This window comes from Bos indicus, chromosome 23 (genome assembly GCF_029378745.1).
Source record: "Bos indicus isolate NIAB-ARS_2022 breed Sahiwal x Tharparkar chromosome 23, NIAB-ARS_B.indTharparkar_mat_pri_1.0, whole genome shotgun sequence".
NCBI lineage: Eukaryota > Metazoa > Chordata > Mammalia > Artiodactyla > Bovidae > Bos > Bos indicus.
The window spans coordinates 32926457-33173275 of NC_091782.1; the positions used below are offsets into that span (position 1 = coordinate 32926457).

General features: G+C 41.0%; 19 protein-coding genes, 1 long non-coding RNA gene and 35 other non-coding genes across 56 annotated transcripts; 30 read left to right on the top strand and 25 right to left on the bottom strand.

Annotated features, from left to right (window-relative positions):
* Nucleotides 1-36114: 36114 nt before the first annotated feature.
* Nucleotides 36115-37260, bottom strand: LOC109576729 (putative olfactory receptor 2W6). Its single transcript, XM_019985367.2, is given in 1 exon segment — nucleotides 36115-37260. A coding segment is annotated over 1 exon segment (1146 nt).
* An 8823-nt stretch (nucleotides 37261-46083) lies between these two features.
* Nucleotides 46084-47070, top strand: LOC109576620 (olfactory receptor 2B2-like). Its single transcript, XM_019985280.2, has one exon. The coding sequence runs from the start codon at nucleotides 46126-46128 to the stop codon at nucleotides 47068-47070; it is 945 nt and encodes a 314-aa protein (XP_019840839.2). The 5' UTR covers nucleotides 46084-46125.
* A 12008-nt stretch (nucleotides 47071-59078) lies between these two features.
* TRNAG-GCC (transfer RNA glycine (anticodon GCC)) lies at nucleotides 59079-59149 on the top strand. Its single transcript has one exon. It is a non-coding gene; the product is annotated as a tRNA-Gly (tRNA).
* A 356-nt stretch (nucleotides 59150-59505) lies between these two features.
* TRNAM-CAU (transfer RNA methionine (anticodon CAU)) lies at nucleotides 59506-59577 on the top strand. The gene has a single exon. It is a non-coding gene; the product is annotated as a tRNA-Met (tRNA).
* Nucleotides 59578-63554: 3977 nt separating this feature from the next.
* On the bottom strand, nucleotides 63555-64033 carry LOC109576645 (histone H2B type 1-C/E/F/G/I). Its single transcript, XM_019985305.2, has one exon. The coding sequence runs from the start codon at nucleotides 63986-63988 to the stop codon at nucleotides 63608-63610; it is 381 nt and encodes a 126-aa protein (XP_019840864.1). The 5' UTR covers nucleotides 63989-64033; the 3' UTR covers nucleotides 63555-63607.
* A 212-nt stretch (nucleotides 64034-64245) lies between these two features.
* H2AC17 (H2A clustered histone 17) lies at nucleotides 64246-64740 on the top strand. The gene has a single exon (XM_019985293.2). It carries the CDS (start codon nucleotides 64290-64292, stop codon nucleotides 64680-64682), a length of 393 nt encoding a protein of 130 aa, XP_019840852.1. The 5' UTR covers nucleotides 64246-64289; the 3' UTR covers nucleotides 64683-64740.
* Nucleotides 64741-66088: 1348 nt separating this feature from the next.
* Nucleotides 66089-66587, top strand: H3C12 (H3 clustered histone 12). Its single transcript, XM_019985291.2, has one exon. The coding sequence runs from the start codon at nucleotides 66106-66108 to the stop codon at nucleotides 66514-66516; it is 411 nt and encodes a 136-aa protein (XP_019840850.1). The 5' UTR covers nucleotides 66089-66105; the 3' UTR covers nucleotides 66517-66587.
* An 8451-nt stretch (nucleotides 66588-75038) lies between these two features.
* On the top strand, nucleotides 75039-75629 carry H4C13 (H4 clustered histone 13). Its single transcript, XM_070777549.1, has one exon. It carries the CDS (start codon nucleotides 75053-75055, stop codon nucleotides 75362-75364), a length of 312 nt encoding a protein of 103 aa, XP_070633650.1. The 5' UTR covers nucleotides 75039-75052; the 3' UTR covers nucleotides 75365-75629.
* A 980-nt stretch (nucleotides 75630-76609) lies between these two features.
* LOC139178817 (histone H3.1) lies at nucleotides 76610-77198 on the top strand. Its single transcript, XM_070777542.1, has one exon. It carries the CDS (start codon nucleotides 76650-76652, stop codon nucleotides 77058-77060), a length of 411 nt encoding a protein of 136 aa, XP_070633643.1. The 5' UTR covers nucleotides 76610-76649; the 3' UTR covers nucleotides 77061-77198.
* Nucleotides 77199-79384: 2186 nt separating this feature from the next.
* Nucleotides 79385-80108, top strand: H1-5 (H1.5 linker histone, cluster member). The gene has a single exon (XM_019985290.2). The coding sequence runs from the start codon at nucleotides 79385-79387 to the stop codon at nucleotides 80063-80065; it is 681 nt and encodes a 226-aa protein (XP_019840849.2). The 3' UTR covers nucleotides 80066-80108.
* Nucleotides 80109-80253: 145 nt separating this feature from the next.
* Nucleotides 80254-80931, bottom strand: H2AC16 (H2A clustered histone 16). The gene has a single exon (XM_070777543.1). It carries the CDS (start codon nucleotides 80889-80891, stop codon nucleotides 80499-80501), a length of 393 nt encoding a protein of 130 aa, XP_070633644.1. The 5' UTR covers nucleotides 80892-80931; the 3' UTR covers nucleotides 80254-80498.
* A 27-nt stretch (nucleotides 80932-80958) lies between these two features.
* LOC109576640 (histone H2B type 1-C/E/F/G/I) lies at nucleotides 80959-86583 on the top strand. The gene has a single exon (XM_070777545.1). It carries the CDS (start codon nucleotides 81197-81199, stop codon nucleotides 81575-81577), a length of 381 nt encoding a protein of 126 aa, XP_070633646.1. The 5' UTR covers nucleotides 80959-81196; the 3' UTR covers nucleotides 81578-86583.
* On the bottom strand, nucleotides 85637-91987 carry LOC109576639 (histone H2B type 1-N). Its single transcript, XM_019985300.2, has 2 exons — nucleotides 91484-91987; nucleotides 85637-88636 (listed from the first exon to the last, which is right to left on the bottom strand). The coding sequence occupies exon 1, from the start codon at nucleotides 91885-91887 to the stop codon at nucleotides 91507-91509; it is 381 nt and encodes a 126-aa protein (XP_019840859.2). The 5' UTR covers nucleotides 91888-91987; the 3' UTR covers nucleotides 85637-88636; nucleotides 91484-91506.
* A 180-nt stretch (nucleotides 91988-92167) lies between these two features.
* Nucleotides 92168-92667, top strand: LOC109576634 (histone H2A type 1-D). The gene has a single exon (XM_019985294.2). The coding sequence runs from the start codon at nucleotides 92207-92209 to the stop codon at nucleotides 92597-92599; it is 393 nt and encodes a 130-aa protein (XP_019840853.1). The 5' UTR covers nucleotides 92168-92206; the 3' UTR covers nucleotides 92600-92667.
* Nucleotides 92668-98008: 5341 nt separating this feature from the next.
* Nucleotides 98009-98410, top strand: LOC139178819 (histone H4). Its single transcript, XM_070777547.1, has one exon. It carries the CDS (start codon nucleotides 98053-98055, stop codon nucleotides 98362-98364), a length of 312 nt encoding a protein of 103 aa, XP_070633648.1. The 5' UTR covers nucleotides 98009-98052; the 3' UTR covers nucleotides 98365-98410.
* A 9053-nt stretch (nucleotides 98411-107463) lies between these two features.
* LOC109576647 (histone H4) lies at nucleotides 107464-107870 on the bottom strand. The gene has a single exon (XM_019985308.2). The coding sequence runs from the start codon at nucleotides 107829-107831 to the stop codon at nucleotides 107520-107522; it is 312 nt and encodes a 103-aa protein (XP_019840867.1). The 5' UTR covers nucleotides 107832-107870; the 3' UTR covers nucleotides 107464-107519.
* A 1423-nt stretch (nucleotides 107871-109293) lies between these two features.
* On the bottom strand, nucleotides 109294-111097 carry LOC109576641 (histone H2B type 1-C/E/F/G/I). Its single transcript, XM_070777546.1, has one exon. It carries the CDS (start codon nucleotides 111052-111054, stop codon nucleotides 110674-110676), a length of 381 nt encoding a protein of 126 aa, XP_070633647.1. The 5' UTR covers nucleotides 111055-111097; the 3' UTR covers nucleotides 109294-110673.
* Nucleotides 111098-111319: 222 nt separating this feature from the next.
* H2AC13 (H2A clustered histone 13) lies at nucleotides 111320-111829 on the top strand. Its single transcript, XM_019985295.2, has one exon. It carries the CDS (start codon nucleotides 111361-111363, stop codon nucleotides 111751-111753), a length of 393 nt encoding a protein of 130 aa, XP_019840854.2. The 5' UTR covers nucleotides 111320-111360; the 3' UTR covers nucleotides 111754-111829.
* A 2702-nt stretch (nucleotides 111830-114531) lies between these two features.
* Nucleotides 114532-115133, top strand: LOC109576632 (histone H3.1). The gene has a single exon (XM_019985292.2). It carries the CDS (start codon nucleotides 114555-114557, stop codon nucleotides 114963-114965), a length of 411 nt encoding a protein of 136 aa, XP_019840851.2. The 5' UTR covers nucleotides 114532-114554; the 3' UTR covers nucleotides 114966-115133.
* A 2017-nt stretch (nucleotides 115134-117150) lies between these two features.
* On the bottom strand, nucleotides 117151-117635 carry LOC109576638 (histone H2A type 1-J). The gene has a single exon (XM_019985299.2). It carries the CDS (start codon nucleotides 117586-117588, stop codon nucleotides 117202-117204), a length of 387 nt encoding a protein of 128 aa, XP_019840858.2. The 5' UTR covers nucleotides 117589-117635; the 3' UTR covers nucleotides 117151-117201.
* Nucleotides 117636-117851: 216 nt separating this feature from the next.
* Nucleotides 117852-118333, top strand: LOC109576643 (histone H2B type 1-C/E/F/G/I). The gene has a single exon (XM_019985303.2). It carries the CDS (start codon nucleotides 117895-117897, stop codon nucleotides 118273-118275), a length of 381 nt encoding a protein of 126 aa, XP_019840862.1. The 5' UTR covers nucleotides 117852-117894; the 3' UTR covers nucleotides 118276-118333.
* A 3205-nt stretch (nucleotides 118334-121538) lies between these two features.
* TRNAM-CAU (transfer RNA methionine (anticodon CAU)) lies at nucleotides 121539-121611 on the bottom strand. Its single transcript has one exon. It is a non-coding gene; the product is annotated as a tRNA-Met (tRNA).
* A 2885-nt stretch (nucleotides 121612-124496) lies between these two features.
* TRNAQ-UUG (transfer RNA glutamine (anticodon UUG)) lies at nucleotides 124497-124568 on the top strand. Its single transcript has one exon. It is a non-coding gene; the product is annotated as a tRNA-Gln (tRNA).
* Nucleotides 124569-128406: 3838 nt separating this feature from the next.
* On the top strand, nucleotides 128407-128478 carry TRNAQ-CUG (transfer RNA glutamine (anticodon CUG)). The gene has a single exon. It is a non-coding gene; the product is annotated as a tRNA-Gln (tRNA).
* A 6448-nt stretch (nucleotides 128479-134926) lies between these two features.
* On the bottom strand, nucleotides 134927-134998 carry TRNAM-CAU (transfer RNA methionine (anticodon CAU)). Its single transcript has one exon. It is a non-coding gene; the product is annotated as a tRNA-Met (tRNA).
* Nucleotides 134999-135914: 916 nt separating this feature from the next.
* Nucleotides 135915-135987, bottom strand: TRNAV-AAC (transfer RNA valine (anticodon AAC)). The gene has a single exon. It is a non-coding gene; the product is annotated as a tRNA-Val (tRNA).
* Nucleotides 135988-138485: 2498 nt separating this feature from the next.
* Nucleotides 138486-138559, bottom strand: TRNAT-AGU (transfer RNA threonine (anticodon AGU)). The gene has a single exon. It is a non-coding gene; the product is annotated as a tRNA-Thr (tRNA).
* Nucleotides 138560-141311: 2752 nt separating this feature from the next.
* Nucleotides 141312-141383, top strand: TRNAA-AGC (transfer RNA alanine (anticodon AGC)). Its single transcript has one exon. It is a non-coding gene; the product is annotated as a tRNA-Ala (tRNA).
* A 562-nt stretch (nucleotides 141384-141945) lies between these two features.
* TRNAL-UAA (transfer RNA leucine (anticodon UAA)) lies at nucleotides 141946-142028 on the top strand. The gene has a single exon. It is a non-coding gene; the product is annotated as a tRNA-Leu (tRNA).
* Nucleotides 142029-147408: 5380 nt separating this feature from the next.
* Nucleotides 147409-150761, bottom strand: LOC109576651 (uncharacterized). 2 transcript variants are annotated; one of them, XR_011563284.1, is made up of 3 exons: nucleotides 150463-150761; nucleotides 148784-148889; nucleotides 147409-148404 (listed from the first exon to the last, which is right to left on the bottom strand). It is a non-coding gene; the product is annotated as an uncharacterized lncRNA (long non-coding RNA). The 2 variants fall into 2 exon arrangements; XR_002183422.2 differs by having other exon boundaries at nucleotides 150459-150760.
* Nucleotides 150762-155247: 4486 nt separating this feature from the next.
* TRNAI-AAU (transfer RNA isoleucine (anticodon AAU)) lies at nucleotides 155248-155321 on the bottom strand. The gene has a single exon. It is a non-coding gene; the product is annotated as a tRNA-Ile (tRNA).
* Nucleotides 155322-156988: 1667 nt separating this feature from the next.
* Nucleotides 156989-157062, bottom strand: TRNAI-AAU (transfer RNA isoleucine (anticodon AAU)). Its single transcript has one exon. It is a non-coding gene; the product is annotated as a tRNA-Ile (tRNA).
* Nucleotides 157063-161852: 4790 nt separating this feature from the next.
* Nucleotides 161853-161926, top strand: TRNAT-AGU (transfer RNA threonine (anticodon AGU)). Its single transcript has one exon. It is a non-coding gene; the product is annotated as a tRNA-Thr (tRNA).
* A 4382-nt stretch (nucleotides 161927-166308) lies between these two features.
* On the top strand, nucleotides 166309-166381 carry TRNAV-AAC (transfer RNA valine (anticodon AAC)). The gene has a single exon. It is a non-coding gene; the product is annotated as a tRNA-Val (tRNA).
* A 1671-nt stretch (nucleotides 166382-168052) lies between these two features.
* Nucleotides 168053-168134, top strand: TRNAS-CGA (transfer RNA serine (anticodon CGA)). The gene has a single exon. It is a non-coding gene; the product is annotated as a tRNA-Ser (tRNA).
* A 1159-nt stretch (nucleotides 168135-169293) lies between these two features.
* TRNAR-ACG (transfer RNA arginine (anticodon ACG)) lies at nucleotides 169294-169366 on the top strand. Its single transcript has one exon. It is a non-coding gene; the product is annotated as a tRNA-Arg (tRNA).
* Nucleotides 169367-170118: 752 nt separating this feature from the next.
* Nucleotides 170119-170191, top strand: TRNAK-UUU (transfer RNA lysine (anticodon UUU)). The gene has a single exon. It is a non-coding gene; the product is annotated as a tRNA-Lys (tRNA).
* Nucleotides 170192-170883: 692 nt separating this feature from the next.
* TRNAI-AAU (transfer RNA isoleucine (anticodon AAU)) lies at nucleotides 170884-170957 on the bottom strand. The gene has a single exon. It is a non-coding gene; the product is annotated as a tRNA-Ile (tRNA).
* Nucleotides 170958-172586: 1629 nt separating this feature from the next.
* TRNAF-GAA (transfer RNA phenylalanine (anticodon GAA)) lies at nucleotides 172587-172659 on the bottom strand. Its single transcript has one exon. It is a non-coding gene; the product is annotated as a tRNA-Phe (tRNA).
* Nucleotides 172660-184139: 11480 nt separating this feature from the next.
* On the bottom strand, nucleotides 184140-184233 carry TRNAI-UAU (transfer RNA isoleucine (anticodon UAU)). The gene is made up of 2 exons: nucleotides 184196-184233; nucleotides 184140-184175 (listed from the first exon to the last, which is right to left on the bottom strand). It is a non-coding gene; the product is annotated as a tRNA-Ile (tRNA).
* A 6839-nt stretch (nucleotides 184234-191072) lies between these two features.
* On the bottom strand, nucleotides 191073-191145 carry TRNAT-CGU (transfer RNA threonine (anticodon CGU)). The gene has a single exon. It is a non-coding gene; the product is annotated as a tRNA-Thr (tRNA).
* A 6387-nt stretch (nucleotides 191146-197532) lies between these two features.
* On the top strand, nucleotides 197533-197639 carry TRNAL-CAA (transfer RNA leucine (anticodon CAA)). The gene is made up of 2 exons: nucleotides 197533-197570; nucleotides 197594-197639. It is a non-coding gene; the product is annotated as a tRNA-Leu (tRNA).
* Nucleotides 197640-200087: 2448 nt separating this feature from the next.
* Nucleotides 200088-200195, bottom strand: TRNAL-CAA (transfer RNA leucine (anticodon CAA)). The gene is made up of 2 exons: nucleotides 200158-200195; nucleotides 200088-200133 (listed from the first exon to the last, which is right to left on the bottom strand). It is a non-coding gene; the product is annotated as a tRNA-Leu (tRNA).
* Nucleotides 200196-205254: 5059 nt separating this feature from the next.
* Nucleotides 205255-205327, top strand: TRNAK-UUU (transfer RNA lysine (anticodon UUU)). The gene has a single exon. It is a non-coding gene; the product is annotated as a tRNA-Lys (tRNA).
* Nucleotides 205328-206776: 1449 nt separating this feature from the next.
* TRNAD-GUC (transfer RNA aspartic acid (anticodon GUC)) lies at nucleotides 206777-206848 on the top strand. The gene has a single exon. It is a non-coding gene; the product is annotated as a tRNA-Asp (tRNA).
* A 1681-nt stretch (nucleotides 206849-208529) lies between these two features.
* On the bottom strand, nucleotides 208530-208602 carry TRNAK-UUU (transfer RNA lysine (anticodon UUU)). The gene has a single exon. It is a non-coding gene; the product is annotated as a tRNA-Lys (tRNA).
* A 6531-nt stretch (nucleotides 208603-215133) lies between these two features.
* On the top strand, nucleotides 215134-215240 carry TRNAL-CAA (transfer RNA leucine (anticodon CAA)). The gene is made up of 2 exons: nucleotides 215134-215171; nucleotides 215195-215240. It is a non-coding gene; the product is annotated as a tRNA-Leu (tRNA).
* A 7067-nt stretch (nucleotides 215241-222307) lies between these two features.
* TRNAR-UCU (transfer RNA arginine (anticodon UCU)) lies at nucleotides 222308-222395 on the bottom strand. The gene is given in 2 exon segments: nucleotides 222308-222343; nucleotides 222359-222395. It is a non-coding gene; the product is annotated as a tRNA-Arg (tRNA).
* Nucleotides 222396-226018: 3623 nt separating this feature from the next.
* On the top strand, nucleotides 226019-226100 carry TRNAS-AGA (transfer RNA serine (anticodon AGA)). The gene has a single exon. It is a non-coding gene; the product is annotated as a tRNA-Ser (tRNA).
* Nucleotides 226101-229421: 3321 nt separating this feature from the next.
* On the top strand, nucleotides 229422-229493 carry TRNAQ-CUG (transfer RNA glutamine (anticodon CUG)). Its single transcript has one exon. It is a non-coding gene; the product is annotated as a tRNA-Gln (tRNA).
* A 2116-nt stretch (nucleotides 229494-231609) lies between these two features.
* TRNAS-UGA (transfer RNA serine (anticodon UGA)) lies at nucleotides 231610-231691 on the bottom strand. Its single transcript has one exon. It is a non-coding gene; the product is annotated as a tRNA-Ser (tRNA).
* Nucleotides 231692-234735: 3044 nt separating this feature from the next.
* TRNAS-AGA (transfer RNA serine (anticodon AGA)) lies at nucleotides 234736-234817 on the top strand. Its single transcript has one exon. It is a non-coding gene; the product is annotated as a tRNA-Ser (tRNA).
* A 2110-nt stretch (nucleotides 234818-236927) lies between these two features.
* On the bottom strand, nucleotides 236928-236999 carry TRNAM-CAU (transfer RNA methionine (anticodon CAU)). The gene has a single exon. It is a non-coding gene; the product is annotated as a tRNA-Met (tRNA).
* A 3232-nt stretch (nucleotides 237000-240231) lies between these two features.
* TRNAS-AGA (transfer RNA serine (anticodon AGA)) lies at nucleotides 240232-240313 on the bottom strand. Its single transcript has one exon. It is a non-coding gene; the product is annotated as a tRNA-Ser (tRNA).
* A 4418-nt stretch (nucleotides 240314-244731) lies between these two features.
* On the bottom strand, nucleotides 244732-244813 carry TRNAS-AGA (transfer RNA serine (anticodon AGA)). The gene has a single exon. It is a non-coding gene; the product is annotated as a tRNA-Ser (tRNA).
* Between the last annotated feature and the right edge of the window lie 2006 nt (nucleotides 244814-246819).

A 246819-nucleotide genomic window follows, 5' to 3' on the forward strand; every position in this document is an offset into this window, starting at 1 on the left:
ACAGCTGAAGGAAAGGAGAGTATCTAATTTGTAAATTTGAAGGTGCTATAAGGCAAAGTTCCTTCTTAGTCCCCCAGATTGATGCCTGCTATAACTTTTAGTGGTGAAAACAAATTGAACTTTTGTTTTGGGGACAGTTTTCTAACAAACATTGCAATGTCAGTATCAATTAAACCAGGGTAATTAATAGGGCTGTTCAGAATATCTGTGGCTTTACTAATATTTTTCATCTAGCTCTATAAATTGCTGAGAAAGCAACTTATATACATGTTAAAATCTATTCAGCCATGGCTGTGGACTTGTCCATATCTCTCTTTAACTTTGTTAAATTTTGCTAAAAAGAAAAAATGAGACTAGTGATATGTTTATTCTCATGCATGTGAATAAAATCATTATGATGTATTTTGGCAAAATAACTTGTAAATTTATTAATTCACTTGCCGATGAATGTTGGTTGTAACTGCCAATCCTATATGTTTGAAATGTATTATGTATTGGTAGGATCCTGAATCTTATGTAAAAAATTACCTCTAACCCTACTTCTTTTCAGATTGACCAAACTTGTTGCATCAAAGGAGTGATTAGCTGTCTATTTGGACACACATATGAAAATTCCTGGTCATGGTGGGCAGAACCCCCTTACGACTATGAATAAACAATATAAAGATTTCATGTTTAGAACATTTTCTGACTTAGAAGTCACATTATACCCAAAACTTACTTTCAAATCACTGCAAATGATCAGTCCAGATAGTATTAACATTACATTTAATTCAAACATATTAAGATTAAACTATCTAATCCTTAAACATCTCGCTTCAATTCTTCATTTGTATGCTGTGACATCCTTTTCATAGGGTGGATGCAGGTTTTCATAAAATTGTAAGATACATCAGATATTATGAAAACTTTTCTGTTTATGGATAGATTTTTCTCATTCATTTCTTATGATGTATATAATAACTGTTAGCATCCAGATTTAGTCCAGATTATACCCCAGGAGTGGGAAGGGATGGAAGATCAAAGAAGGCACTTCAAGGACTCCTGGTTTTCCTTGTTAAACACAAAAATACCACTGCACTAATTGGTGTAAGAATCTGAAATGATAAAGATAGGTAATTATAAGTAATATTTCAAATCTTACATGAACACATTGCCATATTATTGAATGTCAAGATGATTTAAATATTTTCCAAATTTCAATCAATTATCTTGTATTCAATCTATGACTATTACTGTTTATCCTTTAATTGCTCCTGGTCACGTAGCTCAAGAACTGCTGGGTTTTAAAGAAGGGTTACTTACTGTGTTTCTATGTAGCATCTGTTTTTTTTAACATCCAGTCATCTGTTTCATCTAGGCAGTATACTGGAACTAGAGCAGTGAAGTCTACTGTGTTATTCAATTGGAGTTAGTGAGTTAGGGATCTTATAATGTTAGAAGTAGAGAAATGAAGAACGTGTCTATTTCAAAGTCCCATTTGCCTGATCATACCTGCACTCCTGTAGCCTTATTTTTTTCTTTCTCTATTACTATTTGCCCCACTGCAAAAAAAGTACTACTGCTTGTCTTCCTAATTTTTAAATTTATTTTGTATCAATAATCTTCTCTTTATTTATAATTCATTTACAATTTCCAGTCTCTATTCAAAAACCTTTGGCAGTTTTGTCAACTGTAAGTGTCCTATTTGTACAGAATGAAAACTTGAGGTATATTTAAGAAAAGATAAAATATAAATGTCTACCATATAACTGACACTATGCAAAGTTCTCAGGATTATATGACAAACAATATGTAGATGATCCTTGCCCTCACAGAGCTTATAGTTTAGAGTGGAATGCAGAGAATAATATGGCAACTATAATAGTGATATATGGATTTAGATGAGGTACTTACCTAAAACCCAAGGGATGAGGGATGTTTCTTGGAAGAAGTCGAGCTTCCCTGGTGGCACTAGTGGTAAAGAGCCTACCTGCCAATGCAGAAGACCTGTGTTTGATCTCTGGGTGGGGAAGATCCCCTGGAGGAGTAAATGACAACCCACTCCAGTATTCTTGCCTGGAGAATCCCATGGACAGAGAAACCTGGTAGGCTACAGTCCATGGGGTTGCAAAGAGTCAGACATGACTGACATAGCACAAACGTAGATGAGGTATTTACCTAAAACCCAAGAGACAAGGGATATTTCTTGGAAGAAGTAGTATCCCACACAAGAGCTTTAACATGAGAGGACTAGAGTCAAGTAAAAGAGTGGCACATGGGAGAAGCTGAAATGGCTTGGTATTGTGGAATGTGATGAGGGAATGAAATTCATTCAAACTGGAGAAGTAATAAAGGCTAGTGTATGCATGGTCTTGTAGTTCATGTTAACAAATTCTGTCTTTATGTTAAAAAAGAGAGGAGTGTTAGGTAATTTAAAGTAGTTACATGACTGAATTTGGATTTTAGAACTTATTCTGGCTGCAATGAATTAGAAAAGAGCAATATTGGAAAGTAGGAGACAATCTTGGGATGGCTACAATTATCTAGGTGAAAAATGCTGGTGATCTGTTATTCTGTGAAAGCTGCAAGAAAAAGAAGTGTACACACCACTATCTACAAAATAGATAACTAATAAGGACCTAAGTATAGCACAGGGAACTTTACTCAATACTCTGTAATGACCTATATGGGAAAAGAATCTAGAAACAAGAGGATATATGTATATGTATAACTGATTCACTTTGCTGTACACCTGAAACTGATACAACATTGTAAATCAACTATACTGCCCCCAACTCTGAGAAAAGAAGTATACAGCTGGACAAGTGATGGAGAGAAAGTCTGCAGCACTGGGGGATTTATCAGATGAGAGATGACACAGTGGTGAAGCAAGGTCTTCAAGTTTGTCTTGTGGGCTGCACAGATGCTTAATAAAGTAGGAACACAGAATAAAAGGAGTACTTTGAATTAGTGGAAATAACCAATTTAATTTGGGGGCCAAGTAAGTGTAAAGTTTCTACAGAACCTTGTAGTGAAAAGGCCCAAAGGCAGATGGACATCTGCATCCTTTCCAACTTATGAAGTCACTGTTCATTATATATTTTATGTATATATATATATGTATTTGTTTATCTGGAAAACAAAAATAATTTTTAGAGACTTAAATCTTTTTTAAAAATTAAAGAGACATCCATTCAGGCACAAATTAAGGCAATATGATCCACAGAATGTTTTAAAGATTTGGGAAAGTATTTTACTACATGGTTTATTTTTATTTTGCATTTGCTTATGGTTAGAGTCACTGATCACAAAGGTACATGAATTATCAATCTGCTTAAAAAGTTTAAGATTGTTGATTTGTTCTCAAAACTGAATCTGATGTGAAAAAACAAGTCACCAGTCCATGCTTAGCGATAAGAATGGTAATATACAATCAAATTAATAGACTACCAGTATCAAAATAAGAACCTCATTCCACTTTCACTTGAATTAGTAAAATCTTAAACTGATAGAAAGTTTATCCAGTGGGATGAATCAGTTATCACTGATAGTTTTTGAAAAGTCTGAAAGATTTTGTCTGTTTATATCAAGTTTCCTTAAAGTATTCTAAACTAAAAACACTTTGAAATATATTTTACCTATATGCTATATCAGTACACATGGATCTTTGGCAAATAAAATACTAACATTATCTAAACAATAAAAAAACTGATGATTTTTAGATTAACTATACACTTCTGATATCATAATTAACAATAGTTCATAATTGTTATTTGTGAATGTATAGAATTCTTAAAGTTGGGTAAAAGTTCTGTGTTGGAATCCAGGAATCTGAAATTTATTTGGAATTTCATAAGCCTGGATTTTTTTCAATACTTCATTTGTTTACATGAATTCTACTTCTATGATTATATATTATCAGTTACATTAAAAGTTATGTTCCAGTCTAGTAGTTGCTTCCTAATGCAATTCTCCCTATTGCCCTCTTTTTTCCTAGATATGTCAAAGAAAAATATAGTCATTATATACCATTAATACCATTAAATATGACTGCAAATTACATTTTTATGGCTAGGAAACAAGTAGACTAGCTTAAGAAAAAAAGTTTTTGTCAAAAAATAATTAAATTATTAAAATAGAACTTGCCTTCTCATAAAGTATCCATGAGGAAATATTGTCAGGATTTACTTCTGTTGTAATTCTTCTTCTCTCACTATTTTTTCCTTTCTTCTGAAAATCGGTGTTAATCCTTGGAAGCTGATTTGTGGTCTCTATTCTTGAGGATATTTGCCCTTCTGTCACTTTACCTTGAAACTTGCTTCTGAACTTGCACAGATAATTCCTACAAGGAGGCCAGTGTGAGAGAACAAACACTCACCAAACAAGTGAATGGTTTACACCTACAACCTGGGCCTCAGTCCCTTTGACCCTCAACTTGTGCTGGGTACCAGGATCATTTTCCATTTGTGAAGCCCATGGTAGGCTTCAGCATATTGCACACCAGGAATCTGAGATCAGACCTTCAGACTCCTAAAGGACTAGTCTAAAGTAATAAAGACCATTTATACTTTAAAATGTTCCTGAACTTCTCAGATTGGAGATCTAAAAATATTTTACTGTCTTCACTGAAGCCTTTGGGAATACATATTCCAGTGAATCAGTTAGACAATTTTGCTCTTCTGTCCAGAAAGGAAAACCAGTGGGACCTATGGAAGGTAACTAAAATCTGCACTTCCTTTAGACTTTGAGTATCGTAGTGGAAGGAAAGGGGGCACTTGTTTTTATATTGGATGAGAAGTCTATCTCCTTGAAATAATCTTTAAGGCTGAGAAGACTTAGTCAGGCCTGAGACCATTCTAAAAAGAGTTAATGTTCTTTTAGGTGCCAGACTTTTTTGTTTTTTAAGTATTTTTAAAAGTATTTTTTAGCTGTTTGCAATTGCCCCAAGGCATGTGGGATTGTAGTTCCCCGATCAGGGGTCAAACCCTTGTGCCCTACACAGCAAGGTGGATCCTTAACCACTGGACCACCAGGGAAATCCCCAGAAGTTTTTTTAAAAAAATTTGGTTTTGTCATGATTTCAAACTTACAGAAGAGTTGTAATAGTATCTGTTGTTGTTTAGTCTCGAATTCATGTCCAACTCCTTTGCAACCCCATGGACTATAGCCCACCAGTTTCCTCTGTTCATGGGATTCTCCAGGCAAGAATACTGGAGTGGGTTCCCATGCCCTCCTCCCAGGGATCTTCCCGACCCAGAGATCAAACCCAGGCCTCCTGCATTGGCAGTTGGATTCTTTACCACTAAGCCATCTGGGAAGCCCATACCTACAGAAGAGTCATAGTGAAGAGAGTTACTGTGAACCCTTTACCCAGCTTCCCATCATATGAGCATTTTATACAACCACATTTCTCTGTCCTTTTGATATGTCCCTGCCGTTCTTTGAACACTTCCTTACTTTTTACCACAAACTATCCAGGTTAATTTTATTAAACTTTTCAATTGCATTTCTGGATTCAGCCATTTTTCCAAGGGGCCCTAACACACAGGGATAAGTAGCAATTTGCCTCCACTTTTTAAAGTCAGAATTCTTTGTCCAGTTTCCAGATACGTGCTGGTACTGAGAATCAGAAGAGATCACAGAGCTAAAAAGAGACAGTGTCCACTGAAGAAGGACAGCCAATGTCATGACACTCATAAACTGAGGCTTTGTATTGATCTTCAGTAACAATTTCCCCAGTTCTTTTCTAAATGGCACTCTAGTTATTTACCAGAATAACTGTGTACTGGGAAATGGAAATTCTCAGAGTTTTCAAGGATTATTGGGTAGAAGGGGCCAAGATAACACTGATACCAGCAGACACAAAATACCATCATGGACCCTCTGTTGGAATGGAGCCACACATGAGCCAACTGATGAATGGAGTCCTGGCCTAAGTTCATCTTAAAATTTAGTCCCTATGTAGCTCATATTTTTTACACTATTGCAAATTGTATTTTTATTTCAATTTGAGGATTTAATGTTATTATGTAGAGATATAATTTTTCTATTGATTGTTTAACTTCCAACCTTACTAAATCCACCAATTAGTTTTAATAACTTTTTGGGGGGTAGATTCAATAGATGATCATGGATCATCTTATCCATGGGTAAGGACAGTTTTACTTCTTCCTTTCCATAGAAGTGCTTTTTATTTTTTTCCCTTATTGCACTGGCCAGAACCCCCAGGACAGTATTGAATTGTAGTGGCCAGAGTGAGCATTTTTGCATTTTTCCTGATAGAGAAAAGTAGAGCTGGAATTTAATGTTTTGGAAGCCGTTTTTCAGTTTGTGATAGTGCCTTTTATTCTTAGTTTACTGAAAGTTTTAATCATAAATGAATGTTGAATTTTTCTGCTTCTTTTGAGATGACCATATAGTTTAATGTTTTTTTAGGCAGTTAGTGTGTGAAAGTGCTGCACTCAATATGCCAGCAAATTTGGAAAACTCAGCAGTGGCCACAGGACTGGAAAAGGTCAGTTTTCATTCAAATCCCAAAGAAAGGCAATGCCAAAGAATGCTCAAACTACCACACAATTTCACTCATCTCACACGCTAGTAAAGTAATGCTCAAAATTCTCCAAGCCAGGCTTCAGCAATACGTGAACCCGGAACTTCCAGATGTTCAAGCTGGTTTTAGAAAAGGCAGAGGAACCAGAGATCAAATTGCCAACATCTGCTGGATAGTGGAAAAAGCAAGAGAGTTCCAGAAAAACATCTATTTCTGCTTTATTGACTATGCCAAAGCCTTTGACTGTGTGGATCACAATAAACTGTGGAAAATTTTGAAAGAGATGGGAGTACCAGAGCATCTGACCTGCCTCTTGAGAAACCTATATGCAGGTCAGGAAGCAACAGTTAGAACTGGACATGGAACAACAGACTGGTTCCAAATAGGAAAAGGAGTACATCAAGGCTGTATATTGTCACCCTGCTTATTTAACTTATATGCAGAGTACATCATGAGAAACGCTGGACTGGAAGAAGCACAAGCTGGAATCAAGATTGCCAGGAGAAATATCAATAACCTCAGATATGCAGATGGCACCACCCTTATGGAAGAAAGTGAAGAGGAACTAAAAAGCCTCTTGATGAAAGTGAAAGAGGAGAGTGAAAAAGTTGGCCTAACGCTCAACATTCAGAAAACTAAGATCATGGCATCTGGTCCCATCACTTCATAGGAAATAGATGGGGGAACAGTGGAAACAGTGGCTGACTTTATTTTTCTGGGCTCCAAAATCACTGCAGATGGTGACTGCAGCCTTGAAACTAAAAGACGCTTACTCATTGAAAGATAAGTTATGACCAACCTAGATAGCATATTGAAAAGCAGAGACATTACTTTGCCAACAAAGGTCCATCTAGTCAAGGCTAAGATTTTTCCAGTGGTCATGTATGGATGTGAGAGTTGGACTGTGAAGAAAGCTGAGCACCAAAGAATTGATGCTTTTGAACTGTGGTGTTGGAGAAGACTCTTGAGAGTCCCTTGGATTGCAAGGAGATCCACCCAGTCCATTCTAAAGGAGATCAGCTCTGGGATTTCTTTGGAAGGAATGATGCTAAAGCTGAAACTCCAGTACTTTGGCCCTCTCATGCGAAGAGTTGACTCATTGGAAAAGACTCTGATGCTGGGAGGGATTGGGGGCAGGAGACGAAGGGGAGGACAGAGGATGAGATGGCTGGATGGCATCACTGACTCGATGGATGTGAGTCTGAGTGAACTCCGGGAGTTGGTGATGGACAGGGAGGCCTGGTGTGCTGCGATTCATGGGGTCGCAAAGAGTCGGACACGACTGAGTGACTGAACTGAACTGATGGACTCCTTTCCAGGAGTGAAGCACTAACGTAATAACGTGACAATGGTACACCTTGTTGTGTGGACAGGGCTGGTGGTTTGTTGGATCTTACTGGAGATGTTTCTGACTTAGCCATCACCTTTAGCAGCCCATAAATTTCAGTATCAGTAGGATTTTTGTTTTGGGTTAGACAATTTAAACAAGGATGAATATTCAGTAATCTCTGGTAGATTGATACACAAGCCTGACAGTGATCCGAGAATCAGTAGGAGAACATGGATAGGATAGTCCTACAATTCAGTATGTAGACTTTCATCTCTTCCTCTTATTTTCAGTACATTAACTAACTATACTAACTTTGGTATTTGAGTATGGTTTTCTATTTGATAAGCTTCGCAGTGGAGTAAACCACTCTTTTGTTGTTTTGCCAAAGTTGGGTTCAGGATGATCATGTGGCTGGTGGAGTGAAAGGAGAAATGAAAGTCTATTTGGGTCTTGTACATTCTTTCAGAAAACTTCCCCCAGAGACTTATTTGGACGCTCACATTCAGAAATAACTAGTGTTTCACAATCCAAACTGTATGAATGCTTTGTAAAATAGATCAGCTTGCTTGTGTTCCTCTGTCCTCACTCCCCAACTAGATTAATTTTCAGCTTTATTGGGTCTGATAAGTTAGTTAAGCAATAACCCAATTTCCATCTCTTCTACTGTTTATTTATAGCTTTTTGTATATCCTTTACAATAAACTCGTAAGCATAGTTAGTTTTTCCCTGAGTCTTGCAAGCCATTCTAACAAATAGTTGAACTCAAGGAGTGGGTGGTGGGAACCCAGATTTATAGCTAGTTGGTCAGAAGTATAGTAATTTGGTCGGAAGTACAGGTGACAATCTGGGACTTGTGGTCAACATCTGAAGTGCGCAATCTCATGTAGCTGAGCTCATGAAATCTGATGCAAACTCCAGGTAGATAATTTCAGAAATAAATTAAAATGCAGGAGACCCAGCTGGTATTGGAGAATTCCTTGATGTGTGGAAACCTCCCCCCTACAATCTGTTGTCAGAAGTATTGTGAATATAAATAAAGGAGAAAAACAGGACTGTTTTTTCCCAAGATAGCATGTATAGCTGAAGATTATTCATGTTCTGAATGAATACCACTGCATGGTATTCCTCTTAATACACCAGAATTTATTTATCCATATTAAAAAATAAATCAGGAAAGTTATTCATGTGTCTTTGTGTCACACAAAAAGTTATCCTTCAGCCCAATTCTGTGCACTTAAGGATAAAAAGAAAGAGGATTTTGAGAAAGAAGTCATAGATTGAATACAAGATAATTGAAACTTGGAAAATTTTTAAATCATCTTGACATTAAATAATGTGGCAATGTGTTCATGTAAGATTTGAAATATAATCTATAATTATCTACCTTTATCAATTCAGATTCTTACACCAATTAGTGCAGTGGTATCATTTTTGCATTTAAGAAGGAAAACCAGAAGTCCTTGAAGTTTATTCTTTCACTCTTCCATCCCTTCCCACTCCTGGGGTATTATCTGGGCTAAATCTGGATGCTAACAGTTATTATATACACCATAAGAAATTAATGACAAGAACCTATCCATAAATAGAAAAGCTTTCATAATACCTGAGGTATCTTATAATTTTATGAAAACCTGCACCCAGCCTATGAAAAGGATATCACAGCATACAAATGAAGAATTGAATTGAGATGTTTAAGGATTAGACAGTTTAATCTTAATATGTTTGAATCAAATGTAATGTTAATACTATCTGGACTGATCGTTTGCAGTGATTTGAAAGTAAGTTTTGGGCAAAATGTGACTTCTAAGTCAGAAAATGTTATAAACATGAAATCTTTATATTGTTTATTCACAGTGTTAAGGGGGTTCTGCCCCACCATGACCAGATGTCCATATGTATGTCCAAATAGATAGCTAATCCTTTGATGCAATAAATTTGGTCAATCTGAAAAGAATTAGGGTTAGAGGTAATTTTTTACATAAGATTCAGGATCTTACCAATGCACAATACATTTCAAACATATATGATTTGCAGTTAATCTTATTGAGCATATATCATATCTTAATATCTCTTAATATGACCATCATCAAAATATTTTAAACAAGTTATCACACCTAAATTTTCTTTAGGCCAAAGCATTCAGCTTCCTTCAGCAATTCTTATAACAAGGTTATCAGGTATATTATCACCCTAGTAGATGTCTTCCAAATACCCTAAATGTTGACAATGATCTTCTGGAAATCTGACAACTGGGACTAATCTCGCTACCCAAGACATAATTTGAAAAACACAAAAAACTGCCTACCATCATCTGGACTATTATAATCTTACTAATGTTGTTTATGTATTTGCTTCATAGTATCATCATTTTCACTTAGATTATTATTGTATCTACTAAACACCCCAGTTCTTCCCATGAAATGCTGTCAACTCAGATCTCTATCATTAATTTCTTTGAAAGAAATAGAATTCTGTAATCTAGATTTCTAGGATCAGAGAGAACATATTATCCAGTAATAAAATGACAACTTTGGGTATAATCTGTCTTCTCTTAGGCCTTTAGAAACACCAGAACATGATTATCTTGCAGAGAAATGCATGGCAATCAGGATGAATGGAGAAAAAAGGAAAGATAGTGTGGTACATAAAGAGTAACTTTAAAAAGTAAATTAAAAAAAAAAAAAGATTGACCCTAATATAGAAAGTTACGAGCAACCTAGATAGCATATTCAAAAGCAGAGACATTACTTTGCCAACAAAGGTCCGTCTAGTCAAGGCTCTGGTTTTTCCAGTAGTCATGTATGGAAGTGAGAGTTGGACTGTAAAGAAAGCTGAGTGCCGAAGAATTGATGCTTTTGAACTGTGGTGTTGGAGAATACTCTTGAGAGTCCCTTGGACTGCAAGGAGATCCAACCAGTCCATCCTAAAGAAGATCAGTCCTGGGTGTTTATTGGAAGGACTGATGCTGAAGCTGCAACTCCAATACTTTGGCCACTTCATGGGAAGAGTTGACTCATTGGAAAAGATCCTGATGCTGGGAGGGATTGGGGGCAGGAGGAGAAGGGGACGACAGAGGATGAGATGGCTGGATGGCATCACCGTCTTGATGCACATGAGTTTGGGTGAACTCCAGGAGTTGGTGATGGACAGGGAGACCTGGTGTGCTGCGATTCATGGGGTTGCAAACAGTCAGGCATGACTGAGTGACTGAACTGAACTGAACTGAATATGGCTAAGAAGAATAAAGAGAGCCCTGGATTCATAAAAGACAGATTTTCATTTGGAATAAAGAGCATTAGGATATAAATGAAACTAAATATCACAATTATTTTTTAAACCACCACAATTGAAAGAAAATTTAAATAAAGTATATATTTACTTTAAGTATGAAAGTAACTTCTTTCTTCTGATTTCTTGTTAAAAATGCCTACATTTTCTTCTTGATGATTATGAAGAAAAATAAAATTTTGTTTTGTTTAAAAAAAACAAACTGTTAAAAGCAAAATTTTAAGAGTTCCTAAAATTCCAGAAGTGATCAGCTAACTGAAAACTCAAAATCTACGTCTACCATAGTTTTCTGTCTACCACAATTTATAATTCCATTAACTAGTGTTATTGTCATAAAAACTATATACCCTGTCTTAGGGAAGTATGGTAACCTTTTTAAAAAAGAGTTCCTCCTGTAAAGACTGTATCCATAGAAGAATAAAATGAGGAATTTAACTATTCCATGACATTAAACACGTGCTGACCTAAGAAAATAGAAATGTTGATTCTTTTTAAAAAAAATCTTTAGTTGGGTGATTTCTTAGGGATTTCCATGAAAAGGAGACAAGTGTGAAAAAAAACAGAACAGTGGGCACAGAAGAAAACACACCTCGAACTCTTAGTACTGTTGATTCTTTGATAACTTAGGCATAAATAACAAGAGTAAAATTATTAAATGAATATTATAAAATATCTATATTGCTGTGTGATTTAGGGGGTCAAGAATTGTTTCAATTAATAATAATATATTCAACTAGTAAGTTTGGAGAAAATAAAGCAGAGTAGCACATATCATAGCCACAAATATTTTGATTTTCTAATAAAAAGCTTATTTTTAGTGAAAACTTCTCAGCTTCAAAGTTTTTGTAGCAAATTTATTTTCCACAGCCAAATACAGTATACCAAAGTGAAAGAAAGAAAATTTTCTTAATTTTTCCTAGTTATTTAGGCTTACGTGTTTTCAGCTTTCCCAAGTGATCTAGGGAAACCATGTATTAATATTTTTTTCCCCTGGTTGGGATTTGTTGTCTGGGATTTTATGGAGATTATGCAGTTAATATAGGTAGAAAGTAACAACAGGGTGATATGAGACTAATGCACCAGAAATTATATAGAAGTGGTTACAAAGATCTTAACTTTGTCAAGAAAGGGGATGCCAAACTGTCTCCCATGCATTAGAGTCTAGTTTCTTCCTGAAGGTAAGAGCTGTAAAGGCTGTGTGAATTCCTTTTCTTACAATTTGAGTAAAGTGATGGAGTAACGGTATATCACTACCTCATAGAAAAGGCAAAGTGGAATAAGTGCCGTATGGTAGTTAAATTATGGAGAAAAGAGGCAATTGAAACAGAAAATAGCATTAGTATTCCTTCTGTCTGCCTGCCATGTGGGCCAAATACCCAGCCTGCAGGAGGCCTTCAGGAGCTGTCAGCTAAAGCCCTCAGAAGATAAGCAGTGCAGCTGAGGACACTCTTGTAGATCCAGATTAGAAAAAACCAAAAACAAACCAACCGGAGAACTAATCTCTTAGCATCAAAAATGGTGCCTGAAAGCAGGCATAACATACTTTCTTACTGAGATCATGGGGAATGAACACTCTTTTGGGTAATTAGCTGGGCCACCAAAGGGAATAGAGTATATTCTTAGGGGAAATCTTGCAGTAACATCAAATGATTGAGAATCAAAACTCTTAGGTTCTTTTCTTGCTTTCTGACTGGGGCCACAATTGTCCATATCCTCACAATTTAAACTTTTATTTCTGTGGGAAAGTATTCCTGGTATTTGGTGGGGCAAAAAAATCAAGCTTGGCAACATAGTGCAAATATGAACAGGTTCTGAAAATCTTTTATTCTTAAATTGAAATGAAATTTTCCTTAGTCTTTTGTCTAAGGAAAAAATTTGAGAGTCTAATTTCTTTCTATTTTAATCAGTTTTTCAAAAGAATAATACAAAAAAGCATGTTATGTTTCTTTTTCTCACTTTATTTATAATTTTTATTTTTACTTAAATTGGTAAAGTTACTGGAATATAGTAAATATAGAATAAATATATGGGATTTGGTTGATTGGTGTTCTTTAAATTGCATTCAAATGAAACATGGAAACCACATTGATTATCTTTTGGAGAAGATAAAATTGCAGCTTTCCCCACACCAAACCTTCAAAATGATAACATCATTTCCACAACCAGTGAAATCAAAGTCTAAACAGTTCCTCTAAGGGTGGTACAAAACCTGAGAATAAGCACTAATCATAGTCACTGATGTGACCCATTAGAGCTTACATATTTTCCCAACCTGAAGCTATTTAAAACTCATTGGTGGTAGCGGCGGTGGTTTCATCACTAAGTCGTGTCCAACTCTTGTGACCCCCATGGACTGGGGCCTGCCAGGCCCCTCTATCTGTGGGATTTTCCTGGCAAGAATACTGGAGCAGGTTGCCATTTCCTATTCCAGGGTATCTTCCGAACACAGGGATCCAACCTGCATCTCTTGCACCTCCTGCATTGGCAGGCAGATTCTTTATCACGTGGAAAAGCACCACCTGGAAAGCTCAGATGAACAAGTTGCAATGGCTCTTTTAGTTCTCAGATAAGACCTGCTAATAGTTTATGTAAAACAGAGAAAAATATTTACAACATATAAATGGAAAAAAGAGCCAAAAGTTTTAGCTATCAGAGGATTTTTCCAAAAGATAAACTTTTTGAAATAAATAAAATTTATACTTGTCTGGACAAGACAAATAGGCAAAAAATAATGAGGTAAAAATTTACTAAAATAGAAATATAAATAATCCCCAAATAAATAAAATTGTTTTAGTCTCTGTAATTGTTGTTTTTGTTCAGTCACCCAGTTGTGTCCAACTCTTTGCAACCCCACGGACTGCAGAATGCCAGGCCTCCCTGTCCCTCAGGGAGGGACCATCTCCCACCATCTCCCAAAGTTTGCCCAAGTTCATGTCCATTACATTAGTGATGCCATCCAGCCATCTCATCCTCTAATGCCCTCTTCTCTTTCTGCCCTCAGTCTTTCCCAGCATCAGGGACTTTTCCAATGAGTCTGCTGTTGGTATCAAATGACCAAAATACTGGATCTTCAACTTCAGCATCAGTCCTTCCAACAAGTATTCAGGGTTAATTTCCCTTAAGATTGACTGGTTTTATCTCCTTGCTGTCCAAAGGACTTTCAGGAGTCTTCTCCAGCACCACAGATAAAAGGCATCTATTCTTTGGTGTTCTGCCTTCTTTATGGTCCAGCTCTCACAACCATACATGACTATTGGGAAGACCATAGCCTTGATTACACAGACCTTTGTTGGCAGAGTGATGGCTCTGCTTTTCAACGCACTGCCTAGGGTCTGCATAGCTTTCCTGCCAAGAAGCAATTGTCTATTGATTTCATGGCTGCAGTCTCCATCCACAGTGATTTTAGAGCCCAGGAAGAGGAAATATGTCACTACTTCCACATTTCCCCCTTCTATTTGCCATAAAGTAACAGGGTCAGAGTAAAAAGCAAAGACATTGTCCACAAAGGTCCATCTAGTCAAGGCTATGGTTTTTCCAATAGTCACATATGGATGTGAGAGTTGGACTGTGAAGAAACCTGAGCACTGAAGAATTGATGCTTTTGAACTGTGGTGTTGGAGAAGACTCTTGAGAGTCCCTTGGACTGCAAGGAGATGCAACCAGTCCATCCTAAAGGAGATCAGTCCTGGGTGTTCATTGGAAGGATTGATGCTGAAGCTGAAACTCCAATACTTTGGCCACCTGATGCAAAGAGCTGACTCATTTGAAAAGACCCTGATGCTGGGAAAGTTTGAAGGCAGGAGGAGAAGGGGATGACAGAGTATGAGATGGACAGACTCAATGGACATGAGTTTGGGTAGACTCCGGCAGTTGGTGATGGACAAGGAGGCCTGGCATGCTGCAGTTCATGGGGTCACGAAGAGTCAGACATGACTGAGTGACTGAACTGAACTGAATGGGGTCAGATGCCATGATCTTAGTTTTTTTAATATTCAGTTTTAAGCTGGCTCTTTCACTCTCCTCCTTCACCCTCATCAAGAAGCTCTTTAGTTCCTCTTTGTTTTCTGCCATTAGAGTGGTATCATCCACATATCTGAGGTTGTTGATGTTTCTCCTGCCTGTCTTGATTCTAGTTTGTAACTCATCCAGCCTGTCATTTCTCTTGATGTGCTCAGCATATAGGTTAAGCAAACAGGGTGACAGCAGACAGCGCTGTTGTACTCCTTTCTCAATCTTGAACCAATCAATTGTTCCATACAGAGTTCTAACTGTTGCTTCTTGACCCACATACAGGTTTCTCAGGAGACAGATAAGATGGCCTGGTATTCCTATCTTTTTAAGAGCTTTCCACAGTTTATTATGCTCAGCACAGTCAAACACTTTAGTGTAGTCAGTGAAACAGAGGTAGATGTTTTTTTGGAATTCCCTAGCTTTCTCTATGATCCAGCAAATGTTGGCGATTTGATCTGGTTCCTCTTCCTTTTCTAAACCTAGCTTGGACTTCTGGGAGGTCTTGGTTCACATATGCTGAAGCCTAGCATGCAAGATTTTAGGCATAACCTTACTATCATGGGAGATGAGTGCAGTTGTCCTGCAGTTAGCACCTACTTTAGTACTAACCTTCTTGGGAATTGGGATGAGGATTGACCTTTTCCAGTCCTGTGGCCACTGATGGGTCTTCCAGATTTGCTGATGTATTTAATGAAACATCTTGATGGTATTATCCTTTAGGATTTTGAATCGTTCTACTGGAATTCCATCATATCCACTAGCTTTATTAGTGCTTCCTAAGGCCCACTTCACTTCACTGTCCAGAATGTCTGGCTCTGGATGAGTGACCATACCATCATTATAATCTGGTTCATTAAAGTATTTTTTTCTACAGTTCTTCCGTGTATTCTTTCCATCTCTTCTTGATCTTTTCAGCATCTACTAGGTCTTTATTGTTTCCGTCTTTCATTGTGCCCATCTGCGGGTGAAACGTTCCCTTGATATCTTCAATGAGGCGATCTCTAGTCTTTCTCTTTGTTTTGTTTTCTTCTAGTTTTATGCACTGTTCATTGAAGAAGTCCTTCTTGTCTTTCCGTGCTGTTCTTTGGAACTCTGCATTTAGTTGGATATACCTTTCCCTTTCTCCTTTGCTTTTTGCTTCTCTTCCTTCTTTAGCTATTTGTAAGGCCTCCTCAGATAACCACTTTGCATTCTTGATTTTCTCTTTCTTTGAGATGGTTTTGTTCACAGCCTCCTGCACAATATTCTGGCCCTCCAACCATAGTTCTTCAGGCACACTGTTTACTATATCTAATCCCTTGAAACTATTTGTTACCTCCACTGCATTTTCACAGGGGATTTGATTTAAGTCATACCTGGCTGACCTAGTGGTTTTCTCTTCTTTCTTTAGTTTAAGCCTGAATTTAGCTATGAGAAGCTGATGATCTGAGCCGCAGTCAGTCCAGATCTCATTTTTGCTGACTGTATACAGCTTCTCCGGAGAAGGCAATGGCACCCCACTCCAGTACTCTTGCCTGGAAAATCCCATGGATGGAGGAGCCTGGTGGGCTGCAGTCCATGGGGTCACTAGGAGTCGGACACGACTGAGCGACTTCACTTTCACTTTTCACTTTCATGCATTGGTTAAGGAAATGGCAACCCACTCCAGTGTTCTTGCCTGGAGAATCCCAGGGATGGGGAAGCCTGGTGGGCTGCCATCTCTGGGGTTGCACAGAGTCAGACACGACTGAAGGGTCTTAGCAGCAGCAGCAGCATACAGCTTCTCCATTTTAAGCTACAAAGAATGTAATCAGTTTGATTTCGATATTGACCATTTGATGATGTCCATGTGTAAAGTCGTCTCCTGTGTTGTTGAAAAAGAGTATCTGCTATGACCAGTGAATTCTCTTGGCAGAATTCAGTTAGCCTTTGCCCTGCTTCATTTTGTTCTCCAAGGTCAAACTTGCCTATTACTCCAGATATCTCTTGACTTCCAACTTTTGCAATCCAGTCACCTGTGATGAATAGAACATCTTTTTTTGGTGTTAGTTCTAGCAGGTCTTCTAGATCTTCATAGGATCAATCAACTTCAGCTTCTTCAGCATCAGTGGTTGGGGCAAAGTCTTGAATTTCTGCGATGTTGAATGGCTTGCCTTGGAAATGAACAGAGATCATTCTGTCATTTTTGAGGTTGCACCCAAGTACTGCATTTAGGACTCTTCTGTTGATTATGAGGGCTACTCCATTTCTTCTACCGAATTCTTGCCCACAGTAGTAGATATAACGGTCATCTGAATAAAATTCACCCATTCCCATCCATTTTAATTCGCTGATTCCTGAGGTGTCGATGTTTTTTCTTGCCATCTCCTGCTTGACCATGTCCAATTTACCTTGATTCATTTCATGCAATACTTTTTGCAGCATTGGATTTTCTTTATCACCAGACACATCCACAACTGAACGTCATTTCTGCTTTGGCCCAGCCACTTCATTTTTTCTGGGGCTATTAGTAGCTCCCCTCTGCTCTTCCCCAGGGTATTGGAACCCTTCAGACCTGGGGGACTCTTCTTTCAGTGTCATAACTTTCTGTCCTTTTATACGGTTCATGAGGCTTTCATGGCAAGTATACTGGGATGGTTTGCCATTCCCTCCTTCATTAGATCTTGTTTTGTCAGACCTCTGTGCTATGACCAGCCCATTTTGGGTGGCCCTAAACAGCATGGCTCAAAGCTTTATTGAGTTCTGCAAGCCCCTTTGCCACAAGGCAGTGATCCATGAAGGGGAATCTCTACACTTAAATAACTACAATCAAAACAATGAGATTATTTTTTTCCGATTATATTGCAAATACCTTTCAGCTTGGTAACATTCAAAGTTTGTAAAGATATTAGAAAATGGCACTCATACCTTGTATGTGGTTTAAAGTTTTGGAGGATGATTGTGCCAAATAACAGGTCTTTGACTCATTAATTTCATTCATGGGATTAACTATTAGGATTACTTTTATAAGTATACATAAAGTTCTATGTAGCACAGTTACATTGTAGCTAAAAAAGGAAACAGACTAAAGGTCCATTGGCTGCATAGTGGTTAAATAAATGTTTGCAGAGTTGTAAAGTAACAGAAAAAAATCACAAAAAAAACCCTGTTGTGGTTTATTGACATGGAAGACAAAATAAAATATTTAAGTATATTTTAAGTATATTCTATATTAAATATTTTAAGCATATGTATTAACTATATTCAACATACTAAAATTTATATTAATTTTAAATTATATTTAAAACAATATATTTACATTAATAAATGTATTAAAATATAATTATGTTAAGTATATAAAATAAACATTTCAAAATTTCAGATATAGTGCATTCCCATTTCTATGGTTTACATAAATATGCAAAGATAATTAGAGAGTTTGAAGGAAGAGGATTTTCAAGTTTTGGTTTTCTAAATTAAAAAAAATGTTAACATAGCCATATAAAAATGTAACATATAACCATGAGTATATGTTACCTTAACATTTGAAAGAGTTAAATAAAATTTTGGAAGTGAATAAAAGTAGTTTGGCTAAAGTTTAATATTTAGGTTAGTCTCTAGAACAATTGTAACCTCCCAAAGAATACAAATGTTTGCATCACATCCATAAAGCATAAAAATTATTACAAGTAGTTACACACATGTGGTATAGAGCCCATGATTTTGCCTTTTAAAACAAGATCACATTGATCCAGAGCTCTACAGCTACCCAGATGTCTGACCCACATTAATGTAACCACATAATTAAATTCATCACCTCATTATTTCCTCAAAATACCCAGGAATTTGGTAGGAAATAAATAATTTTGGCTCTTTCACAGTTTGATATTTAAATAGAGAAAACATATGATATTCAAAATCAAAGCAGAAAAATGATTTGTAGAACTGAGACCAAAAATAAATTACACTAAAAACTTTCATTTCCCTGTAAATTAAACTTCACTTTGATTCTGTATGCTCAAATGGAACTTGTAAACAAAAAATATTTTTACACAGATGGCTAGGTTTTTTAAAAAAGAAAACACATTAGCTTGATTTCCTTCTTGGTATTTTTCAAGGTAAGAATGTGAACAAGTTTGGGAAAAGGTTAGATGTAATAGTACATTGTTTTCTATGTTTAAATATTTTGCAGTTGTTTATATGAACATAAAATTGATAAATCCAAACCAAGAAGAAATGCAGGCTTTTGTTTGAGTCATTTACTTTCTTCTTGTCTTCTAAGTGAAAAGAAAATATAACCTGCCAATTATTTCACTGAACAAGTGTCTTATTTGTCTTCACAGTTATGTTCTAAAGGAGATCAGAAAGAAGAGATGAAATTATAGATTGAAAAAACTGAAGAATGTGAAATGTTTGGATCTATTGAGAAAAGCAGTTTCTCTTAGACCATTTCTATTTTCTTGTAATAGTCAAACATGGCTGCATTCACTCATGTATTTCCCTCTGGATTACAGAGAATCTGAAGGGATTCTAAGGTCATGATGAGGTCAATGAGTACTGTTTAAAACTAGAGCAAGAGGAAGAGTGATTTTCAACTTCTGCTGCTCTTTACACAAGTTGGAAGGAAAACAAGACCCTAGAGATCTCATTATAATGACAGAATTGAACTACTGATAAGCCTGATCTTGTTTTCTCTATGTCCACAGGGATTCAGCTCTTTGAACAGGAGAGCTGATTAACATGGCCTCCCCATGCTGCATGCAGTTATTAAAAAGTTTCAACTGAGTTTCATTATCACTCACAAAATGGAGCAATCTCTAGGGTTACGTCTTAGTGGAGAATCAGTCAGTTAAGGACCAATTGCAGTGGAAAGCTAACATGACTCAGCTCCCATCACTGTTGTGTTCCCTTTGCTTTACAGTTGCCTCTAAGAGCTACTCAGCAGCCCTGAGGATTTACCCAACAACATCATGCACACCATCAAATCTCAACTTTCCCAACATAACTGGAATAATGATCCCTTTGTTTTTAAATGGCATTTTGTTGAGCAAGGATTTAGTTGGAGTTTCTAGGAGACCTATTCTCTGATCAGTGATTTTTTGTTGTTTTTTTGTGCTTAATCTTCAGCAGCAATCTCTATAAAAACTCCTAATATAGAATTGCCCTGGGGATTCATAAACTTTTATTTATCAAATATATTTACAGGCATTGTGAAACGTTGTATTATCTGTCTTTGAGGATTTCATAAGGAAAGTAAGGAGGATGATAAAGAAAAGTTACAACATTGTGCCAAAAGTACCACCCTATGTAAGACAGAGAAAGAGATGAACATTGTGTTATTGACTCTATTGTATTTTTTAATTGCACATTATTTCAAACCTCCACTCCTAGTCCTAGGTTTTCTCACCAGTGAAATAGGAGTGTTACCTGGGTTAGTGTAGGAATGAGGCTTGACCTTGTAATCTTCTGTTATGGGCTTTATGACTTGAAGGACCTTTTAACTTATAGGGTATTGACTAATTCTAGGAAGAGGTATGAAGGTATGAATCTTGATGGGAGGTGTGCTATGAATTCTGCCAACATCAGTTGGAGATTTTTCCCATAAAGAAGGTAGTAGCTGATTTTATTTGGGACAAATAAACAGTGCTTCCAAAATCAGTTCCAATCCTGTCAGAGACCAACAAATAAAAGATGTCTAACAAGCATTTAATTCACCTGATTGATTACTTTGATGACAAGTATCCATTTCTAGAACTGTTTTCCCCTTTTGAGAAAAAGAAATGTGGGCATGATACTTCTCTTAGAAATCTCAGCCTAATAAATGGATAGGGTGGAGGTAAGAGTCTATATCTCTTTATAGGCCTAAGCTAAAGGAAATAAGTTCAGAGATAGGAATCTCTTGGGGTTCATTGGAGATCTCTACTGTGTGAAATTTTTCAGTTCTCTCAGTCAGGGGCTGTTTTATTGTAGTGAGGCTGAGCACCCAGAGTGTGGCTCCAGATCAATTAGGACTAGAAGAGATTCATCCTCAATCAGGAATAATGTTTCTCTAAGATAATGTTTAAGGGGACTTCCCTGGTGGCTCAGCCGGTCAAGATTCTGCCTGCAATACAGGAGACTAAGTTTGATACCTGAATTAAGACGGTCCCATGGAGAAGGAAATGGCAGCCCACTCCAGTATTCTTGCTTTGGAAATCCCATGGACAGATGAGCCTGGTGGGCTACATCCATGGGGTCACAAGAGTTGGACATGACTTCGTGACTAAAGGATTGGGAAGAGCATTTAAAGTTCCTCAGAACACTGTCTTTGAGAACTGGGAGGACTTTGGAAAGGTGGGTAGAGGTCTAAAGTTTGCAAAAGTATTGAATAGCAGAAAGTAGGAGGGTTTAGTTTCACTTAGGAGGCATCGTTTACTGTAATTAAGAATTTTGCTCATCTTCCTTATAGTTGACTCATCTAAAGTGTGAAAAAGCTGCTTTGCCAGATTAACTAAATCTGGATTGGATGCAGTTTCTTACTCTATCCTGGTCCCCTTTTGACAAGACGGGAGAGTCTCAGTTCAGCCTATTAATAAACATAGAGTTAAGAGCTACCTGAGCAGAATGAACATCTAAAGGAATATCAGAATTTTCAATAAAAATGATTTGAAGACCATTATAATATTCATGACCACGTTCATCAGATTTTTGTGTGCAAACCTGCTCCCATCAACAATATTGAAAAAGCCAATCATTTGATGAAGCTGCCTAGCATTTGCCCAAGCCTGAGTATATAAATTAGTGGACTGGTCTCCCAGTTGTAATTCTAGAAACCTTTTGGAATTTTCCCAATTAGTGAGTTTTCATTCAGTGCTAGGCCTGGCCTTCACTGCATAAAAACTAACTGATACTAAGTCAGAGAACTCAGATTGATAGATTTGAATGACTTTATTAAATTCCTCAGCAAATCTGTGAGAATATTTGGTTTCTTTGGGAAAATCCTTGACTTCAGCTCAAATTTGAGGTCTAGTCCTTGGAATATAGGAAACTGTTTAGCTTCTGGACCCTCAGAAGGCTGATGTTTAAAGGGACAGGTTCTGATAATTCAGAGGAAAGGGGAGTGGGGAGAGTTTCCAAGAGAAGGGGAAGTTTTGGTGAGAGAATTATTGTGGGGAACTTGAGGATATAGTAAAGGAACAGGTATCATAAAAGGTAAAGAAGAAAATGATGTCAAAAGTGGAGCTTGAGACAAAGAAGCCAAGCAAGAAGAGCCTGAGCCTTCAGGAGCCATTTTATCTTTCCTTAATCATTTCTTTGCCTTGGTTAATTTTAAAATCTTATTTTGCAAAGGGGTAATTTTAGACTGCAGATTTGAGGGAACCATCAAAATATCAATTAAAGTAACTATTTCATTCAGTTCTGGAAATTTACTGTGCTATCATAGCCCAATTCAGTTTTGAGGAAACTAAGTTTAGGGATTTCAAAAGTCCCCCATAATGACCACTGACATTCCAAATTGCCTTTGTTCATGTCTGTCCATTTAGCTACAAATGAGAAGAAGGAAAGGCCATAGTTGGGCTAGAGTCCCTGCTCAGTTGAGTTCAGTCACTCAGTCGTGTCTGACTCTGTGATCCCCATGGACTATACCACACCAGGCTTTCCTGTCCATCACCAACTCCCAGAGCTTGCTCAAACTCATGTACATTTTCTGTGATGCCATCCAATGATCTCATCCTCTGTTTCTCTCTTCTCCTCCCATCTTCAATCTTTCCCAGTATCAGGGTCTTTTCAAATGAGTCTGTTCTTCACATCAGGTGACCAAAGTACTGGAGTTTCAGCTTTGGCATCAGTCCTTCCAATGAATATTCAAGACTGATTTTCTTTAGGATGGATTGGTTGATCTCCTTGCAGTCCAAGGGACTCTCAAGAGTCTTCTCCAACACTATAGTTCAAAAGCATCAATTCTTTGCCACTCAGCCTTCCTTATAGTCCAGCTCTCACATCAATATTGACTACTGGAAAAACTGTAGCTTTGACTAGATGAACATTTGTCAGCAGGGTAATGTCTCTGCTTTTTAATATGCTGCCTAGGTTTGTCATAGCTTTTCTTCTAAGGAGCAGGCATCTTTTAATTTCATGGATACAGTCATCATCTGCAGTGATTTTGGAGCCCAAGAAAATAGTCTCTACTGTTTCCATTGTTTCCCCATCTACTTGCCATGAAGTGATAGGAGTGGATGCCATGATCTTAGTTTTTTGCATGTACAGTTTTAAGCCAGCTTTGCATTTTCCTCTTTCACTTTCACCAAGGGGCTCGTTAGTTCTTCTTTGCTTACTGCCATAAGGGTGGTGTCATCTGCCTATTGGAGATTACTGATATTTCTCAAGGCAATCTTGATTCCAGCTTGTGCTTCATCCAGCTCAGCATTTCGCATAATATACTCTGCATAGAAGTTAAATACGCAGGGTGACAATATGCTGCCTTGATATACTCCTTTCCCAATTTGGAACCAGTCCATTGTTCCATGTCCAGTTCTAACTGTTGCTTCTTGACCTGCATACAGATTTCTCAGGAGGCAGGTCAGGTGGTCTGGTATTCCCATCTTTTTCAGAATTTTCCACAGTTTGTTGTCATCCACACAGTCAAAGGCTTTGGCATGGTCAATAAAGCAGAAGTAGATGGTTTTCTGGAACTCTCTTACTTTTTCCATGATCCAGTGGATGTTGGCAATTTGATCTCTGGTTCCTCGGCCTTTTCTAAATCCAGCTTGAACATCTGGAAGTTCACAGTTCACATACTGTTGAAGCCTGGCTTGGTGAATTTTGAGGATTATTTTACTACTGTGTGAGATAAGTGCAATTGTGCAGTAGTTTGAGCATTCTTTGGCATTGCCATTCTTTGGGATTGGAATGAAAACTGACCTTTTCCAGTCCTGTGACCACTGCTGAGTTTTCCAAATTTGCTGGCATATTGAGTGCAGCACTTTCACAGCATCATCTTTTAGGATTTGAAATAACTCAACTGGAATTCCATCACCTCCACTAACTTTGTTCATAGCGATGCTTCCTAAGGCCCGCTTGACTTTGCATTCCAGGATATCTGGCTCCAGGTGAGTGAGTGATCATATCGTCATGATTATCTGGGTTGTGAAGGTCTTTTTTGTATAGTTCTTCTGTGTATTCTTGCCACCTCTTCTTAATATCTTCTGCTTCTGTTAGGTCCATACCATTTCTGTCTTTTATTGTGCCCATCTTTGCATGAAATGTTCCCTTAGTGTCACTAATTTTCTTGAAGAGATCTCTAGTCTTTTCCATTCTATTGTTTTCCTCTATTTCTTTGCACTGATCGCTGAGGAAGGCTTTCTTATCTGTCCTTGCTCTTCTTTGGAACTCTGCATTCAAATGGGTATATCTTTCCTTTTCTCCTTTTCCTTTCACTTTTCTTTTCTCAGCTGTTTGTAAGGTTTCCTCAGACAGCCATTTTGCTTTTTTGCATTTCTTTTTCTCGGGGATGCTCTTGATCCCTGTTTCCTGTACAATGTCATGAACCTCCATCCATAGTTCTTCAGGCACTCTATCAGATCTAATCCATTGAATCTATCTGTCACTTCCACTGTATAATCATGCTGCTGCTGCTGCTAAGTCGCTTCAGTCGTGTCCGACTCTGTGCGACCCCACAGACGGCAGCCCGCCAGGCTCCCCTGTCCCTGGGATTCTCCAGGCAAGAACCTGGAGTGGGTTGCCATTTCCTTCTCCAATGCATGAAAGTGAAAAGTGAAAGTGAAGTCACTCAGTCGTGTACGACTCTTAGCGACCCCATGGACTGCAGCCTACCAGGCTCCTAAGTCCATAGGGTTTTCCAGGCAAGAGTACTGGAGTGGGGTGCCATTGCCTTCTCTGTATAATCATGAGGGATTTGATTTAGGTCATACATGAATGGTCTAGTGGTTTTCCCTACTTTCTTCAATTTAAGTCTGAATTTGGCAATAAGGAGTTCATGGTCTGAGACACAGTCAGTTCCTGGTCTTGTTTTTCTGACTGTATAGAGCTTCTCCATCTTTGGCTGCAAAGAATATAATCAATCTGATTTCAGTATTGACCATCTGGTGACGTGCATGTGTAGAGTCTTCTCTTGTGTTGTTGGAAGAGGGTGTTTGCTATGACCAGTGAATTCTCTTGGCAAAACTCTATTAGCCTTTGCCCTGTTTCATTCTGTAGTCCAAGGCCAAACTTGCCTGTTACTCCAGGTGTTTCTTGACTTCCTACTTTTGCATTCCAGTCCCCTATAATGAAAAGGACATCTTTTTGGGGTATTAGTTTGGATGTTAGTAAATCATCTCTAGGCTACTTCTATCTTCCCATGTGGTGCTAGTAAACAACATGCCTGCCAATGCAGGAGACATAAGAGATGCACTTTCAATCCTTGGATCAGGAAAATCCCCTGGAAAAGGACATGGCAACCCACTCCAATATTCTTGCCTGGAGAATCCCATGGACCCAGGGAAGTCTGGTGTGCTGCAGCCCACAGGGTCCCAGAGTCAGACAGGACTGAACTGACTTAGCTCACATGCATTAGGTTACTTATAAGACCTAATATAATGCACATACTATATAAATAGTTGGGCAGCAAATTTAAGTTTGCTTCTTGGAATTTTACATAATTTTTTTTCCAAATATTTTCCATCCTCAGATGCAGAACCAACAGATAAGAAGGAGCAATTATATAAGCCAAAGTCACCAGTACAAATTTTATTCATCCCAAAGTTGTCTACCTTGTTAACACTACCTTAAAATATTTTACTACTATTTTGTTGATATAATGATGTGAATTTAATGATAGGAATGTAAGTTTTGAATTATTATTCAATATGTATTTTAACTTTGCTCCCTTATTCTACAGCTCTCAGGACGTGTTAATGAAAGCTTTTGCTATGCCTGTTGCTATACAAATGTCAATAAAACGAGGTCCGAGATACAGATATAAGTATCAATGTGAAAAAAACGCTCAAATCTTCAAGAGAAAAGACAAGTTTCTTAACATCTATTTAGCATGCTTCCATGTGTTTACATAATCCAATATAATAGTCTATTGTCAGTATTCATGTGTACAAAAATTACCTAGAAGAATACAGAGGCATTAAAGTTGTAACTCTGAAGAATAGGAAAGGGGAGAGTGTAAATCAGACTTTAATATTTAACTTTACTTCTGCTCATTGTATTTTTAATAAAGTATTATAATACCTATCTTAATAAAAATTATTATGTATTATATAGTAACTTTAAATGTCTTACTTGTACTCTGCTTTTTTACTCTGCTTTTTACTATAAGGATCAGTATTTCTTTAGACTTTAATACCATAAGAAAACAAACCTGATATAAATATAGTCTTTACCTCTTAGTAGATCCTTGGTTAACGATCTGGATTACGGTTCTACCCGGAGATTTTCTAAAGGCTGGAGTATGGGAGTGTTGGGCACCTGTTGGTAAAGTTTTAAAAAGTTGCCTGATTATAAGAATTTTGAAAATCAAGACCAATGTGTACCTAAGGATATTTCAATTTATGCTGCTGCTGCTGCTGAGTCGCATCAGTCGTGTCCGACTCTGTGCGACCCCATAGATGGCAGCCCACCAGGCTCCTCTGTCCCTGAGATTCTCCAGGCAAGAATACTGGAGCGGGTTGCCATTTCCTTCTCCAGTGCATGAAAGTGAAAAGTGAAAGTGAAGTAGCTCAGTTGTGTCTGACTCTTAGCGACCCCATGGACTGTAGCCTACCAGGCTCTTCCGTCCATGGGATTTCTCAGGCAAGAGTACTAGAGTGGGGTGCCATTGCCTTCTCCATTTCAATTTATACTGCCTAGTTAAATATAAACCATTATCACCTGCTTTCCTATACACCAGTGACATTGCAACTACTTCATGACTGAGATTCAAGAATTCATAATGGGGAGGTTCAACAAAGTCTTAAAAATTTTTAAAGCTTTTGCTATGGAAAGAGTTTCCAGATAAGAAAGACAAAGGTTGTAATCCCCATCTTGCCACTAAGTCACAACTGGGCAAGATAACAGCTTTGGAAAGCAATTTAATCTTCTGAAACATTGGAATTTACATTCCAAAACTGCTTTCCATTTATATTTCATTTCATTTACATTTATGTTTCTCAAGAAATTACCACGCCTCTGTGAATGTATAAAGTTCTAAATACTTCTTGCTGGAGCATAAGAATACATAATAATTTATTATTAAATTATTATATAATTTTTTTCATACAACATTGTAAGTTAGTTTAGACCAGAGATAGAAGTTTTGTTTGCATTTCACGAGAGATTAATTTGGGCAGAAATTTGAGTTAGAAAGCTCAGAGAGGTCATTTTCTCAAGTTAGTACATACATAAAATCACTGCCGATGGTGATTGCAGCCATGAAATTAAAAGACGCTTACTCCTTGGAAGGAAAGTTGTGACCAACCTAGACAGCATATAAAAAAGCAGAGACATTACTTTACCGACAAAGTTCAGTCCAGTCAAGACTATGGTTTTTCCAGTGGTCATGTATGGATGTGACAGTTGGACTGTGAAGAAAGCTGAGCACAGAAGAATTGATGCTTTTGAACTGTGGTGTTGGAGAAGACTCTTGAGAGTCCCTTGGACTGCAAGGGGATCCAATCAGTCCATCCTAAAGGAGATCAGTCCTGGGTGTTCTTTTTTTTTTTTTTTTTTTTACTTTTAAATTTTATTTTATTTTTAAACTTTACATAATTGTATTAGTTTTGCCAAATATCAAAATGAATCCATCACCGGTATACATGTGCTCCCCATCCTGAACCCTCCTCCCTCCCCATACCATCCTTCTGGGTCGTCCCAGTGCACTAGCCCCAAGCATCCAGTATCGTGCATTGAACCTGGACTGGCATCTCGTTTCATACATGATATCTTACATGTTTCAATGCCATTCTCCAAAATCTTCCCACCCTCTCCCTCTCCCACAGAGTCCATAAGACTGTTCCATACATCAGTGTCTCTTTTGCTGTCTCGTACACAGGGTTATTGTTATCATCTTTCTAAATTCCATATATATGCGTTAGTATACTGTATTGGTGTTTTTCCTTCTGGCTTACTTCACTCTGTATAATAGGCTCCAGTTTCATCCACCTCATTAGAACTGATTCAAATGAATTCTTTTTAATGGCTGAGTAATACTCCACTGTGTATATGTGCCGGGGACCAGCCCCGGCTGAACCAGGGTATTCGAAGGAGAGACGGCGTAGGCGAAGATCAGGAAATAATTGCTTAATTAAATGTTAATTAAGGATATAAAGAGTAATAGAATGAGGATAGCTCAGTAGGAAAATTCAGTGAAGAAAAGAGGCTGAAATAAGGATAGCTCAGTGAGGAAATTCAGTGGAGAAAAGAGGCTGAATAATTCAGCCAGAAGGTAAGAGAAAGAACGACATGGTGAGACCAAGTTTCGGTGAACAAGGCCCACACTTTATTTTCCAAAGTAGTTTTTATACCTTAAGTTATGCATAGAGGATAATGGGGGAAGGGGTAGAGTCATGCAGTAAGCCAGGCTTTCTTCCTGCAAACTTATCATATGCAAAAGTTTAGGTGATTTGCATCATCTTCTGGCCCGGAGGCCTTTTTCTCTAAAGGTGATTATTCTAAAGTCAGGCGCCAGCCTCCAAAAAGCATTAGATAAAGTTGCATTCCTACAGAGCAAAGGTGTGGTGGGCTATAACAAGAAAAAGAATTAATTCAAGGGTCCCAGGTTACAAACATTAAAGCTACTATTTAAACCAATTATATTAATCAATACACTGCCAGGGACACAGCAGGTAAGGGATATGGAGACTTAGCAGCAAACATTGGCCCAACAAGTGAAAATCCCTTCACCAATACAATTTCTAATCAATCTTTTTACTGCTCAAAGGAATCTGTATTTAGACAGTTTAGAACATCTCATGCCTCTCACAGTTTGGAGGCTCTGAGCAATCACATGTGGCCGGAAAAACCTATTCAGGCAGGCTAGAGGACTTCCAAGGGAGTTTGTAGGTTGAAACACTGTCACACCCAGGAATTATTAACTGGAGCTATAAGCTAACTCTTTTTTCAGAGCGGTAGTGGGGGACAGCCCCCCGTAAAGTCAGAGGTGTAGGTGAAAGCACAAAGCAGAAAGTAGGCAGACTCTGGTTTTGGGGGTAGATTGCTCGAGAATTTCCAGGGAGACTCCTGAGGCTTGATCCCGCCTTTGCGTATGCCAAGCCTCCTTCCTCATGACCTTTGCCAGAGGCGGAGCTCGCTCCCCGAATATATGTACCACAGGACTGATGCTAAAGCTGAAACTCCAATACTTTGGCCACCTGATGCAAAGAGTTGACTCATTGGAAAAGACCCTGATGCTGGGAGGGATTGGGGGCAGGAAGAGAAGGGGATGACAGAGGATGAGATGGCTGGATGGTGTCACTGACTCGATGGACTTGAGTTTGGGTAAACTCTGGGAGTGGGTGATGGACAGGGAGGCCTGGTGTGCTGCAGTTCATGCGGTCGCTAAGAGTCGGACACGACTGAGAGACTGAATTGAACTGAACTGAACAGACTGAAGATTAGAATACAAGACTGTTCTACTCTAAAATTTTAATTTTCAGTAGAGATAACAAATATATGCAAAGTAGTGTTATAAACAAATAATGAAATTAAGAGGTTGAGTCAAATTTTTCTAAAATATAATGCTAAAACACTTCATAAGCTGAGCGCTCAGAATACCCAAATTTCAATGTGTTTTACAGAATCATTTTTAGAAAAGTGTTCTACATACCTTCATTTTAAGCACTGGCAATAGGATGATTTGTGTGTCTGTATGTGTCCAAGAACCTTTGAATTCTAATAGCACTAATTAGAAGCATGGGGAGTTAACAGCCTCTTCATAAGCTATTCAGTTATAAAATGGATATGATTAAGTTTGTTCAATCCTTTGTTGCAGTCTTTAAGTGGCAAATTATGAGCTCTCCATTCTGGATTAACTCAGAAAATAGAAGAATAGGAATAAAATCTTTCAGTCAATCAGAATAGATTTTTCCAGCATCTCATTACAAAGTATTATGGTAGTAACTGCTATTTTCAGAATTTTCCTCACCAGATTTGCAAAATAAATGAGGATAGGAAACTTTTTCTGTTAATGTTGGTGTGTGCTCTGGCTTAAGGGAAAGCAGCAATTCTCCTATGTTTAATGGTAATTGATCATGATATCCAATGGGAGGAGACAGGGAGGAGCTAGCTCTCCATGAAGTGGCATTTCGTTTTTAGCTTAGATTTACTCCACAATACCCTTTCTCTAGAGACTGTCTCAACTTTTTCCAAGACAAAAAAGAATGACGATAGAGATTAAAATGCTTTATCAAATGTTTGGATTTTGTGCTATCAAATTGGGAGTTCGTTTTTTTTTTTTTTTTTTTGTAAGCTAAGTTAGTGAAGTCACATAGAAAAGAAAACTGAAATTCTGTCTGAGGTCAATTTCTATATAGTAAACCATAGAAATATTTTTATTACCTATATTTACATAAAGAAGTTTTATTTATTATATCCAAATGTTTGTATCATTTTTTTTCATAGATTCTTATTTAGTATCTGGCATTTCTAGGCTTAGTTAAGAAGCTCTCTTTGGTTTAATCTAGTTTCCTAGATTTGGGGTCAGGGCAACATTTTAAAAATGATTCATATTTTTCTAGTCTCTTCTTTCCAGGATTTATTCTTATATGTTGTGCTATGAGGTTCCAAAAGAATTTTTCGTATGAGTAAACACATGAAAAACATCTGTAATTATGAGAAAAGCTAGTATCTACAATACAAAAAGTTTTTACAATGTCTAAGAAAAAATACAAATAACACAGTTGAAAAATGTCAAATAATATGAACATACAACTCAGAACAGCAAATCTGTATGAGATTTTATATTTCCAAATAATCAGAGAAATATATTAAAGTAATTATGATGATCACTTACTAGACTGAAAAAAAAAATGTAACCAGCAGTAACTCCCAGTCTTAACTTTGCTGAAGGAAAATGGCTACTCTCAGAAATTGCTGAAGGAAAATGGCTACTCTCAGAAATTCTGACTCTCAGAAAGTGTCACTAGATTTTTAGAAATAAATAGGACAGTTAATATCCATCAACCTATCTATCGCATTCACGAAAATTTATCCTATGGATTAAATCAACAGTATATAAAGACAGAGGATGAGATGGCTGGATGGCATCACTGACTCGATGGACGTGAGTTTGAGTGAACTCCGGGAGTTGGTGATGGACAGGGAGGCCTGGCATGCTGCGATTCATGGGGTCGAGCGACTGAACTGAACTGAACTGAAAGACACAGGAACAGGGAGTTTTATTGTAACAATGTTTGAAACAGCCAAAGACAGAGAAAAACTTACTCCCTCGAAGAATTGACTGAATAATAATCTACACCAGTGATTTACCAGCAATATTACTGAGTAAGAAAATAAACATGCAAGAAAGATTAGATGACATAATCTTTCAAAAAGAAAAGTTATTTTGGCTGTGCTGGTCTTTGTTGCTGCCACAAGCTTTTCTCTAGTTGGGGAGAACAGGGGCTACTCTTTTGCGGTGCACGGGCTTCTCCCTACGGTGACTTCTCTTGTTGTAGAGCACGGGTTCTAGAGCACAGACTTCACTAGTTGTGGTAGGGTGGACTCAGGAGTTGCAGCTCCGGGGCTTTAGAGTAGAGGCTCAATAGTTGTGGTGCATGGGCTTAGTGGCTCTGCAGCATGTGGGATCCTCCCGGATCAGGGATCCAACCCATGTCTCCTGAATTGGCAGGAGATTTCTTTACCACTGAGCCTCCAGGCAAGTCCTCAGCATAATCTTAAGTATATAAAAAATGACTGAAATGCTCTAAATATGATTTTAGATATTATATGCCTATATAGGATTATATGCGGAGAAGGCAATGGCACCCCACTCCAGTACTCTTGCCTGGAAAATCCTATGGACTTAGGAGCCTGGTAGGCTGCAGTCCATGGAGTCATGAAGAGTCAGACACGACTGAGTGACTTCACTTTCACTTTTCACTTTCATGCCTTGGAGAAGGAAATGGCAACCCGCTCCAGTGTTCTTGCCTGGAGAATCCCAGGGATGGGGGAGCCTGGTGGGCTGCCATCTATGAGGTCACACAGAGTTGGACACGACTGAAGCTACTTAGCAGCAGCAGCATAGGATTATATGAGAATGAAGAAAATAAAGAGAGACACTTATTAGACGCTTAACATGGACAATCCATAGGGAATAGAGGCTGATATCTGTGGAAGAAGGAAAGCTCATCAAGTAAAACAAGAAAAGGAAAACAAATTAAGATTTAATCCCCCTCAAAATGTATAATAACTCAGGACTTCACAAACCAGTAACAGAGCTCACATCCGAGTGGGCATGAAGGTGAGATTAGTCAGAGGAAAAATGCTCATTTTAGTGTAGAAATTCCTTTTTTGTTTTCACAAATTCTTATAATGAGTAATTTAAAGGAAATAGTAGTTTAAAAAGAAAATAGAAGACCAAACAAATTAGAAAATATGAATATAGACAAGTCTTTATTTTGCTGAACAGACGAAGATAAATAAACCAAAAAATGTCAGTAGTCTTTAAAATAAAAAAATTAAAAATAATGCCCAGCTAACAAGGACCTGGAAATGGGAAAGAATCTGCAGAGTTTAATAATAATAGCAATAATATCTCATTGGTGCTCACTAACCTCAACAACACCCTTTAAAATAGCCACACTTTTATCTTCATTTTGTTGATGTGGAAACTGAGACATAGAGAAGTTAAAACTTTTTAAAATTCACAGAGTATTTTAGAAAACTGGAGATACACTATGAAATGGGTATTTAATTTTATCAAATGATTTGACTGAATGTATAGGTTTTCTTTCGAATTTAAAAAAATTGACATATATCACTGATTTTCAAATGTTATATCACTCTATTCCTGTGATAAACCCTACATGTTGACAATATTTTATACTTTCTATGTAACACTAGATTAAATTTGCTAATGACTGTTTAGGATTTTTGTATGTGTTTTCATGAGCCATCTATCTGTAATTTTCCTTTCTTGTAATGTCTTTGTCAGATTTGTTACCCAAATTATGGTGACCTTATAAAATGAGTCATAAAATTGTATCAGTTATCTATTTTCAGAATAACTGTGTAAGAAATAACCACAAAATCCCAGGGCATACAAAAATAACAAGATGAAAAGTGATCTGATAATCTGATTAATAAGCATTTATTGTCTTCTCATGGCTTTTAATTTAAAATCACAGTGAGTATAAACATGTATATATATATACACACACATACACAAGCATATGTATAATATTTATTTCTCTTGGAGGAAGTTTAAGCACCGTAGCTAAGAGAAAAACAATTGTGCACAATGAATGAATCTTGATGTTCATTTCTACTTGCTCTATGTGAGAGATCAGTCTATAAAGCACAGTTTAGTGAAAGGAAGAATCTATAGAGGATGAAAATGAAACATTTCTATTTTTATTACAGAGAAATTCTGTTATTCCTAGGAGATAGCAGAACAATTAGAATACAGTTGATTATTCCTACTTCATATGTAAATAAGTAAACTAAGTAAACTTTTAAAACTACATTATAAATTAAGTACAAGGTGACTCTGGACCATCATAATGTAATTAAGGACACAGGGAAGTTTTCCCTTTGAGATATGACACTCAATATTCCTTATAATCTATAATAGTGATTCTAAATTTTCCTGAGAAGAGTGCTGTGAAAATTGTTACTTATAGGGGAAAAAAGGGAAAATTTGAAAAGTATTAGGTGAGAATTCCATAGGGAGCTTCCAAAATCGATATATTCATAGAGATTTGTACTCTGTATCTTGATTTCTTGCCTCCACTTCAAGATATTATTGACTCTAGAGTAATGCATATCTAAATAGTATACAGATGAGATAAAAAATTAATTTTTATCATTGTTCAATAGGGGTTGATTCTAAAAGGATATTTTATATATACCCTTAGTCATGAAGATCTCCTGGAGAAGGGCATGGCAACCCACTCCTGTATTCTTGCCTGGAGAATCCCATGGACAGAGGAGCCTGGCAGGTTGCAGTACATTGGGTTGCACAGAGATGGACATGACTGAAGTGACATAGCATGCATGCAACATATAGTATATTTTCATGGCAATAGGACACATACTATAAGTTGTTTTCAGTGAAAGACATGAGAAATGCTAAACCAGGAATATTTATATTCAGTACATGGGCAGCATTAATAATGTCCTTAGTAAATATCATCATGGCTTAGTATCACCTTTCACTTAGTTTATAAATTAGGAAGAATCAATTATATTCTGATTTTTCTACTTCTTATAGGAATAATAAAAATGAAACCTGCAACTCATTTTTATAAGCCATAATTAATCTAAAATAAAAACTAATCTATTTGGACAAAGTATAAGAGTTAGTGCTCAAAATAGGAAAATATTCACTTTATGTCTAAAAATGATATGCTTTGAGAAAAATTTATTAGCTATTTGGCATTTTTCTAGGGCCTCTAGGTGAATCTAAGCTTTCTTAAATATTTTTGGGTGGGCTTAAATGAGAACTTGCTAAACCCATGCTCTATCCAGTTCCTAATGATAACACTGGCCATGCTCCCAAATTTTGGAACCTTAAGCACTTTTCATGAAATTCTAACATCATGTATGTTTTCCTAGGTTATGAGATGGGATTTATCTGATTGACAACATTTCAAGTCTGAAGAAACATGCTTGCCTTTAAGGGTGAAATATATTTTCCTTACAACTGGTGAAAGTGAAAGTGAAGTTGCTCAGTTGTGTCTGACTCTCTGCGACCTCATGGACTGTAGCCTACCAGGCTCCTCTGTCCATGGGGTTTTCTAGGCAAGAGTTCTGGGGTGGTTTGCCATTTCCTTCTCCAGGGGATCTTCCCATCCTAGGGATCGATCCCAGGTCTCCCACATTGTAGGCAGATGCTTTACCGTCTGAGCCACCAGGGAAGAGGTACTGCAATTATTAATGTAACTGTGAAACATTCAGCATCCAGAAAATACCCAATCATAAATATCCCAACAGTTCCCCAGCGTTCATCTTATTGTGGCATTTCGCACTATAAAAGCACACTTGAAATTTCTAGGAATTTTTCTTCACTAATTCTAAGTTCATTCTTTTCACATATATTGAGGACCTGAAAGTGAAAATTAAGTCACTCTGTTCAACTCTTTGCTACTCTATGGGCTGTAGTCTGCCAGACTCCTCCACCCTTGGAAGCAAGAATACTGGAGTGGGTTGCTATTTTCTTCTCCAGAGGATCTTCCCAACCCAGGAATTGAACTAAGGTCTCCTGCATTGCAGGCAGATTCTTTACCATCTGAGCCACCAGGGAATCCCATGTAGTGAAGTTGCTCAGTCGTGTCTGATTCTTTGTGACCCCATGGACTGTAGCCTAACAGGCTTCTCCATCCATGGGATTTTCCAGGCAAGAATACTGGAGTGGGCTGCCATTTCCTTCTCCAGATCTTCCCGACCCAGGGATTGAACCCGGGTCTCCCGCATTATAGGCAGACGCTTTACCGTCTGAGCCACCAGGGAAGTCCCAGGGAATCCCATAATGAAGACTTATTCAGTACAAATCATTGTGTTGGAAGCTGAAATAGGTACAAAAATGCCTGGTGTCTACATTCATGGCTAGTATTTTGCAAATGTAGGTCACTGTCTGATCCTGTATTGGAGACCTCCTAGTGATGAATCCTTGACTTAGAAGGACTTGAGAGAAATACAAGTGATGGTCAGCTAAGGAATTTGCACTTTCTCAACCTAGCCAAACCATTGAATTCCCGCATCTCATTAAGTCCCTTCTCAGTCTGTAATGTCAGAACACTCCTTTATTTGCTAGGTCTGACAGTGTATATAGAAGGTGGATCAAAAGACAGTCCCCAGATTTGATGACTTTTTACTCTACTTCTGCCTCTCCCTTCCCTAGTACCTTCTTCATGGCCTCTTTAACATCTTTGTTTCTCAGTGTATAGATTAGGGGGTTAACACTGGGAGTGACTATTGTGCAGAAAAGAGTAAGGAACTTGCCCTGGTCCTGGGAATAAGTGTTTGCTGGCTGGAGGTACATGTATATAATAGTACCATAGAAGAGAGAGACAACAATGAGGTGGGAGCTACAGGTGTTGAAGGCTTTCTTTCGCCCGGCAGCTGACTTGATCCTTAGCACAGCTCGTGCAATATAACCATAAGAGACGAGGATGAGGATGAGTGGTGCCAGGATGATAAAGATTGCCAAGGCAAATGCCAGTGCCTCAAGGGTCATGGTATCTACACAGGCCATGCCAATTAGTGCTGGCATCTCACAGAGAAAGTGGTCCACCCGCCGGTGCCCACAGCGAGGTAGCATCAACATCTAGGGTGCCATTATGAGAGAATTGCCAAAGCCACTCAACCATGCCACTGAAGCCAGCTGCCCACAGAGACGCGGGTGCATGATAACAGTGTAGTGCAGGGGTTTGCAGACTGCAGCGTAGCGGTCGTATGCCATGACAGCCAGGAGAACACACTCCACCCCTCCCAGAGCCAGGACGAAGTACAGCTGGATGGCACAGCCCAGATAGCTGATGGTCTTATCTGCACCCTGAAGGTTGTAGAGCATCTGAGGGATGGAACCTGTGGTGAAGCACACATCTAGGAATGAGAGGTTGGCCAGAAAGAAATACACCGGTGTGTGCAGCCGGGAATCCACAACTGAAAGCAAGATGATGGTCATGTTGCCAAGAAGAGTCAGCAGATAAAAAGTGAGGACAACCACAAAGAGGATCAGCTCTAGGTGGGGACAATCAGAGGAGCCCACCAGGATGAAGCCTTCAAAAGTACTTGTGTTGTATTGTCCGAAATGGAAGTGAGAGTCAATTCCTAGGTAGGTTGATAAGAGAAGTCCAGGGTCCCAGAGGAGGAGAGAGGGATCTGAAATTCTCAAGGAGGAAAGGACAGAGCTGGTGATTGCGCAACAAAACAATTCGTCTTTCTCAAAGATATGCTTTTCCTTAAACTGAGTACCAATGATTATATAACAACAATGTATCCTGCTTGAGGACATGTTTCTCCTTCTTGAGAACCTTCTAACTAATCTTATCATTTAAATGTTGTGGGAGTGGGTCTGGTGAGACCTTTCTACTGTTAGTTCTAATCTTGTTAATTTTAAGATTTATGTTGTGGGAATGGGTCTGATAAAAATATATAAGTCCTTGATAAGATTAGCAAGTGGGGCACCCTCCGTCCACTGTCTGATGTCTATGTCAGAAGCTTTCTCTGTAAGTTTTTCAGTTTAATAAAACTCTGCTGCACAAAAGTTCTTGAGTGATCAAGCCTGGTTCCTGGTCCTGAAGCTAAATCTTCTTCAGAGATCACAAATCTCACATTGTTCACTGTAAGCTACCTGAAGTATAGCCAAATATAACAATGAGGAATAAGAGAATTTTCCAAGAAGAATATTTTAACTAAGCCTTTATTATTTTAGCATTATTTTTGTTGTTGTTCAGTCAGTAAGTCATGTCTGACTCTTTGCAACTCCATGAACTACAGCATGCCAGGCTTCTCTGTCCTTCACTATCTCAAGGAATTTACTCAAAATCATGTCCATTGAGTCAGTGATGCCATCCAACCATCCAGCCATCTCATCCTCTCATCCAACCATCTTCTCCTCTTGCCCTCAAACTTTCCCAGCATCAGGGTCTTTTCCAATAAGTCAGCTCTTTGCATCAGGTGGCCAAAGTATTGGAGCTTCAGCTTCAGCACCAGTGCTTCCAATGAGTATTCAGGGTTGATTTCCTTTAAGATTGACTGGTTAGATCTTCTTGCTGTCCAAGGAACTCTCAAGAGTCTTCTCCAGCACCACAGTTCAAAATCATTAATTCTTCGGTGCTCAGCCTTCTTTATAGTCCAACTGTCACATCCATACATGACTACTGAAGAAACCGTAGCTTTGACTATATGGACCTTTGTTAGTGAAGTGATGTCTCTACTTTTTAATACAGTATCTAGGTTTGTCATAGTTACTCTTCCAAGGAGCAAACATCTTTTAATTTCATGGCTGCGGTCACTGTCTGCAGTGATTTTGGAGCCCAATAAAATGAAATCTGACACTGTTTCCACATTTTCCCCTTCTATTTGTCATGAAGTGATAGAACCAGATGCCAAGAATTTAGTTTTTTGAATGTTGAGTTTTAAGCCAGCTTTTTCATTCTCCTCTTTCACCTTCATCAAGAGGCTCTTTAATTTCTGCCATTCTGTCTTTCCTTTCTGCCATTAAAGTGATACCATCTGCATATCTGAGGTTGTTGATGTTTCTCCCAGCAATCTTGATTCCATCTTGTGATTCATGCAATCTGTTAAAAAAAAAACACACACAAAAAACTATAAGTACAATTCATACCCTAGTTCAATTTGTCCCCTAACTATCCTCAACCTTACTCCTACTCTTGTGTAGAGAAGTAACCAGTGTCATTAATTTTAAAAACTTTTAAATATACACAAAGTCTCAATTTGTTTCTTTTCTAGCTTTACTTCATGCCCCATCTTCCTCTAGATATTACCTTCTGCCCCTTTCCAGATTATTCAAGCTACTGTTAATTACATAATAATATTAATTAAGAATTAGTCATTCTTATTATTCTTAAAAAAAAAAAACTAGATATTTTCTCATGTAATCTCATGCAGACACACAAAACATAATAAAATCATATTTCAGTGTCTTAAGTTATTGTTTTATAAAAGTAGAACCATGTAATGTATTTGTTTCAGCATTTTTGATTTCCTCATTCAGCAAAACCTCAAGAAAACATCTCCAAGACGTGTTAGTGCTATAATTCCTTGTTTCAGATGAATGAACACTTTCCATTCTGTGAATATATTATCTAGTAAATTTCTTATCAAAAGACCCTATATTTTTCTTTGTCATTGGTTATTAAAACATTTCTGCATTAAATATTATTGTTCATTTGTCCTTTTTAGGGGAATGATTCCTGCAAATAACAGCACTAGATTGAGAGTTTATGTAGTTTTTAGAAACCATTGCCATATTTTCCCCAGGAAAACTTGTGACACTTTGAATTTCCACCAGTAATCTGTGAGTAGCACTTTTCCTTCATTCTCATTGGCAATAAAATTAAATTCTTCTTTTGCTTCCAGTCTGGTGAATATGAAGAGCTTTATCATCATCATTTTAATATCTCTTTCTCTATTTGAGAATTTGGCCACACTTTCTTATATGTCTTGTTTATTTGGATTTGCTATTCTAAATCGCAAAGAGTTGGACACAACTTGGTGACTGAACAACAACAACAAATTGTCTATTCATATAATTGCTTTCCTATTGGGATATTTGTGGGTTTTCCCCATGTTTGTTAAAATCATAATCTTTTTTTCTGAATTATAAATATATGTCTTCTAAATCTACTCACCTGGAAAAGAAATTGAAAAGAACTTGAATAATTAAAATAAAAATATAATATTTTGGCCAGAATAAATACTATAATATAAAACATTTAAATCTTACAAGACAATCTATATAATCGTGAGCTGAAGAAGAACTTGGTTACTCAACCTGGAAATTTTAAAACTCTATAAAAAATATAGAATATATTGGTTCTACATAAATTCTTTAAAACTGCTTTACGTAAAATGTGTTATAAACCAAGTTAAGCAATTTTCTTAAGATAAAATAAATTAAGGTCTATTTTCTGATACCCAAATCAAAGGTTTGGTAGCATAAACTCAGATGGGTTCTCAGCAAATTTACATATAGAATAAAAATTTCTTCCTGAGAGAAATAAGTAAGTCACTTTAGACTGGAAAATGAATTCCAATTCAATAGCAGAAAGTCCAAACTGTCTTTGAAAGATATTTTAGTCCCCTCTGTCATTTTGTTAGACAAAGTTTAGGATTAAGTCCCTGGAGAAAAGGTTTGCTGAGCAAATCAAAGATGAAAGAGGAATGTCTCTTCGTAAAGCTCTCCTCCTTCTCTCTTCCCACTGGGTATGTGGTTAATTGCTATAAACTATGAGGGAAGACTTTTTGCAATTCAGTGTTTGAGATTTCTGCCAGAGACCAAAGCAAATACCAGTATTGATCATCCATTTTGAAAAACTAGTTGGAAAAAAAAATCAAAATAGCAATTCGTGTACTAATTACAAGTGATGCCAGAACACCATTCAGATCAGCTGTAATACTTCATTCTTATCTTCCAGTTAACTCTGAATGGAGACATCATGACTTGCTACATTTTTAGTGTAACTAAAAGAAGCTGAATGAATTTCATCAAATCAGTTATACAACTACATAGCATATGAAGATGACATTTTATCTGTGCACTTTAAATTAGCCCTATTTCGAACTCAAGTCTTTGTGGACATAAAATTGATCTATCGCCAATGTTTAAGATGGAGGTAAGTAGAATATATTTCAAAAAATTACTAAATAAAATGACACTAAAATTTGAGTATTCTAAGCATGCATTTCATGGACTGTTTATATTTCAGATCTCAGCAAAGACCAACAACTTATCTGTTAGGAAAAATCTGATTTTATCCAGCTTCAGCTTCTAAAAACTTTTTTATATATTATGTGTAAGTATATATTTTATATGTGATATAGTTTATATTTTATATCATTATATATTTTAAGTATAAATTACATATGTACATACAAATTATATTATATATTATGTACAAATATGTTCAAATATTTTTTATACAAATATATTTTGAACATATCCGTAAAATCTATGGGAAATAAGAACTTTAGAGCAGGTCGGCTTTAGGTTCTAATCTTTAGTCTGTTATTTACTAGCTCCAGGACCTGAGGAAAGTAATTTCTCTAAAAATATAAATTCAGTTTCTGCCTGAAAGTTTAATCTTTAATAAAATGGAAAAAATTTTTGGCAAATTTCCTCATATTGATGAGCCAACTTACAATGTATTAGCCGTGTGAAAAATTACTCCTATCATTCATCCTTTTGGGCTTCTCTGGTGGCTCAGACAGTAAAGAATCCACCTATAGTGTGGGAGACCTGGGTTTGAGTCCTGGGTTGGGAAGATCCCCTGGAGGAGGGCATGGCAACCCACTCCAGTATACTTGCCTGGAGAATCCCCATGGACAAAGGAGCCTGGTGGGCTACAGTCCATTGGTGGCAAAGAGTCGGACAGGACTGAAGTAACTGGGCAAAGTGCTTTGAGTTCCCACATCACTATCATACTTTGACTAACATTAGCATGTTCATCTTTTTACTCCTGCAAAAATATGGTATCTATGTGGTATTTGGAAGCCTACCTCATAGGGATATGAAATAATTTGAGAAAATGTAACAGTAAACAGTTTTTGTGCTAAAAGAAAAATATCATGCCCATAGTCTTACTGAAGGTAAAACTGATATCCAAAGCTATTTAATAACTTGCTCAGTTATACAATGATTTACTGGCTATTTGGGGACTAAAATTCTTGTTACTTCTATCATCTCAAGGCTCCTTCCATAGTGTAGCTTAAAATGATGCTTCCAAGACTGTTGAACTTTACCTTTTTGAATGTTCAAAGTCAGATATGGGATAAGAGAATTCAGTAGAGAGATGATAGATATAAGATTAATACATCACAGATAAAATTTATTAATATCTCATCAGCAGCTTTCTAAACTTCTCTCCTTCTATCAACTTCCAATAACATCTGTATTAACCCAGTTATATTCCCTTTCTAATCTCCTTGATATCTCTCATAATTCAAATGTTTTCTTCTGCTGCCCTCTTGAATGCTACTCAAAATGAGATAAACAGTATCTTGAGATTCTGGCAATGTATGTTTACTCAAAAGCAGAGGAATCTTCTCAGTGGCCTTTCAGGAATTAGCCACAATTGCAAGCAATTAGTACTCTTGCCTGGAAAATACCATGGATGGAGGAGCCTGGAAGGCTGCAGTCCAGGGGGATGCGAAAAGTCGGACACAACTGAGTGACTTCACTTTCACTTTTCACTTTCATGCATTGGAGAAGGAAATGGCAACCCACTCCAGTGTTCTTGCCTGGAGAATCCCAGGGACAGGGGAGCCTGGTGGGCTGCTGTCTATGGGGTCGCACAGAGTCGGACACGACTGAAGCGACTTAGCAGCAGCAGCAGCAGAGAGATGTCCACAGGTAATACTCAGGAGCCTGTCTGATATAATTTCAGAGAAGCAGATAAGGACTTCCTAGGTTTTTGTTCTTTTGTTTTGTTAATAAACACTTCAGTCCTAACACTGGGGATATGAATCAGAATCAAATTACTTAAAACTTCTAAAATGCAAAAATGATAGCCCAACTACTTAGTCTAAAGATATACTTTCAAGAATGGATAAATATTTGAGGTTACTGTGTGCTTGAAAGACAGGTGAATGTACAAAAAAAAAAAAAAGAGTAAAGCAGAATACAAGAATTCAATGCTCTGAAACCTCCTGTTTTCTCTCCTCATTACTTTCTGGCTCCAACATCTTTATATCTTATTCTGCTCCAGTGCTTTCTGCTGGAGTGATAAATGTTATCCCCTTACTGTGCCCTCATTACAGAACATGAGAGGATATTACATATGACAAGATATGTGAACTAATATATCATATTGATGCAGAAACAGTTTATCATGTTTGTATGTAGCGAATCTCAGAGGGAGAGGGTCAGTTGATTAAATAAATTAACTGATTCCCTCTTCTGTAATCTTCCATAGAGAGGACTTTCTTGACTGAGTTCCAGGAAGTAACATCCTATCTAGGATCAGTCAGGAAAAGACATTGTCCCTGTGAGAGGAGAAAATACATGCAATGTCCTCCATGATGAGATACCTCCTGAGCAATAATATAAGAACTGTGTCACTCTTCAGTATTTCATTTAGAGAGATACTATACCTTATCCAAACAGGAATACTGAGAATGAAAGTGGTTCTATTACCAAACTGTAAGCACAGTAGGAGACAACTCAACAGTCCTGGGTAGACTGGGGAGTGTCATTCACCCCAGTTACATGGACTAGAGGGAATCTGTTCAACACTTGTGCAACTCAAGGAAAGTATGGATTGTGTGAAATCTCTCTACTGATGCCATTTATCCTGTTTTACCTGATTCCTCCATTCCTTGGCAACATTTTTTTTTTTTGCCAAGAAAATACAAAATGCCCCCACACAATCCATCCCTTAGAAAAAAATCCTTGCAGATTCGGACATAATTTTTTAAAAACATGAAGAGTTTAAAAAATTAATTTTCTTGCAAAGATCTGCACCCTAATGGGGATCAAAGTATTAAACCAAAGCAATGCTGGTCTGAGAGTTAAATACAGCAAGTAAATTAGTGTGTGTGTGTGTGTGTGTGTGCACTCAGTCCCTCAGTTGTTTCCAACTTTTTGTGGCCCCATGGACTGTAGCCCACCAGATTCTTCTGCCTGTGGAATTTTAAGTGAGGATTTTTTTTTAATGTTAAAAGAATAATATCTGCTTTTTAAAAATTAGAACAAAAAACAGGTAAATTTATAAATAATTCTGCTTACTCTCCACCATCCCCATTTCTTAGGAGTGACACTTTCTTCTGTATTCTTCAAGGTAATTTTTAATTTATGTATTGGTATCTTTATGTATGTATGTATAAAATACGACTTTTAAAATTGATAGAATCATCATTTTAAAAATGTTCAGTAACTACTTTTTTTCATTTAGAGATATATTTGAATGTCATTTTATGTCTATATCTATGACTATGTTTCTCAAAGTTTTTGTCAAATGAGAGCAAGGCAATTTTTAGGGGACTAGTAGTCCGAGAATAAGAACAAAATTAAAACACACGTTGCTAACATTCAAATGAACCTGAATAATCATGAAAAATTTATATTCTGATATTGATAAAATAATAAAATAATTTAGAGTATCCTGTTAAGATTTCTTCAGGATGAATACATGTTTAGCAGGTGGAACTGACATATCAGCAGTTTTAGGAAATTCAGAGATGCTTTAAGCATCTCAGGAGGGCTTCCTGTGTGGCTCAGAGGTAAAGAATCCGCCTGCAATGCAGGAGACACAGGAGATGCAGATTTGTTCCCTGGGTTGGGAAGATCCCCTGGAGGAGGGCATGGCAACCCACTCTGGTATTGTTGCCTGGAGAATTCTATGGACAGAGGAGCCTGGCAGGCTTACAGCCCATGGCATCGCAAAGAGTCGGACATGACTGAAGTGACTGGGCAAAGTGTCTCAGAGTTCCCACATCACTATCATACTTTGACTAACATAACGGTGTTTCTATGTGCCAGGCACTATGCCAGCCAATATTCACTGAAAAATCACATTTATACTTCACAGCAGGTGGTTACTAGGATCCTTACTTTGAGGGTTGATAGTTTAGGGGCTAAGGAGGAAAAAGGAAGGTGAGTTTTCAACTGGCAGAGTCATCTTTCATTGGTAACCTTAGAAAATTTATAGTTTTATAAACCATAAGTAACTTCTCTCTGAGCAACCTCAGAGACTTTGAAACCCTCTAACTTCTTTCATCCATACTGCTCTGTTTCTAAGGGCCAGGGTCTAGACTAAACAATGTGTGTATATGTTTCATATCAAGACAAGGTAAAAAAGCAGGATTACCTTCACAAGTGAGAACTTGAAGATCAGAGGATAAGAAACATTCCCAGTGTAATGTAACTAATTAGGCAAGGTAGCCTATGAGCCTCGGAGAAGGCAATGGCAAGCTACTCCAGTACTCTTGCCTAGAAAATCCCATGGATGGAGGAGCCTGGTAGGCTGCAGTCCATGGGGTCGCGAAGAGTCGGACACAACTGAGCGATTTCCCTTTCACGTTTCACTTTCATGCATTGGAGAAGGAAATGGCAACCCACTCCAGTGTTCTTGCCTGGAGAATCCCAGGGATGGGGGAGCCTGGTGGGCTGCGGTCTATGGGGTCGCACAGAGTCGGACATGACTGAAACAACTTAGCAGCAGCAGCCTATGAGCCTAAGTCCAGTTCCGTATCATTAAATAATCTTATATGAATTCTGAGCTTCTAAAATAAAAAAAAAAAAATGTCCTCAGTTGTATCCATTATTAGATACTTTCTACATGTTCTTTTTTTTTTTTTTTGGAGGGGGTGAGATTTACACAATTTTAATTAGTTGTAATTTACACAGTTTTTACACAGGGAATCTCATTGGCATTAGGAGAAAATAGATGGCACTAGGGGTAAAGAGTTCACCTGCCTACCCAGAGGGATGGTATGGGGAGGGAGGAGGGAGGAGGGTTCAGGATGGGGAACACATGTATACCTGTGGCGGATTCATTTTGATATTTGGCAAAACTAATACAATTATGTAAAGTTTAAAAATAAAATAAAATAAAATAAAGAGTTCACCTGCCAAAGGAGATGCAGGAGATGTGGGTTTGAGCCCTAGATTGGGAAGATCCCCTGGAGGAGGGCATGGGAACCCACTCCAGTATTCTTGCCTGGACAATCCCAAGGACAGAGGAGCCTGGCGGGCTACAATCCATAAGGTCGCAAAGAGTTGGACATGACTGAAGTGACTTAGCACACTCTCACAGAAAGATTTCAAATGGCAGGAACTGTGTCTATATATATCTAATAGACGGTACCCAGGGTAGAAAGAAGTGAGAACAATGAATTTACAGAATAACAAAAGATCAAATTTTGATATTTTATATAAAATAAATTCTATGAATATAGAAACATGTTACTTTAAATTTTTTGAAATTTATTTTACTAATATATTTAAATAAGAATAGAAACTCTTGAAATACTTAGAAAGATAAATATGTATATTTTTCTCAATATATTTTCACATTATATCATCAGTCTGTAAGTTTATACAAATTGTTAGCAAAATGCTTAAAACTGACAGTAAATAAATGTGCTTGTTAACTTACTTTTTATATTCCAGAGAACCAAGAGCTGACCATTTAACATGAATAGGATCAATGAGAGTGTCCCCCCCCAAGAGTTCATCCTCTTAGGTTTCTCAGATCGACCACGGCTGGAGCTTCCACTCTTTGTGGTGTTCCTGATTTCCTATATCTTGACCATCCTGGGCAATCTAGCAATAATTATTGTGTCCCGTCTGGATTCCAAGCTCCATACCCCCATGTATTTTTTTCTTACCAATCTCTCACTCTTGGACCTTTGCTACACCACAAGTACAGTTCCACAAATGCTGGTAAACATACGCAGCATCAGGAAGGTGATTAGTTATGGCGGCTGTGTGGCACAACTTTTCATTTTCCTGGCTTTGGGTTCCACTGAATGTCTCCTCCTGGCTGTCATGTCCTTTGATAGGTTTGCAGCTATTTGTCGGCCTCTCCACTACTCCGTCATCATGCACCAAAGGCTCTGCCTCCAGCTGGCAGCTATGTCCTGGGTTAGTGGCTTTAGCAACTCAGTATTGCAGTCCACCTTGACCCTGCAGATGCCACTCTGTGGCCACAATGAAGTGGATCACTTCTTCTGTGAAGTTCCTGCTCTGCTCAGGTTGTCATGTGTAGACACAACAGCAAATGAAGCTGAACTATTCTTTATCAGTGTGCTATTCCTTCTAATACCTGTGACACTCATTCTGATATCATATGCTTTTATTGTCCAAGCAGTGTTGAAAATACAATCAGTGGAAGGTCGGCGAAAGGCATTTGGAACATGTGGCTCCCATTTGATAGTGGTGTCACTTTTTTATGGCACTGCTATCTATATGTACCTGCAACCACCATCCCCTGCCTCCAAGGATCGGGGAAAGATGGTATCCCTTTTCTATGGAATCATCACACCCATGTTGAACCCCCTTATATACACACTTAGGAACAAAGATGTAAAGGGCGCATTTAAGAGTCTGATTGCAAAGATTTTCTTAATCAAGAAATAGGAATACCCAAATAATAGGCCTTGTTAAAACTTGAAGTTTATTTATTTTAATAATTTAATAAATTATTTAACTTAATAATAACTAATTTAATTTAATTTAATCCATCCAAGTTGCTTTAGTCTACTCTTAGAACTGATATGATGACCTTCTTCAAATAAAATGTCACTGACAAAAAACTGCATTTATTTCCTCCTGTCTACCTATAGTCATTGCACAAGTCCTGAGAACTGGTACATTATGATCCTCTAAAATATTATAAGCTTGAAATATTTAAAGTCTCAGGCTTTATAACACTGGTTTGTATACTTGGTAAAGAGTCTTAAACTTCTGTGAGTCTAAAATAAAAGCTTAGGAAACATAACATTTTTATACACATTCAAATGTGCTTACACATCACAAATATTTTATTAATTACAGGGGATACAACAGAAGTCCATAAAGCCATACAAAGCCCCCCCTCCCTTATAGATATAAAGTTAATGATAATAGTTTAAATTTTAACACTATTCCCACATTAAAACAACATTTGGCTTGCACAATGATTTTTCTTCCACAATTTTACCTGGATCTCTTCTCATGTCTATACTTTCCATTTATCCTAAATTGAAGTACCTTATCCTATTTCATCTACCAAATAAATTTGTATTTATTTATTTGTATTTATTTATCTGAATCACACACTCTTTATTGGAATTTTTTTTCATGATTCAATTACCATCTATGTTATCTGTCTCCTTTTAAGCCCTGAAGCAATTAGAATCTAATTCATAAAACTAGCAGAGTATATAACAATATTCATTGCTTGTTTAATGCACTTCCTTTGTTCAAGAAGGAAAACTTATTATGTTAGCTCCCTTAGGTAACATGGATTATAATTTATTCTTCTTCCACATGGCCTTCAGAGCTCATCAAAGTGCTGAGAAAAATATTTGCACACTGAGTCAGTTTTTGGCTGATTTAATGAATAGCTGGCGTGCTGGGTCCATGGGGTCACAGTCAGACATAACTGAGTGACTGAACTGAACTGATGAATAGTTGCACTGTAGTAATTTTAACTGCTTCTTTTTCTAATTACTTCTTCTACTAAATACAAAAACAGAAAGTTCAATAACTAAAAAATACAATTAGCATGTTTCCTTTGAATACCGGTATTCAAAATGTACCAACAAGGTACATTTCTGCCTCAGTGTAATTTTCTGACACAACATGGTGGATCTTAAAACTTCAACCTGCATCAAGACCACCTTGATGGTGGTCTTTTAAAAGATGGAGGGCTTTTAAAATCCAAGATCCCTGGGAGTCAACCCACCTACACTCCCAGAGTTTCTCAAGTAGGAAGTCTGGAGGGAGGGGCCAGGAATTGCATTTCTAATTAATTCTCAGGTTGTGCAGATCAGGGACCGCACTTTAAGGACTGCTGTGCTAATGGTTAAAATGAATAAAGAGGTCTTGCTAGTACTGGGGCTCAGGGTGGGCCACCTCCTAAAATATCACAATGGCATTATTTTGAGTTGAAGTTGCCTGAGAAGCAGCAGATGCAAGAAGGAAACTCTGACCGTCCTCTATGCCCTGGAAAACAGAGAACAAATCTCTCATGTGAAAGGTACCCTCCCCACATTTGGAGGTAAGGAGGACATCTTGATCAGCACAGATAGGGAATTCGAGCTAAGAAGCCAGTATAAACCAACTGTTTTTAATTAAACATACAAATCACTGACCAGTTCTAGGATTCACATTTCAGTTCAGTTCAGTTCAGTCGCTCAGTTGTGTCCGATTCTTTGGGACCCCATGAACCGCAGCATGCGAGGCCTCCCTGTCCATCACCAACTCCTGGAGTTTACCCAGACTCATGCCAATTGAGTCGATGCCATCCAACCATCTCATCCTCTGTTTTCCCCTTCTCCTCTTGCCCTCAACCTTTCCCTGACTCAGGGTCTTTTCCAGTGAGTTGCCTGCTTGCGTCAGGTGGCTAAAGTATTGGAGCTTCAGCTTCAGCATCAGTGCTTCCAGTAAAATTCAGGGTTGATTTCCTTTAGGATAGACTGATTTGATCTCCTTGCAGTCCAAGGGACTCTCAAGAGTCTTCTCTAGCACCACAGTTCTTAGTAGTCTGGCTTGTTGAAAGAGGAAAAGTAAACTCAACCTCACTGTTTGAGGTCTTTTCTGGGACCTTTTCTGCAGTCTTGATCCAGGTGAATGGAAATTCAGGGTTCTTTTTTTGTCGAAAGGGCTCAACAGGCAGCTGAGAAGTACTCTGCCGAATGTGTTGCGAGGAATTCTACCGAGGTGCGCTGCTACTGCTGGCTGTGGGCAGGCTCCTGCAGGATCATGGCTCTGCCCTGCTTCTGAGCAAGTCATCTTCTCTCCTCCTTTCTGAGTAATTCATCCAGGAGCCAGGGTCCAAAGCCTCAAAGTCTGACAATGAACTGTCAGTTGAAGATTATATTTGTAATCTAAATTTAAATTTTAAGGAGAAAAAAAAATTGTCTTTTGAAAAGTTAAAAGACATTGTCAAATGTCAAAAGCGAACACAAAAAAAGACAAGCTCAAACCAAATCGATATCCAGGAAGTAGTTATAGCACAGTATCAATTCCAAACACGGAGCAGGTAACTTGATCACCTGGGAGGTGAATTTCCAGTCATTTGGAGGGGAGTACTTTTATCTTTTTAAAAGACATTTTTCTGCATCCAATATGTTACACAAAAAAATTAACACATCTCCCCCCCCCCCACAAAAAAAAAGAAAGGAAAGGTACAAAAGAGCAAAGAAAGTATATGATCCATGTTCTCAAACTATGTTTTCTAAGAAACAAGTACATTTAACTGCATGAGAAAGAAAATGCAAGCAATAAAAAATTCTTCTTCTAAAAGTTTTAAATTTACCAATATATGAAATGTAAAACCCTGTGCAGAAGAAGCTGCACTGATATAATCATCAAAGAGGATGCTGTTGGGGGCTCTCTGATTCAAAACAGAATACACACTCAGATTCTGTTGACTTCAAAGACAAACAAAATCCTTACAAACACACTTTCATATAGGAAAGTTCTTCAGTGTCCCTCAGATTGATCTCACCTCCTCTGTGAAGAGTCTACCCTTGCTCACATGAGGGTATCCCACAGTCCTTTGAACTATCATAAATTACTGCATTGCATTCTTAAGCAGAACTTCCCAGGTGTCTCTTTTTCCTAACACTTAAAGTTACTTGAAATTTGGGACTTTTTTTCCTTCATCATTAATTTTCTCACTCCTCGGTACCTGGTATCAGGCTTCAGACACCCTGGATTTCCATAAACTTGAGTGGTAATTATATATTTTATATTTATAAGGTATAGATATTCCTATATTCAATTCCTGATTTCATTCATTATCATCTGAGTGATGAGGGGCTAACCCTAATCTCTCCACTCCCTCAACTAAAACATTGGGACAAGAATCCTGGCCTTGGAGGTTCTTTTACAGGTACTCAGGGAAGTAAGTAGTGGCATGTAACGGAAATGATCTCAACAGATGGTCTGATTTTGTGAATTTTCATGATGCTTTCAAAACCCTTCAATATACATTACCTGCTAAAAAGAAATACCCATTGCCACTGGATCAATTCCCTTCTCCAGGTCTCAATATCTCCTCCTGTAAATGAAGGACGTTAGGCTAGATTTAATCCATCCCTTAGTGAGCTTTCTTTCTGAGAAATTTGTTCTCAGGTGCCACTGAGGAATAGTCCAAAGTGGCATTACTCTTTTCTCTGACCGGCTTGTAGCTAGAGGACTAGCATAGTCCCTAGCATAGGGACCCAAAACTGCAGGTGAGATCCAAAGGCCACCCTCATGCTCACCCCACAGAATTCCCATACTCTAAAGCAAAATGGCTGTCTGGAGGCCTTACAAATAGCTGTGAAAAGAAGAGAAATGAAAAGCAAAGGAGAAAAGGAAAGACATAAGCATCTGAATGCAGAGTTCCAAAGAATAGCAATAAGAGATAAGCCTTCCTCAGTAATCAATGCAAAGATAGAGGAAAAACAACAGAATGGGAAAGACTAGAGATCTCTTCAAGAAAATTAGAGATACCAAGGGAACATTTCCTGCAAAGATGGGCTCAATAATGGACAGAAATGGTATGGACCTAACAGAAGCAGAAGATATTAAGAAGAGATGGCAAGAATACACAGAAGAACTGTATAAAAAATATCTTCATGACCAAGATAATCACAATGGTGTGATCACTCACCTAGAGCCAGACATCCTGGAATGTGAAGTCAAGTGGGCCTTAGAAAGCATCACTACGATCAAAGCTAGTGGAGGTGATAGAATTATTCCAGTTGAGCTATTTCAAATCCTGAAAGATGATGCTTTGAAAGTGCTGCGCTCAATATGCCAGCAAATTTGGAAAACTCGGCAGTGGCCACAGGACTGGAAAAGGTCCGTTTTCATTCCAATCCCAAAGAAAGGCAATGCCAAAGAACGCTCAAACTACTGCACAATTGCACTCATCTCACACGCTAGTAAAGTAATGCTCAAAATTCTCCAAGCCAGGCTTCAGCAATATGTGAACCGTGAACTTCCTGATGTTCAAGCTGGTTTTAGAAAAGGCAGAGAAACCAGAGATCAAATTGCCAACATCCACTGGATCATCGAAAAAGAGAGTTCCAAAAAACATCTATTTCCGCTTTATTGACTATGCCAAAGCCTTTGACTGTGTGGATCACAATAAATTGTGGAAAATTCTTCAAGAGATGGAATACCAGACCACCTGACCTGCCTTAGAACTGGACATGGAACAACAGACTGGTTCCAAATAGGAAAAGGAGTATGTCAAGGCTGTATATTGTCACCCTGCTTATTTAACTTCTATGCAGAATACATCATGAGAAACGCTGGGCTGGAAGAAGCACAAACTGGAATCAAGATTGCCTGGAGAAATACCAATAACCTCAGATATGCAGATGACACCACCCTTATGGCAGAAAGTGAAGAGGAACTAAAAAGCCTCTTGACGAAAATGAGAGAGGAGAGTGAAAAAGTTGGCTTAAAGCTCAACATTCAGAAAACGAAGATCATGGCACCTGGTCCCATCACTTCATGGGAAACAGATGGGGAAACAGTGGAAACAGTGTCAGACTTTATTTTTTGGGGCTCCAAAATCACTGCAGATGATGACTGCAGCCATGAAATTAAAAGACGCTTACTCCTTGGAAGGAAAGTTATGACCAACCTAGATAGCATATTCAAAAGCAGAGACCTTACTTTGCCAACAAAGTTCCATCTAGTCAAGGCTAAGATTTTTCCAGTGGTCATGTATGGATGTGAGAGTTGGACTGTGAAGAAAGCTGAGCTCCGAAGAATTGATGCTTTTGAACTGTAGTGTTGGAGAAGACTCTTGAGAGTCCCTTGGACTACGAGATCCAACCAGTCCATCCTAAAGGAGATCAGTTCTGGGTGTTCTTTGGAAGGAATGATGCTAAAGCTGAAACTCCAGTACTTTGGCCCTCTCATGTGAAGAGTTGACTCATTGGAAAAGACTCTGATGCTGGGAGGGATTGGGGGCAGGAGGAGAAGGGGACGACAGAGGATGAGATGGCTGGAAGGCATCACCGACTCGATGGACTTGAGTTTGAGTGAATTCTGGGAGTTGGTGATGGACAGGGAGGCCTGGCGTGCTGCAATTCATGGGGTCGAAAAGAGTCGGACACGACTGAGCGACTGAACTGAACTGAACTTTCCTGATGTGGCTCTGTCCCTCTCCTGCCTCTTCAAATCCACCTTCAGAAGAACGTTGCTTTGACGAGCCAACAGTCATTCTAAAGAACTTAAAAGCCCAGAGAGTCGTTGCTGCAACGGTCAGAGCACGAGGTTTTGCTTTGAGTGACAGGTCAGGGCGTGCTGGGAGCAGGTTGGGGGCGAAAGGGTTCCTTCCATCCTCGCTGTGCGACAAGCCTTTGTCCACCACGCTGGCTCTGGTTCAGCCTCAGTTTTGTTCCTATTTGTTCTCCGACCCATGTGACACTGCTAAGTCTCTCCTGGTGCTTCTGATTGGCTGCCCGCCTGACTCAGTTCCCCGACCCTCTCACATCCATCCTTGGACCAATCATCCTTCCTAGTCTCGCTACCCACGCTCTACTTGGTAACATCCTGCTGGTGGAGCCTGGTACTGACATCCCACTTCTTTCACTTCCGTTCAGACATCAACTTCTTATTAATAGATACGTGTTAACTTGTCCGTGCTCTTTATGTTTAATTCCTCTATTGGTTTAATTACTACAGATTTATAAGAAACCTTACTATCAATCAAGACCAACTTTTTCTTTCTTATCAAAATTATATGGTTCTTTTCTTGGCTCTTGATATTTCCCTAGGAAGAGGTTCAGAGAATGCTTTCCCCAAAATACACCATGCTGGCATAAGGATTATTTTGAGCTGAAGGCAATGGAGAAGAAGCAGACAGAAAAATTCTCTTCTCTCCCATGCAAACAGGAAGGGCAGGAGGATTCCTACTCGCCAAAGACAAACCTAGACTTCTCAGCCCAGAGAAGGCTTAGAGTTCGATTCCACCACCATATAAAGGTTTTGTCACCCTAAAAATTTCCCCATGTCATCCCTTGCAATAACCCTTGAGTCATGGCCTCTTACAAGATTTAAAAAGAGTGTTATCTTTTAAAGAGTCCTGTGGTGACCCAAGGATGAAAGAGCAAATAAAACCAAAGAGGGTCTTGAAATGCAGGAACAGAAAAACCAGACCTTTATCATCCTTCCCTTCCCCATGTTGTAACTATTAACAGATTTCAGGTCCTCCTAAGCAGTATAACTTGTCTCCCCTCCTACCCTATGGGGAGGTTTTTACCTTATTCCACCTCCACCCAGTATACGTGCCTCATCCAATCAGCAAATGACCCACAAGATCCGTATCCTACTCCTTGTACCCTGGGTATAAAAGTGGACAAAGATCCCTCCCTGTTCAACGTCAGTTCTCCCTTGAGCTTCCCCAGTGTTCTGACAGTGTCTCCCACTCTAATAAACTTTATTCTCCTCTCATTCTGCCTCATATCTGGAAATTCTTTTCTGACCCACACACAGACCAGGACTGAGTTGTCTTGGTGCTGGGAGAATGTTGCTTTTTATGGTTGAGCAGGCTTGGTGATGTGTAACACAGGTACACAATGCACAATGGAGGGAAGACGGGAGGCCAAAGGGTGGAGAAAATTTTTTACGATTAAATTTTTCTTCTCTTGTCATAAAATATGAATTTTGTTGCACATTACTAAGTTTAGATTTTTTGTTTTTTGATAGCCTAACACCTGAGACATTTGCAGAGCTAATGGTCAGAGTGCTATCCCTACTTTTGTCCTCGTACTATTGTCCCTACAGGCTCAAAATAGTGTCACTCATGCTAAAATCCATGATACTAAACCTAGACTGTAATTTCTGAATTAACTGCTGCTTCAACTTTCCCCAGGAATCTTATTAAACCAGCTTGGAATTTTCTGGTCAGCACTAATGAGATGATCTTGTCTCTTGGGTCCTCTCTGTCCCTCCCCTTTTCTAGAGAAAATCTGCATGATAAAGACCCCTAGCTGTTCTCTTCCCCTCCCCCACCCCCCAATAGGGTGTGTCCTGGTCCAAGATAACACTTTCTTTTCTTTTGCTAACGACTGTGCCTCTCCTCAATTCTAAAGGAAATCAGTCCTGAATATTCTTTGGAAGGACTAATGCTGAAGCTGAAACTTCAATACTTTGCCCACCTGATGTGAAGAACTGACTCATAGGAAAAGACCCTGATGCTGGGAAAGACTGAAGGCAGAAGGAGAAGGGCACAACAGAGGATGAGATGATTGGATGGCATCACCAACTCAATGGACCTGAGTTTGAGCAAACTCCAGGAGATGGTGATGGACAGAGAGGCCTGGTGTGTAGCAGTCCATGGGGTTTCGAAGAGTCAGACATGGCTGAGCAACTGAACTGAACTGTGTGTGCTGGAAAACCTCCCATAACTAGCCTCCCTCCCACAACACCTTTCTTTCATCTTCAGCTGGTGAAGGTATTTGAAGTGGTAGCTTTGAGTCATTTCAGAGTTACTCAGTTTTCCTGAGTATTTCCCATGTACACAGGAGGTATACATGTTGTCAAACTAGTCTTTGTTTTTCTCCTGTTAATCTGTTCTTTTTATTACAGGGGTGTCTAAGCCAAGAATTTAGAAAGGTAGAGGAAATATTACATATCTGAAGTAGGGTCCTGGAGCAACATCCCATGGTGTGTGGCAGACAGAGGGCAGGACATGAAAGTATCCTTCATTCTCAGGGGACAAGGGAGATTACCAGTTTACCCAGATACAGGAGGAAATGACGTCAGGTTGGCTTATCTGTTGCCAGGGAAAACAGCTGAGGAGCACCGCCCTCACCATCCTTTTGATAAACAACAGAGTAGACAGAGCTAGGGCAAGTACATAGGCACTTACTGATTAGTATCTATGATTAAGAGGGAAAGTCAGTTCTGTGAGTAGGGTGTAGGTGAAGCAGGCACTGGTGGAGCAGGGGAAGTAGGTACAAAGAGGAAAGGAACAGCCATCTTGGGCGGCCTAATCATACAATATGTGGATATGGGTGTAAGGCAGGCATGTGTGGCCTTTGGCATGATTTTAAGGAATATAGGCTGATCTACACCTAGTTATACATTAGCTCCCAGCCACCCCCACCCCTAATCTAAGCTGAACCCCCAGAGTGAGGCCTTTTTAAAGGAGAGGCTGCAGCTTCTGAAGAAGGTAGGGGCAGGAATGAAAAAATGAGAAGTATGGAGAGGATGGCACTTAAGACCACCTTCCAGGTTAAAAGACACTTGGAAACTATGAGAGGATACACTGACTGAAACTGACCACCCTGCAGGCACCATAGCAACCGTTTGCAGGAATTATTTTACAACAGGAGGTCAGGACTGCCTTATACAGAATTAACAAGCCACCACCAACCAGAGGTATTCAGAAAGGTCAAAGGAGATGCCATGTGTCCCACCACCTCCCAGAATCTTTCTTGCTGGCATCCATCTTGGCTGAGCAATGCGTGAGCCACAAGGAAGTACCCTGAGTCAGAATGACTGTGTTGGGGCCAGTGTGAGGAAAGCAGGAGAGACTCCATCTTGAAGCCTGTCACCCATCTTAAAGACAGGATGTGAACTGGGCTTGAACCCTGCCCAAGAGTGAGGAAACTGTTGCTAGTGAAAACCAGGTCTCCTGGAGACTTCCTTCCCTACAGATGACAAACGGAGATTGTAGTTGAGGTCAGGATGCCCCTGATAGATTAACCATGGAGATATCCCCCCTTGATGTATAATCATTGTCCCCCCTCCCTTTAACCTTAATTCTTTGTTCTCCTAGCACCAAAATCATATACAACAAAGAGGTTGCTAACATGTAACCAGTCACAAACGTAATGGGGGGCATAAAACTGGGCCTCTCAGAAACAGGGTCCTTGCTGGGAACTGATTCCCCCTGGACCTGCTGGCATAATAAACTGTACTCCACTGTCTTGCGTGTCCTTCGAGGTGTGTCTCCAGATTCCACAACAATTGGACAGAGACAACCCAGAAACTAATCCCATCACCATAAACCAGAGATTGGCAGAGCAGCTCTCCTGGATTCCCTTACCCTCCTGCTCTCCACCGCAAGACCCCTTCCCAATAGTCTCTTGCTTTGTCAGCACCTGTGCCTCCTCCGATAATTCATTTCAGAGCATCATACAAGAGTTCCCTTTCAGGCCTTGGAAGGGGTTCTTCCAGGAACAGACGGACAAATCAGGGACTGTCATCCTAAGCCCCAGACTGAATTCCAGTGTGTGTATGTGCACAGGATTTTAAGGAGTTTATACAGATCTTTCATCAGTTCTTACAGGAATGTGTGTACCACATGGTAAGAATCTCCCACCCTAGACTTTTAGGGGAGATAGGAGAAGGCAATGGCACCCCACTCCAGTACTCTTGCCTGGAAAATCCCATGGATGGAGGAGCCTGGTAGGCTGCAGTCCATGAGGTTGCTAAGAGTCAGACACGACTGAGAGAGTTAACTTTCACTTTTCACTTTGATGCATTGGAGAAGGAAATGGCAACCCACTCCAGTGTTCTTGCCTGGAGAATCCCAGGGACGGGGGAGCTTGGTGGGCTGCCGTCTCTGGCGTTGCACAGACTCAGACACGACTGAAGCGACTTAGCAGCAGCAGCAGTCAGAAACAGCAGACCAGCACCCATGGCTTTGAGCAATGGAGAGCTTCTTAAAGAGTTTAACTTGTGAGTTTAGTCCTTTTGTTTGTGCTGAGTTCACAGAATTTTCCTAAAACAGGAAGGAACTGTCAGGGAAATGTATGCCTCAAAGGAAAATTATAGCACACCCTTTAGTGTCATCTGATTCTGATTCAATGAGAGGTATTTTACAATTCTGTAAATTTTTGATAACTGGCAGCAATAAAAAATAATTCCTGTCTTGTTCAGTGGCTAAGTAGTGTCTGTATGCAACCCCATGGACTGCTGCACGCCACGCTCTTCTGTCTTCCACTGTTTCCTGGAGTTAGCTCAATTTCATGTCCATTGATCCCGTCATGCTATCTATCTCTTCTTCTGCCGCCCCCTTCTCCTTTTGCCTTTACTCTTTCCCAGCATCAGGGTCTTCTTCAATGAGTTGGCCCTTTGCATCAGGTGGCCCAAGTACTGGAGCATCAGTTTTAGCATCGGTCCTTCTACTGAGTAGTCAGGGTTGATTTCCTTTAGGATTGACTGTTTTTATATACTTCCAGTCCAACGGACTCTCAAGAGTCTTCTCCAGCATCACAATTTGAAAGCAGCAATTCTTCCTGGCTCAGCCTTTTTTTATGGTCCAGTTGCTGTCCATAGACATGCAAATTAATTCTATCTTCTGAGGGGACATTTTTTCCCTCCCCAGTCCACCTTCCTCACCAATCCTCAGCAGTATAAAAGCCAGTTTGGACTTTATTTAGACTTGACTTTCAATATTCCTGATCTATAAATGGCGTCCACTCTTTGAATTCTCCTTTTAATTGGTAGTAACACCTCACCAGTTATCTCATTAAAGAGGTAAAATCTTTCCAAAGGGGTTCACTTTTACACTTGTATGAGAGTCAAGATTGTATATTTTGGGGGAAAATTAAACTTTAAGTAGGCTTCCCAGGTGGGTGGTAAAGAACCGGTCTGCCAATGCCGGAGACGCAAGAGATGCATGTTCGATCCCTGAGTTGGGAAGATCCCCTGGAGAAGGAAATGGCAACCCACTCCAGTATTCTTGCCTGGAAAATCAAAGGAGCCTGGTGGGCTATACAGTTCATGGGGTTGCAAAGAGTCAGATGACTGAGCTGCACACACTATCACTCTTTAATTTGACTTTTATTCTCTATTTGACTGGAAGGAGTTTCTAGTGCCATTTTCATTACCATAGCAACCGGAGCCTAAGGTAAATCCACAGAATTCCTAAAACCCCCACTGCCTCTCCTTTGGGGTGACCAGAAGGGAACAGCACTAGGCTCCTTTCTCTCCCCTTTCCCTCTCATTCCTCTCCATCTTCCTCCTTTTGCTCTGACATGCTTCCCTTCCTCTTCTCAGATTCTCTTCCTCCTGGATCTCCCCTTCGTCCCCATTTTCTCCTTCCTTCCTGCCCTCGTCCCCCTTTTCTCCTCTTTCCCTATCTTCCAGAACCCGCCCGGACATGGAGCTCCTCCATACACACACACAGTTTCCCCCACCTTTCAAGGTGGGACGGGGGCCACCCTCCGCTGGGGCACGCCCAGGACTAGGTCACTCACACCCAGACCAGCCTCCGGTGTCGCAGAAGGACGCTCTTAACTTGCAGTGGAAAGGAGGGTTTCCTAAAAAGAAGGGAAGAGGGAACATTACAAGGTTCTATTCAGTAAAACCAAAAAACTAAACCTAACATATAATTTCGATGTAGCGAGTTAAAAAAAAAAAAACAAAAAACAACAAAAAAAAGCCATTTAGAAAATGAGCAAAACCGAGTGATACAAGCATTGGTGGTTCAGTGGTAGAATTCTCGCCTGCCACGCGGGAGGCCCGGGTTCGATTCCCGGCCAATGCAAAGTGTTTCTGTTTTTTCTTACCATTCTAATTTTGAAAATGCTCTGGTTTTGAGTTCGGAAATGTTCTATTTTTCGAATTTTGACCTACTCATATATTTTGTAACTGCAAGATCCGCAATCACTTCTGCTAGGTGAAAGGGGCAGACTGGTTGGCGACCGGTTGTTTTCCTAACAGAAACATCCAATTTTCTGCCTTCAGAATATATAAAATCAATGTTTTGGATTCATTCTTTTGTTTGTAGCATGAGTAACATCAATGAATGGGTTTTGAAAGAAGAGTTTCCCCAGTTTCTAAAAACAGCCCTTTACGTAAGGTGTAATAAAGGAATTACTTTGAACGCTTAGTGTCACGTTGAGCAGAGTGGCGCAGCGGAAGCGTGCTGGGCCCATAACCCAGAGGTCGATGGATCGAAACCATCCTCTGCTAGCTGTTTTGTATTTTTCCTGAGGGGGCGCGAGGGGGGTGCGTTGGTTCGAGGAAATGAAGGACTGTCAATCCCATGAGCGGAGGAGCCTGGTAAGCTGCAGTCCATGGGGCGCTAGAGCCGGACACGACTGAGAGAGTTAACTTTCACTTTTCACTTTCATGCTCTGGAGAAGGAAATGGCAACCCACTCCAGGGTTCTTGCCTGGAGAATCCCAGGGACGGGGGAGCCTGGTGGGCTGCCGTCTGGGGTCGCACAGAGTCGGACACGACTGAAGCGACTTAGCAGCAGTAGCAGCAGTCTTAGCAACCCTGTTGCCCGTCTTTCTATACCTGATGAAAACGGGTAATCCGGGAGTATATTTTTATTCCAAGAAAATTTTGAGACGAAAATAAGTCACAAATCAGAAAGGCTTTAATGTCAGGTGCCGTATCTCAGAGAGCAGAGAATTAGTGTTAACCCATCTTTACCTACTATCGTATTGTAAACAAGAACTTAGAATTAAATAAAACCATATATAGCTAATTTTAGTTTCAGAAATTTGGTTAAAGGGAGTTGGAATTTATTTAAAATTACAAATCTCAAAAATCTCTCCCCGCTGCTCTGTTTTCCTTAACACATCACTATGTAGTATAAAATTATATTTTATTTTATTCATTAAGTATTTTGTCCCCCTGTAATTGCTGTAGTATCTAGACCATGGCCTGTCACATCTTAGGCACCGCTTGTTTGTTAAGTACATGAAAAGCTACAATTTCAAATACACCAAACAACACTATTCATTGTTATTTTTCACCTTTAAAAAAATTACAAGGGTACAAAAATGACCACACAAAATCCATCTACTGTTTAACATTATGATATATATTCACTACAAATTTCTTTTATATTTATGGAAAACAACAACACATAAAATTGAAGTACCCTTCAGCTGCACCCCCAGCCCTAACATCCCTTTTCTTAGGGTAACTCTATCGTGAATTTGATATGCATATCTCCCGTTCCCCTAACCTCCCTTTTTTTCTTTGGATGAATAATTTTTATTTACCCAGAGCCTGAGAACAAGTCATATTATGAAGTTTTTATTTAAATAACACAATGCTTATTCAAAAGGGTTGACAAAGTATCTACATGAAAGGCTTTTCTTTATAATACCATTGATTAAGTCTATTTCTATGCAACAATCTATAACCAAACATGAGAATACCTAATATCTATCTACATAAATGTCTGGAATGGAAGGCCAAAGGGTCATATCTGATTTTCACTTGGTTCTAAAGTGAATTCCTTGGTGGTCCAGTGGCTAAGTCAACATGCTCCCAAAACAGAGCGCCAGGCTTCCATCCCTGATTAAGGGGCTAGATCCCACATGCTGCAACAAAGATCGAAGATACTGGGGGCCTCAGCTAAGACCTGGTACAGCCAAATTAATTAATTAACTAATAATAAAATATAAAGGCAACTTCTTTGTCAACATGGCAACGGAGTCTTTAGAAATCCTGTCATTAAAGCCCTTTTATCAACTGTATTTTTTTCCACATTAAAGTCCTATAACTGTATAGAATCACTATATGCACTTCAGGTGCCAGGTGAAATCTCATTTCATTTTCAATCTGCTTACACTGATGCCCATGGCAAATACAATTTCCATCGAGGTGGTTCTTAAAGTACTATCCTCAGTAGCAAGTTTTCTAATCTCACAGATCACCAGAGGCACATGTGATTAATCCAAAGGAAAACATTTGTCAAGAAAGATGAAACAATTCACTATTTTCTTCTGGGTTCTATTTAAGAATAAATTTTAAGACTGTTCTTGGATACTGTAACCATAGATTGAGCATCTTCTCAAAGTGTAAAATTCATGCTCCCTCCCAGCAAAAATCAGGATTTTGTCAGGTGTTTAGATTATAGAAAATATTCAAATATTTATCGTTTGAGGATCAGAACTAGTGTGTCCATGACCCTTTTGTTTTATTTATTTTAGGGTGCAGAATGTTTGATTTTTGACTTCTTTTTATTTGGACAGCTCTGACCAGACCACAAAACAATATCTCTCTCCCTCTCTCTCATGCCCACAAGTGATTTCTGGGGATGCTAACTTATATCCAGTGATTAAACAGAGACAGAAATTATCACTTTACTTATTCCAATTTACTGTCAGTAAAAAGTTGAAGCATTTCAATTGGATCTGGAAAACCCAAGGCCTTTGACCTGTCCTTCTGTTTCCTTGCCACAAGGTGGCAGAAGAGGGCAATACTTATATCACCCACTGACGGTAATTATCCCTCAGATCTCTTAACAGTGGAAGGAAAAAAATCTCAGAAAGAGCAAATAATAGAGGTGATGAATAGGAAGTCGATGTGTTCAGGATGAAATTAGGGGACTGCTCTTGCCAGCTTCCAAGACCTAATGACAGGGGCGCAGGTACTGGAAAAAGAGGAGTGAATGACAAACCCTGTATATTCTGCAGGACTCATTGACATGTTGGCATAACTTCCAGGAAGCTTGTTGCCTGTGACAGGGACAAAACTGTGCATCTGAAATAGGTCCATATCCCCAACTTTAAGGGAAGTAACAAAGGGAAAGACACTAAATGTTGCAGTCTTAAGTGGGGATATGAGTGTAGGGGCTTATTTTGCTGTTAATGGGGAGAAAAAAAAAAAGAATTACAAAAGCAATCATTTGTTGGTGAAAGGGGATGCCAGGGTAGCGGAAGATGTTAATGATTCCAACTGAAAATTTAGGCAGTACTGAAAGATGCAGAGGAATGGGGAATTGAAGGACTTTCGATCATGCCTTGAGAAATTCCATTCCCTAATAATACTAACTAGCCCATGCGTTAAATAAATATGCTCTTCTCTTTAACACTGAGTTCTCTGATTTCTTTCGCGGGATTTTTAATTGTGAACTCAAGACACTACCAGAAAACTGTTTCCCCGGCCAAATGAGTCCTGGATGTCTCCCTTCCGTTGCATCCTGATTAAACACTGGAAGAACGCGGCTTTCCCAAGCAGCTGGGTTTCTTGTTCAACATTTTCTCTTTAAATACCGTCCCGGACCTTTAATATTCCCATAGCACTATGGCATAAATCATTCCAACTCACCCTAAGGTCTTCGTAGACAGGGCTAATGTTGCAGTACCTATTCTGTAGAGGATGGGAAATAGAAACAGGCAATTTCGCCCAGGATCCGACTGCAGAACACAGAACCGTTAATTTTCAGTATTTATGGCTCTAGGCTTCCGAGCCTTGTGCATTCCCCAAGATAAAGGTAGTAATTTACTTTCGAGAAAATCTCTACAAAACGCGCAAAACTGTTGGCAGAGTATCAGGCCAATTGCAACCCACGGCGGGCTTTTCAAATAGTACTGCTGCCCAATCAGAGGCGGGGGGCGTTACTCGCTTTGAAAAAAAAGAAATTTCGGTTGCTGTGCTGCTGCTGCTAAGTCACTTCAGTCGTGTCCGACTCTGTGCGACCCCACAGACGGCAGCCCACCAGGCTCCCCCGTCCCTGGGATTCTCCAGGCAAGAACACTGGAGTGCGTTGCCATTTCCTTCTCCAATGCATGAAAGTGAAAAGTGAAAGTGAAGTCGCTCAGTCGTGTCCGACCCTCAGCGACCCCATGAACTGCAGCCTTCCAGGCTCCTCCGTCCATGAGATTTTCTAGGCAAGAGTACTGGAGTGGGGTGCCATAGCTAAGGGCAAAACTGAAAATCCATTTCAGTGGGCGCCAAATAACCCATACTAAATTTGTATGGCAAGTTTTGCTCTCAGTTGCAGAGCCATGATCGACTGAGGCCCCGTAGCCTGCCAGGCTCCTCTGTCCATGGAATTTTCCAGGCAAAAATACACTGCCTAGCTTATCCAAGACTGCTTGCGGAGAGCTTTAAAAAAATTTACCCCGTTTTCCACCGTCAAACCAGCCGCGTAATCTGAGTGAAATTAGACTACAAGCAAGTGCACCAGCTATTTCTCTGAAAATGTAGGTGGCTCTGAAAAGAGCCTTTGGGTTTTGTAGGGCTGCGAGCCGGCTCACTTGGAGCTGGTGTACTTGGTGACAGCCTTGGTGCCCTCGGACACGGCGTGCTTGGCCAGCTCCCCGGGCAACAGCAGGCGAACGGCGGTCTGGATCTCCCTGGATGTGATGGTCGAACGCTTGTTGTAATGCGCCAGGCGCGACGCCTCGCCCGCGATGCGCTCGAAGATGTCGTTGACGAAGGAGTTCATGATGCCCATGGCCTTGGACGAGATGCCGGTGTCCGGGTGGACTTGCTTCAGCACCTTGTACACGTACACGGAGTAGCTCTCCTTGCGGCTGCGCTTGCGCTTCTTGCCGTCCTTCTTCTGCGCCTTGGTCACTGCCTTCTTGGAGCCCTTCTTCGGGGCAGGAGCGGACTTAGCTGGCTCAGGCATGCTGACAGAAACTACAAACTCTCCGAGAAATAAAGGGAGGACAGAGTCCTTTTTATAGTCACAACTCCATATGCAAATGAGTCTTAGTAAACTTCTCTATCTGATTGGTGAATACTAGTGATGGCGTTTATGCCAACATTGTCCAATAAGAGCACGCATTGTAAGGAATTGTGTTTGTCTGGTTTAAAATAGTAAGGCAACTTTGGCCAATGGAACCGCTGCTTTTTCGCGCGCACTGTGGCTATAAATTGTGAGCTCCTTTGCTTTAGTTATTTCTGGTGTAGCTTCTGAGTACTGCACTATGTCTGGACGTGGCAAACAAGGCGGCAAAGCTCGCGCCAAGGCCAAGACCCGCTCCTCGCGGGCCGGGCTCCAGTTCCCCGTAGGCCGAGTGCACCGCCTGCTCCGCAAGGGTAACTACGCTGAGCGGGTCGGGGCCGGGGCCCCGGTGTACCTGGCGGCGGTGCTGGAATACCTGACAGCCGAGATCTTAGAGCTGGCGGGCAACGCGGCCCGGGACAACAAGAAGACCCGCATCATCCCGCGTCACCTGCAGCTGGCCATCCGCAACGACGAGGAGCTCAACAAGCTGCTGGGCAAAGTCACCATCGCTCAGGGTGGTGTCCTGCCCAACATCCAGGCGGTGCTGCTGCCCAAGAAGACTGAGAGCCATCACAAAGCTAAAGGCAAATAAGGTCTGAATTCATACTCCAACTTCTAAGAACAAAGGCTCTTTTCAGAGCCACCCATAACTTCTGTGGAAGAACTGAGCACTCTTGAAACCTGTCATGCCTGGCTAAGGTTACAGTACTGTGTAGCCCCCTATTGACTGAACATGCATTCAGTTCAGTTCAGTCACTCAGTCGTGTCCGATTCTTTGCGACCCCATGAATCGCAGCACGCCAGGCCTCCCTGTCCATCACCATCTCCCGGAGTTCACTCAAACTCACGTCCATCGAGTCGGTGATGCCATCCAGCCATCTCATCCTCTGTCGTCCCCTTCTCCTGCCCCCAATCCCACCCAGCATCAGAGTCTTTTCCAATGAGTCAACTCTTCACATGAGGTGTCCAAAGTACTGGAGTTTCAGCTTCAGCATCATTCCTTCCACAGAACACCCAGGGCTGATCTCTAGAATGGACTGGTTGGATCTTGCAGTCCAAGGGACTCCCAAGAGTCCCTCCAACACCACAGTTCAAAAGCATCAATTCATCTAACTCTGGTAAAGAAAGACCAATTCTCAGTTTACTCCATTGTAAAACCATGACACTGCGAACCAAGAAACACATTTCTGACGATTGTTTTGTTCCAGCATTAAACCAATTTTGATTCTGGGTCTTTATCATTAGAACCCAGTGGTCCAATAGTTAAAACTTCTCAAATGTTTTTTTCAGGGCTACCTCTGTTTACAAAACAACACCTAATCACTTGATCAGTGTAAACCTAGCATCACTCCAGGCCTTCTAGTCAGTACGCAGTTCACATTTTTAAGTCCAACCATTTGAATCAAAATTAAGTTAGATGACCATTCAAGCACACAGCAACCCCCCGCCCCACCTTCCCTACACCACGCTGGGCAAATCTAAAGTTCTGTCTTCATAGGACCAGTGTGCCAGTCTATTTTGAAACTTTATTTTAGATCTTGATACAAACATTAAATGCAGATCTTGATTCAGTTATGAAGTGGAACTAATTTTTTAGAGATACTAATTTTTTAGAGATAAAATACATTACTTCGCTGTAATTTCCCCCCATATTATCTGAAAAGGGAAAAAGACCCCAGTGAAAATGAATTTCTTTTAGAACTTAGTCCCTGACTTACAAAAATTCTGGACCAAATTCCTTTTTTACTGGTGAAATCAATATTTCAGTCGAAAACCAAAAACTCAGACAAGATACAATGCAGCCATAATTCTTCCTGCAAAAATACAAAACACAAGTTTAAGAAGGACAGAAAACAAAGCCTTTTCAGGGTTGGTAAGATCCAAATGAAAATAGGTTTTTAACCAATCAGGTTACTCCAGCAAAGTCTGGCCAATCAGGATCGGATCATCTGTATAAAGTCTCGTCCTGGACCCAGTTGTTCAGTTGCTTCTTCCGCGACACAACTCTTCAGGCTATGGCTCGTACAAAGCAGACGGCTCGCAAGTCCACTGGCGGCAAGGCGCCGCGCAAACAGCTCGCCACCAAGGCGGCTCGCAAGAGCGCTCCGGCCACTGGCGGCGTGAAGAAGCCGCACCGCTACCGGCCCGGCACGGTAGCTCTGCGCGAGATTCGCCGTTACCAGAAGTCCACGGAGCTGCTGATCCGCAAGCTGCCTTTCCAGCGGCTGGTACGCGAGATCGCGCAGGACTTCAAGACCGACCTGCGTTTCCAGAGCTCGGCAGTGATGGCGCTGCAGGAGGCGTGCGAGGCCTATCTGGTGGGGCTCTTCGAAGACACCAACCTGTGTGCCATCCACGCCAAGCGCGTCACTATCATGCCCAAGGACATCCAGCTTGCTCGCCGCATCCGCGGGGAGAGGGCATAAACTGTCCTTGACTGGCTTGGGGGCATTAGCTTCCTCCCAAAGGCTCTTTTAAGAGCCACTTCCGTTTTCACTGAGAACAGCTGTTACACAAGGATAGGTCTTCCTAAAGCAGAGGAATTTTGTCCAGGAACTACATAATCTTAGTCACAATACAGATATGAAGCGTACTTGTCAAGGCTGAACACGCCGTGATAATTTTGTAAGCTGTTAAAAGCTTACTGATAACTGCTAATAGGGGCAAGAGTGTCTCCGCACTACCTGGGCCCTGTCTGAGTTCTCCTATGTAAAATCTGTAAGGAGGACTCAGTTAACACAGAACTCTGCCTACCTAAGTTAAAGAGCAGAGTAAGTTCCTAGCCCAGTTAGAGTAGCCTCAGGATGCAGAACTCTGGTTGACTGTCCCGCTGTGTATGTGCAGTGCTTGGAAGGGCAAGTATCTTGTAAGTTCTAGTCAGTTACTGATTGAATTGTCCAGGGTCCAAGGAGGGGCAGAGTATATCTAGGTTAAGTCAAGCAATGTGGCCCAGGATCTAGCAATAGTGGGCAGACCTCTAACGTAACTGACAATCAGTTTGTTTTATACAACTCCAAAAAATAATCCGGTTGAAGCTGGCTACAGGGTGTTGAACTAAGCCCTTTTGAGAACTGCATTTCTCACTGTTTAGCGGTAGCGCTGGTAACCCTGCAGGATCAAGTTCTGAGCTGTTTATTCTTCACCCCCATTCTAAGATTTGATATTGGGAGATTAACAAATCAGTCCTCTGGCTTTTATTTGCCAGCTTTCAGGAACCTCCGAACACAGACAAGCACAAGGAGCAATCCACAGGCGTCAGTGTTCAGTCACTCAGTCTTGTCCGACTATACGACCCCATGAACTGCAGCACACCAGGCTTCCCTGTCCTTCATCTCCCGAGCTTGCTCAAACTTACGTCCATTGATTCGGTGATGCCATCCAACCATTTCGTCCTCTGGTCCCCTTCCCCTCCTGCCTTCAATCTTTCCCAGCATCGGGGTCTTTTCTAATGAGTTGGCAAGAGCATCAGGTGGCCAAAGTTTTGGAGCTTCAGCTTCAACATCAGTCCTTGCAATGAATACTCATGACAGGCGTCATGCATGCCATCAACATCTGGTGACTTTCTAGACGTAGAAGCCACAGTGAGCCTGTTTGAGGCAGTAATGTCCTCCACACCACTTGTGGGCTTATCCCATACCTGACATCACACTCACACCTATGAAATTCTAGGACCAGGAGAGTATTCTCCTAAGTCTGTGTGAACCTGTTTTATTTTTGTAACTTTTTATTTTGTATTGAAGTATAGCTGATTATATAGCCAAATGTTGTGATAGTTTCAGGTAGATAGCAAAGGGACTCAACCATTCATATACATATATCCATTCTCCCCCAAATTCCCCTATCATCCAAGCTGCCACAAAATATTGAGCAGAATTTCCTGAACTATAAAGTAGGTAGGTCCTAGTTGGTTATCTATTAATATCTTAATAGATATTAGCATTAATATCTTAATTAGATAATAGCAGTGTGTACATGTCCATTCCAAACTCCCTTTCTATCCTTTCCCCCTGGTTCGTTCTCTAAGCTTGTGAGTCTGTTTCTCTTTCTTAAATAAGTTCACTTTTATCATTTCTTTTTTAGATTCTGCATATAAGGGATGTCATACAATATTTCTCCTACTCTGTGTGAAACTTTTAAATGTAAAACTTTGCCCCTTTTCTCTCACCATATACATATCATAAGGCCAAAAAAAAAAAAAATCATGCTATTCACTGATGGTTCTCCAGAATAGAAAAAGCCTGACACAGGCAGGTGCTCATCAAATTCTATTTGAATGAATGTAGTCCTGATTTGTAACACTAAAGTGAAGAGGAGCTCAAAAGCCTCTTGATGAAAGTGAAAGAGGAGAGTGACAAAGTTGGCTTAAAGCTCAACATTCAGAAAACTAAGATCATGGCATCTGGGCCCATCACTTCATGACAAATAGATGGGGAAACAGTGGAAACAGTGTCAGACTTTATTTTTCTGGGCTCCAAAATCACTGCAGATGGTGACTGCAGCCATGAAATTAAAAGACGCTTACTCCTTGGAAGGAAACTTATGACCAACCTGGATAGCATATTGAAAAGCAGAGTCATTACTTTGCCAGCAAAGGTCCGTCTGGTCAAGGCTATGGTTTTTCCTGTGGGCATGTATGGATGTGAGAGTTGGACTGTGAAGAAAGCTGAGCACCAAAGAATTGATGCTTTTGAACTGTGGTGTTGGAGAAGACTCTTGAGAGTCCCTTGGACTGCAAGGAGATCCAACCAGTCCATCCTAAGGATCAGTCCTGGGTGTTCTTTGGAAGGAATGATGCTAAAGCTGAAACTCCAGTACTTTGGCCACCTCATGGGAAGAGTTCACTCATTGGAAAAGACCCTGATGCTGGGAGGGATTGGGGGCAGGAGGAAAAGGGGACGACAGAGGATGACATGGCTGGATGGCATCACTGACTCTATGGATGTGAGTCTGAGTGAACTCCGGGAGTTGGTGATGGACAGGGAGGCCTGGCGTGCTGCAATTCATGGGGTCTCAAAGAGTCGGACACGACTGAGCAACTGAACTGAACTGAACTGAACTGAGACACAAGATAGCCTCAGGTAATTACTGAGTGCTTCCCACCTCCTGCTTTTCACACTTCATCCAAGATACTTCTTGAATTCTATGGGGAGTAGGTATAATACTGATGACAAGAATTATATAAAACTTTATAGTTTCCAAAGTATTTTCACACGTGTTTTCATTTGTGAGCTTGGTGATAATTCCCCAGATTTAGAGAATATACATATTAATCCTTTACTAGCTCTAGAAAAGTCTGTCTTTTCTGAAGGTAGCCAAGTGCTGGGAAGACAAAGCCAATAGATCTCAGTTTGGGATTCTTTGAACAAACCCTCAAAGGAAATGAGGAGCTCTGTATAAGCCTCCCAAGGCTGTAGGAAAATAAAGTAAGAGTACCTGTTTAAGAAAAAGAAAAAATAGAACCGGCTAGAAAAGCCTGTTTTCCTTTAAGTGGAAAGGCAGAAGTTAGAGTGTTTTAACATTTTGCAATTTCTCAGTAAGGACATCTGGGATTTGGATGCTGATTGAGATCTGAAGTTAAGAAGTGTACTGTGGCTCAGTGAGGACATGCTCTATTAGAAGCCTAAGGTTGGTTGTAGAAAAGGTGGTTTTAGGAAATAACCAAAAATTCTTAAAAAGAAAGAAAGAAAGAAATTAGAATAACCACTAAAATCAAAGGCACCAACTCTGAGTACTTTTTAAAAACATGACTTGCAGAAAACGAGTGTCTTGGCCTGCTCAGGCTGCTGTATCAGAATACTACAGACTAGGTGGCTTATAAATAATAGAAATGTATTTCTCACAGCTCTGGAGGCTGGGAAGTCCAAGATCAAGGCGTTGTCAGATTTAGTATCTGGTAAGAGCCCTCTTCCTAACTCATAGATGGCTATTTTCTCCATGCGTGGAAGAGTCAATGGGGTCTCTTTTATAGAGGCATGAATACTACTGATGAGGGCCCTGTACTTAAAACCTAAGCCCTTCCCCAAAACCCTACCTTCCAAATACCCTCAAGTTAGAGATTAGATTTCAACATATGAGTTTTGGGGAAATAGAAACAGTCTATAGAAACCAGTCTGCTTTTAAAGATTAGAAGCTTAGGAACTGTGTTCATAGCCTCTGACCCTATTGTAAACCCAAGGGAGCAAGACAGCAGGGGGCTCCTGCTCCACGGACCCCAATCTTTATCTTGATTTTTATTTTCTCAATATCCATCCAACCCTGGAGGTGCTAGTAAGGTGAAGTGAATGAAAGGGAATCAGAGTTTCTGGCAGCTATTATCTGATATATTTAGGCATGAAAACTGACTAAATTAGGAGATAGAAGGGACTATGAAGACATTGGTCACATTGTATTACAGAATTTTGGAAACAAGGTTAGGCAAAACAAGGAGAGAGTGTTAGGCATGAACAGTTGTGTATATTAGAGAATACATTTAGGTCTTGAGAAAGCCTCAGGAGAAGGTAAGGGGTTTCTTAAAGGGTTTTGCAATTCTGGCTTCAAGTCATGAGCAGACAAGAGTAGGGCAGAGTGGGGATTTCACTGATAGCCCTGTGGTTAGGATTCCGTGCTTTCACTGCTGTGGCTCAGGTGTGATCCCTGCTCAGGCAAATATGATCCCAAAAGATGCAGGGCAAAAAATAAATAATAGAAGGTGTAATAAGATGAAGGGGCCAGTAAATGCTACATCCTCAAATTTCTTTAAGTGAAATAGTACATGGAGGCATAGATGGTTGAGGAACCTTTGAGAATGAAAGCAAGGATGGTGATTGCTCTGGGGTAGGACTAACGAAGAAGGAAAATTTTGTGCTTGCCTGTCTCATATTTAAGATTCTGACTTGGTAAAAGGCCAATCTGTGTTGAGAAGTAAGACTCTATGGAATGGAAGAAAAGATTTGAGAAGTTAAGCTCATGGAGTAGAAAACACTCCAAAGGGCTAGTTTTGGATTAGTGTATGTCTGCATGTGTCTTTGTGTGTTTATGTGTAAATATATATGTGTTTGGAGGACAGGAGAAATGAGAATTAGGAAAGGCACTAATTACTAGTAAATAAACTAACTTTGAATGAAGAACAATGCAAGAACAATAATGATAGCTTATGGTGAACAATCTTGGATTTGTGATCTCTGAAGAATTAGCTTCAGGACCAGGGACCAGGCTTGATCACTCAGAGCTTTTGTGTAGCAGAAGCTTTATTACAGTGAAAAAGGACAGAGAAAGATTCTGACATAGACATCAGAGAGTGACCCACTTGCTAGTCTTATCAAGGCCTTATATACTTTTACCAGACCCACTCCCACAACATACATCTTAAATCAACAAGATTAATCAGAAGATTCTTGTTAAGAAGGAGAAACATGTCCTTGAGCAACATACATTGTTGTTATATAATCATATGGCAGAAGTCCTCTAGGAGGAGGTCACCATTAACCCCGCCATAGAGCCAGAAGTTACACAAGACTGGGGAAACAGACTCTTGGAGGGCACAAACAAAATGCTGTGTGCACCAGGACTCAGGAGAAAGGAGCAGTGACCCCAAAAGAGATTGACCCAAACTTACCTGTGAGTGTCCAAGAGTCTGGCAGAGGCATGGGTTGGTGGTGGCCTGCTGCAGGGTTGGGGGCACTGAGTGCAGCAGTGCGTGCATGGGACCTTTTGAAGGAGGTCTCCATTATCTTCATTACCTCTACCATAGTTTGGCCTCAGGTCAAACAACAGGGAGTGAACACAGCCCTGCCATCAACAGAAAATTGGATTAAAGATTTACTGAGCATGGCCCCACCCATCAGAACAAAATCCAGTTTCCTCCTCAGTCAGTCTCTCCCATCAGGAAGCTTCCATAAGCCTCTTATCCTTATCTATCAGAGGGATAGTTCAGTTCAGTTCAGTTTAGTCGCTCAGTTGTCACTCAGTTGCGACCCCATGAATTGCAGCACGCCTGGCCTCCCTGTCCATCACCAACTCCCGGAGTTCACCCAGACTCACGTCCATCGAGTCAGTGATGCCATCCAGCCATGTCATCCTCTGTCGTCCCCTTCTCCTCCTGCCCCCAATCCCTCCCAGCATCAGAGTCTTTTCCAATGAGTCAACTCTTTGCATGAGAGGGCCAAAGTACTGGAGTTTCAGCTTTAGCATCATTCCTTCCAAAGAAATCCCAGGGCTGATCTCCTTCAGAATGGACTGGGTGGATCTCCTTGCAGTCTAAGGGACTCTCAAGAGTCTTCTCCAACACCACAGTTCAAAAGCAGCAATTCTTGGGCGCTCAGCTTTCTTCACAGTCCAACTCTCACATCCATACATGACCACTGGAAAAACCATAGCCTTGACTAGATGGACCTTTGTTGCCAAAGTAATGTCTCTGCTTTTGAATATGCTATCTAGGTTGGTCATAACTTTTCTTCCAAGAAGTAAGCGTCTTTTAATTTCATGGCTGCAGTCACCATCTGCAGTGATTTTGGAGCCCAGAAAAATAAAGTCTGACACTGTTTCCACTGTTTCCCCATCTATTTGCCATGAAGTGATGGGACCAGATGCCATGATCTTAGTTTTCTAAATGTTGAGCTTTAAGCCAATTTTTTCACTCTCCTCTTTCACTTCCATCAGGAGGCTTTTTAGTTCCTCTTCACTTTCTGCCATAAGGGTGGTGTCATCTGCATATCAGAAGGATGACAGAATGAAAAACCCACAATCACAGAAAACTAACGAATCTGATCACAAGGACCACAGCCTTGTCTAACTGCATGAAACTATGAGCCATGCCATGTAGGGCCACCCAAGATGGACAAGTCATGTTGGAGAGTTCTGACAAAATGTGGTCCACTGGAGAAGGGAAAGGCAAGCTACTTCAGTATTCTTGCCTTGAGAACCTCATGAACAGTATGAAAAGGCAAAAAAAATAGGACACTGAAAGATGAACTCCTCAGGTCAGTAGGTGCCCAATATGCTACTGGAGATCAGTGGAGAAATACTCCAGGAAGAATGAAGAGACAGAGCCAATGCAAAAACAACACCTGGTTGTGGATGTGACTGGTGATGGAAGTAACGTCCGATGTTGTAAAGAGCAATATTGCATAGGAATCTGGAATGTTAAGTCCATGAATCAAGGCAAATTGGAAGTGGTCAAACAGGAGATGGCAAGAGTGAATGTAGACATTTTAGGAATCAGTGATCTAAAATGGACTGGAATGGGTGAATTTAACTCAGATGACCATTATGTCTACTATTGTGGGCAAGAATCCCTTAGAAGAAATCGAGTAGCCATCAGAGTCAACGAAAGAGTCCAAAATGCAGTACTTGGATGCAATCTGAAAAATGACAGAATGATATCTGTCCATTTCCAAGGAAAACCATTCAATATCACAATAATTCAAGTCTATGCCCCTACCAGTAATGCTGAAGAAGCTGAAGTTGAACGGTTCTATGAAGACCTACAAGACCTTCTAGAACTAACACCCCCAAAAAATGTCCTTTTCATTATAGGGGACTGGAATGTGAAAGTAGGAAGTCAAGAGATACCTGGAGTAACAGGCAAATTTGGCCGTGGAGTATAAAACAAAGCAGGTCAGAGGCTAACAGAATTTTGCCAAGATAATGCACTGGTAGCAAACACCCTTTTCAACAACTGCTAGGTAACAAGGCAGAAAGCTGCCTGGTTTTTCTATAGTTGCAAGGGAAGAGGATTGTTGAGATTACCCATCCAATAACATCTTCAAGGTTAAGCACTCAGATTCCATTACTAAACAGGAGAAGGAAGAAGAAGAAAGCCAGACAAGTAACTCAATAAGAAATGGATTAACTAATAGAAGATGGGCATGCGGTCATTTGCACATATAGTATTTACAGACATTATAAAGTAAACTTGGAGAATACTATTAGGTATTTGTTCAAGTAGTAAATAACCACACACATTTGAAAGAGAAAGGGTAAACATTTCTGAAGCTCGGAAAAAGAGAAAAAGTAAATGTGTTATTCGTTAGAGAAGGCATTTTCTCGGAGAAATAAAATCTGCTACCTAGCAGACAAGCCAGGGCCCGAAAGGTCATTTCAAATAGCCAGAAGTCAAGGAAACATTTGAAAGTTTTTTTATTTTTTAAATTCCTGGAATAAAATTGTTCCTGGTCTTTACATTCAGCATTTTATTAAAGACACTATTAAAGGCACAGATCTTTGGGGTGCACTTGATTTCTCAATTCAAGAAAGGAGAGAAAAGGAAGGTGGTGATGGCGGGGGCGAGGAGGGGATAGGGGTAGAAGGGCAGGAAAGGAGTCGAGAGCATTTTCACTTGCTAATGGACTCGCCAGAGGAAACGGCGGGTAAAAGCTGAGCTTCCTCAATTTCCTTAAGTGTTTCTAAGTGAAACGAAGAACATTTGAAAAAACCAGTTGTACCAGAAAAATGTGGCAGCCAGTGAGGGAAGAGAAAGGAAGATGATAGGATGAGTACAAGATAAGGAAAAGGGGAGACCACTGCTGAGAACGATGAGGAAGCCCACCCTGAAGCCCACCCTATAAGCAGGCTCTCAGCCACGAGGTTTCACAAAAACCCCCAAAAGACTAAAATCACGGCTCTCGAGATGGGCCATTCATTCCGGAAGCCACAACTCGCTAGTACGATCAATGCCTAAGAGAGAGCAAAAAAAGAGAAAAGGACAGCAAGGTCTAACCCAAACAAAGGAATGGTTTTCCAGTTGTGGGCAAGGGCAACACAGTGTATTGTAGAAGCTGAACGGAGGGATTTTATTAGGCCCTTTTTTTGAGTCTGTATTTTAAGCACCTCTCCATTTTGCTGAAAATGTGGGCGGGGCTTCGGGTCTGGAAACTCCCAGAGGCGTCACGGCTGGTCTGAGCGGTTCCCAATCAGGTCCGAAACATCACTATATAAAACACGGCCTTGGCGAGCTACGGCGTCGTAACGACTGTGGGTGCAGATATGTCTGGTCGTGGCAAGGGCGGTAAGGGCCTCGGGAAAGGGGGTGCTAAGCGCCACCGCAAGGTTCTTCGTGACAACATCCAGGGCATCACCAAGCCCGCCATTCGTCGTCTGGCTCGTCGTGGTGGCGTGAAGCGGATCTCCGGTCTCATCTATGAGGAGACCCGTGGGGTGCTGAAGGTGTTCCTGGAAAATGTGATTCGGGACGCGGTCACATACACCGAGCACGCCAAGCGCAAAACTGTTACCGCCATGGATGTGGTGTACGCGCTCAAGCGCCAGGGACGTACCCTTTACGGCTTCGGCGGTTAAAGGTGCATTTAATCACCCTACCTTAAAGGCCCTTCTTAGGGCCACCCACTGACTCTGGTAAAGAGCTGTAGGCGCTAAAGTCGTTAGGTTGTGTGGGGAAGATTGATGTCTGAAAAATAATTTGAGTATGGTCAAGGCTCCAGTTCTCCGTCAGTATTCCGGTCAACAACAGTGGCAGGTTTTCGTTTGATGTCGTTTCTTATAAGCTAGGCAAAATAACCTTGTGTTGACTGCTCGCACTTAAAGGGTAAATACTCACGAAGCAGTATGGCTAGCAATAACACAAGAAGTTTAAGGAAAAAGGTAACTAAGCTCCGTTTTACTAAGCTATAAGAGTTCTGGAACAGAACGTAGTGGCTGGGTTGACTTTAACTTAATGGCCTCCACTTAAACACTCCTTTCAACTTACTCAAGCTTGTCAAATCATGACATCTTATATCTAAAATGCAAGACACTTGTCTAGGCCAGCTGTCCGCAACCTTTTCGGCGGCAGCGACCGATTTTGAAGACAGTTTTCCCACGCGCCTGGGTGGGAGGATGGTTTCGGGATGATTTAAGCATATTAGAAGCTCCAAGTTTGGCCACGTCATGCGAAGAGCCCACTCATCGGAAAAGATCCTGATGCTGAGAAAGATTGAGGGCAGGAGGTGAAGGGGGGCGACAGAAGATGAGATGGTTGGATGGTATCACTGATTCGGACATGAATTTGAGCAAACTCCAAGGGATAGTGAAGAACAGTGAAGCCTGTCATGCCGTAGTCAATGGGGTCGCAAAGAGCAGGGACACGGCTGCGCAACTGAAGAGCGACTATTTATTGTGCACTTTATTTCTCTGGAGTAGGAAACGGCAAACCACTTGAGTATTCTTGCCTGGAAAATCCCATGGACAGAGGAGGCTAGTAGCCTACAGTCCATGGCATCACAGATTCGGACACTCCTGAGAGACTAGCACACTTTATTCTTACTTTTATTTCATCAGTTCCACCTCAGATCACTAGACATTTAGATCCCGGAGGTTGGGGACCCCAGCTCTAGACGACAAATTTAAGAATTTGGATACATCCTGCAGGGTTTTTTTGAAAGCCAACGATATTTCCTCACCACGTAATCCTAGTGTCCGAAGTAGAGGCGGGACAATGCTTCCTAAACCCAGAAAGAATGGGCGTGGAAGGGCGGGGTAAGCGAGAGAGCAGCAGTCTATTGTCCAATCAAGACGCGAGGTTCGCTATATATTTTGGGACGGCCGAGCGCTCACATCAGTGTTAGGCGGTTGGCACTACTTACCAATGGCTCGCACTAAGCAGACGGCTCGGAAGTCCACCGGCGGCAAGGCGCCGCGCAAACAGCTCGCCACCAAGGCGGCCCGCAAGAGCGCGCCGGCCACCGGCGGCGTGAAGAAGCCGCATCGGTACCGGCCTGGCACGGTAGCTCTGCGTGAGATTCGCCGTTACCAGAAGTCCACGGAGCTGCTGATCCGCAAGCTGCCGTTCCAGCGGCTGGTACGCGAGATCGCGCAGGACTTCAAGACTGACCTGCGCTTCCAGAGCTCGGCCGTGATGGCGCTGCAGGAGGCGTGCGAGGCCTATCTGGTGGGGCTCTTCGAAGACACCAACCTGTGTGCCATCCACGCCAAGCGCGTCACTATCATGCCCAAGGACATCCAGCTTGCTCGCCGCATCCGCGGGGAGAGAGCATAAATTTTGTGGCTCCTCTAGCTAACACATACCTATCCCCAAAGGCTCTTTTAAGAGCCCCTCAATTGTCACCAGAAAGGAGCTGTTCCTTGTCGAGTATACATATTACCAGCAAATGAAAAACGGCATGAATTTTAAGTGAAACGTTTCGTGGACCCAAATATTATTGTACCACGTCAATACTATGTAGAAGTGGCTGTATCCTGGGCTCCTAGTCACTCAAACTTTCTAGGAGAAGCATTTTTTTTAAAGTGATAATGTTTAATCCTTGGCTAAAGGAAGTGACTGAAGAAGTGGCCCATTCCTTGTTAACCAGTGCTTTCTGCGGACAGTTCTGTAATGACAAATGAAGCGCTTTCCCCCCACCTTTTGCCAAGTAGTACCATACAACTTCAGATAATGTGTCTCCTGTCTCCCTGTTGCAGGAAGAAATAGTGGTCGAGGTTCGAGATTCACAGCAGTCAATTGCCCAGTTACTCAGCTTCTCTCTGGGACTCACCTACAACAGTTGTAAAATGTGGCAAGTGAATTAGTTTGTAGGCCATACTAAGACTATAAATGCTCAATGAATGTTAGCTGTATTATGCCCCCCTCCTTTTGTAAAGCAGACACCCCCCCACTGCCAGCGTTCCCAAGTTTTCTGAAAGTTTCGTGATTGAAACAGTGGGAAATGCTTGATTGAGTCATTTTCTTAAGATCTTTTCTTTAGATCTGGGTTTACATAATTCTGAAAAGGGCAGACCTGTAAGAATAACATGAACTATCTGAGGAGGAATTCAAGGCCGTGAAAGCCATAAAGTAAATATTTTAGGTTTAGCAGGTAACATATGGTCTCTGTTACATCTTTAAAATATTCTTAAAATATAGAGAAACTCTTAGCTTGGCCATACAAAAATAAGCCACTGTCTAGATTTGGCCATAGTAGGCTGTAGTTTCAACTCCAGGAACCCCTGAAGACATGAAGCATGTCAGCCTACAGGTTTTCACAAGAACTGACTGTTGAATGCATGAGAGACCCTAATCATCATTGCATCCAGGGACAAAATCCTCTCCAAGCTTCCCCCTCCCAATAAATAATAAACATCACCCTCCATTTCACTTCACAGTCACTGCCTCAGGTCCCTTGGATGTTAATGTTTTCCTGAATTCTCTTAAACTTCTATAACCTCCACTCACTCCCTTACTATCCAATCCACACTTGTAGTCAGAGGCCAATTATTTCACTGAAAGATACAGGTCTATCTTCATTAAATATGCAAAATATCCACACTGAGGTCCTACAAAAGAAGGGGTTCCTGACCATTCAATTTGTTAAATGTTGGTGGAGATGGAGTTTGAGGGAGAGCAGTGGAAAGTGCTGAAGTTCCAAAGGAGGAAAACAGCTTCTGAAAGACGGAGAGAGACCCATGTCATCTAAACAGCCTTTCCGGTGTTGCTGGAAGCCCTTGAATAATTTTTAGCACATTTCAGAGTTTTTTCCTAAAATACATCTCTGGGTTAAGACATTTTCTTTCTTCTTATTTTAATGGATTTGCTTACAAATTAAAGGGAGAAAGCTTCGCAATCAAAAACATACTAAATTTGTTTGAATTTGAAGACCTGTCATTGGATTCTGAAGCCAAAGCAATTTCTATTCCTCAGGGAAGAAGTCATTTTGACCACAGAACTAGACCGAGCCGCGAAATCCCATTCTCTAAAGATATTGGCACCTGGAAACTCCTTGGAAGGCAAAACCGGTTTTTAAAGTAAAATCTATGTGCTTAATTTGTGGCTGTAGGCAACTGGCCGTCCTGCACCTGTGTTACTTGCTGCCGTTCGAAGCAAAGTTTAAGCAAAATCAAGGAACCTAGTGTCTTTCCTCTTGCAAAAATCGAAGGCCGAACTTGGCAACAAAGCCTTTTAAAAAACATTCACTAGATACTTACTAAAACTTTATTGCAATATGCAACTACGTAGCTCGATGCCTTAAGTCCGGTAAATCTATAGGAAAAGCTGAAGGGATTTTTAAAAATATTTTTCATTAACTGCGCGTGAGTCATAAAAACACAAACAAGTATGTGAAATTGGAGGCTGTTTTCCTCCTTTGAACCTTCAAAGAGTCAAATTATGTACCACTGTTTTTAACATTTAATCAAATTTTGGGGACTAACAAACACAGTTTGGGAGTCCAACCACGACAAACGGCTGCCTGAGGGCGGTGGATCGGACGCTCCACCAATCACAGGGCAGCACCGACTTATATAAGCCCGGGCCGGAGCAAGACGGCATTGCAAAACTTGCTCTTTGGAATTTGAGTCTCTCTCCTTCTAGCAGGTTCTCCTTTCGCCATGTCGGAGACCGCTCCTGCAGAAACGGCCGCCCCGGCGCCGGTGGAGAAGTCTCCTGCCAAGAAGAAAGCAACCAAGAAGACCGCGAGCGGTGGAGCGGCGAAGCGCAAGGCTACCGGGCCCCCAGTTTCCGAGCTGATCACTAAGGCTGTCGCCGCCTCCAAAGAGCGCAATGGCCTTTCTTTGGCTGCGCTCAAGAAGGCGCTAGCAGCCGGTGGCTACGACGTGGAGAAGAACAATAGCCGCATCAAGCTGGGTCTCAAGAGCCTGGTGAGCAAGGGCACCCTGGTGCAGACCAAGGGCACCGGGGCTTCCGGCTCTTTCAAGCTCAACAAGAAGGCGGCTGCCGGGGAAGCCAAGCCCAAAGCCAAGAAAGCAGGGGCTGCTAAAGCGAAGAAACCCGCAGGGGCCACCCCTAAGAAACCCAAGAAGGCTGCAGGAGCAAAGAAAGCCGTTAAGAAGACGCCTAAGAAGGCGAAAAAGCCCGCGGCCTCTGGTGTCAAAAAAGTGGCCAAGAGCCCCAAGAAGGCCAAAACTGCGGCAAAGCCAAAGAAGGCTGCTAAGAGCCCCGCGAAGCCCAAGGCAGTGAAGCCAAAAGCGGCGAAACCCAAAACCTCCAAGCCTAAGGCAGCAAAACCCAAAGCTGCAAAGGCGAAGAAGGCGGCTCCTAAGAAGAAGTAGAAAGTTGACGCTTGAGAAGCAAACCCCAAAGGCTCTTTTCAGAGCCACCCAGAGATCTCTGGAAACAGCTGTGCACTATCTCCGCTCTCCAAGAGAATATTCCATCCGTAGATCTATTCCCGCTCTCCTTGCGTAAATAATTCCCATTTTCTTGCTACCAAGAGATAGACCCTGGTATATGAGGTAAAACTAGCACTGACAGCGGACGGAGGACGGAAGACCCTGATGACTGACTGCAGTACATGGCAGGCAACCGAGAGAATCCCAGGGACAGGACAGCCTGGTAAGGATGCCGTTTATGGGGACGCAAGAGTCAGACACTACTGAAGCAACGTAGCAGACTAAGGTTAATACTACTGTCCCAGCTCCTCAGCAGAAAACGTAGGTGGCTCTGAAAAGAGCCTTTGGTTTGGCAGGCGTGGCTCTTGACGCCTTACTTGCCCTTGGCCTTGTGGTGGCTCTCGGTCTTCTTGGGCAGCAGCACCGCCTGGATGTTGGGCAGGACACCACCCTGAGCGATGGTGACTTTGCCCAGCAGCTTGTTGAGCTCCTCGTCGTTGCGGATGGCCAGCTGCAGGTGACGCGGGATGATGCGCGTCTTCTTGTTGTCCCGGGCCGCGTTGCCCGCCAGCTCTAAGATCTCGGCTGTCAGGTATTCCAGCACCGCCGCCAGGTACACCGGGGCCCCGGCCCCGACCCGCTCAGCGTAGTTACCCTTGCGGAGCAGGCGGTGCACTCGGCCTACGGGGAACTGGAGCCCGGCCCGCGAAGAGCGGGTCTTGGCCTTGGCGCGAGCTTTGCCGCCCTGCTTACCACGTCCAGACATACTACAACTCTTCAAGACTACAGCCGAAGGCACTAAAGTGAAAGAAAAGTGCACATTTTATAGCTGCAGTTGGGCGCGAAAAAGAAGCTATTCCATTGGGTAAAGTTGCAGTTAATGTTGCAGAGTAAAGGGTAGGTCCTTAAAATGAGCGTTTTCATTGGACAAAATTGAATGTGATGTCACAACGAGTATTCGCCAATCAGACATAGAGCGTTACAAAATCTAATTTGCATATTGCATTATAAAATGGACGTGCTGGGAGATCCTTTTGTCTTTTTCCTGCGATCTTGTAATTATTGTCAGTCATGCCGGAGCCAGCCAAGTCTGCTCCGGCCCCGAAGAAGGGCTCCAAGAAGGCAGTGACCAAGGCGCAGAAGAAGGACGGCAAGAAGCGCAAGCGCAGCCGCAAGGAGAGCTACTCCGTGTACGTGTACAAGGTGCTGAAGCAGGTCCACCCGGACACCGGCATCTCGTCCAAGGCCATGGGCATCATGAACTCCTTCGTCAACGACATCTTCGAGCGCATCGCTGGCGAGGCGTCGCGCCTGGCTCACTACAACAAGCGCTCGACCATCACATCCAGGGAGATCCAGACGGCCGTGCGCCTGCTGCTTCCCGGAGAACTGGCCAAGCACGCCGTGTCTGAGGGCACCAAGGCCGTCACCAAGTATACCAGCTCCAAGTGAGCCACTGGCTGCTTGATCAGACTCCAGCACTTCCAAAGGCTCTTTTCAGAGCCATCCACGGTTTCCAAAGAGAACTGGCACTTAATTGATGTAACTTTAGAAGTAGGTAAAAGCAGTATTGGGCTTCCCCGGTGGCTTAGAGGCGAAGAATCTACCTGTAATGCGGGAGCCGCAGGGAGATGGCCTTGATTGGAAGGATCCGCTGGAGAAGGGCATGGCACCCCACTCCAGTATTGTTTCCTGCAGAATCCTATGGATAGAGGAGTCTGGCGGCCTACAGTCCATGGGGGTCGCAAAGAGTTGGACACGACTTAATGACTGAGCACGCATAGAAGCAGGTTGTCCTACCTTTAGATTTTTCATGTAGTTAGGTGCTGCTGCATGTTCTTAAGTTTAAAGGTTTCACCCCTTTTGGTAATGGCACTACTGTTCACTTTTTTACATGGTCAGATTCTATAAGGGAAAAATCTAGAACATGTCAGTTTCTTTTCTGAGTCAGCTCCACAGTTCATTTCACTCATTTCTTTACCTTTTCTCCCCTTTGTAATAAGGGAGAAATTCTAAATGAAAAGGCAGTCTTTGAGACCTGAAGGAGAGTAGCAGGATGGCATTTTTTCTCCCAGTTCAGTTCAGTCGCTCAGTCTTGTCCGACTCTTTGCGATCCCATGAACCAGAGCACGCCAGGCCTCCCTGTCCATCACCAACTGCCGGAGTCTACCCAAATCCATGTCCATTGAGTTGGTGATGCCATCCAACCATCTCATCCTCTGTCCTCCCCTTCTCCTCCTGCCCTCAATCTTTCCCACCATTAGGGTCTTTTCAAATGAGTCAGCTCTTTGCATCAGGTGGCCAAAGTATTGGAATTTCAGCTTCAACATCTGTCCTTCGAATGACCATCCAGGACTGATCTCCTTGCAGTCCAAGGAACTCTCAAGAGTCTTCTCTAACACCACACTTCAAAAGCATCAATTCTTTGGCACTCAGCTTTCTTTATAGGCCAGGTCTCACATCCATACATGACTACTGGAAAAACCATAGCCTTGACTAGACCGGACCCTTGTGGACAAAGTAATGACTGCTTTTTAATATGCTGTCTAAGTTGGTCATAACTTTCCTTCCAAGGAGTAAGTGTTTTTTAATTTCATGACTGCAATCACCATCTGCAGTGATTTTGGAGCCCCCCAAAATAAAGTCAGCTACTGTTTCCACTGTTTCTCCCAGAGGGCGGTTCAATCTCCCAGTGGTTGCCTGTTAGTCACTAAGTTGTTTCCCACTCTTTTGTGACCAAACAGACTGTAGGCCGCCAGGATTCTCTGTCCATAGGATTTTCCAGGCAAGAACACAAGTGGGTTGCCATTTCCTTCTTAGGGAAATCTTCCTGACCCAGGGATCGGACCAGCATTTCCTGCAATGCAGGCCAATTCCACTTAGCCACCAGGGAAGCCCACATATGTTATTCAACTTAAGTTATATGCTATTTACTGCCTACTAGTTGGCTTCCCAGGTAGTGCAGTGGTAAGAATTCAGATTCAAGGTTGGATCCCTGGGTCAGGAATATCTCCTGGAGGAGGAAATGGCAACTCACTCCATTATTCTTGCCTGGAAAATTGCATGGACAGAGGAGCCTCGTGGCCTACAATTTATAGCGTTGCAAAGAGTCAGCTGTGATTGAACAAGAGCATGCACTTTGAGCCTGAAAATTGTTCTTTGTTATGACATTGAAAAATCAGGGAAGGGAGCAAGGATTAATATGTGTTAGGCCTTGAAGACCTACCAGCACCAAATTAACACGTCCCCAGTTACTTAATCAGAAAGATTTAAAGAGAGTAGAAAACAGAATGATATTTTCATTCTCTGTTTCAACATTTTAAATACCAAAGTCTACATACTACTTACAATAAATTTCCATGCTCCCAATGGTACTTAGTACAGCTGTGAAAAAAAATACTAGTTAACTAATGTACTATTCAATTAAGACACTATATGTCTAACAACAGAATGGGAAAGACTAGGGATCTCTTCAAGAAAATCAGAGATACCAAAGGAACATTTCATGCAAAGATGAGCTCGATAAAGGACAGAAATGGTATGGACCTAACAGAAGCAGAAGATATTAAGAGGAGATGGCAAGAATACATAGAAGAACTGTACAAAAAAGATCTTCACGACCCAGATAATCACGATGGTATGATCACTGACCTAGAGCCAGACATCCTGGAATGTGAAGTCAAGTGGGCCTTAGAAAGCATCACTATGAACAAAGATAGTGGAGGTGATGGAATTCCAGTTGAGCTATTCCAAATCCTGAAAGATGATGCTGTGAAAGTGCTGCACTCAATATGCCAGCAAATTTGGAAAACTCAGCAGTGGCCACAGGACTGGAAAAAGTCAGTTTTCATTCCAATCCAAAGAAAGGCAATGCCAGAGAATGCTCAAACTACTGCACAACTGCACTCATCTCACACGCTAGTAAAGTAATGCTCAAAATTCTCCAAGCCAGGCTTCAGCAATATGTGAACCGTGAACTTCCTGATGTTCAAGCTGGTTTTAGAAAAGGCAGAGGAACCAGAGATCAAATTGCCAACATCCACTGGATCATGGAAAAAGCAAGAGAGTTCCAGAAAAACATCTGTTTTTGCTTTACTGACTAAGCCAAAGCCTTTGACTGTGTGGATCACAATAAACTGGAAAATTCTGAAAGAGATGGGAATACCAGACCACCTGATCTGCCTCTTGAGAAATTTGTATGCAGGTCAGGAAGCAACAGTTAGAACTGGACATGGAACAACAGACTGGTTCCAAATAGGAAAAGGAGTTTGTCAAGGCTATATATTGTCACCCTGTTTATTTAAGTTCTATGCAGAGTACATCATGAGAAATGCTGGACTGGAAGAAACACAAGCTGGAATCAAGATTGCCGGGAGAAATATCAATAACCTCAGATATGCAGATGACACCACCCTTATGGCAGAAAGTGAAGAGGCACTCAAAAGCCTCTTGATGAAAGTGAAAGAGGAGAGTGACAAAGTTTGCTTAAAGCTCAACATTCAGAAAACTAAGATCATGGCATCCGGTCCCATTACTTCATGGGAAATAGATGGGGAAACAGTGGAAAGTGTCAGACTTTATTTTTCTGGGCTCCAAAATCACTGCAGATGGTGACTGCAGCCATGAAATTAAAAGACGCTTACTCCTTGGAAGGAAAGTTATGTCCAACCCAGATAGCATATTCAAAAGCAGAGACGTTACTTTGCCAACAAAGGTTCGTCTAGTCAAGGCTATGGTTTTTCCTGTGGTCATGTATGGATGTGAGAGTTGGACTGTGAAGAAGGCTGAGCGCCGAAGAATTGATGCTTTTGAATTGTGGTGTTGGAGAAGACTCTTGGGAGTCCCTTGGACTGCAAGGAGATCCACCCAGTCCATTCTGAAGGAGATCAGCCCTTGGATTTCTTTGGAAGGAATGATGCTAAAGCTGAAACTCCAGTACTTTGGCCCTCTGATGTGAAGAGTTGACTCATTGGAAAAGACTCTGATACTGGGAGGGATTGGGAGCAGGAGGAGAAGGGGACGACAGAGGATGACATGGCTGGATGGCGTCACTGACTTGATGGACGTGAATCTGAGTGAACTCCGGGAGTTGGTGATGGACAGGGAGGCCTGGCGTGCTGCGATTCATGGGGTTGCAAAGAGTTGGACACGACTGAACGACTGATCTGATGTCTAACTCAGAAAATATAAAACTGTATGACCTAGAGAAGATCACTCTGTGGTGAAACATTTATTATACTTTTAATTCTTAAATTAAATAATTACTTATTTTGTTGAAAGGAAAAAAAATCTATGTAATGTCTCTTTCATAGTAACATTTGTGGACCTCATCCAGCTTCCAAGAACACACTTGGAAGCAGTGTATATCATCTCATAAAGTCCTAAGAAAACTGGGGCTGCATTATTATCTCCATTTTACAGGAGAATCATGGTGTTAGGCTATACTCTGTAGCCCTGCAAGTCCTATAATCCCCCAACCTTGAGACCAAAGAAAATATCTGGAGACAGCAACAGAGACATCAACAGTTTATTGGCTAGGGTATTTACAGGTCTGAAACAGGACAAGGCAGCAGTCTTCATGGGGGTAGAGTGGCGAGGTGTAACAATTACAGTGGGAATGGATGTCATGTGAGCTCATCAACTACCAGGGAAACCAACAGATGATCTCCTTCAACAGTTCCTTTGGTTAACAACCATCAAGTGTTCTCTTTATTAACCCAGCATGCTAAAGCTATTCTGTTCTAAGAATACAACAATTACTTGTTGGAACAGGGGGCAAGCACTTAAGAAGTTTAATTTCTATGATTAAGACAAAAGGTCAGTCCTATGAGTGGGATGATGGAAAGCAGGGGCTGTTCAAGCAAGGAATGTACAGAGAGCAAGAGAACAGCCATCTTGTGTGGCCTGATCATACACACGGGTTCACTAAAGTAAAATCCAATATATCCAGCTAGCAAGTATTGGCATAACTTCAGTCTCAAATGGTTTTCTGGGGCCTATGCTACTTCTACCTGTTTAGGTTGCTTTCAGGTATACTCTTATTAGTTCAGAATATCAAAATGACCTGCTTTGGTAAACTATTCAGTTTTTCCATCTTTAGCATTTTATTGTCATATATTTCATTTACTTTATCTCCTTATACATCTGGATGTTTTTTATTTAACTTGCTCTAATATTTTGTCATTTACAGGATGACTGAATGTCAGCGTTTATGTTATGGCTCTTTACTCAAAGATCTGCCTTCAAGGAGTAAATTATATGGCATTTACATCTTGCTTTTGGCATACAGGGGGAAAAAGTCACGTTAATTATTGGCTGCCATGTGTTAAGTGTATATTATCTTCAGATACTGTGCATTATTTAATTTTTCTTCTTTTTTTTTATTTTTTCAATCTAAGGAGATACGTGCTAATAGTATCTTTGGTCTACAGGTAAAGAGACAGAGGACTGGGATTGTAGCATTATATTTATGTTACTGGCTGCTATGTTACTGTTACTGGTAGATTTCCTGGTGGCTGAGACGTTGAAGCGTCTGCCTACATTGAGGAAGACACGGGTTCAGTCCCTGGGTAGGGAAGATCTCCTGGAGAAGGAAATTGCAACCCACTCCCATATGCTTGCCTGGAAAATCCCTTGGACGGAGGAGCCTGGTAGGCTACAGTCCAAGGGGTCCAAAGAATTGGACACGACTGAGCAACTTCACTTTTGCCTTCACCACTGCCATTAACAAGGTATTCCTGTCTGGGTGTCTGGGTGGTTGAAAAAATGGAAAATTGTTTTCTCATTCTTCTGTAATCTAGAAGTCTGAGATCAAAGTGCCAGAAGGGTTACTTCCTTCTGAGGGCCATGAGGGAAGGATGGGTTCTAGGCCCTCTCCTTAGCATAGATGGCCATGTTTCCCCCTCTGTCTTCACATATGTTCCCTCTATGCCTGTCTGTGTCCAAATTTCCTTTTTTAAGAGAACACTGGTCATACTGGATCAGGACCCAATCACTCTCCAATGACCTCATTTTAATTTAATTACCTATTTAAAGACTCTATCCCTAAATATGGTTACATTTTGATAGGCGGGAGGATTTTTCCCCATTAAAGCTGCCTTCCTTTAAGTAGAACAGGCCATAGAAATCAGGACCTCATGATTCCCTTCCCTGGACTAGGCCTAGTTTTGGTCCTTTGGAATGAGGAGGACAAAAGAAACTAAGAAAAAGAATAGGTTAATGTTTAGCATCCATTGCAAATAAACAGCATTCAGGTTTCATCCAGAGTGAAAGTTTAAGCCTTTCACTTGGGGAAATCTGAATTGCTGACCCTCTAGGAAAATGAATATAAAGGGTCTTCCCAGCTGGGCTGCTGCTTCAGGGAGGGACCTCTGGTCAATTTCATTACCACTTTCAAGGCAGAAATGATGGTCAGATAAGAGATATAATTCCATGTCTCACACAGCAGTTTCAGTGGGCAGGTTTCTCTCTGCTCCTTGGTAGCATGATTTAACAGCAAATTGGCACACATTTCCAACAGATGAAATACAGTCTGTGTACAAGCACTATGTGAATTTAAGTTGTAATTTTCGAACACTGTCTTTTGGAAAAGTTAGAAACAGGTTTCAGTTTTGATTTTTTAATTTCAGTATTATAATCAACAGGCAGACTTTGCTATACATGCTTGTTTCCCACAGGAAAGGCAAAAGTTATTAATTGAATGATGATAGGAGTAGGGCTACAGGACCCTCTAAAGAGAGCTGGACCAGTGTTCACCAAGAAAAAAATAATAAACTGCCCTTTTTTTTCTTTTCTGTTCTTGGGGACAAGAAGGACAAACTTTTTTTTTCCCCCAAGTAAAGAATGGCAACTTTTTCACTATTAAAACAAATACAAATGGCCCATCTCCATTTATTTATTTGTTTTGAAAGAAGACCACAAAATAACAACATTTTTATAGTGATGGCCACTACCATGAGGCTTAAAAACTGACTCTGTCATTGATCCTCTAGCTATTTAGACAAAATACTCCCCGTCTCTTTGCATCTAGAAAATAGATATGGAATGAGAGTGGCCTTAAAGGACTATTGCAAGCTTTCACCTTCCTACATAGGATGGACTGAAGTCTGGAACATTAGAGCAGCAGCACATGATACAGATAAATGGCATATGTTCTTCAATTATATTTCTTAACTCCATCAAATTACAACTGAAAAACTATTCAAAGTCATGGTTTGTAGCTTTTAGAAGTCTATGTCCCACAGTATGGTCACTGCCAAAATTTAACACTAGGTTTGAAGGAAGCAACAGCTACAGTCTCATGTAGCCTAAAGAGATAAGCATTCCACCTTAAGAAGTCAGGATAGTGTTCAGGGATTTTCCTCCACCAAGATGTTGGATCCAATGAAAATGTATCGGAGGACTGTCAGGATGACAGACGTGAAGAATCCATAGTGGACGTTGTTCTGAGTACTCTGATGAGTTTAATTGCACTGATGGCTTCAGCAGGATCGCGAAGTGATGGATGTAGTTCTGGAAAACAAGGCATAAGTCAAAGTTTCAGGGAAAAATATGTGATTACAGAGGTGATAGCTTTGATAAAAATGTCCTTGATAGTGAGGTGAAGGTGTTTGAATGTTAAGTGTTAAGCTCTTTGGTGTGAACTCTGCAAAAATATAGAGCCAGATGAAATGCTAACGTTCAAAAGATTTGACTCAAATACAGCACGAACTTCTTTGAGATATATCCAATTTCCATGACTGAAGTGACTGAGCACACATGCACAGTGTTGGGGATGGCTATGGTAGAAGCTGATACACAGGATAATTTAAGACTGCCTTGGGAATTAGAGTTTGGATGGATTTCTAAGAATGGAAGTCATTAAAATGCAATTTGCTCTCCTGAAATGAAATTTTAGTGAACAAAGCATCAGTGAGATTCTCAGGAAGATCTTTTTTGAGACTTCATCCTATAGCATCACAGGAGGTTAAGTTTCCCCTCATATAAGTACAATAAAACCTTAAGAATGCAAGGCCAGGCACCTTCAGGTGAAGAAGATAACTCATCTCCATGACATAGGGCACAAAGAGTTGGGAAAATATGAATAGTGTGACACACCATGTAAACTTCTTATTCAGCTCATTATATAGTATTTGCTCCAATTGCTTATTATCATGGATTCATGGCTTTTTATATACCAAACTATTCCAGTGGATGACTATAAAACTGTTCTTAAATCTCAAGTTGGCACTACTTTCAGGTTTTCTTGCCTCTCTTGTCTTAACTCTATTGTTACTCCAGACATGGGAGACCATCCTTGTGTTGAGTCAACATACATGTTGTACACCCATCAGGATTTCCTTTGTCTCAAACTTGTAATTAGTTCCTCTTCAAGGACTTTAGATTCCTGAGTAGAGGTGGAAATCTCCAGACCAAGATTTATGTTAGACTGCTTTGTGTGATGCCCGGCTGCCTTAGAGAACTTAGAACACTGCCATAACAAACTTAAAAAAATGTATTTTCAAAAGCTAAGGGCCTGTTACTCTTTTCACTGAAAGTTCTTCATCTTTTCCCAAAATAAAATTTTTTCAAATCAGACTCTTTTCTTCTTGAGCTGATAACTTCACTCTTCTCTGCCATGTAACATGTCACCTCACATTCTCAAAACACTGTTCCACAAGAACTAATTAGTAAAAGACACTGATATATTTGACCTATATTTGCAACTCCAGATTCACATCACATATACATATTCCTAGTATTAAGGTATAACTTTATAGTGAACATTGTCATTTTATGCATGAACAGGCCATGCCTATACTCTTAATTTTATATTCTGCATTATTTTCACAATTAAAGCAGACAGGATATAAAGTCATTTTTAAAGAATTAAAACATATTGAAAAAATATCTTTAATTAATGGATATTTTTCTTCATTCTAAGCACAAGAGGAAACCCTCTGGGAAATATTTTGTCTGTGTTTTAATAAAACCTACATTAAAATTATTATTAAATTATTAAATTAAAATTAAAATTATTCTTTTTAATATGCCTAATATAAAAAGTCAGAAAGTTGAAATTATAAGTCACCTAGTGGGAAAAAAAATAATAGTTTCCAAAGATGTAGGTTATACCTATTAATTCTGAATGTGAGGTCTTAAGCAAAGATTTCGAGTAGTTTTCCACATAGTAAGACTTTAGTCTTAAGAAACTTTTCGTGGCTACTCATTTATGTCTTGGCATATTGCAAATTAAATGTTAGGTCACCTATACATTTTCATATGCAGTATGAACAAATGGTCCTTTTTTTATCAAGTGGTCACTTGATAGAATAACATGCTGTTAGGGGGAAGCATTGCCACCTTGATTCTGGGTAAAGACCAAAATAGTTTTAAATATGCCATTCCTAAGGGCCTAAAATGAAGAGATGGAATTTTACCTTCCTTTGAGGATGGGAGAACAGTCCTCTATTTTTAAAAAATTTATTCCAACTAATACAGCAAAAGTAAATCCCAGAGACATGCTGGAAAGAGAAAGAAACCAGGGTTTGGAGAAAATGGCAGAGTTTTTCCCATAAAGCCGCTTGGCCCGGAACTCTCCCGTTAGGATGGAGTCACAAGCGACAGTTAGTAAATTTCAAAGTGCGCGCGCAGCGTCTGGATTGGCTATCGACGAAATGTGGCACCCGCCTGATCTGTAATTAGATTCTCACTTCCGTTTGTTTTGCTTTTGCCTTTTTAACTTAATACTTGGCAAATTTAACTCAGGGAAAAGGGAAGAAAGACAGCAGCGCTCCACAAAGAAAACGTAAGTGGATAATGCGATTTGTAACTTTCCTACTGTGTTCCAAGGAACTCTACTCAGGCACACACACGTTAAAATTAAGGATGCAGGGGACAAGCCATGGTCAACGAAATCTTTTGTCAACTTCAGACGTAAAGGAGAGCTGATTTTGCTTTGGGACAAACGCTATTTTGTTTTCTTTACATTTGTCTGATAATGAACTTGACCTTTCTCGACATAAACACATAAAAACACCTCCAGCATTGCTGCAGCACCATCTACATTACAGAGAAAGCAATTTCTAACAAGATCAAAGGAAATGTGAACAGAAAGAATACCTAGTGAAGACAGAAAAGATGGCCACCTGGAAGCCAAAGAGAAGCCTATGAAGAAACCACCCCTATTAACAGCAGTCTTGGACTTCTGCCTTCTACAACTGTGACAAGTAAATTTCTCTTGTTTAAGGGAAAACAAAAAACCGGAACTTATTACTTAATAGCATATAAGAAACACCTACTGAATAAAGTTAGTGCCAGTTCTCTTTAGAAGATTGAGTGGCTCTGAAAAGAGCCTTTGGGGTGTAGGCCAAGCCTTACCGATCACTCCATGGCGGGCCGGCTCACTTAGAACTGGTGTACTTGGTGACGGCCTTGGTGCCCTCAGACACGGCGTGCTTGGCCAGTTCTCCGGGAAGCAGCAGGCGCACGGCCGTCTGGATCTCCCTGGATGTGATGGTCGAGCGCTTGTTGTAGTGAGCCAGGCGCGACGCCTCGCCCGCGATGCGCTCGAAAATATCGTTCACGAACGAATTCATGATGCCCATGGCCTTGGACGAGATGCCGGTGTCCGGGTGGACCTGCTTCAGCACCTTGTACACGTACACGGAGTAGCTCTCCTTGCGGCTGCGCTTGCGCTTCTTGCCGTCCTTCTTCTGCGCCTTGGTCACTGCCTTCTTGGAGCCCTTCTTCGGGGCCGGAGCGGACTTCGAGGGTTCAGGCATGGCCGGGAGTTTACTGCCAAACAACCCAAAAGCAACAGGAAGAAAAGAGAAGCGGTAAGAATGCGCTTCCTTCCCAGCTTCTTAAAGGAGGCAGGGAGTAATGCCAGGCGTCTGATTGGTGGTGAATGCTGGAAACGTCACATAATAGTTTTGTCCAATTAAAAGAAGCGTATTTCAAACTCACGGTTTCATTGGGTTAGGTGAAACTGCAGCTTTAGCCAATGGTCCACCGTTATTTTCGCGCCCAGTAAAGACTATAAATAAGATAGGTCTGGTTGTATACACGTATATTTTATGTTGGTGAGTTTATACTCTCATCATGTCTGGTCGTGGCAAGCAAGGAGGCAAGGCTCGTGCAAAGGCCAAGACCCGTTCCTCGCGGGCCGGGCTCCAGTTCCCCGTGGGCCGAGTGCACCGGCTGCTCCGCAAGGGTAACTACTCCGAGCGGGTTGGGGCCGGGGCCCCGGTGTACCTGGCGGCGGTGCTGGAGTACCTGACAGCCGAGATCTTAGAGCTGGCGGGCAACGCAGCCCGGGACAACAAGAAGACCCGCATCATCCCGCGTCATCTGCAGCTGGCCATCCGCAACGACGAGGAGCTCAACAAGCTGCTGGGCAAAGTCACCATCGCTCAGGGTGGTGTCCTGCCCAACATCCAGGCGGTGCTGCTGCCCAAGAAGACCGAGAGCCACCACAAGGCCAAGGGCAAGTAGAAGCCTGGCATTGCTTGGAACTCAAACCTGTTCAAACCAAAAGGCTCTTTTCAGAGCCACCCACTTTATCAGCAAAACGAGCTGTACTTTCAGATTCACATTGTTTCGGATAGCAAGGTATGAGGGCAGAATTAACGTCCTTTTGTGATTCCTTTACAAGGTAAAATGGCTATCTGAAACAAAACCTTAGGACCATATGACGGGCCTAGCTCCCCTCCTATTTCAGTTGAATCTTAGGGCGCACCACTCACCCTCCTAAATGAGAATAAACCCAGCAAGGTAAAATACTTGTTTCAAGTAGCTTCAGGCAAAGAATACACCTTATAGTGGGCTGTTTACATCAATGCTAGTGAAGTAAAAGACATCAATTATTCATCCATTAGGAAGATGTGCCTTAACAAATAGACAAGGTCGGCATTGTAAATCACATTTATAAGATAAATCTGCAAACCAGGTTCTTACAGTCCTAATGCTGTCATTGATTCTTGTTCCCCTTTTCCCCCACTATCATCACTCACCCTGCTCTCAGATCAAGTCATACTAACTATACTATAGTAACTATACTAACTAAAGAGGGCCTTCAATTCTCCACACCAGGTAATCTAGTTTTCATTATGAATACATTTTAATGAAAGGAATTACTATCTCATTCCTAGTCCTCTGGAATAAATTTTCTGAGTCTCTTGAAATATTTTTATTTCCTATATTTAAATCTCAACTGCAATCACATGTAAATAATATTCTTTGAAATAACAGTGACCACAACAAACAATCGGGAGGTTTCCTTTTTCTTTTTAATTTAAATTTATTTGATGTTGGAAGAATCGAATTCTGATTTCAGTGAATCTAATTATTCAGTTTTTTCCTCTTAAAAACTCATGTGCATTATTTGAGTCTGTAAGTTTTAAACAGCTATATCTCAGAACTAGAACTCTCGAGAATAAATGCTACGGCTCCAAGGAAGGCCTATGAGATCTTCATGTTTTAATAATAAAATATGCTATGGTTATAGTTATTGATGTTGATCATGCAAGAAGTAACCCTTCTTGCATCATTTCTATTCCCCACAACAAGGACCATCACACTGTTAAAATATTGCCTTTATTATTAATGTTAATCAATGAACGTGTAATCAAATAGTTGATATATGAATATAAATTGTGTTTTAAATAAAATTTTCAAGTGTGATATGTCATTACTTATAATTCCACATATTAACTGAGCTTTTAAAATTGGGCTTCCCTTGTGGCTCAGCCGGTAAAGAATCCACCTGCTATATGGGAGAACCTGGCTTCCATCCCTGTGTTAGGAAGAGTCTGATCCGTGGGTTGGGAAGATCCTCTGGAGAAGGGAACAGCTACCCACTCCAGTATTCTGGTCTGGAGAATTCTATGGACTGTAATGGACTATTAATCCAATTTCATTGGATGAAGCACTTACTGTTCTTTACTATCTACACAATCAGAAAGAAAATAAAACTTGTATTTGAAAATGGAGATAACACAACTTTCCAAAAATCCTGCCAAAATAATTTAGATATTTCTTTCAATTAGATCCTAAAGAATTCCATAATTTATGCTGCAAAACCTTCATAAGAGGTACACTTCAGTTTGAGTGGCAGAAGATTTATGAAAGTATTAGTTAAACTTTGTTCTTGAAATTGGTCTTCACGTTAATTTCCCTCTCTGCAGACTGGACTACTATGCAAGCATTGGGCAGTATCTTCCCATATTAGATTTTTTTGTGTATTATTGGGGAGAAAGAATTTTCCTCTACCCTTCCGAGGTTCTTTTACAGGTCTAATAATCAAATTGACATGATGAGATAGATTAACAGAAGTAAGATCAAATTGAATTTCATACATATGGAAACCCCACACACGCGGGAAGTTCAAAAAAAGAATGTAAAATGAAGTTTATATGCCATTCTGAGCTAAGGAATTAGATAACAGCTTCCAAGTACAACAGGGTAATTCACAGAACAATAAGAGAAAAAGCAAATACTGGATAATTAGTTTGCCCTACCATGTAATTGAGGGACTCAAAATTTTTCTCTGGTAATAATTCTGGGAAAGTAAAAGTTTCAATTGCTCAGTCATGTCTGATTCTTTGTGACCCCATGGACTGCATCCCACAAGGTTCCTCTGTCTATGGGATTTTCCATCCCATAGAGTTCTTTGAGCAAGAATACTGGAATGGGTAGCCATTTCCTTTTCCAGGAGACATTTCTGACCCAGGGATGGAACCCAGGTCTCCTGCATTGAAGGCAGATTCTTTACCATCTGAACCACCAGGGAAGCCTAGAAACTCCCATTTTGAATTCTTCTAGATAGTTAAGAGAGGAGAAGAGTTTGTCTTGAGATTACAGGGTCTCAATTTACATTTAAAGTCGCTGAGTCGTGTCCAAATCTTTGCGACCCCATTGACTATACATGGACATGAAATTAAAAGACACTTGCTCCTCGAAAGAAAAGCTATGGCCAGCCTAGACAGCATATTAAGAAGCAGCTATTACTTTGCCGACAAAGGTCCATCTAGTCACAGCTATGGTTTTACCAGTAGTCATGTATGGATACGAGAGTTGGACTATAAAGAAAGCTGAGTGCCGAAGAATTGATGCTTTTGAACTATAGTGTTGGAGAAGACTCTTGAGAGTCCCTTGAAATGCAAGGAGATCCAAACAGTCCATCCTAAATGAAATCAGTCCTGAATATTCATTGGAAGGACTGATGCTGAAGCTGAAACTCCAATACTTTGGCCACCTGATGTGAAGAACTGACTCATTGGAAAAGACCCTGATGCTGGGAAAGATTGAAGGTGGGAGTAGAAGGGGACAACAGAGGACGAGATGATTGTATGCCATCACTGACTCAATGGACATGAGGTTATGGGATCACAAAGAGCCCGACACAACTGAGTAACTGAACTGATTGACTTATTGAGTCCATGGAATTCGCCAGGCCTAATACTGGAGTGGGTAGCCTTTCCCTTCTCCAGGATCTTACAAACCCAGGTCTCCTGCATTGCGGGCAAATTCTTTACCAGCTGAGTCATAAGGGAAGCCCAAGAATACTGGGACAGGTAGCCTATCCCTTCTTTATGAGATCTTCCTGACCCAGGAATCGAATCAGGGTCTCCGGCATTGCAAGGGGATTCTTCACAAACCGACCTATCAGGGAAACCAAAAATCTGACACTTGTAGTTTGTTTCCTCCTGTCTCTCAGTCAGTCATTTCAGTTGAAATGACTCCTCCCACCTTCAATCTTTCCCAGCATCAGAGTCTTTTTCAGTAAGTCACTTCTTCACATCATGTGGCCAAAGTGTTGGAGCTTCAACTTCAGCAGCACTCCTTCCAATGAATATTCAGGATTGATGAATATTAATGACATGGTGGAATAATAAAGAGATTGAGAGATTTGGGGGACCAGTAATTTGGTCTTCCCTGGTGGCTCAGTGTTAAAGAATCAGCTTGCCAATGTAGGAAACATCAGCTTGCCAATGTAGGAAACATAGGTTCGATCCCTGGGTCAGAAAGATCTCCTACAGAAGGAAATGGCAACGAACTCCAGTATTCTTGTCTGGGAAATCTCAGAGACAGAGAAGCCTGGCTGGCTATAGTCCATGGAGTCACAATAATGTTCGGCACAAATGAGTGACTAAATAGCAACAATTTGGAAGAAGGCAGGGACTCTGGACAGGGGCCAGCATTAAGGACAGAGAATTATGGAGCCCTCAATGATACAAATGGAGAAGGCAATGGCACCCCACTCCAGTACTCTTGCCTGGGAAATCCCATGGATGGAGGAGCCTGGTAGGCTATAGTCCATGGGGCCACTAAGAGTCGGACACAACATGGCGACTTCACTTTCACTTTTCACTTTCATGCATTGGAGAAGGAAATGGCAACCCACTCCAGTATTCTTGCCTGGAGAATCCCAGGGACAGAGGAGCCTGGTGGGCTTCCATCTATGGGGCCGCACAGAGTCGGACACGACTGAAGCGACTTAGCAGCAGCAGTAGCAATGATACAAATTTCTTAAGTTCTCAGAAAATGTCTTTCCCCAAAGTTGTTTTTGTGGTTTTTAAAAACTTCTCTACTCCCAGACCTTTATCTATGCTATTTCAATTGTTTATATGAATATATTAGTTTCACTCATTCTGTGACTGAGAGCTTCCTGTAATAAGAAACAGATTTACAAGAGAAAAACAAGTTTAATACCATGTATGTCTGATGTATACATAGAATACACAGAGGGGAACTGAGTAAAACTCCCAGAAGTGGCTTGAACCACTACTTTAAATATCATCTTCATCTAAATACAAAATATGTTGGAGATAGTGGCATTTATAGGGATTGAGCAGGAAACACAGAGTAAACCAGGTGTGGCAGATTTAAGTCCTGCACCTTCCTCAGGTAAATTTATTGTGAGTTATTAATATCTTTCTCTTCCTGGCTCAAAGAAGGAGATACTCTTACAAATGGAGATTTCTCATATAAATGTAAATTTCCCTTATGGTATGTGTTAGCTGCTCAGTTGTGTCCGACTCTTAGTGATCCCATGGACTGTAGCCTGCCAGGCTCCTCTATCCATGGAATTCTCTAGTCAAGAATACTGGAGTGGGTAGCCATTCCCTTTTTCAGGGGATCTTCTTGACCCATGGATCCAACCCAGGTCTCCTGTATTGCAGAAAGATTCTGTACCATCTGAGCGACCAGGGAAGGCCTCGGTATTAAATTCTGTTTTTATAGCTTCTCCTGTGTTTTCTTTTTCTCAAAACCATCAGCTCATTATAATTCTTATGCTTAAGAAGGATATTTAGGAGTGACATATTCTGGTACACTTTGTTAGAAATGGCAGTATAGTATACCCAAGTACAGTGAAGAAGTAAATTTTTACTAAATGGAAAAAAACATATTTTTCAAAAACACTGATTACTAGGGAGTTTGTTAAAACTATAAAAGAGAATTCATAAAGTTAACAAGCAGGCGTTAAAAATACATTTTCTCTTTAAATAAGGGAAATTGACGAAAATGTAAACCATGCAAGGAGATTCCAAAATGCCATTTACGGCATTGCATACATTTTCTTTGAAAGAGTATGTGCTTTTATCTGTTCACCAAAATACCAAATAGCTACTAGCAGTGATCTGTGAATTATTATTTTATTACCTGCCTTTTCTGTATATTTTACACAACATTCGTGTTTTGTGCTCGCATTCAAAAGCAATTGCTAAAGTTTTAAAACAAGGTAACAAAAGAGTCACCACAGCACAAAGGAACAGAGAAGGCCTCTTTTTTTTTTTTTTTTTTTGGTCCATTTCTCCTCCCCCGCTTAAGGCGTGATTTCCCGCCTCCTCCTTTCTTCAGGTTCTCAGTTCGGTCCGCTAACAGATGTATAAAGCTGCATCGCGAGGCTTGGAAGTTATGCTTTATCGGGTCTTCAGGTCTTCGTCATGTCTGGTCGCGGCAAAGGCGGAAAGGGTCTGGGCAAAGGAGGCGCTAAGCGCCACCGCAAAGTCCTTCGTGATAACATCCAGGGCATTACCAAGCCTGCTATTCGGCGCCTGGCTCGTCGTGGTGGTGTGAAGCGCATCTCCGGGCTCATCTACGAGGAGACCCGCGGGGTGCTGAAGGTGTTCCTGGAGAACGTGATCCGCGACGCGGTCACCTACACCGAGCACGCCAAGCGCAAGACTGTCACCGCCATGGACGTGGTCTACGCGCTCAAGCGACAGGGCCGCACGCTCTACGGCTTCGGCGGCTGAGTGTCCACGTTCTCCGGTATTCAACAAAAGGTCCTTTTAAGGGCCCCCACTATTTCACTCGAGGAGCCGTGATGCTTCTTTGCTTTTGGGTTTTCTTCCTCCTGTTCTGTACACTCCTTTAAACTGCTTAGGAGCACTGTTTCCACCCTTTGTGAGTGTTGAGTTACATTTTACGCTTCCAGGCAATGTTTTGAACATAGTTTTGTATTTTACTTTGTAACCTACTCAGTGGAATGTTTGGTCTAATAGCCTGCTGCTAAGTCGCTTCAGTGGTGTCCGACTCTGCGACCCACAGACAGCAGCCCACCAGGCTCCCGCATCCCTGGGATTCTCCAGGCAAGAACACTAGAGTGGGTTGCCATTTCCTTCTCCAATGCATGAAAGTGAAAAGCGGAAGTGAAGTCGCTCAGTCATGTCCGACCCTCAGCGACCCCATGGACTGCAGCCTTCCAGGCTTCTCCGTCCATGGGATTTTCCAGGCAAGAGTACTGGAATGGGGTGCCATTGCCTTCTCCAGGTCTAATAGCCTAGATATAAATGAAAGCAAATATGTCACCCAAATACATGTGGCTTAAGATTTAACCAGAGTGGTATTTCTCTTCGAACACAAGGGAGAGAGAAAGGCACTTTCGTAGCGAGTTTAGACATGAAGTCTTACGGTTCGATCACAGTGATAGCTCCATGAGTCCTCATGAAGTAAACCTATGACTGTTCAATAGGCGTTAACACTAGTGTGGAAGGATGATAAAGTACAGGCTCACTGTAATATCCAGCAGAACAGTTGGTGAGGGTGGAATGCAATTAAAAAGGATTTCAACGAAAACAAAGTCATATTACAGAAATATTCTCTACAATGAAAAAATACATGGCAGCTTTATAAACCAGAACAATGAATTTAAAATTTAAAAGATCCTTGGTACAAAATTGGAAAGGAATAAGATTGGGATTGGAATTGGAATAAATTGGAAAGGAATAAGATTAGGAAATCCAGACCTAAACTCTGAAAGAGGTCTTAGCATTTTCCTAGAATCTTAGAAGCTATAGAAAGAAACCCAAGGTCAAGGGGGAAACCTTGACTAATGTAGACACACATTCCAAAGAGCGATTGCCACAGTTCAGTTCAGTCGCTCAGTTGTGTCTGACTACTTGTGACCCTATTGACTGCAGTACACCAGGCCTCCCTGTCCATCACCAACTCCCAGAGCCTACTCAAACTCACGTCCATTGTTTGATGATGCCATCCAACCAGCTCATCCTCTGTCGTCCTCTTCTCCTGCCCTCAATCTTTCCCAGCATCAGGGTCTTTTCCAGTGAGTCAGTTCTTTGCATCAGGTGGCCAAAGTTATTGGAGTTTCAGCTTCAGCATCAGTCCTTCCAGTGAATATTCAGGACTGATTTCCTTTAGGATGGACTGGTTGGATCTCCTTGCAGTCCAAGGGACTCTCAAGTCTTCTCCAACAACACAGTTCAAAAGCATCAATTCTTCGGTGCTCAGCTTTCTTTATAGTCCAACTCTTACATCCATACATGACTACTGGAAAAAGCATAGCCTTGACTAGATGGATCTTTGTTGGTAAAGTAATATCTCTGCGTTTTAATATGCTGTGTAGGTTGGCCATAGCTTTTCTTCCAAGGAGTAAGCGTCTTTTAATTTCATGGCTGTAGTCATCAACAGCAGTGATTTTGGAGCCCTCAGAAATAAAGTCTGTCAGTGTTTCCATTGTTTCCCCATCTATTTGCCATGAAGTGATGGGACCAGATGCCATGATCTTAGTTTTCTGAATGTTGAGTCTTAAGCCAACTTTTTCACTCTTCTCTTCCACTTTCATCAGGAGGCTCTTTAGTTCTTTGCGTTCTGCCATAGGGTGGTGTCATCTGCATATCTGAGGTTGTTGATATTTCTCCCGGCAGTCTTGATTCCAGCTTGTGCTTCATCCAGTCCAGCATTTCTCATGATGTACACTGCATATAAGTTAAATAAGCAGGGTGACCTTATACAGCATTGATGTACTTCTTTCCTGATTTGGAACCAGTCTGTTGTTATATATCCAGTTCTGACTATTGCTTCTTGTCCTGTATACAGATTTCTCAGAGGGCAGGTCAGGTAGTCTGGTATTCCCATCTCTTTAAGAATTTTCCACAGTTTGTTATGATCCACACAGTCAGAGGCTTTGGCATAGTCAATAAAGCAGAAGTAGATATTTTTCTGGAACTCTTGCTTTTTCAATGCTCCAGTGGATATTGGCAATTTGATCTCTGGTTCCTCTGCCTTTTCTAAACCAGCTTGAACATCTGGAAGTTCATGGTTCATATACTGTTGAAGCCTGGCTCAGAGAATTTTTAGCATTACATTGCTAGCCTGAGAGATGAGTGCATTGTGCAGTAGTTTGAGCATTCTTTGGCATTGACTTTCTTTGGGATTGGAATGAAAACTGACCTTTTCCAGTCCTGTGACCACTGATGAGTTTTCCACATTTGCTGACATATTGACTGCAGCACTTTCTTAGCATCCTCTTTTAGGATTTGAAATAGCTCAACTGGAATTCCATCACCTCCACTAATGTTGTTCATAGTGATGCTTCCTCAGGCTCACTTGACTTTGCATTCCAAGATGTCTGGCTCTAGGTGAGTGATCACACCATCGTGTTTATCTGGGTCGTGAAGATCTTTTTTGTATAGTTCTTTGTATTCTTGCCATCTCTTCTTAATATCTTCTGCTTCTGTTAGGTCCATACCATTTCTGTCCTTTATTGTGCTCATCTTTGCATGAAATGTTCTCTTGGTATCCCTAATTTTACTGAAGAGATCTCTAGTCTTTCCATTCTATTGTTTTCCTCTATTTCTTTGCATTGATCACTAAGGAAGGGTAGCAATTGCCTACATGTAAAAAAAAAAAAAATGACAAAATGACTAGGTTTACGTATTTTTATATCTGAAGCTAAAAATTCCCTTGTCTTATCAATATTAATTTTTGTAAAATCAAATGCTAAATATTCATCTAGCCAGTCTCCCAACTCAGGAATATTTTTTCAACAACCCTAGCCCCATCTCTGAAGCACTATCAAAGACTTTAACAGGATCTCTGTTTCCCAGAAAGAGAGGGGCCTAACTTCCATTATTACAAGATTACAAATTGCCATGTCTACTAATTTTTGAGCGAATTGTATCCATCTAGCTGTATAAAAGAGAGCGATTTCTCTCCTTGCTTTGCAATCCCTTTAGCAAAAGTGCCTGTGATGTGCTTCACATTCTGGTTTAATGCTTATCCAGTAATAAAGCTTTTCTGTATTTACTCCCTTTGTGCAGAGGTTTTTCTGAATTGGGAGGTATTACTTTTAGCTATATTCCCACATTTTCTGAGGATCTATTAGTATTCTGTGGCTTTCCATTGACGTCTTGAATAATTCCGATAGAAGTCTCTCGGTTCTTAAAAACAAACAAAAAAACCCACAGGAAAAAAAATCCTTAAATATTCAGTACATAATTTAATGCTATCTTATATGTAGTTTTTGAGTATTTGTCTTTAGAAATCTATTGTTATATTTATAGCCTGATTTCTTTTTGATATTACCTTCTCTAAACCTAGACCACCAAATTTTGAATAATGAAGCCATTAAGGTATTATCTATTTAACACTTAAGGTTTGTTCTCTCGTTTACATTTGTAATTAGGCTTATATAATTGTGACAATTGTTCTGTTGTATATATTGTGCAATATTTGAAAAAAGAGGACAAATCAAAAACAGAAACTATACATCCCTAAATTAACCAGGTAAAAGGTTATCGATGTAAATGTTTAACAGTTATACTTTTTAAGTTGGGTGGACCATACTTGCATGCATATAAAGGACATATTGCCAACAGATTTTGTTCCTAAGTATAAATACCTTCTCATTGGGAGGCAACAGTAGCAAATACTTACAGTATATATCAAAGGGGAAATGTCAATATCCTCACTATTTATAATACCATAACTATATTGGGGATTCTATCCCACTCCATACTGATAATATTAATTACTATTATACATTGACCTGACTGATGATTGCTGTTTTTCTTTATAGTTGTCTCTAAGGCCCCTGCTACAAAATATTGGGCTTCCCTTGTGACTCAGCAGGGAAAGAATCTGCCTGCAATGTGGGAGACCTGGGTTCAATCACTGGGTTGGGAAGATACCCTGGGGAAGGGAAAGGCTACCCACTTCAGTATCCTGGCCTGGAGAATTCCATGGACTATAGTCTGTGGAGTCACAAAGAGTTGGACACAACCGAGTGACTTTCACAAAATATAGATCTGAAATTGAGGTTTTCAGAAGAAGCATCAAAAGAACTTTAACAAATAACTGTACCTGATACTGTCAAGCTCTACTACAGGATTTCTTTAAGATTTTCCAAGCCATATCAGAAGCAGGGGGCTTAATCCAAAATCAACAAAGCAAGAATTAATCACACTGGACTGAATGAACTGATTTGATTATGGCTAAAAGTCCTTTACTAAAACCTTCTTAAAAAAAAAAAAAAAAAACACCAAACATTTTTATTCTTTTGCTACCTTTTTCTAACTGATTCCTCAAGTTTTAGAAAAATATTTAAGTAACTGAACTTTTGATAAACTGTCAGGAATACTAACAATGCTTTTGAAAATATAAAATACACATTGCTAGGCCGTGTTTACAAAACAATACAGAAGAGTGATTGGATTTTGTTAAAACTCCTTTTTCATAGGAATGTGATTATTAACACAGGCTTAAAACTAAGCGTGAAAGTGTTAATCGCTCAGTCTGTCTGACTCTTTGTGACCCCATAGACAGTACCCTGCCAGGCTCCTTGGTCCATGGGATTTTCCAGGCAAGAATACTGGAGTGAGTAGCCATTCCCTTCTCCAGGGGATCTTCCTGACCCAGGAATTCAACCCGAATCTCTGCGTCTCCTCCGTAAACAAGAAGGCCTTCATCCCTTTTCACAAACTGTGTCATATGAACAGACCAACTTGTTGGTTCAGTGGTTAAGAATCCACCTGTGCTCTAGAAATCCAAGAGCAACAACTACTGAGCCCATGTGCAGCAACTACTGAAGACCACGAGCCCTAGAACCCGTGCTCCACAACAAGAGTAGGCCCAGCTCTCTACAAGTGGAGAAAGTAGCCTGCATGCAGTAACAAAGACTCAGCACAGCCAGTAATAAATAAAAATAAATATTTTTTTAAAAAGCAGACCAAGTTGAACAAAAGATACAAATTTAAATGTTCTATTATATACTTATCTAAGAGTCTGGTCATGTTTGATCAAATTCTTGATCTTGGCTTCCCAAACATTTTGAAATATGTACTTCTTATACTATTTGCAGAGTTGTAATTCTGCTGCAGAGAAGCAAGTGAAACTCAAAAGATGCATTAAGTATTTTACATGATTCAGCTGTCGTACATCTCCTTGAACCCTTATTTTAAGCCTTAACTTACCCCATGTCTTTCTCCTTGTCTCAAACGGTATGTTTAAATTTATCTGTAAAAAATCAGGCATCTCTAGCATTTTAATTTGATTTGAGTCTTTTTATGCCCTGGGAGAACTTGCCTCACAGTTTTGTTGGAGGCTCCCAGGGCATCAAGTTAATTTCCCATAGGTTGGTGGGGGATCAAATATGGAAACAGGGAAAACACTAAGGATATTAAAACAAGTAACCTAGGAGAGAGAAGATAGTCCTCCCACCAAGGTGGGAGCATCGTGGTACTGAGAACTGATGTTTCCATATGTATTTTGAAGGCAAAACCAGGAAGATTTCTAGAAGAATTGAATGGGGAAGAATGAAGTCATTATCAATTAAATTAGGGAGTGATTTAATTAAAGATTAGGAGGAGGGAATACCAAAGATTCTAGTTTGGGCATGTTAATTTTAGGATGTCAAACATCCATGTGAAGAAAGCAATTAGGGGATAGGGGGAATTTCCTGGCAGTCCGGTAGTTACAATTCAGCACTTTCACTGCTGAGGCCCTGGTCAGGGAACAAAGATAGCACAAGTCACTTGGCCAAAACAAAAAAAAGAGAGAGAGAGAAAAGAAAGAAAGTAATTGAGGTTACGTCTGTCTGGAGTTTAGGAGAGAAGCCTGAGTTGGCAATATAAAGTTGGGAGTCATTGATATACAGATGGTATTTAAAGTCTGAGCTTGGTCAGATCTTCAAGGGGGTCAGTATAGAGCAAGAAGCAGTACAAACTTAGGCCTGTATCCCTCAACATTAAGGGTCTGTGGAGAAGAGATGAACTAACAAAAGATACAGAGCCTCTGATAAAATAGAACCAAATGAAAAAAGCATATCAAAGAGAAATTATAGGATCAATTATGTCAGTGTTTCCAATAGATTAAGTAAAATGAAGACTATTGGCCATTGGATGTATCAATAGGAAAATGATTTTGATGATTTTATACTAGTTTACTTTCTGTCTTTTCCCTAGTAGAAAAAAAGTGGGGACTTTTCCCCCTGGTGATATCACCAGTGCCAAGTACAATGTCTGAAATCTAGCAGTTATTCAATAATTAATAAATAAATGAATTAGTTAACTAACATTCCTGCTGCTATCGACGGAGAGCTCTTCTTACTGACTGCCCTACAGTGTACTCACTAGGGTAGAGTCCTGAGCAAGCAATGGAACTGTGTTAAGCAATACATGCTAATTCTCAAAGCATTTAGTCACAATATATTTTTCCTATTTAAAGTTTTAAAGACTATGGTTTCTTTTTAAGGGTAGTTTTCCTAGTATAGCTAAGAAAGGAAAGCCAGGCTGTTTACCTAGGTTTCTGATGCCTCGATTCTATAACCACTGAACCTAGCAGATGTTTATAGCAAGATCTTTCTATGCAACAAACTTTAATTCATTGACCACAAATAAAATAAACCCTTGCATTTGAACTCAATCCTCTCTTGGGGGAAAGGTAAGAACTTGAATTCCTGGACAAGACCTCTCATTGCAACAAAGAAAGATTGATGCTTTGTCTCTTAATTTGGGTCTGAACCTTGGGGCTGAGAGTTCCACAGCCTTTGATTGTATTCTCTTAAAGTTGAAATTGATGAAAAAATGCTATTAAAAACCAAAATTTGCTCTTAGATTTGAAAAGGCCTGTGGAACCAGGAGAAATGAGAGGTGATAATGAGTTGTATTTGAGAAGACACAATCCCACAGATTCTGATAACTGGTCTAGGGAAACATCAGTTATTAATATTTAAACAAACAACTTTCTCATAGTAATTCTTATGTGCCTCCACATAAGAGAGAGATCTCATGCCCACATGATGCCTGGGTTCCTTTTTGGCAGTTAAATTCTATGCCATTCAAAAAAATGAAATGAGGTTGATAGAAAGGGAGAACATGGAGTAAGAGAAAGACAAAAATTACAGCAAACCTATCAGTTATGCTGTGATCATCCTCAGAAAGCTCAGGAAGGCTCCTCCTCCTCCCCTTTATTTACCACCCAGATTGTGAATACAAATGAACAGAATGATATTGGAGAAATAAAGTGATCCTTATCACTCAATTGTATAAATGGAGAAGCCAAAGCCCAGAAAAATATATAACTTAACTCATTATCACAAGGGAATGGTGGTATAGGTTTAATCCCAAGTCATCTGCTCCTAATGATTATGCTTACTTTTCACCATCTTGCACCCCTTTAGTTGGTATCAATAGTAAAATCACAGTAAGTCGGAAAGAGAAAAACAAATATCGAGTATTAACTCACATATATGGAATCTAGAAAGATGGTACTGATGGACCTATTTGCAGGACAGCAAAACAGACGCAGACCTAGAGAACAGATTTGTGGACACAGTGAGGGAAGGAGAGGGTGGGATGAATTGATTAGTGTTGAAACATATACATTACCATATATAAAATAGAAAACCAGTGGGAATTTGCTGTATGATGCAGGGAGCTCAACTGTGACAACCTAGAAAGGGGTGGGGCGGGGGTGGGGGGTGGTGGTGGTGGTGGGCTGAGTTCAAGAGAGAGGGCAACATATGTATACCTATGGCTGATTCATGTTGATGTATGGCAGAAACCAATGCCATATTGTAAAGCAATTATTCTCCAATTAAAACCAAATAAAAAAGAGTAAAGTCATAAAAGAAGACATTTGCATCTCTCAAAATATCTATCTTTTACATCCTGAATAGATTGTTTTTTATATCCAAAATATATGTGGGTCTGCTTAGTGATGCCAAATCAGACTTTTCACAAGATGAAAATAAGTACATTTTTCATGAACATGTTTACATTAGTGACCCCAAAAATTAAGAAAAAATGTCTAAATAAAACATTTGCACTGCATGTGGGCCAGAAATTTTATGCTTTTGCTTTATCTGCATCCATTACTGTAACTGTCCCTTCTCAATTCTTACCACCAGTGGTATTCATTTCACCAAATACAGAACACCTAATGAGGACCAATTATGAACCTCGCCTTTAAAAAACCACCAAAGTAATTTAAAAATATTCTTTTTAAACTCTTAACTCACTTGATTTTATGAGTATACTAATTTTAAGCCTTCTCCCAGACTTCCCTTGTAGTCCAGTGGTTAAGAATCCGCCTGTCAATGCAGGGAGCATAGGTTTGATCCCTGGTCCTTAAAGATTTCGCATGGCACGGGGCAACCAAGCCCATGTGCCACAACTACTAAGCCTGTGCTCTAGAGCCCGCGAGCCACAACTATTGAGCCAAGACGCTGCAACTACGTACAAGAGCCGGTGCCAGACTCGACTGTACCTTACTTACTAGTGTACGTTATATTAATCGAAACCTTCAAAGTACCCTACTCTTAATAGGACGGCTTAACTACAAGAATTTCGTTTTTTTTAAAAAGTTACTTGCCATCAAAAACTTTTATCTTGACTAGCTACATCCGTTAACTAGTCATGCAACTTTAGGCCCTAACCAACCTAGCACAAATATATGCTAATATAAAAGCTTGACGGGGCACAGGACCCCGCTGTACAAGTGTGGGACTAGGCGCGCACGCGCCTTGGAGCAGAAACAAGACGGCCTTTTAGACCAAAGTATTAAGTGTATCTTTGGCACTTAATGAAACGAGAATTACAGCTCCTTACAAGGAAAATTGGGAAGCCCTGAAAAGGGCCTTTTGTTAGGTGAATGGAAGCGAAATGAACACTCAGCCGCCGAAGCCGTAGAGGGTGCGGCCCTGTCGCTTCAGCGCGTAGACCACGTCCATGGCGGTGACAGTCTTGCGCTTGGCGTGCTCGGTGTAGGTGACCGCGTCGCGGATCACGTTCTCCAGGAACACCTTCAGCACCCCGCGGGTCTCCTCGTAGATGAGCCCGGAGATGCGCTTCACACCACCACGACGAGCCAGGCGCCGAATAGCAGGCTTGGTAATGCCCTGGATGTTATCACGAAGGACTTTGCGGTGGCGCTTAGCGCCTCCTTTGCCCAGACCCTTTCCGCCTTTGCCGCGACCAGACATGACGAAGACCTGAAGACCCGATAAAGCATAACTTCCAAGCCTCGCGATGCAGCTTTATACATCTGTTAGCGGACCGAACTGAGAACCTGAAGAAAGGAGGAGGCGGGAAATCACGCCGTTAGTGGGGGAGGGGAATTGGGCCAAAAGGGAAAAAAAAAAGAGGCCTTCTCTGTTCCTTTGGACTGTGGTAACTCTTTTGTTACCTTAAGATTTAGAATTGCTTTTGAATGCTAGGGAAAACACGAATGTTGTGGAAAATACAGAAAAGGGGAAGTAATAACTTGTTATCGCACCACACACAGATCTCCCCTAGTAGCCAATTTGGTATTTTGGTGAACAGATAAAAGCGCAGACTCCAGGAAAATGTATGCTATTCTGTATAGGGCCTTCTAAAACCTCTTTATACTGGTATATTTAAATCAACTCCCCTTGAGTTTTTAATAACAAGTTATTAATGTCTGCTTATTACTGCTTATGAATTTTCCATAGCACAGTTTAAAACAGTTCTCTACCAATTCCTTAATCAGCAATATTTTTTAATATAATTTTTTTGCTGCTCTTGAAATGCCACCTTTAACATACTTAGAACTATTACTAAAATTCTGTTCTATGTATTACAGTTCCCAAATAATCTATTTGTTACATTCAGAATTAATTTGGGGATAGATTATATTTTCTTTGATTAACTGTCCACCTAGCAAGATTTATGGATTTATTTCCCACTAAGAGTATCATCTTTAATGTAATTTCTGTAACATACTGAGAAAATTTGTCCTTCCTAGTGTGTTTCCATTAGAATGTTTTCAACATTGCAAAATGTTACAAGAAAAAAGAAAAGAAAACGCCTTTGGGCTTTTCAGAGGCACCAGGCTTTCCTGCCAACAGAGAGAAGGTGCATTGTTTCAAAGAGAACTGAAGAGGTGAAGGAAATATAAAGTTTTCCAATTCTGCACTCTTAAACTGGCACAAGAGAAAGGACTCAGGATTATTTTTCAAACTGCTCTTTAGCCATCTACTACCTTTAACAATGCTTATCATTTTACAGTATTTTTATGGAAGGTGGTGGAGCAGAGTGGGGTAAATTGCAAAGAGAGGGATCTAGAAGAGAACCTAGAAAACTGTTAAAAACTATGCTGTCGCATGACAAGTCAAGTCCTGTTAATACTCTATCTTAAAATTACTGTACATCCCAACTATAAAAGGTTGAGATTTTAATAACGCATGAGATTCTGGGCCAGCTGCAGCTTGGAGAACAAGCACTCAGACACACTGGTGGTGAAGTAGGCCTCCTTGTCATCTAATATCTAAAACTACTAGATCCACCTCTTCAATTTCAAACGCAGTAAGTAGCTAAGTAGTGAAAAGTTGCAACCAAGAGAGCCGTGAGCTACACCGGGATTCATGACCTCCAGAGGAGAGGATTTCGATCAGGGGTCAGAGACGAGGCTTGATCACTTGAAGCTTACGTGAAATAAAACTTTATTAACGTATACAGGGACAAAAGAAGCTTCTGACATCAGAAGGGGGCATTAGAAAGGGACAGAATGACCCCCTTGCTAGCTCTTAGCAAGCAGTTATATATCTATTAAAGAATCATCTCAAAACAGAGTTGCATCAGGCCCCTCTTCCAATAGGCATTTTGAGATAGCACTGACATAAAGTGAATCATCCCCTGCCATAAAACAATTGACATGAAATTTAAAGAAAGGCAGCTTTCCAGCAAATACATTGTTTCAATACCATAGCTTAAGAGAAAATTTCCTTGAGTAAGACAATGGTTTGTTGAGCAATGGTCTATTCAAGGTTTGAGTCTTAGGCTGAACCGACTTGAAGACAGGCAGATTCCAAGGCAAATACATCTTTCATTAACACAGCTTAAGAAAAAGATTTCCATTAAAAAAAACCCATTGGTTAGCTCAAGGTTTGAGAAAAGTTTAAGTTCAGGTAGAACCAGGTGTCATCATGACAACACAAAATTTACAAGAAACCTTTTAATTTTGTATAGCGGGGGGACAAAAAAAAGTCTGCCACTTGGCGTCTATTTCCTCTGCTTAGGGACCCCTAGCCTTGTTACCCTCTGTGTAGCTTATTGGTTATACTGCAAGGAACCAATTCTATGTTAGAACTGTCTCTTTGATTTGCTTCTCCTTTTTATAATCGTATAATGAGCTTCGTCAGAGGATCCTGGCCCTCAGCCTGTTAAATTGCCTTTGTTCACGTCACAGAGAGATAATTTAAACCGCCCAACTGTGAATGGCTACAAGAAATACATGCCTGCCCTGAAGCTGACCATTCCCGGAGTTGGCCCTTTTTACTTCCTTATTGCCTCTCCCTCTTCTGCTTTTTGACTTTAGTTCTAAAGAACTTGAAGTCCAGATACCGACAAGATGGTCATTAAGACAGTCTGCCACCATGTCGGTTTGGCGGCTTTCTGTATAGTATCCCTTAACCTAAATATTTTTCGAGACTCATTAGCCTAGAGTACGACGAGCAGGGAGTTTGGAGCCAGCAATGAACAAGACAGATGCCAGATAGCTTAATTGGAAGACCTTAACTCTAAGATCACAGAAAAGCCCAGAAATGATTGTAATGCCCTGGCTACTTACACTGCAACAAGTTATCTTCAAATACTTCTGCGAACAAAATTAGAAAGCGAAACTTAAGCCTTTTATTAAGAAAAAAACCACTATACTGCAAAAAACAAAATAACCTCTCAAACAGAAAACTCTCTAACATCACAAACTTAACACTTCAAAACAGTTATCAGTGGACAGGCTCTTTTATAGAAAAGGTAGGTGGCTCTGAAAAGAGCCTTTGGGTTCCACGAGGCCTGTAAAGACGTTTACTTGGAGCTGGTGTATTTGGTGACGGCCTTGGTGCCCTCGGACACGGCGTGCTTGGCCAGCTCCCCGGGCAGCAGCAGGCGCACGGCCGTCTGGATCTCCCTGGATGTGATGGTCGAACGCTTGTTGTAATGCGCCAGGCGCGACGCCTCGCCAGCGATGCGCTCGAAGATATCGTTGACGAAGGAGTTCATGATTCCCATGGCCTTGGACGAGATGCCGGTGTCCGGGTGGACCTGCTTCAGCACCTTGTACACGTACACGGAGTAGCTCTCCTTGCGGCTGCGCTTGCGCTTCTTGCCGTCCTTCTTCTGCGCCTTGGTCACCGCCTTCTTAGAACCCTTCTTCGGGGCAGGAGCGGACTTCGCTGGCTCAGGCATGGTGAAGTACTGCGGTCACAGAACCACTGAAGAAGAGGAAGCCGAAAGGCACCTTTTTAAGGACAAGGGTTTATGCAAATGAAGTGCAGTAGAGATTTCTGGTGATTGGTGCGTCTTCTGTGTGACATCACAGCTCAGCTTCGCCCAATCAAGGTAGGCATCCTGCATAGTCGCATTTCCATTGGTCTAAACAAAAGTAAAACGGTAGCCAATCGTACCGCTTTCTTTTCGCGCCCAGCGAGGGTTATAAACTTTCCGTTTCTGGGTTCGCCTCTCATTCTCCACGGTGACCGTTGATCTTGAATCATGTCTGGACGTGGCAAACAAGGCGGCAAGGCTCGCGCCAAGGCCAAGACTCGCTCTTCGCGGGCAGGACTCCAGTTCCCCGTGGGTCGAGTGCACCGCCTTCTCCGCAAGGGTAACTACGCCGAGCGGGTCGGGGCCGGGGCCCCGGTGTACCTGGCGGCGGTGCTGGAGTACCTGACGGCCGAGATCCTGGAGCTGGCGGGCAACGCGGCCCGGGACAACAAGAAGACGCGCATCATCCCTCGTCACCTGCAGCTGGCCATCCGCAACGACGAGGAGCTCAACAAGCTGCTGGGTAAAGTCACCATCGCCCAGGGTGGTGTCCTGCCCAACATCCAGGCGGTGCTGCTGCCCAAGAAGACTGAGAGCCACCATAAGGCGAAAGGCAAATAGAAGTCTGGATTACTTCGCACCAGTTTAGGTCTCAATCAAACCAAAGGCTCTTTTCAGAGCCACTTAAAAGCCCTTGGAAGAACTGAGCACTAAGTACTAAAGTTTACATACTAGATGATAGTTTAAAGTAAGCGTGTATTATGCCAACCTTGAAGCTTAGAAGACAGTCCCTTTTAAAGTGTGTCATGTAGTCTATAAACTTACCCATGAACAGATACGAGGATTTATTTACTCACTAAATATTGCCACCCTGTGCCAATTATGAGTTGGGAAGCACAAACGTTATGAAAGGTCTATTCCTTTCTGTGGCAGTTTTAAGGCCCTTTGGTTTTCCGGGTTTTAGTAATTAAAGATTACGTGTGTCCAGGGATCAAATCAAACCTGTGCCTTAGGCCAAAGGCAATTATTGGAGGCGTTAGTTTTCTGAAAAAGACCTACTGAAACAGTGGGGCCTTGTGGGACTCCCAAACATGGGGGCCCTTTCTCCCCGTTTCTTGTAGGCAAGACTAGCCTTGACCTTCCCTGAGTTCCAAATAGCAGATTTGAACAGTTGCTACTCTCAGGAGCAGACTAGAAACCACATGAGGCAAGATTGAAGAGATCAGAGAAAGTCATCAAGATTAGGAGACCTGACCAACTGATAATCCTGCATACACCCTAACCTTGTCAGCAACCACGCCCTTGAGAAGTATAAAACTCTTTTTCAAATCTTCCCAGGTTGGGACGGTTTTTTGAGACAAGTTTACCTGGTGGCTCAGACGGTAAAGCGTCTGCCTACAATGCGGGAGACCCAGGTTCAACCCCTGGATCCGGAAGATCTGGAGAAGGAAATGGCAACCCATTCCAGTATTCTTGCCTGGAAAATCCCATGGATGGAGGAGCCTGGTAGGCTACAGTCCATGGGGTCGCAAAGAGTCGGACACGATCGAGAGACTTCACTTCACTTTGAGACAAGAGGCCGTTTTGTCTCCTTTTGCCTGGCAAAGGAACAAAACTTTTCTACTTCACCCAAAACTGTCTCCGAGATTCAGTTCTAAACTGATGTACAGAGAAGCTGAGCTTTCGGCATCGCTAATTTCACGTCAGTGTACGTTGTTTTACATCGTTGAATACGGACATTTTAAATCTTCAGGTCTTTTATCGGAAAAATTAGCTGAGGTACCTGTTAAGTATAACCATTTGTTTATTATTGTGTTCTCAAGTATTTTCCTAGCTCCCTTGGACCCATCCACACAAATTGAGGTGTCGATATGAGGTAATGGCCATACGTTTCAGGATGAAAATGCTAAATTCTACTGTTAAAATACCACCTTCTTGGTCTTTCAATTGTGTTAAAGATCTTGATGTACTAATGGAATTAGATAATTTTCCACTTACTTTCAAGAAGAAAAAAATCTTGGCAGGTAACTTCTAGGCTCTGAGGGGAGGGAGATGATCAGAAAAATTCAGATGTCAGGCAAGGAGCTTATCCCAAGTTTCTGCCAGTGGCTTCCCAGGTGGCTCAGTGAGGAAGAATCCGCCTGCTAATGCAGGAGACGGAGGGTTCGATCCCCAGCTGGGGAAGATCCCCTGGAGAAGGAAATGGAAATCTGCTCCAGCATGCGTGGAGAATTCCATGGACAGAGGTGCTGAGCAGACTACAGTGCCTGGGGTCGCAAAGAGTCAGACACAACTTAGTGACTGAGTATCGCACATGCATGCAAGGAACTATTATAGATGCAAACTCATGGGATGTGTGGTAAATATACATTATTGGAGGGGATTTAGATTCTTTAAAAACAAAGGAATTACATTCCTAAAACAGAAAAATCAATTATGTTGCAAGGGAATTGTTCGAAAAGAAGTTCATGCAAGGATGCGTTTCTTTATGAAGTAATAACTTGAATTCCTCACATGCAAATCAAATTGTTTTTCCTGAAAAAAAATTTTACAGTTCTTAAAATTTGTGTTTAGAGGAAAGATGAGGGGTGATGGTATAGAGCTGCATTCATTGTCAATATGGTAAAAACCAGTGGCCCTGGGCAATAGACATGTGGCTAACCTGAAAAAGGAAGTGGTGGACATGTTATATGTGTACACTGTATTTTGAATGGTTAGTGCAAAATTTAAAAAGAATGTGAAATATCTAACAATTGATTACATGTTGAAATGAAAATTTTAGATATACTGGGTTGAAATACTATCTAAAAGAATGTCTCCTGTTTTTTATTTTATTCTAATATAGTTGCTGCAGCTGCTCCTGCTAAGTCACATCAGTTGTGTCCGACTCTGTGTGACCCCATAGACGGCCGCCCACCAGGCTCCAGTTCCTGGGATTCTCCAGGCAAGAATACTGGAGTGGGTTGCCATTTCCTTTTCCAATGCATGAAAGTGAAAAGTGAAAGTGAAGTCGCTCAGTCGTGTCTGACTCTTTGCGACCCCATGGATTGTAGTCTATGTTTCTCATGTAGTGTGTATTTATTTCTTCTGAAAAATGCTATTATATAGCAAACAATTGTACGGGAAAAATTGAGAAAAAAATTGAGGTCAGGGGCTTTGGGCAACAATCGAAAAGTTCGCGTCGGCATCACCAACTCGATGGACATAAGTTTGAGCAAGTTCCGGGAGTTGGTGCTAGATAGGGAAGCCTGGCGTGCTGCAGTCCATGGGGTCGCAGAGTCGGACACGACTGTGTAGGAGCTGAACTGACTTGAGTCAGTCCGATTACCGATTGGACAGTCCTGGTCGCCTTTTGTCCAATCAGCTTCTGACTCGCTCTATAAATATGTGTCTAGGCGGCGTTCTTTAAACCTGCTGACACTATGGCTCGTACCAAGCAGACTGCTCGGAAGTCCACGGGTGGCAAGGCGCCGCGCAAGCAGCTCGCCACCAAGGCGGCTCGGAAGAGCGCGCCGGCCACCGGCGGCGTGAAGAAGCCGCACCGCTATCGGCCCGGCACGGTAGCTCTGCGCGAGATCCGCCGTTACCAGAAGTCCACTGAGCTACTGATTCGCAAGCTGCCGTTCCAGCGGCTGGTGCGCGAGATCGCTCAGGACTTCAAGACCGACCTGCGCTTTCAGAGCTCGGCGGTGATGGCGCTGCAGGAGGCGTGCGAGGCCTACCTGGTGGGCCTCTTCGAGGACACCAATCTCTGCGCCATCCACGCCAAGCGCGTCACCATCATGCCCAAGGACATCCAGCTTGCTCGCCGCATCCGCGGGGAGAGGGCGTGAGCCTGGCCGTTTTTCCTCAACCCCAAAGGCTCTTTTCAGAGCCGCCCACATAGACAATGAAAAAGGACTGTTACCTTGCTGTTTACTCCTGGTATCCCTTGTGGCAGAAAGTGTTACACTAGTGTTTCTGAGTGGCGTTGTGAAACGTAGGACCTATGATTACCACGTGGAATTTGGGGTGATGCCAACATTATGCACCTTAAGAGGGAAGTATTGAAAGTCTCCCTTCCCCGGAATCAGCCTTTATATGGAAAGGGAGATGTTTGATCCAAAGTATTAATGCTCCCTCCTTCCCCCAGTCCCAGGCACGTGTAAGGCCAGCTTTTAATCAGTGTAAATTTTTGAGTGTGTAAGCCAAGCCTTCTGGGTTCGGGAACAGATACCAAGTCAAGAGGGGCCCAGGACAGATGGCCTTTCTGCTGGCTGGGTAGGGCACCCTCGCTTCAATATACGCAGTTGTTATTCTTAATTTATCAGTTTTCATTTGAAGATTCCTTTCAGGGGAAGTTAGTAGCCCTAGTTATGTGGATATTTCTAGTTACGTGTGGACACAAATATTCCAGGTCTCGAAACTCCATTTGTTTTCCTTCCACCTAAACTTTTCCGGAATTTAAAGTTCAATCATCCCATAGTGTGTGCGTACGTGTGTATTCAGTCGTTGCCGACTTTGCGACCCCATGGACTCTAGCCCGTAATGGCTGATAAAAATACTCAGACACCAGACTATTTTCGTTCATGTTAATGGGTAGATGGTGATGCCTGTAAGAATCACTGGGGGAGTAAGGATGATGATAAATCTGGGATATACATTTTTAATTTCCCAGAGATCTATGAGTATGCTGCTGCTAAGTCGCTCCAGTGGTGTCCGAGTCTGTGCGACCCACAGACGGCAGCCCACCAGGCTCCCCCGTCCCTGGGATTCTCCAGGCAAGAACACTGGAGTGGGTTGCCATTTCCTTCTCCAATGCATGAAAGTGAAAGTGAAGTCGCTCAGTCGTGTCCGACTCTTAGCGACCCCATGGACTGCAGCCTACCAGGCTCCTCCATCCATGGGATTTTCCAGGCAAGAGTACTGGAGTGGGGTACCATTGCCTTCTCCACTATAAGTGTATAAGAAAGTTAAAAAAAAAAAAGGAATATCATAAAGTAGATGAATATGTATGTCTGAACTTGAATTAAGTCTGGGATGGACATAAAGATTTGGAAGTCGGCCTACAGTTCATAGGGTGGCAGAGTCGGACACGACTGACATACAAGATATATGGAGGATTTAGAACCAAAGGAACGTCCTAGAGATCCATCCCTCTGACTCCTCTCTTGTGGCCCCTCTGCTTTATTTTCCAATAGCGAACTTTTGGTCATTTGCCTGCACATACAAGCCACGAGTCTGGTGACTAATTTTCTGCTGAAATCCCTATGCTTTCCTCTATTTCCCAATTTGCTTTAATCCTCAGACCAAGTGTTATTTCTGTCTCCTCTATGCTCCTTTTGCATTCTTTGCGTACTCCTCTTGCTACGTTGTACTTTATTTCGTTTCTCATTAGATTTCTTTTAGAACAGGCAGTGTCTCATTAATGTATCAACGTATGGTACCTAGGTGTGTGGCATTTGTTGAAAACAAGTGCTTTAACATTTAATAATAGGAAGTCTTTGTGTCTGCAATCCTTGAAAAGGCCAAAATGCTAAATGGCATACATGTTCCAAACATGTCTCATTCTGGAATTAGAGGACCTTGCCAGGCCTGACTACCAAAATCTTGTACTTTTGTTACAACCCAGTTTGTATTGTCCGGTTTGTTCTTAATTTTTCCAGTCCGGGTAACGATATGAATACTTTTGCAAGTCTATCTTCCTACAGTCACCCCAATGGCTTCTGCGTATCTTTCACAGAAAACCATTGATGGGCTTTCTCCAACATGCGACTTAGGAAATGAAAATTCACACCACATGCTTAATTTCCTCATGGGGACCTCTGGTTATAGGTAACCAAAACTTATCAGTAAGTTTGAAACTTAGTCTAACACAAATGTTCTCTTGTTCGCAACTGCCCCTAAATACTAACTCTGAAATATAGACTAGAACATACCCTACACAACCAGAGCATTAAGTTGCAAGTCTCAGTACTGTAACAAAGAGTATTTAAGTTTCAGGTACCATAAATTGTGCTACTCTTTTCCCTGATCATGGAAGTGGCTCTGAAAAGAGCCGTTTATTTCGTTGTTTCCAATCTTGGTTCTTTACTTAGTCTTGTGGTGGCTCTCAGTCTTCTTGGGCAGCAGCACCGCCTGGATGTTGGGCAGGACACCACCCTGGGCGATGGTGACTTTGCCCAGCAGCTTGTTGAGCTCCTCGTCGTTGCGGATGGCCAGCTGCAGGTGACGCGGGATGATGCGCGTCTTCTTGTTGTCCCGGGCCGCATTGCCCGCCAGCTCCAGGATCTCGGCCGTCAGGTACTCCAGCACCGCCGCCAGGTACACCGGGGCCCCGGCCCCGACCCGCTCGGCGTAGTTACCCTTGCGGAGAAGGCGGTGCACTCGACCCACGGGGAACTGGAGTCCTGCCCGCGAAGAGCGAGTCTTGGCCTTGGCGCGAGCCTTGCCGCCTTGTTTGCCACGTCCAGACATGATTCAAGATCAACGGTCACCGTGGAGAATGAGAGGCGAACCCAGAAACGGAAAGTTTATAACCCTCGCTGGGCGCGAAAAGAAAGCGGTACGATTGGCTACCGTTTTACTTTTGTTTAGACCAATGGAAATGCGACTATGCAGGATGCCTACCTTGATTGGGCGAAGCTGAGCTGTGATGTCACACAGAAGACGCACCAATCACCAGAAATCTCTACTGCACTTCATTTGCATAAACCCTTGTCCTTAAAAAGGTGCCTTTCGGCTTCCTCTTCTTCAGTGGTTCTGTGACCGCAGTACTTCACCATGCCTGAGCCAGCGAAGTCCGCTCCTGCCCCGAAGAAGGGTTCTAAGAAGGCGGTGACCAAGGCGCAGAAGAAGGACGGCAAGAAGCGCAAGCGCAGCCGCAAGGAGAGCTACTCCGTGTACGTGTACAAGGTGCTGAAGCAGGTCCACCCGGACACCGGCATCTCGTCCAAGGCCATGGGAATCATGAACTCCTTCGTCAACGATATCTTCGAGCGCATCGCTGGCGAGGCGTCGCGCCTGGCGCATTACAACAAGCGTTCGACCATCACATCCAGGGAGATCCAGACGGCCGTGCGCCTGCTGCTGCCCGGGGAGCTGGCCAAGCACGCCGTGTCCGAGGGCACCAAGGCCGTCACCAAATACACCAGCTCCAAGTAAACGTCTTTACAGGCCTCGTGGAACCCAAAGGCTCTTTTCAGAGCCACTCAACATTTTCTAGAAAAGAGCCGGTGCGCCTTTCCCGTCAGTTCAGTGGGAGTGGGGTACTATCCCTTGAGTAGCGTTTTTAAAAGCGTAGTTCTGTTATGAAAACCAGGTTCATCTGATGCCTCCCCTTATGTTTATACTGGATAGCCACAATACCTAAAAATCTCGAGGGCAACAGTTCAGACGCTGGAGAACTCCAGGAAACCACGAAACATTTACTGATTTCCTAACACATTTTTTAATAGTAGCTTCTCAGGAAGCCCCAGATTCAAATACTTGCAGTTTATGTTCTATTAATGTTTCTGGGAGCTTGGGAGCACTGAATGGGGGCCATTTTTGCATACACGGGAACTCCAGATCTTTGTCATACTGCAGGTCAGAATGCAGGATCTAAGGAACATATCTTACAGCTACACAACGTGATCTGAATTGCTTTCTAACTCCTTAAAATGTACATACCCCTGGAGACGAACTTTTACAAGTGAGAATGGAAATACAAGTTGGAATCAGCCACTGAAGCCAGAGGGTGCTAGAGAGTAACGTCCACAGCGGTGACCCTCTTGCCCTTAGCGTGTTGGGTATAGGTTTTGGGGTCATGTTCACTTTTTTAAATAAGATTTCAGCACCCCGCGGGTCTCTCTGTAGCCGAGATCAAAGATGCCTTGACCACCTCTGCGGGCCAGGCGCCGGTGGCGGGCATGGTGATGCCCTGAATGTTGGCACACAGGAACTTACTGTGGCTTACCGTAATTTATAGTCCCTCCCCGCCTTGCCACTGTCTTAACATGTTGAGAGTACAGATAAATCGAAGTTCTAAAGACAAAAGTGGGGTGGGGGTGGCGGAGATGTACTTTCAAAGGGAGGGGGGAAGCCAGGTGTTTAGCTGAATTTTTCGGACCAAATTGAAAACAGAGAAATTCGGCGGGACAGATTAGCAGTTCTCGTTTCTCCCGCTTCCTTGTTTCAAACAAAGGCGGAGGAGGAGATACCAGCCGAGGCTGCTCCCGAAGTAGCAGAGTTCTCTTGGATAAGGTGAGGCTGACGGTATGGTACCCGTGGAAGGAAGAAAGGATCCTGTGGATTGAGATGTATTGGGCACGAAAAGGAGATTGACCAGTGAACGTGGATCTCCAGTTGCTACTTGCCTAACTGCAGATGTAGACACAAGATGTAGTGAAGCTCTCAGCCTGAATTGGATTAGGAACGGAAGGACTAACTTCTGGCCCCAGCTCCACCACTTGCTCTGTGGCCATGGAAAAATTTAACCACTCTGAGTATTCCACTCTGTGGAAGGCACTGTTCGCAAACACACCATGTGCAATGTGGCATATTACAGTGTGCTAACAATGTATGCTAGATTGTGAGGACAGTTCTACGGAGTAGGTAGTGTCATCATCTCCATCATCTCAAGGCAAAACACAAGTAATTTACCAAAGGTCCCCACAAAATTTTAGGTGAATGGGATTTAGGCAGCCAAGTTTAAAGTCCATGCTCTTAGCAGTAGGATCCACTGCCTGTCTTAGGTCATAATCGCCACGTCTGAAAGCAAAGTGACAGTAAAGCTCTGAAACAGGACTTTGTTTTTATCAGTCACTCCTACAGCATGACTTCATGTATTCAAAGTTATTGGGCATTAGCCATGTTTTGAGTACTGTGCTATATTCTTAGACCAACTAGGCCACTTCTTGACTGTGTCTTGCCATAGGCTATGTAAGGTATGGATCACCAGACCTTTCCTCTGTAAAATGGAAATAACTCAAAAATTGCGATGATAAATTTAGAGGGAGTTTAGTAGCTCTTGGTCACTCAATGTTCTTTTGTCCTTTTCTCTCCGGTATTTTTGCATATGTATCAGAATGACATGAGATAATAAATAAGAAGACTTTAATTAATAAAGCATTTTTTTCTACTGGAAAGCCGGTAAATCAGTGGGACTCTAGCTAATTTTCTATTATTAACACCCCCCCCCCCCCCCGCACACACACACCCTGTTGCCCTGTTGCTTTACAGTATTAACAAACTTTCAATAATGCTTTTTTCTTTTACCGCGCTTTCCATGTTCTAAAAGAAATCTCTATAAAACTGCTCAAAGTGATCAGTAGAAGTTAACTATTTCTATTCTGTCTTCTAATAATCTTCAATGAATAATAGCAAACAATTTTAAACATTTAAATGGGATTTAATGCCAAAGGGATTTTAAGTGTTCTTGCTGCCACCAAAACCCAACTGTATTTCCTAAACCATCCTTTCATCCAGTTAACTAGTAAATATTATTCAGCATCTACTATTCACTACAGGATAGTCACTGTATGCTGGGATAGGAATGGAAAATTCCGAATAAGGCTGTTCTTGAACTTAATTCTCAGTCACTGCTGGTGGCCTTGAAAACTGGGAGAACTTTCATACAGGAAAAGTGGGCGGTATCCAGCGTATTTAAAAACACACATATACTCCCAACAACCTCATTTCTAGGAATTTAACATTTTTGAAAATGTGAAAAATGGTATGTTACAGAGTTTTCCAAGCAGCCCAGTTTGTAAAACCAAAGACTAGAAATAATCTGAATGGTGAACAATAAAATAGAACATTACAGTATATCATTCTACCTGCAGGTAAAAACAAATCTGAAGGCTCTTTTGCATAATATTAGTAGCAATATTTACTGCTTAGACATTGGGAGATAATGTCCTAAAACTTTCCTTGTGTGCTTTGCCGTGACCGACTCTGCGACCCTTTGAACTGTAGCCCACCAAATTCCTCTGTCCATGGGACTTTTCAGGCAAGAATACTGGAACAGGTTGCCATTTCCTTCTTCAGGGGATCTTCCCACCCAGGGATCAAACCCACCGTCTCCTGTGTCTCCTGCATTGCAGGCGGATTCTTTACCTGCTGAGCCATAGAGGAAATCCCAAAATGTCCTTGTATACATTAAATCACTTATTCTTTATAACAATATTTTGAGTTAAATTAGTTTATACTTGTTTTATAGATTATAAAATACAGGTCCAGAGATGATGAGAAACTTACCTGTAAATGTACAGCTAGTAACAGTCGTGCCCGACTCTTAGCGACCCCGTAAACTGTGGTCCAGCAGGCTCCCTGTACGTGAAAATTTCCAGGCAAGAATACTGGAGTGAGTTGCCATTTCCTTCTCCAGGAGATCTTCCAAACTCAAAGAGTGAGCCTCGAGTCTTCCGAGAAGTCTTAAAAAGAGCTGCCCCCTCTGAGGTTCGAACTCAGGACCTTCAGATTATGAGACTGACGCGCTGCCTACTGCGCTAAGGAGGCAGATACCTGTGCTTATTTCTATTCCGAAGTAGTCTAGCTTCAGAATCCGTATTTGTAACTACTATGTGGTTTCCTCAAGTATTGATAGGTGATGATCTCCATGATTTACTGTCAAGGGCCAAAAGCAACATACAGGATAATGTGCAGTAGATTTTTGTATACATGGGTTTGTATAATCTAAAATATCTCCAGAAGACTACTACACAAATTGCTACTATTGGTTATTTTTGCAGAAAGGATGCTGGATAGCCTAGGAGCAGGGATGGATAGAAAATCTTTTTTGATTGTGATGTTTTTACGCACTTTTAATTTTTAGTCATATGTGCACATTGTCCATAAACAAACAAATGAAATAATAAGATAATAAATGCTTCAGTAGAGATGTATGTGGAAAACCCAAGGAGCAAAAAATAAATAATAGTTACCAGCAGAGGGGAGTGGTGTACAAAAAGCATTCTGGGCAGATGAAGTAAGAACACAGTTGTCACATTCAAGGCACTGGGAATGTTGGTGGGATTAACGTCTACAGGAGTGGGCAAAAGGGAGCAGTGCAAAGGGTTGAGCAAGCAGTCTGAATGTTACACAAAGGGCTTCATTCTGTATCATGAGCACACTTGGCAAAACAATGATAGGACTTCAGTATAAAACCTCTAGGTATGAACCGTGAAGAGTTTATCAAATAAGATTCTGAAATAGTCATGATTCTAGATGCCAGGTTAACATTGTGTGGTCATTTAAATGAAGCAGACTCTCACATTATTTGTTAAATTATCTATCAGTCATAGATGTTTCTTTGTTTTTCTGAGCATGATGGAGACAGAGAAAGTACCACTAATCCATTAGGGGAACTAGTAGTCCTTTTCTTAGCCAGTTAAAAAGAGATGACAAACACAACATTCTTACCTTTGCAACCAGGGAATCAGAATTGCAAACTGCATTGATCTGTATTTAAGTACGCTGCAATAAAGGTCTAATTTTTGGTCATGGACCTGTCTTACAAATCAAGTGACACTCCCACATTTTTATTAGCTGAGAACAGACAGTAGTTTCAAATACTGGCACAGAATTTCATATTGGACAGGAGAAAAGGAATCTGACAACACATTAGGTCACTTTTTACAGCCAGATAATTAATAAATAAATGAAATTCTTAATATATCAGCTCCTTAATGGGTGATGTGGATAAAAATAAAGAAAGGAAAGAGGACGTTGAGAAAGGTAATTTTAAGGAAGGCACTTGGACAAGGCCTCACAGAGGAGTCATTGGCATAAAGTGGTGAGTCACTACCTGGGGGAATCTGTTGCAGGCAAAAGGAACAAGTACCCAAATCAGGCTCCTACTTAGTGTGTTTTGGGAACTGCCAAAGGCTGCTGTGGCTGGAGCAGAGGGAGCCATGGGATGAGAAGTTTCAACTTCTCATCTTTTTATCTTTGTTCAACTTAATTTCTGCATGGAGCCTCAACAACCTGCAAGTTTTCTAGATAGCTGCTGAAAAAAATGCCCTGCAAAGCAAGAGAAGATCACTCCATCTCTGTTAAGATCTACATCCAGAAAAACAAACAATAAAATTGTTATAAAACCATTCCTGAAGAGGTGGGTTCTACCAAAGGAGTCTTATTCTCAGCCATACCCCAGCACCAAGCCCAGAGCCTAGAATGTACACTGAGTCAATGACATGCCAACCAATGTCTCTTTACAGCTTAATATAATGAAAGGACATAGCACTTAGATGGTTATTTAAAGAGGGGAGTTTTCTTATCTTTAATCATCCCACTCTCACAAGACCCCACACAAGCCTGCCAATTTTGTGAAAAAACATTAATTTTGAAAATATATGACAAACAAATTGGCCCATAGAAAGACACTGATGTTCACATTACTTATGGTGGCAAAATATTGGGAACACTCTCATTGAGCAAAACTAAGATTAGGTCAAGAAAATTCCTGTTTCTAGACCTGTTCAGGTTACTGTTCCTGCATGCTAAACAGCCCAAACTTGATGGCACAAAGCATTTTATTAATCTTCATGGAGTCTGTGGTCAGGAATTAGGTCAGAGCACAGCTGCAATGGCTATCAGCTCTAAAATGTCTGGGGCTTTAGGCAGAAGATCATTGACTTGTCATTTACAGGACAACTGCTGAGGGCTAGAATTATCTAAAAGCATCTTCACTCATTTGTCTGGCAATTGACACTGGCTGTGGGCTAGGACTAACATTCAGAGAACTTTTCTTTTTTTGGCCACTGACCTGGAGGATCTTTTTCCCTGACCAGGGAGCCAATCTGGTTGCACATGGATGGAAGTGCAGAGTCCCACTGGATGACCAGGGAATTCCCAGCCTGAGCACTTTTATGTAATCTGGCTCCCTAACTGTGTGGTGGCTTCAGAATGATCAGACATCTCATACATTCCAAAGAGGAGTGCCCCAGAACACCTAACCAGAAGTTGTGACATCCTATCTCAGAATAAAAGTCATAATCCTAACAAGGTCCCACACAGCACTGCCAGTTGTATATGAGAAGATGATTAAGTGAGAGGGTACAAAGGTGGAAGCAGGGACTTCACCCTTAGAAAAGATCCTTGAAAATCCAGATGAAAATGTTTTACAAAAGTCATGCTGTTCTAAGGATAATTCTTGGATAGGAATGTCCTGAGTATCACTGGACTTCCAGCATCTGGCCCTGACCTGAAAACCAGTTGTGCCACTAAGCCATGTGAGACAACCAAAACACCCACACATTTTCAAAATTACCCCTCCAGAAGGTACAATTTTGTTGGAGGGTTGGGGGTGGGGGTCACGTTGCTTAAATTTTGGTAATTGGCATCTAGTGCCTCAAAGATGAATATTTGCCACAAGAGATACTTTTTCAAAAGCTTCCCTTGTGGGCCCCATGGTGTAATGGTTAGCACTCTGGACTTTGAATCCAGCGATCCGAGTTCAAATCTCGGTGGGACCTTCCTGGTTGTTCCCATATTCCATTTTACTTCTGCAATCTCGTCCCAGCGTTTCCCCTTTTCTCTTGTAATCCAACCCACCACACGTCAGTCTTAACGAGCAATAGTAACAGAGTCTTCTCTGATGGGAAGTCGGAGCCCACCGGCTGCTGAGCGAAGCTGTGTTCAGAATCCAGCACTCCCAGGAGAAGCCGCCCGTCCTGTAACCCGTGCCCAGGTCTGCCCAGGTCCGGATGCGGAGGCGCCGTCTCTCCGCTGTCTCCCTTTGCTTTATTCCTAGAAAGAAATCTGTGTGAGCAGGCAAAAGAACTTTGTTTTAAAAGAATGGCCACTTTATCCTAAAACTGGAAAAGGAAGTCTAAACTGAGAGGTGATAAATTTGTGATTAGAAGGCGATAAACACGGAGCGTTTCTGTTCTCTCTCGCGGCTGGGCTTTTCACAGAGGGCGCTCAGAGGAGGCATCTGAGCCTACAGGAGCAGAGCACGATAGATGGACTAGCAGTCCGCGCCCTTAACACTTTCAGGCCACCTCTTCCCGTTATAACTGCAAATTCCTTCAATTCTTAGACATGCTAGGAATACCTCTGCACAAAGTTGATCTTGTGGGACTGTTCTTCAAACTGTGGGTAGCAACCCATGAGTGAGCAGCCCTTGCTATCACCTTTGAGAATTCCAGTACAGGACAAGTTATTTCCACTTTGCTGGGGGCAGCTCCCCACATTTTCATGACTGTTGAAACCTAACCTAACCTGGCCACACCTCCAACCTCGTTTGTCACCGTTCCTGTTACACTCGTCCCTCCAAAATATCTTCTAGTCACAAGCTATGATACAATTATTTCTACCATCTTCTTTTCCTTTCCGTATTTACTAACAGCAAAACGTTTTTGCCCTCCATTTTGCCCCCAGTTCTGATTCTCTATTCATTCCTCAAATATTAACTTAGACCTTTCAGCACTTCTTACCCAGGCCTTCATCGGCTCCCTTGTCTAGGCTCGCGTGCTCCATCTGTGTTTCCTCAGCACCCAAATGTCCCCTTCTCCTACCATCTCACGTTTTAATTACTTGTTGAATAACTCCCCCACTGCTGCTCTAGACAGAGGATATCCTAGGGGAGAGACCAGTACTGTGGCTTTGTTCACCTTTCACTTCTCAGTCCCACAATCCCTGGCTCCTGTTAGGAGTTTAAAAATATTGAGTGCAGAGTTCCCAGGCTGCCTAGTGGTTAGAATTCCAAGCTATCCTTGGTTGGGGAACTGAGATCCTGTAAGATACGTGGCCAAAAGAAACAAAAAAATAAATTAAAGAGAAAAGAAAAACTTGCTGAGTGCATAAAGTTTCATCCCAGAACCCAGGGTAGCTTGTGTCCATGTTTGGTTACAAAACATTCTGCTCTGCTTTTTCCCAAATTTCTTCTCACTCTTTTCCTTCAATGATCCCAAGTCTACAGTAAACTCTGAGAACCAGACTTTGCCCAGGACTGGAGCAGAAACTTCCCTGAAGGTGAATGTCAACCATGACTTTGTCTTAATGAGGCCACAGCAATAGCTCAATTTGGAGTTGAGGAAGGATATGTAATAAGAGCACTGAATTTTGCACTTTTGAATGAGAATTTGAAAAGAAAGTCTCTTTTGACTACATGCTTGCCCTGTCATTCTAAAGTCTGAATGTGCCTGCTTGTGGTTATCTATTGGCTAGGGGGAGGCTGGTGCCTGCCATGGGCCTAGCCTCTGAAAAGAGCTAATTACACATTTGTCATCCAGTTGAAGATTTTTGAACGCTGCATAGAAAGTGAGGATTTAATCTGAAGGCGTTCTTTTTCCCTTGCTGGGGGTGCAGGAAGGAGACTTTAGCCTCTGAACACTGCACTTTATTTATTCCTTGCTGGAAGGGCTTCACTTGCTGTCCTCATCACAGTTCGCCTGAGGGCGTGAGTCTGGGAAAGCTGTAGGATGGGGCCCTGGGGAAGTACAGGCCTTTTCTCTGCTACACGGGGCACGGCTGCTGCACAGGTCAAGGCCCCTTCCTCACGCAGTGCACTTTTGCTAACATATCAGGAATCACGCAGAGTCAAGGCCATTGGGACTATTCTCTGGGGCGCTGGAAAATGTCATCGGGCTGGTATATCCGTTGCTGACTAAGTTATGCGGATAGAAGAGGAATCTACCTGGGTTCTCCCCGCTCAGGTTTAAAAGCGTTTCCTTTGTAAGGACGTTTTTCTTGTACCCGCCAGGTTTTGACAGTTTAGGATCTCCAGTAGAGGATCTTTACCCTCTCTCCTGAGGGTCTTCTACCCACTCTATGCAAACAAGGAACAGTCTTCGGCCATTCTTCGCCTGTTCTAGAGGAAAACTCCCAACCCAGCATTTCGGAAAAGAACCAATTTAAAGATTTTGTCCAGTAAAAGCCACCCTGAAAAAAATCCTTCTGTAGAGGAATCCTGGAAGAAACCTGGCCTTTTGTTTTTGGTGATTTCCACTCGCCCCCCTACGCCCGCCCCAGGTAGTGGGAGTTGCGCTTCATGGTCTAAATCCACTAGAGGCGCACGGACTCCGAAACCCGCCTCCGGTTTAAAATCTGAAATCCTGGAAAGCAATCCCAATCTGCAAATCATGAAAGTATTTCAGCTAGGTCAGTCTCATCCGACGGGCGTCGAATTTCAGGAAATTGCTTCGAGCAAAGCTAGACTCCCCAGTACCGCTAAAGAAATCGCTGGGTACACACTGCTAAACTTGTGCTGGGTATTTTTGCCCGCGAAAAGCCAGCCTGAGGAGTTTGTGGAGATACTGGATTAGGATGCGACTCAGAATATTCACCAGGACCCATCACAGAAACTGACTGTCTTGCAGGTTTTCACCAAATATGGACGCCGAAGTGTGTGCGGGAAACAGATGCGGCAGCAGGGGAATCTTCTCTGTGTCCATTTGGGAGTCTCTATATTTTCTGTTAGTGAAAGTAGGACCGTGGGGCTCGACTCGGTCCTAGGAAGACTTTCGAGGGCCTTTCCTTTCCTTTTCCCCTCATCTCCCCGGTTCCACCTTGTGCTCCCAGGGCAGCAGGGATCTTACTCCAATCGCATCTTCCAAGCATGTTTAATTCCATTTTCCTTAAATGTCAGTGTCTTGTCTGCGACTCTGGTAAATCTTTCCATAACGCGTCAGCAAAAGAGGTAGATCAGTTCAGTTCACTTGCTCAGTCGTGTCCGACTCTTTGCCACCCCATGGGCTGCAGCACACCAGCCTTCTCTGTCCATCACCAACTCCCGGAGCTTGCTCAAACACATGCCCATCGAGGCCGTGATGCCATCCAACCATCTCATCCTCTGTCGTCCCCTTCTCCTTCTGCTTTCAATCTTTCCAGCATCAGGGTCTTTTCCAATGAGTCAGTTCTTTGCATCAGGTGGCCAAAGTGTTGGAGCTTCAGCTTACCACCCTAGAAAAAGACGATTTTCCGTGAAGTAATAGAATCTGAGAGAGAAGGGTGAAAGACACCAGGTCTCTGCCTCAGGTTATTCATCTGTAAAATAGAGATCATGATCCCCATCTCGTAGGACAACTCTGAGCCTTGGGTGAAGTAACAGTACAAAACGGTTATCATAAAACCGAGCACTCCGTGAGAATGGGTGGGTGGAAAGGCCGATTCCTAACATTAGGGAGGCAATGTTTTGCAGTAGAGTCTGGCTTAGATGATAGATACAGGCATGTGACAGGTAAGGGTTCATGACTTAATCCTAGAGGAGGAAATGCAAAATGTATTTCTACCCTTTAGAAAACCACATCAAGGTTCTTAGGGAGGAAGAATTATATCATCAAAGAATTTAGAAGGTATTTGTCCAGGACAGGCCCCATGGTGTAATGGTTAGCACTCTGGACTCTGAATCCAGCGATCCGAGTTCAAATCTCGGTGGGACCTGTAAAAAGTCTGTTTTTACTTGATTTCACATCCCCTTTCTGTAAATTTCTGATAACACTTATTTCTACGGAAATCTTCTCATTGCAACCCCTGGAAGCTTTCACCCACAGACACGAGGGCTAGGAAAAAAGTGCTATCTCTCTTACTACAAATTTTCTTTTCGTATACTAAATGCTTCTCAAAAATTACATCTTTACTTTTTATTGGTCACTTGCTACTATTAAACTTGAAAACAACTCAAACTGGGGGAGGGGGGAGACCCTTGAAATACAAAACACACACCAGAAATAGTTAAAATTATATTTATCTTTTAATATATTTTTCTGTTTCAGAGTAATATAATAATCAGTAACAGCGTTTAAGCATAGAAAAATGCAATATGGAAGGATAAAATTTCATGGTATCTATAAAATAGAAATACCTTTGAAAGAAAAAAAGAATTCATGAACACTGACTTGTATACTTTTCAAGGATGCTAGCATATATCATGGAGACAGCAATGGCAACCCACTCCAGTACTCTTGCCTGGAAAATCCCATGGACAGAGGAGCCTGGTAGGCTGTAGTCCATGGGGTCAAGGAGTCGGACACTTACTGAGCGACTTCACTTTCACTTTTCACTTTCATATATTGGAGAAGGAAATGCAACCCACTCCAGTGTTCTTGCCTGGAGAATCCCAGGAACGGGGAAGCCTGGTGGGCTGCCTTCTATGGGGTGGCACAGAGTCGGACAGGACTGAAGTGATTTAGCAGCAGCAGCAGCAGCAGCATGTATCAAATTGCTCTTGGGTACCAATGGATAAAATTCAGTGATGGACTGGACTATTTTAATGTTCAAATTTTACCAATTACATTGTGAAAATGTTGGCAATTATATTCTTTAGGACGATTCAAACTTATGAAGAAACAATTTAGAAGACCACTGGAAGGCAATGTGAGAGCATCAGAATACTATGACAATTCATAAAGACTCTAAGAAATGAAGATAGCTTAAGGATACTGTCCTAGCTAGGTTAAAACAATGAAGTGATAAACCAAAGCAGCCCCCTCACCATCATCTCATTCTTAGACACATTTATTTCTAATTTTCAGGTGGATTTCTTTCTTATGTGAATTTGCCATTTAAGATTGCCTACTTTTCTTGTAGGCTTTCACCAAAGCATATTTTTACTAAAGCTTAGTTGCTCAAACATTTCTTATGCTATAGTTTCCAAGTAAATATTTTTTTCTTCTGAGTTTTCTTATTAATTGCAACTACATGCTTTATTATTTTACATTTTGTATTTAAATCACTAATCAATCTGAAATGTGATTTGTTACTTGTTGAAGGTAAATGTTCATCTCTGTTTTCTGCCAAAGGCAAAGTTAGTTATGTCATCACAGTTTATTTTAAAATTATCTTTGCCTACCTACTGAATTGAAATATCAAATTTGTCACTTATTAATGTCTATATTATTTTATCTATTTTATAAATTTATTTCCCTTTATGTATACTTATGACAATGCTAGGATCTTCTGATTAGATTTTATTTTAATACATTTTACTGCCCATAAAGCATTCTTCTCCTAGGGCATTTGACATTTTCAGATGAAGGGGAATAAGAAGATAAAGAAGGGGAGGTTGGATATTCAAATAATGTTTCATTTTGTAATTTCAAGCTTCTTGTAAAAGTTGAGAACACATTGAATAAGCATACATATAAACCAGATATCCTGGAGTACAGAAATCTCAGGAGTTAGGTTTCAGTCCTTTGGATCTCTATTTAGTTATTAGTAAAGGTGCTGGTGCCATTAAACCCTGTCTTTTCCTTGGTGAACCCTGCAGGCTTTGAAGAGATCCAGAAAATAAAAATTATAGGTCATGAAGGTTTCAGCATTTGTTTGAGGTAGCTAAGATGTGATAAAGCATAGTTTCTCTCTTTCAGTGAAACTATGAGCCATGCTGTGTAGGGACACCCAAGATGAACGGGTCATGGTGGAGGGTTCTGACAAAACGTGGTCCACTGGAGAAGGCAATGGCAAACCATTTGAGTATTCTTGCCTTGAGAACCCCATGAACTGTATGAAAAGGCAAAAATATAGGACACTGAAAGATGAACTCCCCATGTCGGTAGGTGCCCAGTATGCTACTGGAGATCAGTGGAGAACTAACTCCATAAAGAATGAAGAGATGGAGCCAAAGTAAAAACAACACCCAGCTGTGGATGTGACTGGTGATGGAAGTAAAGTCTGATGCTGCAAAGAGCAATATTGCATAGGAAGCTGGAATGTAAGGTCCATGAATCAAGGCAAATTGGAATCAAGCAAACAGGAGAAGGCAAGAGTGAACATCGACATTTTAGGAATCAGTGAACTAAAATGGACTGAAATGGGTGAATTTAACTCAGATGACCATTATATCTACTACTGTGGACAAGAATCCCTTGGAAGAAATGGAGTAGCCATCATAGTCAATGAAAGAGTCCAAAATGCAGTACTTGGATGCAATCTCAAAAACAACAGAATGATCTCTGTTCATTTCCAAGACAAACCATCCAATATCACGTTAATTCAAGTCTATGCCCCAACCAGTAACGGTGAAGAAGCTGAAGTTGAATAGTTCTATGAAGACCTACAAGACCTTCCAGAACTAACACCCCCAAAAAGATGTCCTTTTCATCATAGTGGACTGGAATGCAAAAGTAGGAAGTCAAGAGATACTTGGAGTAACAGGTAAATTTGGCCTTGCAGTACAAAATGAAGCAGGGCAAAGGCTAACAGAGTTTTGCCAAGATAATCCACTGGTCATATAAAATACCATTTTCCAACAACACAAGAGCTGACTCTACACATGGACATCACCAGATGGTCAGTACTGAAATCAGATTGATTATAGTCTTTGCAGCCAAAGATTGAGAAGCTCTATACAGTCAGCAAAAACAAGATTGGGAGTTGACTGTGGCTCAGATCATGGACTCCTTATTGCCAAATTCAGATTTAAATTGAAGAAAGTAGGGATAACCACTAGACCATTCAGATATGACCTAAATCAAATCCCTTATGATTATACAGTGGAAGTGACAAATAAATTCAAGGGATTAGATCTGATAGAGTGCCTGAAGAACTATTGACAGAGGTTTGTGACATTGTACAGGAGGCAGTGATTGGAGACCATCCCCAAGAAAAAGAAATGCAAAAAGGCAGAATGGTTGTCTGAGGAGGCCTTACAAACAGCTGTGAAAGGAAGAGAAGTGAAAGGCAAAGGAGAAAAGGAAAGATATACCTATTTGAATGCAGAGTTCCAAAGAATAGCAAGGAGAGATAAGAAAGTCTTCTTCAGTGATTAATGCAAAGAAATAGAAGAAAATAATAGAATGGGAAAGACTAGAGATCTCTTCAAGAAAATTAGAGATACCAAGGGAACTTTTCATGCAAAGATGAGCACAATAAAGGACAGAAATGGTAAGGACCTAACAGAAGCAGAAGATATTAAGAAGAGGTGGCAAGAATACACAGAAGAACTATACAAAAAAGATCTTCACAACCCAGATAAATATGATGGTGTGATCACTCACTTAGAGGCAGACCTCCTGGAATGTGAAGTCAAGTGGGCCTTAGGAAGCATCATTACAAACACAGCTAATGGAGGTGATGGAATTCCAGTTGAACTATTTCAAATCCTAAAAGATTATGCTGTGAAAGTGCTACATTCAATATGCCAGCAAATCTGGAAAACTCAGCAGTGGCCACAGGACTGGAAAAGGTCAGTCTTCATTCCAATCCCAAAAAAGGGCAATGCCAAAGAGTGTTCAAATTACCGCACAATTGCACTCATCTCACGTGCTAGTAAAGGAATGCTCAAAATTCTCCAAGCCAGGCTTCAACAGTACATGAACCATGAACTTCCAGATGCTCAAGCTGGATTTAGAAAAGGCAGAGGAACCAGAGATCAAATTGCCAACATCTGTTGGATCATTGAAAGAGCAAGAGAGTTCCAGAAAAACATCTACTTCTGCTTTACTGACTATGCCAAAGCCTTTGACTGTGTGGATCACAACAAACTGTGGAAAATTCAAGAGATGGAAATACCAGACCACCTGACCTGCACTCTGAGAAATCTGCATGCAGGTCAAAAAGCAACAGTTAGAACTGGACATGGAACAACAGACTGGTTCCAAATAGGGAAAGGAGTATGCCAATGCTGTATATTGTCACCCTACTTATTTAACTTATATGCAGAGTACCTCATGAGAAATGCTGGACTGAATGAAGCACATGCTGGAATCAAGACTGCCGAGAGAAATATCAATAACCTCAGATATGCAGATGACACCACCCTTACGGAAGAAAGCAAAAAAGATCTAAAGAGACTCTTAATGAAAGTGAAACAGGAGAGTGAAAAAGTTGACTTTAAACAACATTCAAAAAAACTAAGACCATGGCATCCTGTCCCATCACTTCATGGCGAATAGATGGGGAAACAGTAGAAACACTGACAAACTTTATTTTTTGGGCTCCAAAATCACTGCAGATGGTGATTGCAGCCATGAAATTAAAAGACGCTTACTCCTTGGAAGAAAAGCTATGACCAATCTAGACAGCATATTAAAAAGCAGAGACATTACTTTGCCGACAAAGGTCCATCTGTGGTTTTTCCAGTAGTCATGCATGAATGTGAGAGCTGGACTATAAAGAAAGCTGAGCACCAAAGAATTGATGCTTTTGAAGTGTGGTATTGGAGAAGACTCTTGAGAGTCCCTTGGACAGCAAAGAGATTCAACCAGTCCATCCTAAAGGAAATCAGTCTTGAATATTCATTGGAAGGACTGATGCTGAAGCTGAAACTCCAATACTTTGGCCACCTGCTGCGAAAAACTGACTCCTTGGAAAAAACCCTGATGCTGGAAAAGATTGAAGGCAGGAGGAGAAGGGGACGACAGAGGATGAGTTGATTGGATGGCATCACTGACTCAATGAACATGAGTTTGAGTGAACTCCAGGAGCTGGTAATGGACAGAAAGGCCTGGAGTGCCGCAGTTCATGGGGTCACAAATATTTGGACATGACTGAGGGACTGAATTGAAATCATAGTTTACACAAATAAAGCCAAGGGTTCAATCTCTGAGGAATATCTTTTGATTTCTATGATCCACACTTCAAGGACAGTCTGTGACTCTCCTATTTTTTTCTCTCTTCCACTCTTTCCTGTTCCTTCTCTATTTCTCCCATAAAATTTTTGGGTTGGCCAAAAATTTCGTTCTGGTTTTTCCATAATGTCTTAATGAAGTTTTTGGACAACCCAATACTTCATGTACCCTAGAACTATTACTACACTTTTAGATTGCCAGTTGCACTCATCTATCTTTGCTGTTTTCTGTTTTCCTGACTCCCCTTCCTTCTTGAAAAGAGATAGCATATTATAATCTTAATCTGTACATCCCCTCACATAAGTAACAATATCTCCTGTTAATCACTCCATATCTTTTTTGCAGCTGCATGGTACTTCTCCTCAGAGTCTATATGTCTCAGTTTATTCAACAAATCTCCTGTGCCTGGACATTTTCAGTTAAAAATGCTTTTTGGGAATATGCAAGCAAAATAAATTGAAAATGGTTGGTTTTGCCAAATAAGAACATATTCATCAGTGAAGTAAAGGAAGGAATGAAACAGATCCACCACATGCAAAATTTTATTAATATTTTTTCTTTTGATATTTTTCTCTGTGAATTCTCACTGCTTAGAAGAATTTCTATTTTCTTGTCATATATAGTCACTCATTTTAAATTATTTTAATTAGACATTTTCTCTCAATTTCTTTTGCAAATATATCAGTAAAACTATTTTTCTTCTAGTTTCTCCATGGAATTCTGATGCACAAAAAAATTGTAAATGTAGTCTACTGTTTTATATCATTTCATATGCAAGGTTTTTGCTTCTTTTTCTCGTAACATTCCCATGAATTCAGTTTATGTAAGTATGAACAGGGATAGTGTATGAAAGGTGTCTTCTCAATTATTGTAACATAAATTGCTTCAGAGAAGAGTTCACAGCATGTTTCTATTAACTTGAACATTATAAATCATGCCTAAGAATGAACAAAAGAGTGAAAGGAACCTGAACCCCCCGACTCAAGTAAAAAGGCAATGTAGGTTTCTAGCAACCAATGATCTCAGGCAAAATAACAATGTTTTTTTTCTTTGAGTGTAAGGAAATGTGCAAGAAAATAAAAAATTATATCCTATCTCAGTATATAATCTCTGGAACACAAACGGTTAATTTGTTGGAAATAAACATGAAATTTGTCAGCTCTTCCTCTACTCCAAAGATAAGACTTGTCTCTTTTCTTTTGAACGAGAAGGAAATTGTGCAGTCATTTGAGGAGAAAAAAGGAAAACTTTGAACCCTAAATGAACTTTAGGAAATCAAATACACTCTCCGAGGCCGTGTATTGGAGATGTTACAAAAGTATTAGCAGAGGATGGTTTCGATCCATCGACCTCTGGGTTATGGGCCCAGCACGCTTCCGCTGCGCCACTCTGCTCCCGTTGAGCCACCGGTTCTCCTCTTCCTTACCATATTAAAGATCAGCCACTTCGTTAGAATACATATTTTTTTCTCCCTCTTTCCTTAGCCTGAGATCAATTTCCCCAAGAATTAAATGACCTCAGTATTCCCCTCCATGTTGCGCTTTCCCAATCTGCCAAAAATCCGGCATCTTTCCTTCAGGAGCTGCTCTGAGCTCAGGGGAGGAACTTCGAAACAAGACGAGCAAAGTCCCTAAGTCCTTCCTTACGGATAACCGAGGAAGGCATGAATTCAGACTTGAGGAGAAAGGATATTAACTAGCTCGTTCTGTTTTCCGTCCTCAAGAAAGTTTCCCCGAGGAAACTAGAAGCAGCATTTCCATATATTGACTGACTAACTGCCATTTTCAGCTTTCCGGGCACCTGATTTACCCTCTCAGGCCTCTGCCCTTGGCTTCATGAAAAGGGGCTTCGTATCCCTTTGACAGTTTTCTCTCGTCCTCAGCGAATGCTGGATTTCCCAGACCAAAGAACAGAAACCTCTATTCTATTCTATTTTGGTCTGGACCTCCCAGACCAAAGAATAGAAACCTCTGACGCCTTTCATCCTGTGCTCTGTCTGCCAAATAACTTCCGCAAGTTTCCTCTTGCTCTTTTCACCATCTTCCTTCAGTCCCTTCAGGAGTTTCTGTTTCTTCATTAAATACTTGTTTTCCGGGTCCCAGAACAGGTAGGGTTTTGGTTAAGAAACAAACTCTGTAAACCTCAAGAGAGAATCTGAATGAAAACACTCCCCTGGCGGTTCTCAGTCGTCAGTACTAATTTCATTGTGGCTTGGTACTTTGTTCTTGTTCGTGCTACGGAATAAGGGTCCTGTGTTTAAAGATAAACAAAGATCAATGTGGTCAGTTGGAAACCTCAAGCAAAAGCTATTGTTTCCACCCGGTTTCGAACCGGGGACCTTTCGCGTGTTAGGCGAACGTGATAACCACTACACTACGGAAACAAGATATAGAGCTGTTATTTTTTTTTTTTTTTTTTTTTGGTCAGGATAGGTGAAAGCATGTCTATAACCCAGGGCTATTTACCAAAATATCCTGCGATATTTAGTCGAGAGAATAGCAACTTTCCAAGTGCTCATCTGCAATTGCCTAGGTCTGTTAGCGTCAAAATCTATAAAGCAACAAGAAAAAATAGTCCATAACGTATAAGAATGAACACAGACCTGCTGACCAAAAGAAACCACGCGCAAAAGAGAACGTATTCTATGACGCCAATTGTTTACATTACAAAGTAGGCAAGAAGTTTTGCATTGTTAGGAGTCAGAATAGTGGTTCCCTGGGAGTAGGTAGAGTGGGTAGTTACTAGAAAGTTCTAGGAATATTGCTGATACGCCTGCTGGTTATCCAGAGATGGTCAATTTGTGTAGAATCATCAAGAAAACATTTTTATACTGGGAGGTGGGGTTATTTACTGAAGAAACTGGGGAGTGCCAGTTGTGGGGACTGGCTAAGCAAGTTGTAAATCCATAGGGCAGGCACTCAGGTAAGACTGGCAATCAGAAAGGGCAGGCAAGAAACAATAGAAAAATTATTAATGAAACAAAAATTTGGCTCTTTGAAAAGTTCAACAAAATTGACAAATGTTTAGCTAGATTTACAAAGAAAAACATAAAGAAGATATTCAAATTACTAAAATTAGAAACGCAAGTGGGGATATTACTACAGATTTTGCACAAATAAAAATATTACAAGCCAACACTATGAAAAATTGTATGACTGCATATTGGATAACCTAAATGAAATGGACAAATTCCCAGAAACACACAATTTACCAAAACTGAAACATGAAGAAACAAATATTTTGACAGCCTATAACTGTTAAGTATATTGAAGCAGTAATCAAAAAAATTACAACAAAGAAAAGTCCAACCTAGACATTTTCACTGGTGGATTCTACCAAACATTTAAAGAAGAATTAACACAATCCCTCTCAAACTCTTCCAAAAAATTGAAAAGAAGGGAACATAACTCATTCTATGAAGACTGCATTCCCTTAATATCAAAGCCATTAGAAGAAAAGAAAACTGCAGATTAATATCCCTGATGAACATAGATGCAAAAATCCTCAACAAAATGTTAGCAAACTGAATACAGCAACATATTATACACCACAGCCAAATAAGATACATTCCTGGAATGTAAGCGAGATTTAACATATTAACAGAATGAAGAAAAAAAGAACAGGACCATCTCAATAGATGCAGAAAAAGCATTTGACAACATTCTTTCATGATAAAAAAAATCAATAAACTAGGAATAGCAGGAAACTATTTTATCTTCATGATAAAAGTCATTTATCAAAAAGTCACAGCATCTTCAATGGTGGAAAAGTGTAAGCTTTTTCTCTAATACCTGGAACAAGACATAGGTGTTCACTTTTACTACATCTATTCAGCATAGTAATATCAATTCTAGCCAGGACAAGTAGTCAAGAGAAAGATATAATGTCATACATAGAAAGTACTGAGGATTACACACACACACACACATTAGAGCTAATAAAAGAATTCAGCAAAATTGAAAGACACAAAATTCAACATACAAAATCAGTTGCATGTTTATTCACTTACAATGAACAATCCAAAACAAATTAAGAAACAGTTCCTTTTACAATTGCATGAACAAGAATGAAACATTTAGGAATGAACTTAATCAAGGTGGAGGCAGAGGTTTACACTGAAAACCATAAAACTTTAGAGAGAGAAAAAAAAAGATATTAAAGAAGATATCAGTGAATGGAAAGATATCTGTATTCATGAATTGTAAGACTAATATGGTTATAATGTCAATAAAGTCCAAAGTGATCTGCAGTTTCAATACAATCCCTATCATAATCCCAATTTTTTTTAGAGATTAAAAAAAATTCATCCTAAAATTAACATTGACTCTTGTGGAACCACCCAAATAGCCAAAAAGATCTTGAAAAAGCAGAATAAATTTGGAGCCCTCTCACTTCTTAATTTCACAATTTACTTTAAAGCTACAGGAACCAAATCCATGTGGTCCTGACTTATAGCCAGAAATATAGACCAATGAAATAGAATAAAGACCCCACAAGTAGATTCTTGCATATATGATCAGTTGGCTTTTGACAAGAGTGCCAAGACCATTCAATGGAGAAATTACAGTCTTTTCAACTAATGGTGCTAAGAAAACTGTTTATCTACTGAAAGAATTAAAGGTGAACTTCATTAAAATTTTAAAACTTGCTATGTGAAAGACATTTTAACAAAAATTAAGACAAGACAGAGAAAAATATTTGCAAATGAGACATCTGAAAAACGACTGTTATTCAAAATGTTATTTTAATACTCAACCAGAAAACAACCCATTAATTTTCTAACTCCTGCTTCTTTGCTTGTCTTCAAAATATCTTCTCCAGCAGCCTTTGAAGATTAAAGTTCTGAGGCCATGGAGTTTGCTTTTGAAGCCAAGAAGATAAAGGCCTCGCTGGGATTCGAACCCAGGATCTCCTGTTTACTAGACAGGCGCTTTAACCAACTAAGCCACGAGGCCCCGATAGTGAAGAACGTCACAACGTGTTGTTTTTCATTTCAGCGGTTTGGTTGAGATTTTTACTACGAAGTATATTTGGACATGGAGAAGGCAATGGCACCCCACTCCAATACTCTCGCCTGGAAAATCCGATGGATGGAGGAGCCTAGTAGGCTGCAGTCCATGGGGTCGCTAAGAGTCAGACACGACTGAGCGACTTCACTTTCACTTTTCACTTTCATGCATTGGAGAGGAAATGGCAACCCACTCCAGTGTTCTTGCCTGGAGAATCCCAGGGACGGGGGAGCCTGGTGGGCTGCCGTCTACGGGGTCGCACAGAGTCGGACACGACTGAAGTGACTTAGCAGCAGCAGCAGCAGCATGATTTGGACAGGAATCTCTTCTAGGAATGGAAACTTGATCTGACCAGAGATTCAAAATCAGAATTGAACAGTCAAAGGACTTGAGGGGGCCATTTCTTTTCCATGAATTTATCAAAAAGAAAGATCTGGTTATGGACGGAGGCAGTTCGAACAGTCCAAGTAAAGATTGAAAAGAAAGTTAAAGTCTCTCAGCCTTTGCGACCTCACGGACTGGAATTCTCCAGGCCAAAATCCTGGAGTGGATAGCCATTCCTTCTCCAGGGGATCTTTTCAACCCAGATATCGAACCAATGTCTCCCACATTGCAGACGGATTCTTTACCAGCTGAGCCACAAGTAAAAATTGGACTGCCCCAGAAACTTGAACAGTTGTCTTTGGACCCTCTTTGCTTATCTGGTACAACTGACACGACCCTTTCATCGTGGGGTTTCTCTTGGTTACCTGAGAGATATTCACACATTAAGTGTTCAATATTACTTCATTCTATTCCAACTTGTGCTTCAGGATTTCATTTCAGCTCTGTCTCCTCCAGATACACAAATTTCCTATTTGGGAGCTTCTTTCATGGATTCTTAAATTCCCCATGACAACTTTCAGCACTCCTACATGACTGTTGCCATTTAAGACAGTTGATGTTAGGATTACCTGGGAGTCCTTGGTAAAATTAAGATTCTTGAAATCTACCCCATTTATTAAAGGATCATTGCAAGAGGGGTTCTGGAATCTGCATTTGTAATAAGTCTTCCGGGGGATACTTTTGAGTGCAAAGATTGGAGTCCCTATTGTCACAAGTGCTGTCTTTTCTGGAAGCACTTGAAGTTCTAGTCTTCGGGTCTGTAGCCAGCAGTACCTGAATTGAGAACTTCCAGATGTACAAGCTGGGTTTCAAACAGGCAGAGGAACCAGAGATCAAATTGCCAACATTTATTGGATCATAGCGTTCCCCACCCCCACCCAAAAATCTACTTCTGCTTCATTGACTATGCGAAAGCCTTTGACTGTGTGGATCACAAATAACAGAGGAAAATTCTTAAAGAGATGGGAGTACCAGACCACTTGAAGAGGAGAGTGAAAAAACTGGCTTGAAACTTTACATTAAAAAAACTACGATCATGGCATCTGGTCCCATCACTTCAGGATAAATATAAGGGAAATAGTGGAAGCAGTGACAGATTTTATTTTCTTGGGCTGTAAAATCACTGTGGACAGTGACTACAGTCACGAAATTAAAAGATGCTTGCTCCCAGGAAGAAAAGTTATGACAAATATAGCGTATTAAAGACCAGAGATACTACTTTGCCCCCAAAGGTCCGTACAGTCAAAGCTTTGGTTTCTCCAGTAGTCGTGTATGGATGTGAGAGTTGCACGATAAAGAAAACTGAGGGCCACAGAATTAATGTTTTCAAACTGCGGTGCTGGAGAAGACCCTTGAGAGCCCCTTGAACAGCAGGAAGATCAAACCAGTCAATCCTACAGGAAATCAACCCAGAATATTCATTGGAAGGACTAATGCTGAAGCTGAAGCTCTAACACCTTGGCCTCCTGATGCGAAAAGCTGACTCATTGGAAAAAACCCTGATGCCTCGAAAGATTAAGGACAGAAGAGTAAGGGGGCAGCAAAAGATGAGTTGGTTAGGTAGCATCAGTGGACATGAATTTGAGCAGACTCCGGAAGGTAGAGAAGGACAAGGAAGCCTGGCGGGCTGAAGTCCATGGAGTGGCAAAGAGTCGGACACGACTTAGGGACTGAGCAACAACCACAGCCTATACCTAGCCCAATGTGTTTCTTTTATGGACATATTGGGCTGTCAGTGAAAGCATTTTGCCATTAAAATCAAAGTCACGAATTTGAACTGCCTCTGGGTCCACTGCTGCTGCTGCTAAGTCGCTTTAGTCGTGTCCGACTCTGTGCGACCCCATAGACGGCAGCCCACCAGGCTCCCCCGTCCCTGGGATTCTCCAGGCAAGAACACTGGAGTGGGTTGCCATTTCCTTCTCCAATTCAGGAAAGTAAAAAGTGAAAGTGAAGTTGCTCAGTCGCGACCCCATGGACTGCAGCCTACCAGGCTCCTCCGTCCATGGGATTTTCCAGGCAAGAGTACTGGAGTTGGGTGCCATTGCCTTCTCCGCTGGGTCCACTAGTGATTTCCAAATGTAATCCCAAAGTGAGCTCGTTTCAATATAGTGTCTCTTGGGCCCCAGTCTGTTGTCGTGCGGTGGGGGGTTGAATTCAGCAGGCAAACCGCTAATCTCTTAAGGAAAATTTGGGACAGTGCCTTCGGTAGTGGTACCTGAGAAGCCTTGTTGTTGGCGTTAGTGCGGTAATTTCTGCTACTCTAGGGCCTCCTCCTCCCACTTGTTTATTCCTTTTCGGACAAAGGATTAGCAACGGGGGTGTAGCTCAGTGGTAGAGCGCGTGCTTAGCATGCACGAGGCCCCGGGTTCAATCCCCGGCACCTCCACTTGGGAGTTTTCGACCTCCACCACTAGAATTTCCAACGGCTACGGATGAGTAGTAGGTGAACTTAACGAATGTTGTGATTTTTCTCGTAATCCTTTCTTCTTTTCTTGGGCTTCCCTGGTGGCTCAGCTGTAATGAATGAGATTTCTCCAATTCAGGAGACCCCGCTTAGATCCCTGGGACGGGAAGATTCCCTGGCGAAGGAAATAGCAACCCATTCCTGTATTCTTGCCTGGAAATCCCATGGACAGGAAAGCCTGGAGGGATACAGTACATGGGGTCGCAAAAGAGTCGGACACTACTTAGCAACTAACAACAACAACAACAACCTTGAGAAAAGACAAGCATTTCTCTGGATTTGAGGTGATCTAGTGAGAGCGGACAGGAAAAAGTGAGAGGTTTCAGAAAGCACAGAGAGCTTGCTGTGTTTTCTCAGTCATAATCCTCCTCATATTTTGATGCAATTCCACAAAGGCAGAAATAATTCAGTGTTTTCTTATATGCACAGGACAATACATTGGTTCTAATTTTAAAAAATAATTGCAGAACAGGGGTAATCAGCAACCGGGATGGCCGAGTGGTTAAGGCGTTGGACTTAAGATCCAATGGGCTAGTGCCCGCGTGGGTTCGAACCCCACTCTCGGTAGGTGAAATTTTGCTCTCCTAAATCTTTCCTGAGAGAATACTGGCCTTTAGAAATAAACTTGAAAGATTACATATCTGTTTTTCTATCCTTTTGTGAAACACTTCTTGTCTTCAAACCGAAAGAAATTGCTTCAGTAGGCAGTATTAAGTGTGTGAATTATTTCCCTGCACAGTTCTATTAAGACTGCCAACATAGGAAAACCGACCAAATCAACCATCTGCCTAAAGATATTTAAATACTTCAGCTCTGAGTTCCAAGAGAAATAGAAACTTGGACACCACCCCCCCCCCCCCCCCCCATTTGCTCTTCAGGCAATCAGGCAATAGTAAAAAAGAAAAGAAAGTTCTCTGTAGCCCCCGCGGAAGTGAGGAGAGGGATTCTCATTGTTTCCAAAGCGTCCTACTCAGAAAGCTCAACTCTGCCTGGGCAGTCCCTCCAACTCACTCTGGAAAGCGTAGTTGATTCCTCACAAGCAGAATACAAGTGTTTTGTTCTATTTTGTTTTTCCAATTTGAAATGTAAAATATGGTCTCCTAGTGGAGTTTTTATTTACATTTTTCTTGTGGTGGTATTATTAAACATCTTCTATGTTTAAGAGCCATGTGTACTTCCTTTTCTGTGAACTGTTTTTTAATATCCTGTACTCATTTTTCTTCACGATTGCTGGGTCTTTCTCTTTTGATTTGTAGAAAGTTCTTTAAATGAGTCAATTAAGTCATGTTTTGATATGTAACAAGAAGTTCATTTGCACTTTGTTGTAATTTTGGACATTGCAGACTTTGGACTATGAGGGTGAGGTTATCAGTCTTGTCTTTTGTTTTATGTCTAACTTGAATATGCCTTTTCCCTATACAAGATCAACAAGAGTAACAAAATAACTCATTTTTTCTAGAATGTCCCTTACTTCTTTTTAAACTTAGATCTCTGATATATATATATTTTTTCCTGTCTTAATATGTGAGGTATCAGTCCAACTCTACTTCATTTCCAGAGGATTACCAGTGACCCCAGCACCATTATTGAATACCCATATTATGTCCAATGATTGAAATTCGAGCATATTAAATTCTGTTCTCTTTAAAATCCAGAGGACCAGAAGTCTGGCATCTTCAAGATGATTTAAAAGAGCATGGACTTCAAAACTCAACAATCATATACTCTAATTCTGGCTTTCCCACTAACTCTTTGAGCCTCAAGTTCTTCATGTGTTAAATGGGGATAATAATCCCTACTTCATGGAAGACAGTTGAAGAATGAAAAGATAATATATTAAGGGCTGGCAAATTAAGAAGGGCTCTTTGCCACTCTGAATACCCATATTATCTTTGCCACTCTGCAGGTTAGTTTCCTTCCTCCTTAAAAGAAACTCACACTCTTCCTTTATAGCAGTCTTTAAAATAAACCCAGAAATCAAATAAAAACTGTCCTGATAGTTAAAGTGCTTATGTTTTGAGATCAAACACCTAGATTCTGCATTTCATAGTTCTCTAACCCCAACGGAGTTAGACAGCTCAGCAGGTCATTTTCATGAGCTTCCTCGGGTTTCAGGTCAGAGTCATCAGCATTGTGTTTGCTCCTGGTCGCCCTGGGAAGAGGAAGGAAGCTCCTCCTGAGAACTCATCTGAATAAGCTGGTTTGAGAAACACCAAGTTTCCATGGAGAGGCAAGACTCATCCTTAACAAAAGTGGATATTCTTGTTTCTTTCCTTTGGATGGGGTAGAGAAAGAGTGAGTGAAGAGTTTGTTTTTTCTGAAATGAGATTCCAGGGAACAAAGATTTTACTCATATTGAAACTTTCTGAAGAGAAAACACAGCAATCTCCTAGTGGTTGGTTTGCAAAGCAGTTTAGGTTATAATGTTGATGACACCAATGTCCAAGTTCCATCCCTACAGAAGTTAAATTACATACTTTTCTTCACGAGAGACTCAAATGAGATCTGAAATCACCATGCCATTCCCATCTCTGCCACAGAGAAGGTCTGAACCTGTTGTATCAGAGTTGATTAAATTCCTCCAGTCAGTGGGGGCTGCTGGCAATTTCTACTCAAATCCAACCTCTGTTGTTGTTTCTTGAGGTAGGCAGAATTCAGTGGTAACACAGATGCCCTCCCTCTGACATACAAATCCTGCACAATCCCTCATACTGTGAATATGATTAGGGTATGCTACATAGCACCACTGACTTTAAAAAAGGAAGATAATCAGGAGTGAGCCTGACCTACTTAGGTGAGCCCTCGAAAGGGACTGGGCTCTTTCTGAAGTCAGAGATTGTAAGTGTGAGAGGAATTGAGGGATTGAAGTGAGAGAGAGTCTCTGTTGCTGGCTTTGAAGATGGAGGGGGCCAACAGAATGCAGGTAGCCAGTGGGAGCTGAAAACACCCAGCCAACAGCAAGAATGTAAGGATTCGACCATCACCATGAGAGCTTAGAATGCAGCCCCATGTATGATTTTAGCCTCGTTAAATCCTAGGTAGCAGAGAACTCAGCTACCTAGTGCTCACACTCCTTACTTACAGAAATCTGAGTAGATACTTGGGCATTGTTATAATCTGCTAAACTATGATAACTGGTTATGCGGCAACAGAAAACTAAAAGATTTCTGTTTTTTTTTTAAAGCACATAATGTAAAATGTAAAGCTGGAAATGTTATAACAGAAAGTTGAATTGTGTCAGGTAGAGGGTCAGGTGCCTCTGGGGGCCACTCTCCATCTTTGTTCTTTCTGTCCCTTTCTTGGGCTCCTGCTACTGACTCTCTGAGTGACCCTCACGTTTCATCTCTATGGATACCTGGAAACTGCTATTGGTATTTTAGATTAATATAAGCATATGTTCCCTGTTATATATATTATGTATTATAAGCATTAATTTCACATCTAACACATAAAGTAAAAATAGCTACCAACTGATTCCTTAAACTACTTGTAGCATGCATTTCGATATGAAGTATGCAGCACTGGTGGTGGAGGGGGGCTAAGTTCCCACCCTCCCAGGTTTCTGGATAGAGGAAGAGACCTGCCAATAGTAATTTTAAGAGGTATCACTTAGTATCCTTTAGTTTTAAAACTAGAGTATGTATATCCCTGGGAATAAATGGACACAAGGAATCATTTTCCTGACCTTGGACATGTATGTGGATTCACTTAGGACTGACCTGCCTAAAAACTCTGTGTTTTCCCACCTTCTTTTGTCACAACTCTTCTCCCACTAAGAAAAAGGAGATAACTTTCAACCATCCAATAGCATACTCGTCTTATTTCCCCAAGACACAAAGCCTCCTCAAAGCATCTGACAAAATGACTCTAAATAATGCTATCAGTAAGAAAGTGAATGTCTTTAAAGACTGACTAACAAAATTCTTTTGCAGACTCAGATGGTTTCTTGAGGTGAAGGAATTCAAGCTGAGCTATTTCAAATCCTAAAAGAGGATGCTGTGAAAGTGCTGTACTCAATATGCCAGCAAATGTGGAACACTCAACAGTGGCCACAGGACTGGAAAAGGTCAGTTTTCACTCCAGTCCCAAAGAAAGAAAGGCAATGCCAAAGAATGTTCAAACTACCACACAATTGCACTCATCTCACACGCTAGCAAAGTAATGCTCAAAATTCTCCAAGCCAGGCATTAACAGTACCTGAACTGAGAACCTTCAGATGTTCAAGCTGGATTTAGAAAACGCAGAGGAACTAGAGATAAAATAGCCAACATCCACTGGATCATAGAAAAAGTAAGAGAATTCCAGAAAAACATCAACTTCTGCTTCATTGATCACACCAAAGTCTTTGGCTGTGTGGATCACAACAAACTGTGGAAAATTCTTAAAGAGATGGGAATACCAGACCACCTGACCTGCCTCCTGAGAAATCTGTATGCAGGTCAAGAAGCAACAGTTAGAACCAGACATGTAACAACAGACTAGTTCCAAATTGGGAAAGGAGTATGTCAAGGCTGTATACTGTCATCCTACTTATTTAACTTATATGTAGAAAGTATATACATCATGTGAAATCCTGGGCTAGATAAAGCACAAGCTGGAATCAAGATTGCAGGGAGAAATATCAATAATCTCAGATGTGCAGATGACACCACCCTTATGGCAGAAAATGAAGAGGAATTAAAGAGCCTCTTGATGAAAGTGAAAGAGAAGAGTGAAAAGGTTGGCTTAAAACTCAACATGCAAAAATCAAACAGCATGGCATCCGGTCCCACCACTTCAATGCAAATAGATGGGGAGACAATGGAAACAGTGAGAGACTTTCTTTTCTTGGGCTCCAAAATCACTGCAGATGGTGGCTGCAGCCATGAAATTAAAAGCCACTTGCTCTTTGGAAGAAAAGCTATGACCAACCTAGACAGCATATTAAAAAGCAAAGACATTACTTTGCCAACAAAGGTTCATCTAGTCAAAGTTATGGTTTTCCCAATATTCATGTATGGATGAGAGAGCTGAACCATAAAGACAGCTGAGCACCCAAGAATTGATACGTTTGAACTGTGGTGTTGCAGAAGACTCTTGAGAGTCCCTTGGACTGCAAAGAGATCCAACCAGTCAATCCTAAAGGAAATCAGCCATTAATATTCATTGGAAAGACTGACACTGAAGCTGAAACTCCAATACTTAGGCCACCTGATGCTAAGAACTGACTCATTGGAAAAGACCCTGATGTTAGGAAAGATTGAAGACAGGAGGAGAAGGGGACAATAGAGGATGAGATGGTTGGATGGAATCACCAACTCAATGGACATGAGTTTGAGCAAGCTCTGGGAGTTGGTGATGGACAGGAAAGCCTGGCCTGCTGCAGTCCATGGGGTCACAAAGAGTCGGACATGACTGAGCGACTGAAGTGAACTGAACTGTGCCTTCAAACATGAATGAGGGTCCAATCCAGTTGTCAACAATAGACTAACAGAAAACTTTAGTGATAATGTGGTTTTAGCATGTGGTTAGAAAAATTAGAATTGCATTCATATTTCAAAATTCCTTTAATTCCTAACTACTTAATTAGCTCATATCTCTAATAATTAAATAGACATAAAATGATGTTGAACCTTGCAACATCAGTCTTGCAACAGGGACTACTCATCCATGGATACACAAATTAATTAGAAAATATTAGTCCCATCCATGTCATTAAGAGATGAGTTTGCAATTCAATTTCATTTTATATTTATAACTTATCAAGATATTAATACACTCACAGTGATTTGCTGTAACAAAAACTGCAATAACAATGCAGGAAACAAATTGTTAACTTAAAGCTATATAGTCATACAGAGAAGTACAACAGAGTAGATAAAAAAACGACCATATTACAATACAATGTATTTTTGTGGAGTGCGGGAATGAAAATAAAGTTCAAATACAAAAGAGAGGATATAAAATGTCAAATGTTAAAGAAAATTTATTTTTTTTTAATAGATGATAGTCCATTAACCAAATATTCACTACGGTATTTAGATTTGTTTAGAAGAGTGATGGTACACATTTTTAAAATGCCACAAATTACAATGTACTGGGAATCACATTCTTTACAACTATTTGAACTTATGATTTGAAATTTTTAGATACTGATCTAAAAATGTACAAGGGGTACATAATTTTTCAAAGGGGTATGCTTTCAAATTTTGAAGGCTACTACTCTAGAGCAGGAATTCTTAACATGTGATGTCACACAGTGGCTATAAACACAGATTTAGGAGTTAGTCTTACTAGTTGTGTGACATTGGGCAAGTGACTGAAATTCAGCTCAGTCTACTTACCTATAAAATGGGGACAGTAAAAATACCCTATCTATAAAGTTGTCAAACTTCAGTAGACGCTAGAATCACCTGGAGGGTTTGTTAAAACACAGACTGTGGGCCCTGTTCCCAGAGATTCTGCCTGAGGAGGTCTGGGGCCAGGCCTCCGAACCTGCATTTCTAACAAATTTCCAGGTGAGACTAATGCTGCTTGCTCCTTTCATCTATCTCATAAAGTCATTCACTGTATGGATTAAAAATGTTAGTACATAAAGCAATTGTCCTTCAATTAAAAAATAAATAAATTTTAAAAATATATATGTGCTTAAAAAAAAAGTTAGTACATAAAAATTCTTAGAAGTCGACTGGCCCAAAGCAGGTACTAACACACATTAGCCATATCATCAGTTAGAATTTGATTCACTGCAAAAGAAAATTTTACTGCAGTGGATTAAACAAAAAGGAGTTTGTATATATCATTTAACAAGAGGTCCTGAGGTCAATCATCCAGGGCTGGCACCACTGGTCAAGAATGCCATGAAGTTCCCAGGCTCCTTCTGTCTTCTTTGCTCAATTGCCTTTGCTCAGTGGCTTTCATTACCATAGATTGAGAATAGCTGCTGTTCCTCCAGGAGTCTTGTCTGAATTCCAGATAGGAAGAGAGAAGAGAAAAGGAGCAGAGGGTAGAATTGATGGAGCATGCCAGCCAAGTCACAGACCCTCCCTTTCATAATTTATTTTTTAGAGAAGTCACTTGCTTTTAAAAAATGTTTCCAGAAGTTCCCAACATGTGGTGAATGGAGCTAATAAAATTAATCAACATTTAGTAAAATAGACTCAACAGTACCAGCCACACTTCAAGTGTTCAACAGCCACAGGTAGCCAGTGACTACCATGGTGGACAACACAGATGTAGGACATTTCCACCATTATGCAAAGTTCTATTGAATGACATTAGACTACAAGATGCACCTCTAAGTCTCCTACAAGATCTATAAAGCTCTTTCTCTCCAGACTTACCTGCTGTTGCTATACACTTTAGCAAAGGTCAGCAGGCTATTTCTCAGGCCTGCGTTCGTTTACAATTCTGCTACCCGGGATTGTACTCTCTCTCCACCTCGTCCATCTAGAAAACAAGAATCCTTCTTTATACACACATATTCAAAAAGCCAGAAGAACTGAACATGATGCAAGACATATTTCTGAGCATACCTTCTCTTTTATCTACCATTACTACAAAAAATAGCAGATCCAAGAGATTATTCAGTCTTTTAAAAAATCACACAAAAAACAGCTTGATTGAAAAATGGGAAAGGAACTTGAACAAACATTTCTCCAAAAAAGATATATTAATGGTAATAAGCACAGGAAAAGATGCGTGATGACACTAATCATTAAGCATATGCAAATCAAACCTACAGCGGTACCACCTCACATCTATATTGGCTACTATCAAAAAACTCAGAAAATAACAAGTGTTGGCAAGAAGAAGGAGAAATTGGAATTCTTGCATATTGTTGGTGGAACTGTAAAATGGGGCAATTGCTATGGAAAACAGTATGGAAGTTTCTCAAAAAATTAAAAGTACAATTACATGATCCAGCCATTCCACTTCTGGATATACACTCCCAAAGAACTTAAAGCAGGGTGTTGTGGAAATATTTGTCCAATCATATGCAATACCAGCATTATTCACAATCGCCAAAAGCTGAATGCAATCCAAGTGCCTATCAATGAATAAATGGATATACAAAACGTGGCATTGGCATGCAATGGAAGAATATTCAGCCTTGAAAAGAAATTCTGACACATGCCACAACCTGGCTGAAACCTGCAGGCTAATATATCTTCAAACATCTCTGATTTTTAAACTACAAAATGATCTTGGTTTTTTTTTTTTTTAATTGAAGAAAAATCTGCTTAAACATAGAAAAAAAGAATACTGCTGAGTGCCTCAGATTAAGTAGGATAAAATGAGAACTCGCTCTACTCATTCCTTGTATTATCCAAGTGTTGGACTCAGTACCCTGCTGATAAATTTCCTTCTGAGAATCTCTCTACACAAATTAAGTGCCAGTTAGGCCTCACGGCTTCGACTAGACAGTGTTAGAAGAATGGTTTCTGCCCAGAAGAACAAAGAGTCAGATGCACTTCTTGGATCGGACAGTAGCCCAGTGGTTATTTCCACCCGCTGCACACTGGCATTACCTGGGAAATTTAAAAGCCCTCCAAGTGGTTCTAAGGTGAGAGCAGGCTGGCTGTGGAGATGTACTGATATTTTCTGATGACTAACGCCCCCAACCCCTAACCACTACACATCTCATATTTACTTGATGCCCAGAATCATCAAACAGTGCGCCTGACACAGTCGCAACATTTCTGTCTTCCGGGTAACGGTTCTCCACTAGGTATCATTATCTAGAGCACGTGATCTCTCCAGCACCTGTAGCTCAAGCGCTTGAATCTCTCCCTGCATGTGTCCGCCCCTCACAAGCACACCCAGAAACCATGACTCGCTACCTATTACCGTCCACAAGGCAAGGCCGCTTCCGGATGGACTTTGCTGATGGGGAGCGTCCACGCCTATGCCATCTGCTCTCGCGCCAGATACGCTTCTGCTTAATCTTCGATTAGGTTCAGCTCCCAAACCCGCGGGGGTTGTATTGGGGTCCGGGGATAAAGCGCCGAAACTTACTTGCCTTCATCCTTGCCCGCTGACACCTCCTGATTTTTTGCAAACGGCTGCTTCTGGGCAAGAATATGCGCCACGGGGAACAGCTCTAAACCAGACTTCGGAGTCTGGACATTTACCAAAGTCCTGCCTTTGTCAGAACAGAGGCTGCGAAGCCTGATCCTTCTCTGTCTGCCTGGAAGGTCCAGGCAGTCTTGCTTGGGCACGAGATTCAGGGCGTTTGTTCCGGAAATCGCGGAGGCCTGCTGCCAGGAAAACAAGAACGTGAACACTTACTCCTCTGGGGTTGAATAGAGAGACAGGATGGTTTACTTTCACTGGCCTTGTTTCCAGGTCCCCTCTAGGAACCTGGGAGGTTTCTGCGTCTCTGTGGTTATTTCTACAGCTTCTTGTCCCTTTACTCTGTTCTAGGCCCTGCCTTCTAAATGGGTTGGGAAAGTTTGACAGAGAAATCGTTTGGGAAAACTTCAAAAGTATATATGCAAAAAAAGAATAGTACGATGAATTCGATGTACCTGTCTCACACCTTCTATCAACTCATGGCAATTTTATTAACCTATAACCCAGCCCTCATTACTTCAGACACATTGCTTGAATCTCAGACCCGTGTCACTGATAAATTTAACACAACCCCGACTAAGATGAGGTAGACACTTGCCTCAGGCACAAAATTTAGGAGACTTCCAAAAAGCTTTGCAATAGAGACAATAACATTTGAAAGTATTTTTAAAGTAAAAATTAATGCAAAAAACTATAATGAATACAATATCAATATTTTAAATAGAGAATCAGTATTACTGATTCTTTCCTTCTGCCCAGCTCCTATACGACTGACAAAAGGCTGAAACTTAAGTATCTCTAAGAATGAGGATGCTTTTGAAAAACATAATCACAATATTATTATCACATCTAAAAAAAATACCAAAAATAAGATCATCAAGTATCCAACCATTGTTCAGACTTTACCAGTTTTATATATTTTATAAATATATTATATAACATATATTATAAAATCATATGTGAGTTACAAGGAGGGCTGGAGTGAGAATTCTCAGGCACCTTTTATCTAAGGTGTGTAAGTTATCAAGACCTTGGACATAGATCACTTGAAGCATTATGTCATCATCAAAGGTTTGGCAACAAACTTCCAACAGGCCTGGTCCAGGAAAGTTGTCTTGGGAAATCTGATATATGGGTATGAAGTTTATGTGAATGAAAGAGTAGAACAGTAGGAAAGAGGTATAAATGTGAAAGTCTCTCAGATAGTGGTAATGGTAGGTAAGGGGGTAGTAGAATGGAGTGCTGAGGAAGAAAGAAAATCAAGGAATGTGGACAGGAATAGAAACACAAAAGGAGAAACAAAGATCATAATCGGTGGCATGGGTAAAGAGGAAAGATTATTATGGCTGTGGTATAGCACAGGAAAGAAAAAAGAAGAATATGGTATTTATCAATCAGAAAGATGAGTAAAACGATCACAGTGCATGAAGGAGTAGAAACTGTAGACTGATCTATGGTGGGTAAATCTCACCATGCGAACGCTAACTAAAAAGTTAGAAGTCATTTACAGTGTTCCCAATGTTAAGGCCTTCTCTTATATTCCATCAATTGCCTAAACTCCTTTAAATTTTACTTTACTTCAAATACAGATCATTGTCTTTTTAAACCACATTATTTTGGCCTTTGTTTCCTGCTGTATAGATTTACCATAACTGCACCAGACAATGTTGTTAACTAATCAGGGATCTTAGTTGCAGAAGATAGAATCCACACAAATAAGGTAAAATTAAAAGGGATTTCTTAGGCATTCACAGAGTTTCTTGGAGACCAGAATCAAGTATAGATTACACTACACTGCCAGAAGCACTCAGCCATGAAAATGCTTCCATAGAAATCTTACTGCTGCCACTTCTGGTTCCACAAAATCCTAGACAGTAGCTGCACATAAACCAAAATACCTGCAACAACCTTGCATATGTGAAAGGATTTCAAGCTAAAATCAAACCAGAGGATATGAAATGAAAGGTCACATACGCACCCTCTGAAGAATGGTAGGTAAGAGCTAGGAGACTTATTTCCCCTAAAATGCCTAATTTACAGAAGACAGAGACTTATCTCCTAATCAATGAGTAGCCCTTAATCTGACTGGACTTGCCCTTCTTTGCATTCTTGATCATAAATACAACCACCTCAAAAACCTCAATAGACCTACCTTGCTATATATTATGAGTTTCCTGAATTGTAATTCCTTTGCTATTCCTGAATAAACTCTATTTTTTGGTAATTTGAACTTGTCTCAGTTTACCTCTTTATTTATGTTGACATATGTCAGAAGAGCTATTCAGTCTTTATCTCACAATATTCATTTCTCCCAGTCTTACACTGCAAAGTCAAGTGGGCCTTAGGAAGCATCATTATGAACAAAGCTAGTGGAGGTGATGGAATTCCAGTGGAGCTATTTCAAATCCTAAAAGATGATGCTGTGAAAGTGCTGCACTCAATATGCCAGCAAATGTGGAAAACTCAACAGTGGCTACAGGACTGGAAAAGGTCAGTTTTCATTCCAATCCCAAAGAAAGGCAATGCCAAAGAATGTGCAAACTGCCTCACAATTGCACTCATCTCGTACGTTAGCAAGTAATGCTCAAAATTCTCCAAGCCAGGCTTCAATAGTATGTGAACCATGAACTTCCAGATGTTCAAGTTGCATTTAGAAAAAGCAGAGGAACCAGAGATCAAATTGCCAACATCCACTGGATCATCGAAAAAGCAAGAGAATTCCAGAAAAACATCTACTTCTGCTTCATTGACAAAGCCTTTGGCTGTGTGCATCACAGCAAACTGTGGAAAATTCTTCAAGAGGTGGGAATACCAGACCACCTTACCTGCCTCCTGAGAAATCTATATGCAGGTCAAGAAGCAACAGAACTGTACATGGAACAACAGACTGGTTCCAAATAGGAAAAGGAATATGTCAAGTCTGTATATTGTCACCCACCCTGCTTATTTAAGTTCTATGCAGAGTACATCATGAGAAATGCTGGACTGGATAAAGCACGAGCTGGGATCAAGATTGCCAGAAGAAATATCAATAACCTCAGATATGCAGATGACACCACTCTTCTGGCAGAAAATGAAGAGGAACTAAAGAGCCTCTTGAGGAAAGTGAAAGAGGAGAGTGAAATAGTTGACTTAAAATTCAACATTCATAAAACTAAGATCATGGCATCTGGTCCCATCACTTCATGGCAAATAGATGGGGAAACAATGGAAACACTGACAGACTTTATTTCTGAGGGCTCCAAAATCACTGCAGATGGTGCCTACAGCCATGAAATTAAAAGACACTTGTTCCTCGGAAGAAAAGCTATGACCAACCTAGACAGCATATTAAAAAGCAGAGACATTACTTTGCCAACAAAGGTCTGTCTAGTCAAAGCTTTGGTTTTTCCAGTAGTCATGTATGGATGTGAGAGTTGGAGTATAAAGAAAGCTGAGCGCCAAAGAATTGATGCTTTTAAAGTGTGGTGTTGGAGAAGACTCTTAAGAGTCCCTTGGACAGCAAGGAGATCCAACCAGTCCATCCTAAAGGAGATGAGTCTTGAATATTCATTGGAAGGACTGATGCTGAAGCTGAAACTCCAATATTTTGGCCACCTGATGCAAAGAACTGACTTCTTGGAAAAGACTGTGATGCTGGAAAAGATTGAAGGCAGGAAGAGAAGGGGACGATAGAGGATGAGATGGCTGGATGGCATCACCGACTCGATGGACATGAGTTTGAGTAAACTCCGGGAGTTGGTGATGGACAGGGAAGCCTGGAGTGCTGCAGTCCACAGGCTCGCAAAGAGCCGGGACACAACTGAACTGAACTGAGTCTTACACAAGCACATCTGCTCAGCAAAAGCTATGTGACACAGGAAATCCTAGTGACAAGGAGATCTGAGAACTGGAGATTTTACTGCTGCAGGTTTAGTGTACAGGAGGCACATTGCAACAGGTTTGCAGAGGTGTAGAGTGAGCAATCTTTACTATTGGTCATGGTTGCTACCTGGTATCCATTTCACCCTTTTTCCTTCTTAAAAAACTGATATTGTTCCAATATCCATCATTCATAAATTGAAGAACTCAGGAGACTCTACCCCCATTTTAAGTTCCAGGGCAATTTATGAGTAGTTTAAGATGAATATGTAAATCCTATACCTTTATAGGGAGAAGGCAATGGCACCCCACTCCAGTACTCTTGCCTGAAAAATCCCATGGATGGAGGAGCTTGGTAGGCTGCAGTCCATGGGATCGCTAAGAGTCGGACACGACTGACTTCACTTTCACTTTTCACTTTCATGCAATGGGGAAGGAAATGGCAACCCACTCCAGTGTTCTTGCCTGGAGAATCCCAGGGACGGGGGAGCTTGGTGGGCTGCCGTCTATGGGGTCACACAGAGTTGGACACGACTGAAGCGACTTAGCATGCACGCATGTATGCCTTTATAGATGATTGATTTACAAATTAAGGTTTAAACAAATAAGCAAAAGCATTCCCCTGCTGGCTGTTATAAGTTCAGAGGTAGGCAGGCAAGCTAAATTGTCATAATCACACTTTAATGATTGAGAGGAGAGGTTATGCTTTTCCTTTGTGTTAAGAGCAAAGAACATTTTGCCCAAAGTGCTTCAGGCTGCAATATTAAAGATAGCTGTAAGATTAGGCAGCCTAAGCGTAATACTGACAAACTGGTTAAACTTGGTTCTATTCTTGCTTCACACTGTTGGTCATCCCAGTCAGACTTAAAAGTGGCCCGTACGGGGATCGAACCCGCGACCTTGGCGTTATTAGCACCACGCTCTAACCAACTGAGCTAACCGGCCCTCATACAAACTACTACTCTTCGTTAATGGTTTAATTGCATTGACCTTCTAGAATTTCTTTATCACAAATGGGAATATCAGTCCTATATATAGTGGGTCTGCTTCTGTTAAAGGGAAACAAAAGAAAAAAGTCTATCAAGGTCAAGAATGAACCTTACCTTTCAGAACATACCTTCTTGGAACCAATGCAAATGCATTTTGTAATGCAAACTCTTCTGTAACAAGTACAAAAACCATTTTTAATGAAAATGGCAAATTGGAACATTTGATAGTAAGGACTTTGATATATTTGCATCTTGGAGACCACAGTAAAAGATGGTAAGAGAAGGGAAAAGAGTCTTTCTACCTACAGACTTTTGGGGAATGAGAAGAATAGGTGCTTGGAAGAAATACCAGCAGTATTTTTAAAGACAAATTGAATTAAAGTAATTCATCCATCCAAACACGCACTCATCCATCCCTGAGCAAAAATTAAAAGCTTCCTTCCAAGAGCAAATAATGGAAATGTAATGCTAGTGATAAATGAAAGGCATATAACCTTAATAATGAGCTAGAAAAAAACTCAATGTGAAAAAGCTCTACATGAACCCAGGGAATAGTAATGAATAAAGCTTTCCATGAACAAATGAGGAACTAGGTCTGAGGTGGAAAAAAAATGAGCTGATGCTTAGGACAGGTAGAAAAAAATATACATTGAATTTGGGAATGAATGTGGTGTTGTGAGAGTAAAATGGACCTGCTTTTTAAGGTTGCTATGCAATACTTCAGTTCTAGTTTTTCAGTACTTTCTATTTAGACATCACAGGTGTAAATAAAATCTTACTTAGCCATGATTATGAACCAAAGACTATTTATGTCTTTTAAATGAATTAACATATTTAAACATAACTAATTTATGAGGTGACTGTTACAATCATTCTCGTTTTACAAATAACCGAGGACAGAGTTTAGAGTCAGCATTCTGATCATTTAACCTTAGAGAACTTCCTTTTCATTGTCACTAAACTGCTCCTTAAAATCGGTATTTATCTTTTTTTTAGTGGATGGCCATATTCTGAGGACCCTCCTATTCAAAAAACCAACTTTATTGCATCTTGATTTATATCCCAGGATATTAATTGCTTCAATTTTCAATTAATATTAATCTCACCACTAATATTGAATATGGAACACGGATCTGAAAACTCCTATCCCAGGTAAGGAAAACTCTGAGCATCAGCCACGTTTACTGTATTATTATGGCAGGGCAATTCTTTCTAGCAATTTTACTGTATTATGTAGTGATTCACTTCCTTTTCTTGGTTCCCCAATACGGAAAGGAGATATATTGAGAGCAAACACCCTAGAGACATTGATTTTTTTTTTCCCCCTCTCTCTTTTTCCTCTGATTTTTTTTTTCTCTCCAAGAAACAGTTTCCTTATGGAAAACAAAACAAAATGAAATAAAGAAAGGCCCTCTGTTGTACCTTTTAGCTGCCAGGTCTCTGCTATCGTTCTGTTTTGTTAATTGGAGTGGGATCTGTTCACTCCGCCTAAGCAGGTTCTAGAACCCGTTAGCAAGAAAATTTGCAGACTCTCCTTCTCTGCAAAGAAGTTCCAATGCCAAATATAGAACTCTCAGGCTAGCACAGGTTTCCATTTTAGAGGACAAAAATCGAGGTCAACCTTGGCCCGTACGGGGATCGAACCCGCGACCTTGGCGTTATTAGCACCACGCTCTAACCAACTGAGCTAACCGGCCAGGACGACACCTCTGCCCTTCACATTACAAACGACACTTAAACAGCATGGTTTTGCAGTTTACTGTGGGAAGCATAAGTTGCTTCCATTCTTTTTCTCGTCTTTCTTCATTGGCCTAGAAAATGGATGAAAAAGCTTCTCATTCTGCCTCAAGAAAGTGTCCTTCTTCCGGAAAAACTTAAAGCTCTCTCAAACTTTGGATTCTGACCCGAGAAGATTCAGGCCAACGTCCCCAGGCAGGGCTTCCTGAGACCGCGACGGGTGCATCACGGAACTGACCACGAAGCCTCCAGAGGCCTCGAAGGACTCGGCTCCGGCGCGCAAGACCCAGATTCCTCTCTACTCTTGGAGATCTTTAAGCTTTCCTCGGAAGCCTCGGGTCCCATGAACCTGAACCCTGTCGCCGCCTGGCCTCTGGGTGGTTTTGCCCGCCCCGCCACCCGGAATCCGCAGCTGTGAGCCCCAGGTATCGGGCTCCGAGCACGGGAATGTATTTGAGTCTTGGTGTTGCAGTGTTGGTCATCAAACACGTGGTGGCGCCCGACGGACCGGCTGCGGTCAGCGGGAGCGAAAGAAACTTGGGGATGGGAGAAGTGGAGACCCGGATTGGGCAACTCTGTGAAGAGGCGGGAAACCCCCTTTGAGCGGCTAAACTGCGAGGTGAACCCTGAGGGCAGGGATCAACCCAGGGAAAGGCCGGCAGAGGAGCTAATTCCCTATTCGCCCTCTGCTCTTTTCTGGATTCTACTTCTTCCCTCCTTTCCAACACGACTGTTCCTGTTAAGTTAGGGATAGTAGTGTTTTTAGAAGTTAACTGTGTTCATGGGGTTCTCAAGGCAAGAATACTGAAGTGATTTGCCATTTCCTTCTCCAATGGACTGAAATCAGATTGATTAAATTCTTTGCAGCCGAAAATGGAGACCCTCTATGCTGCTGCTAAGTCGCTTCAGTCGTGTCAGACTCTGTGCGACCCCATAGACCGCAGCCCACCAGGCTCCCCCCGTCCCTGGAATTCTCCAGGCAAGAACACTAGAGTGGGTTGCCATTGCCTTTTCCAGGAGACGCTCTATACAGTCAGCTAAAACAAGACAGGCAGCTGACTGTGGCTCAGATCATGAACTCCTTATTGCAAAATTTAGACTTAAATTGAAGAAAGTAGGGAAAATCACTAGACCATTCAGGTATGACCTAAATCGAATCCCTTACGATTATACAGTGAAAGTGACAAATAGATTCAAGAGATTAGATCTGATAGAGAACCTGAAGAACTATGGAGGGAGGTTCACTACATTGGATAGGAGGCAGTGATCAAGACCATCCGCAAGAAAAAGAAATGCAAAAAGGCAAAATGGTTGTCTGAGAAGGTCTTATGAATAGCTGAGAACAGAAGAGAAGCTAAAGGCAAAGGAGAAAAGGAAAGATATACCTATTTGAATGCAAAGTTCCAAAAAATAGCAAGGAGAGATAAGAAAGCCTCCCTCAGTGATCAGTGCAGAGAAATAAAGGAAAACAATAGAATGGGAAAGACTAGAGATCTTTTCAAGAAAATTAGAGATACTAAGGGAACATTTCATGCAAAGATAGGCACAATAAAGGACAGAAATTGTATGGACCTAACAGGAGCTGAGGATAGTAAGAAGAGGTGGCAAGAATACACAGAAGAACTATACAAAAAAGATCTTCAAGACCCAGATGACCTCGATGGTGTGATCACTCACCTAGAGCCAGACATCCTGTAATGCAAGGTCAAATGGCCTGAAGAAGAATCATTATGAACAAAGCTAATGGAAGTGATGGAATTCCAGTTGAGCTGTTTCAAATCCTAAAAGATGATGCTGTGAAAGTGCTGCACTCAATATGCCAACAAATTTGGAAAACTCAGCAGTGGTCACAGGACTGGGAAAGGTCAGTTTTCATTCGAATCCCAAAGAAAGGCAATGTCAAAGAATGTTCAAACTATTGCACAATTGCACTCATCTCACATGCTAACAAAGTAATGCTCAAAATTCTCCAAGCCAGGCTTCAAAAAATTCTCCAAGCCAGGCTTTCAGTACACGAATCCTGAACTTCCCGATATTCAAGCTGGATTTAGAAAAGGCAGAGGAACCATAGATCAAATTGCCAACATCCGCTGGATCATTGAAAAAGCTAGAGAATTCCAGAAAAACATCTACTTCTGCTTCATTGACTATGCCGAAGCCTTTGACTGTGTGGATCACAATAAACTGTGGAAAATTCTTCAAGAGGTGTGAATACCAGACCACCTTACCTGCCTCCTGTGAAATCTGTATGCAGGTTAAGAAGCAACAGTTAGAACCAGACATGGAACAACAGACTGGTTCCAAATAGGGAAAGGAGTATGTCAATGATGTATATTGTCACCCTACTTATTTAACTTTTATGCAGAGTACATCATGTGAAATGCTGGACTGGATGAAGCACAAGCTGGAATCAAGATTGCCAGAAGAAATATCAATAACCTCATACATGCGGATGACACCACCCTTATGGCAGAAAATGAAGAGGAACTAAAGAGCCTCTTGATGAAAGTGAAAGAGGAGAGTGAAAAGGTTGGCTTAAAACTCAACGTTCAAAAAAATAAGATCATGGTATCCTGTCCCATCACTTCATGGCAAATAGATGGGGAAACAATGGAAACAGTGAGAGACTTTATTTGGGGGGCTCCAAAATCACTGCAGATGGTGACTGCAGCCATGAAATCAAAAGATGCTTGCTACTTGGAAGAAAAGCTATGACCAACCTAGACAGCATATTAAAAAGCAGAGATATTACTTGGCCCACAAAGGTCTGTCTAGTCAAAGCTATGGTTTTCCAGTAGTCATGTGTGGATATGAGAGTTGGACTATAAAGAATGCTGAGTACTGGAGAACTGATGCTTTTGAAGTGTGGTGTTGGAGAAGACTCTTGAGAGTCCCTTGGACAGCAAGGAGGTCAAACCAGTCAATCCTAAAAGAAATTAGTCCTGAATATTCATTGGAAGGACTGATGCTGAAGTTGAAACTCCAATATTTTGGCCACATGATGCAAAGTACTGACTCACTGGGAAAATCTTTCTCTGATGCTGGGAAAGATTGAAGGCAGGAGGAGAAGGGGACAACAGAGGATGAGATGGTTGGACGCTCCAGGAGTTGGTGATGGACAGGGAAGCCTGGGGTGCTGCACTCCGTGGGGTCGCAAAGAGTCAGACTGGACTGAGGGACTGAACTGAATTGACCTGTTTGCATATGTATTTATGTATATTACATAGTTTCTTTTGGATAGGCACTGCTAGTAAATAAAGTTTTACATACAATACTTGGTATTCACTTTTTTTTTTTTCCTGGAAATGGGAATCATACTCTTTGGTTGGCTGAATCTGCCATTTTTTTCTTGCTTTCCATTTCACTAAAATTTTGCTTTTAATATCATACATATAAATTATTCTTCTGGCCCTTCAGCACCTTTCACTAACTTTGTACATCTTTTAATCAACTTGTACATGTCTTCATTTGTTTTGTTCTTTGGTGAAAATTCTGAAAGTTTGTATAGCAGAATGTTATTAGTAGTACCTGACATTCTGGTTCTACTCAGGTACTTGGTATGTTTAAGTGGTTTTTCAGAACCTGGGCCCTATTCAGACTTAGATGGTAGACTGTAGTCGCTTGCTTTGTGTTAAAGGTCAGTTTCCTGGGAAATAAACACTGCGATGGAGATAGAGATGCCAAAGCAGTGACCCAGGGGAGGCTGCAAGGCCGGCTGCAGGGCCAGAGCTTGCCTCCTCCTCCACCCCTAGCCCCCACCCCCCACCCCTACCCCACCGCCTCTGCTGATTCATAGCAGCTCCAGCTGGCAGCAGCCTTTTCTGGGGATGGCTGCTGCTGAAATTCCTCAGAGATAACCAATTGCTTCTCCTTGAGCCTGGTGTAAGATGGTGTTAGAGTCTTATTGGGACCACTCTTAGAATCGACCGCAATAAGAGGGTGAAGGAAACAGGATTAGGAAGAGGCAAAAGCTGAACTTGATGTTGTAAAAGAAGCCTCAGTTCAGCTTACCAGGATATCTGAACCTGAAATGGCCCTTTAGTAATATTCTGAATTGAGGCTGGATTTGAGCTACACTCAAGGGTTGGTGTACTCTTGAGCAAGGTTTCCCTCTTGTCTGTTGCCGATAGCGCCGAGTAACCCAGCCGTAAGCCATTAGAAGTCAACATTCCTGAAGTGGAGAAATAAGTGCCACCATTCTGGAGGGTGATTTGACAGGTGCATCACACCACTGTTCTTTCAGAAATCTTGTGTCAAATACGTACTTTTGACCAGTATCTTTGATCAGTAACCCCTCCTTCAACACACTAATATAGAAGAGAGCAGGTGTGGCTAAAATAATATGATGACTAATAGAAGATCATTTCATTTTTTCTTTTAGGCTTCAACAAAGGTCTCTGACACACACTCCCCCACCCCTAACACTTCATACAACCCCCCAGCCCCCACCCCCGACACACACACCCGTTGCCAGAGTTTATAGTCTAGTTGAATCCAGTGATGTCCACTCTGAAACAATTTCTCATGAGAAGATAGTCATCTTAATCTAGTACCTGTATTTATTCTTCCAAAAGAACATTTTTCTTTGGTTTTGACTGACATAAGTTTGCTTCCCCTCCTGCCTCCCCGCCCCCCACCCCCCCCCACCCCCGCTTTTATCACCTGGCAAACCAGTTTCTAAATTCATTATAGCGAAGAGACATATGAAATTAAGTTCAAATAGAGTATAACTAAAAACTTTGCTAAGATGGGCTCCGTGGCTTAGCTGGTTAAAGCGCCTGTCTAGTAAACAGGAGATCCTGGGTTCGAATCCCAGCGGGGCCTGCCAGAGTCTTACTCTGGTTCTGGTTTTTGTGAAAACTCAGAAAATATTTTTCTCTAAGTGAGTAGAAACTAACTTGAATTGACACTGGATGAATATCCTAATACTCAGAACTTAAGCTTTGCTTGGGAAAAATGGGGTACTTTGTAGAAGAGGACAGAGGTAAAAGGGTAAAGAATACCCCGAGAAGCATTCCCAAATCATAGATCAGAAGTAATTTAAGGACTCTCTGATTGTTTGTCTGAATCATGATATTAGCAGTGAATAGGTAATCTAGCCTAGCAGAGGTTTGCCCTTTTGTCTAACTATTGGAATCAAGTGAAGGAGATTCAACAGCTTTAAATACATGCCCTTTCAGATATCCTTTAGATTTGTCTGATTACTGGAGAGCTTTAATTATTTTTTTGCAACCTCAGATACACTTGGAGTAGGGTTGGCACTCAAGTTTTTTTTTGTTTGTTTGTTTAATAGACTATTAAATAGCTAATGGCTTTTCTAATTTCAAGGTAATATGTAGAAGTATTAGTACCAATCATCTTTAAGGAACAATGGATAGGGTAGGAAGACCTATGGTCAGAAGTGATTAGTTTAAATCCTCTGTCATTGAACCTTTTCTTGCTACTTACCACTTCTAGGAAGCCTTCAATTTTCCTTTGCATGTCTGCTCTTAGCCTCATCCTAAAGAAGGTAAGGGGGAAAAAAGAGAAAGGGCTAAAAAAAAAAAAAAAAAAACACCTAATGTAAATGTTGAATTGAGTACTGTAATAGCTGTTTCTACTTTTCAAGTGATTCTGGACTCTAGGTCATCACTGAAGTTTTTGAAAAGAGACAAATGGTTAGTGACAAAGAAGAGTGGTTAGTGACAAAGCATATAAAGCATCTAGCATGAGTTTAGAGACAAATGAAGTCACACTTTTTTCTAGACAGATTTTTACATAAAAGTTCTGATAAAGACATTAAATCCTAAAAACAAAGATGTTTCTGCTTATCTGCTGTTTCTTTTGACATTCTAAGATATATCTTAAAATAATTAGGCTCTACAAATGTCCACTTCCCCATACTTAGTAATGTGCACAAAATTCTACAGGCAATGATTGCACCTTAAGTACCTTCTTGCTTCTCATTGTCATGGCCTAACAGATTAATTACTCCTTTGTTGAGCATCTGGGAATGCAAATGTGTCAAAAGACTGACATTTTAAAGAATCTCTTAAAATGGAGTTGAATCTAATCAGTGAAATCCTGTACCTCTAGAAGTGTTCAGTACTTAATAGGTCTAAATGATAAAAGGTTGTTATTCTATAAAACAGTTTTAAACAAGTCATGGACATTCTCAACTGTGTCTTTGTTAAAGGGACTTCTCCTTAGTTGAACTACTCTTTCTTTCTTGACCTACCGTATTCTTCATTCAAACTTCCTTCTCCATTAAATGTTCTCTGGCTTGGGATGCTCAAATGGACAGCTCCTCTTTTGTGCTCTGAGGGTACAACTGACATTGTCTTAAGCCAGCTGTGTGGGTCTTTCTTCTTCATATCCAGGTATACACTTCCCATCTTGGACACTGGATAAAGTTTGGTGAACAAATTCAAATGGAATGTCCCTTGAAAAGGTGGAAAAGTAAGGCATGGTGATGAGAGAAAATGTTAGGGAAAGAGGAGTCTCTGGAGCTGACCCTTCCTTGGCTGCCTGCCTGGAGCTGATCTTTCAAAATATCTATGTCTGAAAGAGGTCTCTGCCTAATTTCAAATTCACATTTCCATTGCCACCAGGATTTCACATGAGTACCACTGGCACCATACACCATAAACTCAACTGATCATTATTTCCACTGGAAATCTATTATTAAACTTGACTCTTCCTGCTGCCTTACCCCACCAAATTACAACAGTCTTCCTGATTTACATTTAACATATGTGAGGTGTTTTTCTCTCTGTTCATCTACTTGGTTCTTATTTGGACCTTCTTCACTACAATCTCTAACAGCCTCTTCCTGTTCTCCCTGTCTTCAAGACTGGCCATCTGAAGTCATTCTCAACCCAGAAGACATATATCTCTGGCTTAAAATACAAAACATCATTTCCTCCCTAAGATTTCCCAGTCTTAAACCTTTCTTCTTTTTCTAATATATGCATTTAAACCTATATATTTTCTTCTAAGCACTACTTTAGTTGCGTGTTGTATTTTCATTCTTTCAATTCAAAGTATTTTCTAGTTTCCATTGTACTTATATTTTACTTAGAAGTATACTTCTTTGGAGAAGGCAATGGCACCCCGCTCCAGTACTCTTGCCTGGAAAATCCCATGGATGGCAGAGCCTGGTAGGCTGCAGTCCATGGGGTGGCTAAGAGTCGGACACGACTGAGTGACTTCACTTTCACTTTTCCCTTTCACACATTGGAGAAGGAAATGGCAACCCACTCCAGTGTTCTTGCCTAGAGAATCCCAGGGGCGGGGGAGCCTGGTGGGCTTCCGTCTATGGGATCACACAGAGTCGGACACGACTGAAGTGACTTAGCAGCAGCAGTAGCAGCATACTGCTCAAGTTTCCCAGTATTAGAATTTTTTTAGTTATCATTTTGTTATTGACCTCAAGTTTAATTCTGTTATTGTCAGAAAACATTTTTTTAAATTGTTTGAATCCTTTTAAATTTATTAAGACTTGTTTTGGGGCCCTTTTTGTTTTGGTGTAGGTTTAATGTGCACTTGAAAATAATGAGAATTCTGCAGTAGTTGGATGTTCTGTGTGATAAATGTCAACTAGATCAAGTTGAATAGGTACTACTATGGCTCGTGTCCTCAATTCCTACTTATTTCCCCTTTTCTGTAAGTTTCTCATCAGCTACTAAAAGTGATCTTTAAAATCACCAACCATAGCTCTGCTTATTGTGGTTCTTGTTTTAGTTTTCTCAGTTTGGCTTCATATAAGAATTGACGTGTCTTCTTGCTGAGTCGATCACTTTATCATTATGAAATGTTCTTTATCTCTGGTCTTACTTTTTACTTTGATGTCTCCTCTATTTGTCAACCAAGTTTCTAATGGTTGATGTTTGCATAGTTCCCCGACACTTTATTTTCAACCTGTTGTCTTATTTTTCAAGTATATTTCTTGTAAGCAGGACACAAAAGGCTCTTGTTTTCTTTATTTTACTATTTAGCCAGCCCATTTATGCCTTTTAATTATTTATTCCATTTACATTAAAAGCAATTATATATATCTGGGTTTAAGTTGACATCATTATTTGTTTTCCACTTATCCTACTTGTTCTTGGTTCCTCCTTTTCTACCTTCCTTTGAATTAATATTTCTTATTCCATTTAATCTTTATTTAACCTAAGATGTAGTATCATTTCCCTCCAGCTGCTTTTAAGATGTTTTAAATCTTTGTTTTACAAGAATATCAACATAATTTGGCTAGTTATAGTTTTCTTTATGTTTATGCAGATTGTTATTTGCTGAGCTTATTCAATGAATGAGTTGTCACATGTTTTCCCCCACTGAGCTATAAGTACCCTTAAGTTTAGAGCATTTTAATGTATGTAAATCACACTTAAAAAAAAAACAAAAACCTTAAGTGTAAATATAGATGACATCTACACTCCAAGAATTAAAGATTAGTCTCCACTCCCTCTCTCATCAGATTCAAATTGAAATATACCTTCCCCAGTTTGGGAGGCACATCCATCTTGCCTTTGATCTGGCCCATATATAACCATTTAGTCTTATTTCTTTCCATGTCTTGCTTCAAATGCTTGGATTCCCACCCCCTCCACCCCGAAGATTATTCCTATTTCGTTCACTTCCCAACAACAAAAAAATTCCCTTATTAACCTCTAACCATCATACTTCTTTTCATCTATTAAGTCTTAGATTTGGTGTCATTTTCTCTTGGAAGCCTTCAAGGGCATTCCAATTTTTTGGCCGTTCAAGCAGGTTTTTCTGAACATTATGGTAGATATGTTTGGTAAACACATTTCTACTTGTATTTGTTATTGATTTTAAAAAGAAAAAAAAAAAAAAACGAAGAAAGAAAAATGGAAACATTTCAAAGACCTAGAACAAGAAAGAATATTTACCTCTACCTATTCGCCCCTCAGGGAGAAGGCAATGGCACCCCACTCCAGTACTGTTGCCCGGATAATCCCATGGATGGAGGAGCCTGGTGGGCTGCAGTCCATGGGGTCTCTAAGAGTCAGACACGACTGAGTGACTTCACTTTCACTTTCCACTTTCATGCATTGGAGAAGGAAATGGCAACCCACTCCAGTGTTCTTGCCTGGAGAATCCCATGGACAGGGAAGCCTGGTAGGCTGCAGTCCATGGGGTCGCAGAGTCGGACACGACTGAAGCGACTTGGCAGCAGCAGCAGCATTCGCCCGTCATGTCTGGTTTCCGTAGTGTAGTGGTTATCACGTTCGCCTAACACGCGAAAGGTCCCCGGTTCGAAACCGGGCGGAAACAGGCTTCAGCTGGGGATCGTTTTCCATTTCCACAGAAGACCTCTGTACGTTGTTTTTGCGGTACCAGACTTCAAAAACATACCACATTTGCCCTTCTCTTGAGGCCGAGGGGTTTAAAACGAAAAGCTGTCTGGACGCCCTCTGCTCTGAAGCCCGGGTTTCCCCTTTCCCACCCGCTCTTTCCCCTCCTGCACTCGGCGTTCTCCTGCTGGAAGGACCGAGGGGCCAGCCTGGGTCAACCGGAGGAGACCCCTGATGCACCAGGCCTGCGCCGTGTGTCTGTCTTGGACGAACAGGTTTTCTGCAAAGTGACTTTCTCCTGACCTTCAGAGAGACAAAAGTGCTTCACCTCGAAACCAGACAGCGATCTCACAACTGTTCAGTTATTATTACTCCTATTAGTACCATCCAGTAGTTCCAAAGCTCATCAGGCATAGATTGGGAAAAAAGAGTTGTGGGGAGCAATTGGGGTTGGGGAATGGATAAGAGGAGATTCCTGTCCTCAAAAACTCCCCGGGTATCTGTGCTGGAGCAAGAAGGCTCTTACCTGCATTTTGGGGAGCGCCCTTCCCCTCTGTTCCCACCACCCCAGAAAGATCCTCTGGGACTGTTTCTCCGTGAGGCTAGATTTTAGGCTATTCAACCGCAGTGGAACAAGCCAGACCCGCCCCCACCTCCCCCCCGCTCACCCCCCAGCTCTCACCCCCAGTCCGCCCAGGCCCAGGGCGGACTCCGGGCCTTGGCTGTTGCGGAGAGCCTCCTCTTCAGCGGAATCAAACTCTGCGTTCTCCTAAAACTCAGCATCTGGCATCCAGCTCCGCCCTAAGTGGGAGGCCAGCAGGCGGAAACGGCCTCGGATGAAAGGAAGGATCTTGAGCATTCCTGAAATCAGTTACGTGCCAGCAGTTTGGGGATTTCCCGGAAATAAGAAAGGGTTGAAAAGTTTGGCGGCTTGTTTGTGTGTATTTCATGATGTATTTTGCTAAAAGTCACTTTAGAGGGATGGTTTTTCTTTTGGAATGGGCCTAACACAAGAAATAGCATGCTTTCACTTGATCCACCTTCAGGGAAATGACACTGTCTCCAGGTGTTCAGCTCAGTTAACGACCGCGCCTGCATTCAGTGACCACATGGGGGCGACAGAGACTGGGCTCTCCGGATGGGAAGCTAGGGCCCAGAATTTGCCCCCAATAGTCCAACCAGTAGACTAAGAGGATTCTTTCTGATGTGAATTCATTCAGGTTTATTGGTGGAATTTAACTGACTTTTTTCCTTAGAGGTTAAGTCACACCAGATCGCATATTCTGGATACTTTGACTAGATAAAGGCAAAAGGAAACAGAAACGAGATGAAGCTTTCTTGGAGCAGGGCTGTGGCAGTTGGAGGGGTGAAAAGTTTTTCACATCTAAACACATTTTGAAGGTAGAACAAGACAATTTCCTCACATCCACGGAATGAAAGAAAATTTGAAGTAAAGAATATTGCCAAGATTTTTTTTTCCTGCCTAAATACCTGAAAAGTTGAAATTGTCACTAAGTGAAATATGCAAGCTTGGGGTTGGAGAAGGTCTTCTTGGGGACACTCAGAAACCGGTGGTCCTCTCTTCTTTCAACCTTGCAGGGAAACGATAAATACTGGTTTTTAGTCGAATGAGTAAAACTGGCCTTACTGAGCTGTGATGGCCGAGTGGTTAAGGCGTTGGACTCGAAATCCAATGGGGTTTCCCCGCGCAGGTTCAAGTCCTGCTCACAGCGTTCTCGTTTTCGGTGTATCCTTGACTCTTGAAACTTCCAAATAATTTGCTGCCGTCCCACGCAGCATGCATTACAGAAAAATCCCTTGAAAGGCAGTTCTGAAAATTTTAAAGAGAGTGGGCGCCAGCCAGCTTAGAGTTTCAGAGTCCCCTTTCATAGTCTGAGCCTCTGTGAGCATCCAGAGCCCAGCCTACCCACTGTCTACAAGAGGCTTGGATCACGCTCAAACATACTGGCTTCGTTGAGATGGTTTGTTAAGTCTGTAAGAGTGATGACAGTAGCAAAGTGAACAGAGGAGACGTTGGGAAATAGGTTCTCTTTGTGATTTGTGATTATAGAGAGCTGCAGCTACTTTAAATCATTCCCAGGCAACCATCTTCAGTGTTTGTCCTGATATCAGCGGCTGCAGGTGAGAGCCATAAAAATGGAAGATAACCACGGCATTTGCCACGCTCTCTTTAAGAGAAAGCCTTTTATACAAAGGAGGAAATTGAGGCACAGAGAGAATATATTTTAAATTCTCACTTTGTTTTGAATTTCAAAACCATACAAAGTCTTGTCTCCTTCTCAACGTACTAAACCACTCTTTAAAAGCACTGTTGCATTTTCAGCTGTTTTGCCTACTTTCAACAGCTAAGTACATTTTTAAGCCAATTTTATTCTGTTTTTTGAGTTTGTTAAATGAGATTCTTAACATGTATACTTCTATTGAATCCTTGTCTCCTTATAGGATTTTGAGGGCAGATGAACATTCTGTAGGAAAGAACGGTGTGTGTGGGTGTTGTGGGGCGGGGGGCGGGCGTGCGGAATGAAGACCTCAAAACTAGCACTAATATACGCTGGGTAAGACAGGATTTGAAGTGGAATAAGAAATAGATAACTGAGTCCACAGAGATTTCACACTAAGCAGCAAACAAGTAAACAAGTTGTCAATGCATAGTCAGCAAGTAAGTGAAGACTCCTCATTGTTTTCAAAGAAAGCATTTTCTGTAAATACATGTTATGGAACCAAATCAGAAAAGAAAGTATGCTTTCCCGAAGTCAATTTAGTCTCTGGTTTTAACCCCTTACTAGATTTAAAAAAATTAATCATGTCTTTGGTTGGCATGAACTGCGGATAATGATGAAAACATGAACGTGAGGAGCGCTTAACCAGCGAGGGCCAGTGGCGCAATGGATAACGCGTCTGACTACGGATCAGAAGATTCTAGGTTCGACTCCTGGCTGGCTCGTTAGGCTGATTTTTTTCCCTTCTAGGTACTCTTTTCTAAAGGATACTGAAACAAGTTTTTAAAGTCCTTCGAATATATTTTCGTGGAACTGATCCTTCATTTTCCGTCCGTTGAGTCTGAAAGAGACTTCAAGAATCATCAAAGGACCCATCCAGAAAGCTTTTCTTCCTACTTTTCATCGCTTCTTGAACTTGAGAAAAGTGACTGACTGAAAAAGACCATCGGAAGGGAGGTTTTTACATCAACGAAACTTTAAAGAAAAACGAAAAGAAAAAAATGTCCCTACCAGTATCTTCTGCATCAGTATTTTTTTTTCCAACTGGGAAGAGTCCTGACTCTGAAGACCATCCTGCAAAGCTCTTTCCTCGCATGCTGCTGCTGCTGCTAAGTCGCTTCAGTCGTGTCCGACTCTGTGCGACCCCATAGACGGCAGCCCACGAGGCTCCCCCGTCCCTGGGATTCTCCAGGCAAGAACACTGGAGTGGGTTGCCATTTCCTTCTCCAATGCATGAAAATGAAAAGTGAAAGTGAAGTCGCTCAGTCGTGTCCGACCCTCAGCAACCCCATGGACTGCAGCCTACCAGGCTCCTCCGTCCATGGGATTTTCTAGGCAAGAGTACTGGAGTGGGGTGCCATTCCTCGCATAGCTACTGGCAAAAAGAGACATCTCCTATGGAAATGCTGAGTCAAGAAGTGTGGTAGAGACGCGATGAGGAAGGTTTTTTACCTCAGGATGGGAATGGTCGTTGTGAGCCCGGATAGCTCAGTCGGTAGAGCATCAGACTTTTAATCTGAGGGTCCAGGGTTCAAGTCCCTGTTCGGGCGTCTGCGTTTTGCTTCCCAGGTGTCACTAGTGGTACAGAACCTAACTACCAACACAGGAGACATCGGAGACGAGGGTTCCACCCCTGGGCCGGGAAGACTCCCTGGAAGAAGGCCTCCAGTATTCTTGCCTGGACAATCCCAAGGACAGAGGAGCCAGCGGGCCAGAGTCCATAGGGTCGCAGAGTCTGACACTACCGAAGCGGCTTAGCACACACACCCTTGAGGTCCAGTGGGTTCTTTTCATCCCTGGTATCTACCCCACCAGCCGGAAACGTCAATCTTACGGACATACGCAGGAGCTGGGAAACTGGACCTCAAGTGGACAGAAAAACCAAGAGGAATCTCCCCACTATTTTTTAAAAGAAGATGAGTGTGTAAGGAAGGCGTGGAAAGGCAGCGTTGGAGCGGCATCTCCAAAGAGAACAGACTTGCCTCTTTCTCTGCGTTGAGGCAGAACAGAGAGGCTGGGGGAGATCACTGCCAAGTGAGGGGGAATTCCTCAAACTATACCAAAAGAGGATCTTCATAGGTGGCTAGATTTCTGAATGTGTAACTTGTATCCTCGCTCTGCACCGTAGGTAAAGTTCACCGCCACGAGGGAAAAGTTTAAGCTTGTGGACCTCGGATTATAATAACCGTGGGTTGTAAAGGTCCACCCAGCGGGTATCCTAAGTCCAAAATCAAGCCAGGAATGGCCCGTACGGGGATCGAACCCGCGACCTTGGCGTTATTAGCACCACGCTCTAACCAACTGAACTAACCGGCCACCGCAGGAGTGTCTCTCTTTTAGGAAAGTAAATTGGTTTACATTTTTCTTTTAGTCTAAAAAATTATAAAAAATAATGTTTTTATCCCTCTTCCTCAGACCACATTCATAGATTTTAATGAGGAATCTATACTATTTCAATTCTTCGTATTTGGACTAGAAAATCCACGGATAAATTTTCGTGCAGAAATTGAGCATAGCTTATTTGTAGAAAAAGCACTGTAATAGGATCTTCAATAGTGGGTGAAGGGAGCCTTCCGTTTTTAAAAGCATGTCCCTACTATATCACAAATTGCAAATAATTTGTAACTTAGAGACCTAATGTTTTCAAGTTGGTATTAAAATTTTCACCCAGTGATACAGTGCATTCTCTGTATCACTCATCTTCCATTTTGCGAATGGAAGGATCCAAGCACGAGGTTGGAGAAGATAGAGTGAGATGAGCTCGTTGGCCCTCTGGGAGGCTATAGTTTTTATCACCTAAAGTTGAAGGAATCTCCTGCAGCCTCGGGAAATGTCCCTTTACATTTCCTGGGGTTGCATTGTTTTGTTTTGTTTTGGTTTTTTCCCTACTTTTTGAACTCTCCTGCTGACCTACCCCTAGTTAAATTTTCACAGAATATATTCATTTAAAGCTAAATGAATCAACAAGTAATGATTTTTGTCGAATTTTAAGCCGACGCTGATGCAAGGGGGAAGTGTGAGTTGCTGCTGCTGCTGCTGCTGCTAAGTCGCTTCAGTCGTGTCCGACTCTGTGCGACCCCATAGACAGCAGCCCACCCGGCTCCCCCGCCCCTGGGATTCTCCAGGCAAGAACACTGGAGTGGGTTGCCATTTCCTTCTCCAATGCATGAAAGTGAAAAGTGAAAGTGAAGTCGCTCAGTCGTGTCCAACTCTTAGCGACTCCATGGACTGCAGCCTATCAGACGCCTTCATCCATTGGATTTTCCGGGCAAGAGTACTGGAGTGGGGTTCCATTGCCTTCTCCATGTGAGTTGCTAGTGGTTGCTTAAGTATTCAATAGTGAAAGGCTCAAGTCCCGCCAGTCTTCTAGGTTTTACTTCTCTAGTCTTCAAGAGCTCTTGTCCTAGTAAGGCTTACAGGTGCTCAAAAGTCACAGAAACGAAATCTGTTAACTCTTAGTCCCACGTCCTCTGTACTTTTCCAAATCAACTACCTTCTGGCTTTTGAGGATTCTTCTACATTCCAAAATGTGTATATAGACCCCTGATGTTCACTCAGAAAGCCATCGCTAAAGAATGAGCGTGTTTTAGCAATTTGAACTCCGAAAGAATTACTGTAAATAAGGGACAATTGAAATTGCTCGTGCCCTGCTTCTTATAGATGCCTTTAATAACATCTAAATAAATACATAAATATAAAGCACTAAGTGCTTTGCTTTGGGTTTTTTTCCCCTCTTTACCTTAAGGAATTACTGGTAGTTGTGGAAGAATTACTGTATATAGGCACAGAATTACGTTTTGCCATAGAAATTGAGGGTAAATGTATGCAATTCCTCAGTATATAAAAGGCACTATAGACTTATTATATTGTATATTTGAAGGCGATGGACATTTAGTTTGGCATCAGTACCTTGTAGTTCACGTTACAAAAGGGTAAGAAAACAGTTGCCGAAACCCGGGATTGAACCAGGGACCTTTAGATCTTCAGTCTAACGCTCTCCCAACTGAGCTATTTCGGCCACCCGCTGGTCATTATCTTCTCAACTACTCTCTTTAAATAGTCTTTTCTTAACTACTTACTCCATTTCAGAAAAATGTAAGAAAACTTTTTGTCTTGTTTTCTGAAAACATAACACACTTCCCCTTTCAAAAATAATTGTACCAACAACAAAAAATAAGACAATGGGGAAACACCCTCAAATTTCGTGAGTATGATAGGAGGAACAAAAGAACAGAGTGGTAAAAGAAAATTTATGTATATTTCTTAAGGATATGAATTGGAGAGCTAAAGGGGCGTGGTGATTTATAGCTTCCTGTTGGAGTGGTAAGCTTCCTAGAACTCAAGACAACACCGTTTGAGATCATTTCTAGCTTGACGCTTAAATACCTTCTATTCTTTCAGTCATTTTTATTCTTTTATTCTATTAAAGTATAAGTTATATACAGTAAAGCACCCAGATTTTAAGTGCACAGCATGATGATCTCTACAAGTTTGCACCCCTTAGTCACCATGCATGCTCCCTCATGTTCCCTCTCATTTGTTTAAAACTTTATACATATTGAATCAAGTAGACTCTGCATTCTTATAAGTCTGGCTTCTTTCACTCAGTATTGTCTTTGAGATTCATCTGTTTTTTCTTAAAGCAGTTAAAAGCAGCTTGTTCCTATTTATAAACATCCATTTTATGGTTGTACCACAATTTACTTATCCACTCAAATGTTGATAGGCATTTGGCTTTCAATTTGTGGTTATTATAAAAAGCACTGAACTTTCTTTTTTTTTTTTAATTGAACAATATTTATTAAAATACAAAAATACACTTTTCTCACATTACAATCAATGTTCTTTTGTTGACATTTCCCCACCCCCCACCCTACCCCCCTTTCAAATCTGAACCTTTATTTCCTTTTAAAGCTAAAATAATATGTAAAGTTACATCATTAAATGGACCAGCATAACAGAGATCTCTGCCTTCCCCACCCACGCCCACCCTTTCTCTTCCCCTCCTCCTGAGGCAGCCCTGGGAGAGGGAAGCTTTTTGCCCCATTGTGCTACATTCAACAGGACTCCACGGCTAACTCACTGTGCCTGCGTGTACATCACTTTGTTCGAACTGTGGATTTCAGATCTTTTTTCCTGAAGCATCCTTGGTGAGGAAAGGCTTCATCACTTTAAATGAGCCTGTGCCCTCTCTGTCTCCCCCTTTTCTTCTCTCCCCATCTTCTGCCCCTCTACCCATCATCACAACCCACTGACATCAGCCGTAATAATCCCTAATGAATCAGCATTTAGAGTAGTCACCAAATCACAAGCATGAGAAAAGCTTCCACTTCTCCAAGCTTCCCACTCCCGGCCTCTCCTCCCTTTCTCCACCTTAAAACAAACAAACCCTTTTTAAAAGAAAATCATCAAATGCCATCATTGTCGACAATCATTTGTTAGACACTGGGAACAACAGGTGGACACAGCACTATGCTGATGTATGCCCTCCCATGAATACCTTTTCTCTGTTGTTCTCCGCTCCCATCCCCCTCTGGGACCCCCAGGCCCCATGAACTTTCTTGTGCATAGTTTCAGATGAACATAATCATTGATTTATTAGATAGATACATCATGAGAAACGCTGGAAGAAACACAAACTGGAATCAAGATTGCCGGGAGAAATATCAATAACCTCAGATATGCAGATGACACCACCCTTATGGCAGAAAGTGAAGAGGAACTAAAAAGCCTCTTGATGAAAGTGAAAGTGGAGAGTGAAAAAGTTGGCTTTAAGCTCAACATTCAGATAACGAAGATCATGGCATCTGGTCCCATCACTTCATGGGAAATAGATGGGAAAACAGTGGAAACAGTGGCAGACTTTATTTTTCTGGGCTCCCAAATCACTACAGATGGTGACTGCAGCCATGAAATTAAAAGACGCTTACTCCTTGGAAGGAAAGTTATGACTAACCTAGATAGCATATTCAAAAGCAGAGACATTACTTTGCCAACAAAGGTCTGTCTAGTCAAGGCTATGGTTTCCAGTGGTCATGTATGGATGTGAGAGTTGGACTGTGAAGAAGGCTGAGCGCCGAAGAATTGATGCTTGTGAACTGTGGTGTTGGAGAAGACTCTTGAGAGTCCCTTGGACTGCAAGGAGATCCAACCAGTCCATTCTGAAGGAGATCAGCCCTGGGATTTCTTTGGAAGGAATGATGCTAAAGCTGAAACTCCAGTACTTTAGCCACCTCATGCAAACAGTTGACTCATTGGAAAAGACTCTGATGCTGGGAGGGATTGGGGGCAAGAGGAGAAGGGGACGACAGAGGATTAGATGGCTGGATGGCATCACTGACTCGATGGACGTGAGTCTGAGTGAACTCCGGGAGTTGGTGATGGACAGGGAGGCCTGGCGTGCTGCGATTCATGGGGTCGCAAAGAGTCGGACACAACTGAGAGACTGAACTGAATAGATGTAAAGGTGGAATTGCGGGTCTACAGAATATATGTGTTTTTAACTTTATTACGTGCTGTGAAAATGTTTTCCAAATGTAACAGTTCACACTACTGAAAGCAACCTATGAGGCTTCCGGTTGCTTCACAGTCTAGCCAATACTGGGTATTATCATTTTAATTTCAGCTACTCGGGCCAGAATGTAGTGATAGTTCTTTGTGAGTTTGACTTGTATTTTTGATGATTATGATATTTTACCTCTTCCCATATGTTCTTCCCTATTTAAGAAATTGGGTTGATTGCCAGTTTTTTAAAAAATGATTTGTAGTTCATTTCTTGTTCAGTCATTCAGTTGTGTCCAACTCTGCAACCGAATGGAATGTAGCACACCAGGCTTCCCTGTCCTTCACCATCTCTCGGAGCTTGCTCAAACTCATATCCATTGAGTTGGTGATGCCATCCAAACATCTTGCCCTCTGTCGTTACCTCCTCCTGCTGCCTTCAATCTTTCCCAGCATCAGGGTCTTTTCCAATGTGTTGGCTTTTATGTATTGTGAATACAAGTCCTTTGTCAGATATGTGTTGCAAATATGTTCTCCCAATTTGTGGTACATCTTTAGTTCTCCTAATTTTGTATTTTGAACTTTTTAATTTTAATGAAGTCCAACTTATCAGCCTTTACAGTTAGTGCTATTTTGCATCCTAGTTCAGAAATATTTGCCTACACTAAAGACATGAAGCTGTTCTCCTATGTTTCTGTCTAGAAGTTTAAGTATTTTATTTTTAACATTTAAGTTTATATTCCATTTTGAATTTATGTATAGTGTGAGATAAGTATTAAATTCATTTTCTTTAATGTATTATTTCAATTAACCCAGTATTATTTATTGAAAAGTCAATTTTTCCCCTACTGAATTGCACTGTCTCCCTGTCATCAAACAGGGAACTGTATATGTGTCTGTTTTTCCCTAGACTTTCTATTCTGCCCTATAGGCCTACGTTTGTCTTTACACTAAAATAACACTATCTTAATTTCTTTAACTTAAAATTAAGTAATAATATCTTCCAGCATTATTTACAATAGCCAGGACATGGAAACAACCTAGATAACCATCAACAAATGAACAGATAAAGAAGTAGTGGTACATATATACAATGGAGTATTACTCAGCCATGAAAAGGAATGAATTTGAGCCAGTTCTAGTGAGGTGGATGAACCTAGAGCCTGTTATACAGAGTGAAGGAAGTCAAAGAGAAAAACAAATTCATATATTAAAGAATATATATGGAATCTAGAAAAAGGGTACTGATGAACATACTTTTAGGGCAGCAATAGAGACACAGACATAGAGAACTTCTGGACATAGTGGGGGAAGAAGAGGGTGGGACGAATTGAGAGAGTAGCATTAAAACATGTACATTACCACATGTAAAATAGATAGCCTGTGGGAATTTGCTGTACAATGCAAGGAGCTCAACCTGGTGCTCTGTGATAGCCTAGAGGGGCAGTATGGGGCAGGAGGTGGGAAGGAGATTCAAGATGGAGGGGACATATCTATACCTATGGCTGGTTCATGTTGTTGTATGGCAGAACTGATACAACATTGTAAAACAAATATCCTCTGATTAACTAAATAAATTATTTTAAAAATTAAGTAATATTATCTGATAATACAGGGCCTTAGTTTTGTTTTTCTCACTTTGGATAGCCATAGCTATTCTGGATTTTTAAAAATTTTTAAATTTATTATTTAAAAATCATTATTTCAATGTAAGTGACTGTGGCTCAGATCATGAACTCCTTCATCAAATATGTATTTTGTAAATATTTTCTCCAGTCTGTCATTCTCTTTCCATGGGCTTTCATAGAGAGAAGATTTTAATTTTAATGGACTCCAATTCTTCAATATTTTTTCTTTCACAGATTATATTCTTGGTATAGTATCTAAAAAATCATTTCCAGGGACTTCCCTGGTAGTTCAGTGGCTCAGACTCCCGTCTCCCAATGCACAGAGCCGGGGTTCAGTCCCTGGTAGAGGAATTGGATCCCACATGCCACAAATAAGACACTCAAATAAATAATTAAATATTTTTTAAAAAGTCATCACCAGGAGTTCCCTGATGGTCTAGTGATCAGGATTCAGTGCTTTCACTACCCTGGCTCAGGTTCAACCCCTGAGCATTGAATTGAGATCCTATAAGCTGTGTAGTGTGGTAAATAGTTATCACCAAACCTGAGATCAGCTAGGTTTTCTCCTATGTTATCCAGAAAAGTTTTACATTTTACATTTAGGTCTGGCTTGTCACCTACTTTTGAAATGGCAACCCACTCCAGTTTTCTTGCCCAGAAAATTCCATGAACAGAGAAGTCTGGTAGGCTATAGTCCATGGGGTTGCAAAGAGTTAGACACTAATGAGAGATTAAGTGTGCATGCACATCATCTACTTGAATTAATATTTGTGACATAGGATCTATGTCTAGATTCATTTTTATTTTGCATGTAGTTGTTTCTGAATTGTTTGTTGAAAATACAATTCTTTATTAAGTTGTCTTTGCTCCTTTGTCAAAGATCAGTTGACTGGATTGGTTTAGGTCTATATCAAGGCTCTTTATTCTGTTCCATTAATCTATTTATTTATTCTTTCACCAACACCATACTGTCTTGATCACTGTAGTTTTATAACAAATCTTGAAGCTAAATAATGTCAGACCTCCAACCTTGTTCTTCAGTGGTGGTGGTGGAGGTTTAGCTGCTAAGTCATGCCCAACTTTTGTGACCCCATGGACTGTAGCCCACCAGGCTCCTCTGTCCATGGAATTTTCCAGGAAAAAATACTGGAGTAGGTGGCCATTTCCTTCTCCAGATTGTTAACTTCAGTATCCTGTTGGTTATTTTGGATCTTTCAATACACTTAAAAATCAGTTTATCAAGATACATAATATAACTTGCTGGGATTTTTACTATATCCTCCAAAGAATGGGCTTATTTAATCTAATTAATCAAATTTGTGGGCTTACCTGACTATAGAGCCTGCAGACCAAAACTACTGAGACAGTGCTGCAACTTCTGAAACTCATGTGCCTAGAGCCAGATCAAGAGAAACAACAAGAGAAGCCACCAAAAAAAGGAAGCCCACACACAGAAATGAAGAGGAACCCCAGCTCACCACAAGTAGAGAAGCCTCCAGGTAGGAACAAAGACTGAGGGCAACCAAAAATAAATAAATGAATAAATTGTTTTCTAAAAAAAGTGGAAGAGAGAGACATAAGAAGATGAGAATCAGAGAAGATGTGACAAGGGAAGCAGAGATTAGAGTAATGCAATTGCTGGCTTTGAAGATGAATGGGGTCCAGAGTTAAGGGATGTGGGCCACCTCTAGAAGCCAGAGAAAGCAAGAGAAAGAATTGTCTAAGAGAATTTCCAGAAGGAACACAGAGTTGCCAACAGCTTGGTTTTAGTCCAGTGAGAGCCTTTTTAAGACTTCTGATCTACAAACTGCAAGACAAGAATTTTGTACTAAGCCACTAAGCTTCTGACATGAGGGCAATTGTGTAGTAGTTTGAACATTCTTTGGCATTGCCTTTCTTTGGGATAGGAAGGAAAACTGACCTTTTCCAGTCCTGTGGCCACTGCTGAGTTTTCCAAATTTGTTGACATATTGAGTGCAGCACTTTAACAGCATCATCTCTTAGAATTTTAAATAGCTCAGCTGGAATTCCATCACCTCCATTAGCTTTGTTCATAGTAATGCTTCCTAAGGCCCACTTGACTTCACATCCCAGGATGTCTGGCTCTAGTTTAGTGAGTGACCACATCATCCTGGTTTTCAGGGTCATTAAGACCTTTTTTGTATAGTTCTTCTTGTGTATTCTTGCCACTTCTTCTTAATATCTTCTGCTTCTGTTAGGTCCTTGCCGTTTCTGTCCTTTATTGTGCCTATCTTTGCATGAAATAATGGTATTTCCAATTTTGTTAAAGAGATTTCTAGTCTTTCCCAGTCTATTGTTTATCTCTATTTCTTTTCATTGTTCACTTAAGAAAGCTTTATTATCTCTCCTTGCTATTGTCTGGAACTCTGCATTCAGTTGAGTATATCTTTCCCTTTCTCCTTTGCCTTTTGCTACTCTTCTTTTCTTAGCTATTTGTATGGCCTTCTCAGACAATCACTTTGCTTTCTTGCATTTCTTTTTCTTTGGGATGGTTTTGCTCACCACCTCCTACACAGTGTTACAAACCTCCGTCCATAGCTCTTCAGGCACTCTGTTCATCATATCTGATCCGTTGAATCTAATTGTCACCTCCACTATATAATCATAAGGGATTTGATTTAGATCAAATGGCTTAGTAGTTTTCCCTACTTTTTTCAATGAAAGCCTGAATTTTGAAGTAAGAACTTCATGATCTGAACCATAGTCAGCTCCAGATCTTGTCATTGCTGACTGTATAGAGCTTTGCCATCTTCGACTGCAGAGAATGTAATCAGTCTGATTTTGGTATTGACTGGTGATGTCCGTGTATACAGTCTTCTTCTCTTCTGTTGTTGGAAGAAGGTGTTTTCTATGACCAGGGCATTCTCTTGCCAAAACTCTGTTAACGTTTGCCCTGCTTCATTTTGTACTCCAAGGTCAAACTTCCCTGTTACTCCAGGTATTTCTTGACTTCCTACTTTTGCATTCCAGTCTCTTGTGATGAAAAGGGCATCTTTTTTTGGTATTAGTTCTAGAAGGTCTTGTAGGTCTTCATAGAACCATTCAGATTCAGCTTCTTTGGCATTGCTGCTAAGTCGCTTCAGTCGTGTCTGACTCCGTGCAACCCCATAGACGGCAGCCCACCAGGCTCCCCCGTCCCTGGGATTCTCCAGGCAAGAACACTGGAGTGGGTTGCCATTTCCTTCTCCAATGCATGAAAGTGAAAAGTGAAAGTGAAGTCGCTCAGTCGTGTCCGACTCTAGCGACCCCATGCACTGCAGCCTACCAGGCTCCTCCATCCATGGGATTTTCCAGGCAAAAGTACTGGAGTGGGGTGCCATTGCCTTCTCCGTCTTTGGCATTAGTAATTAGTAATTGGGGCATAGACTTGGATTACTATGATGTTGAATGTTTTGCCTTGAAAACAAACTGAGATCATTCTGTCATTTTTGAGATTGCACACAGGCACTGCATTTTGGACTCTTGTTGACTATGAGGGCTACTTCATTTCTTCTAATGGATTATTGCCCACAGTGGTAGATATAATGGTCATCTGCATTAAATTTACCCATTCCTGTCCATTTTAGTTCACTGCTAGCAAGATAATGCTCAAAATCCTTCAAGTTAGGCTTCAGCAGTATATGAACCAAGAACTTGCAGATGTACACGCTGAATTTAGGAAAGGCAGAGGAACCAGAGATCTTATTTTGGGGGGCTACAAAATTACTATGAATGGTGACTGCAGCCCTGATATTAAAAGACCCTTGCTCCTTGGAAGAAAAGCTGTGACAAACCTATACAGTATATTAAAAAGCAGAAACATTGCTTTCTGAAAAAAGTCCGTATAGTCAAAGTCATGGTTTTTCACTTCTTAAGTATCTCACCATGCTGGACATTACCCAAGATGCTGGGAGACAGATACAAGGTAAATAAATTTAAAAATATGGAAAACAAAACAAAAGTCATGGTTTTTCCAGTAGTAAGGTATGGGTGTGAGAGTTAGACCATAAAGAAGACTGAGCACAGAAGAACTGATGATTTTGAATTGTGGTGCTGGAGAAGACTCTTGAGAGTCCCTTGGACTTGAAGGAGATCAAGCGAGTCAATCCTAAAGGAGATCAATATTCATCAGAAGGACTGATGCTGAAGCTGAAGCTCCAATACTTTGGCCATGTAATGCAAAGAGCCCACTCATTGGGAAAGACCCTGATGCTGGGAAAGACTGAGGACAGGAAGAGAAGAGGGTGACAGGATGAGATCGCTGGATGGCATTCCCGACTCAATGGACATGAGTTTGAGCAAACTGCAGGAGATAGTGAAGGACAGGGAAGCCTGGTGTGCTGTAGTCCATGGGTTAAAAAGAATCAGACACAATTTAGCAACTGAACAACAACAATTAAGTTTGTCCTAATTTGTTACAGAAGCAATAGGAAATTAATACACTTATCAAAATTCATCAAACTCTACACTTAAAATGTGTGAATCTTATTGTATATAAATGTCTTACCAGAAAAGAGACCTAAGGGACTTCCCAGGTGGTCCAGGGGTAAGACTCCGCACTCCCAATGCGGGGGGCCCCGACTTGATCCTTGGTCACATGCCACAAACTAAGAATTTGAATGCTACAACTAAAACTCCTCATGCCTAGTGCATCCTAAATAAACGCATTTTGCTTTAAAGGAAACGTTCGAGAACTGTATTGTTGCTTTCTGTTTTGAACCGATAGCTGCACAGAAGTTGGTGTGATCAGAGTCATCACAGAGTTCCCAAATCAAGCCATGGGAATCAGAGACAATCCAGCCCTTGACTGGCCAGAGATCACTACAGGAAACAGGAATAACCCCTGGAGACATTCTTTGTGATTCTGGCAATTTTATTTTCACACTGTTTCCTCAAACATCATTTGGTCACTGTATTAACTAGTATTATGTAATATCATGTCAGGCACTAGGTTTCAAAAAGTATTAAAGAGGCTCTTCTGTTGAAAAATTCAGTAAGTCCCCGACATACAAATAACTTCCATTACAGGACTGCGTCCATAAGTCCAATTTGTTCACAAAGTTAACCTAGGTACCCAACTAACACAATCAGCTATATAGTATTGTACTGTAATAAGTTTATAATACTTTTCACACAAATAATACATAACAAACAAAAAATAAAATAGACATTTTAATCTCACAGTAGAGTAGTACAATACAACAGCTGGCATTCAGGGGCTGGTATGGAGTGAACAGGCAAGAAGAGCTACTGACTGGAGGAGGGAGAAGGGGTGGGAGATGGTAGAGCTGAAGGATTGTCAGCAATAGGAGATGGAGGGCAAGGTGCAGTGTCACTCATGCCTGACACTGAAGACATAAGTTCTGATTCCTTGCTGAATTCAATTCTATCTACCCTCTTTTAAAAGATGATCCAGTGATCTATCTGGGTAGTAGCTCTTTTTTTCTCACCATAAATGACACTGTAGTACAGTATTGCTTTCTGAATGGCTGCTACATCCTTTGTGTATCATTATAGATTCAGGTCCTGTGCTCAAAAGCTAACAGTGCCTCCTCAAAGAAAACTCCCTTGCCATTTCCTGCATCATGAATCACTTCAGTTCTTCAGTTACTTCTTCCTCTTCTCTCTTCTTCCTTTTTCTGGGCCTCCAATTCCTAGTGCTTCTTAGCAGTACCAGATACAGCACTGATGCTTTTTCACTTGCTTCTGGACCTCCTAGACTTGAAAGAAAGATACTGTAGTCTATACAGTACTGTACAATAAAGTACACAAAAGCACAACCACTTGTAGAGGATGCACGCATGTGACAATGTAAGCCAGACAAGTGATCTAACTCACATGACTGGACAAGCGAATGCATGCTGGCATTTTTGAAAGTTCTGCAACTTGAAGATTCATATGTAGAGGACTTACTATGTGCCAGGGCGACCTCTTTTCCTTTTTCTTCTCTAACTATGCTCTGGTGCCATTCCCATAGCTTGACTTTTGCCTCTGTTCTTACATCTGCCTGTACCTGTCGTTTACCATATATATCCAAGACTTTCTCCCTTATTTCCTTCAGGTTTCTGCTTAAATGTCACTGCTTAGGCCTTCTCTAACAACCTTATATCACATAGCACTCCCAGCATATTCCCTGGTATCCTCGATCCCTCTTATCCTATTTTTGCTTTTCGCTATAAACATTACCACTTTGTCTCACTATATACAAATACATTTATGTTCAGTTGTTCATTGCTTATTTCTCCCTACTAGAAATTAGGTTCTAGAGGATAGAGATTTTTTTTTTTTTTCCACTACAGTAATCTCAGCATCTAGAGTGGATCTGCCAAAAAGCAGGCATCAAGTATTTGCTGAATGGCTGCCTTTGAGATAAAGTGCACAGGAGAGGGAGTGGATTTGAGTTTGATGATTTCCCCATATGTTGGGGTTACAGACTTGCAAGAATGTCTAGACAGAAATATCCTGTAGGCAGTAGGATGCATAGGTCTTGATTCAAAAGAGGGGACTGGATGGGAAAGAAATCTTAAAATCATCAGTATTTGGAAAGATGCTGTAATTAAGGGAATGAATATAACACAAAAATGTGTATATCAGTAGGTGAGAAAAAAATTGAGATGAAACTGTAGGCTGTAACCATACTTCAGAAACACAAGAGAAGGAGGGCCCTGTGAAACAATGAAATCCAGGAGAGACTGGATAAAAGTAGAGCAATATACGATCATTTATTTCAGATACTACCTCCAGATGAATGTCGTTTTCCAAACAAGGTCGTTTATTTTCTGATGACATTAGGAAGAAATACATACACAGCTACCTATGTTTCATTGCAGGGGGAGATAAATTTCTGTTCCCCAGTCTGGTTTATGTAAAGTAGGCGGTGGAGCTCGACTCAAACACATTTATATTTCACAGATGAAGTTCAGCAACCTCACTGCATGTCTTATGGAACTCAACGTTAAGATGCCTGTGCGCAGCTTCTGGTCATTCGTGAGCCCCTGTGACAGCTGCACGAAATGGCAGAACGTAAGACCCAGGTTGTCCTCTTGCGTGCTCAGTTCCCAAAGATCTGAGGGATGGTTTTATACTAGGAGAGAAGAAAGGATGAGGGAGACTCATTCGAAGCTGTGCAATCTGACTTTAGGATCTCCTGACAGAGGAGAATCGAATATGCCTGAATGAGCTCAATTTGCCTCCTTTCGGCTTGTGATTTTTTTGTGTTTGAAAACGACCAAATATTCTCTTTAATCATGGGAATATCTGCGTTCTCACCTTGGAAAATGTAACAGCCTCTTTTAAGCTTTTATCTTTAAAGAGGAGAGAAGAAAGCATTAGAGAGAAAAGAGACTGAAACCATAAAGGGAAGAAAACATGCTCCAGGTGAGGCTCGAACTCACAACCTCGGCATCACCCGCACATATACTGCTGTATAAGTACCGCGCGCTAACCGATTGCGCCACTGGAGCATGCTTTCCCTCAGCTCTCGGTGCGCACTCTACAGAGCCACGAGCGACCGGCGCGCCGGCTCCCCAAGACAAGCAGAGCGGGAACGCGCCACACTGCTGCGGACCCTCTTCTCCCCACCCTCCTCAGCCGCGGCTGGCCTGGCAGAGACACTTCCATCTCTCCCGCAAGCGTGTTTGTGATCCTTCCTCTGGGCCCGCGAGGATCAGCATTTCCCAGGGGTTCAGGGATGCTCGTTTCAGAAGCCCCGAGAGAAGGCTGAGGAGAAAGGGCGGGCGAACTCCGGTTCCCCCTCGCCTTGACTCCAAGAAGGGAACGATTTCCGTGGAAGACAAGAGCTATTTGACTGAGGGATTGCGTCACTGCGCACCGCCTGGCTGGTCCGTGATGCTTCCTACCAGATCAGGACCCAGAGAAGCAGAGCCAGCCCTGTACTCGCCCAGCGGGTTTCCCAGCCCCCGCTGCGCTTCTGGCGGAACTATCCACCTTGCTGTCCAGCATCTCCGGGCTGTGCCTCCAGGTTCCCCTAAATCCTTCCCGAGCCTGCTTGCAAACCTCATTCCAAGTCATACAGCCAGCCGGCTGGTCCGGCATCTCCTGTGGGAAAACAACCAGAGCGGAAACGGCTCCTTAAAGTGCCGAGTGTTACAGAGATCAAGGTGGTGTCCCCCACCCCAGCTCCCACCTTGCTCCTCCACCAGCTTCGACCTTCTTTCGAGGTTCATTGCAGGTAGTTTGCCTCTACAACCCAGTAGAGTGGAGGCAAACCCAATTTGCCCACACAGTATCTTCATTTTCTGCCTGGGGCATCTCATTATAAAGGCCAATGTTGTTTGTTAGTATGCTTGTTTGTATTAGAGTAATCGCAGCTGGCACATACATACCAGATATGAGGCTTTTAGGCTTTTGTGGAATAATTCCTGTCAGTGAGAAGGAGAGTTGTGTAAATAATAGAATAGCCTGACTATTCCTGTCCACACGGGACTTAAGAAACAGGACTGATATCAACTGACCCAATATCCCCATTCAGATGCAGGAAGGAGTGTGAGGGGAGAGAACTGTTTCCATATTTCGGCGTCTGTTGCATTGCTGTACTGGATCTTTTTTGCTCGTTCAGTTACTTAGTCATGTCCGACTCGTTGTGACCCCATGGACTATAGCACACCAGGCTTCCCTGTCCTTCACTATCTCCCAGAGTTTGCTCAAACTCATGTCCACTGAGTCAATGATGCCATCCAACCATCTCATCCTCTGTCACCCTCTTCTCTTTCTGTCCTCAATCTTTCACAGCATCAGAGTCTTTTCCAATGAATTGGCTCTTTGCATTGGGTGGCCAATGTATTGGAGCTTCAGCTTCAGCATCAGTCCTTACAATGAATATTCAGGGTTGATTTCCTTTAGGATTTACTACTTTGATCTCCTTGCTGTCCAACGGACTCTCAAGAGCCTTTTCCAACACCACAGTTCAAAAGCATCAATTCTTTGGCACTCGGCCTTCTTTACGGTCCAGGTCTCATATCCATACATGACTACTGGAAAAACCATAGCTCTGACTATATGGACCTTGGTCTGCAAAGTGATGTCTCTGCTTTTTAATATGCTGTCTAGGTTTGTCATAGCTTTCCTTCCAAGGAGCAAGGGTCTTTAAATTTCACAGCTGCGGTCACCATTCACAGTGATTTTGGAGCCCAAGAAAATGAAATCTGTCACTGTTTCCACTTTTTCTCCTTCGATTTGCCATGAAGTTATGGGACTGGATGCCAGGATCTTAGTTTTTTGAATGTTGAGTTTTAAGCCAGTTTTTTCACTCTCCTCTTTTACTTTCATCAAGGGGCTCTTTAGTTCAAGGCACATTCCTCTTTCTTTAAATCTCTTTAAACTGGATCGTTACGTATGTTTAAAACACACCTTAAAGTAAGGAGCAGTGAGAAGTGACATAGCCCTTTAGTAATGACCATCTCACCACACGATCTCTTCCTACATTCCCACCACACAGTCCTCTAGCTCTGCCTGAACCTCTAGAGGGCATTCATCTAAACAACAGTAGCAGCCACAAGTTGGATGGAGCTTATCATGGGCCAGACATTGTTCTAAGTGATTTATATAAACCTCATCTTAGCACTCATGTGCTGTATTCCAAGTCTGGATCTAGACAAGAAGAACCAGTATCTTCGGAACTATTCTTAAGAGATGAAAACTTACAAGACTCACAATAAATATGTCACTGGATATTAAACTGACTTTTATTAACACAATGTAGGCATTATAAGAATAAAATCATGCGCATGAAGAAAAATGTAGATAGAAAGCCAAGTGCTTGGGATTGTTAATGTTAAAAAAAAATCTTCTGATTTCTGCCTGCTCTTTTTTCTATGGAAGTATGGCCTGCACTGACCACAATTTGGGTTCCCCTGGCCTGCAACTTCATCTTGAGTTTCAATTGAGGGAGCAAACAGAATGAGACAAGACAGAAAGTTTGGAGTATTTATCTCTCTGGATTCCTTTCTCTGGGTCAACTTGATTTAGTTCATCAAAGGGGATGTTTCCTTCAAGTTCCAGATAAATACCCAAAAGTGAATTTGCTGGATCATATGGTAGTTCTAATAAACTCTAATAGAGTTTTGCCAAGAAAATGCACTGGTCATAGCAAACACCCTCTTCCAACAACACAAGAGAAGACTCTACACATGGACATCATCAGATGGTCAACACCGAAATCAGATTGATTATATTCTTTGCAGCCAAAGATGGAGAAGCTCTATACAGTCAACAAAAACAAGACCAGGAGCTGACTGTGGCTCAGATCATGAACTCCTTATTACCAAATTCAGACTTAAATTTAAGAAAGTAGGGAAAACCACTAGACCATTCAGATATGACCTAAATCAAATCCCTTATGATTATACAGTAGAAGTGAGAAATAGATTTAAGGGCCTAGATCTGATAGATAGAGTGCCTGATGAGCTATGGACTGAGGTTCGTGACATTGTACAGGAGACAGGGATCAAAACCATCCCCATGGAAAAGAAATGCAAAAAAGCAAAATGGCTGTCTGGGGAGGCCTTACAAATAGCTGTGAAAAGAAGAGAAGCAAAAAGCAAAGGAGAAAAGGAAAGATATAAGCATGTGAATGCAGAGTTCCAAAAAATAGCAAGAAGAGATAAGAAAGCCTTCCTCAGGGATCAATGCAAAGAAATAGAAGAAAACAACAGAATGGGAAAGACTAGAGATCTCTTCAAGGAAATTAGAGATACCAAGGGAACATTTCATGCAAAGATGGGCTGGATAAAGGACAGAAATGGTATGGACCTAACAGAAGCAGAAGATATTAAGAAGAGATGGCAAGAATACACAGAAGAACTGTACAAAAAAGATCTTCACGACCCAGATAATCACGATGGTGTGATCACTGACCTAGAGCCAGACATCCTGGAATGTGAAGTCAAGTGGGCCTTAGAAAGCATCACTACAAACAAAGCTAGTGGAGGTGATGGAATTCCAGTTGAGCTATTTCAAATCCTGAAAGATGTTGCTGTGAAAGTGCTGCACTCAATATGCCAGCAAATTTGGAAAACTCAGCAGTGGCCACAGGACTGGAAAAGGTCAGTTTTCATTCCAATCCCAAAGCAAGGCAATGCCAAAGAATGCTCAAACTACCGCACAATTGCACTCATCTCACATGCTAGTAAAGGAATGCTCAAAATTCTCCAAGCCAGGCTTCAGCAATATGTGAACCGTGAACTTCCTGATGTTCAAGCTGGTTTTAGAAAAGTCAGAGGAACCAGAGATCAAATTGCCAACCTCCGCTGGATCATGGAAAAAGCAAGAGAGTTCCAGAAAAACATCTATTTCTGCTTTATTGACTATGCCAAAGCCTTTGACTATGTGGATCACAATAAACTGTGGAAAATTCTTCAAGAGATGGGAATACCAGACCACTTGACCTGCCTCTTGAGAAATCTGTGTGCAGGTCAGGAAGCAACAGTTAGAACTGGTCAGGGAACAATAGACTGGTTCCAAATAGGAAAAGGAGTACGTCAAGGCTGTATATTGTTACCCTGCTTATTTAACTTCTATGCAGAGTACATCATGAGAAACGCTGGACTGGAAGAAACACAAGCTGGAATCAAGATTGCCGGGAGAAATATCAATAACCTCAAATATGCAGATGACACCACCCTTATGGCAAAAAGTGAAGAGGATCTCAAAAGCCTCTTGATGAAAGTGAAAGTGGAGAGTGAAAAAGTTGGCTTAAAGCTCAATGTTCAGAAAACGAAGATCATGGCATCTGGTCCCATCACTTCATGGGAAATAGATGGGGAAACAGTGGAAACAGTGTCAGACTTTATTTTGGGGGCTCCAAAATCACTGCAGATGGTGACTGCAGCCATGAAATTAAAAGACGCTTACTCCTTGGAAGGAAAGTTATGACCAACCTAGATAGCATATTCAAAAGCAGAGACATTACTTTGCCAACAAAGGTCTGTCTAGTCAAGGCTATGGTTTTTCCTGTGGTCATGTATGAATGTGAGAGTTGGACTGTGAAGAAGGCTGAGCACCAAAGAATTGATGCTTTTGAACTGTGGTGTTGGAGAAGACTCTTGAGAGTCCCTTGGACTGCAAGGAGATCCAACCAGTCCATTCTGAAGGAGATCAGCCCTGGGATTTCTTTGGAAAGAATGATGCTAAAGCTAAAACTCCAGTACTTTGGCCACCTCATCAGAAGAGTTGACTCATTGGAAAACACTCTGATGCTGGGAGGGATTGGGGGCAAGAGGAGAAGGGAATGACAGAGGATGAGGTGGCTGGATGGCATCACTGACTCGATGGACGTGAGTCTGAGTGAACTCCGGGAGTTGGTGATGGACAGGGAGCCTGGCGTGCTGCGATTCATGGGGTCGAAAAGAGTCGGACACGACTGAGCAACTGACCTGTGATGGTAGTTCTATTTTTAATTTTTTTAGAAGCCTCCATGATGTTTTCCATAATGAGTGCATAAATTTACATTTCCACTTACAGTGCAGAAGGGTTTCCATTTCTCTGCACCTTCACCAGCACTTATTATTTCTTGTCTTCTTGATAATAACCCCCTTATATAATTGATGTACTTAGACCATTAATATTCAGAGTAATTATTGATGTGGTTGGATTAATATTTACTAAGTCATTATTGGCTTCTATTTACTATCCTTGTTCTTTCTTCCTACTTTTGTCATCTACACTTTTGAGGTTTTAATTGAGCATTTATATGATTCTATTTTCTCTCCTATCTTAGCATACAGTTACACTTCTTTTACTTTTTTCAGTAGTTTGCAATATATATTTACAACTAACCCAAGTCTACTTTCAGATAACACTAATAGCACTATATCATGTCCTGAATAGTGTGAATACCTTATAACAACAAAATAATCCCAATTCCTCTCTCCTGTACCTTGTATCATTGCTGTCATTCATGTCACATATATACAGACATACACAAGCAAATATATATAGAGAGAGGTGTGTGGTATATAAATAAGCGTGCATAATCAAATAGTTAATACTATTATTTTGAACAAACTGTTACATAGTAAATCAATTAAGAATAAGAAAAATACAAGTTTTTATTTTATCTTCACTTATTTCTTCTTCAGTGCTCTTCCTTTGTCTATATAGACCTGAGTTTCTGACCTTTTTTTTTTTTTCCATCCCTCTTAAGAAGTCCTTTTAGCATGTTTTTAGTTTGTTTGGTTGTTTTTGCAAGGCAGGTAGTCTAGCAACAAATTCCCTAAAGTGTTGTTGGTCTTAGAAAGTATTTTTCTTGCTTTCTAAGGATAATTTTGCAGGGTACAAAACCCTGGGTTGTTTTGTTTTTTTTTTTCCCCATCAAAATTTTAAATATTTAACTTCACTGTCTTCTTGCTTGCATGGTTTCTGAGGAGCAGTCTGATATAATTCTTATCTCTGGTTCTGTATGGGTAAGATGTTTTTCCCTCTAACTTCTTTCAGGACTTTATCTTTTATTTTCTGTAGTTTAAAAATTAAGTAGCTAGTTGTAGTCTTATTATGTATTCTTGGTGTTCTCTGAGCTTCCTCAACCTGTGGTTAGGTGTCTGACATTAATTTTAGGAAAATCCCCAGTCATTATTCTCTCAAATATTTCTTCTCTTACTTTCTCTCTTCTCCTTCTCGAGTTCCCCTTACTTACATATTACATCTTTTCTAGTTGTACTGCAACCCTTGAACACTCTGTTCTTGTTTTTTTCAGTCTTTATTCTCTTTGCTTTTTCAGTTTTTGAGTTTTCTATTGTTGTATCTAGCTCTGAGATACAATATGAAGCAAGATATTACTCCTGTCTTCAAGGAAGCTTAGACTCCATTAAGTAAGTATGATAAAATCGATAATTACAGTATCTCTTTAGGCTTATAGCACCTAATTTAGTCGGGACTCCAGGTTACGACAAATTGAATCACAGTAGAAACTGGTTTATTAAAAGGCTTGTTGTTGTTCAGTCATTAAGTCGTGTCCGACTCTTTGCGACCCCATGGACTGCAGCATGCCAGGCTTCTCTGTCCTTCACTGCCTCCCGGAGTTTGCCCAGACTCAGGTCCGTTGAGTCACTGATGCTATCTAACCATTTCATCCTCTGCCGCTCCTTTTCCTTTTGCCTTCAATCTTTCCCAGCACCAGGGTCTTTTCCAATGGGTTGGCTCTTCACATCAAAAAGCTTATATTGGTATTAATTGTATTAGTGGCATTTCAAATGAGGTTTTCCACACCTGAATTTCAGATATCAAGAATTCATGTATCACAGCAACTTCATTTGTGTCATGTGTTTTCTCTAAAAGCAACACCCCAAGGCTCCAGTGAGATTCGAACTCACGACCCCTGGTTTACGAGACCAGTGCTCTAACCCCTGAGCTACGGAGCCCCAGTAGTTCAGTTTTTAACTCCTTGTCTTAAAGCAGATTATATACTGAAATTGTTAGGGTTTCGTTGCTTTATTTTGATTCGTTTTTGGAAAATTTGACACACTACTGTCAACCCCTTTTGTATTTTCTGATCTGTGATCAAACAAATTCCCTCACTCTCTGATAGTTTTAACATCATGTTCGATTGGCTTTTGTCAAAGGAAATACAGGACCCCTAATCCACCTCTGAGAGTTTTGCCTGAAAATTCAGAGCAGTCGAGGGTCAGAGGTTGCACGTTGACGAGAGTAGGGAATGAACAGCTTGCCCATCGCTATGATGCGAGGTTTCCGGGTGAGGGCCACAGGGCCACTTCAGTTACAGTCACGCCCTCTGCTCTGCAGTATGTTCCGCACTGATTTTCCAGGCTTCATTTATTACAGCCTTGGGGTAAAGCACGCGAGATCTGTCTCAAATTCCTCGATATCAGTTTTCAGAAGGGAGACTGAGAGTTGAGGATAAGGATGAGGTGAAGAAGGACCCCCGAAGAGCGACCTCCCTGAAACTGAAGCGGAAGAGAGGCTCTGCCTGTTTGTAGCCTTGTCTTTGAGGCTGAAATACCTTTTAAAGCCTCGATCCAGGGCGTAAAGAAAGTGCTGTGTTTCTCCTTCCCCGCTGAGTATGGCTGAAATCCAAATAGTAAAACTCTGTCTAAAGGAGCTGTGGCAAAGATATCAGAAAATTTGTTAATTTCCACCCAGGTAAAGGAACTGCATGGAGAAGGAAACGGCAACCCACTCCAGTCTTCTTGCCTGGGAAATCCCATGGACAGAGGAGCCTGGCAGGCTATAGTCCACGGGGTCTCAAAGAGTCAGACAGGAGCACACTGAGCACACAAAGTCACACACATATAAATATGAGCACACTGATCACTGAGTCAGACACTGAGCACACACAGGGGCTGCGAGGGTCACACACACACACGCACACACACAAAGCCTGTTTAGGGACTCAGCTCAGACCAGTAACAACAATAATGTAAAGAGACCTGGTGAGGAAGAAAACTCAACCACAAATCCTAGGTCTCCAGTCCCAGATCAGAGACCCTGTGCTCCTGATACAAAGCAAGGATTGTTTTCCTGTCTTCTTTCAGGATTTGATAGCCGGCTCATTTAAAAAAAAAGACTCTTAATTAAAAACAAAAAGCAAAACCAAAAGCAACCCGACTGCCAGCAAATTCAAGTAATTCATTAAAAACAACTCAGCAAAATAAGATTCACTGGTGAAGTGGTAAATCCAGTTTCTATGCTTTGGTCCCAATCTGGAATACAGCTCTCCCATCATTCAGAGGAGAGGCTGCAGAATCTATGAAAAGCCAGCCAGCCTGCTCTTTTAAAGGTCTCACTGGGTAAAAAAGTAACACACTCTACCTCCCTCTCTCCAAAGTCATATATGGGCAAAATAATGTTCTTATGACCTCAGTTCAGCCACTCAGTCTTGTCCAACTCTTTGCAACCCATGGGCTGCAGCACGCCAGGCTTCCCTGTCCATCACCAGCTCCTGAAGCTTGCTCAAACTCATGTCCGTTGAGTCAGTGAGGCCATCCAACCATCTCATCCTCTGTTGTCCCCTTCTCCTCCAGCCTTCAGTCTTTCCCAGCATAAGGGTCAGTTCCAATGAGTCAGTTCTTCACATCAAGTGGCCAAAATATTGAAGCTTCAGCTTCAGCATCAGTCCTTCCAATGAATATTCAGGACTGATTTTCTTTAGGATTGACTGGTTTTAATTCCTTGCAGTCCAAGGGACTCTCAAGAGTCTTATCCAACACCACAGTTCAAAAGCATCAATTCTTTGGTGCTCAGCTTTCTTTATGGTACAACTCTCACATCAGTCACCATCTACAGTGATTTTGGAGCCCAAGAAAATAAAGTCTCTCACTGTTTCCATTGTTTTCACATCTATTTGCCATGAAATGATGGGACCAGATGCCATTATTCTAGTTTTTTGAATGTTTTGTTTTATGCCAGCTTTTTCAATCTCTTCTTTCACTTTCATCAAGGGGCTCTTTAGAGCCTCTTCGCTTTCTGCCATAAGGGTGGTATCATCTGCATATCTGAGGTTATTGATATTTCTCTTGGCAAACTTGATTACAGTTTGTGCTTCACTACACCAGCATTTCATCTGATGTATTCTGCATATAAGTTAAAAAAAGCAGGGTGAAAATATACAGCCTTGATGTGCTCCTTTCCCGATTTGGAACCAGTCTGTTGTTCCATGTCTGGTTCCAACTGTTGCTTCTTGACCTGCATACAGATTTCTCAGGAGGCAGGTAAGGTGGTCTAATATTCCCATCTCTTTAAGAATTTTCCACAGTTTGTTGTGATCCATAAAGTCAAACGGAGAAGACAATAGCACCCTACTCCAGTACTTTGCCTGGAAAATCCCATGGATGGAGGAGCCTGGTAGGCTGCAGTCCATGGGGTTGCTAGGAGTCAGACACGACTGAGTGACTTCACTTTCATTTTTCACTTTCATGCATTGGAGAAGGAAATGGCAACCCACTCCAGTGTTCTTGCCTGGAGAATCCCAGGGACAGGGGAGCCTGGTGGCTGCCATCTATGGCGTCACACAGAGTCAGACACGACTGAAGCAACTTAGCAGCAGCAGCATAGAGTCAAAGGCTTTAGTGTAGTCAATGAAGCAGAGGTAGACATTTTTCTGGAATTGTTTTGCTTTTCCTATGATCCAACAAATGTTGGCAATTTGATCTCTTATGATCTAGAGTGTCATAAACAAAAATATAGAGAAACACAACAAAACAGGAAATGGGCATATTAATGAAGTTCAGAGTGAGGGGAGTGAAAGAAATGTGAGGTCAATTTTATCACCGTTACTCATCAGTAACTTCCTAAACATCTTGGATGAAAAGTCTGCCTCCTGCCTTCTGGAGGAGCCAGTTTGTTCAGATTCTCCATAATCCTAAACTTGCCTTTCCAGGAGGGCCTCTCTGCTGAAGCTCCTCCTCATTACCTGAGTATCAGAGAAGAAAGGGATGTGGTCTCAAGAAAGATCAGAAACTCCCAGAAAGTCTGTGATTTGCAGTTTTCACAGATTTTATCCTATATTTAGGTATAGCATTCACCTCTGATTTTCTTGCACCTAAAGAAATGCATAAGCTCAGTGAAATACGGTGAGACAGGCAACAGGAAGAAACTGTCTTCAGGACTTTTCAGTAACATCTTCTCAAGGTCTTTCCAGTTTCTGCCTGCTGTCCAGCCCCAAAGTCACATGCTATAGGGTTTGTTCCCATTTTTAGGTAACAAAATTTGCATTATCCACTACTCCTCATGAATTTCCTGTCTCTCAGTCCCAAGTTCACCCTTTTTGCCTGCTTTGTGGAAATGGGTATGAATCCTTTAAATAGTTTTCTTTTAATAGGCACCAAAGCTCTGCAGTAGAGAATAGTGGAGAATCATTGCAGGAGGAAGGGGGATTTGCATCCTGGTTCCCAGGCATTACTTGGCCTGCTGCTTCCCCAGGGCCTACCTCCTACACAGTCATGGCTTTCCCCTGCTTCAGGCTCCAGCAGCCAGCAGCAGCCACTAACTTCCCCTGGTGGGCATTCCCCTTGAGTGTTTTCTAGTGGAGAGCTCTCAGTGAGAGACCTCTCCAGGAAGAGTTTTCCAAGAAACACTGAAAGAATGATCTTCAGCAAGTTCCAGAGGGCAGATTTCAAGCAAGTTCTGCTGGCACAACCCCACAGAAATTTCTCTGCTCTTCAGTGAATCATGCCCAAGCCTTCCCCATCAAGGTCTGGATCTTAGCTAGGAGTAGGGTGAAGTATAGAGGGCTCTTCCTTCTGTGCTTTATCTCAGCCATGGGTGAGCAGGCACTTCCTAAGGTGCTTTAGCAGTTCTAAGGGTAGTGATTTGCTATTCTTATATTCAATAGTATTTGCTTTACTTTTTACTTATCAGTTCCTTGTTTCTCCAACCCCTTCTTTAGTTAACAATTCCGTATATTACACTTTCCCTATTCATTATAAGCAATATACTTTATGGGGATATAATGTACAACTTGACAACTGTAGTTAACAATACTATATTGTATATTTTAAAGTTACTAAGAGAGTAGATGTTAAAAGTTCTCATCACAAAGAAAAACAATTTGTAACTTTGTGAGGTGTTACATATTAATTAAACTAATTATGGTAATCATTTTGCAATATATACATATATCAAATCATTATGTTGTATACCTTAAACTTATATATATATAGTATTATATGTCAAATATATCTCAATTAAACTGGAAAAATAAACAACTTTCCCTGTCATTATTGATTCTTCTCTCCTGATTTGACCAAGACTGATCCATACCTAACTATTGCTACATAACAAATCATATAAAACTCAATGCCCTAATTTAACACCTATCATTTATTTGGGTTCTACACATTTGTTGGTTCTCACAGAGTTTGGACAGAGCACAGTGGGGACAGCTTGTCTCTGCTCTGTGATTTCTGGAAACTCAAGTGGAAGACTATAAGACCAGTGGCAGGAAATCATCTGAAGAATGGGTTACTCAAACATATGGCAGTTGTTGCTGGCTGTGGACTGGAGTCCTCAGGTATTTTCCATGTGATTTCTCCCTGTAGCTTAGTTTGGGCTTCCTCACAGTATGGTGGTTGGGTTCTGGGGACAAATGTCTTGAGAGAAAAGTATTGAAAGTTTCTATCACCTTTTACAACCTAGCTTTAGAAAGTCATATAGCATCCCTTCCATAGCAGGCACAGGCCTAGCCAGATTCAAGGGGATGGAACATAGACCCCCACCTCCAGAAGGAATGTCTCAAAATTGCATTAAAAGAAAAATACATGACATGAGATATATTGATATGGCTGTTTTTAGAAAATACAATCTACAACAGGTTTTTTTCTTAATGACTTAATTCTAATCACTTAGAAGCCTCTATCTCCTTAGATTTCATTTATCCAATGTTCCCCGGACTTAGAAAGAAAATTTTGAGACATTAAAATAAGTTTGCATTAATATTAAACAGGTGTCTAGGGAACATATTACCCAGAGGTTCATGAAATATTGACGGTGCTGGGCCCTGCAAGAATGGGTGTATTAAAGAAAATTGAATTATGGCATATTTCAGTTGTGATTTCTTGCTTACATTACATTTTCATAATATCCATTTTCAAGTACCCCAAATATTTTAAACCTATTTTCAGAGGTTTTCATTTCTACAAAAAGTACATAAATAGACTTCAAAGGTGTATAGAAATATACCTATGCCTCAAGCTATAGAAAACATTAATGCAAAAATTCAACATATGTATATATTAAAATACACACTCCATATTGCATACTTTGTAAACATACTATTAGTATAGAGAAAAATGATCACAATAAAAAGAGTAAAATCTACAAACAATAACATTATATTTAAAAGCTGCTTTCCATTTGCATTAGGGTAATAGATGAGAAAATTACAAATTTAAAAGTGATAGTTCTCTAAGTTAAGTGTCTTATAGATTTGGATCTTCACAGCCTAATTATAGAAACTTGGTGATACTCCAAGTTATTGGAGGTTTTAATTTATCCTATCCTTTAATCCCGTAATAATCATTGCAACAAAAGCATTTCTTTATTTTTTCCCCTTTGTGTATTTCATTTTCCATCACTTAAACATATTTTTCAGTCATATAAATGTAAACATTATGTTTCAGAATTGCTGCGGTCACCCCAGAGGGGTAATATTTCCTGGGAAGCGTCTGAAAGCTCTAGAGAGAAGAAAGGCAAGATTATTACTGAAGAGCACAGGCGACCCTGCAGGGCAGAAAACAGTGACGGGTGGAATGAATGATTTAAGTACGGCTTCAGGCGAAGAAATCGGAGTCTGGACGGGTTGAGAACAAGGGGAATGACCCTCTCTCTTCCAGAGTAGTGGGGTTGACTATTTATTCACTTAAAGTTTCCACCGATCCTGAGGCAGCATCGAACTGGACCTGCTTAATGAAGGTTTGAATCACAAAGAAAACAGTGACCCTGGGGTCCAGGTCACAGGTGGGGTTCAAGGCCATAGGAAGAAATCTGTGTGAGTCCGGGTCCCTGTTCTGGCGGGCGGGGGGCGGAAGGCAGGGGACTGGACCGGGAGCTCTGGTTGGTGGGGGTGGGGCGGAACAGTGTTTCTCAATACCCTACCACCCTGTCTCCAGGGCAAAAAGAATTACTCAGGTCTGCATTAACGCTCATGTTCTGCTACCTTTCTGTTTGTCAGTCTCTGAACTCACAACTCCCACCCAGTCCGACAAATTTCAGAAACTTTTCTTCTGGGACGGAGCTCTACGCCAACCCCTTAGAGTCTACAGTACAACGCTGTCAAGCAGTACGGTCAACGTGTCAGGATGGCCGAGTGGTCTAAGGCGCCAGACTCAAGCTTCTGCTTCCCACCTTTGGGGCTTCTGGTCTCCGAATGGAGGCGTGGGTTCGAATCCCACTTCTGACACATTCTCATTTTGTTCTTACGACTTTCAGAATAAAAGTACTGGACAGTTCCTGATACTCAGCTCTAGACACTCAAATATTTCCGGGCCCTGACCGATATTCGACAGTGAGAATTCCCCGGTCAAAGAATCCTGGAGTACTTTCAGAATCACGTGGAGGCAACCTCCAGCACTGCCTTCTGAGATCCCCTCCTCCTAGAAAAAAAGTACCGTAACAACCTGTGGTCTTTTCCTTAGTGGGTCAACTGATGAGTCATCCACAGTTGGATGTTGGGTTTTTACTGTGGAGAAAATGAATGAAATCCTCACCGCTTTTCTGTACACGGAAAAGAATCTGTTATAAAGCTCTCACAAAGTATTTCGTTGTCACCTTCTTATGTCATCTCTAAAATCTAAGAGGGAGAGTCCTTCAAGACTATGACACTGATGAAAATATTTTTAGGTTATCAAAAGGAAATGCTCATACTGTTAAAACTGAGTAAAACTGAGCTCGCTCTGAGATTTCTTTTCAAAATGATTTGATTTAGATATCTTTATTTTTATTAAGGTAAAAAAGAATGCCTTCTGTGAAGAGCCACATAAGCTTGGTAAGATATTGGTCTTAAAATTAAGACTTTTAACTTTTGCAGCTTTGACATTAAATGAGTTTTTCTTCCTGTATAGCTTTTAAATCATTTCACAGCAATCTTCCTCCTAGGAATGTACCTCAGTGAAATTCCAGCTCAACTCCATGGTTGGCCTTGTTTAAGTGCAGGATTTTGCAGTACCAGATTATTACAGGCAAGCTAGATATCCACCAGGTATACGTCAGTGGCCACCCATGAATTTCATACTATGTAGCAGCTGCACATAGGAGCAGATGTGACTGTAGCAAGACAATAGATTTTTCAAACTGTGTTGAGTAAAATAAAAACATAAGGATTAACAGTGCCAATGAAAATCACACAAATCAACAGCAGTTTTTTTGAGGGTAATTTCTCTCCTAAAGAATATTAAATACTTCAGAGAGGATCTATATGTTTTGGGGAGAAGAAAGAGATGGATACAGGTTGTGACCAAAAAAAAAAAAGGTGTTTCTGAAACAAAGTATGCATGGACCAATAACCAAAATGAGCCCTAAACTACCAAGGGTGATTAATTATCCTTTTGAATCCAAAGTCACTTTTCCTTCCATCATTAAATTCCACTTTTTTCACTCTCACTTCTGCAGATTCCTAAACATCCACCACTCTTTCCTGTCCTGCATTTCCCCTGAAATCATGAAATTCCAAATTATTTTTCTCCGTTCTCCATTTTCATCTTCTTCCAACCATTGTTTCAGATTGAGACTGTTTATTTTCCTGTAACTGGTTTTATTTTCTGTTCCAAAGCATTCCTAGTATATTTTGAGATAAATGGGGAAATCTAAAAAGTAAAATAAAATAGAAATCACTTTAAAATGTTTTCTTCCCTTTATAAAGTACCCAACACCTGGGCTGGATGCTGAATACTAAGCTCTGAGGATCCTTCTTCTAGCCAGGAAACTGTTACAGAGCTTGATTTTAAAAAACTTAGGAAATGATGGTCTGAGTGCTTGCCACATCCCCCAATTTGTCATTTCTTACTTAACCTGGGAGATAGTACCATAGGTACTGTGATGCTATCTTTAAATCAAAAGGGAAAACCAGAAACTGTGTACTTACTCTTTTGGATATCTTTCTCATTAATACGAAAATACAAACGCTACAAACTGATTCCAGTGGGTTTATTAGTATTATTATTATTGCTTCTATTTTGTTTCTTTCAGTTCCTCCATGTGGGGAAATCAGTGAATTTTCCAGTAACTTTCCCACTGGAAAAAAATAGGACTATGTGGGAGCTTCTTAAGCTGAGCTACCACTGAGAAAGTCTGGGTCCTTTTCATTGGTGTGGTCATGCAGGAGAACATTGTTTGATTTGCCAATGGTGAGGCCATGTTCCCCCAGCGCATAGCAGTCTGGGTTGAGGTCTCTATAGGAAAGAGAGAGCTTTCTGGTTACATTGTACTTTTGTTATTAAGTCAAGTTCCTGGGCTTCATGAAGATAAACAGGCTGACAGAGTAAGGGACAACCTTGGAATAGAAATCCACTGCCTCTTTCTCTCTGGGAAGTGGGAGTCATCGGTGGCAAAGAGATTTTTTTTTTTAATGTGCCCAGTTGTATGTGGGAATACTCCAGGTTCTCTGATTGGGAATTTCCATTTGTCAAATGCTTGGCTGGTGGTTGTAGAGATGACTTGTTAGTGACTCTTCCAGGGATACCAGGACCTTCCTAAGTATAGGCCTGGGTGGAACTGCTAGTGGGGACTGTCTTTAAAGGTAGAAAGAACCCAACTACAGAATAAGGGAGGATACTCAAGTCTCGGGAGAATGAAGCTGGAAAGGCAAGAGTGAGATGAAAGACACATATGTGCCAAGAACAAAACTGAGTCTTGTCAGAAGTGGGATTCGAACCCACGCCTCCATTCGGAGACCAGAAGCCCCAAGAGAGGGAAGATAGAATCTTGAGTCTGGCGCCTTAGACCACTCGGCCATCCTGACATGACACTGACAAGATCTCAGCAGTAACGACTCTGTCAATGACTGAAGCCTGTTCTATCTGAGAGGAAGAGGAACAGTTATTTCTAGAAATTACAGGGGTAAACCAAGAATTATCTGCAAAGCCAAAAGACAAGAAAGGAGTAATTTTATGGTGAGGAGGTGCACTGGGAGACAGAGTTGATGCTGCTTTGAAGATTGGGAGCCCACCTCACGTACCTTGAGTCTTTTTCTCCCATTCCATCCCTCATGACCATGAGTTACACGTTACACGATCAACTTTAAGAAACAGAGGATTTAGGATACAGATTTTATCAGCACGTCTTTCAGGAGCTTCTCCCAGTGCTCACAGTATCTCACAGTATTTTATCTTAGCACAGTATTTTATTAATGGGGACTGAGCCTGTGTGTGGGACTTCAAGTCCCTATACAATAATATTTTCAGCATCTTCACAGTTCCTGCAAGATCCACTGCTTTCTCCCCTCTCCTCTCTTCCCTTTCCTTCCATTGCCACTGTTCTCTCGCTCTAACTTATCTTCCCCTTTACATTCTTTCAGTGTGTGCTTAAAGAAGGGACGTGAAGTGAAGAGGCAGGATGTGGTTTATTATAAGACACATAAAAAGAGAAACATAGAGCATGGAGAACTAGAATAAGGTCTTGGTTTAAAATCTTTACTGAGTTTTTAAAAATGTTTTTGCTGTTATGATTAAATATCCCTCCTGCTTTGGTTAAGGTGAGAGGTATTCATCCAGTGTTTTCTTTCTATTCTGTCTGATAATAGTTTTTAGTTAGTCTTCCAAATGAACAACCTTCAGAAATTTTTCATTGCCTGCAGAAGACAACTCAAACACATATGCATGAACTGGCAAACAGCTATTTAAAGATCCATTTTGGGTGCACATCGATCAGAAGTGAGTTGTTTCTTTTGCTGTTTTTGGTCTTCATGTAGAGAATCTGAAATACTTTTCTAAAGGCAATGCAGATTAGGAGAAAACATGAGGATCTTGAATCAGGTGCTTATGTTTGAATTCAAGCTTCATCATTTACAAAAGTGTGATGTGTTGATATTTTACATTATTTTGACCATCTGTGAACATATTTTTAATCTGTAAACTTAGAGGGCAATTCCCTACCTCAAGATTGTTGAGGGTTTAAAAAAATTTATGTAGGTGCTTTCCCTAGCAAACCATGTGACAAGTAGCAGTCACTCAAAAGACCTTCATGTTTCATTCACCTGCATGTTTCTATTTGTAACCTCTGGCATTTAGACGGTTTTGCAACAAACCAAATTCCCAACAAACCAAATTTGCCTTTTCTGAACTATGGTGTCCCAATTTCCAAACACTTAGAAAATATGCTGAGTCCTCCTTTTCTGCCAGTTAACGATCTTTCAAACTTAACAGCTTCCCCTTCCTCTTAGTCAAATACTCTCATTTAGCTCTTGACATCCTAGTCATGACTTCTTTCTCCCTCTTTTAAACTCTCCAAACACATTGCTGTTAGTAATCAGATGAAAAGTTGAAAACTCAACTTCCAAACAAATATAAGATGAACATAGTCCCATTCCTTGAGTGTGGAATTATGTGTGATATTTTTAATGAAAAGATCTTGATTTTAATATAGTCATGGTTGTCAATCTTTGTCTTTATAGTTGGATTTTTATGTTTTATTTCAAAGTTCTTTTCTACCTTTGGTTCCTAAATATATTCTTTATTGGTATCCTTTAAAAGTTTATATTTTGTCTCCTCTCTGGAATAAAATTCACTTCAAGGTCAATTCAGTACAATTCAGTTCAGATGACTAAAAAAATAAAGTCTGCATTGAGCTTCTGAAGACTTTTATAGAAGGCCACTAACACCACCAAGGCCTGGACCCCAGCAGTACCTCACTGAATTTACAAACCTTCCTTCTAAGGTCTTCCTGGGAGAACACTCAGGACTAAAAGTTTTTGGCTTACAAGACCTTGGGCCAATGATTCTCTTTTTGAAGGTGGTAGTTTTATTCTGTTAATGTAGTTGGGGAGGTTACTGGGAATGAAAATATCGGAGGAAGTGATGATTCCATGGTTTCTGTCTTTAAAAAGAGGTTAAGACAAAGTTTGTGGCTTCTGTAGCAGAGGAAGGAAAAAAAAAAAAAAGGTAAGATCAGAGCCCTGCAGAATTCAGAGGGGATATGAAAGGGAAAGAACAGCTCAGAATAGGATTGATCAACCATCTTCTGAGGTAGATTTATGAAGCAAAAATCACACTTCCTCATTTTGAATGTTGGTGGCTAGCTTCATCTCAAGAAACTCGAGTTCTCTCTGCTTGAATTCAAACATAAGCACCTGATTCAAGATCCTCATGTTTTCTCCTAATCTGCATTGCCTTTAAGTCTCTGCCCTTGGAAAATGATGATTTCTGGTTCCTAAGGTGTTTGGAGCATTGATAATCTAATTTCATAAAAATCCACTTAAATGTTTCATCTCTCCAGTAAACAACACTTTCGATGTCCAAGACTTTTAAAAAAAAGAGAGGGAGAGCAATACAAATCATACAAAAGAATGTGGCATATAACCATGAAAATGAAAGGAGAGAAATCTGGTTTTGAATAAACAGGTAACAGGTGTTGTCCGCTGAAGTGTGAACAAAGAATCCAGCTATGGTAGATCACCTTGGGCTTCATATCTCCCTTAACTCTTCAAGTTGCAATTCTCAAAAGTATTTGCTTTTCCTTCTCTTCCCCCAAGTCTTCAGTTTTTCTAGGCGGCGCGACCATGCGGTGCCCCTGCCCTGTCCCTGGCCTTGCCATTGACGTGGAGGAGCCAAGGAGTTCGAACTTCAGAGTCCGAATGAGCTGTGGGAGGCTCGGGAAGGCGGGTGCGGGAGAGGAGAAGAAGTCTGAGTTCTAAATTCATCCCTAGAAATCGGTGTAGGAGAAGCTAAGGGTTGGAATACCAAGTTCCTGAGAAAGGATTTCAGAGCTTCGGTTTCCTTAAGGAAATTGCAAAAGTGCAGACGCCTTAGATTTGCGTGCAGGCGGCAATTTTGAGAAGGAGATGAGGGGCCGACTCAGAATGAAAGACGTAAGTTAGAGGAAGTGAGTGGGAAAAGGGAAGCAAGAGGAATTGATAGACTCGGGTGTCTACCAATCTTTATACAAATTAATGAGATGCAAGAAAACACTACAGTGTGAAAAGCAGAGTGGCGCAGCGGGAGCGTGCTGGGCCCATAACCCAGAGGTCGATGGATTGAAACCATCCTCTGCTAATGTCGTTTCCTTCCACAAGCTCTAGACCAACACTTGTTATTTTCTTCCTCAAATTCCAAGATTTCCACAAGAACACTATGCAGAGGCAACTAAATTAAAACACTCATGACGGTGACACAATTGATTTGCCTTTCTTCTTTTCTTTGATCTTGATGAAAATTAGCCTCAATCAAATATGTCATTTTAAAGCTCACAATATATTGGGAAACCGTGCAACATCTTAATTATCGCCTATATGCAGTGACTCTACCACTACTTTTTTGCTTACACAGACATGCTTACCAGTCTTGAAACAGAGCAGGACACTATGGTCCTTCCCCATCTTCCCCGTTTGCCTTTTGTCTGTAGAGGAACTTTAGCCAAACAATAAATTTAATCGAGAGAAGTGAGAAAATGCAGAAGCAAAGGAAAGCAGTCAAACAGGACAAAATAATAATAATTTAGCTATTAAGCAAAGTGAAGAACCTGAGTCATATCCTTTGAGCTGTCTTGTAGGTACTGAAACCCCTACCAGTAGAAGAAGTTAACAGCATGTTGACCAGACTGTAGAGATGACAGAAGCTGCCACAATTCTGAGAACTGGCCTCAAAGAAATGGGAACAAATTGACCTTGGCACTAAAGATTGGCTGTACTCAAAACAATCAAGATGATGCTGATCAGATCACTGAATCACCGAGTTCAAGATGACTGTCAGAGCTGACAGTGCTGTTTCTGCATATAGCCCCCTCCGGCCACCTATCCATCCTTGAGATGCCCCTTTAAAAGCTCTTGCCCACTGATTGTCAGTGGGGGAAGTTGGCCTTTGGACACAAGTCCGCCCTGGGTTGTCGGCCTGCAGAATAAAGCAAGCTTTCCTTTCCACCAACTTTACCTATAGAGTATTGGTTTTAGAGCTGCGGGCAGCTGAATCCCACTTTCCTAATAGTCTCATGAACAAATGAAGACCTGCTCTTACAGAGGCAGGGGATACAGTTTCAACTGCCTGATTCTTCTTGTCTTTATAAGTAGAATGGAGCTCAAGATAAAACGTGGAGTTGAAAAGTAGAATAGGAGGGGACAAATGTGGACTTTCCAAATTGGCAAATGGGAGGTTGGAAAGATGTAGGGAAGAGTAGAGGGGAAAGGAGACTGGGGAGAGTGAAGAAAAAACATGTAAAGGAAAGATGAGGAAAGGTGCACGTGCTGAAAGTGAGATGTATGAATATTTTGAATAAGTGAGTTTTCCGGGAGTTCCTTTCCTGGACGGAACCACCACTTCAATGTGGGCGTCAAGTTTGTTTCTTGCTCTGGCATGATAATTCCAGGAAATCCCAACTTTGAAAGAAAACACTGGAGGAAACAATGGGGAATGATCCTCCTCCTTGTATCACAATCTTCATTCCTTACCCAATCTTTGATTTTCCTGAAATTCTTCCCACTTACTGATGTCACTGGTGAAACAGAATCAAAGCCCCCTGGAAGACCCAAGTAATTTCAAAAACTATGACTAGAAGGCAATGGCACCCCACTCCAGTTCTCTTGCCTGGAAAATCCCATGGATGGAGGAGCCTGGTAGGCTGCAGTCCATGGGATCGCGACTGAGCAACTTCACTTTCACTTTTTACTTTCCTGAATTGGAGAAGGAAATGGCAATCCACTCCAGCGATCTTGCCTGGAGAATCCCAGGGACGGGGGAGCCTGGTGGGCTACCGTCTATGGGGTCGCACAGAGTCGGACACGACTGAAGCGACTTAGCAGTAGTAGCATGACTATTACTAGAATCCCTCTGGTGGTCTTATTTTACATAATGAGTTAGATAGTCTCTTAGAGGGCCTGGATAGCTCAGTCGGTAGAGCATCAGACTTTTAATCTGAGGGTCCAGGGTTCAAGTCCCTGTTCAGGCGCTAAGGCCTCGATTTGTTTTCAGTGTTTATTTAAAAACTATTTGGATAACAGCCCATTTAAGAATGCCTCTGAAAGTGAGGAAGCCTTAGCAGCCAAATCAAGCAAAGTCACTGACCTAAAATAGTTTACCGTTTAGTTTTTCATTAATTTTCCTTTTCTAATATTAACAAAAACACTTCCCCAAGTTTCTAAGAGGAATCAAAAAAAGGCATCATTTAAAAGTAATAAACTAGTGACAGTTTTAGAAGTAAGTCATTTAAAAGTTCCCTTAAAATGATTCATTAATCTGGGAGTAGAAGGGAACAATTTGGGTGGACTCGATGTGATGGTTTTAGGAGGTGGGACCTTTGAGAACTGATTGGGTTATGAGTTAATTTCTCAAAAATAGAAATAGTGCCCTTTCAAAGGAGACCCCAGGGAGTTCTCTGTCCCTTCTGCCATGTGAGACAACAGTGAGAAGACAACTGCCTATAAACCAGGAAGCTCTCACGCAACAAAGAACCTGAACCATGAATACTGCCTTTGAGGTGTTTGATGCCTTTGTCTAGAGATTTTCTTGTTTCTTTAGACTGAACACCAAAAACCTCCCTTCTGTCTCACCCATAAGCAATTTTAATCAGTACTTTTATACATTTTAATGTATACTTTGGTGCAGTTAACTATATTTCTGCACATAACACCTCATCTTTCATCCTTAATTTTAGTGGGTTAAATATTGTAGGCAGGAATTTGTGTCTACCTAGAACTTCTGAATGTGATCTTGTTTGGAAACAGGTTTTTGCAGAGGTAGTTACATTAAGATGAGGTCATTCATACTGGATAAGGGTGGAGCCTAAACCCTACCACTGGTTTACCCTATCCTTACAAGAGACAACACTAGGAGGCAGACAGAAAGAAGAAAGTCATATGTGGACAGAGGCAAAGACTGAAACCATACAGCTATAGCCAAAAACTATAATGGATTTTGGGGATCCACTAGAAGCTAGGAAGAAGCAAGGAAGGAGTCCTTCAGCAAGCCTTCAGAGAGAGAATGGCCCTGCCCATATCTTAATTCCGATGTCCTAGTCTTCAGAACACAGAGACAGTAATAGCACACTAACATGAGAGAAAGTTCCAGGGGAAAGTGATTCCTTGGGGTGAATCTAAAACAATGAATAAACTTGAAGAAAAGAAGTCGTTTTGAATGGAGGGAGGTTTTTGGTTTGTTTGTTTGTTTTTTTAAGTTTAATGCCTTCCTTGATATTAATGAACATTTCTTTGCTATTAGTGATAAAATTTAGATAACATGAGGAATCCCTTTTGATGGACTGTTATTGTAAATATTCTTCCTGTATTCTTATCGTTAAAGATCCGTGAAATTCCTAGGAACTCACTGCCCAGAAAGAGTTCACGGCACAACATGTGAATGTCTCTTAACTGAGGTTCTTTTAAAGCCTGTTTACGGGTCTTCCTCGTTAGTATAGTGGTGAGTATCCCCGCCTGTCACGCGGGAGACCGGGGTTCGATTCCCCGACGGGGAGATCACAATACTACCTTTTTCAGCTAAGCCTGTAACAGAAAGGAAATCTTTCTGCTCTTTCGTTTTGTTCTAAGTTGAATTCTCCCGTGTTGACTTATTAGTGTGTTCACTGAGCAAGCAACTCCCTTCTGATGGAAACCCACGGCTGCCTTCTCTCTGAGAGAAGTCAGATACAGCGCGGGGGTTCAAAGTGTGCCCATTTGACTCGAAATATTCCGAGATCTTGCAATATTAATTTTCATTTGTCAACTGAGGTGATGGAGATGTTGCTTGTACAGGAACCGCCCTTAGAAAAGTCTCAGTGGTTCCCAAATTTTGGTGCACATTAGAATAACCTTGTTGTTCAGTCGCTAAGCCATGTGCGACTCTTCGCGACCTCACGGACTGCTGCACGCTAGGCATCCCTGTCCTTCACTATCTCCCGGAATTTGCTCAAACTCTTTTCCATTGACGCGGTGATGCCATTTAACCATCTCGTCCTCTGCTGCTCTCTTCTCCTTTTCCCTTCAATCTTTCCCACCCTCAGGGTCTTTTCCAATGAGATCGCTCTTCGCATCAGGTGGCCGGCCAAAATATTGGAGCTTTAGCTTCAACATCAGTCCTTCCAATGAATATTCAGGGTTGATTTCCTTTAGGATGGATCGATTGGATCTCCTTGCAGTCCAAGGCACTCTCAAGAGTCTTCTGCAACATCGCAACTGGAAAGCATCAATTCTTCGGTGCTCAGCCTTTTTTTATGGTCCAACTTTCACATCCCTACTTGACTACTGGAAAAAACATAACTTTGACCATACAGACCTATGTCGGCAAAGTGAAAATTCCTGACAGAGGGATGGCAACCCATACTAATTAAATTAGAATGTCCGGAGGTGGTAGCCAGGCTTCAGTAGGAATTTAAAATTCTCACCATGTAATTTCAATATGCCTCAAAGTTTCGGAGCAGCTGGCCATTTCTCTCTGGTTAGTTACTCTGACAATGTTACTAACATATTCAAATTATTATTGTATTTAATATAAAATGTAAGCTATTTGTAAAGCATTAAAAAAAAAACCCACTAGCGATCTAACATGGATCATATTGTTACTACACATTATGCTGCAACAATAAAAGTAACTTAGTGTTACTCCTCCAAATCAGGTAGTCAGCACAAGAGTGCCACACAAGAGTGGGAATAGTATAATTTCAATTCATGTAAAATTATGGACATTTGCACTGACACCTTCCATAGCTCTAATTGGCCAAAGTACTTTAATTTTTATATGTAAAAAAGGAAAACGTATAACGTTGGTTAAAAAAAAAAAAACCTGATGAAGTTATTAGATACTAGCTAACATAAGTTGTACAGTACACCTAAATATGTATTGAAAATGTGCTGGTTTTGTTTATACTTGGATGTTTTGAAATTCGGACATATACAGCTTACTAAAATATGTTTAAAATTTCAAATCTGGTGATTCTACATTTACTAATATACTTTTGAACTTTTTTATTTGGAAATAATTTCAAACATAAGAAAGGTTACAAAAATAAAAATTTTATAAGGAACACTCTATATCCAGATCCACCTTTCCTTAACATTTTACCCTATGTCTTTATTATTTTCTTCTATATCATGTTTTACTGAGTCATGTAAATATATTACATAAACCTCAATGTGTGTCACCTTAAAAAGATAGGCTAGCGTCTGAACAGGGACTTGAACCCTGGACCCTCAGATTAAAAGTCTGATGCTCTACCGACTGAGCTATCCAGGCCCTGATCGTAGAAGTTGAATTGTCCTATAAATAACTAAATCTCATTAGCAATTTCGATCTCCAGGAAGAACTGGAGTAATCCATAATTTCAGAAACAACCCGGGTCTTTCAAAAGCAGGGCTCGACCACTTAAGTCATCTACTCACCAAACAGACCATTTAACCTCTGCACTGTACATTCTTTAAGTACATTTTTAATTGCTGGAGAAATGAAGATTATTCCTAGAGTCAATTACTGCCGAAGAAGATTCACCAATCTGGGTCAAAGGAGATCATATTTACTTCTCAGATAAGTTTGAAGAGAAGATGCACAAGGCTCCCCTCACCAACCTGTAAGAGAACCTGGAGATTTTTTTTTTTTAAGGAACAACTAAAGTAACGGAGGAGAATCTTCCAAAGAATGAAAAGACGGGCAAAGATGAGGTTTCTAATCTTGACATAATGTAGGGGCATCAAATTTGGTTGTACCCTTTGGTGTCCCCCTCCCCCTGCCCCGCCCTCAGTTTCAGAAATGAAATGTCTGGGAAGAAATCCAAGGCTTCCTCTAATTTTCTCCTCCACATTTTATCTAGCAGCCCAACTCGTCCAAAGACAGGAATGGCTTGACACTTAAGGAAATAGTGCTTTTGGTTCATTCAGTGTTTATTGATTCATGAGACAGTTTTTGAGCACCTGTAGAGAGATCACACGGAGAAGGCAATGGCACCCCACTCCAGTACTCTTGCCTGGAAAATCCCATGGATGGAGGAATCTGGTAGGCTGCAGTCCATGGGGTCGCTAAGAGTCGGACACGACTGAGAGACTTCACTTTCACTTTTCACTTTCATGCATTGGAGAAGGAAATGGCAATCCACTCCAATGTTCTTGCCTGGAGAATCCCAGGGACGGGGGAGCCTGGAGAGCTGCCGTCTATGGGGTCGCACAGAGTTGGACACGATTGAAGCGACTTAGCAGCAGCAGCAGTAGAGAGATCACAGGAGCAAAATCCCAAAGCATAGGTGCAGAAAAGGAAGATAGAAACCACTTAGTTCCATGAGGACTGCCAAATTCAGGACTATGAATTTTTGAGTCAATAATCCTTAAATTATTTAAGGTATTATTTACTGTTTTTTCTGTATGTGAAGCCAAGTGCAATCCTGACCAAACATGAAGAAAATACAGACTCATATATTACCCATAATACTAACCATTATGAAATCATGTGCAAATGCTATTTTATTATAGAAGTTATACAGAGAACTTCAGAAGTTAAATATGTAACAGATATATACCTGGAGAAAATATTTAGATATTACTAAATGTGGATCAGAAATCATTTTGACTTGACCTAAAAAACAAACCATCCCTCCTGCAGGATTTTTTCCTCTGATGTCCAAGATATGTTTAAAATAAACATCCTTATTCTATCTCTGAGCTTCACGAAATTTTAGGTACTTTTTCTGTCTCTCAATGTCACTGATAAGAGAAAAATCAGAGGTGGAAAAAAAAGATAGGATGAGAGTTTGGATGAGGCCTAGGGATGAAGGAATGGGTGGGAAGGGATGACAATTTTGATTTGAGAAACGGTGGATACATGAGTTTGAATAAGCTCTGGGAGTTGGTGATGGACAGGGATGCCTGGCGTGCTGCAGCCCATGGCATCGCATAGTCAGACACGACTGAGCAACTGAGCTGAACTGAACTAAAGACAGGTTAAGTAAGGAGATTATATGTTGCACAATTTCTCTGCCAGCTTTATAGGTTTCTTTACCTTTATTCAAAAACATCTGGCTTTATCCCATTTTGTCAACTTTGCCCTGGCTATTCCCTCTGCCTGGAAATATCTACCCCAGATATTCACATGACTCAATCCTTTTATTATTTCAGGTCTTTGTTCAAATGCCACCCAAACCTTCAATATTACAGTATTTCAGTCAGTTCAGTTGCTCAGTCATCTCCAACTCTTTTCAACCCCAGGGACAGCAGTACTCCAGGCCTCCCTGTCCGTCACTAACTCCTGGAGCTTACTCAAACTCATGTCCATTGAGTCAGTGATGCCATCCAACCATCTCATTCTCTGTTGTCCCCTTCTCCTCCATCTTCAATCTTTCTCAGCATCAGGGTCTTTTCAAATGAGTTAGTTATTCGCATCAGGTAGCAAAAGTATTGGAGTTTCAGCTTCAGCATCAGTCCTTCCAATGAATATTCAGAACTGATTTCCTTTAGGATGGACTGGTTGGATCTGCTTGCAGTCCAAGGGGCTCTCAAGAGTCTTCTCCAACACCACAGTTCAAAAGCATCAATTCTTCGGTGCTCAGCTTTCTTTATAGTCCAACTCTCACATCCATACATGACCACTGGGAAAACCATAGTCTTGACTAGATGAACCTTTGTTGGCAAAGTAATGTCTCTCCTTTTTAACGTCTCTGCTGTCTACGTTGGTCATAATTTTTCTTCCAAGGAGTAAGCGTCTTTTAATTCCATGGCTGCAGTCACCATCTGCAGTGATTTTGGAGCCCCAAAAAATAAAGTCTGCACTGTTTCCACTGTTTCCCCATCTATTCACCATGACGTGATGGGACCAGATGCAATGATCTTAGTTTTCTGAATGTTGAGTTTTAAGCCAACTTTTTCACTCTCCTCTTTCACTTTCATCAAGAAGCTCTTCAGTTCCTCTTCACTTTCTGCCATAAGAGTAATGTCATCTGCATATCTGAGGTTATTGATATTTCTTCCTGCAATCTTGATTCAAGTTTGTGTTTCGTCCAGCCCAGCGTTTCTCATGATGTACTCTGCATGTAAGTTAAATAAGCAGGGTGACAACATACAGCCTTGACATACTCCTTTCCCAATTTGGAAACAGTGTGTTGTTCCATGTCCAGTTCTGTTGCTCCTTGACCTGCATACAGATTTCTCAGGAGGCAGGTCAGGTGGTCTGGTATTCCCATCTTTTAAAGAATTTTCCACAGTTTGTTGTGATCCACACAGTCAAAGGTTTTGGCATATTCAATAAAGCAGAAGTAGATGTGTGTTTTTTTGAAACTCTCTTGCTTTCTTGATGATCCAACAGATGTTGACAATTTGATCTCTGGTTCCTCTGCCTTTTCTAAATCCAGCTTGAACATCTGGAATTTCATAGTTCATGTACTGTTGAAGCCTGGCTTGGAAAATTTTGAGCTTTACTTTGCTAGCATGTGAGATGAGTGCAATTGTGCAGTAGTTTGATCATTCTTTAGCATTGCCTTTCTTTGGGATTGGAATGGAAACTGACATTTTCCAGTCCTGTGGCCGCTGCTGAGTTTTCCAGATTTGCTGACATACTGAGTGCAGCACTTTCACAGCATCATCTTTCAGGATTTGAAATAACTCAACTGGAATTCCATCACCTCCACTAGCTTTGTTTGTAGTGATGCTTCCTAAGGCCCACTTAACTTCACATTCCAGGATGTCTGGCTCTAGGTGAGTGATCACACCATTGTGATTATCTGGATCCTGAAGATCTTTTTTGTATAGCTCTTCTGCGTATTCTTGCCACCTCTTCATAATATCTTCTGCTTCTGTTAGGTCCATACCATTTCTGTCCTTTATTGTGCCAATCTTTGTATGAAATGTTGCCTTAGTATCTCTAATTCTCTAGAAGAGATCTCTAGTCCTTCCCATTCATTGTTGAAATCTCCCTTACATCCCATATTTCTTTGTTTACTGTTTCTTCATGGCTTTTTACCACCATCCAGCTGTCTGCATATATAAATTATGAATCAGAGAAAAGCAACCCTGAACATCCAGGAACTGAGCTGGCATTTATAGCTATGTCTTAATGTTTTCTTGTTGAATATAAGCAATTTTCCAGAACATCAATATCAGGCAAGACTTCTGTAATAGATTAAGACAGAAACAGGACAACTCTATGATCATGTCTGAACATAAATAAACAGAACATTGTCCATGCCAGAGAGTACCAAACATTTCCCTCTCCCACATTATACAAACAACTACCATTTCTTTACTAATTTCAGCTCTATTTTTAGTTTGCCCTACTTTAGGTAAGATTTAAGATATCCAACCACAGAATTACCCCCCACCTCCTGAATGTATACAAACCAATGCAAAGCCATACTTTCTTAAAACTGCCCCCAAATCACCTAACAAAAGTCATCACCTAAAAAAAGATCACAACAAACTGTGGAAAATTCTTAAAGAGATGGGAATACCAGACAACCTTACCTGCCTCCTGAGAAATGTTGTATGCAGGTCAAGAAGCAACACTTAGAACTGGACATGGAACAGCAGACTGGTTCTAAATTGAGAAAGAACTACAGTCAAGGTTGTATATTGTCACCCTGCTTATTTAACTTATATGCAGAATACATCATGCAAAATACCGGTTGGATGAAGCACAAGCTGGAATCAAGATTGCCGGGAAAAATATCAATAACCTCAGATATGCAGAAGACCACCACTCTTGGGGCAGAAATCAAAGAGGAACTGAGGAGCCTCTTGATGAAAGTGAAAGAGGAGAGTGAAAAAGCTGACTTAAAAATAAACATTCAACAAACTATGATCATCGTATCTGGTCCTATCACTTCATGGCAAATAGGTGGGGAAACAATGGAAACTTTCTATTCTTGGGCTCCAAAATCACTGCAGATTGTGACTGCAGCCATGAAATTAAAAGATGCTTGCTCCTTGGAAGAAAAACTATGACCAACCTAGACAATATTTTTAAAAGCAGAGACATTACTTTGCCAACAAAGGTCCGTCCAGTCAAAGCTATAGTTTTTCCAGTAGTCATGTATGGATGTGAGAGTTGGACCATAACAAAAGCTAGTGCCAAACAATTAATGCTTTTAAACTGTGGTGTTGGAGAAGACTCTTGAGAGTCCCTTGGACTGAAAGATCAGACCAGTCAATCCTAAGGGAAATCAATCCTGAATATTTATTGGAATGACTGATGCTAAAGCTGAGGCTTCAATATTTTGGCCACCTAATGTGAAGAACTAACTCATTAGAAAAGACTCTGATACTGAGAAAGATTGAAGGTAGGAGGAGAAGGGGATGACAGAGGATGAGATGGCTGGATGGCATCACCGACTCAATGGACATGAGTTTGAGCAAGCTCTGGGAGTTGGTGATGGACAGGGAAGCCTGACATGCTGCAATCCATGGGGTCCCAAAGAGTCAGACATGACTGAGCAGCTGAACTGAGCTGAAAAAAGGTTACAAAGTCCAATTCTTATAATCACTTCTTTCTAACTCTCTTACTGAGACACTCCACTGTTCTCCTGATGTGCATTCTCTCCTGCGGCAACAGTTAGCAAAACCAACTTTAGGAGTATGCTTTGGCACTCACTAGCTTCATGTATTGTCACCCCTACTCAAACCCAACCACAGAATCTGAGTATCCATTAAATAAATATTGTTAAATAAATACGCGAATAAATAAAGAGTCGCCTTTTTTTCATAAGAAAATAAAAGGTCACATTCTTGGGAAGTGTAGGTCAAGAAAGCAGTAAATAATGTTTTAGGTGCTTAATTAGACAAAAATTACAGACAAGTATAACAACAACACAAGTAAAACTAACTCCTCTTCTACCATTGTCCATACACGAAGTAGCCTGCAATAACTGATTTACACTTGGTGTTTGCACTCCTGGTAACCCTAATCGTAGAAAATGGAAGCAAGGACAATATGAACTAGCTTGACTCAAAGTGAAGAATAAACAACATATTAAAAACCTGTCACCTTTACCACAGGGACTGGAGGCTGGGTTGAGGGTGGAAAGAGAGACAAAGAGAAACTATTTGTTACTTGGTAACGGCCATCAACCAATTAAACTCGTACGTCTATTATCCTGTGTCCTATATCGCATCCCCTTTTCCTAGGCCACTGGGAAGAGATTAATGGGAGAAAAGAAAGGAGGGAGAAAGACGTTACTGAAGAATAAAGAGATTATGGGGAGAAATGCCGGAAGAGGGTGCAATATGCCCGCCTTGTACTCCTCGACGGACAGTTCTAATGTTTAAACAGGTTTATTGAAAGGGAGTTCTAGCCCTTCTCACTGACTCTCTCCTTGCCTATGCTACTTTTTAATTTATCGTGGAAATGAAAAAGCCTAAACACCGCGGGAAGCAGACTGAAGCAATCTTCGAAACCAGCGCTAATTCGGTTCTGGGCTTCCCTGGTACCTTAGTTGGTAACGAATCTGCCTGCAATGCACAGACCCCTTTTCTTTGATTTACTAAACTCCCACACTACGGGGACCGTTTTGGGCTGTGGGACTGTTGGGCCATTGGGAGGCAGGCAGCGCGGTGCGGGAGCGGTAAAGGGACGTGCGGCGGGTGCTGCTTTTCAATATCCCCTGGCTGGGCTCCTCGGCTGACTTTGTGCCATCCCAACAGTCTCCAGCATCCATCCACCAAAACCTGTCTTTTTTGCCTCTCGTTTTGCAGTCGGTTCGGAGCTTGCGTTTCACCCTGTGCACTCTGGATGTAATACTAATCACATTGGTTGTTAATCACAGCAACAGATTATACGTAATACACAAACGAACCTGTCAGGATGGCCGAGTGGTCTAAGGCGCCAGACTCAAGTTCCTACTTCCCCTACTTGGGGTTTCTGGTCTCCACTTGGAGGCGTGGGTTCGAATCCCACTTCTGACATGGTGGTCTTTTGTTCTTATGCTCAAATTCTGCAACTTCTGTCGGTAAATTATAGCCACCTTCTTAGGCTGCATTGCCAGATCTTACCCATTACCACCGATATTTCACCCTTTCTTCAGTTCAGTTCAGTCGCTCAGTCGGGTCCGACTCTGCGACTCAGTGGACTGCAGCACGCCAGGTTCCCCTGTTCATCACCAGCTCCCGAAGCTTGCTCAAACTATGTCCATCGAGTCGGTGATGCCATCCAACCATCTCGTCCTCTGTCGTCCCCTTCTCCTCCTGCCTTCAGTCACCCTTCCCAGACCAGTACTATTTAGATGTCTGTCCTCTCATCATGCCTACCTTCCCTCCCTCCTTTCCTTTTTGTTCTTTCTTTTTCAATAAAAATTGCCTGTTTATGAGTATCTACATGGAAGAATAGTTATATATCAGTATTAAAATGCAGGTCTTAACATATATGTGAAGTGATGGTTATAAATTTCTGTATTCAGTATTTTAACTGTTCTGTGAAGGTTAAGTTTTGAATATTCTTCCACAGATCTCCTGCTTGTCCCTCCCTCTCTGTTGTCCTCACCTGACTCTCTTTTCTTCTTCGTCTTACTCTTTCCTTTTTTTGTGTACCTTCTCCCATCACATCTCGGATTGCTAGTCAAAAGGTATTTGCTGTAAAGTGAAGAGGATGGATGTGATAGATATATTCTATGACATAAGACAAGAGAATTGTGGGAGAGAGGAGAAGTAGAACAGTGATTCTTAACCAGGATTGGTTTTTAAAAACAAGATGTTTTTATAAAAATAAAGAAAGGGAAAGAGGGAGAGAGAGGGGAAGGAAGGAACTTGTCCAGGTCCCATTGCCCTTAAGTGTGGCTCTATCTACCAGATCCTAAATTATTTGTTAAATATATATTCTGTTTTATTACTTTGATTTCTTTTGTAAATCTAGTAATTCACATGTTGGATCTTCTTTGCTTTTCTTTTTACATTTCATTTTCTGCCTAACTTATTTGAAATTTTAGTTCTGTTTTTTCCTTCTTTTCTACTATCCTCTATATTGTTTGCAGTTTTCCTCATTGTCAATTCTATTTTTGTGCTCATGATATATATATATATATATATATATATATATATATATATATATATATATATATATATATATATGATGCTCTTCACCCTGCTCTGTGCTGATATAGGCTCTTGGAACTGCCCTGTATGGGTTTTCATGCTCTCTGGTTTCCATCTGGGTTAGGTCAGTGGGAGTCCCAACAGGAGATAGGTGGATCTAGGAGGTCTGCTGCTGCTACTGCTAAGTCACTTCAGTAGTGTCCGACTCTGTGCAGCCCCATAGACGGCAGCCCACCAGGCCCCGCCGTCCCTGGGATTCTCCAGGCAAGAACACTGGAGTGGGTTGCTATTTCCTTCAATGCATGAAAGTGAAAAGTGAAAGTGAAGTCGCTCAGTCATCTGCAACTCCTAGCGACCCCATGGACTGCAGCCTACCAGGCTCCTCCGTCCATGGGATTTTCCAGGCAAGAGTACTGGAGTGGGGTGCCATTGCCTTCTCTGCTAGGAGGGCTAGCAGCAGGTATTTACTTCTTGTCTTTCTGCCTGCAGGTCACTTTAGAAGAGCTACATTCCTTGACCGGAGGCTATACCTCATTCAAGGAAGCCCTCACTACAAAGCTGTCTTCTGGGTTCAAGTAATTACACTCTCTTCATGCCTCTTCAGGTACAGAAGTAATAATACTCTTACTGCTGCTTGTCCTGGAGAATGACACTCTCCTTGGTGTTTTTTCTCTAGCTGAACACATTTTTTAGTAGAAAGTTTATTGTGAAATATATGTCTTATGCACTTTAATTCTTCAGATTATCTTGTCTGGATGCCACCAAAATTAACATTTTAACTGTTTCATTCTTGGATTTGGAGACCTATATTTTCCTAAATAATAAGTATAACTGCTATTATTGATTAATTGATTTAGACATTATATACTTATTTTCCATTTGTTAAATAATTAACTGCATTATGCCACTACCACCCACTAGTTCTTATCCTTCCAAAATATTTATGTTTTACCTTTTGTTTAATTCAGTGTTTATTGTTTATGTCATTTTTCTAGGTAAGTCTTATACACAGCATTGTTGTGAGCTATGATTCTGTTTTCATTCTTTACTGGATGCTTATAATTGCCTAAAAAGGCAAGCTTTAAAAAGAAAATGTTTAATGTGTCTAAGTCCATTCATATGTATTGATAATTGCTAATTCTTCCTTAACTTCCAAATATCTTTCAGTGGAGCTTTCCATAAGATCAATCAAATCAGATAATAAATCAGCTCAAATATTTTTTCTTGAGGATATTTTTCCGGTTTACTTCTACATGCTTATAGTCTGAACTGGTTGCTCTCTGGACCTGCTACACTGCCGTCATCTGAATCTTCCCTTGCTCATCTGTTCATAATCTATTTTTTGTTCATTTATTTGCTCCACTGTTTCAGTGGAAAGTATTCTCAAGGTTTTTGGTTTTTAGGTTATAAAAATAACTCAGAGTCTGAGGTAATGGTGAGAAGAGCCCTCAGTATGCTTATATGTTAAGTTAGACTATACCAACTTACACCAGTTGCCTCACATATATTCTTAGCATTTTTACCTTTCGTTTTTGAACACCAGTTTTTTTTTTTTTTTCAGTCCTGCCATGAGGGTAAAGCCCTAACTGTCAGAGATTTGAGAGTTAGGTGAGGAAAAAGAGCTCAGCCTTTAGCATTCCCTTACATCCAGATACAGAACAGATCCTCTCCTGTTCTCATCAAGGTACTCAGATCCTCATCTGTAATAGTCTAATCCCATTCTTTATTTTCTTTGCAGAATAAATCTCCAGATTTTTTCCTGGGTGGTAGAAGGGCAAACACTCAGTATAAGTGCAGAGAATTTAGGGCTCTAACTCTTTCTCAAATTTTAAACAATCTGCTTTTCGTTTCCCTTTAGCCTCCAGTACCCAGTGGTCTCAGTTCCTGAGCTTTTTAAAGAAACTTTGGTATTAATCAGATTGTTTCTGTGAAGTCTATTATGATTTGTCTACCTATTTTTTCAGTTTTAGTGTTTCTTACCTTCCACTTCTTTTGTGTTCTCATATTTGAGCTTAAAAAAAATCTTTTTACTATAGTTTTAGTGAGTTTTCAGGGGACATACAATAAAAATTATAATTTCTATCTCAACAGTATCTTAATTTAATATGGATAAAAAATTTTATAGAAATTCCATGTAATTTCTAACCCACCTAAAAATTTTAAGTTGAACCAAATCAAGCTAGCTTTAAGTCATTTTAAAATTTGATGGCTATTGGAAAGCATTTGTTGTTGTTCATCCTCTGAGTTGTGTCCAACTCTTTGTGACCCCGTAAACTGTGCCACACTAGGCTCCTCTGTCCTCCACTGTCTTTGGGAGTTTGCTCAAATTCATGTCCATTGAATTGGTGATGCTATCTACTGCTGCCCCTTTCTTCTTTTGCCTTCAATCTTTCCTAGCATCAGGGTCTTTTCCAATGAGTTGGCTCTTTGCACCAGGTGGCCAAAGTATTGGAGTTTCATCTTCAGCATCAGTCCTTTCAATGAATCCTCGGGGTGGATTTCCTTCAGGATTGACTGGTTTGATCTCTTTTGCAGTCCAAGGGACTCTCAAGAGTCTCCTTCAGCACCACAGTTTGAAAGCATCAGTTCTTCAGTGTTCAGCCTTTTTATGATCCACCTCTCACATCTGTACATGACTACTGGAAAAATCATAGCTTTGACAAGATGGACCTTTGTCAGCAAGGTGGTGCCTCTGCTCTTTAATACCCTCTGTGTGTCATAGCTTTCCTTCCAAGGAGCAAGCATACTGACATAAGCATAGTCTTCAAACCACTACATATTGTTTCAAGTGATCTTACTTTACCAGTGGGCCCATGCCAAGCGGAGGTTCAAAAGAAAATTATTCAATACACTATTTGTTGGTAAAAGATTTCTGATGCAAATTTCCAAAGCACCGATGAAACTGACCTTAACTAAGAGAAACATCTGACAGCAGAAATAGACTCTCCTGGAATCCATACAATAGAGTTCCAATAGAATGATTCAAAATGAGCTAAAATTAATATAGACAAAGGAAATGAAACACAAAATTAAGAACTTTTGACTCATTAAAAAAAAAAAACAACCTGACAATAGGAAAAGGAAACAGAAACTTTAAAACAAAACTTTTAAAAGTAATTTAAGAATAGTGGATGCATTTTAAAACAAATTAGGAAAAAGAAAATTAATAAACTGGTAAGATGAAAATGGATGTGAGAGTTGGACTATAAAGAAAGCTAAGCACCAAAGAATTGATGCTTTTGAACTGTGGTGTTGGAGAGGACTCTTAAGAGTCCCTTTAACTGCAAGGAGATCAAACCAGTCAATCCTAAAGGAAATCAGTCCTGAATATTCATTGGAAAGACTGATGCTAAAGCTGAAACTCCAATAGTTTGGCCACCTTATGCAAAGAACTGACCCATTGGAAAAGACCCTAATGCTGGGAAAGATTAAAGACAAGAGAAGAAGGAGATGACAGAGGATGAGATGGTTGGATGGCATTACAGACTTGATGGATGTGAGTTTGAGCAAGCTCTGGGAGTTAGTGATGGCCAGGGAAGCCTGGTGTGCCACAGTCCATGGGGTCGCAAAGAGTCAGACATGACTGAGCAACTGAACTGAAGATGAAAATATCCAGAATAAAAATGTTATAAAAGGAAAACAATCAAGAAGTTGAGAAAGTATAACACATTGACTGTTAAAGCCAAGAAGCAAGGAGAGAAAAGATTGAAAAGAAGCAATATTTGAAAAAATAATGACTGGAAATTGATCTGAACATTCAAAAAGCCCTACTACATCCAAACTGGATAAATACAAAGAAAACCACATTTAGGCACATTTAGGCATATCTGGAAGCTAGCCTCCAAAATGTCCCTCCAGTGATCCCTGTGGGGATTTGATGCTTGGGGAATCAGTACAAATGATGCTTTCTGGCTACTACTGTTGTGGTGAGTAATAAACCATCCTTTGTCTCTCATCCAGAAGTCTCATGTCTTCTGCCAGTATCTATGAAATTGTAGTAGGCTAATTCTTAGCTTAGAGTAATTACCATTTCTTTTTAGTAGTTTGAATAATTAAGTTCTAGTCTTAGCAAATTTGATGAATGAAATACAGTATTGTTGTCTATATTGTTCATTTGTTTTTAAAATAAAATTGAAATGGTCATTTCACTTTATATAGGAAACTGATTTTTTTTTTTTTTTTTTTGGTAGTGTTTTGACCATTTGGTTTATGGATGATGAACCAGAAAATAGAACCAAAGATAACCACTTTTTGGTTACCTCCATAGGTTTTTTTTTTTGGGGGGGGGGGGGAGGGGTCAGTGACAATCCATTATTCCAGATGGGGAGTTGGGCAAAGCCATTAAAATTTTTTTTATTAAATGTTTTTTAGGCAAAGCCATTTCCCTCCTCTTTAGTTCTTGTTCTCAAAGATTAACTTCCTCCTTTCTCTATCCTCCCAAAGAAGCTCCTTCTTTGTCAAGCAATTTTTAGTGACAACTTGTTTTAACATTTTTGATACTGTCCTTAAGTCTGTGCAGATCTTATATTCCCTTGGTATTTTGGATTATTATTAATTTTTCAGTAATTAGGGTCTGAACTTACGATCCTTCATCAAAGATTTTGTTCACATCCAAGACCAGAGCCAGTTTTAGTCTCCTTCCTTGTGACCAGGTGCTGAGTTAGCCATATTCACCCCTTAGCTTTCAAATACATAATTTTAGCCTATTTAATTTTCAGTTAATTCACATTGCTCTGAAGTAAAAATTCTTAGAAACAAAACACTGTTACCAGTGAGAAGGTAAGGTGTTTTTTTTTTGTTTTTGTTTTTTTGAAGGTAAGGTTTTAAGTGGGATTCTGCAAATAGAGTATACTAATACTTTAAGCATGTTAAGGAAAAAGAAACAATTTCTCTCCAAGTGATAAGATGTTGTGGTGAAACTAGCCCAAGATTCCAGAGCCCAGGGCAACTGTGCCTTGTCCAAACTGAGGAGATGCTGACTGAACTCCTGCAGGACCCATCATTAGCCCTTTCTCGATTTCCCTCTAAATTCTACATGGTGCTACTCTTCTCCAAGCGATTCCTAGCATTCTGTTCTTTTCCCAATTTTCTGCCACAGCAAGTGCAGACATTGTGTTGCCATCCAGGCATGGAAGCCAGGACTATATAACTTCCTCAGCTGAGTTCACATCCATTTAACTTATATTTTTCTCCCAGGAAAGGATCACCAGCCTCTTCTGTGAATCAGTTACTTTTACATATAATTTTGATTTCCAAAGGAATTAAGTGACAGAAGTGACATAAGATAGTTATGGCTTAAAACATAGGCATTATTAGAACCCACTCTCACAAACTGAGCAAAGCATTCAAGCAATTGTTTTTCTCATTGTGACAGATCACATTCCTTATGAATGCCCCGTCTATGCCTATTTGTCTTTGGACGCCAGGAATGACCCAGGCACATGTCTGTTTCTACTTCTGCCTTATTACTGCATTCTCATTAACATCAGTATAACCCGTCTATCCTTTGATCCATTTTTGGTCGCTTAAAAATTTTTATTCAGAAGTCCTGGGCTCTAGTAACAGCTCTACTTACAATATGTGGCCACTCCCAGGGAAGAGAATGACACTTTCAACTTTGAGAGTGACAGAATCTACTTTGCCTCCCACAGGACTTCAAGTATAATTTAAGCCCCCAATATCTGGCTTTATGATTCTTCTTTTTCTCCTGCTATCGTATATATATACGCACACAAAAGATGGGTAGGGATATATAATTTGGTCATCAAATCATTGTTGACATGTGTGGGAGTGCTTATGAAGCAGCTCCTCATATGCAAGCTACAGAAAGTAGGAATCAACTGCAGTGAGGAATGTAAGCACCTGGAATTCACAGACTGCGCCCAATTCATAGAACAATGCACCAGTGAGTGGCAAGGTTATCTGCTTGGTGACAAAAACACTCGCGACTCTGGCGGGACTCGAACCCGCAACCTTTGAATGCCTCACTGCTGTGCTAGAAGTCCAATGCGCTATCCATTGCGCCACAGAGCCGGGCGGCTTTGGAGGGTTGGCTGGATCCCAAACACTGTCGGTGATTTATTTGGTTATCAGTAAATATAATTTGTGGAGATTTATTACGTTTCAGTCACTGTGAAAGTTCAAGAAACATAAAAACAAGACAAAGTAAGGGACATCAATGCACAACATGGGGGGATTTCTGAGCCTTTCCATGACTGCTGTCATTCGTTTTTACAAAGTAAGGAATAGTTTGTTCAAGACTCAAAAAACATCTCATTTCATCTGGTCTCTCCAAGCCCAAGCTCGGGACCGTTGACTTTGCGAAAATGGAATTTGAGGAACTTCCAGCAAAATGGCGTTGGGATATATTTTAAATCCATGGCGGGGCCCCACTACTCTCTTTCCTCTTGCTTACTTCTGGAGTTCTCTCTCTCTTGACCCGGGGGCCCTTCTTGTTCATCTTTGTGTTCTTTCTGAAAAAGAAGAGTTCGTTTGTTTTGTCAATGGGCTCATGGAGCAACGTGACCGCATTGTTGCCCTCTCTCTCGAAGGAAAAGGCTACAGTTTTTAAAAGAGTCCAGGAAGCTTTGGAAAGATCTCAGGTTTTCTAACTCGGGAATTTTCTTTTGATGACTCTTTGGGTTGAGATGCAAAAGACGGGTGTTTCTTCGCTGCCGCTTTTCTGTGAGACTGTATGGTCCAGTCGCAGTGGCTCCCTCAGTGACAGTCGGTCAATAAGCGGCTTGAAGTCTTTGCGGACAGAAAGGGATGCGAACAGTGGAGGTCACTGAGTGCGGGAGAGGCCAAGGTTTGTTGACGAGGAGCAGGAGGGTAGTTGTGACTTGAGATATCGGAGGAGAGTTGTGGAAGGAAGAGAAGAAATCTCAGGTCATCCCTACCAAGGGAGGACAGAGCAATATGATAGAAAAAATATGACCCGCTCTTCCACGGGGAGACTAGAACATGAGCTAGGTAGGAGCTTGAAGATCACTCAAGCACTCTACACACTAGTGAGTAACAAAGAATGCAGGAAAGGAGCTTCTCCCGGCCCTCAAACTCTCAACTCCACATAATATCAGAAATGAAAATAATTTATTCTGAAAATTACAAGATAAAACGCGAACTATGAACCGACTGTCAGCAAAAACGCAAAGCAGAAAGGATGTGTTAGACAAAAGCTGAAGTTTGAGCTGAGTGAGAAAGTCCTTGTAGCCCTAGAGCCTAGGAGCCTGGGTATTGAGAGCCTGTGCGTTCACACCCGCAGCCCACCCTCCCCCGCTAGCCCCTCGCTCTATCCCCTCCCTCGGGGCCGCGGGTGCTCACCCCGCGCTCACCTCCTCCCAGGACCTGTCGGCGCATATACCTTTCTCTTAGCGCCACAGCGGAACTTCCGGCAACCTAGAGACTAGGGAAGTGATAGGTAGATCAGACCAAGTTTCTTTATTCATTCTTCTCCAGCCCCACGTCTTTGAGGGCGTGTCGGTTCGAGTCCAAGTTTTGGGAACTGCGGAAAAGGAGGGCCGGAGGTGAGCGGCATCTCCAGGGCAGCCTCAGAGGTGGAAATGCTAGTGGGAGAAGGACCCGGAATGAAGGCATCGAAAGCATCGGACGCTAAGTAGGGATTGACTTTGATGAGAGTTCCCTGGGTTGCCCTTCCCCTGACCCAAAGGACTATTCGATACGTTGCTCGAGGGGGAATACCGGTTGAAAAGGAGAATCCCGGGACTGTCTCCTAGTCGCTCAGAAAAATCTCACCTCTCTGCTCTTTAGTAAAGGAAGCGAGAACGTTCCAGAGGCCCTCTCCGAATGAGGGAAGCCCGCGGCTACTTTTGCTTTTCATAACGAAAAGTTGTAATTTTTAAAAAGCATTTTAGGAACCCTCAGGATAGAAGTCTCCCCCCCCCCCCAAATATTCCTCCAGGAACAAGCAGAGTATGAAGTTTTAAAACAGATTTGGCAATCTCTTAAAGAAAATGGTTAGGAATTTTCCAGATTGCCAAAGGAAAAACACATGAGAAATGCTCTGAATCTGTGAGCAATGTGAATTTGCTTTTCCTGACCACATTTCGTCCATTTGTCAGGCATGGCTTAGTTGATCTTTTCTAGATATAGATAAAAGTAAATTATGTGATCTTCAGTTAGATCTATCCCCGCCCCCCCCCACCCGCCATAAGACTTTCTCAGTGATAGACGAATTGAATAGAACTCTATTTAAAGAACACTTTTGTTATTTCTGGTTAAATATTATGTATTAAATCCAAGCAATTAGCAACTTTTTCAAGATGCATCCTATTCATCCGCTCACACCTCTTACCTATGAACAGTTTGTTGGCCACAAAATGGGGGCCTGTCTATCTATGCATCTTAGGATCTGGTATCTACATTTAGCCATTCTATCCTGAAACATTTCTGTAGAACGTCTGGAGATTCTGCTGAAGGAACAGAAAGTTACAAACATAAAAGGAGAATGGGAAACATGCAATGTTGGTTTAATTTAGAGGAAATGAACCTTTGCATTGCCTCCCCCAAACTGAACCACATAATCCATTTTCTAGAAAGCAGTTAGGACCTCACACACTCGAAAAGAAAAGAAAAAAGAAATTCATGGACAAACTATAGCTCTTTTTAACCCATCTGGAAAGTGAAAGCGCATTCGCTTCTGTAAATACATTCCCAAACACAAGTAGTACTGTGAGCCTAAGTTAGGAACCGACGGACAGCGAGTGAGGGGATCCAGAGGTTTTCAACCTCGTTTTTCTCTCCTTACAAATCGGAGGGAATATTCCCTTCCCTGAAACCCGTTGAGCACAATATCATTCATCGAGGTGGCTGTAAGTTCAAGCAGAAGTGTTGGTCCCACTCACGCCTAAAAGGATTAGTTTGATTTCAACTCGCTTCTGAGTAAATTTGGTTCGATTTCGGAGACCCCAGCACCCGGCACGAACCCAGCTCATCCCCGAGGGAGGCAGGCCCTAGCTGATGATGACCTGAACTTTGTTGAAAACAAAGATACTTGTATAGATTTTATTGTTCAGTCGCTCAGTTGTGTCCGACTCTTTGTGACCCCATGGACTGCAGCACACCAGACTTCCCTGTCCATCACCAACTCCCGGAGCTTGCTCAAACTCATGTACATCGAGCTGTTGATGTCATCCAACCATCTCACCCTCTGTAGTCCCCTTCTTCGGCCTCCAATCTTTCCCAGCATCAGGGTCTTTTCCAATGAGTCAGTTCTTCGCATCAGGCGGCCGAAGTATTGGAGCTTCAGCTTCAGCATCAGCCCTTCCAACGAATATTCAGGGTTGATTTCCTTTAGGATTGTCTTCTCCAGCACTCTTATCGCAGTGCTCCTAAATGTCGGAGGCTGCTGGAGAGAGTTTGACCTCCCTCGCCAAGCTTTCCCTTGGAGTAGGAAATGGCAACCCACTCCAGTGTTCTTGCCTGGGAAATCCCATGGACACCGAAGCCTGGTGGGCTACAATCTATGGGGTTGCAAAGAGTCGAACACGATTGAACGACTGGGCACACACGCACACCCCTAAGCTTTCATTCATCTGAGGGTTTTTGCCCAACTCACTGCACACACTTGTCTACACAAGTCTTGTCTTTATGTCTACCAGGTATCTTCTTATAATGAAAAACTTCCTTCCATACATGTAGTCGTGGCCGAGTGGTTAAGGCGATGGACTAGAAATCCATTGGGGTCTCCCCGCGCAGGTTCGAATCCTGCCGACTACGGCGGAAATTTTAACCTATGTAGTGCTATAGGGTCGCTAAGAGTCAGACACGACTGAGCGACTTCACTTTCACTTTTCACTTTCATGCATTGGAGAAGGAAATGGCAACCCACTCCAGTGTTCTTGCCTGGAGAATCCCAGGGACTGCGGGGCCTGGTGGGCTGCCGTCTCTGGGGTCGCACGGAGTCGGACACGACTGAAGCGACGCAGCAGCAGCAGCAGTGCTGCGGGAAAAAGCAAAGCTAGTTCTGATTACATTCTCAGAAGTTTACCCACTCCAGTATTCTTGCCTAGAGAATCCCATGGACGGAGAAGCCTGGTAGGCTACAGTCCATGGGGTCGCAAAGAGTCGGACACGACTGAGCGACTTCACTTTCACTTTCTAGTAATTCCCCAACCCGATCGTTATACAAGGCTCAAGGGTGTCTTCAGTTTTCCCTTCCCAAAGGGACACTTGGGTGAAATGTTAAATCACTTACATATTTTATTAAAATATTTGCCACTGAGTAAAATTGGCTTTTTGAAATTATATGAGTTTATTCGTGTAACCACTACCATAATCAGGATACAGCAAAGTCCTATCAATCCATAAACCTCCCCATGTAATCACTTTATAGTCATCTCCTAATTCTATACATAGCAGTTGACAACAAGATATGTTTTCTGCTCCCTTGTTTGACTTTTTTGAGAATGTTGTGGAAATTGAATCATACAGAATGTAACCTTTTAAGATTAGCTTCTTTCACATGAGATAGAACATGCCTTAAGATTTATGCAAGTTGTTGCATGTATTAAAATTTTGCACCTTTTTGCAGTTGAATAGAATTTCATTGAGTGAATGTACCACAGTTTATTTCTTCTTCCATCCATAGAACCTGGTTATTCAAGGTTGTTTCCAGGCTTGGGTAATTGTGGGGGGGGTGGGGATGCTATTAACTTTAGCATATGCAAATTTTCATTTTTATTAGATAGATATTTCGATGGCTGCTTCCCCCCTCCCCCATTTTCAAAATGCATTACTTTATTTTCCTCATAAGGCAACCATAACTTTTAAACCTTGAGTATATAATAGACTCAATATTTCTTCAGAAAGCTCTAGGGTTTCCATGAACTTTCTTGGAGCTTACGGCCTCAGTAGTTATGTTGCTTTGAAATAATAGCATGTATCTAATCATGCTGTGTTTTTGGAGACTTGCTTTGTGGCCTGGTAAAATGTCAAGATAGAGATAATTTCATGTGTGTTTGGAAAAAGTTTGAATCAGGAAGCTGATATGTGCACTGTTCTCTATATATGTATATTATATGACTTGCACTACTTTATTTTATGGGTTTTTTTTTTTTATGTGTCTTTTAGCTTTTCAGAGAGGTATATTGTATAAAAGTATACCACCAAGAAGCCCACCATGGTTGTGATTTTTATCTTTCTCTTGATACTTCCATCAATTCCTGGAATTTCCCTCAATTTCTTAAATTTCTAGAAGCTAGACAGTCTGGATAAAGCCATGATCTATGTAAGAATTATGACTTGGAAACTCCACCAATTGAACAATTCCAACAAGAAAGGCCTAGGAAAAAATCTATTTAATTTATGCAAACTTTAGACTAGCCATTGAGACTTAAGAGAAATGCTGCTACTTAGAGATATTTCTATGTTTCCTTCCTCAAAAGAAATAAGGAAAATGCAATTTAAATATAATTTATCTCATGGGAAACTCTGGGTAAAGATTAAGGATAAGCTGCAGTGCAGATTCTGATCATCTTGTGCTTCAAAATGAGTCTGGCTCCATCCACTGGTTCTGACCAGAGTGTAACTTCTGGCCTCCTCAAACCCAGGAGGAACCCAAACCTCATAACCTCTCTGAGAGAAGAGAGAAACTCAGAACTGGTTTGACTAGAATCTCAGCCTCAGGCGTGGGTGCAACTTTGCCTCTTAAATTACCGCATTGGGGTTAATAAATTATGGAGCTTGAATTTAAAGATGTTGAGAGAAGTGGGCCCCCTTTGCAATTTTTTCCATCACAGTTAGCAGGAGAGCTCCATTCTGCTGCCTCCAGACGCGCGGGCAAGCACACCATCCTGCAAGGACCTCTGTGAGCAAGAAATGAAGGGCAATGCTTGGTGACATTCTGGCTGCCATCGGAGGCCTGGCACTGAACTATCAGAATAGTCCTGAGCGCGGACCTGTGTTTTCCCCGGGTAGTCACAGCACCGCCTCATATACGGGAGCAGGTCTCTTTCAGTTAAATTGAAAGTCATGCATTTGTAGAATAATGCCTACATACATCCACGGGGACAGTGGGTGACGGGAAGCAGCCAGCATCCCCGGAATTCCACCCGCACAAATTCCAAGGCTCATCTCGGCTAAAGTTCTGTTGAAATCTCGACAGAAGTTTGCTGCTGGGCGGCCTCGGTGAACTTAGCCGAACGGAGATAAGAAACTAGGAGAGATGAAAGGGGCTCTAGAGATTGCTTGCGAGACGCCAAGGGATCCACCGACCCCGCCCCAGAAACCTAGTCTTTAAGGAAGCGCGCTGGGTTTAAGAAAAAAAGGTGTCCGCAGAATAGTAGTAAGAAAAATCTTTAGTACAATTTGGCAGTCTTTACTGGACATTTTTCTCTTGAGGAAGTAGAGTATGATGAGTCTTGACCTTGAAATATTGAATCTCTGATGTGCTCCTCACCAATCCCTACACTTGACAAAATTCAGACTTTTGTTTCAAGTGTTACCTTTTCCACTTTCTCGAAAACATAACTTCTCTTGCAAGGTTTCTTCCGTGAATGTGCCAGAAATCAACACATTAAAGCTTGCTTTCCTAGAGGCAAGGGACCTGGTAACTAAATAATCTATGTGAAGAAACGTATTAATTTATGGCCAAAACTGAGCAGAGGCACAGATAAACTATAAAATCTCAAAGGTTCAATTTTCCAGTCATATGAAGACTAAAAATACCTTGACGAGTTTTAAGGTATTACATCATACAATGAATATAACACGTTCAATCCAGTGCTGGTGATACAAGAAATGTTCAAAATACTCATTCTGTGTGTTTTTTTGTTTTTGTTTTTTTTTAAGAAGAAAGCAAGGACTAGAACTACCAAGTTTCTGAGTTAATGGCGGGGGCGGGAGCGGACACTCTTTGGGGTCTTGTATTTGGCCAAAGAAAAAGGAGAAAAAAAATAAATAAAATTAAATCCCTCAGGATTTTTTTTTCAAGTGTCGTGAGTGGACGTAGACTAAGTATTTTGATAGTTTAAACTAAATGGTTTTAGCAGAGTTACTGTGACACATCACAACAGTTATGGGGAGCTATGTGCCATGGGCGGTTCCATGGTGTAATGGTTAGCACTCTGGACTCTGAATCCAGCGATCCGAGTTCAAGTCTCGGTGGGACCTCACAGCCTTTTGTCTCTTGATATTTTCCCCTGAAAAATATTGTCCAACTATTGACGAAATCAATTTGGCCCATTTTATTTCTTGTAAGTCCAAACACATCAGCATTTGGGTGAGGAGGCAGAAGTGAAATCCCATTCTGGTTTAATGGAGTTCATTTTATAAGGAAGAAAAGGAGTATCAGAAGTAAGTACAAGTGCAAGACAACAAAAACCTTGCACTCTGCTGCGACTAGAAAAAAAAAAAAACTAATAAAAAGCAATAAGGATTCTTTTAATAAAGTTTACTTTCAGTGCACACTAAAAGAATATTTGAAATTGTTCAATATTTCAAAAGTGGGAAGTAAATTAATCTAATAGTATTGGAGAATATATAAACAGCAAATTTCTTTTCTGCCCATGATCTCTACCTGCACAATTTCTGACTCCCTCCACCCTTCCACAGGGCCACTGAACCTAGAGTGAGAGAGAGAGGGAAACTAAAGGTGGAAAATCTTAAAGTAGGTGACTTTAAGTAAACAAGCACGCAATAGTCACTTTTAAAATATCTACAGATTTAACCTATTTCAGCTTAAAATGGGTGGGGAATCCATAATGACATTTTCATTGCCGTATTCATCTGCGCATTGGGCTATACACATAATACCAAACATCTCCTTTTATGAGATAAAATGATTGACTACTGCTATTTCCTTACTAATTACATTCTTGGTGTAAGTTTTCCTTCCCCGCCCCCCACCCCCCACGACTTGTTCTTTTACTGTTTTGCAGTGGACTCGGGATTTTTTTTTTAAATATAGTATTTGTCTTGGATGAAGTTTGAGTTGTTTTGCTTTGTTTTCTTGGATTAGACATTTACAGCCATTTCACATGAACTAGAGGCTGGGATGGAGAAGGAAATGGCAACCCACTCCAGTGTTCTTTCCTGGAGAATCCCAGGGACGGGGGAGCCTGGTGGCTGCCGTCTATGGGGTCACACAGAGTTGGACACAACTGAAGTGACTTAGCATAGCATAGAGGCTGGGAAGATTCCACCCCCACCCCTACATAGTCTTACTATGATACCAGGTTGTGTGGGAGATTTTAAAGCAATTTTTTTTTTCTTACAACTAACACATATGAAGATTCTGCTCCCATATACTGATCTTATATAGTATCTGCTGCTTCTCAACATTAGCCCTTTGTGTAAAGCACTTATTCAAACATTCATGTCTAAGCTCTCCTTCATAATGAGTTCTGTAAAGTTCCTGCTTCGACGTGTAAAACACACTCCTTTGTTCAAAACCAGAGTGCTGATTTTCTCTCTCACAGTGTGCCACTAACTTTAAGACTCTATGCACCTATATTAATTTGTTTTTTTTTTCTTTTTTTTTTTTGCAAACACTGTACAGAGAAAACACTACTTAACGGTCTCATTACATTCCTTTGACCTTCACAGAATGTGGAATCTACTCTTTGTACGCCATTATCCATATAAACAGATCATTTTTACTTTGCTCAAAATTTTAGTTTGCTTTATTCTTTCTACTTATAGATACATATTCCCAGATGAAAATGCAAAAGATGTCTACTCTGTAACTGTAAAGCTCTGTTTTTATTGCATATGTTGTTGCCATCACACAGTACATATACCAAATGGAAATATAAATATTACAGGGCTCATGCTTATAGTGCATCTTGCTTTACATGAACCCCAGCATTCTGTGAGTTGACCATAGTGACGAGTCAACAGTAGTTAATGAGTATGCTGCTGCTGCTAAATCGCTTCAGTCGTGTCTGACTTGGTGCGACCCCACTGACGGCAGCCCACCAGCCTCCCCTGACTCTGGGATTCTCCAGGCAAGAACACTGGAGTGGGTTGCCATTTCCTTCTCCAATGCATGAAAGTGAAAAGTGAAAGTGAAGACTCTCAGTCGTGTCCGACTCTTTGCAACCCTATGGACTGCAGCCCACCAGGCTTGTCCATCCAGGGGATTTTCCAGGCAAGAGTACTGGAGTGGGGTGCCATTGCCTTCTCCAGTTAATGAGTATATCATGATGCTTTTAACAGCAAGACGGACTGCAGTATGGCTGCGACGTCGTCTGAGTTGGTGTTAACTATGTAGAATGCCCACTAAAACCGTAGTCGACAGGATTCGAACCTGCGCGGGGAGCCCCCAATGGATTTCAAGTCCATCGCCTTAACCACTCGGCCACGACTACTGACTTACTGCTTCTCTTGTAGGCCAAAGTGAAAACTAGTTAGTGGCAAGTTCTGCAACTGTTGGTCTGATAACAAAAAGTTTCTTAGCCCTGTCCAGGTCTCTCCCTCGTGTATGAAAGAGAGCAAATCAAGAAGCAGCTGGTGATGTAATTCAATAAAAAGCTCCTAGACAAAGGACTAGATCTTCCTGGATGCTGGAGCTTGTCCACTAGCCGCTGACAATCGCGGACACGCACGATCACTCCTAATTCTCGGGAACCCGCAGAAGGGGAGCTTTGTCTTTAGAGTTAGTTTCAAACAACCTCCAGTCGCAAATACTAATGGGAGAAGGAACTCGAATAAAGGGAAAATGCGAGAATTGGAGGTGCGGGGTGGGGGTGGTCATCTGTATTTACTTTCAGGTTTAAAATCTAAATCAGGAATCTCTTCCATGGCATCAAACTGACTTGTGCTTCCAAAAGAACGATTAAAATCATTTTACCGCGACAATTCAGAGTGGGGGGTGGGGGGAACTGAGCAATTTCTGTTCTAACTTGAAAAGACAAGGTTCTGAATTCCTTCCTTTGAAGGTCACTTGTGTCATCCTAGTGAAGGCCGTGAGACAATTCCCAAACTACCTAAGCCTTCAGCCTCCGGAGCCTGGGGAAAAGGGAGGCACTCAGTACAGGTTTCCCAAGGATACGATTTCTGCCGGAGGACATTCTTGGTCCCTTTCAATGCAGAACAACGCAAAAATACATGAAAACGCGTAAATGTTAGGGAAAAAAAATCCAGCTAAATTAATAAAGTTGACTCTTGAGTCAGAGACTATCTGCTTTATGAGAATGTGATAATGAAGGGGAGACTTGGCTCTGATTCCTTTTCATGGAAATGTTTTTCAGTAGCTCAGTCGTATCCAACTCTTTGCCACCCCATGGACTGCAGCACACTAGGCTTCCCTGTCCTTTACCATCTCGTGGAGCTTGCTCAAACTCATGTCCATTGAGTCAGTGATGCCATCCAACCAGCTCATGCTCTGTCGTCCCCTTCTCCTCCTGCCTTTAATCCTTCCCAGCATCACGGTCTTTTCTAATGAATCTGCTCTTCGCATCAGGTGGCCACAGTACTGGAGCTTCAGCTTCAGCGGTAGTCCTTCTAATGAATATTCAAGATTGATTTCCTTTAGGATTGACTGGTTTGATCTTGCAGTCCAAGGGAATCTCTTCAAAACCAAGGACTTTATCTCTGAGTTCTAGGAATGAAGTGTTTCGCTGGGGCATAAACTAGTAGAGAGAATTTCAACTATGAAAAGAACATGATCACCATGACTGAGGTGGAATGTACTTCGCTGGGAGTTAAAAGAAACCATCTGTTTAACATAGTAAGAGTTATATTCCCCTTACCATATTCTTGCAAATGTTTTTTGGTCTTGCTATTAAGGCACTTGCTATATACATCCATCTAGACTCGTAAACGGTTTATAACCTTTAACATAGTAAACTTATTTTGAAGTTTATTGTCCTTGAATGGTCTAATCAAAGTATCGCCCCCAACCAGCAGAGTGTGCACCACTTGGGAACTTGTGAGAAATACAAATTCTTGGGCTTGGATTCAGATCTACAGAATTAAAAACTTGCTAGGAGTGGGGCGGGCAGGTAAGGGGAGATGCAGCAGTCTGTTTTAATAAAAAGCCCTCTAGGTGGTTCTGATGCCCATCGAAGTTTGAGAAGTACTCTCTTAGGGAAATAATCTTAACAAAGAGAAACATGTACTGCATAAAAATATTTATTTTTATTTCTCATTGTAATAGCAAATAAAAGGCATTAAAAAGAGATAACTGTTTAAATATTTTTGTTTTATCTGTGTAATTGATCATTACAATGTCAGTAAAACAAAATTTGGGAAGACTTTGTAATTATTCTGGGAAAATATTTATAATGTAATGTTCATTGACAAGAGCAGAATGAAATGAACATGACTTCAACAATGCACAATTTTTGCATATGAAATACTGAGAATAGAGAAGGAATACTTCAAAATATTGCTAGGGCTGGTTTCTGGGTTAATTTGTGCAGGATTACAAGTTAATTTTTTTGTTGTTGCCTTTTACAATGTAAAGTAATCATCCAGTTTTGTAAGCAAAAGGTATAACAATGTCTTTTATTAATTTATTTGTTATTTAGTGATGAGTGTATGTATCTCGTGGATCCCCATCAGAAGCTGACAGCAGGAAGCTGGTCTCTCAGAATGTCTTCTACTTGCTGCTGCTGTTAAGTCGCTTCAGTCGTGTCCGACTCTGTGCGACCCCATAAACAGCAGCCCACCAGGCTTCCCCATCCCTGGGATTCTCCAGGCAAGAACACTGGAGTGGGTTGCCATTTCCTTCACCAATGCATGAAAGTGAAAAGTGAAAGTGAACTCGCTCAGATCAGATCAGATCAGTCGCTCAGTCGCGTCCGACTCTTTGCGACCCCATGAATCGCAGCACGCCAGGCCTTCCTATCCATCACCAACTCCCAGAGTTCACTGAGACTCACGTCCATCGAGTCAGTGATGCCATCCAGACATCTCATCCTCTGTCGTCCCCTTCTCTTCCTGCCCCCAAACACTCCCAGCATCAGAGTCTTTTCCAATGAGTCAAGTCTTCGCATGAGGTGGCCAAAGTACTGGAGTTTCAGCTTTAGCATCATTCCTTCCAAAGAAATCCCAGGGCTGATCTCCTTCAGAATGGACTGGTTGGACCTCCTTGCAGTCCAAGGGACTCTCAAGAGTCTTCTCCAACACCACAGTTCAAAAGCATCAATTCTTCGGCGGTCAGCCTTCTTCACAGGCGCCTTCTATCAGACTATCAGAATAAGGGGTCCTTCCAGACTGAGGAGAAAGTGTTACTTGCCGGTTTGCCACAGTAGCGAGATATTCGACTAAATGATGTCAAAGAGTAAGCAATTTCACTTAATACGAATACACTTTCTGGTAGAAAATTTCTTTGAAAAGAACTTTATTCTGTACTGTTTAGTCATGTAAAGATACAGCTCAATTGCCAAGTAGTCAGCACAATTGCCAAGTAGTCGTGGCCGAGTGGTTAAGGCGATGGACTAGAAATCCATTGGGGTTTCCCCGCGCAGGTTCGAATCCTGCCGACTACGGTACCTTTCCCCAGGGAGAGGTTAATCCTATTGAGGCATAGCCAGTTGGGGAAGAATGCCCGTGTCTTCAAGTGAGAAGGTTTGTTCTCCAACCTGGCTCTTTATGGCTGCTGGGGAAAGGCATGAGCATTCGGATGGCGCCCCAAACAGCATGGGGGTCTTACTACTATTATTAACTTTAAGAAATTCTACCATACCCCTAATGGTGTTTTCTTTTCTCCCTAGAAGAGTCAGGGCTTTGGTGATGCCTTCCGTTTTCCTGTGATTCAAGGCAAACAGGCTTTCTTAAGGAAAAAAACTTGAAACGAGCATTTCCTTGCTCAAAGAACCTCACCCATATCAGGGGTCGTCTTCGTCCTTGTTCACATACAAAAGGAAACTCCATGAAATCTTGGATGAAATGCAAGTGAAAGTTAAAGTTATGGTTGCCAAGTGGGGAATCCAAAATGGATGTTAATAAGCAAACCACTACACAACTAAAGAACTTAAGTAAAACCATTTCCTTGGTGATCCAACTAGATAAGGACGATGACATTACATCTGGTGGATTTGTCCTGGGGCCCAAAAGCAGTGATGGGTATGCCTGTAGATGGATCTGCCAGTTGTACTTTTTTCTTACTCTTAACTTACTGAGTCCCCAGATATTCTCTGGTGGGCAGTGATCCAGGTCATCCAGTGATTATCCAGTGGGTCGTACCTGGTGGGGTGGAAATCAAAAATAATCCATGAAGGAAAATATGGAAATAAATCAGCAAGTCTTGGTAATTTCTAATCCACTCCAGGCCTTGGTCATAGGGGAATCAGTGGCAGCTAAGCAGAACATTGTTGATCCCTGCATTATTGATGACAAATAAGCGAAAGTGCAGGGTCATCCATCAAAGTCAGGCTGAGTATTTAGGGTGAGATTGATTCTGGGGCTTTATTTCTGGAATCAAAGGCTGCACTTGTACCATGGGGGTGCGTTTTACCTCTGCATAATCAGGAGAAAAGGAAAAAAAAAAATCAGGAGAAAAGAACCAGACCCAAGTTATATAAAATTTGCAGAGGAAAACTGGTGGTCACTTGAGGACGAAGGAGCACACAGCTGATGAAGAGACCCAAGCACGAGGTATTTGCTTGATCTCCTTTACATATGTAGTGGCAGGTCAGGAAGTCCTAGGTTCAGGTGCCAAGTTCCCTCCTGGTCCCATACCTGAAACCAGATAAACGGAGCTTGAAGTTATTTTTGTTTCAATTTGGTGAGGACCATCTCCTTCAAACTCCGTGTGGTCTCAATTCTGTACTTTTTCCTTCCTTTCCTGAACTTCCACTCAACTGCTCCTCCTTTCCTTCTCTCTCATTTGTTGTCGCTGCTGTTGTTTAGTTGTTAAGCCATAATCAATTCTTTGTGACCCCCTGGACTGTTGCCCGCCAGGCTCCTTTGTCCATGGGTTTTCCCAGGCCCACTGGAGTGGGTTGCCATTTCCTTCTTCATCTCTCTTCTTATGTCTTCCCTTTTGTCCACCAACACTTTCATCTCCTTTGTCGTTGTCTTCCATTCTTTTTCCCTCTTCTGTCTGCTCCTTTCCCCCTTCTGCTGTTACCCAGCATCTCTCAACTGGATACTTTCTCCTTTGTGTTCCTTCCTCTAGGACAAGGTGGAATCATATAAATCCACCTCTGCTTCTGCCCAACAGGTGGAGATTCCCCATCATTCGAGGTCTTTCTCTAATGTTTTTCTTCCACAGTTTATCTTGACTTCATCCCATTCAGATACTGGAATGACCAGCAGTTGAAGAAATGAGTGTGGCCATGGTTATATGTAAAGTTTCTTGGATTCAACATATGTTTTTTGAGCCTCTCTAAGAGAGAGTCAAGCAAGCAGTGAGGGAGTAGACAGCTGAAGTGGAAGACAAGTTAAGACTAGGTAGTGCTTGCCATTATTCTGTAGGCTTCTGAAGACAGCTGGAGCAGAGAAAATAAGATATTCCTGTCCCAGGAAGCCCAGAGGGTGAGAATGGTCGTGAGATCATCTCTGGTGGCTTTGTTTTTTCTGGTGGCTTTTGTCTAGTTTCTGCTTTGCGAATGTTTCAGTAGGTGAAGTACTCTTGACGAAAAAGATGACCACACATAGCAGAGGATGGTTTCGATCCATCGACCTCTGGGTTATGGGCCCAGCACGCTTCCGCTGCGCCACTCTGCTTATGTTAATGGGAGGTGCTAGGGAATATTTTTCAACCTTGATTCTTTCGCATTTCCCCAACACCTCCAAGTTTAATACTGTCACTTTCTCTGTCCTCTTTTCACCATTCTCTTTCTTCATCTGTTTCCTCTATGCTTTTCGCTTTCTTTCTGGCCCTTATAGTCTGTGTCATTCTCAAAGTATTAATGTCACACGATCTCTAGTTTGCAGTCCTCACAAATCTTCAACCCTTTCTTTCTTCAAGAGGATGACAATCATTCCCTTTGGATCAGGAATTATGACAGGTAGGTAAGGAATAATGATGGCTAGAATGTCAGCTTTCCAGAACAAGAAGTCAGCAAAGCCTTTTAAAACCTTTCAAGAGTCAGTTTCTCCCTCACCCAAAGCCCTTTCCTCTGGATTTCCTCTTGGTCCTGTCTTTCTCCTTTTTTTCTTCTTTCCCTCCGTCCAAGCTCGTACTTAGATTTATCAGGTAAAAGTGGACAATATCTCGTGTTTAGCTTAAGTTACTCCCCCTTCCTGGGTGCTACACAGATTTCTCTTGCTCTGTTGCTCTTGATTATTGGAGACTCCGAAATAAGGCTCCATTTTGCCAAATTCCCCTTCTTGCGAGGTTCAGAGCCAACTGTGACTCCTTCCCTCCACACCCCAACCTGGAGTCATCTAGCTCTTTTATTTTCAGAGGTCTAGTCATATGGCAAGTTCGTTTGAACATGGTCTCATTGCTCAGAAACTGAGAGACTTAGGAATTAAGATAGTCCCCCAGGGACTCAATAGGTCCTGAACTGAAAACGAAATCTCCCACCAAGTGTAGGGACAAGTCCCTTTTCTGCAATGAGGATTTTGCCACCAACTATGGGACAAGCTTTCCCTGAGGCAGGCATGGTTTGTGGCAGCAAGAAGTCAAACCTCAGAAGGTGCTGACTGGTTTTCCTCCTTGAGCTGTCCTTCATCCTTTATATATTCTCTTCTGAATTTTGCTGGAGAAGGAAATGGCAACCCACTCCCATACTCTTGCCTGGAAAAACCTATGGACGGAGAAGCCTGGTTGGCTACAGTCGATGGGGTCGCAAAGAGTCAGACACGACTGAGCGACTTCACTTCACTTCACTTCTGAATTTTGCAGATCGCTTGCCTTATCTCCATTAGATTCTTGGAGTTTCTGCTCTTTTCCTTCTTCTTTGCCACAGAAGCTTCAGACCTAGTGTTGGCAACCCAAGGCAATGTCTCAGTGAGGAGGCAGGGGTCATCACTTCTATATCTGTATCCACGGCCAATATTCTCCTGTCAGCATTAACAGAATACAGTCTTCTTCTGGAAGAGGTTCGCTTGGCCTATGCACCTGTGCTTCAGTCACTTTCTCAGAAATGGAAAGGTTTAAGCCCAGACCTGAAAGCTTCAGATGTAGGAAAGCTGTAACACCATTATGGCTAGGGACTTTGCCATTGCTAGAGCCAGTTTTGCCCTGTCAAAATCTCTGCCCAAGTTCCTAATCACATGTTGATTTGCCATCCATCTGTTCCCATTAGTGAAATGTCTCTTCGTGTCTTCTATCCATGTTCTAATTGGATTGTTGAGGTTTTTAAAAAATTTGTTGTTTCCAGAATTCTTGTGCATTTGCAAGATACTGTCTTTTGTCAGGTATGTGGTGTGCAAACATTTCCTCCCAATTTGCAGCTTGTTTTTTCAACCCCTTAATAGTGTCTTAAAAAAATAATAATTTTGTTTATTTGTTTTTGGCCGTGCTGGGTCTTCATTTCTGCTCCAGCTTTCTCTAGTTGCAGTGAGCCATGGGCTACCCTTTAATTGCAGTCCACAGGCTTCTTACTGTGGTGGATTCTCTTGTTGCAGAGCATGGATTCTAGAGTGCTGGACTTCAGTAGTTGCGGCATATGGGTTCAGTACTTGAGGCTCCTGGGCTCTGGAGAACAGGCTCAGTAGTGGTGTGGGCTTAGTTGCTCTGCGGCATGTGGAATGTTTCTGTATCACAGGTTGAACCCATGTCTTCTGCGTTGGCAGGCAGATTCTTTACCTCTGAGACACCAGGGAAGTCCAATGGTGTCTTTTCGTGGAGTAAAATTTTAAATTTTGATGAGGTCCAGTTTTTTCCCTTTAACGATTGGGCTTTGGTATCAAGTCTAAACTACGAAGATTCTGAAGATCTCCTATGTTATTCTCTGAAAGTTTTATAGTTTTACATTTTAGTTTGTGATTTATTCTAATTTTATATATGGAATGAGGTCTAGATCAAATCAAAAAAAGGTTTTTGTTTTTGCCTATGAATGTCCAATTGCTTCTGCACCATTTGTTGAAAAGGCTCTCTCTCTCTCTCTCTCTCTCTCTCTTCCAGTGAATTTTTTTTTTTTTGTACTATTGTCAAAAATTCAATTGGGTATATTTTGTAGAGGTCAGAATATATTTTTAATGGAATGAAATAACTAAGACAATTACTAAACATTAGTTTGCTAAAATTTGCTTAAAATAAAGAGTGGGTTGAATACTATACATTAAAAATAATAATATATACTCTGGAAGGTTATACAAAAATTTATTTCACTGTGGAGAGAAAGTGAACAGCTAGAGCATGAATAGAAGATAGATTTTATTCATTGCATATACTCTCAATATCATTTGAACTTCATATCATGATTATTATATTTAATTATTATAAATATTAAAATTCTTAATAGGCAAGGAAAATAAACTTTGTATCAGTTGATCACTGCCTTTTGGTAGAGATAGTTTTCCAGTCAAGAATTTTGCTTTCTTTAGATAGCATATACTTCTGGCTCTTTACCCCATAAACATGCTGGAGTTGTGTGAAGCAAGCATGGAGTTATTGATCGATTTCCCTTAGACAGATAAAAATATGTGTGTTAGAAATACACAGGTTTTAGTTACATATGAGAAAAGAAATCCCTGAAAAGGTAAAAATTTCATGGAGAAGCAAGTAGGATTTTGAAAGCAGGAAACACCAAGGTGTCTCTGAAGTTCAGACTCTTCTCAGGGGAAAAGAAAATATATTAGGATTCAGGTCACACCTATTGGAAAAATGCAACAATTATGACTTGGTTTTTTCTGGCAAGGGTGGGTTAATTGCAGGATTATAAGCTGGAAAGGGTAGTAACTGCCTGCATCTTGGTTAGAGTTCCTGTTTGTGTTTGGACTTGCAACTCCAGAATTTGTCAAAAAGCATAGTATTAAGAAGTAATTAGTTCATAAGTAACTACCACGTAGTCGGCAGGATTCGAACCTGCGCGGGGAGACCCCAATGGATTTCTAGTCCATCGCCTTAACCACTCGGCCACGACTACACAATAAGACAACATGCTATGAGAATAAATAGCCATGCTGAAGCTTAGCTTTCATAAAATTAAATCACATACCAGAAAGATTGAGTCACATATCAGAAAGTATATTGGCAGTCAATGTGACCAGTCTTTGATGTCATTTGAGTGACTATCATGCTGTTACACCATATTACCAGGGAAAACATTATCCTCAGAACTGGAAAGAGACCTCATTTGATGGGTTATTGGAGTGAGATCAGTGTCTGCTCTGTCAGCCTCTGGTGGAGATTCATGAAATAGACCACAAAGTGGAACAAACTTTAATATTCCCTTCACAATTACATGTAATTAACAATGATTAAAAGAAACAAACACACTAGAACTTAAGTCCACACACAGTGAGGATAGTGATTTTCAATAAAACTTTCTTCCCTGGTATAGTAGTGAGACTTCGTCATTGGGAAGACAGATGTTAGGTTCATGTCAGACAAATCTATTAAGACAGTTAGAAGGAATTTGGAGCCCACATATCTTTTCACAGTCATTTTATGTGTTCCCAAAACAACAAAATAGAGTTAACAAATTGTTCTCATTTGATGGTTGTGCAGTTATTAAGACAGAGACTCAAATTATTTTTTGCCTCAAAATCCCATGGTAAAATAAAACTTGTTCACCTTGTCACAGAGAGATTGGCCCTGACTCAAAACTAACAACTGTAGAAACCATGTCAGGGATTCATAAATACTGTTAGAGAACATAGACACAAGACTAAGAACCCTCTGCATTGAAGAGTCTCCTTTATGTTACAAAACCTATTTTCAACGAATAAACATTTTTAACTAACAAATGTTACTAAACTGTAATTAAGCAAAAAGTTGCTGAATAAATATCACCTTTGAAATATGGCTATGTGAGTCATTAACCTCAATTTTGTCAATTAGGAAGCCAAAGTTCACCCATGCCTGAAGCTATAATCCCCGTCAAACCAGTTCTTAGAGCGTCCCTTTTTCAGAGGGATAATGGGTGTGGGTTTCAGTGCACATTTGGGACACTAGAATGAAACATATGTAGGTCCAACAGAATGGAATGGAACCTTGTTCAACCAAAGGTTATTAGAACCTCTATCTCAGTTCCCTTTCAATCCTTACTCTAAGATTTTCACTGAGAAGCCCTTGATTTGTGATAGTCTCCCTTTCTTGTTGAAAAAGGAAGCATGCAAAAGGGAAACAGATGCTAGACAACTTTAGTTCTCTTAATTCTTAATGAATATTCTGAATTCTGTTTTTCCAATTTCCATTTACTGCTGTTGCCACTTTTCATTTCAAAGTCATAGATGTCTCATAGTAGCATTTAATTTAGGATGTTCTGTTGCTTCTGAAAGACTAACAGATGTAGCAAAAGAAATACCAAAAATTCATAAAATATTTAAGGAAAATAATGGATTAACCAACCAATTACTTTTTTGAGACTCTTAAATGATGCCAAGGAAACAAAAGAGATGAAAGGATGCGCTAAAGGGATGTACTATTTAAAGGACACACAGCAGTTAGATTCATAAATGGGATTTGTTTCTACTACATTAGCTTACGTAATCTAAAGTGATGACTTAACCAGTTCATTTCTTCAAAAACACATATGCTAGCAGGCAGAATGATAAATACAGAAGTAGTTTCATATGAGACATATAAACAAAGATATATGGAAGCATTAATATTACCATTGCATTTTCTTAAACAATGTTATGGCAAAGACACTATAAGGGGCACTGAAGAAGGGGAATGAAGGATGGAACTTGAGGGCTTTTCAAAGGAGGAGACATAGACAGGCAATCTTTAAGGATGCACAGGATTTTAGGAGGTGAAGAACCTGGGAGTGACAACACTGGATAAGCAATAATCAATTTTACATTTGAGGAATTCTATCTTGACTTTAAGGCTGCACCTTGACTTTAAGGACAGCAAGTCAGCCAATCAGAGATGAATGATTCCCATAAAGGAAACAAATGTAAAAAGACATGGTGAAGGAGGCTCATGGACTTTCTGGCCTCTGCCTTCCTAGAAATAGAAACTCTGGAGGTTTGACAATGCTCCTGATGCTGAAACAGGAGCTGTTTATGATGCTGGGTAAGAGCTGTCCCCCTACCATCCTGGAAGAGGAGCTGGCAGCAGGACTCACTGGGCTTTCACAGATACTCCTGAGTAAGTTAGGAAAGAGTGCCCTGAAATAGCAAGTTTACTTACAGCAGCACTAGCTCCAAAAGCTCCAAGAAGTGCATGCCAAGAATACTTCTATGTTGAACCATAGCCTATTGCTTTCAGTGTAGACTCTCCCTTGTTTCAATTGTCTATCAACTCAGTCGTATGTTTTCACGCTCTAAATCTGTGATGTCCAATACTTTAGCCACTTCTGACATGTGACTATTGAGCACTTGGTCCTACTTGAGCTCTAAGTGAAAGATACACAGCAGACTTTGAAGATTTCGTATGAAAAAAAACAAAGTAAACTATCACACTGTCAACTTTTCAAATTTCTTACATAGTGAAATGATATTTTGAATATGTTGGGTTAATATAAAATATATTATTAAAAGAATTATGCCTTATTTACTTTTTAATATGGCTACCAGAAAATTTTAAATTAAATCAGTGGCTCAGATTTATTTCAATTGGAAATGTACTTCCTAATTTACATTCTCTGTTGCAATTGCTGTAATTCTTGTTTTTCTTACACTGTTCACCAGTTTTATTTTTATTTTATTTTCCTTATTTATAAGAAATTTCAGTGATTTAAAGCTAAAGAGAAAGGGATTTTCCTGGTGGTCCAGTGGTTAAGACTCCATACTCCCAATGCAGAAGGATTGGGTTCCATCCCTGGTTGGGGAACTAAAATCCCATATGCTGCAGGGTGTAGCCAAAAAAGAAAAAAAAAAAAAAAAATGTAATGAGAAAAGTTCTAGAATCCCAACAGCAGCATTCAGAAACCAGATTACAGGCTGATACTCTACAAAGCAAGATCCTGTGTAATGGTCAGTCCTGGTTCAGGATCTCTATTCCAGCCCCCAGAACTGGAGCTTCATTTTCCATGGGATTCCTCCAGAAAGCAGTATCTGGAAAGAGAAGAACTTCTGCTTATACTATCAACATTCTCTCTAAGGTATCTTTTTGAACAAATTTTTATTTTTAAATTCTGTACATTGATGTCATGTGGGTCACTTTCCACAACTCTAAAGTTAGGAATTGTTTCCACAGAAGGGCCTTAACATTTCATGACTTTAACATTCTAGAATTCTATTTAGTTTTTGAGAGTCAAAGCAACCTTATGCTGAATGTAAGAGATGGAGAGATGAGAAATGATGCGTTTTGCAAAGAAATATTAAGTTCATCCTCTGGAAATCCAGGTCTTAATAGCCAAAAACAAGTTATTTTCATTAAGCAGGCCCTGCTCAGCAAAGAAGACTTATCACAACTCAACATCACTGACCCTCCTGAGGTTGCAACTCAATGTTTTTTTTTTACTGTACTTCATTCCTCTGAACACATGCATGAAAGAGGAAAGTACCTGGCATTTAATCAATGAATGTGGAATGCATTGGGTTTAAGAAAAATTAATAGATGCATTCTTGAGATGCACTCAAGTATGTCAACTGTGCAGATCTCCACAAGAGAGGTGAGGATCAGTCCCATTAAATTGCCAAGTGAGATAATCTAATTTTCCTAGGAATTCCTAGAAAGGCATTCAAGTGTGGTTGACATTGCTTTAACACTTCAATACATTAACTCATACATGTTAATGATCCAATGGGATTTTGCATCTGAACTCTGTGCCCAGAATGAGTCAAAACCTCATCTCACTTTTAGCTCCTCTCTCTTTACCAGTGTCCTTGACCCCAGGACAAGTTAATCTGGCATAATGTTGTCGACTTTTTTGGTTTGGCTACCAAAAGAATGGCTGAAATAATTTCTTCAGTTATGTAGTGGCTTGCCTATTAAAATCCAGTTTGGATTCATGACCATAGCTGTGAGTTCTGGCTTTCACTTATTATGCGAGCCAAGATTTCATGGAGTTTCCTTTTGTACATGAACAAGGACATACATGACTGGAGAAGAGTCCTGATAAAGGGGAAAGGTTTCTGCGAAGTTTTTTCTTTCGGAAAGGCTGCTTTTTAAGCAGGATTTTGACTGGAGGAAAGAGGAAGGTACCATCAAAGCCTGGGCTCTTCTAGTGGGGAAAGAAAGCACCATTAGGGCTGTGGTCGAATTACTTAAAATTAATAATAAATTAGACCCCATACTGCTGCTGGGCGAGGGGTATAATCCGTGTGCTTCCAGCGGCGGGGAGCCTTTCACCGGCAACATAAAGAGCCAGGTTGGAGAACAATCCAGCTTCTCTCTAAGGTAACAGCATTCTTCCCCAACTGGCTATGTCTCAATAGAGAACGATGTCGTAGTCGGCAGGATTCGAACCTGCGCGGGGAGACCCCAATGGATTTCTAGTCCATCGCCTTAACCACTCGGCCACGACTACTTAGACAGTAGTTAAGCTCATTGGTCTAAGTAGCTATGCTGCTGCTGCTAAGTCGCTTCAGTCGTGTCCGACTCTGTGCAGCCGCATAGACGGCAGCCCACCAGGCCCCGCCGTCCCTGGGATTCTCCAGGCAAGAACACTGGAGTGGGTTGCCATTTCCTTCTCCAATGCATGAAAGTGAAAAGTGAAAGTGAAGTCGCTCAGTCGTGTCCGACTCCTAGCGACCCCATGGACTGCAGCCTACCAGGCTCCTCCGTCCATGGGATTTTCCAGGCAAGAGTACTGGAGGGGAGAGAACTTCAATTCTCTTCAGAATGTCACATTTTCTATCAGAAACTGCATTTGTATTAAGCAGTTTCTTGCTCTTTGGCATCATTTAGCAATGGCACCCCACTCCAGTACTCTTTTGCCTGGAAAATCCCATGGACAGAGGAGCCTGGTAGGCTGCAGTCCATGGGGTCGCTAGGAGTTGCAGACGACTCAGCGACTTCACTTTCACTTTTCACTTTCATACATTGAAGGAAATAGCAACCCACTCCAGTGTTCTTGCCTGGAGAATCCCAGGGACCGGGGAGCCTAGCGGGCTGCCGTTTCCGGGGTCGCACAGAGTCGGACACGACTGAAGCGACTTCGCAGCAGCAGACACATAGGCTATTGTGTCAAATTGGCAGGTAACACTTCCTCCTCAAACTGCAAGGATTCCTTATTCTGATGGTTTGAAGAGAGGAGACTAATGTTTTGTTGTTTGCTTTTTTAGTGCTTCCTTCGCTGTGCAGAAGCTTTTTAATTTGATATAGTTCCACTTGTTTATTTTTGCTTTTGTTGCTTTTACTTTTATGTGATGCCAAATCCAAAAAAAAACCATCACCAAGACCTATATCTAGGAGCTTAAAATGACTTACAGACTTGAAAGTAAGATCTAAAATCATAAAACCATTGGAATGGGAGGAAATATTTGCAAATCATATATCTGATAAGGGTTTAATATCCAAAATATAGAAAGAACTCATACAAGTGAAAGGCAAGAAAACCATCTGATTTTAAAATGGATAGAAGATCCGAATAAATCTGTCTTCCAAAGACATATATATGGCCAAGAGGTACATGAAAAGATGCTCAACATCATTAATCATCAGATGAATGCAAATCAAAACTACAATGAGATATCATCTCACATCTGTTATAATGCCTATTATCCAGAAAACAAGAAATAACAAATGTTGACAAGGATGGGGACCTCTGTGCACTGTTAGTGGGAAGATAAGTTGGTGCAGCCACTATGGAAAATGTATGGAGATTGCTCAAAAAAGTAAAAATAGAACTATCATATGATCCAGCAATTTCACTTCTGGATATTTATCTGAAGAAAATGAAATCATTAATTTGAAAAGTATATATGCACTCCTATGTTCATTGCAGCACTGTTTACAACAGCCAAGGTATGAAAACCTCTGTCTATCAATGGATGAAGGAATAAAGAGGTTATAGTATATGTACAATGAAATATTATTCAGCCATAAAAAAGAATAAAACCTTGCTATCTATTGCAACATGGATGGACCTTGAGGGAATGATGCTAAGTGAAATAAGCCAGATAGGAAAGACAAATACCTTTTATATGTGGAATCTAAAAAAAGAAAAAAATAACAGGTTTATAGATACAGAGAACAGATGCGTGGTTACCAAAGGTAAAGGTGGGCTAGGGCAAGTGGGAGAAATGGAGGAAGCGGATCAAAAAGGTAAATAATTAAAAAAAAAATTAGGGATGTATCCATTACCATCAAACCTTTCTACAGAGGACAGGTTCTAGAGAACTTCCCAAGGACCCTGGCTCTCTCTTCACCAATCTGTTTCTTAGGGGGTTTTGTAAGGGAGCCCTCCAGGGAGATAATAGAGGGAAGATGAGTGGGTGTCACGTGTGATAAATCCATTGCAAGTTCCCTATGTGTTTTAAAACAATCTAAGATATCTATATCTTTCTCTACCTCATACCAAAGAAATCTTGG

What these genes read in the sequence shown, in the direction of transcription:
- LOC109576620 (XM_019985280.2), top strand. Translation starts at nt 46,126, where the DNA reads ATGAATAGGATCAATGAGAGTGTCCCCCCCCAAGAGTTCATCCTCTTA.
- LOC109576645 (XM_019985305.2), bottom strand. Translation starts at nt 63,988, where the DNA reads ATGCCTGAGCCAGCTAAGTCCGCTCCTGCCCCGAAGAAGGGCTCCAAG.
- H2AC17 (XM_019985293.2), top strand. Translation starts at nt 64,290, where the DNA reads ATGTCTGGACGTGGCAAACAAGGCGGCAAAGCTCGCGCCAAGGCCAAG.
- H3C12 (XM_019985291.2), top strand. Translation starts at nt 66,106, where the DNA reads ATGGCTCGTACAAAGCAGACGGCTCGCAAGTCCACTGGCGGCAAGGCG.
- H4C13 (XM_070777549.1), top strand. Translation starts at nt 75,053, where the DNA reads ATGTCTGGTCGTGGCAAGGGCGGTAAGGGCCTCGGGAAAGGGGGTGCT.
- LOC139178817 (XM_070777542.1), top strand. Translation starts at nt 76,650, where the DNA reads ATGGCTCGCACTAAGCAGACGGCTCGGAAGTCCACCGGCGGCAAGGCG.
- H1-5 (XM_019985290.2), top strand. Translation starts at nt 79,385, where the DNA reads ATGTCGGAGACCGCTCCTGCAGAAACGGCCGCCCCGGCGCCGGTGGAG.
- H2AC16 (XM_070777543.1), bottom strand. Translation starts at nt 80,891, where the DNA reads ATGTCTGGACGTGGTAAGCAGGGCGGCAAAGCTCGCGCCAAGGCCAAG.
- LOC109576640 (XM_070777545.1), top strand. Translation starts at nt 81,197, where the DNA reads ATGCCGGAGCCAGCCAAGTCTGCTCCGGCCCCGAAGAAGGGCTCCAAG.
- LOC109576639 (XM_019985300.2), bottom strand. Translation starts at nt 91,887, where the DNA reads ATGCCTGAACCCTCGAAGTCCGCTCCGGCCCCGAAGAAGGGCTCCAAG.
- LOC109576634 (XM_019985294.2), top strand. Translation starts at nt 92,207, where the DNA reads ATGTCTGGTCGTGGCAAGCAAGGAGGCAAGGCTCGTGCAAAGGCCAAG.
- LOC139178819 (XM_070777547.1), top strand. Translation starts at nt 98,053, where the DNA reads ATGTCTGGTCGCGGCAAAGGCGGAAAGGGTCTGGGCAAAGGAGGCGCT.
- LOC109576647 (XM_019985308.2), bottom strand. Translation starts at nt 107,831, where the DNA reads ATGTCTGGTCGCGGCAAAGGCGGAAAGGGTCTGGGCAAAGGAGGCGCT.
- LOC109576641 (XM_070777546.1), bottom strand. Translation starts at nt 111,054, where the DNA reads ATGCCTGAGCCAGCGAAGTCCGCTCCTGCCCCGAAGAAGGGTTCTAAG.
- H2AC13 (XM_019985295.2), top strand. Translation starts at nt 111,361, where the DNA reads ATGTCTGGACGTGGCAAACAAGGCGGCAAGGCTCGCGCCAAGGCCAAG.
- LOC109576632 (XM_019985292.2), top strand. Translation starts at nt 114,555, where the DNA reads ATGGCTCGTACCAAGCAGACTGCTCGGAAGTCCACGGGTGGCAAGGCG.
- LOC109576638 (XM_019985299.2), bottom strand. Translation starts at nt 117,588, where the DNA reads ATGTCTGGACGTGGCAAACAAGGCGGCAAGGCTCGCGCCAAGGCCAAG.
- LOC109576643 (XM_019985303.2), top strand. Translation starts at nt 117,895, where the DNA reads ATGCCTGAGCCAGCGAAGTCCGCTCCTGCCCCGAAGAAGGGTTCTAAG.